The 288358-nt window shown below is 37.1% G+C and overlaps 10 protein-coding genes across 11 annotated transcripts; 6 read left to right on the forward strand and 4 right to left on the reverse strand.

Moving 5' to 3' along the window:
• The first annotated feature begins 829 nt into the window (after nucleotides 1–829).
• abcb7 (ATP-binding cassette, sub-family B (MDR/TAP), member 7) lies at nucleotides 830–68593 on the forward strand. Its single transcript, XM_051128162.1, is given in 18 exon segments — nucleotides 830–1132; nucleotides 3606–3811; nucleotides 6005–6085; nucleotides 6230–6304; nucleotides 7813–7932; nucleotides 15996–16128; nucleotides 27058–27326; nucleotides 33923–34011; nucleotides 34098–34185; nucleotides 40325–40499; nucleotides 43580–43623; nucleotides 43626–43739; nucleotides 44318–44481; nucleotides 47437–47566; nucleotides 47764–47935; nucleotides 48059–48162; nucleotides 52868–52975; nucleotides 67845–68593. Coding segments are annotated over 18 exon segments (2364 nt in total). The 5' UTR covers nucleotides 830–1056; the 3' UTR covers nucleotides 68061–68593.
• Nucleotides 68594–77977: 9384 nt separating this feature from the next.
• On the forward strand, nucleotides 77978–152098 carry nexmifb (neurite extension and migration factor b). The gene is given in 5 exon segments (XM_051128158.1): nucleotides 77978–78348; nucleotides 131524–131645; nucleotides 143923–144198; nucleotides 144201–145260; nucleotides 145263–152098. Coding segments are annotated over 4 exon segments (4011 nt in total). The 5' UTR covers nucleotides 77978–78348; nucleotides 131524–131627; the 3' UTR covers nucleotides 147920–152098.
• A 6349-nt stretch (nucleotides 152099–158447) lies between these two features.
• On the forward strand, nucleotides 158448–169660 carry rlim (ring finger protein, LIM domain interacting). Its single transcript, XM_051128166.1, has 4 exons — nucleotides 158448–158590; nucleotides 159395–159588; nucleotides 166274–166378; nucleotides 166486–169660. The coding sequence occupies exons 2-4, from the start codon at nucleotides 159420–159422 to the stop codon at nucleotides 168129–168131; spliced, it is 1920 nt and encodes a 639-aa protein (XP_050984123.1). The 5' UTR covers nucleotides 158448–158590; nucleotides 159395–159419; the 3' UTR covers nucleotides 168132–169660.
• A 1505-nt stretch (nucleotides 169661–171165) lies between these two features.
• Nucleotides 171166–177668, forward strand: glod5 (glyoxalase domain containing 5). The gene is made up of 4 exons (XM_051128187.1): nucleotides 171166–171594; nucleotides 173947–174099; nucleotides 174179–174334; nucleotides 177441–177668. The coding sequence occupies exons 1-4, from the start codon at nucleotides 171541–171543 to the stop codon at nucleotides 177561–177563; spliced, it is 486 nt and encodes a 161-aa protein (XP_050984144.1). The 5' UTR covers nucleotides 171166–171540; the 3' UTR covers nucleotides 177564–177668.
• A 10153-nt stretch (nucleotides 177669–187821) lies between these two features.
• On the reverse strand, nucleotides 187822–192683 carry irg1l (immunoresponsive gene 1, like). Its single transcript, XM_051128171.1, has 7 exons — nucleotides 192501–192683; nucleotides 191709–191939; nucleotides 191331–191394; nucleotides 190910–191097; nucleotides 190567–190659; nucleotides 189819–190024; nucleotides 187822–189074 (listed from the first exon to the last, which is right to left on the reverse strand). Exons 2-7 carry the CDS (start codon nucleotides 191724–191726, stop codon nucleotides 188147–188149), a joined length of 1497 nt encoding a protein of 498 aa, XP_050984128.1. The 5' UTR covers nucleotides 191727–191939; nucleotides 192501–192683; the 3' UTR covers nucleotides 187822–188146.
• si:ch211-153b23.3 (uncharacterized) lies at nucleotides 192152–197664 on the forward strand. Its single transcript, XM_051128160.1, has 11 exons — nucleotides 192152–192161; nucleotides 193204–193394; nucleotides 193564–195030; nucleotides 195111–195203; nucleotides 195312–195416; nucleotides 195509–195618; nucleotides 195709–195900; nucleotides 195993–196155; nucleotides 196272–196437; nucleotides 196854–196948; nucleotides 197041–197664. Exons 2-11 carry the CDS (start codon nucleotides 193238–193240, stop codon nucleotides 197124–197126), a joined length of 2634 nt encoding a protein of 877 aa, XP_050984117.1. The 5' UTR covers nucleotides 192152–192161; nucleotides 193204–193237; the 3' UTR covers nucleotides 197127–197664.
• A 53898-nt stretch (nucleotides 197665–251562) lies between these two features.
• si:ch211-153b23.4 (uncharacterized protein LOC335392 homolog) lies at nucleotides 251563–256463 on the reverse strand. The gene is made up of 9 exons (XM_051128159.1): nucleotides 256230–256463; nucleotides 255719–255832; nucleotides 253504–255183; nucleotides 253307–253406; nucleotides 252796–252944; nucleotides 252602–252714; nucleotides 252434–252523; nucleotides 252229–252351; nucleotides 251563–252129 (listed from the first exon to the last, which is right to left on the reverse strand). Exons 1-9 carry the CDS (start codon nucleotides 256288–256290, stop codon nucleotides 251902–251904), a joined length of 2658 nt encoding a protein of 885 aa, XP_050984116.1. The 5' UTR covers nucleotides 256291–256463; the 3' UTR covers nucleotides 251563–251901.
• Nucleotides 256464–257410: 947 nt separating this feature from the next.
• si:ch211-153b23.5 (uncharacterized protein LOC321177 homolog) lies at nucleotides 257411–260099 on the forward strand. Its single transcript, XM_051128185.1, has 5 exons — nucleotides 257411–257515; nucleotides 257930–258042; nucleotides 258119–258290; nucleotides 259397–259598; nucleotides 259706–260099. The coding sequence occupies exons 2-5, from the start codon at nucleotides 257935–257937 to the stop codon at nucleotides 259896–259898; spliced, it is 675 nt and encodes a 224-aa protein (XP_050984142.1). The 5' UTR covers nucleotides 257411–257515; nucleotides 257930–257934; the 3' UTR covers nucleotides 259899–260099.
• Nucleotides 260100–263385: 3286 nt separating this feature from the next.
• Nucleotides 263386–265754, reverse strand: zgc:174917 (uncharacterized protein LOC565650 homolog). Of its 2 annotated transcripts, none has more exons than XM_051128183.1 (8): nucleotides 265666–265754; nucleotides 265534–265575; nucleotides 264908–265170; nucleotides 264559–264826; nucleotides 264379–264470; nucleotides 264157–264296; nucleotides 263923–264027; nucleotides 263386–263822 (listed from the first exon to the last, which is right to left on the reverse strand). In XM_051128183.1, the coding sequence occupies exons 3-8, from the start codon at nucleotides 265035–265037 to the stop codon at nucleotides 263730–263732; spliced, it is 828 nt and encodes a 275-aa protein (XP_050984140.1). In that variant the 5' UTR covers nucleotides 265038–265170; nucleotides 265534–265575; nucleotides 265666–265754; the 3' UTR covers nucleotides 263386–263729. The 2 variants fall into 2 exon arrangements, with proteins under 2 accessions (XP_050984140.1, XP_050984141.1); XM_051128184.1 differs by having other exon boundaries at nucleotides 264908–265143; nucleotides 265666–265699.
• A 1012-nt stretch (nucleotides 265755–266766) lies between these two features.
• On the reverse strand, nucleotides 266767–277801 carry si:ch211-153b23.7 (trichohyalin). The gene is made up of 7 exons (XM_051128180.1): nucleotides 277385–277801; nucleotides 274590–274740; nucleotides 273836–273979; nucleotides 271790–271921; nucleotides 271506–271703; nucleotides 269027–269152; nucleotides 266767–267603 (listed from the first exon to the last, which is right to left on the reverse strand). The coding sequence occupies exons 1-7, from the start codon at nucleotides 277474–277476 to the stop codon at nucleotides 267376–267378; spliced, it is 1071 nt and encodes a 356-aa protein (XP_050984137.1). The 5' UTR covers nucleotides 277477–277801; the 3' UTR covers nucleotides 266767–267375.
• Between the last annotated feature and the right edge of the window lie 10557 nt (nucleotides 277802–288358).

The following is a 288358-nucleotide window of genomic DNA, read 5'->3' on the forward strand; positions in this document are numbered from 1 at the left end:
GATGCCTGATTACTGGTTTAAACTTGGCCCAGGTTTTTAAAAGATTTTTGGGTCAGCACACCTTAATTGATTGCCATTTAGTTTAAGAATACAATGAATTTAGGCCCAGATTATGCAGAGCTGTAATAGCTGCTAATGGTGGGTATTTTGATGAATCGAAAATTTAAGTTTTTTCTATGTATAAACTGTTTATGTAATAAAATGTTTTCGTAGTTTGTGTTGTCCCTTATCAGTGCATAATTATCACAAATTAAAAAGGATTCATGCCAATATTGTTGAAAACCCACTTTTCTAGGGCATTTCCAAACTTTTGGAGGGCAGTGTATATCATTAAACATGTCACTTACATAACTGTATGTATGTAAGTGTTTTGTGTGTCTGAGTGGTTGAGATTAGTGTTATGTGTGAAAAAATTGCACATTGATTCAGCATTCATTTTACTGAATCATATGATATCTGTCTATCTAAACATGTATACATGTATTTGCACACACACACACACACACACACACACACATATATATATATATGTATATATATATTGTTAAAACATGCCTTTGTAGTTCAAAACAATTAAGTTACTAAGTGTACCGAACTGTTATTTATGCACACAAACGACGCACACATTGTTAAAGCAAACGACTACTTCTTTTTAGCGGTTTGCAAACAACAGTACTATCTTCTTATCGATGCTTCTTCCTGTTTCAAAATGAATGAAAATGTGACATATTTGGACATGGGCGTGGCTTTTGACGTCACATTCCTCGTACCTTCGTCTGATGCCTTTTAATCTGAGTCAGTAATCTGATGCCTAATTGTACGAGACCTGACACCAAACGTCGTTTTAACTGAGACCTGAAGCCTTTCAGTCTGAGGCATGACACCTTTTTATGGAACGCCATTGGGGACAATACCTATTATATGTAACGCGTGAAATCTGGACGCATTAACACGCAAAGTTTGTACGCGTAAATACGAAGTATATGTTCGGGTGTCGCGTCAGACTGCACAACAGCAAATAGCGTTGCTCTATTTAGGATTTAATTTGCATTTGTGATGGGATGGCACGTTGCTGTATACGTATATAAACATCAGACGACATTTCTTTTCGTGAGGGATGACGTGCTGTTAGGTAAGCAAATACCTATGCAAACGTCACACGTAACATTTGTTCGTGAATGAGATCATATTTTTACGTTGACATGTACATAGGCAGGCGTTAAACTTTAGAGTCAATGATGCATTTATACGTTGGTTGTGATGTCAGTGCTGTGTCATCTCATCCCGTTTGTACTCATGCAGGTTTTTTGTCTCCGGTAACGTGGAAAAGTGGATTGCTCTCTATGATGGCTCTTAGAAATTTTTTATTAAACTGTCAAAGAACTTTTACAGACTGCGTTCAGTTGACTTATATAAGACATAAGTGATGTAATAGGCTATATACACATATGTATAACATATATTAACATACATAGAACATACAACACTGGATACGGCCATAGCCAGGGTTTAATTATTAGTGAGGTCCACGGTGAGGTGTCAATAATTATACATAATAGCGCCAATAAATGCCATAAATCATTCAACTTTAATAAATACAATGAATAATAAAGTTAGCAAAGGCTAAATACTAAATACTGTGGCTATTGTTTTTTTTCAAAATGACTGGAGTAATCTCCGAGTGGGCCAGCATCAATCTGGTATGAGAGACATGCTCCTTGAAGTTGGGGTGTCAGTTTGACTGGAAATAATACAAATATCTTGAATGTATACTGTATATATCAGATAAAAATAATGTAATAACAACAATATATTGTAACAATCACAAATTTAACAATTATATTATAACAGTCAGGCAAATCCAAAAGCAGAAAACAAAGCACCAGTAGCCTATGACAATTCACAAATCTTTATTCAACCTTTAAACCCAGACACAATCATACGACACATAAACATTACAGAATCACTACAACAGGCGGACCATACAACGTAAACTGTGGGGCAGCCAGTCCAAGTCCAAGTGTAAATAGCAACAGTTGTGGATTCAGTAGACATTTAGATGCTATTTACTTATAAATAGTGAGAGATAACGTCACTATTTGCTCCTCAGTATTGTTGTGCATTAAACATCCTGCAATATAACTGACAGTAAATCATTATATTTATAAAACAATATTAAAATCATGGCAACTTATTGAGATATTAAAGAGCGCTACCCCTAACCTTACCCTAAATGTAACTTTTATGAATTAAAATGAATTTTAAGTCAAATCATTTTTATTGAAAACAAATGCGTTTATTAACTGTAAAGTAATAAAAAAAGCGCTGTCAGTGGGAATAGAACCCCGGTCTCCCTTTACACGTTACGCCACAGAAACTGCTGACTAAAGAGGTGACTTTTTCCACATATAGGGTAACGTTAGACTGGCCTAGTGTATTTAGTTCTGCCAACAAGTAGGCTATTTGCAGTGGACACCTCGAATGTATTAATCAGAGGGGAAATGTGGTCGTTGGATCACCGAGACCACTCATTTTACCTACAGGACAAATTCCTTTAACGTTACAAAAGAATATAATGTTAATTCATGCAGTCATTGAGTGTATTTAATCAATGACCCTAAATTATCACCAGTTCAACTAAAACAGAAAAATTAGTATGTCGCACATCAAATAAGACTTAGAAATATTACACGTTCAAAAATGTCATGTTTACACGACGAAAACGTTCGTCTAGAAACACGTAACAAAAATACACGGCCAAAAATGTTACGTTAAGGCGATACAAACGATCGTGTCTTTAAATAACACGACAAAAAATTTCGTGTATAGACGTACAAAACGTTCGCGTTTACACGTACCAAAAAAAACACGTACAAACTTTGCGTGTTAATGCGTCCAGATTTCTCGCGTTTCATATAATAGGTATTGTCCCCAATGGCGTTCCATACCTTTTTATTTTGTGACTGACGTCTGAGGATGTCCTAAAATGTACACCGTATAGGTGGCAATTTAACTGTTAAGACAGCTATGAAGTCCCCCTGCAAGCCTGCGCCTCGTCTATTAACAGTATATAGCGGGACAAGTTATCCCTTACTTTTTAGCGTGGGTGAGACTTAAGAGCCCTGTATATAAATGATCGGTGTAATTTGACACAATTCAAATTGACACTCTGACTGGACGTTTAATATTTCGGATATTTATGTCTTATGATTCTTGAAATCTCTTTTAAATATCAAAACGTATTTCCTAATAAAACTGGTTTTTAAGAAATGGCATGTAAAAGAGTCTGATGTTTTGTCTTTTGTCGTGTTTTGATCGTTCATTATCATTAGTGTACAACTAAAGTACAAAGTGGCGAGAGCTATTCATCTTTTCAATAGAATTAAGTGATGCATACCAAATAACAACTGCGGCACTTTTTTTTAACATACAGTCAGTGTCCACCTTTAGTGCTGTAGTTGCATAAAAGCAAAACTCTAACAGAAAAAGGAGGGTGTACATACATATTAAAATTAAAAAAGCGAAATGTAGGCCTTTTTAGATGTAATGATTCACAATGAACGATCTTAAGAAATTCATTGTCGTTTTTCTATTGGCTAAGGCAGGCAGCTGCGCGGAAATGACGTCACGGGTGACGTTCCCCTCAGCCCTTCAGTTCAGCATGGCGCCGCTCTTGGTCCCGCTGAAATGTGGATTTCACATTCAAAGGCGAAAATTGTCACTGTTGCTTCAGCAGAGCCGCGCCGTTCACGCGTGGACCTATCACGAGCACAGAGCGGCGAATAAACGGAAAGAGCGGAGCACATATCAGGTACGTTCACCTCTGTCACACACTTTAGGACGCGACACCATGAGACAAGGGCAGAGACTCAAACTTTAAACACACACAGGAGTTCACTGATGCAATCTCACACACTCTGTAGTGCCACATACGGTACGTTGTTGGAAGTAAACTATTTGTTATGTTGTTTGCATGCTGTTTCTTGTTGGCCGTTGCTTATTGAAGTAGGAAGTTGTTATGGTTCATCGTGACTAATGAAGTTGTCACTGTTCTGTGTAAATGTAAGTGTCGTGGTTGGTCATAAGTAAGAATCACCGTAGCATTTTCTGCTACGCGGTCAACGCGATTTTAGTGTATTGTGACATGTAATGTCAGCTGACAAGTTCATTTGACTGGTATTCAAACCGTCTATTGTAGCCTCTTGTTTTTCACTTAACTTTTAATCATTGGTTTGGAGTTAACTCCTTCCGTCCTGGGGGTCATGTGATATAAACAGTCACCTAATACTGTATGTGTACCCAGATAAGACTGAATCCCGCCCTCCGTTCAGCTCATATCAGTGTAGCATATGACGGGACCCTATTTACCAGTCACAAACCCCTTTATATTATTATGACTGAAGTATGTTTTTCCCTACCAAAACTTTCTCTGTCACACCTGTCAGAGTCCTTGTGCCAAACAGAGGCCACAAGATCCCTATAAGGTGTGATGATCAGTAAAATGTTTAAAAAATAATGTGTTAGTCAACACTGTCATCGAAATTAAAGAAAAACTGGACATACTTTGCAAAATATTGCAGTGTGATTTATTTTAAGACATGATGGAATTGACATTGTCATAGAAAATAATATATTTTAAATGAGCAGTGACTTGAATGACTATTTATATTTCTATTTCTCCCATCAATCAACTAGTCATAGAGTTTGTAAACAGCTAGTTGAGTATTCAGTCTTAAAAGGGGTTATGAACTGCATTTTTCATTCTATACTGTTTCCCTAGGTGTGCTTAGAAATAAAAGTACATTTTCTACCTTGATATATATATTTTGGCTTCAGATTTGAATACTATTTAGACTTTAGTCTAAACACTCATTTATGTGTTTTTGAGTAACATCCTTGCATATGAAATCAGTTTTACATGTGAAAATCTTTTGAAAACACACAATGTTATTTCTAATACAGCAAAGCTGAAAACATTAAATATGTGTTGACTGATTATACCATTATATTTAAATCTACTCCCTTTGCATAAAAGCTTACATTCGTTGAGCAGTGTAAACAGCATCACTGATTATAATGGGAGTTTTGGTGAAAGTGCAGAACTCACTTCACTGATAGACTCACGCTGAACTTGGGAATGATTGAAAGCTCAAGTGATTTTAAGGGGAGCATTCTCTGATTGCATTCTGTATATAATTTGGTCGCTATTGAACCCTCCGGTGCTTTTCACTTTTGACTGAATTTTTGACCTTTTATTTTTTAACATTAACTTAAATTTGTCATTTTAAGCTCATGTGTCTGTTAGTTTTTTTTTTTTTTTTTCCCCCAAAAACTAATTTATAGTGATTTCATGAAATTGACTACTTAATGACTGCATTAATGGCAGTGGCTAGAAGTATCTGAATTGTCAAATACATAAGACTGATTAGTTCAGTGGCACTTAGAACTTAGATTTACTGATGCATTTTTATGTACATTAATCCTTACATTTCACATAAAAATCACTGATCACAGATTGGGCATTAGAATTAACATGCTTATGTGTTGCTGTATTAATTTTCATAAAAGTCTGTTTGCAAAGCTTGTGGTCGAATTGTGACTGGTTGACCAAAGAATCCACTGTGAAATGAACCGAACAAATAATCGTCTACCAAAACATTCACATAATTCACAGCTGAAAATAATCAGCCAGTATCCTAACATTAAGAACCTATACAGATATTCAGCAAAGAAATAGCCTTAATGTCTATATGCGTATATAGATGTATTTTTATGATCCTATTTCACAATGCATTACACAGTTCTGACTTCCAGGGAAATCGGTTGTGTTTTGGGATCTTGAAGAATCACTCAGGAGCTTGAGTAAAATAGTGAATTAATAATGAATCATGGTCAGCTAAATGTGCTGTTATGAACATATGTTCTTTAGTAATCTACTGAAAAGATTAATATATTTAACGTTTCATTTACATGTCTTACCTTGTTTTTCTTGACTTTCTTTCAGCTTCCAAGTCAAAGCCGAGCATCGTCAACATGGGCCAACAGCCGAGCTCAGAACAGCCGACAGATCCTAGAAGCAGTGAAAGTACGTGAAAAATATGAGACATTGATTTTGTTGCATGATATTGTTAGATTTGTTTGTTTTTCCTGACATTGACTCATGTTTTATCACAATAACTAATATATAGACTGCTGTCAAAGTGTTAAACTGTGTGCTGGTGTGTTTCAGCATTTACAGATTCCAGAGAGACAGTGCTGGCACGGCCATGCAGGTGGAGGACTCAGTGCAGACCCCAAAAATGTGGTAAGGCTTTTTTCTTTTCTTTTTGATTTTTTTTTTTTTCTTGGTTTTATATAATTGATAATCTGTATTCTGTGTGTCATGTTCATCATGCAGACAACCATTTTTAACAAACACAATAAGAAATCCAAAATGGTTTGCTAAAACAGATTCTTGGGCTTTTTGGTGAATATTAATTAGTGCATGTTATTGCAAAATTGTGTCTTTGTAGTCATTCATCAAAATATAATAACTACAAAAGACCTTTCTTTTGGCTGAAATCGAAAAATTGAATGTATAACGTTGAATGTCAGAAACTCAAAGGTCTTCATGACAGAAACACCAAAATACTTTGATTAAACAAATAAATTAATGACAGAAATGTATTGTTATTGTATAGCAAAATGTACTTCCCAGAGTAATGTAAATCATGCAATATCACAAAATCAAGAGAATTTTTTCCCCCAACAAATCTGTACAGTAAACTTCAGTTGTGCAGCATGTTATTTTATAAAAAATACAGTGTTGTAAAGGAACTGTCATATTTTTATTTGGTTACTTTTTAAAAGGTTGATTAAAGGTTGTATTATTTAATTTACTGTAGTTTTTGAAGATTCATTTTTATTAAATCATAAAATACAGAATTGAGAAAAATTATAACTAAAACAGATTTAAAATAAAATGGATATGTTGATCAATATTTAGATCATATTTTACTGAATTATTAAATTATTAAAAAGAAAAAAAAGAAAAACATTAAATTTAGAAAAAATAAAAAATAAAATATGTCAGCCGTGCTCAACTACACTCCTCAGATCTAGTCCTCATTGCCAAGAGTTGTCAGATTATGTATTAGCATTACCATTCAGCTGACCATTGTTTGTAATATTTTTTTAGTGCAACTGGACAGTGATCCGTTAATCTAAAACAAACAGAACCTCTTCCTTATATAGCTTTGAAACTGTTGAGTGCATTTGTGTATGAGTGGATTTGGACCGTTAAGTGGTTTTCCTAAACTTTCTGTGGTGGCATCTGTGGTTTATACTTTCATGTAGGTTGTCACCTCATCAAGTCAACAAAATGTGACAAACCAGAATAGTTTATTGTGCTTGTGGAGAGCTTTGTTGATTGTAATGTTGGCGGTCTGGTTTTGTACACTGTGCTGCTCTAATGTGCTGATGGGTTGGTTAACCTGTCACCAGGTTGATTGACAATGGAATGAACTGGTGTGTCATGAGCACTGATCTGGAGTTGGATTACAGAGGGATTTGTGGATCTCTGCTGCCCCCTGCTGCCGATATCAGTGCTGCTACTCTATGAAATAGCACCACATTATAATGTACAATGTACATAGTAATATGTATTTTTGGGAGGTTCCCATTTAAACATTTTGTTTTGGCTTAAATTAATATGTTTTGAGAGAATGAAAGCTGTGAATGGAAAAAAAGTAACTTTTTCTTCTTTAATTCTGTATTCTTTTAATATTTATGTTTTTAAACTAAGAAACCCTACATTTTTTTGTTTGTTCCCAGCTTAAGGAAGTGAACTCCTCAAAGATTCTTGCAGCGATGTTGACGTATGTTTGGCCTAAGGACAGACCGGACCTGCGCGCTCGAGTGGCCATATCGCTGGGTCTCCTCGCTGGAGCCAAGGTGTGTTACTTTATTATACCAACACTATGTCGTTCAATGGGACATTTGTCTTTTTGTACAGTTCTAGTTCTGTGACAAAAGTTACAGTTTGACTGTTTGTATTTTGATTGGTTTTGTTTACGGTTTTAATGTACAATGAGATTTTGGTATGTTTGGTATGTCTTTTTTTTCTTTGACATTTCTATGACTTTCTTTACATAAAGTCTGTCAGTACTGCTGGAACTGACTAATATGATGTGCTTCCAATTTTGGATGCAAAATATTTTGGCAAATGGTATTCTCTGTTTGACATGTATGCGCTCGTTCAGTGAAGTTTAACAAATATAGCCTTTGTGGAAAATGTAAACACTTATGTGACTTTCCGGCATTTACAGATAAGGATGCAACTGTAAGATGTAAGGGAACAAATGCATCAAATAAAACGAGCCTCTGGCAGGAAGGCAAGAGCTCATTTGAAGTGCTTAATATGAAGCACGTCTCATCTTTAGGACAACTTGCACTTTCCCACAGCAGCAGCTCATTCTGTGTCCCTCATTATTTTCCAGATGCGTTTGCAGCATCAAATTATATCAGTATAAACAGGATTGTCCCATCCTGCGCTATGAAAAAAACCTGGGCACAATGGGCTGCATTCATTTGAGAGAGTTTTCCAATTGTACAGGTATTTTACCTGTATTTTGAATCTTGCACTTAATTGCGTTGTGTTTCATAGATAACCAAAATGTCCTTAAACTTACCAGTCCTTTTTTTTTTTTTTTTTTTTTTTTTTAAAGATAGTGTGTATCTTCGTTAAAGTGTGTATTTTTTCCACTGTGTGCATCTTGTTTGTAAACAGCCTTACAGTCGATCTTTTGATAGGGGGAAAACTCTGATATTCAGATAATGTTCTGCACATGCAGTGGTTAAAACGAAGCTGTGGTTGTTCATAATACACACATGCTGAACTAATGCGGTACAAATACGTGTGCAGTTACACCCCTGTTGTGCTAAATATGAATTCGACAAGCGTCAATGTACTTTTAAGGAACTTTTTAATCATTTTTATTATTCCCTAAGGTTTATGTATTATACTAATAATTTTTTTTAATGTCACAATTTAGTAGTGACTATTTTCCCTTCTGTCTTTGAGCATGTGAAGTGCTCGGGTAGACACGAAAGCATGGGGTGGACAGTTGGGAATGGGATTGGCAAAGGACCACGAGTCGGGACTCGAACTCGGGTCGTCAGAGGTGCAGTTGCACTATATGTCAGTGCGCTAACCGCTAGGCTATCAATATTTGTGTTTGGGTTTTGAACTGAATAGTTCAAAAGTGGACTAAAATAACACTGATCAGTTAGCGTACTCCAGAATACCATAAAATGCCATAATATTTGGTTACTTACAGATATGCAGATACGCCAGTGCAATTTTTATCTGATCCATTATTCAAAAACTTTGTGCATCCTGATGCTGGAAGTGGAGAACGACTAGTTTTACTGCATATTTAATAAATGTCGATGCTCTTTTTTTTCAGTGAGAAGGAAGTTTTGAGTTCTAAAAACTCACTGTTTGTTTTTGTAGTTTTTTGACACTGTACATGTCAGAAGATCAACTGAAATTTGATCCGTCATGTCATGACAACTTTAACAAACCGTTTTGTCAGACACTAGTTGTGTGTTATTTTTCTTTTCTGTCTGCACTAATTTACACCCAGAAATGAAATTTCAGTTTTTGACACTTTCTTTTTTTTTTGCACATCATCTTGAGTGAATGACCTGCTGATGACATTTCACTCATTTACTGTGTTTCCTAACATCCTTAAAATATTATAGAAAATCTTTGGTGAACTCAAGTGTTTTTCATATTGAAAGAGTGATTGTTTGGAGGGGTAGGGATGGCAGTGAAGTTTCTGTGCCCCTAGTACTGATCTGCACAAAATCTATCTTTTCTTTTGCAAGTTTTCAAATAAACTTCAGACTTGAAATTAAAGGAGAAGTCAACTTCAAAAACAAAGATTCACATATAATGTACTCACCCCCTTGTCTTCCAAGATGTTTGTGTCTTTCTTTCTTCAGTCGTAAAGAAATTATGTTTTTTGAGGAAAACATTTCAGGATTTTTCTCCATATGGTCTGATATGGTGCCCCGATTTTGAACTTCCAAAATGCAGTTTAAACGTGGCTTCAAAACAATCACAAATGCGGTTGTAAACGATCCCAGCAGAGGAAGAAGGATCTTATCTACCGAAACGATTGGATATTTTCATTAAAAAAAATACGATTTAAATACTTTTTATTCTTAAACGGTCATCTTGCATTCCTCTCATTGAACTCTTGTGTATTCTGACTCAAGTTAGTGTATGTCGAAAAACTCCAATCGCATTTTCTCCTTCAACTTCAAAATTTTTTTCAAAATCATCCTATATTGCTGCAGAAGTACTGATGTAGTCTTTGCAAAGTAAATAGAAACAAGTATGTGCACTTTGCATGTTTCCTGAATAAGGGTTGCACAATATACCGGTACTATAGTAGTATTGCGATACTAAAGCTTAAATATACCCGCGGTGCCATCACATTTTTTAAACGGTAGTACCGTAAGATAGGTTGTATGCACGGCTGGAACGCGGTTTAAAATGTTCATTTGAACATGCACGCCAGCAGAAACATTACAAGTTGATTGCCAAAATGTCTTTCTGCTGTGCTTTGTGTAGTATATGCTGTGTACACGCTTTATGTGGTATTCAGTGTTTCCTGACGCTTCAGTTCAGTTTGAAATGAGACGTTGCACTTGCACGTTGTTGTTAATGCTGCAGTTTATCAGAAGAGAGGGTCTGATTTAGACTGTCTGATGTTATTTAAAAAAATAGCAGCTCAAGAATGACTTATTCAGCATCATAATATCTTACAAGAAAGTATTCTCGCAGTTTTATTCATTTGCCCACTTTTAGAACAGGTGTAATAATTCGTTTCTGGAAGCATGTTTGCGATCACGAATGCAATTCCAGTCCTTAACGTAGCGGAATTATTAACATTTTAAACAAATATGTTTTAATATACAAGCTGCTAACTTGAAAATTTCAAGATATGCGAGCAAAAATGCTCCTGACAGTTCAGAAATATGACACGAGCAAGAGTTTCTGTGTTCGAATATGACTCCGGATTAGGCAAATCACTGATACATTAAGCCATTCATGAAAACAGTCATTTGATTCGCTCCTGAAGGATTCAGTGAATCAATCATGAACACTTGCTGCCACCTGCTGGCGGTTTTAAGTTTCCCATCATATTACAGTCTTTTCCAACATATTTCTGTATTCAGAGTTTTGTATTTAAATATTAATCTCATAGCATTATTTATGCAATTATAAATACAGTCTAAATGTGACCCTGGACCACAAAACCAGTCATAAGTGTCAATTTTTCAAAATTGAGCTTTATACACCATCTGAAAGCTGAATAAATAAGCTTTCCAAACATGTATGCTTTGTTAGGATAGAACAACATTTGGCTGAGATACAACTATTTCAGTATATGGAATCTGAGGGTGCAAAAAATTCAAAATATTGAGAAAATCGCCTTTAGAGTTTTCCAAATTAAGTTCTTTGCAATGCATATTACTAATCAAAAATTAAGTTTTGATATATCTACAGTAGGAAATTTACAAAATAACTTCATGGAACATGATCTTTACTTAATTTCCTAATGATCATTTTGACCCATACAATGTATTTTTGGCTATTGCTACAAATATACCCCAGCGACTTAAGACTGGTTTTGTGGTCCAGGGTCACAAATGTATAAATACCACATCTAAATATCACTTCGTGCAGCCTCTGAGTTTACATGATTTCATGGATAACAATAGCCAGTCATTGATTCACATTAATGAAGTATTCAAAGAAAAATCCTTTCTGTTTTCATTTACATCTTTTTATTTATGAAATTTTGATTCATTTTGTAGAATTGAATTTTAAATTAACAGAATACGGCATGGTATCGTGATGCTACTTGGTATCATGATACTTCAGCTAGTATTGTATTGTTAGTCATTTTTATGGTATCGTGACAACCCTATCCTGAATATCGGCAAACATATGGTATTTTTATTTATTTGTCATAATATTACATACAGCTAATAAAGTAATGAACTAGAATGCAAACAACATGGTAGGTTAAATTATCTTTTCTTTTTTTTTTTTTAAATAAACTGAGTGACACAAAGCTATTAATTTAAAGTTTTTAATTTATAGGAGTAGAAACAAGTTTATTGGAAGTAAACGGATTTATGGACAAATCTAAAGAGATCAACCAAGTTATTGGTGGTGCCAGTGGGCCTGAGGGTCAGCCAGTGAGATTTCTTGCCCATGTGTGCCTTACCTGCTCGTGTAGGTACCATTTGTCTGGAGACACAGATAAAGACGGACAAGGTCTTCATAGACCGATAACTCCCTTTTTTATTAGCTGTTCTGACCCCTGTCATCTTATCGTCCCACTGCACAGAATTCAGAATGGAAAGAATCGTCCACTATTATTGAACAGGAGAACAAGAAAAGCTTGACAAACCTTCATCTTCCTTACAGACAGGTTTTGTTGGGCTCATGCAGTACATTTGAGGCTGCTGTTGTTTGGTCCTGTGTGGTGAGATTGGTAACTAAAGCTGGTTTAGAGCCACTTGCCTCCTGACTCTGTCCTCTTGGAAAAGGGCATTGCTATGGATGCGTGCTGTTTGAAAGCGAAATTATCACTGAGGTGTTGGCAGCTCATTTTTATCTTCCACAAATGAAGCTTCAGTGCAGTAATTAGTACGTTACGCATCCCTGCTTTGCTTCTGTTGCTTCCTGTAAAAGCAAACCTGCATGACTTTCTTTTTGTCTGCAGAAAACACAAAATTATTTATTTTGAAATATCTGTTTTTTTTGTCCTTACAAGGGAAGGTAACGGAGCCTAGTATGGTTTGGACCCCAACATTTATCATATTATCTGTTGCCCAGAAGTAAGTCATGCAGATTTGCAGCAACATGAAGTTGAGTAAACGACTCAATTCATTCAGACAGTTTAGTTTCAAGATTTTCACTCATTGAAGATTCTCAGTCTGTTTAAACACAGTAATGTACAGTTTATTTAATTTAAAAGCATAAATGAAAGACGGTACAACAAATAGCTCCATGATCAACAATACGGGTGACTTGGTGCTGAATTGTCATATAGGGTCATTGCTATATCTTACATTGGTTCACTTTGTTATTCTGTATTATCTAATTTGTTCTTTCTCAAGACAAGTACAAAGCAGCCCTACTAGTATAGTATAGTAATTTCTTTAAGATTTCTGTGATATATCAGTATTTCTTTGCATGGTAGTTATTAGGGAATTTGTGTAGCAGATGTGCCAGTGTCAGTCTAAACAAATAAATAATAGATTTTAACAGCTTTATTTTTGTCATTTATTTTTTAGGGGTTCAAGCATGTAGCACTGAAACCCTATTATAATTGTTAGAACGTCCAAGGATCAGCAGTCTCCGTGTAAAACTGATCGTGCAGGCCAAATGTAAGTCATAGACACTTGAAACTTGGAGGAATGGTAGTATTCACACCACCGACAACCGCACCAAGGCTCGCCCCAGTCGGCCTGATGGGGGCGCTACAGCGATTTAAAAAGTACAAAATTGTTCATAACTCCTAAACAGTCAGTCGCAGGCTCAAATGTCTTATGTCGTTGGACAGAATGCATGCAGATTTGATCGTGAGCCTGGTGAAATTTTTGGGTATTCTGGATTTTTTGAAAAACCTACTTTTGCAAACTAGTCCTAGGTTTTTCACCTGATCGGAACCAAATCGGTGCAGGAACATTCTCTAGAGAGTATAGTGTTGTCACGATACCAAATTTTTGACTTCGATACGATACCTGACTAAAATATCACGATACTACTACTGAACCAATACTTTGAAAAAAAACATAGAACAACAGGAAAAGTAACTGAATAATAGATGATCCAAATGGAGACCATAGTTATTTTATCTATTAAAACAAAGCATTTCATCCTCCCTTTAAAATAAATAAATAAACAAATAAAATAATAATAATCACATACCAGTGCCATTACACTGGTATGTGAACAACTACTGATCCTACAGGTATGTAGAGATCTTTGCTATGTTGGTAAGTTCACTTAAAGGATAAAGCCAAATCTTATTTCATGATATAGTCATTTTATTTCACAACAACAATTTATATCATGACATAGTCATTTCTTATTTTATCTTTGTTATTAATAATAAGAACCCAGACGCAAGTGACAAACTAAAGGACAGCTACAATAAAACAAAGACACAAATAAAATAAAGAGGGCCCTATGAAATATTTTATTTTTTCCCAAGTTTCATTTTAATTTTTCTGGACTCTATTTTAATGGATACATATAAAAAAGTAAAGCATGTCTAATTAATTGAAATCATGAAACTTGCAGAATTTAACAGCAATTTATTATTATTATTATTGTTATTATTATTATTATTATTATTATTTTTTAATTGCATGTTTTTAAGGCCCTGTGAAATGCATTTTGTTATTTTTGTTAGTTTTGTTTGTGACTCTGTTTTCCAATAATTTTCTTTATTATTATTTAATTGTTTCGTTACATTTTAATGATCAAAAGCATGTCTGATGAAATTCTAAAGGATAATTTTTTAAGAATTAATTAAGAATTTAATTAATTAATTAAGAAGAAATTAAAAATTAATTTTTTATACAATATTTACTTATGGAACTTCTGCTGTCAGTCAAATCATTTGTTAAATGATTTAGAAGAAAAATGTACTTTTGTGAACTAGTCCTAGGTTTTTTGCTCAATCTGGAAAAATACTACAGTACAATTCTCTGGACTTTCTAGGTCTATAATTATTAAAACAAAATGTTGAAAGTCCAAATTTACCCAAAGTCCTATAAAGCCTAAAGGAAAACTCAAAACTTTACAAAACTTTACAAGCACATGCGATGGGTGATTCTAAACAAGCTTGAGAAGTTAAGGAGATCTGACCACGGCTGGCACTGTAACAATCATAAACGTCAAAAAAAAAAAAAAAAAAACTATTTCTGTGGTAAATTACCTGTATTTGCATAAAAAGCCTTTTTAAATCATTGGTTTAGGTGGTTACAGGCTTGCTACATATTTTTTTGTATTTTTTTTTTTTTTTTTTTAAATGCACTAAAGCACTTGAACCGCTTGCAGTTATATTTTGTTTATTTTTGTACATAAATGTACTTGTTTTTTCACAACTGGAGTAGGTCATTTTTGTTGTTTCCTATTGAGTGTTTTAACTAGATTTTACACATTGCTTTTTTTTAGCATGGAATTTCTTGACTGTCATAATTTATCATCAAATTACTGATTTCATGTAAGACTTTATTTTTCCCAATTATTTAGTTTTTATATTATTAAAAAATAAAGTGTTTGTTATTTATTTGTTATGTTCCAATTGGGGTACAGGATGTGCAATTTTCAGATAAATATTCATGCTAGATATTTTAGTTGCATTTTTGAGTTAATAAAAATGTAAATGGTTGTGTAAAATATGCATGTAATATAATATTAATCGATATACCCCTGAGTCAAATTATACTGCATCATTTTTTGAGGTGTTGATCGCTGCCTATGAGAATAGATATCAGATCATGATGAACCGTCCAAATGAACACCCCTAAAGGTTCTTGACAGGCTTCATGAGATTCACTCCGAAGATTCATCATGGTGTGGTGTAGAAATGTGCCATTCACCTAAAATGAGTCGTGATGCGATGAAAGGGGTGAGCAGAAGTGGGGCCAGATTCAAGGGAAATGTCGCCCGGCTAATGCGCCTCTGTTTATTGGCACGACCCAGCAGCTGTCCGCAAGCTTTTAATTAGCTTTAATAACCATTTCAATTCCATTAGTGGATGCATCAAGCAACTCATTTTCAGCTCTGTCTGCAGGAGGACACACACAGCCCGCTGTTAATGCTGCTGAGCCTCTGCCCATCAGTGCACTCAGGAACCAAGAAAAACATTTGGCGCGCTCACATCAACCTTTCCTTTTTTCTGCCTGTTCTCCAGATAACCAATGTGATGGTGCCCTTCATGTTTAAATATGCGGTGGACGGCCTGAACCAGATGTCGGGACACATGTTGAACCTGAACGACGCGCCAAACACGGTGGCCACCATGGCAACGGCTGTTTTGATTGGCTGTAAGTACCGCCTGCTCCTGTCTTGGCAGGTGTTTGACTTCATTTTGGGAAGCGTGCTGCATATTAAGTGCCAACTGACCTTTCCCTAAAAGTTTTGTGTCAATATTGCTTTTTAGATTCATTGTAATGTGTTTTGTCATGCATGCATCTGCTCTAGGTGCAAATGCAATTTGGAAGTTTGTGTTTTATTTGCTCGTCTCTTTGACAGCACTGACCTCAAGTTCCTGGCCAAAATATATCAATGTATCAGCTCCACCACGATCGTTTCTTAAACCGTTCCCCATCATTGCACAACAATTAGCGTTAATAATCATTAAATATTTTTATTAATATGTTAAATATTTGTATATTTTCCCTCTTTATTTTATTTTTTATTATTTTTTATTTTATTTTATTTTATTTTATTTTATTTTATGTTTTTGTTGTGTTGTTGTCATTTTTAGTACACTGTAAACCCTTGCTGCAGAAAAATGGCCAAATTCTGACAGTAACATACCATTTTCTATAAAGACAGTAATATACTGTAGAAAACAGTGCATTCTGGGTAATATTTGTCATTTTCGAGAAAGCAGCCTACAGGAATATACTGCAAATTTCCAGAGCTCAAAGTAGACACTCTGAGGCTGTGTTCAAAATCACACCCTATACCCTCATTCACTATTCCTTACATTAGTTTACTCGTAGGCCCTATGATTTCCGCGATGCAGAAAACGCGGACGGAAGTGCGGAATCCAGCTGTAAAAACAAAATTTACTGAATAACACGGAATGTCACGGAATTTGTCAAAATTTGAATGAATTAATCAAAAGTAGGTCATTACACCTAAATCAAACCGCAATATAGACTAGTATGTGTAAATATTATGCTGCAAAAATACCATTTAAATGTGAATCCTGCATGTTCTGTGTGTCTGTTTTAATGAATGGAGCAGACGAGCGCTTTTGTTTACTACATACACTGAAGCGCGCGTGACGCTCGTGGTGATTTCAGCATTTGATCGTTCCATTTTAGGAAAACTAGCGTCATATCATATACACACAGAAATGCGAAGGTAGACATGACAACACATCAAAATAAAAGTCTGGTTTAACTTGAAGACATTGTGCCAGATATGCATTACTACTATTACTACTACTGCTTATTTTTTAGGGTATAATCACAAAACATTTCTTCTATGTTTCAACTGTAATAGTAAATTCCCCATTGTTAGCCAAAAAATTTGCTTAATTTTCAATAATTAAAAAGATAAATTAAATAATTTTTTTATGCCTTCATTTGATAACCATAACGTTTTAAATACACAACTCACAATTCAACAATACACAATTTCTGAGGGTAAAAAAACCTTTCATAAGGCTATTTTAAGAATAAATTTGAATAAATTAAGTATGCATTCAAATAATTAGACATGCTAAAACACAGCATTTGATGACAATAAAACATATGGTGAGAAAAAATAAAACATTTCATAGGGCCCTAAACATGTCATTTTTGTTAAACCTTTATTAAATTTATGTGAAATTGTATAAGTGTCATGATTTTAATTAATTAGACGTGCTCTTTAACTTAGATACTGGATGAAATTAGTGAATCAAAGACCTGCACGATGAACACTTCATCATCAACATATTACCAGCATTCGCTGATCACTTATGTACTCTGTGTTTGCTGTAATAAATGTGTTTTGTTAACACACAGAACAGCCAGAGAAATAGCTAATATTTTAAAAAACTGACGCGAACACTGACCACCAAAGTGGTAATTCAGACCAAACATTTTCAATAAAACACAAAGCTTCTGTAGATTTATGACAGAAATAAAGTCAAACTGGTTAGTAATAAGTGTAATAATGTGTAATGGCTGGAAATCAGTTGTAGTTCTTGTGTTTCTGCTCCTCTCCTTTCAGTGATCTGTTCTTGTTCCTCTTTACTTCAGTGATTCGGCTTGTTAACAGCAGATGTTTATCACCAATACTCAGCAATCACTTACATATTCGCTTAATCATCTCACTGCAGCCCTGTGTCAGTGTTACTTTCTCTCTGTTCAATGTGGACACTTCAGGATTTTCCTCTGGGGTTGAAAGGCTTAATCATGTAAGATAAAACATTTATTTTAACAGTAATAAACTGTAAATTGGTTTTATGGCAAACAAACTGTAGAAAAAAGTAATACACTGACAACACTGTTGCCAGTAGTTTAATGTAAAATCAAGTAAAAACAGCAACACACTGTCAAACCTAAAAAAAAAAAAAAAGTGATTTGTTCTCAATAAAAGGATAGGAAAAGCTGAAATTAAAGGAGAAGTCCATTTCCAAAACAAAGATTCAGATATAATGTACTCACCCTCTTGTCATCCAGGATGTTCATGTCTTTGTCTTCAGTCGTACTGAAATTGTTTTTTGAGGAAAACATTTCAGCATTTTTCTCCATATAATGGACGGATATGGTGCCCCGAGTTTGAACTTCCAAAATGCAGTTTAAATGCAGATTCCAACAATCACAAATGCGGTTGTAAACAATCCCAGCCGAGGAAGAAGGGTCTTATCTAGTGAAACGATCGGTTATTTTCATTAAAACAAAAAATACAGTTTAAATACTTTTTAATCTCAAACACTCGTCTTGTCTTGCTCTCATTGAACTCTTGTGTATCCTGACTCAAGACAGTTAGGGTATGTTGAAAAACTCCAATCATATTTTCTCCCTCAACTTCAAAAATCATTTCAACAACATGCAAAGAAGATCAAACACCCTTAACAAAAAGGTAAAACAGCGATATAGGATGATTTTGAAGTTGAGGGAGAACATGAGATGGGAGTTTTTCGACATACACTAACTGACATGAACCGGAACAAAAACAGTTCAGGCAGAGTAAGACAAGATGAGCATTTGACATTAAAAGTATATAAACTGTATTATTTTTATGAAAATAACCGATCGTTTTGCTGGATAAGACCCTTCTTTCTTGGCTGGGATCATTTACAACCACATTTGTGATTGTTTGAAGCCGCATTTAAACTGACTTTTGGAAGTTTAAAATCGGGGCACCATATCAGTCTGTTATATGGAGAAAAATCCTGAAATTGTTTAATTCAAAAACATAATTTCTTTACGACTGAAGAAAGAAAGACACGAACGTCTTGGATGACAAGGGGTGAGTACATTATCTGTAAATTGTTGTTCTGGTAGTGGACTTCTCTTTTAAGTGTTATTCTATGTGTTTTTACACACAATGATATAGGAGAGATCTGCTAGTATTGAAGAGTTTCTTTTTGTCTGTTTTGTGAGGTTACCGTTGTGCTGAAGAGTAGAGCCTGTGCTTCAGTCCAGATGAAGTCCAAAACACACTAATAATATGCAGGGATGTGATTTTTCCGGAAAAAAAAAAAAAAAAAGGGGGGGGGGGGCGATCTCACAGCCGCCACCATGGTAACCCGGGACGGAACCACAATCGCCGTCCCCGAGCAATAGGGCCACACCGGGCGACACGTCAGATGGCAAAGAGATGCATTTTTCCTTCCTTTCCAAGTATCAACAAGGACGTATTTGCGACCGTTCGCAAATGGCGGATGGCGAAGTATGATTGGTCAGATCACCTGTCAATCAAGCTCCCTGCTGCGCAGTGTAAGTTACCTCAGTCGCTCATTTCGGTTAATTTTCCCAGCCGACAACCGCAAATCATTGTCCGATTATTAACCGTTAACTGATAAGATGGTAAGTTAACACTTTTCAATAAGGTTCATTCAGCGCTGCCGCTCCCACCACGCGCATCACGCACTGTGCGTAGGGTACCGAGTGCTGAGGGGGCACCAAAAAATAGTCTAATGAAAAATCAATAATTATATTTTAATTATTATATTAAATATATAGCTCACTGAATCTGATGGCCGCAAATAGTTTCTCCCGGAATCTAGAGCGAGGGAGTGAGTGCGCCCGCGAGACAGAGACTGTGCTCCAAACCGCGTAGCGCGTGCATGACGAGAGAGAGCAAGAGACCGCGCGTGTGTGCCTCATGAAGCACATGTAAGACAAACTCTACATTATCCTGCTTATTACATGGCTACCTACAAAATAAATCAATAATTTGACACAAAATATTGATTTTAAAAGGAGTTTATTGATTTAAAAACGATTTATATTGCTTCCGCTAAAGAAAATAGTCCGTCTCACTTCTCGTTCTCAAGTAGAAGTACAGATACTTGTGTTAAAAAATACTCTGGTAAAAGTAGAAGTACTGATTTAACTTCTTTACTCAAGTAAAAGTAGCCATGCGAATGATAACCATTTTTTTTTATGCAAAGCTAACGTTACCTGGACCACACAAATGCTAGAGTGCAAGCTGAGAAACCTAAGTGGATATGGAAAAAAGTTTCTTTATAAGCCATTGCCTACATTTTAAATGGATGTCTGCAAAATAGGCCTAAAACATCACATAGCCTATATGATTATTGTGACAGAGACTGGGACTCCAGGTTAATGAGATTCTGACTGAGTAGCAAGATATGAATTCAATCGTGAATTCAACTGTGATTCTGTGAGAATTGAATTCACAGACCCAGTTTCTCTTTTTTAATCTTCCCCTTAACATTTAAAGGAATCTACATGTAGACTATGTAGGCCTAATGATTTTTCCGCGAATGAATGCTGCCGAATCTGTCGAGTCGTCTTGTAGTGATAGGTCAAGTGCAACGTATATTCCCATTCAATATTTTATTATATTATGCGTCGCTTGTCGGACATAGCAACAGTAACTAAAGGGAACGAAAGGGAATGGTTTTCTATAGCCGCTAAAGAAAATACTGTTGTACCAGTACTGTAGTTACTACCCACAGAGTGTACAAAAATAAGTTAAAATATGTGTACAAAAATAAGTTTGGGGGGAGGGGGGAGGGGGGGGGGGTTGGTTGTCTTAGTATATTTTCCTGCTTTTTTGTCCTTAGCCAATCACATGCCTGAATATGTTTCACATTGTTTTATTTAAAGGCAGTTAAACTGTGTAGTTGCTGATGCAGCGAAAATCTCTCAGCTAACTCCAGTTTCACATGCATGGGTGCTGTGACTAACTTGCTGTTATATGCAAGAAATTAATTTTCAAATTTTAATTGTTTTGTTTCAATTATTTTTGCTTTAAAAAATATTATTCCTAAGTAGACGCAAATTAGGTATGTGCAAAGTATTAGTATGTTCATGTTAAAATTATTTTATAAACTTAATTGACAGTTGGCTATAGGAAGTCGGTTTCTAAAATCAGATTAGTTAACATGAGTTTTAATTTCGTTCATTGTGTTTTTACAGTACACTGCTGTGGTTGCCGGAATTTTACAGTAAAAAATACAGTGGCAATGTTTTTGGTTTTACGGTTTTAACTTAGATTTTACATTTAAATACTGTACTTTCATTAACTGGTATAATGTTAATATACCAACCTATTGAAGAACTGAAATCTGTTTTGTACCTTTGTAATACACTGATAACCACCGAAAGCAGGTGGTGATGAGAGAGTCACATGATGAACCAAAGCCCATCACAAGTATTTTTTTTAAATATAAACACATACAGAAGGTGCACAGTGTCATTCACACAAACACTAAACACCATCATAACACACATGAAACTGAAATAATGCAACAAACATAATTTAACACCATTAGATGTAACATACAACCCTAATGTACAAAACTGATAAGAAAAAACTATGAAGAAACCGTTATTACAAAAAAAACAAAACAAAAAACAAACATCAAATTAAATATGTAACGCAGGGAATTATAGGGATTGTGAATTTACGGTTATTCACCATAAATTATACGTTCTTTTTCACTTCCAAAAATGGTATACTGTAAAATTACATGCAATGTCCAATACAGTTTTTCACCGTATACAGTAGGGAAACTTACTGTTAACCTTTTAACAGTTTTTTACTGTAGCAGTTTTACAGTCTTTTATCGTTAAATTGACGGTTATTTTTTACAGTATGTAATATTGTAAACTAGACTCTAGTAAATAACTGCACAATTAAGATTGAATTAGTGGCAACAGTGTTGCAAACAGACCATATAGTGTCCTAAAACACACTAAGGAAGAGAATTTGAGAACAGTGCAGGTGTGATCTAAAATTGATGAAAAGGACCAACTTTTCTTGCCATGGAGTTTGACCAGTACCGACTAATTTATTCTAGTCTTAGTTTGCTTTTGTTGAGGATGTCAGTGTGCAGTCTGTGCCACCGAATGGAGCCCAAGTGCATGTTTGAATAAAGATAAATGAAGATAATGACTAATGGTAACTAACCACTTAGCGAATCATTGTGTCTTAAAGTGAAAATTCACTGTCTTCCCATAACTGCATATTTTAATGAGAGCCATTAGGTCCTGTGCACACAGACCATTAAATGCTTCTCCGAGCTGCTGCTGCTTGTGTGATTTGTGTGTGCTGCGAGGCACAGATTATCTGTGCAGAATTTGCTTTGATTGATATTGTATTTAAGGCACTATTCATCCTGGGGCTGTGAATTTAATGCATTAAGAGCAGTTTTGTTTCCCACGAGGAGATAAAACCTAAATGGGATGTTCATGTCAAGTTCATTACTGACTTTTGATATCTCAATTCTAACATCATATTTTTAAAATGAACTATATGGCCATTCAGTGTTAATAACGACATAAAGTGCATTAAACGTTACATTACGTCAGTGGTTCCCAAACTGGGGGGCGCGGACTTATGATAAGGGGGGGCGTGGCAAGGCTAGTGCACAGCCGATTTTTATAGAAATTCGAAAAATATGACGGCCGAAAAAATCTGCCGCGCAGTCCGGCAGTATTCAAGCACACCACTTAATCTGTGACGCTCCGCTCAATATCCCGCTTTATGAATGTGCGTTCCGTTGAGTTGCTCACGGCCCATATTAATGCTCCACTCGTGTACCGCTTATGCTCAGCGGAAATACAAAGACCGCTCAAATAACGCGCCGACTGAAAATTTCTATATATACTTGTTCCAGTTTGCAATAGCAATGCATACTGTGCTGTAACATGCTGTAGTACTGCTGTACTGGACAACGCTTGTAAAATTACGCTACCCTCTCGTGACGGTATGCTCTGCTCACATGCTATGACAATATTAGCTTTGTAGGACTATACATTATTTTGATAATTAGTCAAAAAAAAGTTATATCTGATTCTGTTTCATAGAACTGAATAAAATTTTTTTTTTTTTTTTATTCAGTATCATTAATACTATTGAGTTAAATTAAAAAGTCTAACAAAATGACTATATTAATTAATAAAATAATAAATAATTATTACAAAGCAGTTTCAGTTTCAGCCAAGAATTTTCGTTTCGGTGCATCCCTAGATTTTTATGTAAAAAGAAACGTTTTCACCTCAAGACGACTCGCAGTACCCACTACAACTGTCTGTAATCAGTTGTGGTTTTTGTCGTAAAATAACAGATCACTAGATGGTGCGCTTGATATCAGAAATGAGAATTGCCGTTAGCCGAGTAAAACTACGAGTGAATGCCGCATAGTAGTTCTGCTCTAAGTGTGGACAAGTTTTTGAAAAGTCAAGTGCCAGGTAAACGTAAAGTAGATGATGAATCTACTTCAAAGATCACAACAAAGATAACAAAGAGAAGAAAATCTGTTTAAAAAACAATGAATGCTGTTACATAGTACAAAAAATAGTACATAGTAAAGCTGCATGCTTTACTTTTAATGTTTCTACTCTAAAAGTGACTAGTTCCTTGTTTAGTTTTCAGTAAGTCGTCACACACTGAATTTGAATTATTACGTTTCAAATAAATCCTTCTGAAGTTGTGTTTATGTAATTGCGGGGTGGGGCTTGAATTTTTTTTATTCTGCAAAAGGGGGGCCTGGCAGAAAAAGTTTGGGAACCACTGCATTACGTCAAGGTTTCGTGGATGGGTTTGTGAAGGAACTGAAGGTATTTTTTTTTTTTTTTTTTTTTTGAGTTTAGTGAAAAGATCATACGATATGACAGCAGATCATACAAATGACAGCAATCAAAATAAAAGACTTACTGAAGATGCAATATTTTGTTTACCTGCATGTCATGTGACCATGAACCAACATCAGAGAACTGTGAACATGCAAATGTGTTACTTAATTATTAACTTATTATCATAAAATCTCAGGGGGACTTCAAGTGAATATACCAAGCGAAAGAGGTTCAGCTGACAAAAAAAAAACAAAAAAACCTTCATTACAAATAAGAAATAAATAAATTTGTGCATTTTACCGTTTTGAAAGACAAAATCCTTCCAAAGATATAGCAATTCATGATAATAAAAATAGAAATTAATGTGTTCATCAGTAGATGTTACTTAAAACCGAAATTTTTTTTTTTTTTTTTTTTTTTTTTTTTTGCAAAACCAGTGGTCAAATGCTGTACAGGCTCTCAGTTTCCTTTGTAATTATACTACCAGTCAAAAATTTTTGGACAGTAAGATTTTTTTTTTTTTTTTTTTTTTAAGAATTCTCACGAAGGCTCACGAAGCCTGCGTTTATTTAAGCCCAAATACAGCAAAAGCAGTAATATTGTGCAATATTGTTACTATTTAAAATGACTACTTTCTATTTAAATATATGTTAAAATCTAATTTATTTCTGTAATCAAAGCTGAATTTTTAGCATCATTACTCTAGTCTTCAGTGTCACGTGATCCTTCAGAAATCATTCTAATAGATAGAAAGAAATTATAGAAATTACTACTTTTATTTAGTAAGGTTGCTTTAAATAGATCAAAAGATAATGTTACAAAAGACTTCTATTTCAGATAAATGCTGTTCTTCTGAACTTTCTGTTCAAAGAAACCTGAAAAAAAAAATCTGCTCAGCTGTTTTCAACAACAACAACAATAATTAATGAATGATGTTTTTTGAGCAACAAATCAGAAAAGTACAATGATTTCTGAAAGATCATTTGACTGGAGTAATGATTCAGCTTTGAAATCACAGGAATAAATTGCATTTTATGATTACAAGCTGATTGCAAGTATTTAATTTCTTATATATAATTGCTTAATATGTGACCCTGGACCGTCTTACATTGCACGGGTATATATGTAGCAATGGACAAAAATACATTGGATGGGTCGAAATTATCGAAACTAATATATCAAAATTTAATTTTTGATTAGTAATATGCATTGCTATGACGTTCATTTGGACAACTTTTTCTCAATATTTAGATTTTTTTGCACCCTCAGATTCCAGATTTTCAAATAGTTGTATCTTGGCCAAATATTGTCCTATCATAACAAACCTAACATCAATCAAAAGCTTATTTATTCAGCGTTCAGATGATGTGTAAATCTCAATTTCGAGAAATTTACATTTATGACTGGTTTTGTGGTGCTGGGTCACATATGTAATCTGTAAATATATTCTTTATGTGGTGTTTAAAAATGTCCACAAGAATACACTACCATTTGTTAATACTTAAACAGTTTGCCTTAAAAAACAACAAAAAAACAACAACTTTTTACTAAATAAATGTTTTAACTACCTACTGTATGTTACTCATGGGGCTAATTTATTAAAGAACAAATATTGTGAAATGTATAGTTGTACGCTCAAAGTGTTTGCCAAAAATATAAATATCATGAACAGTACTTTTAACATAATTTTCAAAAAAGGAACGCAGTTTGAAAGCAGCAGGACAGCAGGCAAAATCATAGATAATAAATAGAAACAAAAAGCACATACGTGTCAGCTGGTCAGAAGTAGGCATGGGCCTGTATGAGATTTTCACGGTATGATAACCTTAAACAAAGATACCACTGTATTGCGGTTACACCTCTGAAATGTGTTATTTTTAAATGTCTGGGTAAAGAAAAATCACTGAGCACAGTGTTTTATTTTAATGCAACATACAGAATATTTGAAACGGTACTATTTTTTCTTTTTTCTTTGATTTGTTTCTCAAATGTCTCTGGGCATTAGAGTACTCCATTAGCGTACTGGGGTATATCGCAGTATTATGCCCACAGTATGTGGTCACTACTACTCTACTTCCTGTAACATAAATGTCATGGACCAATGGCAGTTCAAAGGTGTTTAACAGTCACCACAAAGTTTTCTGTGTCAAGCTGCTTCAAACAACTGACAAACTCTAAATGAACTTGTTTGTTGTTCAGTTTTGCTTTAAGCAACTACTAGTTTTGTGCATTTTTGTAACTTTTAAGCCCCCTGCAGTTAAATGACTGCAAGTCACTCTTCTAAGTATGTTTTAATTAAAATAGATTGCTATACTTGTGCATTAATTCTACCTTTTTTGCAGAATTTCGTATGCGCTCACCAAACTTACATATTACCAGAACAGACATTTGAGGCGAGCGTGGGAAAGAATGAGAAAACATTCACCTCATTAGAAATCATAATGATTTTGAAACTGGGATTTCAAGGTAAAAATGCATACAGTTGTTTTAAAGCAAATCCAGCCTTAACAAGGCTAAATGGTGCCTAAATGGTGTTTATGTTGAAAAGCAGCTATACAGTGAGTCAGATCTACTTGAAGGAAGAGTTTAAACTGGCTGGCTTAATGAGCTTTAGGTGCTCTTGAGTGAAGAGGAAGAAGTCACCGTACTCTGTTGTCATGCAGTCTAGAGTGTTTCAAGCCTCTGACTGTGTGAATATTCCCTGAAGCTTGTTAACATTCATACGTACGCACATGCAAATAATATGCAGTGTGCAGTGTTAGGCTCTTCATTTTTGTCATTGCCAAGGGCACGAGAATGCTGCTGTGACTGCCTCCAATAACTCCTAATTTATTGGAAGTTGTCATCACCGCACACAATGACTCCCTTTGTTTACTCCAGCGACTATGTAAATGAAGTGGCAAACGCTTCATCTAATTTTTGTTTTCTGTACTTTTAAGTTTGTGTTGTGTTGACAGTGAACGTGTGTGTTTTCAGACGGTGTTTCCCGCGCCGGATCCGCTCTCTTCAATGAGCTGAGGAACGCAGTGTTCGGGAAAGTGGCTCAGAGCTCCATCAGGAGGATAGCCAAGAACGTCTTTCTCCATCTTCATAACCTGGATCTGGGTTTCCATCTGAGCAGGCAGACGGGAGCGCTGTCCAAAGCGATTGACCGTGGCACTCGAGGAATCAGCTTTGTGCTCAGCGCACTGGTCTTTAACCTGGGGCCAACGCTTTTTGAAATGATGCTTGTCAGCGGCATTTTGGTAAGTCATAGTGATATACTCATACTCGTATGTTTATTACTAAGGGTGAAACGGATCATAGTGGATCTCTGATCCTTACGGACCAGGCCCCGCGGTTCAGCACGCATGTGATTTGCGGAATAATTGTGAAATTGAACCGTCATAGAGTGGAAGTTTCTCATTTGTACGTGTTCTGTTTTGCCACACAATCAAGCGATTTTAAGCCATTCCAGTGCAAGAAGGGATCTCAATTCTGTACTCAAATTCTGCTTTCTGTGCACACACACTCACACACACACAGAGGCGCATTTCAGACACTGCGAACACCAAAATGATTTCTCTTGAACAGACACGTACACACAGAATTATGTCAACTATCATTCTGTTAAATGCAGTCAGTTATGCCCTAAGTGAACGAAACAAGCTGAGAGAGAAATTGGATGTGTATCATTATACTGAACATGTGCATTCAGTCTTAAACAGCAGCCTATAAAGACCTATTTCATTAATGTTGTTAAACCAACAAAACACAGCCTAAACAAAGATTATTCTGTATTTATACAATTTATACTAGGCAGTGTTATTTTACACTTAATTATTACATTACTAGGGCCCTATGATTTTCACGATGTGGAGAATGCGAATGTAATCACGGAATCCCATTATAAAAATGGAAATACTGTAAAAAGTGGAATATCACGGAATTTGCCAAATTTAGGATAAATAAATCAAAAGAAGGTCAGTATACTTAAATCAAAATGGACTGTTGTCTGTATTAAGCCACAAAAATACTATTTAAACATTAATCCTGCATGTTCTGCGTGTTTCTGTGTGAATGAATGGTGCAGACGTGCAGTTTCGTTTACTGCACACATGCTGAAGCGTGTGATGGTCGGGTGTTTTCAGCCTCTGCTGCTTCAATATATGAGTACATGAACATATTCTCTAGAACTGCCCTGAGAGTCCCTTCATGAGCACTTTACCGCTTCTTTTGAGAAAAACTACCATCATGAACAAACAGAAACTTAAAGGTCTTCACAGCAACCTGTCAAAATAAAAGTTTGGTTTAACTTAAACTATGACAGAAATATATTACATAATGCAGTGATAGTACTACTACTAATAAAATTATTATTAAAACATTATTTTAAGGAATATTTGACAGAAAAAGAAATTAAACAGAATTTATTTAGGACTACCAGAAAAATGTAAATACACAACACAGTATTTCTGAAAAAGAAAAAAAAAAAAAAATAATAATAATAATAATAATAATAATAATTATTATTATTATTATTTGATTTTAATTAATTAGACATGCCACAAAAACAGTTAACCTATCAAAATGAACCACGTAACATATTTAGTAAAGGCGTATCAATTCACATTCTCTGCCAGTCCTGTGTAAACTGCGGCACGCAAAGCTATTTGTTTATTTATTTATTTAATATTGTGAGACGGCGGAGCACAACAACACCGTCTAAAGTACTGGAGCTGCTCACTTAACTGATCTTACTCCTCTCAGTCTGCTCAGTCTTGGTGATGTCAGTGCCCTAAACCATGTTATAACGGACTATTTCACATCCAGAGATGAAGGATCGGATGATGAAGTTACTAAAGAGGAGGAGTCAGATGACAGTCTGTTTTATGCACAGTGCGCGAACAGTTGCGCTCGCTTTTACTACAAAGTAGGCTGCATTACTCGTGCTATCTGAAAATAAAATGGGTGATCAAAAGTTCGGAGACTATGCACATGATAAACATTAGTCTGTATAGCAGTATAGCTCTCCTAACTTGACGGACAGCTCTTGTTAAACCCGTATCGTGAAAGGGAAAGTCGTCTCACTTTAAAGCAGTTTTTCTCAAAATTCCATTCCTTAAAATCACCGCTATCAGCCAACTTAAGATAGCCATAACTTTGGTTACGTTCAAGCTATGAAAAAAATAAAAAACGTTTTGGAAAGGGCTTGAACCACCCAGCTTTCATATGATATCAGAACCTAAAAAAGGTGAAATTTCACCATGTGTTGGGTTTTCCTAGATCACATCATATATATGTAGGCTGGTAATTGAAAAGAACTTGCCCCACCCCAGACCTACGTGGGTCATCTGACATTTCATATAGTTGATTAATGACATATATGAAGCAGGGCAACAACTCACTGCGTCATGGAGCCTAGAGAACATAGTTAGAATGTCCCTCAAATTCAAGATATGGGGCAAAAATGCCCCTGTTTGAGTTTTTATTTCATATTTACATCATATAGTTAATGAGCAATAGGCTAAGTGCAACATTACACAAGTGCAATTGTGATACTGATCTTATACAACAGTTCAGTATTGTTATTTTATACATAATGTTGTCTGTTTTGCTCAGTTTTGCCAACAAAAATATAAAGACAGCAGAACTGTTAGTCTCTGAGCAACACAAAGCGGCATTTTATTTCTTAATGCACGTTTTGATCGAATTGGGTGAACCATTTGCCACGTTTAACAATTGGTCATAGGCGCGTTGGATTTGAAGCTGCACAGTCCGATCGGTTTATGACTTCAAAGTACTGCGAGAGTGATTAAAAAGCATAAGGAGCCATCTGCTCTCTATAGCTCTTGCGGTACATTGATGTCACACACCGATCGGTCTGATGGTGATGATCCGCTTCAAGTCGCACAAGCCGAACGAACCAATGGACCATTCATAAAGAAGCATTTTCTTCACTCCTTAATGAATCAGCCATTTGAACCAATCAGATGAATGAATAAATGACTTGATGACTTAATCATAAAACATTTACCACCACCTACTGGCAGTTTTAGTTTATTATGTAGAGTATAATTTCATTAAAGAATAGTTTCATATTTCCATAGTAATAATAATACAGTTAATAAAATAAATTATTGAAGTTATATTTCACCTCCCCAAAAATGACAATTGTGTCATAATTTATTCACCCTCATGGTCCAAAAGAGTATATGTAATACATTTTATCAAACAAAATATTTCTTGCTAAAGCTACTTTTTGTAATGTCTGTTTGATTTATATATATTTATATTTATTTATTTATTTAGTTTTATTTATTTATTTAATTTAATTTAATTTAATTTAATTTAATTTTTTATTTTATTATTTTATTTTTTTTATTTATTTTTTATCATTAAAACAGATTCTAGAAAAATTCAAATAGGAAAAGAGGAATCCAGAAAAAATCTAATGGAAAAAATGGAATTTGGAGGGGAAAAAAGTAAAAAAGATTTCTGAATTTTTGTTCCTGAATACTGTTGTCAGACCTTATTTTATTTGTGACTTTGTAAAAAAAAAAATGTATTTACCTACGTTTTTGTTTTTTTGTTTGTTTGTTTGTTTGTTTGTTTTAACTGACTGTTCACTGTAATCATGTTTAAACTTTCTTAGTTAGTTTTTGCTGTGGTATCAAAGTACTTATAGTGTGCTGCAAGTAATAAATAGAAAAAAGGTAACATTGATATAATTTTTTTTCTTTTCTTGCTGATCCAAAAAATGATCAGAACCATGGCTCAGACTCAGTAATATGACCCAAATTGTGAGTTTTGTGACCTGTTGAACCGCAATTAAAGCCACTATTTTACTACAGATAAGTGCTGCTCTTGGGCACAGCATAAAGAGTGCCAAAACCCCCATTTAACTGTGGCAAAATCACGTTAAAGCTGCAGTCGCATTAGTGAAATTGCAGCAAAATTTTGCCAGCAAAAGTAGGTCTCTTCTCAATAACATAGAGATGTAAGAGCACCACTCGCACACAATTTGCTTTCAAACCAAGCAGTCTTTTCGTTGCTCGATCTGGCAAATTCATGTGACCAACTTGAAAATGAGCGAAACTTGTGTGGGGAAGATTTTTGCCCTCATGTAAAACTCCTGATCATGCAGATCACTGCACATTAAAGCATGGCCGGGAGTGATTTGTTGATTTTATAATACAACAGCAGTAGAGATGTAACGATTACCATTTTGACGATAAATCATGATAAAATTCCCCACGGTTAGTATTACCATTTCATATTTTAATTATCATTAAAACCGTATTCGATTACTGTGATTTGAACTGAAGATAAATACTGTACAGCATAAAGCAGTTTTAAGTAACAGTCTCATTTGCGCACGGCACGCAAAGTAGTTTCATTTTGTGTGAGAAAACGGCGGATGTTTTAAAAGCGAGCTAACTGCTAAAGGCATAGGCACCGATCCCTGAGCACCCACGGAAAAACACAAGATAGCCTCCATCCATTTTTACCAATAAGAAATGGATTGCAGCTTTTACGACTTAATTCTCATTTACATTCTTCATTTGAAGCAGTTTTTGGTGTTATTTTGATAGCAAATGCAAAGAGTGCATTATTGTAACACGAGAGGGTGCCAGCACGAATCTCTCGGATTGCAGCGGGCTTGCTCTCCCAAATAAATAGTGATCATGGCTCTGCGCTCCCTCAGATATTACGTGTGCGCCCTCAAACTGTCTTTTTTCTGAATAAGTGCTTATTGTAAACAGGTATTTATTAAATCATTTTATTTAGTGAAGCGCAACCCTCGTAGAAAGAATGTGCGTCTTATTTGGTAACTAATGTATTTGCAGTCATAAATCGGAGTTATACAAATGAAATGAATATATGAATGTACCTCTGAAGGTTCTGACTATCTTCAGAAAAGATTCAGTGGCATTTTGTTTTTATCTTCACTGCATGTAATATCTAAAGAATTGTTCTTAATCGCAATAAAGCTTTATCCATGGAGTTCACAGGTAACAGCTGTAATTTATCTTTTCCATAAGTGCCATCTAGTGTCATACAGTGGATTTACAGATACTTACATTTACATTTAGCTTGTGTGCCGTTTTTTCTGGCCAATAACAGACTGAGTTTGCATTCCCTGCTGTAGCATAAATTTTGACCAGTTGATGAAAAACAAGCTTATGTGGATTCTACACATTTAGACAATTCAGATAAGTTATCTAGATTTATGGAGCAGATAAAATGCATATAATCATTTATTAATCCGTTATCATTCTGACTTAACCCTTTTCTTTATTTTAAGGCTGAAATGTGAGGTTTATGAAATCTTTTCAAAGCTTTATTTGATCATTTTGGCTACATTAAACATTTGAACATGCTATTAGTTAAACTTTTGTGAGTCATGTTGTCATTTAAAATCCGGACATCGTTGGTACTGTTATTGTTTAATGATTATGCAAACAAAAAGTCATTTTATTTGTTGTTTGTTGATTTTAAATATAAAACTTGAAGTGGTTTATGTGTCAGTACTTTTTGAACTTTTCCAGCATATTTAAACAATACCGTGATATTTCTGATAACCGTGATCATTTTGGTCACTATAATGTGATTGAAATTTTCATATATAATCTCATTCAGCAATAAGATAAAAAATAACAGTGTTTAATAAGTGCATTGTATTGTTGTTGCTGATGATCATAGTGATAACATTAATAATAATAATAATAATAATACAATTTAAAATGTAAAATTAAAAATAAAATTTGTCCTGCAAGCAAATAGCAATTTTTTTTTAATCAGCTGATAAATGGTCAGCATTTGACAGTGGTCTCAAATAAGTTTTATCCAACAAAATATTGATTCAAATCTGTTTTATAAATGTCATTTTGTGATAGTTGCAGTTTATGAGTCTTTAAAACAGAGTTGTTGTTTTTGTTGGAGATAATCAGCATGACAGGCGTTTCACTGGCTGTGCTATGAATGTGGCATAAAACACTCTGAGTTTGTGTTAACAAGCACACTGTCTGTACATGCAACAACAGATGCTAAGATACAGTCAAATACAGATTTTATGGTGATTATGCGGTGTCGTTTTCTCAGGATCTTCCTGTACTAAATTAGTAATATCTGGAAATTACTATTGCTTTTGTTGACATTCACCAGAGCATGTATACGTAACATAGCTGTGAATCTATAGAATAAAAGTCATTCTTTATTCTCCAGGTTAATGTGAGACATTGCTATTAAAATGACACTCTTGAGTATAACACATCATTAACCCTGCATTTTCAAGAATACAGCTAAAATCTCCTGAAGTCACATGATCGATTTGTGTAAGGAGTGGAATGTTAAAAGTTATTTATTCACTAATAATCAATGAAGTGTTCACTTGAGATGCAGGTGAGCTCATACAGAGACTTGATTTAACCTGACGTCTGCAGTATTCCTCACATTACACACAGATCATGAAAGGCACATGCAATCAAAGTTCAGCTCACAGAGTTAAACTGATGTGCAGTATGTAGTCAGAGGCCTCTCTCTCAGTGAAATACAATGACAAGTGAAATGTTAATAGCAGAAACATTATTAGTTTTGTATTGTGCTGACATGCCTAATATTCACCTCTGCAGGCTGATTAATCCAAATCCTTTCATGATGGCAGAAACATTAGCTCCAACAGCACATTTCTTCATTTGACACACTTCATTAGATGGTGAAAATGCAGAGTAAAATGAAAATGAGTGCGGATTATGAAGATAGATGATGCAGCTCATCTGTGCAGACTCAGTCCATGTCATGTATATGAAGACGTGTTGCTCTTCCGGTTGCTCACAGCTGTTTTGTTGTTTCTCTGCAGTATTATAAATGTGGAGGTCAGTTTGCTCTGGTCACTCTGGGGACGCTCTCAGCGTACACCGCTTTCACTATTGCTGTTACACAGTGGAGGTACTGTATGCTTCTGTCATTGTTTGTTGCATTGAAATCTGCATTGATCACTGCTGTTTTAATCACCCGTCTGTGTCTTTGATCAGGACGCGGTTCAGGATCGAGATGAATAAGGCGGATAATGAGGCTGGAAACGCTGCTATCGATTCTCTCCTCAATTATGAAACTGTTAAGGTGAGTCACATGATCAACTGCATTGCCATTGCAACATTTGCAACATGCCTGAGAGAAATCTACACTTCTTTGTTGTTTTGTGTTTGTTTGTTTTCTAGCAACAAACACTAAAGTATAGAAGCCTGTTTGAATATAAATTAAAAAGGTAATCGCAACCTATCTCACAATTCTGCACAGTTCTGACTTCTTTTCTCAGAATTGTGAGTTATCCAGCATTTATGACTTCTTTTTTTTCCTCACAATTGCAAATTACTATAGTTCAATTCTCACTTTGTAAGTCGCAAATGTGAGTTTATATAATGCAATTCTGAGGGGAAAAAAGTCACAATTCTGAGGGAAAAAAGCCAGAATTGTGAGATTAAGAAGTTGCAATTACGTTTTTATTTTTTTTATTCAGTGGCAGAAAGGCTTCTGTACTAAAGGGATAGTTCATCCAAAAATGAAAATTCCGTCGTAATTAAAGCCCAAAGTATACTTCACTTTTTACTAGAGCTGCCCCATAATAGTCAGCTAACCATTAGTCAATGATTAGAGGCTTGGTCAACCCAAAAAAAACAAAAAAACAATCAATCCACAGTAAGTGGCAAAGTCACACAGTCCATGACACGGATCATTAACGGCTGGTCTATGTGGTAATACAGTATATCAGGAGGACATCCAAACACTTGCATATCATTCATTGACCTCAGATATGGCTTATCTAAAATATGTAAGTAGTAGCAAATTTACATGGCCATTCAATATAATGTTAACCTAGAAAAATGTGCACTATTGAAGTGTGTGGAGTGTGGATAGTAGCACACTCACTGCATTACAGATGGAGGCGCTGGTGCAGTCATTTGCTCTTAAAATACTTCATTTTTGATCATACAGATACAAGTAATACATCTTTCGAATATGTATACTCTGTTTATTTGTGTGCACTCACAATAAAAACAAAATGTTGTGCTTTTGTAAAATAAAGTAAACAGGATGCACTTTCTGCCGTCTCGTCTCTTTGAACTTGAGAGCAAACTTCGAAACTCTAGGTATACTCGACTTACAGACATGAAAAATATGTCTCTAGAGAGAGAAATGTCTGCTTTTAAATGAATGGATTCCAATAAAAAACATGAAATATGCATAAAGGGTCATTACTGCAGAGTGTCGCCGACTTCATCTCTTAAGCCGAAAATAAAGAAAGCCCTAGTTTATCAATACATTATTAAAACATTAATGCAGTCTCCTTGCTGTTTTTCTCTGACGCATTTATATTTATTAAAGCTGCCGGTGCGCTGTGGCAAGCTTTATGTGTGCGCTTGAGCATTTATTAGTCTATGTAGGTTATTAAATACTCATTATTATGATTTATATGGTTTATTCTTAAACTTGCAACTAATAGTCGACTAATGCTTACTGGTCGACCAGAAAAATCTTTAGTCGAGGGCAGCCCTACTTTTTACACATACACGGAGGACATTGTACAGTGCGTATGACGCAAATTTTGTCATCACAGCAGTACGTGCACCACCCAATTTTGTACCCGCACGTACTTTGTATGCACAGGTCGCACATGCACATTGAAGTTATTTTTGTAATCAGTTATTTCACAACGTGGCAACACTGTCCCGGGCTGTTGTTTCACAGTAGAAACGAAACTAAAGAGATGGAACGACAACACCAAAATAGTGGAGACTGTAACAACAACAGACATTCACATTGACAAGTGCTTGTGAGCAATATACAGTACAATACAATAAAATCAGTTGATGCAATGCCAGCATTTGACAGTGACTTCAGATTCATTTTACCCAACAAAACATTGAGTCAAATCTTTTTTATAAATTTCATTTGGAAGTTGTTTCTGTTTTGGAGTCTTGCTGTTTTTTCTGGAGATAATCAGCAGGACAAGCCTTTCACTGTCTGTGTTCTGAATGTGACTGAAACACTATGAGATGCACTACAAACAAAAAAAAACCCAAATCTGTTCAACAGTTGATCAAATTGAGATCAGTTGCGTTCACACACCGTTCAGGTATTTATGGCAGTGACAACTGCATTTTAGAACTGAACGCACACAAATCAGGAATCACAACCTCATTTTTGGCAAAATTCTGCTGTATGAATGGAACCACAAAATGTATCTTACAAGGTAACAGCTCTGCTCTGGCTACAGGTTTTGTATAATTTCACACTAGAATACAGCACTCTAAATTTTGAACTTCCAAAATGCGGCTTCAGACGATCCCAGCCGAGGAAGAAGGGTCTTATCTAGCGTAACGATTGGTTATTTTCATAAAAAAATAATACAGTCTATATGCTTTTTAATGCCAAACGCTCGTCTTGTCTTGCTCTGCCTTGTCTTGCTCTGTTTTTGTTCCGGTTCATGTCAGTTAGGGTATGTCGAAACACTCCCATCTCATGTTCCTCCTTAACTTCAAATTGTCCTATATTGCTTTTTTATCTTTTTTGTTAAGGGTGTTTGATCTTCTTTGCATGTTCACTTTGTAAAGACTGGGTCGGTACTTCTACAGCGATGTAGGATGATTTTGAAATAATTTTTGAAGTTGAGGGAGAAAATACGATTGAAGTTTTTCGACCTACCCTAACTGTCTTGAGTCAGAATACACAGAGTTCAGGGAGAGAAAGACAAGAGGAGCGTTTAAGATTAAAAAGTATTTAAATTGTATTATTTTTATGAAAATAACCAACCGCTTCGCTAGATAAGACCCTTCTTCATCGGCTGGGATCGTTTACAACCGCATTTGGGATTGTTTGAAGCTGCATTTAAACTGCATTTTGGAAGTTCAAACTGGAGAAATGCAGAAATGTCTTTCTCAAAAAACATAATTTCTTTACGACTGAAGAAAGAAAGACATGAACATATTGGATGACAAGGGGGTGAGTACATTATATGTGAATCTTTGTTTTGGAAGTGGACTTCTCCTTTAATATACTAGTTTTGTACTGTATTGCAAATTAATGTTGGGCATCTGTTTTTGTGCAGGTTGTGGAACTCTGTGTTTGTTTTTGTAAATGTAGTCATATAACAGTGTGCTGATCAGTGAAATGTGCTGTGTCAGGAATCCTTCAGGCACCTTTGCAGATTGTTTACATTTAAATGTCTTATTGCCTAACAAGCTGTTGTGCTCAGTTTCTTTCCCTCGGATCCTCTGCCCTTCAGTTCAGTCTGTTTTGCGTTCTTGTTAAAAGCAGATGTATTTTGCACCAAGCTTTGTTTCCTGTTTCTGGTGTCAGCGCCTGTGGATTTAGTATGACTTTAAGCCGGTGTGTGCATGCATAATGAGATCTCCACCCACTCCAGATCCGTTACACTAGCTCATAAACCCCCGTATCTGTCTGTTTCTCTCTAAACACACTTGCTGACAGTGCTAGGCTCATCTTTAAAGCGGCCTCACTCACAAAACAATCCTCCAAACATTTCACTTCCTCTGATAATTGGCACAGGAGTCTTTGCTGAGTTTGATGAGCTCTAATGAAATGTTCAGAGTGTCATGACAGTGCAGGAGAGCTGTCTGTTATGTGTTAATAAAGGTGCTGAGATTATCATACTACTAACTTTCTCAATGGCACCATGAAATATCAGCAGCACGACATTATGGCATATACAGTGCCAGTCAAAAGTTAGGGATCAGTACGATTTTTAAAGTTTTTATTATTATTATTATTTTGTCTTACACTTATCAAGGCTTTATTTATTTGATCAGAAATACATAAAAACTATAATACTGTGAAATATTACAATTTAATTGAATGGAATTCTAGTTTAATGTTTTAAAATATAATTTACTTCTGTAATGCAAAGCTGAATTTTCAGCATCATTACTGCAGTCTTCAGTGTCACATGATCCTTTAGAAATCATTCTAATATCATGATTTATCAATGTTGAAAATAGTTGTGCTGTTCTTTTTAACTTTTTATTCATCAAAGAATCCTGAAAAAAAAAAAATCTAATTAAGGCACAACTGTTTCCAATATTGCTAATAAATCAGCATATTAGAATGATTTCTGAAGGATCATAGTTTGTGCTGGTATTTATATAGAATATATAAATATGATATTTATATAGTTAAAGCACAATTATGAGTGTGATGCTGTTGTTATAAAAGATTCAATAAACAAAAAAGTTAGTATTCATTATGTTTGTTTTTAGATACTTTTTTATGTGACTTTGCTATTTTTGTTCATGTAAAAATCAAGCATTGCTTTTTTATGTTGTTAGGCCAAATTTATGGCCATATATTAACATTTTTGGAAAGGCATATTGCTCAATTTATAATCATATGTTCTTCATCTTGATTGCTCTTCTGCTCTTCATAGTCCTGTCACTGTCCTCCACATAACCAACAGTGGCTGTTTATCGCCACACCACTATTTGTCACATTTCAGAGCTAATTAATTGTGGCGCACTTCTGTTTCAGAGCCGTGCGGCTCTCCGTGCAGCTGTCTTCACTCCCATCATTCTCTCTGCTGAATAGTCTCAGATGTTTGAGCCGCTCAATATCATCTTTGAGCCTGTGAAGGCGTTAGCCTTTGGTTTGTTCAGCTGCTGCTGTTTTGAGAGATGCGATTGTAGCTTTAATGACATCTGGATATGTGATTGAGGCATCACCAGCATGGTCGCATGTGGCACTGCTTGTCGCATGCTTGATTTCACTTCCCAGAGACCTTTAACTAGCTATAAGAAGACTGACACTTAAAGTGTTTTTTTGTTCAATGGTATTGTCCTGCTGTTTCTTGTAATACAGGGTTTCCGCGGGTTTTAAAGTCTTTAAAAGTCTTAAATCGTTTTCCGTGAATTAAGGCCTTGAAAAGGTCTTAAATCGGAGCTGCATGTCTTAAATTCATATTATCATGGTATTAATTTTTGTGAGGGATTGTTAAAGTGAAGTGAAAGCGTAATTTCTGTGCTACGTGGCTTAGGTCACTAAATATTCATTAAACAATAAGTGGTAGATGGCGGTGTGTGCTGCTTTATCTGTCAGTCACCTGAAGAAGAACTTGTCGTTTTGATTTTTTTTTTTTTTTTTTTTTTTTTTTTTATAGTTAGACAAATCATTTAGTTCAGTTAGAGAACAAACAGTAGAATTAAAACTAAACGCGGCTGCTCAATGCAGTGTGCCGAACGACAGTCGCATCACAGATCACCATGAAGAGAGTGAGTCGAGCTGACTGACAAGAAGAGAGAGGTGAGAAATACAGGACTATGGCAGAAGAGTTTCAAAACGAAATGCAAAAGCGCCTGTTTTAAAAATATTTTGAATTTTGAAAAGCCTGTTGACTTCTGCTGTTTATCTAAGGTGATAGTGGAAGTTTCATATTTATATAGTTCCACAGTGTTTGCTGATTTTTATTTATTTAAACTGTAATTTTTTTTTTATGTATATTACATCAAGGTGCCATGCTACCAAGGTTTCTTATTCATTTTGCTAATAAACGTTTCTTATTTATTTGGTTACACAGTGTTTACTGATTTTCAGTTTTGTATACCTATTTAAACTTTGTGTAAGTTATTGTTTTATATTAGGCATATAACATGGTGTATGTTTATTTATTTTGTTAATAAAAGTTTGTTACATTTACATTATTGCCGCTAATGTAAATGTGAAAGTAAAATGCGCAGGATGCTTTTACAAGCTACTTAAAACCGATGGAAAGTGAAGAAAAGAGGGAAAACTCAAACGAACTAAAGACAAACAATTGCTAGATGCTGAATTGCTGCAAATTTGAAAGTGAAAGTAAAACTTAAACTATACTTAGGGAACATGTTGCTGTGTTGTTTTCCCTTTGATTTTTTTGTTTGTTTGTTTGTTGTTTTACCTTGGCATGTAAATGCCATTCTGTATGTACTCACCTTCAAGTTGTATCAAACCTGTATGAGTTGATGTATGAGTAACAGTTGCTGGTTCCCTTTGACCTCTATGGTATGAAAAAAATACAATGAAAGTCAATGGGGACCAGAAACTCTTTGGTTGCCAGCATTCCTAAAAATGTCATCTTTTGTGTTGAACAGAAGAAAGAATCTTGAACATCTTATCGAAGGTCTCGTTCATGTTTCTAAATGTTCAAAGTCATCGTCATGACCTTCCTTTATTAGTTGTTTTTAACCAGATCTTTTCATGTTTCTCTCTCTTTCAGTATTTCAACAATGAGAAGTATGAGGCCGAGCGTTATGATGGTTTTCTGAAGGTGTACGAGTCGTCGTCTCTGAAGACCACTACTACTCTGGCCATGCTCAACTTTGGTCAGAGCGCCATCTTCAGCGTCGGCCTCACCGCTATCATGGTGCTGGCGAGCAAAGGCATAATGGCAGGTGAAAATCAGTGCTATGTCACATTTTCATCAGTAATTACACTAAATAGCTGTAGGGCTATACTGAATCTCTTACGTTAATGGGGTCAAATTTTAGACCTCCTTGTAAGCTTTTTTTTCCTTTTAGATTTCTCATTACAATGTGCCTCAGCAACATGCAGTGACACGCTGATATAATTAGATATAAATGTGGTCAGGAAATTCAGTCCAGCCAGTAAAAGCAGGTGTAAAAGTCTCAGCTGACTCATGCAGTGATCTGTGAATGCCACGTGTAAACGGGGTCTCAACACATTCTGTTAGGGCTGGGAAATAAATTTTATCATATAAAGTAGGGGTGTCATAATAGACCTCAGTTGACAATAATTCTGATATTGTTCAAAGGAAAAGAAAAAAGAAATGTTATCACGTTAATTAGGAGTGTTGCAGCATACTGGTATTGACAATTCCCATGATTTTTTTGAAATGAAAAGTACACAGCGCTAAACATGTTACTGTTTATTAGAAACTCTTTATTAACTTTTACTTACAGGCATCCAGCTAATGTTGCAGCTGAATAAAATGCAGCAAAATGTTTTGACTGAAACATAAAGAGAATTAACACATCATTGTGACAAGATATGCTCTATCTGTGTTCTTAAAGTCATCTCAGGTATTTTTCATAAGGGTAATGTATATTTATAGTGCAATGCTAATTGATAATATAGAATACTGTACTATATTATTTCTGCCTCATTCTGTGATGATAAGCCACGTCAGATCAAAAAATGAAGTTATTTCGAACACTCAACTAACGCTGTGATCCGAGTTGGGAGTAAAAATAGGTTATTCTCATAAATTGTTATACTTTGGTGTAGTGATGGGAGAAACGACTGGGCTCTAGACTCACACTTCCCACTGGTCGCTCTTTTGCGACTTACTTTGTCAGTTAGTCACACAAGCACATCATTTGGTTGCAATTTTCTTTTTTTTCGTAGTTTATAGTTACATGGTGATGAAAGTGGTTAACACTGAACCTGTTCTTTTTCATCAGTAGTATTATTTTTAATTTGAATTTCGTGGACAAGAGTTCCTTCTTGGGATGTTATAAACCAGGCTTTGGATTTCGCTTTTGAGTTTGTGATCTTGTCTCTTTTTATAAGAAAAGATAATTGTCTGTTTTGCTTACGTCTATGGACCTTTCACTTTTTAAAACTAAAATTAAAACAAAATATGGATTCATTGTTATTCTTAATTAAAAAGCACAACAACAGTAAAACAGTAATCTAGACAATCTAGTGTAAATTACGTTAATTAACAAAAACGAGTAAGATGAGGTATGGCATACACCACATGCTGTATCTAATAAATTACAGAACGTTTAACAAACACTGAGGAATCAAAAAAAAAAAAAAAAAATTAAAAGCCTCCATAGCGTAATGTGAGTTAAACAGCAAAGATGTCAAGTTTTTCAAAATGAAAAAAAAAAAAAAAAAAAGTTAAACTAAACTGGCTGTCGTTTTTTTTTTTTTTTGTTGTTGTTTTTGTTTGTTTGTTTTTTTTTTGTTTTTTTTTTTTGTTTTTTTTTCTTTTCCCCACAGGAATACCAAAATGTTCACCTTCTCTGGTTTAAGAAGTGACAACTAAACACTTTTTACTTTACTGGTTGCAGTCTACAGCCCTGTAATGAACCTTTTCAAAGCTTTTAATCAATTAAATGATTCATGGGTTTTAAATAGCTTAAAACACCACTTAAAAATGTATTTATTACAATATTGCACGATAATCGTGTAGTGAAAAATCTGATACTGTGATGTCTCAATAATGTCGATGACAACCTCTAACGGCACAAACAGCTTGTCAGTACATGTCGCTAATAAGCATGAACACATGAACTTCAGAGCTGCTCTGAGAGTCACTTCAGCAGCTTTATGCTGTTTTATTTGAGAGAGACTACTGTCAAACACACTGAAATGGAAAGATTTCCATCAAAATAAAAGTTTGTTTTAACTTGAGCTAAATGTACTTCTCAAAGTATAACATTATTGGGTCAATATCACCATAGAGTGCCTTTCAACCTTCACAATACTCAAATTTTGGTCTTAATTTCCCATTCGCTTTATGTCATGTCATAAATTGTAAACACTCACATACTATAGAAACATATTTAGCTGAGCTCCCACATTTTTATTTTTTTTTTATAAAAATGGACTATTATTCAGAGCATAAACCGTAAGATATGTCCACCTTGTCATGGACACATTTATTACTGTTGAATATATTTTCATTGCAATATTAAACAAATTAAAAATACAAAAAAGATTTTAAGGAAATCATGCATTTTTAAAGAAACATACAAATCGGCTGATTCCCCAACAGGACAGGGTGAGACAACCATTCAAGGGACATGGACAAACTTCTTTTTTTATTAAATAAAAATATCGTTTTTATTACCAAATGATCAGTACACCCAAAATGAGTAATCTCTTAATTAACAAAATATTAATAGGAGAACAAAATGTAAAAATTGTATGATTTGGTTATATTCTACTCTCATTCAAATGTAATGAGCAGTGAATGGGACATGGCAAAATAACACACATCCTCCTACGCAAAACTTAAAACAAATCTAGAAAATGTATCTAAAGAGCCAAGTAATGCCTTTGTTATGAATATACAAACTTAGCCTGACATAACACACCCTTTCACAGTCATTTTTACGTTAAGTTATCATGGCAAATTAGTTATTTATGAACAGGACACCAAAAGGCACCCTATAGTGATATTGATATTGAGTGCTGTTGTGCAATACCATATTTGACAAAAATGTATAAATACAATAATTTGTTTTAAATGTAATGTTATATTTTCATTTGATTACATCAGTTCATTTCACTAGACACCATTTGTGATGATACATCTCTATTAAATCATAAAATACAGAATCCATTAAAAAATTATCAGGGCCCTAAATTAAAAGGTCACATACTCTGTGGAGTTTAATTGTGAACAAACATGTGAAAAGCATTTCCTCTGGTAAATGAGTAGTGTGATGAATATCGCCCAGCCCTACATTCTGTGTACTTTGGCTTCTTTTCGCTGCAGGCACCATGACAGTGGGTGATCTAGTGATGGTGAACGGGCTGCTTTTTTCCAGCTCTCTATGCCGCTCAACTTCCTGGGCACCGTGTACAGAGAGACCCGGCAGGCCCTCATAGACATGAACACGCTCTTCACTCTGCTCAGCGTCGACACCAAAATAAAGGTGCGTCAGGCCTTTACTGGGGCAGATTTAAGTATAGAGTTATTTTAATGTGAAAAGAATACCTGTGAATGGTGTTGTATTATTCGCTCCAGCCGTTCTGAAATGTCAGAGCTTTTTAAAATGCGTGACGAGCTTCCTTTCAGAGTTGAATATTACAAATTGAAGCATTAAAGCATGTCATTTGTCGTCGTATTTGTTTTAAATCCAAAAGCATTTGAGTGTTTTCTGTCTTTCGTAGCGTCAGTGGGGGAGGTTGATGAATCTCATTCTTCGTTTGGCTAATTTCGTATGCAGCCTGTAATTACCGTGAATAAAATCTGTCCGATTGTTCGCAGTGATCAGTAATGGTTTTCACCGCATGACAGCGCTGCCCATCAAGCCATTATTGTGAGACCCTAATTTGATTTCTCAAATAACGCATCTGTGTGTAGAATTAGTGTAAAAGTACGGAGCGCTATTGTTTTGACGACGACCGTTACAACGGATCGTCTGCGAAATATGTTTGAGAAAAGCCATTTTTCTGTTCCGAGCTTCAAAATGTAAATTTCAGTGTTTTTTATAACCTTTGTGTCCTGAAGGAGAAAGAAATGGCCCCGCCGCTGCTCGTTACACCCCAGGAAGCCACCATCAGGTTTGAGGATGTGTATTTTGAGTACTTGGAGGGACAAAAGGTGCTTAACGGGGTTTCCTTTGAAGTACCTGCAGGGAAAAAGGTGGCCATTGTTGGTGGCAGTGGATCTGGGTAAGTGCTCCAGGAAAGACATACTTATGTTATATTACCTTCAGGTTTCACTGAACTTGGCACAATAGGGTTTAAATTTGAGCTCCGTTACTTAGAAATATAGCAGTAAAGGCAAAAATTCTTTGAAGTGAGAACTATTAGATGTGTGGGATTATTACCATTTAACACTGCGATTGTTACTTCATTTGAGCCCTGTTTACAGCAAAATAGGAAGACAGGTAAATAATCTCATTCCAGTGTTGAAAGCATTTGTCAAGCTCAACCGTTTAACCATGTTATCAAAGCTTTTGCAAAGTTAATAAACGTTTTACTTTCATTTGTAGGAAATACGTTTATCAGAAACTGTAAACCAACATTTTAAGGCACTGATTTCTTAAAAACATATATTCATTGCTGAAAATAACTTTTGAGTCATTCCAAATTTCAAAAAAACTTTCAAATTTTAGATTTTGTCAATATCATTTTTTCTAAAGAAGATACATGTGTATAGTGATGAAAATATTAAATGTCCTGGGTGTAAATCAAAGATTTGCTAAAGTCAACAGATTTTACTGACAGATCTACCAGTGCTTTCTGAAGTCTTTTTACCTTCTTGTAATTTGCCTCCGAATCTACCCCCCTCTACAAAATAGTGGATTACCCAGTAACTATACAGGGGTTGGACAATGAAACTGAAACACTGGCCAATATAGTGTTGGAGGTTTCATGGCTGTATTTGCACAGCCTGGTGGCCAGTATTCACTGATTGCACATTTACACCAGTAAGAGCAGAGCGTGAAAGGTTGACTATGCATCAAACATTACACCCTGAAGGTGCATTATCATCCGGATACATGGCACCACCAGTACACACAGCAAGACTGGTGACAGTGGTTTGATGAACATGAAAGTGAAGTTGAACATCTCCCATGGCCTGCACAGTCACCAGATCTGAATATTATTTAGCCACTGAGCCAAAACTCAGTATCTCCTCCTAGAGCTTCAAAGCTACAACCACCAAACTCGGATCAGACCTTCAGACTGGTCTGCTGTATAATTTCTAACTTATCCAGCTTACGGTTTTTCGAAAACCATACTATAAAAACCACTTAAAATCCTATAGACTTTCATTGAGGGGGTGAAAACTTTTATACAAAGAGACCTATGGTGCGTCTAGGCTGTTTATTTCTATGGCAAAGCTTAACAACTCCCTACTGAAAAAAACAGCTAAAACCAGCCTAAGCTGAATGGCTGCTTTGGCTGGTCTCCCAGGCTGGTTTTAAAGTGGTTTTTGCCATTTTTTTTAGCTGGCCAAGCTTGGAGACCTGCTAAAAGACCAGCCAAGGTTAAACCAGCTATTTTCAGCTTAAACCAGCTAAGACTAGACATCCAGCCTAGGCTGGTTTTAGCTGTTTTTTTTTTTTTTTTTTTTACTGAATGAACAGGTTTTCGCTGGTTTAAACATGCCAATCATGCTAGCAACATGCTAATACCATGTTAATTATTCTAGAAACATGCTAGCAGCATGCTAGTAACATGCTACTAACTTGCTAACCATGTTAGAAACATGCTACTAACTTGTTAATCATGCTAGCAACATTCTAGCAACTTTTTAATCATACTAACAACATGGTAGTAACTTGTTAATCATGCTAACAACATTGTGCCTACTGAAAGGAAAACAATAGACACCATCACAAAAATTTGTAATGGTTTTACTGGTTATAATGGGACTTGTGTTGGACCCTGTTGGTCTCTACTGGTAATTGGTCACCTTCCATTGGTGGCTTGTTAAAACCCATAAACCGAAAAAATATGTCCCAATTATGCCAGATATGCTAATTGTGTTAACAACATGCTAGTAATATGCTAATCATTTCAGTAGCAACATGCTACCCAGATAGCACACGTACGTCTGCAAGTTGTCTGTTAAAGATCTCTTGATCTGGAAAGCATCTGCTGTGTACAAACGTCTGGCAGACGTCTGTAAGATGTCAGTTTTACATACATTCTAAATCATAAAAATCTTAAAGACATCTAATAGACGTCTATTTGACATCTGATAGGAAAAGTCCAATAGATGCATTGCAGAGTCTTGCAGATGTAAATGCAGACATCAAATAGACGTTTCAGAGATGTACGTGTGCTATCAGGGTAGTAACTTGTTAATCCTGCTAACATTCCAGTAACTTGCTCATCATGCTAATCATGCTAACAACATGCTAGTAACTTGCTAATCATGCTTAAATGCTTGTAACATGCTAATCATGCTAACAACATGCTAGTAACTTGTTAATCATGCTTAAATGCTTGTAACATGCTAATCATGCTAACAACATGCTAGTAACTTGATAATCATTCTAACAACAAGCTAGTAACATGATAATCATGCTAGCAACATGCTACTAACATGCTAATCATGTTAGAAACATGTTGGCAACATGCTAGTAACTTGTTAATCATGCTAGAATCATGCTAACAACATTGTAATCAGCATATAAATGCAAGCAACAAGCTAATCATGCTAAAACACGTTAAATTATGTAAGTAATGTGTTAAATATGCTAGCAACATCAACTTTCATACTTTTACAACTGCTTCAAACTTTAAGGCTAGGCTTTCTCAAGCCAACTCAAAGTTTGTTCTCAAACTTTACTCATCTAGTTCATATAGGTATTTCTTTCACCAGATATAAAAAAAGTGCTGCAGCCTCTGGTTGAGTTGTCGTGGAATGAATGTATTATACACATTGTATTACACATTTTGCGTTGTATTAAAGTTTCCAGACCTAAATTATATTGACAGCATAAGTCTGTCTGATGCTCATGAAATAATGATTTTTATATTAATCTTCAGATCTCGTGACAATGAGCCTTTGTTGAAATAGAAATAGAATAGAATAGAATATTGAACTTAACGGTGCTTAAAGATTATAATTATTTATTTTATTAATTTTTTGTTTTTTTTTTTTTTTAGAAAGAGCACAATTGTCCGATTGCTCTTTCGTTTCTACGAGCCACAGCAGGGCAACATCTACATCGCCGGCCAGAGCATTCGTGATGTTAGTTTGGAGAGCCTGAGGAAAGCTGTGGGCGTCGTACCGCAGGTGAGGGTTTGCGTATCATCAGATGTAATTAACACCTCCTTAGGGAACATTTTTTGATTTTCTTACTTTTTTTAAAATAAATATCTTATTATAAACTAGCAGTAAGGTACCATGGGAACCATAATCAGACTTAATTTGAGGCTATAAATGACTTGTATGGCATGTTGGTTAAGAATCACATGTAAATGTAATTTCAGGACGCCGTGCTTTTCCACAATACCATATTTTACAATCTGCTGTATGGTAACATCAACGCCACAGCAGAGGACATCTACCGTGTGGCCAGACTAGCTGGAATCCATGATGCCATTCTCAAAATGCCTCATGGATATGACACGCAGGTCGGAGAACGAGGACTGAAGCTCTCAGGTACAAACCTTTGTCTCATGAGTATTTCTGAAGGAAGTGAATGTCTGGTGAAGAACGCCTTTGCTTTAAAAGAATAGGTTGTTTTCTTCTTGAGTGATCTAGTGCGGGGTTTTCTTGTGATAGGTGGAGAAAAGCAGCGTGTGGCCATCGCACGGGCCATCCTTAAGAACCCTCCCATTTTGCTGTATGACGAGGCCACGTCTTCACTAGACTCAATCACTGAAGAGGTGAGAGCCTTGGACTTGTGTATCTATGAAATAATCAATAATAGGTATGAAATGGGCAAGAAACACACAATTGCACAGTACTCTCTGTCTGTAGCCGGCTATACACGTGAAAACACAAGCTGAGAGTTTGCTGTCACGTTTTATATCACAGCATTTTTAAAGCTGCATCACATTCACAAACCAGTCTGTGTTCAAATGCACCATTCGAATCATTGAAATTGGACCACATAATTTGTTGTTGTTAAAATTAAACGACTGGCACCCATTTTTAATCTTGACACTATCTTGAGATCATCTTCAGAAGATGGTACACACAGCCAGAAATAACCTAATTAATTTATGCATTGATCTGTGCATGTATGTGACATTGTGAAGTCTCATTCATTTTTGCAGTTTTAGTTTTTAGGAACAGCAAAGAAATTTGAGTTCTAAAAAAAAACAAACCTTTTTTTAAGTGCACCAAACTCTTGAAAGATCAAGTTAAATTTGCTTCCTCGTGAAATTTTGAAATTTTGCTGTTAATTTACTCATCCTCAGGCCATCCAAGATGTAGGTGACTTTTTTCTTTGGTTTTTTAGCTGAAGCTGTGGTCCTTGGTGATTCATAAAATGCAAGTCAGCAGCTACCAACATTTGAGTCAAAAATAAAAAATAAATACCCGTGGCTCGTGACAATATATTGAGGTCTTATGTAGCAAAACGATTGGTCTGTGAAAGAAACTGAATATTATTACCTGTAAATCTGGAGTCTCGACACTGGGGAAATTGATTCTTTTCTGCGAACCAGTGTTAATTTTGACAGCAAATTTTGATTTAGTTTTTTTATTCATAGTCTTTTGACAAAAATGCCATTTAGTTTTAGTAGTATTTTAGTCATCTGAATTGTTTTAGTTTTAGTCAACTAAATATCATAAGATTAAAGTAAGATTGAAGTAAATCTACAGTAAATTTAGTCGGTTAAAGTCTTATGGGTTTAGTTACAGTGTAATGCATTTATTAAACTTTCTCTAAAATTTCCAAGCTCATTACATAGGTTTGATATTAAAGGGGTCCTATTATGCTTTTTTCACTTTAGTCAGTGTGTGGTGTGTATCTTTGGGCATAAAAAAGATCTACAAAGTTACAGATCTCAAAGTCCACTCCAAAAGGAGATATTTTCAAGAAAATCCCTTTTCAAGAACTGCAACGAATGGCTCATTTGGACTACGGTGTTTTCCGCATGCAATGATGTCACAACGCGATCCATTAGAATATCATTAAATTAAATTCTGCCCACGGAAATTCAAATTGTTGGGGGATGTGTAGAGATGAGGTGGGGGATTACCCTAACGATGCAGCGCGGAGAACCGCTTCAACGAGCCGCAGCACGGCGGGGGTATAAACAAGCATTGATTCAGAGCTGTCACGCACCGCAGACTTGTGCAGTATAGGGGGTCGAAACACATGCCGAAGCCACAATCTACTTTGGTGGCCGCGTCGGAGCCATAACGCGCCGCAGGTGTGTGCAGTGTGTGGTAAGAGATTTATTCATCATACAGTGTAGATAACGCTAGCTTCACTTATAACGCGGGTGTTTTTTAAAATGCATAAACTTGCACAAGACTAGGCTAATCAGTGATGATGGTCTTTGATAATGTTAGCCTGCTTTTAGCCTTATGCTGGAGCTGGTTTCAGGCAATGAAACTAAGTATGTAAATAATTAAATACATTAGCACGATAATATTGTGTATTGGCGATCTCACAGGCTGATGATAGGACCCAACACTACTGTAGCATATTATTTACTCACCCTCCATGCATCCTAGGTGTATATACCATATTCTTTGTTCTTTCAAACGGACATATTTGTTTATATAAATAAATTTAGATTCATCTTTATTAGGGCTGCTAAAGTGATCAGTCAAGAGCAGTGAGTGATTTTTCACCTTTCTTTTGTTGCTTGATTAACATCAGTGACTCGGTAATAGCATCTAAATTAGGCTCCTGTCCTTTTAAACCCAGAAACACAGATGCAATCTACTGATACACATCCGATATTCCTTGCGTTCACTTAAAACGCGATCGACTGTGTTTACACGTATACTCATCAAAACATAATTTTGTGTGTATTTCTTTGTTCATGCGACGCGAAAGAGTACTTGTGCGCTGCTTCGGTGTGTGCTAGGGATACAGTTAGTCCACAGTTCCTCGGTTTGATTAAAACGTACCTTGGTTTTTAACCACGGTTTTCGGTTCGGTTCGGTTTTGAAAGCTTGCCACATCAGAGTGTCTTTTTGCATCTAATTAACAACAAAATACTTCTGTAAACCTCTGTACACTGGAAAAAGCGTGTATTAAATAAAAGGCTTATCATTGCACTTCATTAGAATGGAAGATGCTCTGCGTGTGTTGCTTTTTCAGATACAAGCGGGTAAGCGTTTCCTCATCTCAGCACGTGAAATTGCGGGCACACACAGCAAATTTCGAGAGAAGTAAAACAAGGAAATTATTTAAATGCAAAACCAAAAAACGCAATTCACAAGCGCGTATTGAACCGTGGATGTCGTACCGAATGGTTCGATATTATATTGAGTATGGTGACATCTCTAGTGTGTGCGCTCGTAAACCGGACCGAATTGAGTTCTTTCGCGTTGTCAAATTTATCCATGTCTGCTCTTCTCTTACTCCCGTTTTATGCATTTTATGAGATGTGCAGCAAATGTATGCTAGCTTATGTGCTGCCGGATAAATCAATAGGCTGTGACACAGTTAAGATGTACGTATTGAACCTCCTAACCCTAAGCAGATTCGTTCTGAATGAATCTCTTCTCAAATAATCCTTCTCTAGCATTTTCGTCTCATTTTTATTAGTTGATGAAATGTCAATAGATTTTCGTCATAGTTTTTGTCTTATGTTTTAGTTTGTCTCGTTTTTCCTCTGTGAAAAAATGAACACTGCTGCCAACTGGTTCTTTTGGGCAGTTTGTTTTAATGAACTGATTCAATTTACTAGTTCGTTTACGTAGTCATGCAATGACATATATGTAATTACATTATGAAAGTACCCAATAATTATATGAAACAGATGTTTTACGTATCTGAAGGAAATTAAGTGCTTAGTTCATATATTCAGCATATCAGCGGCTCATCGGTCTTCAGTCCGAGTTGGAACTGTTTCCTCAGTTCAGTGACTGTTGGAGGAAATGAAGCGCTGAATGAGTTACAAAAACCAGCATCAAAGTGTCATAGTTTTGCAAACCAGACATCACTCTGGACCGTCTGCCTGAGATTGTGGATTACAGTTAATAATGTTCAGTTTATTGCACAAGACCAATCGTTTCGCTTCATAAGACCTCAATAGGCGCTTTTGCACCGCATAGTTCTAAGAACTCAGTTCCTCAACTAGCCAGCATGGTGCTTCATAGAGAATCAATTTCCCCCTCAGGCCATTTTCCTCGTTGCATTCACATCGGCAGCAGGAACTCTGAAGTGGCCGATAGTGACACCTTTATTCACGGCATTTACAAACATAAAAAAAACGGTGAAAGGAGGACACTGTGATCAGTGCCGTTTTTGTTGTGTGTCGTGGGTTTCACGATTGAATGTAAACACACAGTTTACATGATTGAAAGAAGACTAAGTCTCCTGTGACAACTTGCAGTGTAACATATCATCGAGGCTGAAAAAAGAACACAACGCTGCAGAGAACAGATAGCTAAATGCCATTATTATTGCTGTTTTCCTTGTTCGTTGAGTAGATATTTTTACACAGGTTTTTTAAAAATGCCGGATAGTGGTTATGTATGCTCTTTGCCAATCAGCGTACACTTGCGTCACTGGTAATTGTTATAGAACTGTTTTAGACCCTACTAATTTAGTTCCCCCAAACGGAGTACATTCCTCATGCCAAAAAGTGTGAAATTCCGCCAGCAGTTCTAGGAACTCTGAAAAGGTTCCTCCGGTGCGAAAGCCTCTAATATATCATCAGAAGTGCAGGTATTAATTGTATTCTCCCTGATATGCTTTTTTGTTTTGACTCAAATGTTGGTAGCTGCTGCCTTGCATTTTATGAATCAGCAAGGACCACGGTTTCCCCTAAAAATGTTCTTTACTGTCCTTCTGAAGAAAAAAGTCATCTACAAGTTGGATGACCTGAGGGTGAGTAAATTAAAAGCAAATTTTAATTTGGGGGTGAATTATCCCTTTATCCCAGCCAGTCAGATTAGAGGTTGCCAGATTGAGAAGGTTTTTGCTCTTTTTGTGTGCTAAAAGACTAAACCTCTTTGGTGTATCTGCTTAGTTTTTGAACTTTTTAGCAGTATAGATCTTACCACCAGCACTAACAGATCTTTAAACATTGAATTTCTGCTCAATGCTGCTGGTTTTCCCCTGTTGCTTTGAGAACGCTTTTCATTTGATATTTACACTAAGCTTTTTCATTTTCACAAGGCTTTATGCCTTATTATAGCCAAGAAAGTGTTTGCTCTGTTGGCTTTTGACTGTGTTTTAATGTATCTTATTGTCATCAGGTCTTCATATAAATCCTGTCAATCATATCAGTGCTTGTTATTGCAGGAAAACGTTGCTGTCATGAGGCAGACGGCTTCTTAATGAAACATCTCAAAAGCTTTTTCAGCCTTGCAGATTCATTCAGAGGAGAAAGGATAAAAGAGAAACAACGCTTTTCAAACACAGTATGATTTTTGTTTGTCTCATTTTCTTTCCAGAATATTCTGACTTCCATGAAGGAGATGGTGAGGGACAGAACATCTGTCTTTATTGCACACCGGCTGTCCACCATTGTGGATGCAGATGAGATTATTGTACTAAATCAGGTAAGCCTGTGTGAAACCAGTAAATGTGTGTGACGGGTGCTGGAACATCCAGAAATCACGTTTTAGAAGCCAATTCGCAGTCTTCTTGAGAAAGAATATCACCTTAAACGCCAAATGAAGATTGATTTCAACATTTTGCAGTACATTCAATGCTGAAGCTACTGTGTTACTCCCAAATCAAAGTTCAAGCAATTTTAAACATTGACCCCAGTGGCTGCTGACCTTTTGAGGGTAGCCAGTGATTACTGATGAGTTTATAATGATCACCTAAATAGCGAGATGCAAGAAGAAGGTGGGGCTGAACAACGTTGGAAAAAAATGTGTTGCTATTTATTTATTTAATAAATAATAATATAATATATGTTATATGGCAATATGAAAAGAAAGTTGAATGGTCAAATTTGGCTAAAATGGCTAAAAGCATCAGCGCATATGCCGGCAACCCACCAAAATAAAAGCTTGCTGATTTTAGGTTTAAGAATTCATATATAAAGGAAAAAAAGAAAAAAAAAATGAAAATGTAAATATTAGTATTGAATTTTCTAAGTGTATTGTAAAATAATCGTATATTTATTTAATGCTCACTTTTTAAATATAACAGTATTATAACACTTTATTTTAGTATTTTTTTAATTAAGTAAATAATGTGTGTACCTGTATCCCTGAGTATAAATGTCCGCTTCTTTTAAATGTGATTTGTTTGTATGTATGCAGTCCAAAGTGAGGAAAACACAATATATGTTCATCTCAGGGCTCGAAATTGCGACCGCTTTGGTCGCATATGCTCCTGGAATTTAATCTGCGCGACCTCAAAATATATTTGGGAGCATTTGTGCGAGTACGGGTAATTGTTGTTATGCAACATGTTTTAATTTCTTTACAAAACTTTTGCTAAATATTGCACAGTATGCTGTGAGCTGATACAGTGAGCCGTTCTGTCCAAAATACATAAGTAATTAAACTTCATCTTTACATTCTTAACTTTAATAAAGATTTTAGATATTAGCCGTCAATCACTCACACTGTGCTCCTTTGGATATAAACCCGGTCTTCAATTCCCGTGCTATATTCAAATTTAACGGAGTTCACCTCAACGAGAGCAGCAAATATGTGCTGCATGTTATTCATTATCAGCTAATTTCAAGATCAAAGACCGCAAAAGGAGAGAGTGCGGCCTCAGTCGGATTCCTGAAGAGGTACTCATCCGCAGGGATGCTTGTTGCATTAGCACTGTCATTTCTGACTAACATGCCATATAGCCTTTAAAACACTCAAATCACGCGTTTGTTATTTTAATATTTTGGGGCATATGTGGTTTTAACAACCAGATGCATTTACACTTTTTACCACATTTACCAGTTTCGTCCGGAATGCGGCCCAGACCACCTCCTTAAGTGGTTTGAGTGATCGGATTTAAATGCGTCTCGAATGCGTTTCGGAGGGCATTTCTGGTCTTTTCATGGTCTGATAGCTATCTGATCTGAGAAAACACATGAAGTAAACAGGCCCATAAAGTAGGCCTATCGTGCTACAGCGAACATTCTATCAGTTGCAGTTCCGGTGCCTCCGTCTCATGCGACATACATTTACACCAAATGTTTACATTTAAAGCGTGCGCACCCAATAAATAAATAAATACAAACTTATGACGCAAACATATGAAATTATAATCTAATTTTAATCAGAAACTGCTCATCATATGCAGCATCTTTGTGTGGATTGTTTAAAAATGCAGTGGTCTCTCATTTAAATGGCTACAGAGAGTTTGACCTGTAATTGAGAAAATAAACATCTTGTTCATGTACTCTTATATTCTTTCTTGTCCCTTGCTTAAGGCAAATGTATTTTTTAAAAAAAAGGCTTTCAAAATCAGCCCATTTGTTTGTAAAGCATCAGCAATCAGAATCGGCCTATAATAAATATCAGTGCATTACTAAAAAGAAGTGTGTGGCAAAGAATTCAGGATCAGGTTCGACTGGTGAAGCTTTTAATCATCAGGATGTTGCTGGCCGTTCCTCTCAATTGGCAGTTGTGGTGCTCCTTAATATTCATTGGGTGCTCCTAAATTTTATTTTTTGAAGTTAGGAGCACCAGTGCTACCAAGTCAAAATTTTCGAGCCCTGCATCTGATGTGTCAATACGTGGGCAGTGATGAAAGTCAAAACAGATTGATTTATGAAAGTGGGACTGACATTTATTAGGGTTTGCAGGACTATTTAGTTTTACTTGTGTACTAGTTGTATGATCAACGTATGGCATTGCAGCTTAGACGGTGCGGGCGAGAAACAAAAGCTCACATATCTCCATTGAAATATTCATGCAGCTTGTGTTGTCATGAACGTTGCAAAACAACAGTCATCCGCCACTCACTTATTGTGTCTGTCAGCCTGTGGGCGACATTCACTTTGGGTGGTTTGCGAGAATCTGGGTTGACTTGGTTGTTTCAGGTTATTATAAACAGAGAATGACATGCGTTTACACTGGGATGCAGTTTGTGAACAAGCAGTGTTTCTTCTGCCATCACCATGAACTGTTCGCCCCACACCCAATGCGTTGACCAGTGAATGCCGTCGACAAGTCAACCTGACCACTAGTACCCCTGGATCCATCGAGTTGAATGATTCAATGACAAAGGCATATCATACACACTCCTCTTTGTTGCTACCTAGCAACCTCGTAAAATGGTCTTTCTGTAATGCTGTTTGTACCGCTTTTCACATGGCAGTCAAAGCAGCGCATGACACTTGTGTTGAAGGCCTAATGTGAGTCATGTAAAAGAGACCTATAGGGAAACATTAGCATCCTTCTGTAGTGTTTGGCCCTGAGGTTCAAATGTTTTTGCGATAGTGTGCTCATTATTGTATTGCTACATGGAAATAAAAGTGTGATCAGTGTAGTTTCAGATGTGTATGGAGTTCGTAGATGGGATAAAAGCATTAATTTGAACATTTCTTCTATGTTTCTTTCATTGCAATGATGAAGAAAGCTCTCTTGCTGCTGTCCTTGTACGTTGTTCTACTATTGAGATCCAGTCTTTTGGTAAAAGGGAGCTTGTGAAACGATGACTGTATTCTCCAGTTGCCCTTGAAATGGGTTTGGAGTTTGTCAGTGACATACTGCATTATCTCTTAGGTCTTTTTGGATCAACGTCATTGCATTCATGAGAAAAGGACCACACTTGAGTTTGTTGCTGCAGGTCTCCTAACTGTCTGTGTTCCAGTTTGCACAGTAGTAACTGGTTATAGGTAATCAGTTTCCAGAAGTTAAGTACTTTATAAGTAACATTTTATTACATTCAAAAATGATTTAAAATACTTGTGAATAAAATGAAACATTTACAAAAATTAAAAAAGACAATAAACATATTTTAGTTCCCCTCACTCAGTCAAATTTAAACTGCATACAGAACAAGAATAAAAAAAAAAAATGTGAATAGAAACTTGGCTGCACGGGGCGCTTCTGCTGCACAGACGGGTGGCAGCCGCGCGGCGCTTCCGCTGCTTGCCGTGTCCTGGAGCGAGCGTTACCTCAAAGGCCGAAATGACGCCACACTTTACACGGAACGGGAGCAGGAACTATTCTTTCATCCTCCATTAACGCTAACATTAGCGGCGTGTCCTTATGCTAGTATTTCCTGTCACGGAGTTCAGAGATAAAAAGACTGCAATCTAGCGGTCAGGATATACGCTCAAAACTGTCATGAATCTTGTATGATTTTTTTTTTTTTTTTCGATATTCCATTTTTTTTTTAAATCGATACAGTATTGCCAAACAAAATATCGCGATACACACGTGTATGGATATTTTCTTACACCCCTACTTTCAGACTGTTTATGTGACTTTGATTCAGAAATATTACTGGTCTAATTGGTTACCACACATTGATATTATTTGTAATTGCGAAATTGACTGTTCGCAAATCTAGAAACTCTCTCCTGTATTCTGCAGTCATATTTGAGTCAGTGACTGAAGAAGGTCCTAAACCCCATCACTGAGGAAAACATTTTTAATCCATGTAATCAAATAATCATTTTTAAACCATGTAATCAAATTTTTAAACCATGTAATCAACCATGCAATCCACCCTTCTGAATTTCGGGACAAAAACACCACTCAATCAATTAGACCATGTACGAGACAGATACTTATGTAACTTACTAAACACTACTGATGTTTATCTGTAACACGGTCTTCATCATATCCACTGACCTTCATAATTATTGTTTCTGTATTTATTCTAATTTTAACATGCACATTGTAAAGTAAATAAAAGAAAAGGGTAAACGTATACTAGAAATACAAGTTTATCGCAATCACAATTTATGATATTGCAGCAAAAATATAATGACCACACTCCTTCATTAGTTATAGAAATATTAACACATTTAAACATCAGCATGATTCATGACTTCTCAAGTAATCATTCAAGTAAACGGTCTATAAATTGAAAATGAAAAAATGAATTAAACCTAATAAATCCAAAGAAAACTCTGTTGAATGTTCAGAATTTAAATTGAGAAGTAATCAAAATCAATAAAAGTACTTGTATTATTATAATAAACAGAATATTGGACATTTATACATACAATTATAAGGCTGTCATCACCTACGACAAGAATAACAAAGTCATTTGTGCACAATGCTGGGTTCGGATTGCAAATTACATGACAGAAATTGGGGTTAATTATGTAATGTCATTTTGAGTACTTTTGAATTACATATAGATTAAACCCATTTGCTAAATTTGTCAAAAGATGATATTGTAGTTCCCTTTCAGTCAGTTACTTCGAAGTTCGAAGTTCTGCCACTTGGAGTCGTGAAAAAAATGTTGAGGAAAATTTGCATGGCTGGCCACGCCCCGTGTGTATAAATAGGCCAGTGTGGCATTTGTTCAGTCGTTCTGTACTTCGGAACGATGCAGCATCTCTCCGAGAAGCAGCACTTCATTCACCTCTCTTCATTCACAGGCAGTGGTCTCTCCCTTCTTCACACACAGATAAGTGTAGTGAGATTACCTCTGGGTGCTTCAACAGCGATCTTTAAGAGCAAGTTCCTCTAAAAGAGCTTTCATGGTTGGAATGTGTATTGTACCCCATGCCTTTCTATCAGTGTCCTTCTGGTTGTGGCTTCTACATCTTGCCATCTGATTGGCATGATTGCAGTGTTCATTGAAGCAGCCTTCATGGATGGTTCATGTCGTTCCTGTGAGGATATGGCCGTAGGCCCGTTGTGCTCACGACTCAGCTGCTTACCACCCTGGTTCTTTTACTTCCGGGTACGAGGCCTCAGTGAAATGCATTGAGGGAGAGCAAGAGGGTGTCACAATAGTAGTTTTTCCCACAAACCTCTTATTACTCCCACAGGGCGTGTCTTCTGGTAGTTGCCGGATTTCTTACCAGTTACCAGTTTAATTTCTCATTCGGGGTTCAAGAGCTATCAATTGCAGAACCAGAGAGCAGGTTGGATCCATCAGAAGCAGCTGACTCAGCTGGAGCTAAACCCTTGGGTGCTTTTTTTGTAGTCTGAGGCTGACACTGAGATGGCGGCTGTGCTTACCCAGGCAGCTGAAAGCTTTGGGCTTGAGTGGACTCCTCCACCTTGCCCCAAGCGATCTCAGCTGGATGATTGGTTCTTGGGGTCTGAGCACATCAATCAACCTCGCTTCTCTCCAGTTCCATTCATCCTGGAAGTGCATGATGAAATCTGATGGAATCGTGGAAGGCACTTTTTTCTGCCAGAACACAGTACACCGGCTACTCCGTTCTCACCACCCTCAGTCGTGGTGGAGGTGCTCCTCGAGACTCCCATTCAGGGCATGCGAGTTCACCTCATGGTGAGAGCTTACGCTGCCTCTGGGCAAGCTGTGACCAGGTGCTCGTTGGTGGTCCCAACCCAGAGATGATGTAGGAGCTATGCTCGAATGCTGAGAAAGTGAACTTTCTTAATGCCCCCATCTCCTAGGTTGGTTTCTTTGGTGCCGCTGCCAAAGATTTTGCCCAGAATTTCTCAACAGTTGAGAAGCAGATGGAGGCCGTTAGGTCCAGAATGGGGATGCTGAGAAACTTCTCTTTCTCAACACTCCCACTTCCCTAGGTTGGTCTCTTTGGTGCCACTGTCAAAGATTTTGCCTAGCAATTCTTAAGCAGTAGACAGAGGCCATTAAACACATCCTGCCTCATTGTGGGTCGAGTTTTACCCCTGGACCCCCGAAGCAGCAACCTCCACCTGCTCGTTGCTGTGGATGACCACCCCCGCAACAGCCTGGACCAGCAGTTAAGCCCAAACAGCAGCAATCCACCACAAGCTCATTATCAGGCTACTAAGAACCCTCGGAAGTCTTCAAAGCAGACGTGAGATGAGCGACTCAGGAAAGAGGGACTTTCTGACCAGCCCAGTTCCACCGCCGACAGGGGGACAGGAGGTGGATGCTGCATTACTTTTGCTGTTTACCACTTGGCAGACAGCCACCAAACAGTCAGTTTCCTTTTTCCGTATCATACACGGATACACACGGCATTCGTGGCCCTCATTGTCACAACAGCCCGGTGCTGAATTTAAGCAATTAAATTCAGCAAATTTAAAGTTTATGTGGCCGCTATAGCAGCAAACCATGAGACTTTGGGTTGCAGATCGGTGAGAAATCTATTAAATTCCTAGAAGGTGCGTGGAGGTCAGACTCTTTGTCTTATCCCCTTTTTGCATCTCTTCGCTTCTGGTCTTACAAAGAGATATATTTGAGCCTCTCCAGTCAGTTGAGCTTAATGTCCTCTCTATGAAGCTGGCCAACCATCCTCTCCTTCAGCGAAACGTGTCTAGAATTCGAGCTGGCAGACTCTCACATTCTCCTGAGACCCTGACCTGGATATGTGCTCAAGGTTCCCACTACTCTCTTTAGGAACCAAGTGGTGACCCTGCAAACTATCCCTCCTGACGTGGGAGACCCAGACCTGTCTCTGTTGTGTCCGGTGCATGCCTGTGCATCTATTTGGAGCGCACAAAGAATTTCAGACCGTCTGATCAGCTCTTTGTCTGCTTTATAGAACAGCAAAAGGAGAAAGCTGTCTCCAAACAGAGTATCTCCAACTGTGGATGCGATTCTCTTGGCTTATCAGGCCAGAGGCTTACCGTGCCCCCTAGGAGTGAGAGCTCACTTGACCAAGGGCATTGCTGCTTCATCAGCTTTGTCAAATGATGCCTCACTAGCAGACACTTGTAGAGTTGTGGGCTGGACTATATCTAATAAATTTGCAAGATTCTATAATCTACGAATGGAACTCATTAAGAACATCAACATCCATGGTACTAATACCTGAATTCAGATGCTTGAACAGGTGTAGAGCTTGCATTTAGCACCTTTCCTCTGTCTGAGCTGATGTTAGGGGCTTTCACACTAGAGGAACCTTTCACAGTTCCTAGAGCTACTGGCACAAGTACACTGTAAAAAATAAAAAACACAATTTGTTGTTAAAATAATTTGTTACCCTGCTGCCTTAAAATTTTAAGTTCAGTCAACCAAAATAAGTTTATTCAACTTGAAATGTTAAGTTGTACTAAGTAACAACTTAGATATTTGTGTTTGCTGAACTTAACAGATGGGTAAGTAACCCAGCTGCCTTAAAATTTTAAGTTGATTCAACTCAAATATTTAAGTTGTCACTTAGTATAATTTAACATTTCAAGTTGAATAAACTTTTTTTGAGTTGGCCAGGTTACAAATTATTTTAAGTTGACTCAACAATTTTTTTTTATTTTTATTTTTTTTTATGCAGTGTACACGCTTTTTGGCATGTTCACACCACAGGAACTAGAAAGTGTTTTAGTTCTGAGAACTCTATTTCTCTAAATTAGCTCTACTTCAGAGTAGTGTAAATGCTGTGAATAAAGACGTCACTACCGGCTGCTTCAGAGTTCCTGCTGCCAATGTGAATGCAACCAGGAAAGTGCCCAGAAGGGGTAATGGTGAAAAGCCCTGTTGGAAACTCAGAAGCGAAGACCAGGAGACTCTTGGGTATCTTCAGCAGAGTTCTTTATTGAGAACGCGCTGCGTGGTGCTGCAGTCATCAAAAGTCTAACTAAGGCAATGATACAATGTATTTTATAGACCTTAGTAGGTGGGACTTAGTGATGTTGACACAGTACTCAGAGGTGACATCCTTTGATCAGATCAAGAACAGAGGATGTAGGACGTTACCCTTCCCCCAACTGTAACACCTCAGCAGACCTATCCAAATAATCATAATGACATCACCAAATGGTTTGAGCAACATAGTTGCAGGAACTAAGACTCTATCAACATCACAGAGATAAGTCACAAGAACTAAAACTATGTAAACCGATGCTATTATGTTTACATTAAATGCCCAATACAGTGTAGATCACCTTAGATTTTTTTATATGATGTTATGTCAGGATGTGGGATCCTTAAATTTGTATTCCCACAGCCTCTAATGTGTGCTTTTTGAGTCGACTTTTAGTTCCTTCTTATAGACCCTGGTCTACTCCGCAGGGTTCGTACGGTCATGGAAAAACCTGGAAAAGTCGTGGAATTTTAAAAAGCGATTTCCAGGCCGGGAAAAGCTTTGGGAAAATAAATAAACCCAGAAAGTTTTGGAAAAGTCATGGAGATTTATTCCACAAATCTCTGTATAATGGAATTGTTTAATTAGGTCCTGAATTGTGGTGCAGGATTGTGCCTATGGTGCTCGTTGGTCCAAAGTGCGCACGTCAAAATCCAACTTGTGAGAACCAACTTGAGTTTGGTACTGAACAAGCGCAGTAGAACTCTGCACGGATGGGCTGTCCGGCAGATTATCAGAATTACTGGCCAGAGTCCGACTGGAGCACGTGTCTTTTACTCTTCTCTCTTCCAATGCACAGCTGCTGTTGTGGACATTAAATAGCCTAGTTCAGTTTTGTTTTTAATAGCAAAGTGGTTATATTTATTTTCGTTTCTTTATTAAGTTCATTTTATAAATATGTTTGGAACTTTTTTTTGTTTGTTTGTTAAATTTCAAGTTATGTTTTAATGTAGCCTAACGACCAAGGGGCAGACAGTTATTTGTTAATGACAGTGAGTTATGTTTGATCAATTTAGCCTTATAAAAACTAAAATAAAATCTATATATAAAATACTTAAAAAGCATATTGCAATGATTAAACGTTTAACCTAGACAAATATGTGCTGTTTAGGTGCGTATCCAGTCTTTTTTGGTACAGAGTGGAAGCTAAAGCGCGCTTTACAGGATGAGGCGCCAGCGCGATCACTTGCATTTTTTTCTTATAACAGTGGAAACAACCGTTATTTTTTGCTCATAAAGGTAAGAGTAATACATCATTCGGGACTGTTACGGGTCTACTTTTATTTGTGTGCACTCACAATATCAGCATACGTTGTGCTGTTTTTAGAAAACAGGATGCGCGTTCTGCCATCTTGGCCTTGAGCAGAAGCGCTTCACAAAAATGAGGGGATATTCTATTTCCTCTGGCCCCGACACATTCATCATTGTATTTACTTGCTGGGGTTTTGCGACAAGCTTTTTCTTCCAGCATTCGCTGCTGCTGGCGGGATATGAAACACCGTCAGAGCCGCTCTTGACAGTGACGGTAGTCTTCATGACCATAATAATTGATGGATATCTAAAATATAAAAATAAGGAGGAAGCCCAAAACAATCCCGCAGGCTGAAATGCAAGGCACAGCTTGTTGCGTTTCAGCAGCAATACTAGCCTACACATAAAATGACATTAAAAAGACCATCCTAGCAAGTATTTTCATAAGCACTGTTGGGTTTTTCTTAAGTGAATGTAAAGAGTTGCAAAGGAGAAACGTTTCCAAAATGAAATTCAGGTGTTTAACACAGTTAAATAAATGATAATATTCAGTGATGTGATATGTTCTCTGAGGGAAGTTGCAGCTTGTGCTTATTACTAAAACATGAAAGCAGAAAATAGCATTATTTTTGATATCATATACTAGGATAATTTGAACACTTTTTTTCTTCTTGTAAAATAATGAAACATTAGGTCATGAATTTTGTCTCAGAAGTCATGGAAATTTACTGGTAAAAAGGTGTACAAACCCTGACTCCATCTCCATCAGTCAAGCACTTTCACACAGCTGAGTTCTGCAGAGGAACTCACTGCAGAACCCATCATTTGTTAGTGTCTCCCATACTGAGTTAGTGCTCCAAATGTTGTGACTCCCTATGGCGGACGCAAATGTGCATCTTCCACAGCTCAGTTCCTCTCATAGACTGTAAAACATATGGACGTAGTGTCCGTGACGTCACCCGTAGGTTTCTGAAGAGCATTTTTGAAGCTCTTAGTGGGCGGGTATCGGCCGTTGCCATCTTGGAATCGCGTCACTGCACGTCACACCCAGATAATCGAAAATGGGCAAAGAGGCAGATGGTGCCCGCCTAGCACGACGGTGGTGACAGCAGCGGCAATCCACTCAAGTGGTCACGCCCTAAATTATGCAAAACTTTAAGGCTTAATATAATTTAAATGGACGAGTTATAAAAAAAAAATCACCCCTCTCACAGTTGACATAAAGAGCAAAATTTGCTATATAGACCAAAACTACTTTTTGTACCAGGCTGTAGACATATTTTTTTCTGCTGGGCATTTTAACATGGGGATCTATGGCATTGACCCCCTTTTGGGGCCAGTCTCTAGCGGCCAGTTGATGAATTGCAATTTTAAGTCACTTCCATGTTGGTTTCAATAGAGAGAGCGGGAGGTTGCCGCTTGGTTCCTCTTAACGACTCAGTGTTTCTCTGGACAGAGCACTGCTCTGTTACCAGGTCCTGTGCTTGGTTGTTGCCTCTCTTTGGGAGCTCACCACAGAAACCTTCACTATGTGGTACTTCCTTTAGGGTGCATATCCTTTCGGGTAGGATTTGGCCTCCATAGTGTTCTTTTATCATTGGAGGAAGTGAACACTTTCCAGCAACCAGGTCTACAGGCCGTTGAGTATTTTTGAGGAAAGGCTTCCGACTAAGATGACCTCTACCATTTTTTGGGTACTCTCCCAGATGGAGAGGAATAAGGTCATACTGCCTGGGCGTTGGAAGGCTACGAGGAGAGGTGCATTTGTTTGTTACACGCTGGTCTTGTCATCTGTGCCACTGTAGCCTCCTAACACAGTTCAGTCAGTTGTGTCTCTTTAGGAACCCCTAGTGTCGAAACGTCAAAACAAAGTGACCGACTGAAGGGGAATGTCTCGGACACATATGGTAACCCTCATTCCCTGTTGGAGGGAACTGAGATGAGGCAAGGGAACTGGGGCGTGGCTAGCTATGCAAATTTAGCTCAGCAATTTTATTGGCCTGCTTTCAATGATATCTGAGGTGTCTGGGCTCCCAAGTGCGACCCCTAGTGTCAAAACTTTGACCTCTCCATTCACTCCATCTAATTACCAGTACGTAAGGCAAGGCAGGCAAGGCAAGTTTATTTATATAGCACATTTCATACACAAAGGTAATTCAAAGTGCTTTACATAAAAGGAAGTAGAATAATCATAAAAACAATAATAAAAACAATAATCACAAAAAAGGAAGTAGAACAGTCATAAAAACAGTGATCACAACAATAAAACAAAAAATGTAAAATGTAAAAACTGATTGATATAATGATTTAAAAATGATTTAAACAATAAACAATACAGTTAAGTTCAAAAAATGATAGCTGCTTGTGTTTCCAGCTTTTAAACTAACAGACAAGATTCACTGGCCAACTCCGTAAAAAGTCATTCGATGCATATTCAAGTCATGTTTACAACATTTGTTTAAATTGAATCTTTATACCACTGTTACTGTTGAAAGTTAACTTGGTACTGAATTGCCAGCACATTTAGCATCCTTTTTAGTGCATCTTCCTTTAAACTGTAGTAGAAACATGCAACTTGATGTGTGCTTCTGATGCTAGCTTTGTGCGCTCGTAGCATACAAGCATCTTTAGCTGTGAGAGAGCAAAGGGCAGAGTGCGGGGGCTGGGCAGGTAGATTTTTAGCTCATTAACAGTGGAAATATCTTTTGCCCAGCACTCAGCAACACCTTTGTTTGTCTCCCATGTGTGGAGACCTTTTCAATCTGGATGCGGGGGGGGGGGTGGAGCACGTGATGCAGCTGCAGCCAGAAAAAAAAAAAAAAAACGCTTTAAACGAACATCATGTTCTTAGGTCCGAAGAAACAGACACAAATATTGTTGCAGTATCAAAAATGGGTCATAATTACACCGATCCAAGCTGTCAGTGGCACAGCTGCTAAAAATACTAGCGGTGTTTGAGTCTCGCTTGGCAAAAGTGGCGTCGTAATTGATGCAAGTAACTAGCAAACAGCCGGGAGACTCGTTGACTTGTCATTGTGCAAGCTCATTTCATACTTAGCTTTGTTGCTGGCAGTCTTTTAAGAGGCAGTGCTGCATGTACGCCCACACCGCTGCATCCCTGCTCTAAGTCTCAGCTCTCTTTAGACCTTTCTCAAACATTACACTGTCTCTCTGTCAGTGCCCCTTCAAGGCCCTAAATCTCTTGTTTTGCCCAGTTCTTCCAATTTGGATGCAGCTGCACAGTTGGCCTGACTGCAGGCAGCGTTATGCTGCTGAATATCAAGGCACCAATAAAAGAAACCAAGCTTAAATGCTGAATAACACCCTCTGGCCTCCTGAAACAATCCCAAGGCAAAGCCTGTATGAACGCTCTGTTTTTTTTCTCTTGTGTGTGTTTATCAGAACATAGCTGTGCATCGGTGCTGTTCTCACACGACGACCCTGGTGGAAAAATAGATGATTGTTGTTAACCTTGCATGCTCTTAACGAGCCTCGTTGAAAGTTAAATGATTATTCTGGGTTCAAAACATGTTAAGCTGCATCTATGACATCCGTGACATGCTGCTGATTACCTGACGGAGCTCTCTATTTGTAAAAACTAAGATATTTTTCATTTATAGTGTGCCACAGATTCTTTTATTGCATTACATTCAATACAGACTGCAGGTTTGATGCTTAATTTTTCCCAAGGAGCACATGTTCTTAATTGTAAACATTTAGGAGTGCATCATGAACAATTAAAGTGTATCAAATAATTTGTTTTTCCTAAATAAAGGGATGGAATGAGAAAACAGCACAGGATGTTTTCAAATATTTCTGCCTAAGGTTGTATTTATTCAATAATTATTAAATTATATTTTAAACATTTTAATTTAATGCTAGATAACAGTTTGTGTGATCGAAATGGCAATAATAAAAAAAGAAAAAAAAAGAAAAAATTATGTTCTGCATAATGCATGACTTTTAATTATAAACAAGCTTGAATTACAGTTACTTGATTTCCTTGTTTATGCTTTACTCTTTTCAGCTGCTCATTCAAACAGTTGAGAGAAATTAAATATGCACTTTTACAACCATCTACAGCATATTACAATACAAACTCCTTAAAACAAACATTAACGTAATTCATAAGCGGTCACTTGATGTTAATGATGGACAGTATTTGTTATTTATAATCTATATTGAAACAACAAGCCTGTGGAACACTCAACAGTGACTTTTTTTTTTTTTTTTTTTTTTTTTTTTTGCAACATGCAGCACCCACATTTTAATAAATCATAACCTTATGAAGTGTAATAATCACATTAAGCCATATCATGATTCCGGTTTCCCAGCCTCAAATTTAGGACCTCTGAAAAAAGGTATTAAAGACTTTGTTACAGCTTTTACGACATGTTAGACTTTTTATGCCATTAAATTAACTTTAAATTTTATGACATTTCCTTAACAAAATAAATATCTTAATAGAAAAAAAAATGTTTTAATGAGTAATATTGTTTCAAATCAAGAAACAGGTTTGTGTTGCCTGATAATATTAATAATAATGTAATTTTTTTTTGTATCTTACGTTTTAGAAATACACATTTTGATAGTAGCTTGAGTTAGGATGATTTATGAGTAGATTTATATTCATTATCAAAATCAGTAATGTCTGTAAGAATTGTATCAGCCTCATTTTTATATGGTGAAATTAGATTATTCTCACTGTTTTTTTTTTTTGTTTTTTTTTATTAACCATTGCTCTTTCATAGTATCATCCATAGATCATGATAATAACAGTTAAAACCACAAATATAGCACATCAATACCATGGTAAACAATAGTCTAAATACTACATTTAGTATAAATGCATAAACGCTACAGCTTAATCACAAAATACTGTAATTATGTTCCATTGCTCCTCCTTCAGTACATTTAATACATGTCTACATTAATAATATAATTAAATCTTACACAAATATACCCACATTTCTGACACAATACCACTGTGCTCCTACAGTAAATCTATGGTAAATGATGGCGATTTGTGGATGAAAAGGCCTTCTGACTGTATGGTTGTGCACAGTGTTTCTACTGTTTGTCAGCGCCATTTCATCTGACTCTAAACATAGTCATTTGTGTTCTTCCCTGAATTCAAGCGCTTCAGACTGGCGCTGTTTAGTGACCGAGACTCATCAGTGAGTGAACGCTTCTGCTCTCGTAAGTTCATGCTGTGTTGCCGTTTGAACTTTGATCCGAGCAAATAAAGTCCAAATGGTGCGTTTCAAATGACCAGCGCTCGCATTTGCCGCATAAACATTATATCGAACTTTTATCAAACTTGTTATTGTTTATCGCGGAAATTCATATTGTGTGCTAATTATCATTATCGATTTATCGCCCAGCCCTACTTCTGTCACGTTCCCTGTATGTCACAACCAATTGAACTTGTGTTTGCAAACTAAGGGGTGATTAAATTTTGTGGCGATTGAGAGCGTGCCCAAATCTACCTGCCTTTTCTCACTCAACTCTCACTGTTTCTTCTTGTCTACGTGACGCAGGGGAAGGTGGCCGAACGCGGCAGCCATCAGGCTCTGCTGAACACGCCGGGCAGTCTGTACGCCGACCTGTGGAACACGCAAAACAGCAGAACCGTGGGTAACGGCGGCAAGCCCGAGCCCGTTCCCGAGCGCGTGTCGCAGAAAGAGGAGGAACGCAAGAAACTGCAGGAGGAGATCCTGAACAGCGTGAAGGGCTGCGGGAACTGCTCGTGCTGAGGCTCTCGTTCTCTCGTCCTCTCTTCATGCCCAGACCTGCTTCAGCCTTTCACGTGAGCATCTGGATGTCCGCCGGACTGTGATTACAGCGAGGGCTCAAAGCTGACGGGTGTCCTTCCTCTTTGTGATTTTTTTTTTTTTTTTTTTTTTTTTTTTTTCCCCCCATAACCTCAAGGGCCAATGCCATGCCTTTACTTTCACGTGCTATCAAGGTGATTTGAACCTGTTTTAAAAGATTTGTCCGTGTCATCTGGAACTCTTGTAAGTTGTTTTTATTATGGGTGTGTACATATTACTAATGCAATATTTTCTAGATGTGCTGCGAAGCACATTGTATAGAGCGCACATATCATTGAATAGATATTTTGTCTGTTGAATTATGTTAGATACGCCAGGACCATTTTGGAGATTTTCTGTGAACGTTGGCACCATCTTATATTTAACCAACATTAATTTATACCAAATCTGAATGAAATGTCATTGCAAGTACATTTAACAACTTGTTTAATAAACTTGTTTCTTCGAGTGTCTGAGAGCATGCGTTTCTTTCAGCCAGACCTATTTGGTTTAATAAAAAAATAATACGAAACATAATTTAAAATGGACTGATGAAGCATTCATTGTGTTGTTCGGGGCTTCACATGTTCCAGGTCACAGAATGTCCATGAAATCATTCAAAAGCTGTCAGTCATCATTTGAGCAGATATTTATCAAGAGCCTGAATGTATAGAGGGGTGTCTGAAAGATGTTGTACATGTGTATCACTTCATAACATTCATTCATTGTGAGATGAATAAGGGGTGTTGGGTGAATAAATGGGTCAATGACGTGACTCATGCTTTTGTCTGAAAAATTACATTAAAATGCATTTCATACGTAAAATAACTTGAATAGGCCTCTGCTATAATGAACATTTTATGGAAAATATTTGACTATATATATGCTACTAGCAGTTTTTGTTTTTTAAATCGGAAGTGTCAAGGTGGTGTGGATTGTAACGAAGAAAAGCAGCTCTTATTAAAAGTCTGAAATTCTTGAGGAAATAGTTATAATCTTTCTTGGTTTCTTTTAGGAAAAAGTACTGATGCAGTTTTGTTTTGAAGTCTTTTGAGAGTAAATGCAGGCAAAGTGGGACAATGCAGCTTAATCATCTTTGTGTGAATTACCAAAAAATGAATGAAATATGGTATTGACATGACATGGTCATTGGCCTACGGGGTGACAGCAAAAATGAAGGGGGAAAAACCTGTCATACCATAGGACATTACATCACACTAAAGGACAGAAATGGTATTTATTAAAGTGTTTCCATTTAATTTTGATCATGTCAGAGGAGAAAGCGTTTGATTTTGATTCAAACAATATCAACGTGTTTTTTTTTTTTTGTTTTTTTTTGTTTTTCAAAATCATTTTCATCAACAAAATTCAGTCTCTTAGGCAATCAGTATGTTATTGAAACTATTCTAGCCCCCGCAGCTAAATATGATTGATATTCAAACTATATTCATCAAGATGTGAATACATTTTTTAAACTATATGGCTACTCTTTTTAAGGCATCATTTTGATTCTGTTTAATTTCATGGTTCTCTTAGGATCTCCTCCCTGCTGGTGAATATTTGTTAATTTTCTGTCTATATTTCCTTGTCTTTTCTCTTCCACTAATTTCCGTCCATCAGTTCTTTCTGTTTCAGAAACAAAGTATCACATTTTATACTTATTTTCATGACACTTTATAACAGTTTCTGCAAAAACTGTAGTTTAATTAATGTAATTATTGCATTTAAGAACACTGAAAATGATCAGAAAAGAATGAGAAGGAGTTAAACAAATCTTATTTAATTATTTAAAATGCTTCTTAAAGAGACCTTGTCCTCTGGTGTGACATCTTTCACATTGTCACATCGGAGGATGTTTCAGCCTTTTGTGTCAATTAACGATCTTGCTATTCCGAGTTAACCTGTCATTAGCGGTTTGTGAGACACATTTGCATAATTTTACATGATTGTGTAGTTTAAAATACAGTTTTTAATGTAAATATATATTTTAGGGGTGTCACACCGAAGGACAACAAAACGTAACACTTTTGTTGTGGTTCCAAAAAGCTGAAATATTTGAACAATTCTGAGACAAAAATTGACCATGTGCACATGTCACAGGGGCTTCAGTAACATGATCATGAATAGGGTTCTTCAGCTAATTAGAGTTTTCTCTGGAATTGGCCGATTTAAAATCTGGAAATGGTGTCACACCAGAGGACATGGTTTTCAGAAACAAAATGTACCAAGTTCCTACGCTTTCAGAAATACATTGGATGAAAAAAAAAAAGATTGCCATTTACTAAAATAGATGCTAATTATGTCGAAGGCATTTATTAACTATTTTATGCTTTTCTTTTTAATTTGTAGAAGCTGTCATTTACTGAACCATGCTTGAGACAGTCACACCATTGGACAATTTTGACATTTGGCTTAAAAATGTAAACAATCAAATAACACTGCACCTCTTATAACAACATGTCCATGTAGAACAAAGAAATGTTTAATGATTTACTGCGTTTTAAATAACAGTATTAATTATATTCATTTTTATCTTGTGGGACAATGAAAATGCCATGTCACGTCAACTTTTTTTTTTTTTTTTTTTCAATATTAGACTAACTAGGGATTCAGATTTTCCTGTTATTCATCTTTTTCTTTGCACAATGGAAACTGTCCCAGTTCGCCAGCAGTCTATTGATATGATGTATTATTGGTAAACAGGTTAAGTTAAATTTTCTTGTTGGCTAGTTTTATTTTTGTTCTGCTGCACTCAATACTGTAATAAAGCATGATTTTCAAAGTCCAGTGACAGAAAACAAAGACAGTAAAGGGAAAAGGAAGAGTATAAAGAAAGAAGATGTGTTATTGTCATCTGGTTTACTAATAAAAATACTTAAAAGAACTAGATCTCCCAGTTAACCAGTAATGGAAAATTGTCATTTTGGATTTAATAGGCCTATTTGACAATTGTGTACATGCATTCAAATAATGTTGTGTACATACATAAAATAATGATGTGTGCATGCTTGAGTATTTGAAGCGTTAGAAAAACATTTGATTTGGTTACACCAGCTGATGGTTCTGATCTAGATCTTTATACATTTTTGATTTTCATTCTCTTGACATCTTTGACTCAAAGCACAATAAAAACACAATTACAAATAATTGTATTTTAAGCTCGAGTGTCTTTGTGGCAGTTTATTAGGCTTGATGCATTGATATGATCTGGTCTAATGATTGACTGTGCTAATATGAGCTGCGATTGGAAGGCTGATGCCGTGCGTAGGTGCGATGCTGCATTATATTACAGCAGATGCTCTGTGTTCAATCAGAGTGACCTGCTGGAATCCATATGTTTACATAGTGAAGATGCACTCGAGAAAAAAACTGCACTTCATATAGAAAAAGTATTATAATAAAGACTGACGATTGTGACATGATAAACATCAGATATAAATAGCATTCTTAAGTGCACACAAACATTGGCAAGAGTTGTTGGAAATGATCATTATATCATATTGTGATTACAGGCCATATTTTCTAGTTGTTGTTCTGATTCGAGTTAATTACGTAAGCGTCTTTCACAGAGTTCTTTCTTAAATGCACAAGGGCCTGTTAGATGAACCGAACTCTGGAGCCATTTGCTCTGAACATTGGCACAGGCACATTCACTTGTTTTTCACAAATGGAATCTGCAGGTTTTCCATTGTGGCGTCTCCGGGCGCATAAAAGCCTGATGAGGCCCCCCTCTCAGCTTTTGTGCGAGGAGCACAAATAACACGTCCCGCTTTACGTCTGTTCAAGCTGTTCCCATTAATGTCCTCGCATCCCGCGTCTGAAAAACCTGCCGAGCTACACCCGGACGTATAGCGCCAGACAAACGATCTGCATATTCAGATTTAGATCGCATATCGTTGGTAAATTTCAGCATTAGCGCCGGAGATTTTCTGACATTCTGGGATCGCTCGAGTGCGTTCTTTGAGTTCCACTTAGACGTCTTAGCCTGGGCGAGCTTTTATGTTGTTTGAAAGGAAATAAGAGGCTCTCAGCATCTACAAGTGCCTTAACTAGAGCGGCCTTCCTCAAATCCTGCCTGCACTCAGCTGGGGTTTTGGGGACGTGACCAAGGCTAAAACTAATGTGCTTCGGCATCGCAGTCATTTCTGACGTTTCTTTAAAAACAAGAAAAACGCTCTGCTTTTACATTCCCGTTGTTCAGGGCATTGCAAAAGCCTGCTTTAGAGGATATTGTTGCTTATTATAATCAGGTGCTATTCATATATCCAGCGGTATTTTATATATATATATATATATCCTATGCATGAAATTTCCTGTTACCTTGCAGAGTAGCCATGATTATTGTTGAAATAGGAACCATTATAGGACTCAAACCAACACAAGATTTAAAACTGGCAGTTTCCGGTAGCCATTGACTTCCATAGTGAAAAAAAAAACCTTTGGAAGTCGATGGCTACCGGAAACTGTTTGCTTACCAACTTTCTTCAAAATATCTTCTTTTACAGTAGTTCAACAGAAGAATGAAACTCATGCAGGTTTGGAACAACGTGAGGGTGAATTAATGATGACTGAGTTTTCGTTTTTGAGTAAATTATCCCTTTAATAACCCCTTTAAGGCATTTGCAGTTACATGCATCATGTCAGAAACATTATATAAAAAGTAGATGAAAAAGGTGATCTAAATAAAAAAAAAAGCAGCTAATTTATCTTGCTTATAATTTCATAAGCAGGTTCTTCTCGTCTGGTCAGTGATACACAAGCACAACTTCTCATAAATATTTTATTTGGAACAACAGAGATATTGTGTATAAAACAGATCTCTCTTTCCCCACCGCTGGTTTAAAGCAGACATTTCACTCATTTCATCAGTTGTGTAATGTGAATGGCCTGTCATTAACCTATGAGGAATTTCTTAGTCGTTTTCGCATTCTCATTAACCCTAAAGGATTTGCCAATGTTTTTGATGCCATACCAACAGGAGTTATTACACTTCTATCTTCTATATTTTACATTGTCTACTTTATATATATATAAGTGAGGTTGATACAGACTGTTCTTTTTCCATTACTCTGATTTATTATGGGGAAGGTTTTTATAACTATTTTTACATTTATAATGTAATAATAGCTATGTTTATAACTAAATTAATTTTTAAAGCAGAATCCAGTTTTGTATACTTGTTGACTGATTTACAGCACTATTTTGAGACTGTTTCTTATTTGCTCAATAAAAAAAAAGTCTTTAAATTGTTTAATAGGCGCAAGTCCTTCAATCTTTTCCTGTAATATTTTGATTTATTTTGTCTATATTTATACATCCGGTTTCATTTTGTTTTTTACCTTCTTGTGTTGTGATTGCACTTTCATTATTTATGTGGTGTTCTTAATGAAAACAGAATAAAACAAAAAATACTACAAGTGTAACTAGTCTAAACAAAGCAAAAGAATAATAGTGTGTACAATAAACCAATATAACTGAATAATATGAATATTAAATGATGAAAAATATTAATTTCTGTCAGTTATTTACTGACATATACACGTGTATACATGGTATCACAACTAAATGTGAAGCTAACCCTGAAAGCCAGTTAATTTACATCATTTGCTACAAACTTGATTTCCACCGACCTCTGTACAGACTTTACTACATATATGATGTTATGTAGGCTTACATTACAGATCAAAGTTTCTGCCATGTTCCAAACAGAAACACCACAACTCATTTGTCATCTAGAATTCAGTTTCCCACTTGTAAACGTGATTTAGCCCAGACAGTCGTGTTCAAAACTCGTTATTATGATATATCTGACTCCACTTGAGGAGCACAACATTTCTCTTTCGCAGACATCATCAGACTCTATTAGGGGAGGTGTAGTAGCACCCTGTATTTCATCTCCCCTAAATATCTCAACTCTGAACAATGAAAATTGAACTACATTACATGTTGATTTAGGCACTTTGCAGGATTTGTTTGTCTTTGTCTAGTTTGCTGATGGTAATTATCTAGTAAATGAAAGTTCAGGAAAAAAAATGACATTTGTAAATTGTTTGGGCCGAATCGTGTTCATTTGCAACTGTGTTTTACAACAAACTATGATGAAGAATAAGGTCCTTTCCATTTGTTATGGCACGTTTGGCAGCGTATCACACACAGCTCAAGTGGTTTAACTGTGGAAACATTTGTTAGTTGTGCTGGTTTGTTATAGAGGGCCAAATGAACCTTACCATCCACAGATGTCCGTATCTGTCATCGTGTGTGTGTGTGTGTGTGCTGCTTCCAGAGATCAGAGTTTAATGAGGACTATATTTCACTGTTTACCAGGATAATGTCCACACGTAGGCTGGGAATCACATAGTGGAAAAGGAGACAGCAGGAGGGCAACACTCACGCTAACCTCAGCTTTGAACACTCGCCGCAAATATACTGCTTTGCTCAACACTGCACATTGTATTTCACTGTTTTGTTTTTGAGCATACAATAGATTTTTCATCAGTTGTAGGTAATGATAAGGTAATGATATTTCACGATTCTGGATTCACGGACCATCAGCAAAAAAGGATGCAGAAATTAGTGAGTAGTTGTACTGCAGTTTTTGTTGCAAAGGAGTACCTGTGTGTGTCTATACGTGGAGCTTAGATTGATGGTCTTATTATTATTATTATTATTATTATTATTATTATGGACCAAAAAAAAAAAAAGAAAAAAAAAAAAACAGTCTTAAATAGCATGGGTATATTTGTAGCAATAGCCAACAATGCATAGTATGAGTATTGATTTTTCTTTTGTGCCAAAAATCATTTGGATATTAATTAAAGGGGTCATCGGATGCTAAGTTCCCTTTTTCCTTTTTCATGTTGTTTGAACATTAGTGTGTGTTGGCAGTGTATGTACACGTCTACCCTATAATGATAAAATCCATGCAGTGGATTTTAATTAATCTGTAAAAATAATATCCCCTTTTTCAAATCGAGCCGTTCCCAGATGCCTGTCGTTGTGGCGTCACACCCACAGAGGCCGCTCCCACCGTAGTTGATTGTTTGATTCTGATTTTTTTTTTTTTTTTTGCACCCTCAGATTCAAGATTTACAAATATTTTTCAATCATATTTCGGCCAAATGTACATCAATGGAAAGCTTATTTATTCTTTTATAAATCTCAATTTCAAAAAACTGACCCTTATGACTGGTTTTGTGATCCTGGGTCACATATTAATATTGATATTGTTGTAATAATATTTCACAATATTACTGTTTTTACAGCATTTAAAAAAAAATAAAATAAAATGTTGTTGGGGTTGTATCAATTATTGTTGCAACAATTAATCAATTATTAACCTCTGACCTCTCAGTATAACCGCAAATACGCAGTGCTGGGTAGTTGTTTACATGTAATCTGGATTACATAATCAGATTCTGATTTTGATTCTGTAATCAATTTTTTTATTGATAACAATATATTATTCACACATTAGCAATAAATTATTCAGAATTTATTGATCCTCCATTAATATTTCTTTTTCACTTTTTCAATGAAATCATTTCAATTTTAAGAATAATTTTCTCAGCATTTCAACATTGCGTCAATTACTGATGAACGCATTCATTTTTATTTGAATTATCACTCATGGAGTTTTTAGAACCTCAACATAATGTAATGTTTACTGCACTTCATGTTGGTAATAACAATGAACGGAATATATATATATATATATATATATATATATGAAGAGTTCAGATGCAAAACCAGCTAAAAGCTATCTCGGTCAAAAATGAGATAATGATACTGAGTGAATGCTCTCGACACATAGTATACATCAATCAAATACTTTTTCTTCAAACTCGCTAAAATACCAGCCTCAGCCCAATCAGAAGTACCGGTATTTACATAGAAACCTATACCTGAGCCTGAAAAAAATGCATTTTTTAAAGAAAGACGTCAGATGGATTTAGCTGGTTTTGCATCTGAACTCTTCATATATATATATATATATATATATATATATATATATAGTATTTTTATATCAATATTGTACAAAGTTATCCTATTTATAATAAACGACTTATGTCGAAAGTAATCTAAAAGTAATCTTAGTAATCTAAAAGTAATCAAAAAGTAGTCAGATTATATAACCTAAAATATGTTATGCAATGGATTACGTTACTAACTACACTTTTTGCCACGTAATTTAGAATAAGTAACGGACTACAGTTTGTAAGTAAAGTACAATGGGACTAAAGGCACCCCCTAAGACAAAATGTGCTTTTCACTGTGTATGAGTGCACGATTGCTGAAAAATAAATACGCAACAGATTTTGTGTGAAAATAAATGAAAATAAAGTTGTGTGTATATATATACAGGGGTTGGACAGTGAAACTGAAACACCTGGGTTTAGACCACAATTAGTATGCCGTTTGGCCTCCTTTTGCAGCCAATACAGCATTATTTCATCTTGGGAATGACAAATACAAGTCCTGCACAGTAGCCAGAAGGATTTTGAGCCATTCCTTTCGCAGAACAGTGGCCAGGTCACTATGTGATGTTGGTGTATGAAAACATTTCCTGACTCGCTCCTCCAAAACACCCCAAAGTGGCTCAATAATATTCAGATCTGGTGACTGTGCAGGCCATGGGAGATGTTTAACTTTACTTTCATGTTCATCAAATCACTCTTGTCACCAGTCTTGCTGTGTGTATTGGTGCATTATCATCCTAATACACGGCACCACCTTCAGGGTACAATGTTTGAGCTATTGGGTGCACATAGTCAACCTTCACACTCTGCTCTTATTGGTGGAATGTGCGATCAGTAAAGACTGGCCACCAGGCTGCATAAATATAGCCATGAAACCTCCAACACTATATTGGCCAGTGTTTCAGTTTCATTGTCCAACCCCTGCATATATATAATGTAGAAGTTCATAATTGTTCAAACCAATCACTTTAGCACTTTTTTCATCTTATTTTGAAAAATAATAATCCTTTTTTTTTAAATATATATACTGTCATTAAAACATATTTTAAAATACAGAAACAAGGTCATTTTAAAAAGTAAAGATTCTGAAAGCATTGAAGGAGATCTCATAGTAATTGAAAATAGATTTACAGTAGTAACAACAAATTATATTTTATTATATAATAAATATTGTGTGTTTAAATATGATGGTTTCGTTCTAAACATGGTGATTATTTGTAAGATGGACACGCAACATAATATTTGATATTCACCATCTGAATCTAACAATGTCAAGTCAACAAATAGAAAAGTAACCCTTTTGTTAATTATCATGTTAATTACTGTGCCTTTTATCCCCAACAGCAGGGGTGCTTTTTACCCCAAATACCATACTTTTACATATTCATTCATTATTTAAAAGGTGCTTTAATTATCTTCATTATTTTTTAGAACTGAAAATCATTAAGAAGACCTTTGTCTCAAGATATACTGAATGATTGTAGCGATTCTCATTTGCTACTTAAATTTACAGCATTTTTAAAGACGTCAAATATTAAATCAAGTAAGCACAAAATCAACCGATCAGACAAATTTGCACGTGTATCTTGAAAAGCGGATGTTTTGGCTTTTCTGCCATCTAGTGGTTTAAGGAAAATAATATCAAAGGCGATTTTTTTTAACCCCAGCACAGAGGATGCATAATTTGCATATTTGAGAAATATGAATTAGCAAATCCACAGCAGGGGTTCTGTTTAAACGCACTGTGTGTGTGGTTACGTTTGGTTTTGATGAAAGGGAGAAGCAAACTTTTTGGCCTTTTCACCTGTAGCACCTCCCCTTCGCGCACACGTCACGAGCCTCCGAGCACCGAGGGCGCGCGCATTCACTCTCACGAGCCGGAGAGACGCGCGAGGGGAGACTGCGCCCATCATCATCATCATCACACCGAGACCCAGCAGGCTGAACAATGGCAGCATCCAGCACCTGATTCACAGATGGAGACGTGCTGGAGCCGATGAGTGCTCTTCGGCGGAGATTTTAACACACGCTCCTGCTGTCATCAGGGATGGAGCGATAGAGGAGCGCGAATCAGCGGGCTCTTCTCCATCACTGACGGGAGGCGCGTCCACCTGCTCTCTGACTGGAGGCCCGGGATGCGCGAAAACATGCACAAGTGCCTCTGATAAGGGAAATTATTTGACCGGACGAGCCGTTTTGTGGCGAAGAGCTCTCGGCGTTAAGACGTAAACACTATCTGGCAGCATAAGGAATGGGTAAGTCATCGGACGCGCTGCTGTTCCGCGTGAGATACGGATGAAAACGCACCACTTTATCAATATGCATGCACTGCATGACTCTTCCAGTACAGTGCACGTTGATATTATGAGATAGGATGAGGAGGTGTAGTAATGTTACTTTTGGCTTCATCAAACCCTGCTCACTTCTGACACTTGCCTCAAAGCCAAGCGTTTTTGAGCATGCTTCTTAAAACCTATAGTGACTTACATACACAGCGTGTCTCAGTGACAGCCTCTCGGAACATCATGATCTCAAGAGCTGCTTACATAGATTTTTTTTTTGGTCACCATGGTATCAAAAAACTAGTGAGCACTGAGCAGCCTACCGTGACATCGTATGTGGACATCATGGTTTCCTACCTGGAGGGCTTTTTCGGAAGGCTTAGAGCGTTGCCTTCCTAGACAGCATTTTTTGGGCATCACATGGACTTTTAAGTGGACTGCTCGCTTAGACGTCATGTTTGGATATCATAGCTCGAAACTATAGCGAGCTGCCTATCTGGACAGCATTTTTGGCCATCAAAGGTGCTGTCTAGGTAGGTAACTTAAAATGTTCTATTGCCTTGTGCCAAAAAGTACTAAAATACATTCGAAATTCTTGTCACAGTACTGAAATGCAGGATTTGCGTTATTAACCTCAGGTTTCAATAACAATTTAATGTCTGACCAATTTTTGACTGATTTAGGAAGCATTTGCGGAGATGATGGTCTCAAAACCTGGTGATCACTCAACAGCCGTCCAGATTCGGTTTGGGAAAGGGGGTCAGTAGATTTGTAAAGACTGTAGGATGTGTCAAAGATGCATTTTTGCAGGGCCTGAAATCTGGTGTTAGCGCAGATTTGATCATCTGTGACGACTGTGTTTGTTTGTAGTCTTATAAAAGAACTGAATCACATTCCGATTGGATGCACTGGCAGTTTCGAGCACTCTGTCAGCCCAATCTGTGCCGCTCACTCACTGAGTCACAAGTCTATCAATGGGCTAGTGTTTTTCTTGCGTTCTTTTTTCCCAGTGTTTAGTCATAACGTCTGCTGGTCTTCTTCTCTGTGGTCTTCACAACAATGCCCTCAGAGATGATGGCTATGAGGATGAATGTTTTTTCGAGAGGACCAGATGGCATTGTGAAGTGTCTGAACCCCGAGCTAAAGTGAGAAACATATTTGTTAAAGTGAAATACTACAAGGTCTCAGCTGTAATGCATCCATTTATCTTTGTTTCCCCCCCATGTTTCATTTGTTCTCTATTATTCTTGATTCCATGACATTCCAGTTCTGCCGTCTGAATTCTGATTTATCCTTCGCTATGCAGCATTCCTTTAATTTCACTCATTATTTGCACTGTTTTTTTCTTTCATGCATCTCTTCATGAAACAGCCCGCTTGCATTGATTTGCGTCGCACTCCAAGCGTTGTTGTTGTAAGTGTATTGTTTTTGTGCGTTTAATTGAAAGACCTCGGCCTAAGGGATTTCTGAAAGCTACTTTACTACTAAGCTACTGCGGCAGAAAAAATCCCCACATTACAACAACAGTTTTGCTAAGCGATTATGTAGCTAGAACCTACCTTGATGAGTCACAGGAAACTGAGAATGTGTCAATTAGTGAGATCAAAGCTGATTAAGCGGCTATTATTTGGTCATTTTGAGATTATCAACATTAAATTGCATATGTGGCCATTCAATTAAAATTGTGTCAGTTCCAAAAACTACCAATCTGTTAGCCCAATTTCTGTTTTTAATGAAATTTGGCATGCATATTGTGCAAAATGCATGTGCATTTAAATGCAACCCATTTTTTTTGCATATCTTAGCTATCATGTTATCAGTTGCTCTCTCATCTGCTGGCCGTTAGAAAACCCAAATAGGCCCACCTGTCATTTCAACCATACACTTCCATAATTTGCATTGTCCACACTACATATACGATGTGTCATATCCTACCGCTGGGTCGTTGCGTGTTTCATTTTCAGCAGCTGTGGTTGTCTGTGTTTGAGTCATATATTGCAGCATGTCTTTCTGTCGGACCGCGGATAAGCTCAGCGAGGCAGACTGCTGCGGAGAGCCGGCGCTGTAATTAAACAGTGAGGTGAGGTCCATGGGAGATTGTTCAGCTTCTTGATTGCTTTTCATGGCCGGAGGGGGAGAGAGCTCAGGCTTCTCCTGAGGGACAGAGCCACATCGTCCTTTCATGCTTTTACAGACTTCCTGAGATCTCCACACACTGACAGCTCACGACACTCTGCTATCTGCTCACCTGAGGCTGGAGTTCATGAGCCAGTCGAGCGTTTCAGCTCTCCTGTGGATGATATCACACAGAAATGAACAATAATTAATGTTTTGCATGATAAAATGTGGTCCTTTTGATTAAATATATCATTTAATTGACAGAACTGAGATGTTAGCAATTCTTCTAGAATAGTTTTTGGTGTTAGCCATGCTTTTGTTGTGGTGTTGCAGTAGAGCGGCCTAACTGGACAGTATTTTGGGTCATTGTGGTCTGTTTGGGCATCATGATTTTAACTAGACGGGATTTTAAGGATTGTAGATTCAAGAGATGCCTTTCTAGACAGCATTTTTTGGCATTGTAGTATAAAATACCATGTGAGGTGTGATTTTTGTGTTAACAGGACTTTGGGGCATGATTTTCTCAAGAAACCTAGTCAGGTTCCTATTTAGACTGCATTGTCTGGCAGTGTAGTCGCAGAACCTGAGCTGCCAACATAGCATTTTTCGGCATCATTGTCATAAAATCTAGTGAGCTGTCTGCCTAGATGGCATTCTTGTTTGTTTCAAGACACAAAGTGTTAGTTCCCAATAAAATACATAAATACTTAATAAAAGGCATTCATTTTATACTAAGTAAAGTTCAAGCGGCATTAACATATTTACTGACATTTTGCTTGAGATTTACTGATATAAAAGTTGTAATTCAACTTTATTTGAAGTACTATTTGTGCACAATGCGCATTTCTTAATATTAAGCCTAAAATGGGTTTTATAGTCATTATTGATGAGGATTGCATGATCTTTAAATAAAATCAGTCTTTAAATGCAAAATATTTAAAGTGTACCTAAAGTATTTTTATTAAGTGCATAATATGTAAATGTATTTGTAGTGTACTTTGCATACAATAAATGTATTTTAAATACATTTTAGTATATTTATTTTTCACTAGGGATCATTCGTGCCTAATACTTGTATTGTCTTATGCCAAAAAGTAGATGAATGAAACAAATATACGTCATTATCATTTTCAAGAGAAACACGGAATACTAAAATACCTTTGAATCCCTTTGAGATGCATGTTTGGTAACAGTACTGAAATGCAGCATTACATTCTTTAGATTTCAAGAATAGTTTCATGCCTGACCATTAATGACTGTCCTTGACAGCATCATAGTCTCAAAACCTAGTGATCAGTAGTTTTGAGGAAACTATAGGAAATGTCAAAGATGCTTGAGCCAGGGTAAAATACCATGTGAGCTGCCTATTTAGACTGGATTTTTGGGCATCAATGTCTCAGAACCTAGTGAGGTGCCTACCTGGACAGCATTATTTGGTAGTTTAGCCTCAGAACTTGAGTTGCCAACATAGAAAGTATTTAGTCATGAAGTCTAGAGCTGCCTACCTAGATGGAATTCTTGTGCATGAAGGATTCATAATCAGATGAGCTGTATATGTAGATGTCGTTTTAAGGGCATCATGGTCTCAGAACATAAACAGCTGTTTGCCCAAACCACATGTTATCCTAGGTGTGTTTTGAATTTTAAGTAGTGCTCCTATGGTGTCCTCTAGAGGTTTTTAGCCATGTTCTAATAGTATTGTTGGTGCCGTTACAGTGTAAGCAAAACCTGCTTCCTCCTTCTGGCACACAGCACATTTTTCTACTCATTCTTGGCACACGCGAAAGTGCAGGTCTTTGTTTCCCTCACATTTAAAAGCATATGAAAATGCCATGTGCATGGAACACACTGTATCTGGTTTAACTATACTATAATGTACAGAACACCCTCGTCTTTTTTGTCTGATGTGATAATTTAGTGTGGAAGTACACATCTGAATAAGCAGAGCTGTTCGGCTCAAGTAGCTCTTGATGGAGCCGCTTTTTTTCCCCTGTGTGAATGGTGTGGTGGTTTTACGCTACATGTAAATTGCTGGGCTGTAGTGGCTGTGGTCAAGAGCTCTTTGATGAAATCATATTCCAGCCATGTGCGACTCTGAGGGTTGTCAACAGTGTGCTGATTCACATAGAGATGACTGCAGGTGCAACGCGACGCTTGATTTCATCAAAACAGGAGGCGAAATCCCGACTGTCTAAAAGTGAATGGTATTCTCCACATGAAATATCGTTGTAATTGCACTTTTGTAGAGATTCAAACAAACAATTGTCCAAAGACAAGCTCAGTGGCTGCTCTGCAATTTCTGAAAATGACACCAACTGATGTTTAGCTGGTCAAACAATTTTTTTGTAGTTTCTTTGTTCTAATATTTTATATATATTTCTAACATGACCAGAGCGCTTTTATTCATGTTAAGCCACCAAAACAAAATGCAATTAAACAATAGCAAATAGCCAGTAGGAGCTCTTTATGGCTGATACATTTTCTCCATTCAAGCACAATTGTGGAAAATTAATTTTGGACTTGTTTTGTAGGTAGTGCATTCATTCAGTTTTCCCCTATTAATAGTTATATCTTTAAAGAGTGCAATAAGTATCAAAAAGTATTTTGGAAAAAGAGTTTTTTCAATATTCTATTCAAGAACAAGGGCAGATTCTCCATAAGTAAAGTCTTACTTTCATGCAGTTCCTTGAACAATGCTATGTTTTTACCTTAAGTACCTATACTATAGTACATTATTTGTAAACTAATACATTTTGATGTTCACATCACATAACCTGCTCCATATGTATGGCTTTTCTGACGTAGGAAACTTGCTTGGTAGCGCACCCGGTACACTTGTGATGTGAGGTGCTTTTGTTTAAAAATATTGTTTGGGTTTAGGATTGTGTTTTATGTTATTTTCCGTACCAACATAACAGAAACACTGCAATACATGCCTGTAACAGCATAAAAACATGGCAACGGTCGTGTATCGGATGCACATTTTAGCACCACTCACCAGAGATTTCACTTGGAAACTGGCGTGGAACATACAAGAAGCATTGTAATATCTTGCAGAAATGTCACAGGTATGTTTTTGTGAGCCTTGGGTTGGTACACTGATTATAGCGGTACTTACGGAAACAGATACAAATTTCACTGTATATTGGTAGGAGTGTTGGATGCCGTCAGAAAACATTACAAATAATGCGTAACATATAGAGGCTTTGCAGAAAGCGTTCCTGCTTTATCTTAGAGGTTTTAATTGTGTGCTCGGTGGCGTTTTCATTACCCAACCCCCCATCAACAGTGGCCTGCAGTGACACTAGAGTCTTTGTGTCTCTGTGCTCTTAGGCTGCCGGCTCTGGTTTCAGGATCTGCCGCTGGAGCACAGGAGCGGGTCACAGAGGCCGTCTTTAAACACCAACAAATGAGCAGCAAAAAATGAGTCACAATGTTTCATGCTCGTCTCTTTCATCCTATTTTTCAAAGGTTGACATAATGGTGTAATGGTTAAAGATCTGGGCTGTTAACTCAAGGGTACTAGGATCAAATCCCTGTAGGGTCAATTTATGAAGCTAAGAAGTTAGATTTCATATATCGTTAGGTGTCAAGCAAAAAGAATAAATGGGAAATATTGTTGGTTTGGGTAGATTTTCGATGCATTTTAAAGTATAATTAGTGGAAGACCAAAAACAATCAAAACCTTTACTCATGAAAGTATACAGATCTGAAAGAGACAAATTCTCATTAGACCTTTTAATGTTGCTGCATTATCAGGACAGTGCTATTATGACTTGTTTAAAATTATTGTTATAATCAAAATTATTACATGTGGGGGCTGTCACTAATGATTATTAATCTGTTGATTATTCTGACAATTATTTTTTGTAGTAATAAAAACAGACCTAAGTGAACAATAGCCTTTAAAATTACATACTATTACATACTTACTATATTATATTACTACTATTATATATGCATTACTTACTAATGCATATATAATAGCAACAAGGCAATAATAATTAGTTCAAAAAACTATCAAAAGTAAGTAATCATGTGGTTTTATTGAACAAAACTGTTGAAATACATAATGTATTATAAACAAAAGAGACACCATACGTTATGCATTATAACAAATGACTACAGAGGGTGCCGACAGCCTCATGATTGTTTTTACACTTTATTGTGCGATCTAATCCTTGTTTAAAACTTACTAAATAACATTTAGTTCAAATGTCCACTTACTCTTTAATATTTGGCCATTTCTTTGCAACAGAAATGCTACAGCTTAACCATAATTTCTTGAATATGCGGACATCAAAACGTGAGGGTTTGATCTTTTATTTTGAAATTGCAATGCACAATTATCATATTGAGAAAGATATTGATGTACCACCTGTGTTTGCATAGGTTTATAAATTATTTGCTTTACAAATCTGATGAAATGGTACATGTTGCGTTCCCAGATGAACGTTATAATAAAACCCAAACTCAACAATATGCAGAGATGTAGTTTAAGATGCTTAAACCTGCATTTCATTGTGCATATTTAATTGAATCGTAGTATTTGTGAATTCACAATAGCATTATGCTTTATTATGATTTTAAAATGGGTGCAATATATCATGCAACCTTATAATGCGTTTTATACATTCTCGTCAGTGAAATGCGCCACTTCCAGTATTTTGCCGGTTACTCAGTACGGCCAAAAAGCAATCGAGGATTTTTTTTTAATTAAGTACTGGAATTGAATTGAGGAAAAGTGACTACAGTTACAAGCAATCTAGGGTGATCATATTTAATTTTCAAAAAAGAGGACGGGATGCAGCTGGGGGAGTGACCATATCCCAAATTAAAACTCAAAATGTCATTTCCATACTTAAACTACATACTTCACCATTATGCAGATTGATCATAAACAGCTAAAAGGCTTCCTACCACAGTGGCCTTCTTTCACAAAACTTACACAGTATCTACCAGTTTTATGACAGGTAGACTGCAAAATGTTTTAACACAAGCATTGTAGTAGCAATTTAGGCAATATTTCAAACCTTTAACCCACAGGAGAAAATCAACCTGCCGCAACAGTTTAAAAGCAGCCCAATTTCGTGGAAAAAAACAGTTTTGGATTTGGCAACCCTACATCCAACATGAGCTGCATCCAAAGCGATTTAAATGCTCTGCATATTGGTAGTGACTCCCTGATGCATTAAAAATATATTCAATATTAGAATATTTGCGGGAGCGGGATTAAGAAAACAGTCCCGGACAAGCTTTGATACAAAATGAATGATGACTGTAGAGGGTAAAAGATTTTTTAAGTCCAAAAAGAGAACATAATGCACTCTCAAAAAAAAGGTAAAAAAGCTGTCACCGGGCGTTACTCTGTCAAAAAGTACTAATATGTATCATTAGGTCCTTGTATGTAGTCTCTAGCTATTAGAGAGTACATATGCATCTTTTAGGTGTAAAAAGAACATTGTATATTCTTGGTATCATTTAATTACAGTATAATATTGCACTGTGGAGCAGTAGGAACGCATTTTAGTGTTTAAAGTGGTGTGGTTGTCAGATGATAAGCTTTAAACTCCTTTATTCTCAGAGAGGTTGGCAGTGTCATGTTTTGAAAGTCCTTTGACAAATAATCGTTCCTCAAATGATTTCAATAGTTCAGAACAGAGAATTATAAAGGATGTTTGGATTTCTATGAGGTTGAAGCCTATATCATTTGAAACTCTTTCAACACTAGGCACATGCTTTGTACAACACAGTATTACATTTTTATCACAGCTGCCAATGCCAGTTGCACTGAGAAAAGTTCGTACTGTCTGGGAAACTGTACACGTAAGGAAATTACCCAAGAAATATGAACAATTGCATTGCATTATTTTGTATACAGGCAGTTTTTTTTTCTGGCGTATATTTGAAATGAGCCACTAAAACATGTGATTTGGTTCCTCATATTTGCTGGTTTAATGTAAAGTATGTTCCAGGAATCTGGAGAAAACAGTGCATTCATTTCAGACTCTGATTGCACTGTATAGCGTCATATCTCCCAGTCCTACAGTCAACCTTTCCTGTAAACTGTGTCTCATCTCTCAGTGTAGGCAGCAAGACTTTCACCTGTTTGTAGACTCATTCTTGGCCAGGAAGCTTCAGCCAGCTGGCAGACAGGGCTGTCATCAGCATGCGGTGGCACGCTGGGACCTGTCAAGGGTTTGTTTCTCCACCTCACTGGCGCAACATCACCGGACTCGAGACATTTCAAACACAGCACCGGATCCAAACAGGCTTTTCTGAGGAAGGAAAACTCCTTTTTATTCATTATTAATCCACATATCTGCTCCAACGCCTTCAGCGATGCCAATTAATTTTCTATTAAAGTCCAAATTTGCTTAATTTCTTCATTTGTAGAGCACACTCTTTCATTGATGAATCAGTAGGAAGTCAAATCAGTAGACGTGGCGTATTTAATCATAATTGTATTAATAACACCACTCTCAATTCTTGTTCCTCGTAGTTAGTCTGACTCACGCATTAACCCGAGTTCATTGCACACCGGCTGATTCAGGAGCGCTAACGGTGACAACAGTTCTGTCTGAAACCCTAGTGAGCCGCCTACCTAGACAGCATTTTTAGGCATCTTGCAAGTCGAGAGAAAGGGTGAATAAAGCTACATGCTCAATTTAGTACTCAAAAAAAAAATTCAAAAACTCACATTTTACAGTGCTGTGCTTGTGCGCTATTTAGTTCTTGTGTTTATCAGAGCATTGCTTTGTTAGCTTAGCAACATGCTGTTGTTAAACTCTATTGATCACATATGAGTAGAATTGGCCGGTATAACAGCACATGCTGTTCCATGTAAACAGTGCTGCAGATGGGTGCTTTCACAGTGTAAACAGTTTGGCTGATTTTAATGGGAATGTTTCGGTTTTAATGTATCATGCCGCTAGATAGGGTGTAATCATAGGTAGTTTATAGTTGCTGAGCAACGCCACGACTGGCTGCATTAATATAGAATTCATCATCAATCATATCATCTATCTGATTTTGATGTGTTGGATCTTTTGTTTTAACTCACTTGTTCATAACATGAAGCTCTTTTTGCACTGGTTTGGTTTGTTTGCGTCAAGCTTTAAGTACTAAAAAAAGAAGAATCAAATGAGAAAAGTACCTTTCATCTGAGCAGTATTTAACCCACTGAGTATTTGACAAAGTTTTGAGTTGAATTCTCCATTCAAATTAATATACTATATTTATATATTTGCCTTAGAAGCTTCCTATTTAGATCACCGAAGAAGTGCACCAGCCTTTGGAACAGAGCTAATGTATTAGCAAGGACAGGCGGTTTTTACGCGAGAGCTAACGTGTCGACAGTGACGAACAGACCGCTCACATGCACCTCTGTGTTTTTCAAAACAAGCAGGCATGTTAAATCAGCCGCCCCTGGGGTTTGACTTGAGGATAGGGCTTATGGGAAAAGCAGAGGCAGAACAACACTCAGGCCTAGTGCACACCCTTATTCCTGCTCTTATTCATCTGTTCAGCACTCTAATGAAGATGCACCGAGCCGCCGCGTCGTTTTTAAAATTAAATATGTGCCGCTGAGTTTATGTAAACAAAGATAGATATAGGCTCCGCTGCCGGTGTAGATGCAGGAACAGATGTTTGTGAACATGGAGAAGTGTTTCCTAACTTGTTTCTTAATGTTTAACTTCTGATTTGGTGCAGTTTTGATTGTTCATCTGTCCTTAGATCAGTGTTGTAAGCTGAACCCCTTTGGCATAATTTAGAATATAGTGGAAAATATAATGCAGTTTATTAAATAATACATTTCCATATAATCCACCCTATTCCTACGCCCCATGGCACTTTACATGAATTATGGGTATAACTTCTGTTAAGATGTACAATCAGTGACAAGTGACAGTAACAATCACTGAAAGATTTGCAATAATATGAGAAATAACATTATAGTACCCTCAAACCATCGAACATTAAAATGAGATTTAAAAGTGTAAAAGCATAAACAAGGTACTTTTAACAGACTGTGAATAACCCCAAAAGCACAGTTCTTTCTATAGCAATAACAGACAGGTGCAATAACTGTAGTAATATACAGTATATATCTGTATTGTGTACTAACATACATTGCCTTAATCAAAAATGTTCATTAATTTAATCATTGCGTGACACTATTTTAAAGTGAGTTCCGTAGTATTTACCTGTGAAAGAGAAGTTAGGATTTGAGGGGAAAAACAAGAGATTCTTCATGCATTGCAGGGAATTGTTAATGGGATATGTTGTGAATTAAATCGGGAGCATATTGTTTTTCATACTATTACAGTGAAATGCAAAGGGAAACAAGAAAATAATTATGTGGAAAAGAATAAAGCAACTGAATGAAAGCTCTTGCAATAGATTTTCTTGTTATAACATGTCACGTTAAAATACCAAGTGTTACATTATTCTCATGATGTCTAAAAAATAAAACATGAAGAAAAACTGACAGCTCATTCAGTCAGACGGGTAAGCTTTATTTGTAGGGCAACCTTATGATTTGAAGTGATTAGTTTCAGTCATTTTGAATGGAAGTTCCTCAAACAACTCGTCAGGAACAAGGTGGATAGAAACTGAAGCTTATATATTTCATTATACTACAATATATGTATATACATATAAAAAAAATACATATATAGCAATAAAGACAAAAACTGCACTATGTTTTTACATGCAATTGCTTTATTGAAACAGTTGTCAATGCTTAATCTTTTTAACCTCATTTTTTTATTGTTTGCATAGGTACAGATTTGGTATGTGTGATGGTTTGGTAAGACAAATACCTGAAAAATACTGTAAAGAAATATAAGAAGTTTTAGATTTTTGGACAGTTGGATCTCTTGTTAAAGTCATGGCAGCATGGTGGGTGAAAAATTAGATTTAATATTTATAACTTTATAAACTGAGTGCTTTATGTACTATATGTAAATACATGGATATATATGAAAAGTGGCAATTCCTTATGTATTATGTATTAATGGCGTAGTGGTTATTCACACGTTACAGATGTTCATGCAGATGTGCTAAAATGAGCGTCATGTGCTAATCCTGTTCTTTCCTGTTTATAAAAGCCCCAAATGAAATACAAATTCATTTACATTGCAAAGCAAATTGAGCATGAATTTGTGAAGTAAAATCAATCAATCTGACTGGAACAGTTTTTCAAGGTTTGTACTGGTGATTCACATTTCTTGAATTTCTGCTGTGATTATGCTTTGCAAACCTCAAGCACTGCTCCCAACATCACATGCTCAGTTTCTCCCTGCTCTGTCGCAAGGTTTCACGTCATCACACTTTCCCTGCTAATGTCTGCTTTAGCGGAGTGTTTAATACAGACCGAGTCTTAATTGTAATTTTCATAGAGGCGCGTTCCGCTGCCATTTCCGCTGCGGTGAGCTGGACTTTTCTCCGGAGACCGTGGCTTCCCCATCACATTTGAAATCAATTACATCTCATTCTCTGTGGCCTATCTCACTTTCTCACTTTGCCTGGCCTCTCTTCATTTCAGGTTCTTCCTTCTACGGCACATTTTAAAGCCCTTCTAGGGGCAATTTGCGATAAATAATTAACTCTCCAGAGACTGGGATATCCATACGTGCCTTCTGTGTGCTATTGACTCTCGCTTAATGTTTCCGTAGAGAGATTCGCGCTATTGTGTCTTTCCGCTCTCGGACGTAACGAACGAGTCTATTGTAGAATGCCTTTTGTACGGAAAAACCTATGGATCAACGTCCCGGCCCTCGGTGACGCATTAGCCATTAGGTGTTCGAACAGCACGTTAGTCGTGCGCACCGCCTCAGCGTTTGTACACACGCTTTCACGCACACGTATGTATGTTCTTGACGGCTCCTGCCTATTTTAGAAGATGCCAGGTAGGCGGATAAGTTGAACTGCGGAGGATCTCTGTGCAGCGAAGACTGCGTCTAATTAGTTTGTCTAATTATGTCTTTGTGCTGGAAATTTCTCAAATTAGTGGTATGGCACAGAATGTGAGGATGCTCATTAGGGTTGTCATGAGAAATGTGAGGACGGCGGCTGTGGTCGCCTCACAGCAGGACACGCGGGCAGGCAGCGGCTCCTGATTAACCTGTTGAAATTTCCCATTACCTGTGCTAAACGAGCTGTTTACATGCTACATGTAATGACCATGTGCAGCACAGGCAACTGAGACGGCCGGTGGACCACGCAGATGTCCTTTCAGTTGGTGTCTTTCGTTCACGTTCACCTGAGCAATTATTTGCAACAAGCCGTGCGTCAAATTGTTCTGCTGTTTATATTTAGGAACATGAATCTTACGGATCTTAAGTGATTCTGTTTCATTAATGATTCCATTAACAGTTAAAATAATCATTTCTTTTATGAGTCTTATGCGAAATGATGAGAATTCAGCCGAACAAATTTGACAAATCAAAAGTAAATCCAGCATGTTTCTTTCATAAGGTGTTTACATTTCACAGAGCTGTCAGTTATTGGTCTTAATAGGATCATTCAAACAAAAAAGCATATTCTGTCATCATTTACTCATCCTGTTGTCAGTTCAGACCTGTCTGTCTTTCTGTCTTCTGGAGAACACAGAAAGATATGTTAGGCACAATGACAGTCTCAGTCACTTTCAGTGTTTTGAAAAAAGACTGAGTCTGTCATTCTTCCCTGTTCTATGGGAAAAAAGAAAGTCATACAGGTTTGAATGACATTAGATTGAGTACATGATGACAGAATTGTTGGGTGATCTGTGCACTACCTTTATTTACAAATCAAAGAAAAATACCACAAACAATAAAGTGCTACATAATACATTAAATCTTTTAAAATAAAATACCACTGATTAAAACAAACTCAAGTTTAACTACACATTTTCATTTGAACAAACTGTCATCACAGCAACTCTTACAATAGGTTTACATTTGTTAACTATATTTAATGCATTAACCCTAAAGATGGACAATACATTTGATACGGTGTTTATTAAACTTTGTTAACGTTAATTCATTACAGTTCATATTAGCTCAGGTTCATTAACTGACATTAATAGATACAACTTTTAAATTCAATAATGTATTAATACATTTTGGAATCAGCATCAACCAAGATTAATAAATGCCTTATTGTAATTTTTTATTGTTAGTTTGTTAACAAAAGAAACCTTTTGTGTTACTGTAATTACAATGATTTAAGTCTCACAAGCCTTATAAGAATGTATCACAGTAACGATTTTTGATTTATATGGAGATGATTCATTTAGTGACAGCTCTGACTGATTCATAAGTGTTTTTGAGCCACTAAAATAACTGGATCATAACCAGATTATTAATTTATTGATGGGACTACCGTTTTGCAATCAGTTCTTAATAAGAATTTAAATAAGAATTAGTTATCAATACCCAACTCTATCTCTAACCATATACCAAATAAAAACTAGTTTGGAAGTAATGAATTTGTTGAAGCATTCTTCTGATATAGGGAGTGAGTCTATAAAGCAGTGAGAGCTGTTGACATTCATCTCAATGGCAGCCGGTCAGCTGGAAACACAATAACAGTATTTTAGTGTAGCATTTGTCTGCCTCGGGACAAAAATGAAGACGCTCAGGAACCGTTAACAGTCGAGACACAATTTACCAAATGAACGATGGAGATTTGTGAAAGTTTGGAATTGGAAATCTTGATTTATAGCTCTATGGATGAATGTGCAAGGCGTCTGGAGTCAGAGATGTCCAGTTATTGTAGCTGTACAAACACAGTCATCATTATACTGCTTGATGTTGCAGTCTTTTATTATCATAATCATAAACATGCCGGGTAATAGCGCACATCAATTTACCGTTTAATGCACTCTCTTATTATTCTAGTTATTTACCTACAGTGACTAATAAATCATAAATCCATAATTCAAAGGAAATAGTGTCATATTTGAAAAATATGGTGGATAACAATGATATTTTTTCTATTAACTCTAAATCAGTGTCTATCTGACTTGCATCTTACTAATTATTAACTATACTCTCATAGACGTGTTTCTCATTTAAGGCATAGATGAGCTGTACCTATATTTTTAAGCATTTTGGATGGGAAATTCATTTCTGACACGTGTAAAAACAAATGATACAACTGTGATAACTTGTACATAGTGCTGGGCAACAATTATTGCGATTGTATATTTATTATGCATATATAAAGACACAAACATACAGTATGTATTTTGAAAATATTTACATGTGTTTATATGCACATATGTGACCCTGGACCACGAAACCAGTCATAACGGTCAATTTTTTAAAATTGATTTATACAACAGCTAAATAAGGTTTCCATTGATGTATGATTTCTTAGGATAGGACAATATTTGGTCGAGATACAAGTATTTAAAAAAAATCTGAAGTCTGAGTGTGCAAAAAAATCTAAATAGTAAGAAAATCACCTTTTAAAGTTGACCAAATTAAGTTCTTAGCAATGCATATTACTAAACAAAAATTACATTTTGATATATTTATCTTCATGAAACATGATCTATAGTTAATATCCTAATGATTTTTGGCATAAAAGAAAAATAATGATAATTTTGACCCATACAATGTATTGTTGGCTATTGCTACACATATACCCGTGCTACTTACGACTAGTTTTGTGGTTCAGGTCACATATTTATATTATATATCAATATACTTAATATATAAACATACATTTTTTAAATATACACATGCATGTGTATGTATTACATAACACAAATATTATGTACACAAAAACCTTTATTTTGGATGCAATTAATCAAGATTAATCATTGCCCAGCACTACATGTATATACTGCACACTCATGTTAAGCATTATATACTCTATAGCCAATCTCAGTTGCTTGATTGTTATATCAAAAAAAGGAAAATATATTATCGCCCAGTGATATATAAAAAATTAGATATAGTAGTTCCTGCATATAATTGTATCCTCAAGCAAAGCAAAATGTCTCAAAATGTGACCTGTGTTATTGCAGAGCTTAAAGGGGTCATCGGATGCCCATTTTCCACAAGTTGATGTGATTCTTTAGGGTCTTAATGAAAAGTCTATAATATTCTTTGATTAAAAATTCTCAATGGTTTTGTAAAACAACATCCTTTTTACCTTGTCAAAATGAGCTCTGCAAAAATCATCTCATTCTAAGGGGTTGTTCCTTTAAATGCAAATGAGCTCTGCTCACCCCGCCCCTCTCTTCTCTCTGTGGAAAGACAATCTTGTTTACTTTAGCCACATTTAGCCGCATGTAGCCGTATTTAGCCGCTAAACTTCCTAACTACCACGTTATAAGGAAAGGCGATCGCAAAGATTCATAAAAAACCCTTATACTCACTTCTGCTGTAAGTGAAGCTGGATCATGAATGATTTCCGCGAACATAGATGGATATATGTAGATCGGAAGGCGCATTCCCTTCACAAACAAACTTAATCCACTGCATCTTCAGCGGCTCAGATGTCGGGAGTAAATGACGACCACTAAGTTCATTATTACATCCAGCAGCACAACACCTCAATCGCTCAATTCTTGTCTAACTTACATCCCTGCTCCGGCATTGAAAAAAAGGGGGGTCGGGCTGTTACAGCTGATCTGATGTAAAACGCTCATGTCAATCAACTATTGTGGGAGCGGCCTCTGTCATGTGACGCCACAACGAGAGCCTTCTGAGAATGAATGATTTGAAAAAGGGAATATTATTTTTACAGATTAATTAAAAACCACTGCATTTTTTTTTACCATTATAGGGTAGATTTGTACATACACTGCCAACACACATTAATGTTCAAACAACATGAAAAAGTGAACTTAGCATCCGATGACCCCTTTAATGCATAGAAATACAGTACACTCAAGTATAATGACATATAGCATTTCTCAAATGGCTGATTTTGTTTATTTAAAAAAGTCTTTATGAAAATTTGGATATGTAAAGATGTCCAACTTCATCCACTTGCATACAGTTTACTCACGTAAAACAATATATATTTATTAGGATTAAATTCTCAACCATATTTACTGTAAATCCCAGAAAGTAAATAGTAGAATCGGAGACAGGACTTGTTTCAGATCTTTTACACATAAGGGCCCAGCATCACAATTTTCAAGTTGATTTTGGTACTAAAAACAGACCCAAACAGCTCAGTCTTCTAGCTGCTCATCGAATATCAGCGTCGTTTCAAAGGAGTGCCTTCTTGTTGTTTTGTGTTTTGTAGTGTCCTTTCTCACTGAACCTTTCCCAGCAGCCATCTCTCTCTCTCTGTTTCACTGTAAAGGCAGCAGTGATCTAGCAGTGTTTGGCCAAACCCCCCTCCCTCCGTAAGCACACAGTAATTGGTATTCAGAGTGGCAGCTGGGAGCCACATAGACATTTTAGACCGAGCGCAAATTCAGTGAGTCAATACACTGGTTCATTAGAGCACTGAGTCACTGCAAGCTGCCTCATTTGTTTGTGTTTGTCCAATACTTGCTCTTAAGAAGCACCCGCTGCCCATTGACATGAGAGACCTGACAAAAGGATAGCTCTGTTTCACCGCCACGCCGTTCTTGCGGTCAGTCGAATAATATCACGCCGGCACTCCACCCGGAAGGAAGCGACAAGCGTATTTTGTGATTATTGTCGCGTTTATTGCGTTACCGTGAGCCGCCGTCGCGCCGCATGCTCTGTATTAAAGGGAACGCTCTTCATGTCAAGAGATGCGCGCTCGCTATTAAGATCGACTTGAAATGCATCCTGAAATTGGCGCAAATAGAAGGGTCCTGTTGCTAGATTGGATGGTGGTTTGGAGGAAGCGGGACTTTATGTTTGGCTCCGAGCGGCTTGTTTGTTCCAGGAGCTTGCAGTCGTACACATGGACCAGCGTGACCCTCATTATGGTTGCTTGGGAGAGCGTGTAAATGGGGTAGTTTTCGCCACAACTCCAAAGGGCAGCTGAGTAGAGGCGAGTAACCTTTCCGACTCGTAGAAGACGTCAACCATACAAATAACTCATTAACCTTATCCACTTAATGGGATGCCCGCACCCCCCACCCACCCACCGCACTGGACTCTTTTAATTGGCCGTCGCTAAGCCTAAAATGGCACGTCCCTTTACGAGCGGGCTAAGTCACGGGCCGCGCTGGGAGTGGGAATTGGCCCCCGTTGGGTCGTGCTCTTAGCGAGGTGTTGTTTTGGGGGTTGTGTGCGATCACAGAGCAGCATTGATTGGGTGAGCTCAATAAGAAGCAGCTTTTCATCACCTCGCTCAGAAGTGGGATTGTCTCAGAGGCTGCCGAATAAACGCCTCTAATGCCCCAAAGGATATGCGTGCCCCTTTCTCCCGCACAAAGACCTCTGGAAGCGTCTACACCCACCAATCAATACTCTTGATTACTAGAGGGCAAATAACTAGAGCCTGCAGTTTTCCCTTTTGAAGAACTGCCCAGAATCCTCTTCGCCCAAAGCACTTTCTTTGTCTATAATGTTGTGGACAGATACAGCATAATTTCTCATCTTATAATAATGATCTGCATTGTGTGTGGATATTGATTAACATTGACTGGTTAAGCTTGCAAATCCATGACTGCTGCTGCGCTTTGATCATATGGCTAGAAATATGCTCTGCACAAGCTTGGCTAATGCATGGCAAATGTTGTAGGTACTCTGCATGTACCCAAACGATCTGTGCCGTTTGCTGTGTTATTATTCAGGTCTCTGGAAAGGGCTTGAAAGGGCCCTCGCACCCGGGCTCACTGCCACCCGGTGGTTTTAGAAAAACAGCGAATGGTGAGCAATATGCATTTAAAGTGGTAAATACAGGAGGAATGTGTCAACGTCAGTTATATGTGCCAAACCTTTTGTTGCCAGCTGGTGGCGCTATGACTATAACTCAATATTGGCATGTAAATGCCTTTGGGCCAGGACTTTTATCAAACATATGAAATCTGGTGCAGATTGAACATGGTGTGTTTGAGTTAGTGTAAAGCATGACATATCCTGTCACCAACAGGTGGTACTATGTTATAACAATGTCTGAATATTGACCTTTACATGTGTTCAGGCCAGGACTCTTACTAAACATGTAAAGTTTGGTGTAAAACAAATCATTTCCTGTTGCCAGCAGGTGGTGCTATGATTATAATGTAATAATGGTTACAAGAGTAGAGTTACAACAACTACTTTTTTAATGGTGAAACATTGAACTTTGTCAGGACACGACCTTTAACGAAAACTCAAGATCTTCTCAATTTAATGTCACAAAGGGCTTTAGATTAGACTGACCAAATTTGGTGTTGATCTGTTATAATCTCTAGGAGGAGTTTAAACACAACACCTGAAAATGGCAAAAACAGCACAAAACTTGCTGAGAAAATTAAAAACAAAAGACTTCCTGATGTGTTTCAGACCTCGTACCAGGGGACTTTTTTGTAGGTATTGATGTGTTACATGTGTCTACCAAATTTCGTACATGTATGTGAAACATATCTTGAGGGGCACTTCGTTGAAATTGTATAGGTGGTGTTATCGAGTCATTTTGCCACACCCGCTTCTGAAACCCATATCAGTTTTCGAGTACAGTGCTCTGCATGCACTACGGGAAGAGATATTGATGCATAGTGTTTTATATCTGTGCAATACTTCATTGAGCCTTTTCTTTGAACAGTTTAAAATCTCAGTTATAGTGCGCTCTTGAAGAGAAGTTTCATCGTCTTGACAGTCATACCCGAACACGACACGCAGTTTGAATGCTGAATGGAGGATGAAAGACAGCTGCAGCGTAGAGAAGAGTTTGTGTCAACTTTAATTTAAAGACTAAAATATTCATCTGAACCTCACATTGAGCTATGGAACCGTTTCAGAACAGTTGAAATATTGTGCACGAAAACTTTATGGTGCTTTATAATGTTTTTTGTGGCTTTCGTGGGGCTTAACAATATCACAAAACAGTATAAGCACGGTATCGGATTTGAATCGGTCTCGTCTGACCGATACCCGAAATGGCAGAAAATGCCAGTATCGGAGCCAATACAGAGTATCGGATCAATGCATTTATCACATGTTCTCTGTTTTTCTATTTTAAAAAGTCATTTTACATCCTGCTCAACAAAATAAACAGTAATAATACATACTGTCAATTGAATTGTAGAAATAAGGCCCTGCTTCTACTGTTGCTCGACATATTAGCGTCCACACCGATGCACAAAAACATTATGTTTATTATAAACACATACTGCCGCTTTAAATGCTCGAGCTCTTTAAAGCAGGTTACATTCTGATTGGCCGTTTTTATTGTTCATCTGCTAGAAAAAATTGTTTTGAAAATGATTATAGGGATATTGTTCATTGTGCTGTTATCGTTATAATTGTGGTGTGACCTCTGCTAGTCCTGAACTATTTTTAAAACTATATCTTTATCATTATATTTATTGTTCTTGGTGTATATTGGCCTGAAAAAGTGGTAGCCTGCAACATTAAGAGCTATTGTTGCTCCTTGAAAACAATGTGGGTTATTTGCTGTTTGAGTCGGATCTCAAAAATAATCACAGTAGGCGCGTAAAGGCATGTCAGCGACAGAGCGGCTGCTGGTTGTATGGATTTCTCAATAACGCCGTCACTGCTTTCACACCCTATATGTGCTGCGGGCAGGTGACACAGCATAACTACAACTCTCATGTTTGAATCCTCGATGCATACTTGCGTTTCAGATACGGTGTTGACAGAAACGGCTGATCTGATTGTCGAGCGTTGTCCTTGGTCTGTATCAAATCAAAGCAGACTCTGTTAGCTGCAGCGTGGGACTGAACCCGGCACAAAAGCAGAAGTGTCTTGTGATTTTAATTGAATGGTTTTAATCGTCTGTGGAGCATGACTTAGCAGAATATACAAAAGAAAAGAAGCCTTCCATAATGGAGAGAGGCCGCAGACGGCACTGCCCGCAAGACACAAATTAAAGCAGAGCTTCTACATGATGGATGGCATTAGTTATGCAATTATGTGTCCTGAATTTTTATATTCTGCTGTTATTTGCGTTATAATGGGAGTCATTTGGAGGGTAATTTAGGCTCTTGACCCACTGTATGTGTGCGGTGCAAACATTTTGACACTTAGTAAACACAATTACAAGAAGATTGGTCTCAAGTGCTTACATGTCAACAAAAAAAAATGCTAAATTAATAAAACGTAGTCAAACATTTCTTTAAACAATCCTCAATACTCACAAAGTCTGCTCAAATTTGTCTTTCTTTGTGAGGAAGAGTGTTGTTTAATCAAAGCCAGACAACCATCTTTGATTAAAAGAACAAGAGAACATGTTGGAAACCACCCGCTACCTGATCTTTAAACGACACGATCAATGAACTTCACTTGTGTATGAACTCCTTTTGAGTTTAGTTGTTGTGGATTTCCAGTTATGATGTTGCTGAGTGGAAAGATCTTTGTACATCTGAACCTCTGATTTCTTCTGCATTTATTCTTACGCATGAATATTCTAGTTCTAAACAAACTTATGAACATGATGCATAAAAAAAATATGTAAATAGCATAAATATCTCCTACTGCAAAATCACAAGTGTTCTTATACTGAGGTCAAATGTACAGATGTCACTCCACACTCCTGAGTCATTTGTTAACACTGAAAACATCTGGATGCAGCACATCTTTTAATAGATACACCATCACTCGAAAAGCGTAAGCGTAAAAGTCAGTGTAGTTAAGAGAAATGTGTGAATTACTCTGTAGTTTCTAGATGATATATCATTAATTGCATGCTTGAGACAGTGGTGTGTGTGTCTGGAGTGTGAGTGTGTGATGGGATGAGGATTGATCCTCTCCGTGAAGAACACAGCAGGAGCTCTGACATCAGACTCCTCACACACACACACACACACACACACACTTTTCTCTCTGCTTTTCGCTGTTTCATGAATGATAGTAAACTCTAGACAGAGCTCAAAATAGATAAGGGCTGCACGATAATAGATGACGATTTCTTCCCAGTCGTTTTGGTACATTTCTCTAATTATCCTTATCATTTGCAAACCAGTAAGTGCATTTGTCATTTCTACCTCTTGCTCTGTTTTGCCGCTTTTACCCTTCCACCTTCCTCGATCCTCTTCTTCCCACCTGTTGACACTGTTTATTTCCTTGTTCTCCTGTTGTGTGAATTTTAAACACTGTGCTGTGATCTGTCTGTGTACGCGTGCCAAATGAAGCTTCGTGAGATGCTGTTTTACAGCACCAGTTGAACACTTTACATTCCCCTTCATTAGTGAAATTCAAGCTTTACCTGCTCAATTTAGAAAACATTTACAAAAATATAGGAAATATATAAGACTGTTGAACAGAGAACCAGGGCAATATATTTTGATCAGCATGACATAAGCAGTCGATAATGTAGGAAACAGCAGACATAATCAATTGTGTAAATGTACCAAAGCACTGGCAATTTGTTCGAAAGAATGAGAAATTGCTTTAATGATGTGCACAAGTGACTAGATGTGGAGGTGGAACAAGAAGTTTAGAAACTTTTTAGTTGTAATAGGAGAAAGGTCATTTATTTTATTTGTTTATTTTTACATTTCATCAGAATTATTGCACTTTCACATAAGCACAAACAAGAGAATGTCAACAATTTAGTCTTGTGTGTAAAAAAACAACTGGCTGTTTGACACTTTCATCTCAGCAAAATCTCTCAATAGAGTTCGTTAAACTTCAGCTTACATGTTTGCTGGTGTTTTTTTGAGCTCATCAGCACTTTTTCTGTAATGTAGAGCGAGCATGTGTGTGCACATGGTTGCCAGATTGGGGAAGATTAAATAAACCATTCGACTTAGGAGCAAAGCTCTGATCGGGGATTTAAACTCTGGAAATCTGGCAACCACAAGCATGAACGCTTGTGGAGCCTTGTTACAAATACAAGATAATGCAAATGTCACATTAAAATGAAACGTTTTCAGGATAAATAACCAGCCAGCAAATATTGCAGATGATTATGCTTAATAAATCGTGAGAGGCAGAAATTGTGATCACGATTAAAATCCAATTTATAATGCGGGCCTAAAATATGCATAAACCTTCATTTAGATATGAACTTTACCTACTCTTATAGGTAATGTTTACCCCAAAGTGACAATTCTGTCATAATCTTTCATCCTCATGTTGTTTCAGACCCATATATCTTTCTTTCCTCGTACGCCAAAGAATTTGTTTGTGAATGTTCACGCTGCTCTATTACATGTAGTGAAGGCATAAATTGGCCAGCGGCTGTCAAGCTCAAAAAAGGACAAAACAGGCTCCATGAAATCAGTGTAAAACGGTCCATTTGAGTATTCTGATGTCATATAATAGATTTGTTGAGAAACAGACTGAAATTTGTTATAGACGCAACTTTTGTGGAGATGAAAGAAAGCCATACAGGTTTTGAACATGTAGACAGATCATTTTTTGATCTGAAATATTCCTTTAATTGATAGTTAATATTTATGGTATTATGTTCAAATATTTATTTAGTAAATACAGTGCACATAGTGCACACGTACAGGTGGGGATAGTCCATTCAAAAATGTAAATTCTGTCATCATTTACTCACCCTCCATTTGTTCTAAACCTGTACGAGTTTCTTTCTTCCGCTGCACACAAAAGAAGACATTGTGAAGAATGTTGGTAACCAAACACTTCCTGCTCCCCGTTGACTTGAGGTTGGGAACAACATGAGTGAGAGTAAATGATGACAGAATGTTCATTTTAGGCTGAACTGTCACTTTAAGGTGCGATTATGCAGGGTGGGTGATTTCTGATTTAGCTGAACTTCTTCCCGTGTCAGTATGTGGTTGTTGTAGCAGGTAGCAGAGCTTTTGTTTCTGTTCTCCCCCCGCTCAGCTCCTCATCCCCCAGCGTTTGCACTGCAGCCAGCTGCTTCAGGAGCACAATTAGCAAAGCCTTCCTCTCTCTCTCTGCGGCAGCTCTCCTCCTCCCACAGCAGCCACTTTCACATATGCATCTGCCCAAACTGATCACAACTGATTAGTGCCTGGAAATCTACTGCCACATTGCCTTCTTATAATCAGAGATAGATAGTGTCTTGATTCCAAGAGGAAAAACCGGGTATGTTGGTAAACATACAATGCATGTATGCAGAATGTACCACATATGTGACACTGGACCACAAAACCAGTCATAAGGGTACATTTTTTGAAATTGAGATTTATACAGCATCTTAAAGCTAAATAAATAAGCTGACCGAGATACAACTATTTGATTATATGGAATCTGAAGGTGCAAAAAATTCAAAATATTGAGAAAAACGCCAAGTTGTCCAAATTAAGTTCTTAATAATGCATATAACTAATCAAAAATTAAGTTTTGATATATTTAAAGTGAGAGTTTTACTAAATATCTTCATGGAACATGATCTTTACTTAATTTCCTAATAATTTTTGGCAGAAAAGAAAAATAATTTTGACTCATACAATGTATTTTTGGCTATTGCTACTAATATACCCCAGCGACTCATGACTGGTTTTGTGGTCCAGGGTCATATATATTGCAATAAATACAGTGCTTTAGAAAGAGTAATAGCTTGATATATGTGAAACTGAAGAGCACAGGAGACTCGACTCACAATTTATTCCAGTAGCATTTGACTTCAGCTTGTTGCTCAGCTAATGACACGATTCTCTAATTAGCTTTAAAAATTTGGAGCACACACAAATTCTGGGTAAAACAGCAAATAGATGTTTACAAATGAACCAGTAGTGCATATCTGTAAATTTCTCTCACCTTACATTCTTTCACTAAGCCAGTTGCAGTGCATTCTGGGATTGCCTTTTCTGTGAAGTCTACTTGTGGCCAATGTGGGCAAATGTAGTTATTCTAAAGGGGGGAATAATGTTGCTGTCTGACTTTTAGATGAGTCTTGACACCAGCAATGCCTTAAAATATTATGTTTTGCGATGATCTAAATAAGCTGTATTCTCCTCAGTGTAGCAGTGATTTAAAATGCAGAACATTCATGTCAGATGCTGTTACCGCTGACTGTAGCTCTGCTGCATTTTCTTTACAAACATTCTCCAAAGCGGTGAATCAGATGGCTGTTTTTATCAGCTGTCTGTCACAGTCAGAGCAGGTGAAAGTGTGGCGGCACAGAAGAGGAGACGAGCACGAACCAAACATGGGCACTGCTCTGCAAACTAGATGCACAAGTGCGTATTCAACACACACTACCCACATACCAATTGACATCTGGCCCAGCTCTGGGCCAAGCAAGCAGTTACATTTGGCCCAAATGCAGCAAAGAATTACGGCCCTTGAGTGGCCCAGATCTGGACTACAGACATGAGCCACACATGAGCCATAACTGGCCCAAATCTCAGCCAAATAGTAACTCATAACCAGCCCTGAACTGGGACAGAACTAGTTTTAATAGTGCTACCCCCAAGCAACCACTGAATCAATGTTAAATGTAGTTGATTTGTCAGTGTTAATGACATTGAATTAAAATAACTTTTGCTCCCGCTATTAATGTTGACATTTTTTTTTTTTAATTTTGACAAACCACTATTGTTGTGATCAATGTTTGCTTTAGTTGGGCTCTTGACTCTTTGTACTTTAAAATTAGATTTTCTTTGTCTTACGTAACACTGTGTGAAAACACATTGGTTGAGACAACAAAAACTAAAACCTGCTGGGATCAAATGATGGTGACTGTAATCATTGTGAGGTTATATAAATAACCTTACTGCAATGTGAGATTAAAGCAGATATACAGCTCTCATACTTTCATGAATTAACAGAGAATACAAGAAAAAGATCTTTTTTTAAATTGCTGAATCAATTAGACATCAAGAATCAGCGTATGAAACTCAACAATGGTGACAATAAGCAAAAGAAAATTTTATGCGGAAATGCAGGCTGGGTATCAACATAGTAAAAACTCACTCATGATTCCCAGCATGCATTGCAGTTGATCTGTTTATCTGAATTAGTTTGGTGATTGTCACCATGGTTGAGGTTTGTATGTTGAGTGTTGATGTCTAAAATCTTTCTGTGTATTGGCACAGATTTTTTTTATTTGTGATACAGAACATTTATATCAGTAATGAAAGCTCATCAATATTATTTAGTATTGTTTCTCAACTTTATTGCTGCTTAACACCCATCACAAAAAATAATCTTTTTTTTTTTTTTTAAACAGCATAAGTATTTACATTAAAACACTATTGTAGCACAGAAAAGAATTTACTTAATGAAAAGCAAAAAGAATCATGAACCCAACTAAAGCAATTACTGATCACAGTAATGGTGGTTTGTCAAAATGTCAAACATTTTTCAACATTTACATTGACAAATTAAATATTTTTAACATTGATTCAATGGTTTTCACCTGCTCTCTTGCTATCTGGGACCCAACCCAGCCTTCAGTAAACCACATAGAGTCCAGGCAGTAAAACACACAGTTATACCTTTAGACATGGCTCAGTTTTGGGGTTTCTGGTTAAATACTGGTCTCTATGTGGTTTACTGAAGGCTGAGCTTGGGTAGCGCTATTAAAACTTGTTCTGGCCCAGTTTAGGGCTGGTTATAAGTTACTATTTGGCTGAGTTGTGGGCCAGTTATGGCTCATGTCTGTAGTCCAGATCTGGGCCACTCAAAGGCCGTCATTCTTTGTTGCATTTGGGCCGAGTGTAACTGCTTGCTTGGCCCAGAGCTGGGCCAGATGTCAATTGCTATGTGTGAACTGTTCAGCGAAACAGAAACAAAGCACATGCATTACTGTTAATGACTCTACTGATTAAACTTATACCACAATAATGCATGTATAAATGCATTACTGTATAAAAATGCATATTTTAAATTTTTGCTCTGCCTAAATGATCAATTTATCTTTTTTTCATGTTGTTCCAAACAGACTTTCTTTCTTCTGCAAAAGCACAAAAGAAGATATTTTGGCAACACTTTACATTACATTTAAAGCATTAGCTAACATTAACTAACAGTGGACAATACATTTGTTACCATTTTTGTTCATCTTTGTTTACGTTAATAAAAATACAATTGTTCATTGTAGGTAATATTAGCTCAGGTCAGTTAAAAAAAAATATTAAAGGATACAGCTTTCGATTTTGATAGTGGATTAGTAAATAACAAAGGTAACAAAGTATTGTCCATTGTTAGTTTTACTAATGGGGTTACATAATGTTTACAAATGGAATCTTAATTTTTTGAACGTTTCTGCTGTTTTGTTTATAATATACTGAAAGTCCATGGTGTCCTAAACAACACTGGACCTCAGTGACTCTCAGTGTTTGTCCGAGTGGTTTTAGTTCACAAAATGCTGTTTTGGATCACTTTCACTGTATGGACTAAAACACTGAGACCTTTTCCACAATATCTTGTTTTGCACAGAAGAAAGAAAGATATACAGGTTTGGAATGAGATCATTAAATGATGCTCATTTTTTGGGTGGACTGTCAATTTAATACAACCCAACTGTGTTTACATGAATATCTTGGTGAGCATTTTCACAGATTGTATTTGTCCATTTACATAACTCATTGTGTTTTTCACAGAGCTCATACGTGACCCTAGACCACAGTCATAATGGTCAGTTGTAAGCTGAATAAATAAGCTTTCCATTGATGTATGGTTTATTAGAATAAGACAATATTTGTCTTAGATAAACCTATTTGAAAATCTCTAATCTGAGGGTGTAAAAAAATCTAAATATTGAGAAAATCGCCTTTAAAGTTGTCCAAATAAAGTTCTTAGCAATACGTATTACTAATCAAAAATTAAGTTTTGATATATTTACAGTAGGAAATCCCAATGGAACATGATCTTTACTTAATATCCTAATGATTTTTGGCATAAAGTAAAAATCGATAATTTTGACTCATACAATGTATTTTTGGCTATTGCTACAAATATACCCGTGCTACTTATGACTGGTTTTGTGCTCCAGGGTCACATACAGTGTCAGTGCACGAGTACTAAACTGAGTGAGAACTCCTTGCCACGGCAAGACTTTGTTTTAGTATTGACTTGGAACTGAAGAAACAGTACTGTAACTGTAAAATGATACTGGCAAACTCAAAAATTAGTGTTAAATCAGCGCCATAAGACACATCAAACCGGCCGTGGATTCTCACGTGTGATGAAGACTTCACCTGAACAAGTGCTTCAGGAAAGATCACTGAATTGAAAGCAAGTGTGCATCAAACACGATATTGGTTTTAATGTTGATTTCTGCGTGCCAGCAGCACAGGCGTGTAGACGGCACACAGCGCGTGTGGCTAATGATGCTGTATGTGGAGCACAGAAGGAGAAGAGAAAGCTTTGGATCAAACCCCCCTTCATTCACACATCTCTCCATTTCACACGCACACATTCACATGCTCGCTTTATCTCTTTATTCTTCACACACATGTACATGCTCAGTGGATTAAATAACAGTATATTCACAGCACATTGAATACACTGTCATTTAATCTGCCTGCTTTACATTTGGACCGATAAGAAACAATTGTTCGGCAGCTTGGATTCATATTCCGAGGCTTGATTTTTAACAGTGCAACATTTTAGATGAAGTTTAGAAGTGAAACCATTTGAAATGGAGTATTTTTCAGTATGGCTGTAAACCATCTTAATTGATCTGTTGTGCTGCAGTGGTTGAGATGCTCAAAAAGCTCTCGTTGATAAAACTGATTTTCATTAGGTGAGCTTCCTGAACTGAAAGCCGGTATCTGTATAGGCAAATCTGTTTGTTATTTGCTCAGAGGTCGCTCTTTAATTTCTCAGTTGTGTTTAGTATCATCTCTGTTTCTCCTGTAGTTCCTACGGGAAAGAGACATTACTGTAAGGTATAGGCTACAATGGGGCTAAATGCGCCCCGGGGTAAAAGGTGCCTTTGATATTAGTTTCCTCTAAACCACTAGGCAGAAAAACGTGGCTTTTCAAGATACAAAGATGCAAATTTGCGTGATCTTTGACACAAAAGTCGATTCTGTGCGCCCTTGATCTAATATTTGGTGTTTTTAAAAATTTTGTAGATTTGAGTAGCAAATGAGAATTGCTAAAATTCTTGAATATGTCCTGAGACAAAGGTCTTTTCAATGATCTTCAGTTTTGTTTAAGATAATTAAAGCAGCAGTTTTTAAATAACGTAAGAATATGTAAAAGTATAGTATTTGGGGTAAAATGCACCCCTGCTGTTGGGGCAAAAAGACACAGTAATTAACATGATAATTAACTGAAGGCTGACTTTTCCATTTGTTGACATGACATTGTTAGATTCAGATGGTAAATATCATATATTATGTTGAGTGTCCATCCTAGAGATAATCACATTTTTAGAATGAAACCATCACATTTAAAAGCATGCTTTTAATCATATCATCTAATAAAATATAGTTTGTTGTTACTACTGTAAATCTATATTCAATTACTATGGGATCTCCTTCAATGCTCTCAGAATCTTTATATTTAAAAAAATATATATATATTTTAAAATATGTTATATATTAACATACTTTAATGACAGTGTTTTTATTGAACAAAAATGTATTCTTTTATTCATCAAAATAAGCAGAAAATAGTACAAACTTTGCTAAAGTGATTGTATTAACTTGTTTTAGCTAAAGTATTTATATCAGTACTGTGTGCGTTTACCCCGTGTGTGGGGTAAAAGGCTCCCCTTGCCACCTCATACATTTATAAGATTTTTAAACAAAATGAATGACTTTTATTATTTATTTTGACACAAAATCGGATGCTCCATAAATGTTCAGTACAAACGTATACATTTTTCTTCAATCATACGCTTTGGGCGCAGTAAAAAGCACATTTTTTCTTAGGGTGTGCCTTTAGCCCTGTTGTACCCTACTGTAAGACTATAAATCTATTAAATGAATTTGGATGGCAGAGACTAGATCTTTTGTTTGTTGAAGAATCTGATTAAAAATATGAAACATTTTTGACGGTATAATAACATCTAATTTTTGAAGCAACAGAACAAGGTTTTCAATCCCATATTTTGTGAGTAACATGGTTGCATTCATACATTTTGCTCTTTTCACACTTGAAAACTGATATTTTCTGTACACCTCCACATTTTCAGGATTTAGTGTAACACCGGACAGCTAGTTGTCTGTCACGTCATGTAATGTGAGAGCTACGCTGAACTGAATAATCACGTTAATAAGTCCCATTCTAATCAGTTTAGTTTACTTAAACGTTGCTCAGTGGAGCTGCTGAAATGTACTCTCTGCCCTTGGTTGCAAAAGCATTTAAAGCTGTTGGTTATTAATTAATTTGTAAAAAAAAAATAATATCCCCTTTTTCAAATCGAGCCGTTCTCAGATGCCTGTCGGTGTGGCGTCACACCCACAGAGGCCACTCCCACGATAGTTGATTGACATAAACGTCTTACCTCAGATCAGCTGTAACAGTCCGACCTCCATTGTTTCGATGCCGGAGCAGGGATGTAAGTTAGACAAGAATATCTCAGATTGAGTGATTGTGTTGTTGGATGTAGTAATGAACATAGTAGTTGTCATTTCCCCCCTGACATCTGAGCTGCTGAAGATGCAGTGGACTACGATTGTTTGTGAAGGGAATGCGCCTCCCGATCTACATATATCCGTCTATTTTTGCGCAAATCAATTGTGATCCAGCTTCACTTACGGCATCAATGAGTATAAGGGTTTTTTATGAATCTCTACAATCACTTTTCCTAATAACGTGCTAGTTAGCAAGTTTTACAGCTAAACACGGCTAAATGTGGCTAAAGTAAACAGGCTCGTCACTCCACAGAGGGGGCGGGGCAAGCAGAACTCATTTGCATTTAAAGGAACAATCCCTCAGAATGGGTTGATTTTTGCAGAGCTCATTTTGGCAAGGTAAAAAGGGTGTTGTTTTACACTATCACTGAATTTTTAACCAAAGTATATTATAGACTTTTCAGTAAGACCTTTCATTAATGGGCATCTGATGACCCCTTTAATAACACACTCAAATGTGATAAAACTTATGAAGTTGTGGTGTTATAGATAAAACTTAAAACCAGTGTGTTATGAACATAACCATCTTTAATACTGTCACTGGTTGCCTTAAAATAAGGTTGTGACTTATTTACATTGTCCAAAATATGTGAAGCCCTAAAATATCTTTGTATTATTTATGCTGGCCTGAATTATTGCTGAACTCATGAGCATTCGTATTACTAAAAGATATGCACTTTCTTTTTTATGTTGGGAAATGTGTTATTGCTAAAATGTAGATTTGTATGGGAATGTTTGTATGTTAAAAGATTAATGACAGAAGTTACAGTTAAGGAAGGCAATGCAAAGATTGTTTTTTTCACAACTTACTCTACACAGTGTCTTGTCTTGGTTTTGTTTGATGGAGTAATCTCCTGTGTTTGAGTCTCTCTTGTATTTAATCTCTTCCTACTACATGTGCAAATCGTGGGTGGGGCTTAAGACGAAATGTGGGTGTTGTTTTGCTGCAGTATGATGTCATACTGAGATTAAATATGAAACCAGTCATGTTGGCAGCTTTGCTTTCAACACAAGCCGTTTTTGAGTTGCAGCCTTAAATATCATTGCTGTCAAAGTCATTAAAAAGATCTGATTTGTTGCCTGTGGTGATATCCGGCAGTATGCAACACAGAAATGATTCAGAACTGCAATGTGCAGTATTTTGGCTTAATGAAAGAGTTCTTCCAACTTTCAGATTTTGACCTCCACCACTTGTGCATGAATAAACCTTGTTCTCTCACACAGATTCAGTGATCTCACTCATCACCGATCACGACTCAGGCTGTATTTCTCTGCAGGTATTGGCTGTTGTCAGAAGCTCATGTCACTGATGTCATGCTGCGAGACACTGCACACATTCATTCGCTGTGTTATTACAAGTACGCTTCAGTTTGTCAAAAAATAAATAAATAAATAAATAAATAAATTGTTGGAATGGTTTGATTAAGATCAATTTGATTAAGATCAGTCGTTTGTGTTTAAAAAACAGGGCATTTAAAGACAGATGTGTTTTGGAGAGTAACCTGGCTGTTGTGTGTCAGCGCTGGTGGATGCGGGTTCGGTCTCTGTGACTCAGGAGTTGGATTCAGACACATATCAGTCAGTTGCTGATGTTTGTTTCTCTGAGTCACTGTGGTGTCAGACTGAGAAAAAGTGCATCCATGCTCTGTGTCTAGTGACCTACTGTTTACGACCTGGCATCCTTTAGACACACTTCCTTTAGAGGAAGTTCAGGAACAGCGCTTTCAGCTTGTCAAAGGATCATTTTGATTGTGAGGTTGTGAAAGAGATGCAGCCTTGTGTGTTCAAGACTAGGTTTAAATTTGTTTCACCAGCCAAAGAAGTGGAAGTACCTTAAATGATGCAATAAGTTAAATACATAGACAAAACAGAACAGTTTTTATTGACAAAACTTGCTGTTTGGAAAATTCAAATGGGCTTGATTGTTTAAAAGCGCTCATAGTTTTGGTTGCCTGTCACTCACAATGCATCTCTGAGCAAGCACAAAATGGACAATATGGATCTAAATTTTGTTTGTTTGTTTATTTTGTTTTGTTTTTTGATCATTAAAAAATATTATGCCGAGTGTGTTTTTGCACCTCGGTTGGTTGCACCATTGTTATTATAGTTAAACCATGGTAACCACAAATGAACCATGGTCTTTATATACCATAGTTTAATGGTATTTGTAGTAAATCTATGGCTATACAAATGGTAATCAGTGCACCAAAAAAACGTGGTTACTACATTTTTACTATAATAAATTCGTGGTTAATTTTTTGTAAGGGCTGTCATGGATAAATAAACACACTAAAACTGCCAGTACGTGGAGGCAAGTCTCAGTCTTAATGAGTGATTCACTGAATCATTCTTTCGAATGATGCATTCGAAACAAGGGATTCATTTAGAAACGATCGTTGAATCATTGACTCAAAAATAGATTCATTCAGAAATGAAACACAGTGTTGTTCTGAGACACACTAATATTCTGCTCTGGCTTTGTTTGGAACTATTTTATTTAGTGAAAAAGAAAAAATACATATATTGTGTCTAAAATGTAACTCAGTCAATATTAACTTCTTCCTTGTTGAACTGTTGTAAAAAAGAAATGAATATCACATTTGCGTTTGTGCTCGTACTAATATTTAGGAAAACGGCACTGATGCTTGTGTTATATTGCTGAACTCTATATCATATCTTATACATATAAAAATCAAAAATTCATAAAGGGATATTTTTTGCTTTCATAAGTTGAATTATAGGGTCATTCTAACTGCAGTCTAACAGGCAGTGAACACTTCTGGATGTTTTTGTAAGTTTTTTGCAAATTGAGTGACATACTTAATAATGTCAGCTCCCACATTGTTAAAACAACAATTACTATATTATCTTACATGATTAAAATTGCACACTCCTACATGAACAGATATTTCAGAGGACTCTGGAGCAATTTTTGTCATTTTGATGGACAGTGTCATAAAAAATCTGTCATAATCTGTTATTACATGCCATTTTAATCTTCCTATTTTAATTATAATTACTCATTTAATTGCTTTTACTTTTGTTCACATTTTCATTCTTAATCATGAACCTTAACCCTGGTCCTGGAGATCGACTTTCCTACAGAGTTCAGCTCCAACCCTGACCAAAAACACCTGAACCAGCTAATTAGGATCTGAAGGAGCACTTGATAATTACAGACAGGTGTGTTTGATTAGGGTTGGAACTAAACTCTGCAGGAAAGTCGATCTCCAGGAACAGGGTTGGGCACCCCTGACCTACAGGATGATATAGGCTAATGCATTTATAACTAAAAACCAAAAAAATACGCTAGGGCTGGGTAAAAAGAAAATTGATTTCTCATTTTTAATAGATTCTCATTTTTAGATAGCAAAAGATTTGTGACAGTTTCATTTTTGTTCTGGATGCTGTGCTCTGCTGCCACGCTGGCACGCACTCGCTACCAACTGGACAGGGGTGGGAATTACAGCTACAGTTTACAATAGATCACCCTCAGTGTAATCTGTCAAAGCGACGGACGGCCTTCAGATTTTTCCGTCACTGATAAAAAAACATCTGTAAATGATGGACGATTTTCGGTTAATGCAACCTGGAGTTGCTGAAGCTTTGTAAACTGTACAGGGTTGCAGAAGGATTTCTTCATCGCTCTACTGTCAGTGGAAGAAATTTATCACTGTTGCTACTCTTCAGTATTAACATCCTGTAAGGATCAGAGCAAGAGTGCAGCTTCAGTCTTTGATTTGCGTATACTAGATGCATGTAATTTGTAGTCTTTCAGTTACTGTATGCAGTGTTACAATTAAAGAAGAAAACCTTGACCCTGCTGAAGGGACTTTAATGGCACGAGGCCTTGACATCTACAGTCATTCAGGAACCAGTAATTTCATGTAGAAAGTCTAGATTGTGTCTCATTCAAATGCTTTAGCATGTAACAGGTGATTCAAGCAAAATGACAGACTCTTGAGTAAAATCTGTTGCTGGAAGAATATTGTTGAGGTTATTGCTATTAATGATTGTTTAATTAGTTACTAAACATATGGACTTTCACATCAATGATTTTGATCATATTGATCATCAATATTTATTTTAAATCACAGATGCAGTTGTTTCCTCAGAATTACATACATGCAAGAGCTGTTTTGTTTTTGCTCATGTGACACAGCTGATATGAATATTATTATTAATTAAATTTTGTTAATATTAGAAAATAATTGTAAAATCATGTTTTTTTATGTATAGTATTTATTCAGAATGATCAATTCTCAGAGAGAATTCAGATTTATGCATTTGTGAGAAATCTGGTTGACTCTTTTCTGTGAAAATGCATTGGCTTATAATAATTATTATTATCTCTGAATCACACATTTTAACAGTCATTTTGATGGATCGCTATCATTCGTTTTTTTAAAAAAAAGAGGAGACGGCATAATCCCCCATAAACACTGGAAACCCCGCGCTCACAAAATGTCCCGCGGCAGATTTTGCATGTGTGGCACAGTAAAGCCTGTTTTTGACTCAGGCTGCTCTCTGATGCCATCCAAGTATCCGAAGGCAAGGCCTGCATTATCGCGCTCCATCAGCAGTGTTTCCCAGGCCTGCCAGCTTCTTTGTGGCAAATCTCGCTCCGACAAGTAGGCGATTGGCAGGAAACCAGAGGCTAGTGACAACGGGCCGTAGTGGAGATGCATTCGGAGGTGCCAAGTCTATTCTTCTGCATGGAGAAGCGGCGCCAAGTAGAGCTCACCTCCCCATCCGTAACGCACGCATACTCACGCTATGTGAGAAATGGCGTTTTTCAATTGTTAATTGTCTTCAGTGATTTTACGTGTGCCAGCTCGGCCTGATTGTCTGCCCCCTGGTTGCTTTCTGGGAATTAAATGATGTTGCAATAGTTGCACGCCGCTGTAACCGGCACCTCTGTCGTGTAAAGACAGCTCTCCCCGTTCTATCAATCCCGTGTCACATTCTTGAGGAAACAACAATTTTCTGCCTATGAAAAGCGAGCGATCTTCCCCCTCCCCCTGGCCGTGTGTCACAGATGGTGGGAAAACCTTTGTAATGCTAATATAATATCAAACTGTGCAGGGACAGCTTAGCAGCACATTTCGTGCACCGAGCGCCCTTTTCCATTGAGTGATTTAACTGGAGTTGGATGAAGAAATGGCCACCCTTGGACCCGAATGAAAAGCCAGTGTTGTGAGTGGGTTGTTTCACACAACATAACATGCAAAGGCCTGGTTTCCCTCATCGCTAAGTGCAGTTAATTAATGTCAGCGCAGGATATGCGCCACAATGCGTAATGCGTCAGCCTGACATTTTAAAAACACGTTTCTTAAAGGAATGCTCGGGGTTCAAAACAAATTAAACTCTCCCGGCAACGTCTGTGACACGCTATCAATTACCGCAGAAAATAATTTTGACTCGCCATTTGTAAAAACAAATAAAAATGGTGTTTACAGAAATGCACTTACAATGGGAGCCAATGGTAAGGGGTTGAGAAGCAGAAATGTGAAGCTCACATTTATGTTAAAGCATTTTGTTTTCAAATACTTGATGTTTCTGTGCAGAAATGTGTTATTTGAGGTGTAAAGTTGTTCAAATCATTGTTTAGCAGTGGATTAATGAATGGTTTTGCATTATCAAGGTAATCACTGTGGGTTACAACATCAGGCGTATATCTTTGCAAAAATGACAATTTCTACCAGCTTAAACTTTAACTTCTATCACATTAGTCAAACAAGTACAATAACACGTATAGCATTTTAATGTCATCCCAGTAAAACGTCTTGCCCCACACCTTAACACCAGAGGTTGCATAGATCAGCAGTCGACTACTTCAACTACTAGTCGTCGCTGTTGGAAGCTGTAGAGTACTCGAGCGTGCCATTTAATGAACAAGCCTGATTTTATGCGGGTGCTAGAGCGTGCTAAAATAAAAACAAGCAAGGGCTCCCTCAGTTGAAGCTGTAATAATAGCATTGGTGAAACTGGAAATGCGCATTTGTGTTTGTGCTCTGAAGAGCATCAAAGGTTTCCTTTTACAATGTGTTTTTTGCAGCTTTCTTGCATGCAGTGGCCAATCAGAGGTGTTTTGGATGGCCTAAATCTAAATTTGGCTTGCTGTCCCTACCACCAGTACAAAGAGTTGAAGTGGATTTTTTCTTTGGTTGGCAACACCACAAGTCAAAGAACTAGTCTTTAGTGAAAAATAAATATACTAAAATGTGTTTAAAATACATTTATTTCATGCTAAGTATATTTCAAATACATCTGCAAATTATGTACTTAATAAAAATACCCTGCAGTTGTACTTTTAATATACTAAACTGGTTTATTTAAAGTCTGCTAAATTGGGACAACTAATCTTGTACTTAATGCAGTTTAATTATGCAGAAATAGTACTGACTAGACCAACTAAAGATATACTTAAGTGTATTTAATTAAAGTGGCTAAAGTGGTATTATTGCAAGTATACTTTAGGTACACTTCAAATAACTTGCATTTAAAGGCCGATATTATTAACACTTTAAATATTTTGTATTTAAAGACCAATATTATTTAAAGATCATACAGTCCTCATCCACAGTGACATTAAAACACATTTTAGGCTTAATATTAAGAAATGTGCAGTAGTACTCCAAATAAAGTTCAATTACAATTTTTATATCAGTAAGTCTAGAGCAATATGTCAGTAATTATGTTAATAGACTTGAACTATACTTAGTATAAAATAAATTCATTTTAAACCCATTACTTTTTTACTAGGGGTATCCTTGTTGAAGCGCTTGTTTTGCTTAATGCAAACCAGTGAGCCATGACTGTTCCACGACCAAAGACGTGTCAGTGGGAGAGACTGTGGTTTTTCTGTTAAAAACTGTTTTGAAACGGTTGAGTGAAGATCTAAATGACATGAGTACAGACCTTTTAGTACATGCACATATTTTTCGACATATTATGGTTACAATGTTGCGTTTTGACACAAACTATTCTTTTTCATGTCTTTTTTTTCATGAAATCGGTAACATAAACCCTGAGTACTCGATTAACTCGGGTATTGTTTTGACAAGTAGACTAACAGAAATGACACAATTTTTGTTTGTGAGCAAAAAAGATTTCAAAACTCAACAGCAAAAGCTTTGCATTCCTCACTAGTTTCATGTTAAGCTGATTTTGAACATGTGGATGTTTGGGTGGCCTGTTGGAGACAGACTGGCAGAGCCGCCCACGTAGCAGCCATACCTTTCCTGTTTCTCCTTGTCACTTGCGAAAAGTTCAAAAGATAATGAGGAAAGCCAGGAGCGGAGCGTTAGAAGTGCGCCGCGGAAGAAACAAAAGGTTGCGAGGGCCGTGTCAGCGGCAGCAGGTAAACGCCGAGGCGACAGACGTCCTCTGAGCTCCTTCAGCTCACGTGCCACGCCGCTTTAAGATCACTCATGTAGCCGTTGACTTTCACCGACGAGCTCCGTCAGCCGCACCAGCGGCAGGTAGTGCGTCACTCCGGGTTTGTTACTTTTTTCCTGCTATTTGAATCATAAGGGGGGGCTTTCATATCCTTGCAGGATGAAGCCTATTGCCTGTCAATGTAATAGCGCACGCTGGATTACGGGGTTATTTCCCTGGAGTGCAGATATGAGAGAGCGTGTCACTCATCCGCTCTCTCGCTCTCCTTTGCCTTTTCTGGCTCCAGCGTTGCCAGGGAGCCTCCTTGCACCAAAATTTCCGCGGCTGCGTTCTGGACCCCGTGCCGCGCGGCGGAGAGCAGGATGAAATATGCCATTTGGAGAATTGTTGTTATTCCAGTCACACTTCAGATGCGGCGAGCTCCAATAAAATTCCCTCTAATTGGCAGGCTGCAGACAGAGCGACTCAAGCACACGTGGGGTTTTCACCAGGGTTTATTAAAATGGCTATTTCTTTAATTAGCAACTCTAATATGTGTGTTAATCAGTACACAGCTCTGATTGAAAGAACCACAGATTGCAAATGTCGGGATTAAGCATTAATTACTGTTTTTTTTTCATAAGAGATAACACATTTTATTTAGCTTTCATGACAATCAGCGGTCTCTTCAACTCTCCTTATCTGTGTTTCTTCTTTAGTTATTAAATATAGAAGCATCGTAAGTAGTTAAGCAGGGCTGAACACTTAGCTTTTTTATGTTAAATATGTAATTACATCAAGTTATTAATACTTGCATGTAAAGATATAGAGACATAAATGCACGCATCAACCTGATAACTGTATTTAAAAGGGGTCATCAGATGCAAAACTCACTTTTACATGTTGTTTGAACATTAATGTGTGTTGGCAGTGTGTGTACACATCCACCCTATATGATAAAAATCCACCCAGTGGTATTTTTGTAATCTTTTTTCTGAAATATCCCCTTTTTCAAATCAAGCCATTCTCAGCTTCTTGCCGGTGTGACATCACACAGACCAAGGCCGCACCCACGATAGTTGATTGACATGAGCGTCTTACCTTAGACCCGCCCTGACTGAGCTGTAATTCCGACCGCCATTGCGTCGACTCCGGTGCAGGGGAAGACAACCATGTCTCCGATGGAGCGATTGAGGTGTTCTGTTGTTGGATGTAATAATGATCATAGCAGTCGTCATTTACTCCCCACATCTGAGCCGCTGAAGACGCAGAGGATTAACGTTACTTTCGTTTTAGAAGGTAATGCGCCCGGCGACCTACATAAATGTATCTATGTTCACACAAATAATTTGTGATGCAGCTTCACCTACACTGTTAAAAAAAACAAAAAAACAAAAAACTACTTAATAAAAGTCGTTTGTGCAGCCTTAAAATTTGAGGTTTACTAAACTGATCAGAGCTCATTAGCATTTAAAGGAACATTCAATAGAATTGCTCGCTCTGAAACAGGCTGATTTTGACAAGGTTAAAAGGGTGTTTTTTACACTACCACTGAGAAATTTTAACCAAAGGATGACCTAGACTTCTCATCAGCTTGTGGAAAATGGGCCTCCAATGACCCCATTAACATTCATATAAACACTATGTTTAGATTCATCAATCAGAATTATTTAATTTTGACTGAAACAAAAGTTGTCCATGTAAACGTAGCTATTGAATGAGCAATACTACTCAAGTACCACAACCAGTCCATAATTTATGACAAACATACATTCCTGCATTTTCATTCATACATAGTCACCACACTTTGATTGTAATTACTAAGGTTTTATCATAAACTATGCTTGAATGACTGATGTTTCTTGAAGTTTTTATGCTTTTAAATGAAGAGAAGCTGGTTTGACTTGGAATGTGCCACATTTATATAGGCTCGGCAAGTACGCAAAAATTAGTAGTCAATGGTGATTCTATTGCCAGAGTGTATATAGAGGGTTGACAGATAGTAGTTCTAGTTTCATTCCAGCACTTTCCATTGTGATCAATTATTTATTTATTTATTTTGTATTTATGAAACTGCGAAAACTAGTGATTTGTCAAAAAATATAAATACTTGATATTCAGGTTATTGTGCTAGTTGTCATATTAAAATTTGAAAGTCATTGTATTATTCACATAATAGTTTCATTCCTTGTGCTGCAAAATGTGTCGCAACTTATGATGCAGTGCAAGTGCATGTACATATTCATTTTAATGGCACATCTGTTTGATGGGAAGTCTATTGCACTCTTGAGTACTGAGGATTGCTACCACCAAAACTTTTTTGCATTTACTTATTTCTGCTGGCCAAAGACAGCAGATCACAGAAATTGCTTTATTTTTGCCTCTTCCTCCTGCTATTTCCAGTACTAATTTTCTGTTCTGAAATGGGTTCTAAAATGCTTTCAGCAATGGAGCAGCTAAAAAGATGAAAGGTAAAGATTGACCAAGACAGGATGAGAATGTACTTTTGGACCATAATGCAGCAGTCAAGCAGATACATAACAAAAGGCTGAATTAGTCAAGGGTTCTGCCAGATCAAAAGTCACTGCAGAAAAAAGCACCAGATTAATGAAGAGCCTTTGTCTCTTGAGACAAGATGATAGATTCCAGTCTCAGGCCACATCCTGATGGACAATTATGAACAGAGCTGACCGGTACGCTTGACGAAGAAATTGACATGTTTTTTTCAGAGCAGATTTCATCACTGTCACAAGCTTTCAGACCTGACACGAGGAAGATCCCTGGAGAACATGGATGTTAGTTGAACATTACAATAATTATTTTTTTTTTTTTTTTCTCTCTCTCTCTCTCTGTGTTCTTAACCTGTGCAGACAGGCAGATTCCTCCTCATATTAAAAGCGATGACCCGAGTGCAAAATCAGTTTGACGGTCAGGAGCGATTTCACACCCTCAGCCCTCAATACTGCTGTCGAGTCTGTCTGATTTATCTGAGCCTAATTAGTGTAATGAGTTATTGTCTAATCTATACAGCCTGGCATTGCACATAAAATTGAAACATGTCTAAATGACAAAAGTGTGCTCTAGATCAACATGTCTCATCTCAGTTTAATTGATCATACCCAGGGTTTCACCCAAAAAAAAAAAAAAAAAAAAAAAAAAAACATGACAGTGTTTAAAACTGTGCTTTTACTGTATTTCACCAGGAGTGATGCTTGCTTTTGTAAAACTGACTGTTACAAAGCTAAGGGATTCTGGGATTGCAATGCAGATGTTAAGGAGTATTTGTTAACATGATGCTAGGCTAAGTTTCTTAGGGGCCGTTTACACAGAATGCATTTTTCAATTCCATTTTTTTTAAGTCGTTACAGCGTTCTGAACGTGTGGTGTTCAAGTTTAATCAAGTTGAACTTGTAAAAATGTGTTTTAAACCCTCGCATTTTTTCCCTATTCCACTACCCACATGTCATGTTTTTCAAAGTCAAAATGCATTTTGTGTGAATGGCCAGTGGCAAAAGAGCCTTCTTCAAGTTTCTGTGATATTTGGTCTTGGGTCTGAGTTTAATGTTAGTCTATGAGCTCTTTACATCCACCATATTAAAAGGCCAGGTTCAGTCGCTTAAAAAATAAACAGCTCACTTCTCAACATGTTGCACGATTTCACACATAATTCATATCTGTAGTGCAAACGTTGCAGGAAGAGTCCTGCACCACTAATTAGGAATTTGTCAAGTAGCTAGGACCGCATAATTAATCAAAATAAAACTGAAATCACAATTATCAAATTGCAATGGCTATGATTTAATTAACTCCTAAATGTCACCAAGCTTTTTGAACAGAGACATGAAAATCTAAACTAAAATGTTTGTAATTTTTAAACACTTTGGAATAAAAAAAGGAGCAAACAATCAGCAGATTATTGTAAAAAGTAAAATAGTTTCAATAAAATTAAAATGTAAAAAAGCTATAGAAGTACTAATCAGTACTAAAAAATATTTTACGAAATATTTTGGAGTGTAAAATAGCTATGAAGTCAAAGCTACGTGCTCTGTTCATAATTGTCCATCACAATGTGGCCTGAGACTCAAAGCTACAAGTTATGTTCCAAATTTGAAGTTGGTATCACAAAAATTGAGGTGTAGGCCCCTTATCAAAAACAGTCACTGGTTGACGCCCGAAGAACATTGTCACCTTGAGACTTAGACCTTGACAAGATTAGAAAAGTTTTGATTACAAAATATTGTAGTAAATGTTGTAATGACACTGGACATCACCAACTAGGGGAGGAGCCATACCATTTTATGATAAAAAAGTACCATTTTCATGGTAACGCAATGTCTGATTTCAAAGCATTTTCATAGGCTGAATTTTGAGTGTTTAGGCTTTTAAATGTTTTTTACTGAAATATGTGATATAGGGGTGTAACGATACATGTATTCGTACCAAACCGTCACGGTACAGGCATCTAGGTTCAGTGTATGAGGCCTTACAACGAATACAGGCATTTCACCTTCAATCCAGAAGGAGGGGCCTGCAGTAATGCAACTCTGTTTAATAACCGCCGGTTTATTATGTAAATGATATACTTGTACAGTCACATTCTAATGGTGACATAGTGAGGTGGGCGCACTGATGTTTGGTTCACTGTTTTATTTTGATAAAGTACTAACTGCACTGTCAAATTAGCAATGCTGAAGCCTGGAACTGATATGTCTTATGTTTTTGTGCACCAGCACGATTACTTCAACTTTCCTCATACCAGCAAAATCAACTTTTGTACTATGTACTGCAGATTTTATATCTTATACATGAGATTAATTTGACATAATATGTAGTATTTTCACAGGTAGAATTTTTTTTTTTAATTTGTACTACTGTCTGTTTGTTTAAAATAAATGAAAAGAAACCTAGCATAGTAGATTTTTTTTTTCTGTTGTACCAAAATCGTATCGAACCGTGGCATCTGTCTACCGTTACACCCTTAGTGTGATAGGGGGAAAAAGGCAATGAAAGGAAGAGCAGCGGTGCTTCCTTAAGGTTCAGTGTTAATTTCGTTGACGTAATTTTTTCACAGATAAAAACGGGACGATAATGAAACATAAACTCGTTTTGAATGACCAAATCTATGACAAAAATCCCACTGACATTTTTGTCAACAAATAAAAAAGAGACGAAAATGTTAGGGATTTGGGAAGAGATTCATTCAGAACAAATCTGCTGTGTGGTTACGAGGTTAGATGCGTACATTTGAGCGATATCACAGCCTGTTGATCCATCAGGTGGGACATAAGCTGGCACACATTTGCTGCACGTCTCATGAGACGTTAAAAAATGTCAATATCCGGGAGTAAGAACATATGGATACATTTGTTGACACAAAAGAGAACTTAGTTCGGTCCGGTTTTCTGAGCACAGACTCCGAAGCAGCGGCTCTCAGACAGCGCATGAGTAATCTTTCACATCTCATGAACGAAGAAATACACACAATGATGTTGAATTGTCCATTTTGTCAAGTATTCACGTAAACACACTCGGTTACGTCTGAACATCAGTGAACGTAAACAGTTGGGAGACTATCGGACGTGTATCACATTGCATCCGTGCATTTGGTTTTAAGCCCCATTCACACTACAAGCAACACGCAGCGACAAAGTGACACGATCCCATTCATTTCAATGGAGAGCTGGCAATTTCCGGTGACGAGCGACAGCGACAGGATGGGGCATGTCCAGCGAAACGACAAAGTTCAGAAAAGAAAAAAATAGGCTTTTCTTCTCATTCATTTTTGTTTGTATTTACGGTTTTAATCCAAAATCGTTGCTAGTGTGAACGCAGCTTTAAAGGGACAGCAGCCTAATTTAGTTGCCATTGTCTGTGGCACTGATGTTAATCCAGCAACAAAAGGACAGGAAATCATTCACTGCTCTTGACTGAATCACTTTAGTAGCCCTAATAAATATTAGTTTATGAATTGAATATATAAATAAATGTGTCTGCTTGAAACAATGAAGAATGTGGTAAAGTTCTTATAAAGAATGCAAAATAGGCCTATATATAATATATATCCATTGGCATTTCATTGAAAAAGACCATGTTCTTGTTTCTTTACGAGAAGTTATTCATTTAATTTTAATATAAAGGCATGTTGCGTGTCACAGCAGTTAAATCAGTGTCTGTCATGATAAAACCTTAATATTAAACCTATATAATAAGTTTGGCCATTTTAGACAAATGCTTTAATGCATTACACTGTTGTTATTATTATTACATTACATTGTTATTATTATTTTAATAGGTATATTGATATATAATCACACAAGTGTGCAGTCTTACACATGAGCACAGCATGGCATTTTACAGTAACAATTTTAATCTGAAAAATCACAGTACAATTTCTTCCTAAATTATGCCCTGTTAGTGCAGATGCTTGACATAGTAAACACACGTAATAAAAAGCAGTTTTCCAACTGTTTTACGTGTTTGTGGCATATAGACAAAAAATAAAAAATAAAAAAAATGCAGTAAACCAGAGTTGATGGCCCTGAGCAATGTTGTGTGACATGCTGTGGCTGAACGGCTACAGGACACAACACACTTGTGCAACACACTTGTGATCTCTGTGGTTTAATTGCCCCACATTGCTTATTTACATTCACACAAACAAACATAAGGATGTATAATATGTGTATAATATAATATGGGATGTATGATAAGTGCATTCCGGGTATAGCTGACCTTTTATCACACAGATGTTGTTGTAAGCGCTGATATCACGACAGGTTCGATCTATCTGGTACGTGCCGTACTAGCTGTTTTCTGTCAATAATCTTTTTTTTTGTCAATTAGTGCATTTGTCGCTACAGCGGTTCGTCTGTAGGCCCGAATGACCAATGTGCCGGGCCTCCATTAAGTAAATACAGCAGGATTTGGCTCATTAAGTCCGTGACTGCAGTCCTCTGGGATAGTGACAGCTTCGGCTATATGACCTTTAGACACCTAATCAACTTTTAACACCTCACTGGATCTCCTCAGCAGAGAGAGCGAGGGGAAGACAACCAATCGGCTGAAATCACCCAATCTGCTCGATACGAGTGCGTCGGCCCCCAAAGGTGTCGCTTCAGCCGGAGAAATCTGTTGAGCAGCGATCTCTGTGAAGCTGGAGGCTTTTTATAGGAGATGAGAAGAACAATCTGATTTGCACAACAACTAAACAGACAAATAAAGATCTGGGCGCTGGCACCATTTATCAAGGTCTAATCGTTTCTGTACAAACTCTTTTGGTCAGTTCGCATCTTATCTGTTGCGTTCGCTGGTGAATCTAAATCATTTGTTAGTGCGTGTGTCAGTTTCTTAACTTCTCTTTAACTGCTTGTCAGAATCTTTATACACAATGTTTTATCAATAATGTCATAGATAAACTTTGAAAGAATTATAATTATGCAGTCTGTATATCAGAGAGATTGCAATTAGGTGCTCTGTTTTCCAGGGATGAATTGATATGACATGTCAGCAGTGTAACATGCTATATATAACCTAAAATAATCTATTTTATATTATAGAAATATTTTTTATAATAACCATGCATGCTGTTTTTCATGACAGTTAACTGTCACCGTCCCCTCTGTGGTACGCCTAAGTTTACTTCACCATATTACAAACAAATCCTAATCTAATCATGACAAACTATATATTGTTGGAAAGGTCTAAGACTTCTAAATAGATTCCATTACCATTCTTTTGTGTTACAAATTATGTAGGGAAAGTAATAGATTACTTTATGACAAGAGTGCACCTCAAAAATCTACACCTGACCTTACACCTGATCTAAATTCTGACCTTTGTCACAGAGACTTTCTTCTTTGCCTTTTTCCCTGTCATGCAATAGAAATCTTAAAAAAGTATATGAAAACTTAAAATCTTAAAATTCATCCTTTGAAAACCATTTTAAAATCAGACATTGCATTACCATAAAAATTGTACATCAAAATCATATTACAAAATGTTTTCGTTTATGAATGATAAAAATTTAACTTTTGCATTTTCATGTGTATGTTCAAGATAGGGAGTGACAATTAAAGGGTTAAGCACATTTCCAAGCTGCATGTATGTATATGTGTATATATATACATAATCTACAGTGGGTACGGAAAGTATTCAGACCCCCTTAAATTTTTCACTCTTTGTTATATTGCAGCCATTTGCTAAAATCATTTAAGTTCATTTTTTTTTCCTCATTAATGTGCCTCAAACAGCACCCCATATTGACAGAAAAACACAGAATTGTTGACATTTTTGCAGATTTATTAAAAAAGAAAAACTGAAATATCACATGGTCCTAAGTATTCAGACCCTTTGCTCAGTATTTAGTAGAAGCACCCTTTTGATCTAATACAGCCATGACTCTTTTTGGGAAAGATGCAACAAGTTTTTCACACCTGGATTTGGGGATCCTCTGCCATTCCTCCTTGCAGATCCTCTCCAGTTCTGTCAGGCTGGATGGTAAACGTTGGTGGACAGCCATTTTTAGGTCTCTCCAGAAATGCTCAATTGGGTTTAAGTCAGGGCTCTGGCTGGGCCATTCAAGAACAGTCACTGAGTTGTTGTGAAGCCACTCCTTCGTTATTTTAGCTGTGTGCTTAGGGTCATTGTCTTGTTGGAAGGTAAACCTTCGGCCCAGTCTGAGGTCCTGAGCACCCTGGAGAAGGTTTTCATCCAGGATATCCCTGTACTTGGCCGCATTCATCTTTCCCTCGATTGCAACCAGTCGTTCTGTCCCTGCAGCTGAAAAAACACCCCCACGGCATGATGCTGCCACCACCATGCTTCACTGTTGGGACTGTATTGGACAGGTGATGAGCAGTGCCTGGTTTTCTCCACACATACCACTAGGAATTAAAGCCAAAAAGTTCTACCTTGGTCTCATCAGACCAGAGAATCTTATTTCTCACCATCTTGGAGTCCTTCAGGTGTTTTTTAGCAAACTCCATGCGGGCTTTCATGTGTCTTGCACTGAGGAGAGGCTTCCGTCGGGCCACTCTGCCATAAAGCCCCGACTGGTGGAGGGCTGCAGTGATGGTTGACTTTCTACAACTTTCTCTCATCTCCGACTGCATCTCTGGAGCTCAGCCACAGTAATCTTTGGGTTCTTCTTTACCTCTCTCACCAAGGCTCTTCTCCCCCCGATAGCTCAGTTTGGCCGGACGGCCAGCTCTAGGAAGGGTTCTGGTCATCCCAAACGTCTTCCATTTAAGGATTATGGAGGCCACTGTGCTCTTAGGAACCTTAAGTGCAGCAGAAATTTTTTTGTAACCTTGGCCAGATCTGTGCCTTGCCACAATTCTGTCTCTGAGCTCTTCAGGCAGTTCCTTTGACCTCATGATTCTCATTTGCTCTGACATGCACTGTGAGCTGTAAGGTCTTATATAGACAGGTGTGTGACTTTTCTAATCAAGTCCAATCAGTATAATCAAACACAGCTGGACTCAAATGAAGGTGTAGAACCATCTCAAGGATGATCAGAAGAAATGGACAGCACCTGAGTTAAATATACGAGTGTCACAGCAAAGGGTCTGAATACTTAGGACCATGTGATATTTCAGTTTTTCTTTTTTAATAAATCTGCAAAAATGTCAACAATTCTGTGTTTTTCTGTCAATATGGGGTGCTGTGTGTACATTAATGAGGAAAAAAAATGAACTTAAATGATTTTAGCAAATGGCTGCAATATAACAAAGAGTGAAAAATTTAAGGGGGTCTGAATACTTTCCGTACCCACTGTATATATATAGATTTCGCATCATAGCATTGAAAATGGGATTTGTCAAAATTTCATGTCAGTTATTTTCAAATCTAAAATTTCCCTCAATTTACATTTTTTCTCTTTTTTTATGAATAAGAACGTAATTATATAAAAACACTACAACTACCTATTGCCATTTCCACTTACATAATATAGCAAATAACAGGAAATTTGTGAGGAAAAAAAGGACCTTTTAGTTCTCGAACACATAAGCAGCTGGTTTTATCGGCCGTCTGAAGAACAATGGAATAATTGAGTTGTGCTAAAGCATATGAAGTGTTTTAAGATGCATGTTATGTGTAGAGTCAGTGAAAGCTCCTCTCTGAAGGAGGCAGCGAGTGTCAGCAGAGGAATAATGAGAGGTATATGAGAACAGATGGTTAATTCAACCCTTCCTGTCCGCCTGCCTCCAGCTTTCAGATCCACAGCACACCATATTCACAGCTTTGACTCAGTAGTGAAACACAACAACAGCTTTTCTCTTCAGACATTCATGTTTATTTATTGTCTACATTAGAATCGATGCTCTAGTGTAAGGGTGGGCGAGATGACCGACGTCTAATGTCACAATATGAGTACTTTTATTGCACAATAACAGTCTATATCATAAATGTTGCTGGAAATAATGTTGTTACAGAAAGTAAAACTAATGCACAGTAAAATGTACATTTAAGGTTCTCAAGCTTATTGAAGTTAATAATAAAATGAGAAGTAAGAATCTGATCACAAGTGACAGACAAATGCACACATTTATATATATATATATATATATATATGCACTGCACCATCTTCGCTGTATAAATTAATTGTACGCTCATTTAAAGCTACACAAGTTATTCAGGCAAACGCATTTTAAATGGCAAGATTTAAAAAAAAAAAAAAAAATGCAATGGAGTAACCTTACTGCTGACAAAGCACTTCAACATCACATGAGCATCATTGCTATAAAGACAATAATCCTGATTTTCTACTGGTGTTAAATGTCTAGCAGTTCATCCTGTCTACTGGTATATTGCCAACCCCTATTCTAGAGGGGCTGATAGATATAGATCATCTCCATCTGTTACAGAATTATTCATAACTGTTAGAGACAATTTAATTGACTGTTGAAAATAAAGAGAGACTTTATTTTCAAAAAAAACTTAGCTCCAGAGTTCAAAAGAGTTCAGCTCCAGCCCCAATCAATCATACATGAACCAGCTGATCAAGGTGTTCAGGGTCAAGGGTCGCTCACACTATTTGTTCCATTGACTTCCATTCATACTGAAGTGAATGCGTGAGACAGGAAATACAAGCTCTTGCAAATTTCACTGCTTTCCAATGTTTTTATAAAGATGGCCAATGTAAAAAAACCCCGCTGCCTTAAAAATTTATATACATGTTTTCTTTATGTTAAAAAGTTGAATATTTCAACTAAACTAAAAAAAATTGTTTTTATTTTAAGTTGAAACAACTGTTTTTTTTTTTTTTTTTACAAAGTGTTTTTAATTGTCCCTTTTTTTCAAAAAATTTTTTTTTTTTTTAACTATTATTTAGCGTATGCTTTTAACTATTATTTCATACAATTAATGTAGTAATATTGACCAGCTGATGTCCAAGAGGACTGCCCTGAGTTCACACTGAAAATTTTGTATTGTCAAAGACAAATGCATTTGCTTTTGCCATCAAACTATATTTATGGTTTAAACCTTAACTTTTAATTTTAATTATTATTTTAGTTTTAAATATTCATTTAATATTGTTAATATATATATATTTTTTATTTAATATACATTTTCTTCACCACAAACAAAAGCTAAACAACCTTTAATATTTGTACTGTAATATGCTATAAGCTATAATTAGCTATAAGTACTTTTAACTTAAGATAAAACTAAAAACATTTTGTTAGTGTTAATTTTCTTTTTTAATACACATATTTTCTGTCATGTAATGAAAAACAGGTTTATAATTGAATTGCCTTGAATGCCAAAATAGTTTTTTTTTTTTTTGTTGCTATTTCAGATGAAAAGAAACAGCAACTGATGCAAGAATTAATTAACCAAAATGCAAATCTAATTCTGAGTTAACATCATATGAGTGTGAGTGTGAATCTACGTGTGTGTCGAGCGAAACTGTTTGCTCTTCAAACCTGAAGAGCTCACTGGACAAATATGGTCATCACTGCAATAATAGTAACACCAGAACAGAAGTACTGTTTATCACACAATAATTTCATTAGGTGCATCCCAAATCACATACGTATGCATTATTCTGTAATGGTTTGTGGTAATAAATAGTACAAGTAGTGTGTTCACACTGAAAATTGGAAAAATAAAAAGTGCACTTTAAATATTCGGATGATGCACTTAACCGAAAAAAAAAACCAAAGTGTGGAATGTTGAACACTTCATGCACTCAAATGTCACAGCTCTAGTTATGTAGCAAAGGAGAAGGAGCCATTTATGAGTGACAAGATAAACTTATAGAATTCATACACTACACGGTTGAATGCATAATGCATAGTGTATAGTGCGTCATTTGGGACGCAGTTATAGTGACTTCTCCCAGGTGATTATTTCTTTGTGATTTGTGCTATCAATGTTAACAAATCCCCAGTACAGGCTATAGATAGTGCTGATCTGTCACTGGAGCAGCTGTGAGCTGGTGTTAGACAAATCTGTCTTGTTGTGTGTGATTCTGAACCCTCGTGGTGTTTACTAGTTGCCGGAGTGCCATAATCATCTTTGATAGGATAAAGAGTTTGTGCTTTATGGCCTGTGACTTTTCTTAAGGTGAAAATGGAGCTATAAAAAGAATGGAGGGCAGCTCAGATCATTTGGTCTTGAAAGAAATTGAAGATGTTTTAATATTTAAGTTCATATTGAGGCTTTTGATCACAGGTATGTTGGCAGATCTGAGCACAGTGTGAGGCGTCGGGTTTGAAACTCTTCAACTAGAGGAGACGTTTGAAATGATGGACACTTTTTCTCAAGAGAAAATCCTAGTCTGTTTCCAGTTAATCTCATTGCTGTAGAAGAAACAACTTTTATAGAGGATCTGTTTTGTGATCAGTCTTTCCTGTGGGATAATACCAGCAGCAGAATATTTGAATATTTTAGAATTAGAGAAGCACGTATAGAGGTGTGTGTGTGTGTGTGGGTGTGTGTGTGTGAGACAAATACAGTGTCCACCCTGACTAAGGTCCAGAATGTAAAGAGACCTCAGTACAATGCTAGGACATCCACAGCAGAATGAACTGCCTGTTCTGGGACAGAGATGCCTCTGACACAGTACTGGAGACAGGTTTATTCTTAAACGCACAGGCCACAGATATTCAGTACAATCAGCATCCGCAAGCTGACATTTAATTCAACAGGAGCATAACAGCTCAACTGTTTCTTTCCGTCTCAAATGCTTCAGGCAGTTTCTGGTGCCAACTAACACAGTCCAAGTGTTAATGCAGGCTCCCGTTTTAGAGATTTGTCTGTCTTTCTTTAAGGACAAATTAGCTGTGTTCCTTAACCTGAGAGCTGTCACCTAAACAGTATTTTAGTGAGCCATAGGAGAGCTCCTGACATGAAGACTGTTCTGGTAGCAAGGCACCAACATTATATGCAACATCTAAGGCAGATAAGCTTAATGCTTAAAGCTAGCATGAACGCAGTGATGATGTATGCTTTCATAGAAGTCACAAGTCAGTGTGATTTTAACTTCATTAAAAAAAGTGAGAGAAACTACATTGCTCACACTGTAAAACTTAAAATAATTTGTTACGCCACTGACTTAAAATTTTTAGTTTAGTCAACTAAAATATTCCAGTTGTCACTTAAATTAACTTTAAGTAACTTAAAATTTCAAGTTGACTAAACTAAAATAACAAATTATATTAAGTTGAAACTACTTTTTGAAAGATTTTACAGTAACGGATTTCGGCCAGTCAGAGAAATCATTTGCTTTTCTGCACTGCATACTATCTGTCCTAAATAGTAAAGAATTTAGAATTAGGGGCTGTTCAGTTCCATTCCACTGTGCTGCTCCATCATTTTTCTCTGTAAACACACACTAGATGGACAGTGTCTTGTGCATGGCTTTCCAAAAATGCAGCAGATAAGGTAAAATAAGTTCAACTTTTAGGAAATGCATCTCTAGACCTTTTAATTCCAGTCCACTAAACCTGAAGTTCTGTCATGAAACTCTAGATGGCACCGTCCTAGGTCTAACTCAATCTGGCATATTGACATCATTATCACATGGAACAGCTGATTGGTTTCTTCAGTATCAGCAGCCAATGAGCTTGCTGCTTAACATTCAAATACTTGGCTAGTGCTTGCTGTGGCAGTTGCAGGACACTTCAGAAACCCTCCACCTTCCCCAGCTCCACCTGTATAGATCTGATTCATGTATGCTATATATGGGGGTCATTCATATATGTTAAAAGTGTAGCAGCAGTATTTCTTACATGCTCACAGCCAGTACTGCCCACAACCTATTGTGCTTTTTAAGGAGGATTCGGTTCAGAACTACAAACACGAATAAGAAGTGTTAAAAACTAGGCACATTGATGAGATTCATGTAGCTATACAATATGCAATTTTGACTTGGTAGTATGTCTAAAACCTGACTACTATTCTGCAACACAATTAAAAGTATATATTTTTTCTCCTAAAATAGACAATAAAAAATAGGCAAATTTGGAAGCAGCAGCTGTTACCATCGATTGAGAACCACAACAAAAGAGCTCAGAAGTGATTGGTCAGTGAAATATAATGTTTTCCAAATATAATGTGTTTACTCATAATCAGTTAGACATGTGCTGATACAGTAATATAATGAACATGCATGATGAACATGTTGTTTTCATGTACTTAATGCTTGAAGACTTAAAGGCTATTTATTTTCAATCTTCAAAATGTTTTCATTGTAATCTGAACTACAACATGCCCTAGATAATGACTGAAAATGTTTTGGTTCTTTACAGCCCTGTTGTTTGGTAACACTTTATGATAAGGCTTGATTAATTAACTAGTTAACTTGAACTGACTTATAAAGCATTAATTAATGTTAAATTCTTAGTTCATTTCTTAAATAACTCATGTATTATTTAACGGACCTGATCTAACAACAAAGTTCAGTTGTATTTTCATCTAACGTTAACATAGTAACTTACGTAACAAATGTAGCTATTTCTCTTTGTTAGTGTTAATGCGTTAACTAATGATTATTAATGAGAACTTTTGAGAAGTGTTACCTACACTTACCTAATTCTTTTGCATTTTAAACAGTTTGAAACTTTCGTTTACTTTGAACATTTACATATTAAAAAGCAATACACAAAGAATGAATACAGTTATTTTTGTTATAAAAAAATACTTGTTATAGTGTAAGAACGCTTTAAAAAAAATCTTATTTCAATATATAATGTAATCTTGATAATACCGTATACTGTGATAAAAGCTTCAGCAATTATTAGAAAATTAGCTAGCTTCAAATGCCTACTTACAGTGAATAGATTTATATTAAACTGCTGTTTGATTCAGTGTCATTCACAATGCTTCATGGTGTCATTATGAGTTCATTCTCTCGCAAGGATGTTAAGTAAATAGTCTTTTTCTCATCACAGAGTGTGTTCGTTTGGTTCAAGAGCTCTTGACATTGCAGGATGAGCTGTTGCCTATGTAGCGTGTTCCTAATCACCAGTGTTCAGTACGGTTAGGATGCTGCCTATACAGAAGGCATGTTTACTAGGTTGTTGACCAGATCTGCTCCATTTCTATTTGTGATCTTTGACTCCACTTACATGTCCTAGTATGGCAGAGAGTGAGAAATCACGTGGTCATTCTGCACCATACAATATTATTAGTTGTTTCAGTCTCAGAAGTCATTTCACTCAGTGAATTCACCCGCAGTGAATAAATCAAGACGGCTTGAGGTAATTAGCATAAACAAATATGCTGAGCGCTATATATACATACAAAGTTTCCAGGGGTTAACAACTGTACTATGGGTGTTAAATTGAGCCTAAAATAGTAGATTGTTGCATGCAGTTGCCGTGGTGATGGAGGCTCTGGTTCTTTACTTACGTCTTGCCTTGCAGCTTTCGAGTTCAAACTGTAAATGTCTTGGTTACAATTAGTTTGAAAGAGAGAAATCATTAGTCCTTGATCTGTTCGGCAGAAATGGTTTCTTATTTACGGTAAAGCCTCAGAAGTTCACCATTTAGAGGAAATGTTTACACAGAGGAATATTATTTACTCATATGTATGTAAACTTCATGTCGTCATTCTGTTTCTCTGTGCAGGCAGGAGCGATATAATGAAGCACCGCTCCAGCAGGACAGACTCCCATTGATGGACAGCAAACAGGCCCGGATCATCCCGCAGGCTTTGGGCTCAACAGAAACCAATGAACTGGACCAGACGGGTAAGAAAATCAACCAAAGCAGCTTCTTTTTTTCACTTGGTTGTGTTCATATTGCAGCTTTTTTTGACCAAAAGTAAAGAGACCAACAACAGTTTATGTTCTGTTTTTATTGCCACTAGGGTTGTCTAAAATAGCTGATAATGGACCAGTGTGGCGAAAATAATAATAATGGCAATGTAGTTTATACATTAAACACTGAACAATGGCAGAAATATGTATAGACTTTTGAAAAATATCTAAATTGACTATTTCACTGACATAACACAGAAAACGAAGTGAGGTTTAGTTGTTAGTCATTGTGTCAAACCAAACTATTAAAGGGATAGTTCAGCCCAAAATGAAAATTTGCTGTTAAAGGAGAAGTCCACTTCCAGAACAACAATTCACAAATAATGTACTCACCCCCTTGTCATCCGAGATGTTCATGTCTTTCTGTCTTCATTCGTGAAGAAATTATGGTTTTTGAGGAAAACATTTCAGGATTTTTCTTCATATAATGGACTTCATAATTGGTGCCCTGATTTTGAACTTCCAAAACGTAGTTTAAATGCAGCTTCAAAGGACTCTAAACGAACTCAGCTGAGGAAGAAGTGAAACGATCTGTCTTTTTTTTTTCGAAAAATACAAATTTGTATACTTTTTAAGCACAAAAGCTTGTGTAGCACAGGCTCTGGGATGCGCGTCCACGACGCTACGAATCACGTCTAAGTTCATCGTCTGTGTACTCCGGCTCCAAAAGGTAGAGTATGGCGAAAAACTCCATTTCATTTTCTTCTACAACTTTAGAATTGGCCGACGTTGTACCTTTTTGTTTGTAAACAGCGTTTGACTTACGTACACTTTCTTAGTCTTTGCGCGTTCGCTTTGTAAACACTGGGTCTGTAGTTCTGCATGACCTTTCGACGTGATTCGATAATTCGTAGTGTCGTGGACGCGCATCCCAGAGCCTGTGCTACACAAGCTTTTGTGCTTAAAGTATAGAGATTTTTATTTTCCAAAAAAGATGACAGATTGTTTCGCTAGATAAGACCCTTCTTCCTTGGCTAAGATTGTTTAGAGCCCTTTGAAGCTGCATTTAAATGACATTTTGGAAGTTCAAAATTGGGGCACCAATGAAGTCCATTATATGGAGAAAAATCCTGAAATGTTTTCCTCAAAAACCATGATTTCTTCACAACTGAAGACAGAAAGACATGAACATCTTTGATGACAAGGGGGGAGTACATTTTTTGTAAATTTTTGTTTTGAAAGTGGACTTCTCCTTTAATTTACTCACCCCAGGCCATCCAAGATGTAGGTAACTTTTTTCAGTAGAACAGTAAAGAAGATTTTTAGCTGAAACCGTGGTCCTTGCTGATTCATAAAATGTCAGTCATTGCCTGTCTTTAAGAGTAAAAAAGCATATACAGGCAACACAAAATGAATATCTGTGGCTGCTGACGATATATTGAGGTCTTATGAAGTGAAACGATTGGCCTGTGCAAGAAACTGAATGTTATTTACAGCATTATTACCTGTAAACCAGAGTCTCGGCAGGGAATTGATTCTTTTCCACAAACCGTTTTTTTCAGACAGTTTGTTTCAACTAACTGGTGCAATTCACTAGTTTGTTTACATAATTACACAATGACGTAACATATATGCAATTATATTATTAAAACTCCCAATAGTGATGTGAAATGTGGATGTTTTACATGTTAAAACATCTAAAGTGAATAAACTTCAGTTCACCTTTTTTCATAAACATTGAAAAACCATAAAACCATAAATTTCGCCCCTTCATTCAAGTGCTTGTTTGCTCACGTATATGCATATCAATGGCTCATCTGCGGTTCGATTCGATTGTTTCCTCAGTTGACTGACTTCAAACTGACTGTTGGAGGAACTGGAGCAGTGAATGAGTTCATTCATCACAGGATCAGATACACTGCTATTTGGCTTATTTTTAGTCAGAGTGACTGTCAGGTGTCTGAAAGTGAGTTTTGACTGAGTAACTTATAGATTTGTGCTGCTTAAGCTCTAAACTGTTTCAGATGCTTCAGTCTGATTTGGTAAACTGGTTCAACTAGTTCACCAAAAAGAACTGGTTCAAAAGAATGATTCATTCATGAAACAGACATCACTCTGAAATATTTGCATGAGGCTCTGGATTACAGGTAATAATGTAGTTAATTGTATGTTGCACAGACTGATTGTTTCACTTCATAAGACCTCCGTATATCATCAGGAGCCACAGGTTAATTTTGTGTTACCTCTATATGCTTTTTTGACTCTTGAAATGATGGTAGCCATTGCATTTGGTATGTTTTAGTAAGTTTCAGCGAAAAAAATCTTCTTTACTGTTCTGCTTAAGAAAAAAATCACCTACATCTTGCATGGTCTGAGAGTGAGTAAATTAACAGCAAATGTTAGTTTTTGGGTGAACTATCTCTTTAATATCTTTCAAAGATTTGATGCCACTAACCTGACAGACCTGGCAAATCCAGTGAATATTTCATCATCAGATGCTCTTAACTGCATTAACGCAGTGTCTCGTAAACACGACTTTGTTTCCAGGCAGACTGACAAAAACACCTGCCTGAGTTTCCCTGCAGAGGATACTAGATAGAGAAAGTGTGTTCAGTTTGGTGTGCCGTATGCCTCAGACGGTCAGTGAAGGGAATGTGGGTGTCCTGTAGGCGTGACATCGAGTCTGAGATGAAGGTTTGGCTGGTTAGAGACACTGCTGCTCAAGGATAACAGAAAGAGATGTGACGTAACAATGTAAAGTGTTGTTTACATGGAGAACAGTGGAATTACACACAAGAAGTAGTGCCACTATAATAGGTTGAGACTTTAAATACACTTAAAATCTCCAAATACACATTTTTGTACACAACAATTGCTGTAATGACATTATGAGCAATATATAGGGCTGCTTGGTAATAGTTAAAGGGTTAATCATGATTGTTTTGCTCAGAAATAAAATCATAAATATTAATCATGATTATTATTATTTTTTTAATTTCAGTGAAATTGTTGAACTTTCACAAAACAATTATTACACTTTGAAGCACACAGTGTCAACTGCATGGTTTAATCACAGATTTAGTTGCAGAAGACAGCCATGTGAATGACACTTTTATTTGAGCAGAATCTCTTAGCAGAGATAGCTAAACTCCAGTTTACTTGGTTGCAGTGTTTTCAGCTCATCAGTGCTTTTTTTGTAATGTAAGAGAGAGCATATGTGGAGGGTTGCCAGACTGGGAAATGTATCGATTTAAGAGAAGAGCTCTAAATTTGGGAATTTAAACTCCTGATGCAACCGCAGCCTCAGGGTTTCTGCAGGTCTTAAAAAAGGCTTAATTCAGCTTTCACAAATTAAGGCCTTAAAAGATCTTAAATCAGAGCAGAAAGTCTTAAATGGATAAAGTCATAGTATTAAAGGCACAATATGTAAGATTTTTGGATTAAAATATCCCAAAAACACTAGAACAGTGTTATATATTTTGCTGACTTGTGTACTTACATTATCCCAAATGTTTCTAAGAATGTTAAATCCAGAGAAATAATCAATTTTAACTAGTGTAACAAACCGTGTCATTGCGTCTCCTGCCAGTGATGTCATACTCCCTTGATTTTCCCTTTTTTATGTTGTAGAAAACATGGAAAACCCAAAGACACTTTAATAAGTTATGCATTTTATTAGACAGGTGTTGAATGCACACTCAAATGTATCTAGTATAATAAAACCAAACTGCTTTTTTCTACATACGCATGACCAGAAGGATCGGAAGCGCTCGTCTGTTGCATAATAAAAGCTCTGCTGCTTTCCAGTCGTGTATCGCACTCGTCCTTCATTAGCAGTCGCTCCAGCGTCCTTGTTTCGCTTCCACGACTTTCAGCCCCACCTTGCTTCATACTACAGTGACCTTAAAGGAGAAGTCCACTTTCAGAACAAAGATTCACATATAATGTACTCACCCGCCTTGTCATCCAAGCTGTTCATGTCTTTCTTTCTTCAGTCGTAAAGAAATTATGGTTTTTGAGGGAACCATTTCAGGATTTTTCTCCATATAATGGACTGATATGGTGCCCCAATTTTGAACTTCCAAAATGTCGTTTAAATGCGGCTTCAAACGATCCCAAATGCCGCTGTAAACGATCCCAGCCGAGGAAGAAGGGTCTTATCTAGCGAAACGATTAGTTATTTTCATAAAAATAGTACAATTTAAATACTCTTTAATGTCAAATGATCGTCTTGTTTTACTCTCCCTGAACTCTGTTTTTTTCTGGTTCATGTCAGTTAGGGTATGTAGGGTATGCTGAAATGTTTTCCTCAAAAAATATCTTTAAGAAAGAAAGACATAAACATCTTGGATGACAAGGGGGTGACTACATTATCTGTAAATTTTTGTCCTGGAAGTGGACTTCTCCTTTAAGAAGTCTTTAATACATTAGCTCATCCAAGGACATGATCTCTGCCCAAGTCCTGACAGATTGCATCAGCTGTGGTGATGGAGACTACAACTCCCACGATTCCACACTCAATCATGGCATCATCAAGCTACGCCTTTGTTTCTTTGTTTGTTTTGAATATGCTCCCTCTAGCAACGAAAACTTACATATTGTGCTTTAAATGTCAAAAATTAATATCTTCTTCAGAGAATCTTCCAGATACAAATATCTAAATATCCTTAAATCAAGAAATATGGATTTGAGATCTAAAATGAAGACATAAAGTCTTGTTTTCCGAGAAAATGAATGAAATTAATTAAGTAATTGGTGGATATGTGTTCTTTTTAATAATTAACTCACTTCATTTTGATCATTTGACTTACGTCATTTCACTTCTCAAGTAAATGTGTCTTGATTTAAAGGGGTCATCAGATTTTCCACAAGTTGATATGATTCTTTAGGGTCTTAATGAAAAGTCTGTAACATGCTTTGTTTAAAATTTCTCAATGGTAGTGTAAATAACACCTTTTTTACCTTGCCAAAATCAGCTCTGCAAGAATCATCATGTTCTGGTCGAGGTTACTTTAAATGCAAATGAGCTCTGCTTGCCCCACCCCTCTCTTCTCTTTGTGGAGTGACGAGCATGTTTACTTTAGCCGTGTTTAGCCGCAAAACTTGCTAACTAGCATATTATTAGGAAAGGCGATCGCAAAGATTCATAAAAAAACCCTTATACTCACTTCTGCTGTAGGTGAAGCTGGATCATGAATGATTCGCGTGAACATAGACGCATTTATGTAGATCGGGAGGCGCATTCCATTCACAAACAAACGGAATCCACTGGATCTTCAGTGGCTCAAATGTCTTGAGTAAATGACGACCACTATGTTCCTTATTACATCCAGCAACACAACACCTCAATCGCTCAATCAGAGACATCCCTGATCAAAACAATGGAGGTCGGACTGTTACAGCTGATTTAAAGCGCGTCTGAGGTAAGACGCTCATGTCAATCAACTATCGTGGGAGCGGCCTCTGTCGGTGTGACACCACCACCATCGATTTGAAAAAAGGGATATTATTTTTACAGGTTAATTAAAAACCACTGCATGGATTTTTATCATTATAGGGTAGATTTGTACATACACTGCCAACGCACATTAATGTTCAAACAACATGGAAAAGTGAACTTCGCATCCGATGACCGCTTTAAGAATCTTTAGACATTTGCACTGGAACACAAGATAGAAATACTTTTTGCAGTGTTAGTGGAAGATACAGTAGAGTTTATGTTTAAATTGTAGTGGTTGGGTGCAGAGCTATTCAAGCTTCAAGTTTTTTCACATTTTGTTGTATTTTCACATTTTGAAGTGTTGTTAATGCAACTCACAGTGTCTCCATAGACATCTTGACGTATTTTGTAATTCCATTCAGTTTATTCCTTAAATATTTTCTCAAAAAATGTCTTTAAAAAGTCTTTAGTTTACCCTCATAAAACCTGCAGAAACCGTGATGAAAGCTTGTGCTTGCTATCAGTGAAATATATTGCAAATGCCAAAGTAAATTGAAACCTTTCAGGATAAACATCATAGAACATCTTAATAAATTTCATAAAGAAATCCTGATAATAAAGAATCAAGCTTTTGAATTACAGTTACCCTGTAAACCTCGATTGTAAAAGCAGTACTGTACATGTTGTTTGATAAGAAAAACATGGTAATCACCGGTATGTCACAGATGCTGTTCATATTGGATGAACATCTGCTCGGATCATCTGCAGTCTTGGATCAGTGATTTGCTCATTCAGAAGCTGTGGTTTGGCTCTCAGAGCAGGTTTCTGGTCTGTGCTGTGACTCAGGCGTGTCAGCGGCACTGCAAGCTTTAGTTTATCATAAGCACAGTCTTCTCAGTTCCAGCTCAGGGAATTGGGGCCCAGAGCTCAACCGGCCACACTGTCACAATCACACAGATAAGTGCTGAAAGAAGGCCGTAAAAAAACAGCTTCATTCAGCTCTCGGTTTTGATAGCGGGCCAATAAATCATCCGACGTTTCTTTTGCTCTCATTACCAGCATCCGGTGCAGATAAATTGATCCTTTGCCTCCATTCACAAATGCCAGAGACCATTAAGCACTGGACTTACGTCTGTGAGCTGACGGATCTCCTATGATGCTGTTTTTCCACACCTCAGATATTTAAGTGCCTGTGTGTGGCATTGGGATGAAAGAGTGGAAAGGACACCATTAAGGTGACAAAAATCTTTTTTTTTTTTTTCAGTCAGCTGCATGATGTAATAGAGTTGCACAAGTAATCAAAATCAGAACTGTGATACGGCTTAGTGCAGTCATCAAATTGCAAAGGATCTGTTAGACGGTAGGAATGGTTCAGTGGTAGTAAGTCTGTGCTGCTGTGCTTTCTGAGCCTGCATAGAGCAGTTGCCATAACATATAATGTGTTTGCCCTCGGTATGTTCAAATAATAAGTAGTGTTGCACGATATACTGGTACATAAAATGTATTGCGATACCCTGCTTTTAAAATCGATACGATTCCACATTTTACTAGTACCGGTACTTTAAGAATGTATTTTAACAAGAGCCGTATTTCTGCGTGTCTGTGTTAGTGAATGGCACAGACGCTCAGTTTTGTTCACTACACACATATACGTGACGCTCGCAGTGTTTTCAGCCTCTGCTGCCTCAATATGTGAGTACATGAGTACATGAACACATGAAGACCTAAAGGTCTTCACAGCAACCCATCAAAATAAAAGTTCAGTTTAACTTGACAGTCAGAAATATATTAATATATTACTTAATGTAAAGATAGCACTATTAATAATAATAAAAATATCATTAAAACAATGTTTAAGGAATATTTACCAGAAAAAAAAAAAAAAAAATAAAAATACCAGAATTTATTTACCAGAAAATTGTAAATACACAGCAATAAATATTCTATAATAAATTAATTCTTTATCAAATCTAATTATCCTTTATAAATTCATTAGACATGCTTTTGAATATTAAAATGTAATGAAACAATTAAATAATAATCAAGAAAATTAATGGAAAACAGAGATTCACAAACAAAACTGAATTTGAGAAAAATAATAAAACGTATTTCATAGGGCCTTAAAAACATCTAATTAAATAATAATAATAATAATAATAATAATAATAAATTGCTGTTAAATCAAGTTTCATGATTTCAATTAATTACACATGCTTTTTGATAAATGCTTTTTTTTATGCAACCATTAAAAAAAATAAAACTTGTGTCTTTGTTTTATTGTAGTTGTCCTTTAGTTTGTCACTTGTGTCTGGGTTCTTATTAGTAATAACAAAGATAAAAAAAAAAAAAAAAACTTAATAAATTGTTATTGTGAAATAAAATGACTATATCATGAAATAAGATTTGGCTTTATCCTTTAAGTGAACTTACCAATATAGCAAAGATCTCCACATACCTGTAGGATCAGTAGTTGTTCACCATAATCCTGTGTAATGGCACTGGCATGTGAATATTATTATTTTATTTATTTATTTTAAAGAGGGATGAAATGCTTTGTTTTAATAGACAAAATAACTATGGTTTCTATTCTATTATTCAGTTACTTTTCCTGTTGTTCTATGTTTTTTACGTAGTGTCGGTTCAGTAGTAGTATCGTGACATTTTAGTCAGGTATCGTATCGAAGTCAAAATTTTGGTATGGTGATAACACTAATAATAAGACCATCCTTCCGTTCAGAATGAGTAAGAATCGATTAGTTCAAAGCCATAACCCTGAAAACAAAGCAGTATACCTCTGGCCTCGAGGATATCATGTGCAAACAAAACTTTTGACTTTTTTGTCAAATGTGGCAACTAGTTCTTCCTCACTGTAGCGGACAGTGAATATGATTTTGTCCCAGCGGGCTGATAAAAACTTGTGCTCTCTGACTCTGAATATTGTGTAAAGCAGAGAATGAGATCAGAGCTTGCAAAAAAGGCTCTTTCTGTTTTTGTGCGCAGCAGACAGAACACATCACAGCGCACGTTAAAGGAATCGTTAACCCCAAATTAAAATCGTGTCATCTTCAAATCTGTCATTGTGGACCTTGACAGTCAGAGTCATTGACATCTCACTGACAATTACCTTCTTTCTTCTTCAAAAGATGTCCAGGATCTGTGGCTTTCTTATTTGAAAAGCAAAACTGGCTTATAATCATATTCATGATCCAATTTCACCATCTGTGTTCCTCTTACAGTAATGTAGTTATTGAGGGCTGTGTGTAGCTCAAGGCCACATGTGCAGATAATACAGCACTCGGTAAACATCCCATTTGGGCATATTTTTCCCTCTTCTCTAGCGTAAGTTAACCCCAGTCATAAACCTACAGCAAAGGGAGAGCATGTTGAGCGAGTCTGGCAGAGGTTAGGGTGCGAGAGCACAGACACCTGCCAAAAGACCATATGCTCTCCTGAACTTCCCCGTGTGGACTGATGTGATCCAGTCAATTGTCAGCTGATACGATATATTATCCTAGAGGAGGATAACAACATTTCACACATCTGATTCACAGCAGATCCTCAGAGATTCCACTTTTATACTTCATACCTGCTGGCTGATTGGTAAAGTCCCTGATATTTCATTGAGAGAAAATTAGTTTTCCGCCCGATGTCAGAAGCAATTAGTTAACTTGCACCAGTATGACAGAATAGAGCAGATCTGTTGAACAGCTGAGGATTCTGGATGCAACACGTCTACACGACACATAATCACCATCAGTGTTCCCTCTAAGCGGTGCACGTTCAGATGTCACACCTGTGCAGAAAAAATAAAAATAAAATGTGTGGTAAAGCCATGTGATTCTATTCTAGTGAATGAGAAGTAATTGCAGTGCTCAGGTCAACAGCTACAAAGTTATTGTCACTATATAGCAGATTATAAAACATCTCTGTTTAAAGGCTTCAATTTGCTTTTTATATTATATTATATTTGACTTTGGACCACAAAACCAGTTTTAAGTGGCACGGGTATATTAAGAAGCAATGGCCAAAAATACACTGTATGGGTCAAAATTATCTTTTTTTTAATGCCAAAAATTATTAGCATATTAAGTAAAGATCATGTTTCATGAAGATGTAATGTAAATTTACTACTATTAATGTATGAAAACAATTTTTTTGGTTAGTACCAAATCATTGCTAAGAACTTCATTTGGACAACTTTAAAGTTAATTTTTTTCAATATTTTTTTGCACCCTGAGGTTCCAGATTTTCAAAAAAGTGGTTAATCTTGGCCAAATATTTTTCTATCCTAACAAACTATATATTAATCAAAAGCTTATTTATTCAGCTTTCAGATGGTGTATTTAACCTTATGACTGGATGTATCCAGGGTCACAGATTTTTACATTATATTATATCATATTATATTATAAAAAGTTGCCATGTGGACTTAATACTTAAGATTTTATAACTGAGTCATTATTGCCGTGATTAATATGCTTTTGTATATGTTTGTATATGTTGTATATATATATTTTGTATATAATATACATGTTGTATATTTGGCAGCAATTCTTTTAATCCAAACTGATACAGTGCGTAGCTTTTTATTTCTCAAAGAACTATGTTGGAGGATGTGGCCATGTTCAGATTCCAATATGACAGTGTCAAGATTCATCAGGCTCAATTTGTGAGAGACTGGCCACCCTGTTGAACGTTTTTGGGAAGTGCTGGAGTTGACTTTACACTGCCTGTCCAAAAAGAAGTTACACTCTGTAGTATTCCATGGAGCACCTTTAGATTTAATAACATTGTGTTCTCGTTTTAGCATTGTTTCAACAATGTTGGCTGAGATCTTGTACTGACAATGGGAGAGTCGAAGCTACAAACTAAAAGCACATCCTAAAGATTTTCAATAGGGTTAAGCTCAGGATCAATTCATACGTGAAAATGACTCCTCATGCACAATGAACCACTATTTCACTAATTGAGCCTGGTGAATTAATCACTGCAATAATGATTCAGTCCAAGACTTTTCAATATTTGCTTTTTTAAATGCAAATTTAAATCTTTTTTTTTTTTTTTTTTTGAGTAGGCAGTTAATATTATATTATATTATATTATATTACACAATCCTGCAAATGCATATGCAGTAGATTAATATGCTCTCTGTAGCCAATAATTATAACAAACATTATCATTATTACAAACTTTCTCAGTTTAATTTTAACTTTAAATTTAACTTTCTCACTAAATTTTTATTATATTAGTAATTTTTTAAATTAACAGCTTGTGGATTTAATCGTGATTAAAAAAAAAAAATACATTAAAGGTCAAATAAAATAGAACTAGCACCTTAAAGTTACAAGTTGCAGCTGCATGATGTAGCCACTTTTTGTATGTAAGCTGTACAGGTCTGGTATATGGGATGTTTTTGCTCATGAGGATGGATTGTCTGCCTAATAGAGATATATAGACTGATAGATATATATATATAGATCATGACAGACTATTACTACTAGAGTATTTTAGTACTTTTGAGGAACACAAATTAACAGTGGAAGGTGTTTACTGCCATCAACAGTCTGTAACATAACGTATATATATATATAAATTTAATTAATGCAGCACCTTTTGCATATGCATTTATTGCATCTGACAGATTTGCTGTCTTTGCCTTGTGGAAAAACAAAAGGTGGCATATATGCCACAAAACACAGATGTCTTGATGGTCTGAAACAATGAACAACACACACAGTTTGTTGCACAGACAAAACACTGCATTTATCCTCATGACAAATGCTGTATTATTAATACAATGTTTAGACTGTAATGACAGAAGAATGCAGATGTTCCATAATTGGTAACAAAATTAAAAATCAGTTACAGGTTTTTTAAAATACTTCTCAACTGTAGTGATGGGTACATTTTTTGTAGGTCCCTGCTGCAAAAAGAGCCCTTGATTAAAGAGTGTTCACACCTACAAGTACTCATATTGTGAGGTCCAAACAGGTCTATGGAAACCTGCTTCAAAACAATAGTAGAACATTGAAACTTGAAACTATTCCTCAACTACAAAGAAAAAAAAACATAATTATACAAAATAATAAACAATACAAGTTTGTCTGGTGTAGTCTTGGGAGACACATTCGTAACTAAATAATGTGTCCCTCAATTGAGCACAAAGTCATTTTTTTAATTGACTTTTTTAAAGAGCTTCATCCTGGTTTTGTGATTTTGTGTAATTTTGTGTTTTTAACAGTGGTTTTCAAGTTTTCAAATCTGTTTTAATTGAACAGCTTGGACACTAAAATAGGCATGTCGATATAGTTGTATACGGTTACATTTATATATGGTAGTAGTATATGGTAGTATATTGTTTTTACCATACAGGTCTGACTGTTCCCTTGAGTATGTACTTTTTCTGCTTAAGCTGCTATAGACTAATTAGTCAAAACAAATAAACCAGTCTCTCTGTAAACTAGCCTCATATCTTTAATACACTGCTGTTTTGTTCTGTTGTTTTTTTTTATTTTCAGTGTTGATTTTAAAAGGAAAAAAAAAGCTCATCCTATGGACTTTGTTAATTAACTGCATGATTCATCATTGAATGTTTTTTTTTTCAGCAAAAAAATTTATTATATAATCTTTCATCCAAATGTAATTTCTCCCAAAATGCAAGACAAATAATATTATCCAGTTATGTCAACACCCATGATCCAATCAAATTCTGATGGTTAACTTATGTACCTCTGTTTCACTTATACGTCACATCACAAAAAATGTAACTGCATTGCAGTATTTAATAATATTACACTCTTAATGCTGTGCTTGTTTTTCTTTGCCTAGGACCACAAACCGAAGAGTAATCTAAAGCTGTATGTGGCCGCAAAGCTGAATGGTGTCACAGATGCTGCCTTACACACATCCTCCACAGCTGCTGCAGTGAGCACAAAGAGAGACCATTCGTACTGCCTCATTGCTAAATTGGCCTTAAAGAAGTACCACTTACCAGGGCCACTGTCAACACAAACTCCTTTAGAGGACCACCCGACCAATGAGTCCTCAAACGACTCGCTATCCCTCACATCCTGTGCTGCCAAGGGCTTGAGCCCCCTCAGCCTTACCAAGAGAAACGCAGTCAGCGCCATTTCACCATGATCGAACCCGCGAGCATTCCTGGGCTCACGCAGGACTGTCTGATTCAGCAGAGTCGCACCTGTCCCAGCTGCTTCATTGAGACCAAGGATACGTCCAATGTAGAGGCCAGCATCAACCTCAAAATGGCCGACATGAACCGAGACTACAGCACCTGCCCTATCTCTGATGTTAACATGCAATGCATGAGCACAAGTGAGACGGCAAGTTACGGAGACCAGCTCCTCTCGGATCAGCTTTTGAGCTTTCCTGTCCCCAAAACTCAGCTACTGGAGAAGAAGGACACAGAGAAAACAGACTTGGATGATTCGGCCTCCAAAAACCTGTATGAGGGCCTGCTGTTAGACAAGTGCAATGGAGAGGATGGTTTGCTTACCAGTTCAAATCAGGACTGGGGCTACTTCGAGTCCTTCATTAGCGAGAGCAAGATGGAATTGCTGGATCTCTGCTCCAAGAATGAGCTATCGGTAAATCTCTTCTCTGAGGAGGACGTGGACAATTACATGTTCGATGACGATGACGACTCCACTCTGAGCAGCGACGTGTGCTCGTTAAAGATCCGCTACGAGTCCTTCCAGGACAACATGAGGGAGAAAACCAATGTTCTGCAAGAAGAAACCCAGTTCAACTTTTTCCCGAGTGTCTTGGTAAACTGCACGAAGAAAGAGGGCGGTGTGGTAAAACGAACCGTGGATGAGCTGCCACCTAAATCAGAGGAGCTCGGATTTCAAAATGACAGCAAAGGGGATGGAAATGACTGCTCCGTGGAGCAGACGCCCGATTACAGCCCCAAAATGAACTACTTCATTGATTCGAGCAACTCTGCTGATGACTCAGGGGAGTACAGTGATGACAGCTCCTCCACCGTTTCCTCTTTTGACACCTTCCAAGACAACAGGCCCAAAAACTTGTTCTCACGAAAGAACGCAAGCTGCTCCAACCATCTGAACTACGGATTACGGGCCAAGAGAAAAGTCAGGTATAGTGACGACTACTTGTATTACGTCGAGTCCACCGAAGGAGAAAAAACGTTGAAGCGCGGGAGAAGCCGCCGATCGGCCCAAAACAAGAAGAGGATCTTGACTGGTGCCCTAAAAAGAGACGAAAATACTCTCGCAAGGATCCACCTGTAATAATCAAATACATTATCGTCAACAGGTTCAAAGGAGAGAAATGCATGGCTGTGAAGCTGGGCAGAATCGATTCGGCCGACGCGACTGTAAGCTTAAACGAGGATACAATCAACAAATACGAGAAGCTCGCACCTCTGAAAGATTTCTGGCAGGAGAAACAGAGAGAAAGAGAGGAACAGCTTAAGCTGGCAGCAGGAGATAAACACAATTCTCACCATCATGCCTTTAGTTCCAGTCCCCCCAAAAGGAAATACAAGCTAGCAAACAGGCTTAGAATTCAGAGAATTCAAACTGTGGAGCAATCACCCAACACGCAGGGCCCCTTTGCCTCTGATCCCAGGCAGGAGGTTGCTTCTACAGATGAAACTGCCTCCATGGGAATGCCATTAACAATAGCCACCAGCTGTGCAAGCACATTAGACCCAAATGACATCATACACACTGCCGCCCGGAAGAGCAGATCACAAGAGAGGGAGGAAAGGAGAATAGGGAATAAAATATTCAGAATACAGAAATTCAGAAGCGAAGCCAGACTTAGGAGCAAGAAAATGAGAGACCTTGTGGAGAATAGCGAGAGCGTGACAGACCTGACAGAAGTTTGCTCGCTGCCGAAAAATATGGACGCAGTAGGAGGTGCCGAAGATAAAAACGTCAGCCCAGCTGCACACAGTCCCCATTTGTGTGAGAGTCAAACAGCTAATGCCACTGAAAAATTTGCCTTTGTGTCTAGCACCTGCTCCCCTAACAAAGAGGCACCGTCTGAGAATGTGGCTGCTAGTGTTTCCGTTATCCCGGGAGGCTACCTGCAAACGTTGTTAGATGCCTCCGATTCTTCAGGTAGCGCCGGCATCCCGTTTTTCCCCCAGCAGACCCAGCACTCGCTGGACCTCTCTTTAGAAAAGCAGCAGTTCACCTCCATTCAGCTAGCACAAAGTTGCGTCCTTTCTCCGCCATCGGAGTCAGAGCTCCAGCAGTCACCCCAGAATTGTCCGACTCTCACCCAGATGTGGCACCCCCAGCTTGGTGCCAACCAGCAGTTTGCCCCCGCAGATATTGTAGAATCTGCGATCCAGCCCAACGGCTTCGCCGGAGAGATGGCTATGCCATTGCCAGAGAGTCTGACCGTGTCAGGCTACAGCCAGCTGAGTCTGGAGAGCAACAGAATGCTTTATGAAAAGAATTACATGCCCGAGCAGCCGTTGCCTCCTGATGCAGAGTTTCAGGCATGTCAGGGGCAGCCACAGTTTCAAAGAGCCACACTGCACACCGACAACGGCCGGCTCATCAGTTTCGACTCAGTTGGCTCGCTGTCAGCTACTTCTAGCAATTACAGCTCTCTGAGCCTTAAGTCCTGCGAGAAAGATGGCGAGGATGATGTGAACGAGAACTTTCTGGCCCACTGCAGTCCCAAACTGGTGATTCAGCAAAGTATCGATGCAATCACACCCCTGAGGGAGTCCACAGACTTGCTGGATATCTCCAACTTCACTCCGGATAAATTCAGACACACATCATTGTCAGAACTCTCTCCCCCAGAGACGCCTAATTTATCCCCTCAAGTTATGGGCCGTGAGATTAAGATAGTCGGGAAGACTGCTGACCTCCAGGATGGGGCCAAGATGTCATGCGCCAAAGACGTGGACTGGAACTGCAAGATGATCGAGCAGCAAGATCTGGCTAGATATTCGGTGGATGGCCACGATTATCAGATGCACATATTTAACGGCGAAGACAACTTGAGCCTGGGGACGAAAGAGGAAAATCTAGCCGACTTTGATGGTGATATGATGAGTGCAATCAAGGGGTCAAAGGCGAAGAGGAAAAATGGCAACAAACAAGCTGCAGGGCAGGGTACCAAAAAAAGCAAAGCCCCAAGAGCTCCCAAAACAGAGAAGGGCAAAATTCCACGTCAGACTTCACGCGCGTCTAAAAAGTTAAAGGCTTTACTGGACGAGAAGGGTAAAGGCCAGACTGAGGGCATTGCTCATCCGCCGAAGGACGGCAGCTCTGAGGATTGGACAGGAATGGGCTGTTCCGAGAGCAAAAGTCAAGTCCACGATGACCAGCGAGAGTTTGAAGAGCCATCCAACATCTTGTCAAATATTGTCTCAGGGATGGCCGAAGTACAGAGATTCATGATGGCCTCTGTCGAGCCAATATGGGGCCCTACAGCAAACATCTGCCTGCCCTCAGAGGCTAACAGCCTCAAGTTAAAGACTCTCAAAATCCTAGCAGGAACTTCATCGGACCCCAAGAAGAAAGGCAATTCGGCTGCTGGGGGCACAAAAGGCAGAAAAGGTGGAACGAAAGGTGGCAAAAACCAGGCCAAGTTCAATGCCTCCTTACCGTTTTTCCCTCAGCTGGCTTTGGGCTGCAACATGTTCGACAAGCCTAACCTTGGCGTTCCTGGTATAAATGGTCCCGCGCACAAAAAGATGTACCGTCACAAAACCAGTGCAAAATTCCCCCGGATCGAAAATCTAAAGGGCACGCGACCTGAGCGAGAGCCAAATAAGGACATATCATTAATGGCTTCTTTTGAGAAACTGAGGTAATATTTTATATCTAGCTGCTGATGCACGTTCCTCACTTTCCCACTTCCTCCTCATTTCTTGACATACCTACACTGACTCAAGACCAGAGATGCATGGAATTACGTTATTCTTTAGTACCCCCTCCTTGTTTTTGCCCCCCTCCCCCAAGAGGATATTGATATCTTGCATGAGAAACTTCTTGTACTCGCAAACTACCTGTTGATTGATTGTGCAAGGCTTGATTGAGATTTTAAATGACCATGGCTGCATTTTTCTTCTGCATTCTTGTTTTTGCTATTTTTTTCTTCGCAGTTGCTGATTAGTTTTTGTCTGAAGAAAAGGAAAAAAAAAACTTTGATAAGTGCAAATTCTCTTTTTGGACCTTTTTTTGTTTATTTCTCAGTGAAACTTGCTGCCCTTATGTAATTATATTTCTCTCTTCAAACATGTAGCTATTATAAAATGTCTTTGTGTGAAACAATTCCCCATTTGATTATGTATGCTGAAACAGATGCCCTCCTCTCTTTTTACCCTTTTACTGCCTGACTTTTTTAAGTGTGAAATGCTCAGCCCCTTGTCTAGGATAACAACATCCTTGGTAGATCCCTAAACATTAACAGCACACAATGGGACCATTTTGTATTTGAAGACATATCAGATTAATGTTGTTCTAATTTCTTACTGTTGGAATGTACTTATGATTTTCTCTTATCTACTATGCTTTTTACAGGAGTTGTACTGGAAATTGTCTTAGAGGGACATTTCTATGCCATGGAAATCCCAAAACGCTTCATTTTTGCTTTCTTTTTTATACCTTCATTTTAATAATAATAATAATAATAATAATAATAATAATAATAATAATAATGATATTGAATGATAATGATTATTGACTGGAATAATATATTACTACTAACATTATTATTATTATTATTATTATTATTATTATTCAGTAACACTGTACAGAAATGCACTGTTTAAAGCAAAACATGAATTCTATCCGTGTGCCAAATGTAAACTTTCTGTGCACCTTTATAATCTGTATGAATACTGGCTGTTTCATTTACTATCCTGATGAATGCTGGCTGTTCTACTTCAAGACTTAACAAGATCTGACATTAGTTTTTTTGGTTAGTAGTTTTGTTTTCTTTGGGGACCCTATCGTTTGAAGAGCACCTGCAGCTGACAGTGGTACAACCACTCAACCAAAACAACTCAACTCTGAACTTTTTTTTTTTTTTTACTTTTGTTACAAATTCAATGTACCTCAGCATTACTTCTGCTTAGAATTGAAAAGAGAAGCAAGGATGGACTCTTCTAAACACAGAAGGAAGAAAAATGAGAAAGGTAGACACGGATGATGTTAATTGAGGATGGCATCTGTCTGGTATCAGTCAGCAAGCAATTATTTCATGATCTACTGTAACAGGAACTGTGAACATAATGTTTCATATTTTGCATATTTGTTGAATGGATGGTTAAGAAACTGTCTCTTTTGCTTTAGCCCACTTTTACACATTTCCCTTTGTTTGCCATAAATATTTAACAATTACATATGACAAAAACAAAGGTTTTTTTTTTTTTTTTTTTTTTTTTTTCTGGCCAGTGCTTCTTTCATGAAACAAGTTTTGCGGTGAACTCTGTTCTGGTGAGCGTGCTGTTTTGTTTCATTTTTATTTTATTCAACCCAGGCTCATTAAAAATACCTGCTTGCGGTGACGTTTCTGCAACACTGATATTATGTACATCATTGCATGTTTTGCGGCAGTTACAAAGTAAAATGTCCAGTGAGTGGTGCTAAAACACGTGTTTAATACGTGACCGTGGCCACGTTTTTATTACATTGGTTCAGATACATATGGCGGCGGTTCAGAATGTAAATGTCTGGGGAGTTTCGCTAAAAGGTCAATGCTCTATTGTACTGGGAAATTACATACTCCCTACACCAAACCCAACCTGACAGTGTTATAGATTGCAAATGTGATAAAAACACATTCGCTGATGCAACCGTGCTATTTTAACATACTTACATGCAGTGTTGGGGTAACGCATTACAAGTAACGCGAGTTACGTAATATTATTACTTTTTCCAAGTAACTAGTAAAGTAACGCATTACTTTTTAGTTGACAAGAAAATATCTGAGTTACTTTTTTCAAATAAGTAACGCCAGTTACTTTTCCCCACATTACTGATTAAAAGCTCTCCTGATTTTAGTCCTAGAATAAATGTGAACATGCATTAATTAATCTAATTTACAAAAAAAAAACAGATTGAGTATTTCTCAAAATTAATAAAAACAGTGAAATTCAACTCACAATATGATGCAAACCTGCAGTAATTAAGTATGTTAAATTATACAAATATCCTTTATGCATTTAATCCCATTTTATTAACCGATGCTGACCTTCAGTGATTCAGTTCTACCATACTAATAAGCAAAAATTACTTCAGATAATCTAACATTTATTTTCCATTTGTAACATTTGTTATTTATTGCTGAAGAGTTAACTTTTTTTTTCTTCTGCTGTCTACTGTACAGATGTGAATTTACTTTTGTCAAAGCCTGAGGCTTTTGGTGTGAAAAGGCTTTTACATTTGCCGAAAATAGAACTTTTTATATTAAAAGCAAACAAGCAAGCCCTGCCCAGATTTAAAAAGTAACACAAAAGTAAGGTAACACATTACTTTCCCCAACACTGCTTATATGCGAGTTTGTGCTGTTTTGTCGCACTGGAGTGCTTCACTTCACAAGTGCAGTGCTGTATCGGGTGAGCCACCGAGCAAATTTACTGTGTTAAAAAGCCAAACATATGAAGCTGTATATGTGACGCTAACATTCAGCATTAACGTTTTTTTTAAGGTCAAAACATCTGAAAAATTAGGCTTTTTTAATTGAAACTCCGGCCCTGTAAATCATAATTTGTGTAAAAAGGACTAAAAGTGTCCGTTTTACTGCCTCTAGTGTTCATTTCAACTGGAAACTGCAGCGATTTGTACACCCAGGTATGTTTTGCAGTAATGTAGGTAGAGGTGTGTATTTCCAATGAGCCTGGGTAGGTGTTATAAGTGGCACATTAGCGCCCCCCTAGGTTACTGTCACAAATTTCATGTCAATCCGTCGTAGCTTGAAAACCTTTGAAACCAAATTTGTCCTTTCAAAAGCACTGAATCCATTGGCATGTATCACGAGTCGATGAATAGGTGACACCTTTGATTTAAAAGAGTCGCTCTAGGAGGATATCTCAGGTAAAGTAATGCCTTACCTATAGCTTTTACCTTAGAAAGATTTCACTCCGTCCCCTTCTGCCTCCGGCCGGCCATGTTTAGCAGCAGGATGATGCCGACGAGGAAACTGCACATGGGCCGCTCGCCCGTCTAGCCTGCCTTCTCTCATTTCTGCCTGTTGTCAATTGAATGTACTTCAAGTTTTGTACAAGGTGCCACTGTTAAGCTGCCTCCTCCTACTGGTGCTAAGAGGGTAATTGTATTCGCCCAGAAATGATGACACATGGATTATAAGAATCGAAACCCTACTCCTCTCTTTATGAATGTACAATATATGGTTCCGTTCGATGTATTCACAACACGATTCTTTGTCATTAATTGGAATTGCTTTTGCCTTTTTGTTGGAGAAATTATTGAGCTTTATAAATATTGTCTAGAGTTGATACCAGAGGGATTCTTAATTAACTCTCGACATCACAAAAATATTGTATATTTTTCTCTGTGCCAATTTGTAAGATATTTTGTAAGTGTATATTTTTCTTAGAAAGTGCTGTGAAGTATTAGTATGTGTGTGTGTGAGTAACCTTTTTTGTGCCTCTGTAGGCAGTGAAAAGGATGTATAATGACAAGCTTTTGGTTTTAAAAACCAAAATATTAAGAAACAAAACATGAAAAGAAAAAAAAAACACTACATTTTGTTGCAAGTTTTGTAAGAGGAAACTTATCTTGTTGTGAGAGTGTTGTGTTATCGTGGAAAACACATATAGGCAAAAAAGTACAGACAAAAATTGTGAACTATTCGCTGTTTTATAGATTTTCATGTAAATTATTCTTGTATTATTTTATGTTGTATCTGTTGCAAAGGTTTTAAATATTTGTGATCAAGCCTGTATGGTGAAATGTAATATTGGTAACTTGCTGAGTTTTGTAATAATGTTTATGGAGTACATATACAAATTAAAAGGAGATTTTGAATGCTTCCTTTTGAATGTTGTCACTTTTCTTCCCTCACTTCACACTGTTGAGGCATATATCAAATGTGAACAAAGATGAGAGTAGCTGATGCCATTGTGCATTTAAGTCAGTATATTTATAAACTTGTCTTACCCACATGTAGCATTTCATGTGCTATATATACACTTCAGCATTAAATGCCTGAATGGTAAATATGACATGAATTAGGGTTTAATGAAATGTTTATCCATTTCAACTTTGTCTGTAATCTCAACCGTCGTTGTTATCGTGGTATGTTCTGGTTGAGAGAATTAATGACTTCCAGTGACTAAACAGGTTGTTGTGTTCAGTTGTTGGTTTTTAATCACCGTATGTTCTCGATTCTGTTATTTTTGTATTTCGGTAAAAAAACAGCAGTTGGATTCAGTTAGACCAGGAAAGAAAAATCAAAAGTGAGACTCTTCAACATCTCAAATATTTCTGAGGTTACTTTAAGATCAAATGGAGACTCCTGCTTCTCAAACTTATCTCTTGTGATCACACACTGTGCTTAGATCTTTCTCTTTAGCTCTCACTTTGGCTCTTTTAAAGCTTTAGAAGAGATCTCAACAACATCACACACTGCTCAGATTTTTCTCTTTAGCTACAGATGCTTGATCTTTCACATTTGTGTCCTCAAAAGTTTATGTGATTCCAGTAACATCACACACTGTGCTCAGTTTTTTTTTTCCCTAAAGCTAAAGACTCTAGGAGTCTCATAATCGTGTCCTTTAAAGCTTTATAAAATATTGCAACAAATTTACAAAGTGTGCACCGAGTTAAGTTCTTCGAAAGAGACTAAATAAAGGGGGAAAATTATAAATTCAAAGTTTAAGCCTATATTAGCAGAGAAATTATGCAGAAATAATGATAATGTTACTTTTTATAGGATAATCTGTGTGCTTAGACACATCATTTGTTGTTGGAAATAATAATGTACCCGGTGCCTTTATCAAAACTGATTTACAAAAAAAGTAACCCTGGAGCTTTCATTGCTGAAAGGCACATAAATGGCCCATAAATCAGTCTTGATTATTTGGGTTCATATTGAGACATCTGACAATTTGTAAAATTCTTGAGATCACTTCTGAAATTTAGAGGAGACGAACGTGAGAGACATACCCCCCGACAAGGCTTAAGCCTTGTCCCAGACTAAAATGTAACTCTGAGCTGTTTATATCTTAAAATATATCAGTGCCTTTGTTTTGTCTCAAAATGATCACCAGTAATGTTTTTATCTAAGGCATGTTTATAAAAATGACTTAAATGTCCTAACTGAACTACAGCCTAATCCTGGCTTAGTCTAAGCCCTGTCTGTGAAACCAGGCCCCAGGGTCTTTAGTATAGGAGACAAATCAGAGTACGGTGTGTGATGATGTTGAGATCTCTTCTAACGTTTTAAAGGAGACAAGACCACCAGTATTTCTAACTAAAGAGATCTTGAATAAAACTTTAAGGAGACCATTGTGAGAGAGTTTTTGTCTAAGAAAACAAGTTTGAGAAGACTGACGAGACTTAACCAAAAGTCTCCATTTGATCTTGAAGTAACCTCATTTCTGTCTAGGAAAAATATTGAGATGTTAAAGAGATCTCACTTTTGAAAATAATAATAATAATAATAATAATAATAATAATAATAAAATAAATAAATAAAACACTGGTAGTGTTACATTTGTTAAAAAGAAAGTAATGCTTTTATACTAAACATCTTGCACTTATAAAAGTGCTTTCTAGTGTGTTTGGAAAATGTGCTGTATAAACAAGCTGGACATTGAAGATCAGTTTAAACTAGTAACCCTTGATATTTTGAAATGTATAAATTATAGTTGTAACATTTATCATTTACAATATTAGCAAAAGTTCAATGTTTCTCCTAAAATAATACTGAAGACGTCTTAAGACAAAGCTGATATCTCAATAAGATATAAAAGAGAATCAACCCTTAGTATCCTGAGGTCAACCTCTGTCAGAGCCATAGTCTTGTAGGCAGCACAGCAACATAAAAACACAACTGCACCTCAGACAGCACAAGCTTGAGTCCCAGCTAAAGGTGTTTTCCTGCCCTTTTTCTTTTCTCACTGTTCAATACTTTCCTGTCTATACTTACACTGTCCTGATCATTAAAGGAGAAGTCCACTTCCAGAACAATTCACATATAATATACTCACCCCCTTGTCATCCAAGATGTTCATGTCTTTCTTTCTTCAGCCGTAAAGAAATTGTTTTTTGAAGAAAACATTTCAGGATTTTTCTCCATATAATGGACTGATATGGTGCCCCAATTTTGAACTTCCAAAATGCAGTTTAAATGCGGCTTCAAATGATCCCAAATGCGGTTGTAAACGATCCCAGCTGAGGAAGAAGAGTCTTATCTAGCAACACGATCGGTTATTTTCATTAAAAAAAAAATAAAAATATAAATACATTTTAATCTCAAATGCTCGTCTTGTCTTGCTCTCCCTGAACTTTGTGTATTCTGACTCAAGACAGTTAGGGTATGTTGAAAAACTCAGATCGTATTTTGTCCCTCAACTTCAAAAATCATTTCAAAATCATCCTACATCGCTGCAGAAGTACCGACACAGTCTTTGCAAAGTGAACATGCGAAGAAGATCAAACACCCTTAACAAAAAAGGTAAAACAAAAAGTTGAGGGAGAACATGAGACGGGAGTTTTTTTCGACATACCCTAACAATAAACAGTTCAGGGAAAGCAAGACAAGATGAGCGTTTGACAATAAAAAGTATTTAAATTGTATTTTTTTTTAATGAAAATAACTTGTGTTTAATGTTTACAACCGCATTTGGGATCGTTCGAAGCCGAATTTTAACTGCATTTTGGAAGTTCAAAATCGGGGCACCATATCAGTCCATTACATGGAGAAAAATCCTAAAATGTTTTCCTCAAAAAACATAATTTTTTTACGACTGAAGAAAGAAAGACATGAACATCTTGGATGACAAGGGGTGAGTACATTATCTGTCAATTTTTGTTCTGGAAGTGGACTTCTCCTTTAAAGGTGAAAAACCCCAATGTAAGAAAAAAGAAAAAAGAGCAACCTCTGAGCAATGAAACTGTTTTTTTTTTTTTTTTAATAGTGTCTTGAAAGTGATTACAGCAAGACATTAAGGAGATCTCCCATGTTTCTCACAGCCCATTGTCATTTTGAATTCCTTTCTCTCAGAACTTTCTCATGTCTCAGTTGTGTCTACTTTTATTTCTCCTAAGGAATTTTAGGAGAAACATCTGAAACACTGCTGATATTACAATGAGAAACACATGAGAATCACAAATAAGTCTCCTGAGCTTAGAAAGAGCTGACTCTGAGCAATAAAATATTTTTAAATGGAGTCTTGATAGAGATTGCAGCAAAATAATAAAGAGATATTCCACCACATTCTCAGTTTTTTACCTTTTTTTCCTCAAATATGTCTCATGTGCCATTTGTGTTTACTTCTGTTTCTCCAAAGGAATTTTAGGAGTAACATCTGAAACACTGCTGATACTAAAATGAGAGATATATGAAAACCACATCCACGTCTCCTGAGCTTAGAAGGAGCAACAGTTCACTGTGCTTTGTATCTGATGTGAACACAAACCTCTAGATGTATAATTGTCATAAAAGTTTATGTAAGACAGGTTTTGGACAGCATTTAGGTTCTCTGTAAGAAATCTTTCATCTTTTACTTTATTTGACAGCAATGCATTGTACCCTAAAAAATAATACTATAAAAATAGGAACTGATGGTTACATTTGAAAAACACTGTCATGAGTGGACATGAGTGCTGTCCTTAGATTCTAATGGACACATTTTAGCATTGCACATATGGTGTGTTAAAGTACAGCTATTTTCAGAACCTCTCTGATATTATTACTATTATTTTCCCCACATACTGAGTAGATGTCTGATAAATCTTCTGAGAGCTTCAAACCTGAGCTCAGAGCTGATCAGGTAAATGTCACACACACATTAATTAACAGTAGAAGATGCTCTGCATCACATTCATTCACATATTTATCATAGATCTTCTCTCCTCTTCAATAGGATAAATGTCTCCACAGAGTGAAAAACAGTCTTCTATCAGTGTGTCACAGACTGGATGAGCTTCATCTCATGAGCGAGGAGTATGTTTTCTCATTTGAAACTTCTATTCATTTTTGTTTAATTTTCCACATTTATTGCATTTGCTTTACTGTGAACAAATATTTAAAATAATACTTGAGTTATTTGTGTCCCGCAGAGCTCCTGCACCTCTGCTATGTTCTGGTTAGAGGTAATGGCATCGGTTTGTCTGTGAGGACGTGTCAGTGTTCATCTCTGTGGGAGTAAGTCAATCACATTAGCAGGTGCTTCATTAAGCTCTCCTAATAAAATAAGCCTTTCCTTTAAATACCTGTATATTTATAATTATCTTTTCAGCAAGTTGATGAAGAGATGAAAATCTTAAATCTGTATTTGTTCACAGAAAAGTTTTACATGCTTTGCATCTAACTTTCCTGCACCATGTTTTGAGCCATTAGTTTGATTGGACACACATGACTTTAACAAACATGCACAATTATGGAATTTATTATTAAACTGATTTGTATTTTCATTGTTTTGCCTGCAACCAACCGATGTTTAGATGGGTCACAACCCACCAGAGACAGATGGGATTTTCAAAGCCCTAATCACTGAATGATCTATTAGAAAACATTACAAAACCTTAAAGTTCCCTTATGTGTGTTAAAGTAAAGAAATGAGTGACTAAAGAACAACATTTACAAATAGTCTTTCTTCTAACTGTCAGAATAAGGGAACTGAATTCACTGAAGCAAACATTCAGACACTCATGCTTGAACTATTTTGGCCTGAATTTTAAGTGAATTTTCATCATAAATGTGTCTGCTGTTCACCGTGAAACAGCTGCACTAAATGTTTGTCCTAAGATCCAAAGAACAAACAAAAACTAAATTATAGTTGACTAACTATAACTTGTATTTTCGAGGCATCAGAACCACGATTGCTCATTTAGAAATTAATGTTTTGGTCTCTTGCAATGATATTAATTACAATCAATGCTACAGTAGTGGCTAGTGTTAAATGTTGACCCAAAAAATGAAAATTCTGTCATGGTTTACATCAAAACGTGTATGACTTTCTTTCTTATCTGGAAGACAACATTCAAAAGTTCAAGCATCTCTGAGCCCCACTGACTTTTATTGGAAAGTGCTGTCTTTTGTGGAAAAATAAATAAATAAAATAATTTTTTTTCAAGAGCTGTCTTTTTTTTCTATATTAAATTTTATAAAATTCTATAAAAATTCTTTCTTTATAAAATTCATACAAAGAAAAAATAATGCTAATACTTTCTGATAGACCTTACAAATTAAATACAGATTACATTCTATATAGAGTTTACAAAATACATACAGCTTATGGTTTAGCCTATTCACTGAGCTGGAAGACAGTCCTGTGAAATGTAGCCCTGGTTTATTGGTAAAATCCTTTTAGGGGTACCTAAATACCATGATTTAACCACTGGAGTACTGGTTGGGTGTTCAGAAATACTGAGAGGGAAAAGGAAATGTGGTCAAGATTGACAATATCATAACAGTTATGGGTAACACTTTACAATAAGGTGTCATTGTTAATATTAGTTAATGTATTAGCTAACATGAACAAACAATAAATACATTTATACAGTGTTTAATAATCTTTGTTAATGTTAGTTAATAAAATACAGTCTTTGTTCATGTTAGTTGACAGTGCATTAACTAATGTTAACAAACACAGCTTGTGATTTTAATAACCTGACTTTTTCTTTGAATTATTCATTGTCTTACAGAAATAGCTACCATCTGATGAAATTCATAGGAGGGAAAATGTTAGCAATAAAATAATGAATGACACTTTTATAACGAATTCACAAAGTATGTTAACCTCATACTGAAAGTGAACAGCAGAACAGTTATTAAAATGATTTTCATTCAGTCTTTGGTAAAACCAACAAGTCGCTTATGGTTCTTCCGGTGTCTCTAGTACAATTTCATAATAAAAGTTGATCTCTTTCTGTTTTGGAACAAATATTAATTACAGTTAAACAGAGTTCACATATAAAACTGTGTTTGTGTTGTCATTTTGGGGAAAGTGGTTGTATAAATTTCAGTGTAATTTTGTGTAATGTTTAGGGTAAGACGGGGCAAAAAATTTGGCTTCCAGATTAATACTGGAATCTAAATATTTTACAATTTAAATACACGGATATTCCGTGTAAAGTCCGTCACACGTAGCCTACCTATTAAATAGGAGTGTTAAGACTTTTAAGTTGTATTACGTTTCCGGAAAATTCCGCACACCGGAAGTAGATTCGACGCTGAAGAGACGCTTGAGAAAATGAACTCCTGAATAGCTGTCAAGATTAACATTTACAAACATCTACGAGGCAGATACGGAACTGTTACTAGTTAAGGCTTCGACACATTTATTAAGGTATTCTTCTATGTTTTTTTCATGTCGCGAGTCAGTTGTTAGGATCGTCGATACGACGGAGAGCTCGCTGACTGCTGCCTGTGTTTATCTCACAGCCGTGCTAGCGTTAGCTTCGTCGTAGCTTAGCATGAACAAGAAAGCTGTTTCTCAATAAGCTTAATCCCGGTTTGTGCTCATGCTACAGCTAACATTAGCTTTCACCCTTTTCCTCGGTCCATGGTTGCGAGAGGTTTGTCGTCACCCATTGCGAAATACATCGTTGATGTAATATTACTGACATTGATTTTTTGTTTTACACATTTATGATCGGACGTACATTGCTAATTCATTTACCGTGTTAATTTCGTTTGGCATCAAGGACACACGTAAAGGTTGTTTTCCTTGAAATTCTTGAGCTTTAGCCTTTAGCCTGTTTAGCTCGCTGATGCCATTTTGTTTTCAGTCTCTGGTTGTAGTCAGCTAATTATATTTGAACAGACTCGAGAAATCGCAGTCCAACTCACAATATTACGTTACTCTTTAATAGTTTAAGAAGATTAATCTAGTGAGCGGGTGCTTTCACGTTTAACCGGTTTTAATTAGTTTCAGGTAACCTTAAAAAAACGCATATGTACACGTAAAGGAACTGTGTGGCCGGTATTATCATTTGATAGTGGTGTTACTGTATGTTAATGGATGATTGCTGTGTTTATTTATTATTGTCACATTTTATAGTCATTTACAGTTGAACACAATGGTGCTTAGTATCTCTGAGTGTATGAGGACTGACTGACACTAACGTGTTGTATCTGCTTTTGTGTGTAGTTGGATCTGACAGCTGGTCGCAGTGATGGAGGGTCAGGATAATGCAGATCAGGGCAGCAGTGATCAATCTGAAATACAACGCAGAAGACAGCTGGACCGTCTGGACAGAGAAGAGGCCTTCTACCAGTTTGTCAACAATCTCAGCGAGGAAGACTATCGGCTCATGAGAGACAACAATCTGCTCGGCACTCCTGGTAAATCCTTTGTTTTTTATGGTTTTCACAGGCTGCAAGGCTATACGGCTTGATAGTGAAATAGGCATTTCGGTCATAGCATGTAGTCTAACAGAGCAGGGTTTTATTTATATTTAGATTTTAACCCTTTAACTGTCACCCCCCATTTTTTTTAAATAGGCATGAAAGTGCAATATCTGAACTTAAATTGTTGTAATTCCTGAACACTTTGGAATACAGATCTAAGGTTGGTCTCTTTTCAAAGAAGATAGACAGCAGATTATGCCAGAAGTGTATTTTTTCAAAAAAAAAAAAAAAAATATTAATAAGTTATAGAAGTTTAAATTTACTAAAAAGAAAATGTACTGTACCATTTTTATTTCATTTTATATAAAATACATATTTTACATACCAGGTTTTACCCTAAATTTGGTATCAGTGTGTCTAAATAAGTTATGTTCCAAATTTGAAGTTGATATGAAAAAAATTGAGGTTCCTGTAAAAGTTTGTTTGGGGCGTTATAACACAAACAGCCACCGGGTGCCATACAAACGCTATAGAATTTTTTAAAATGCATTTTTCTGTCACAAACGTCTAAATTTCTCTGTCAATTTTACTTCTGTCACAAAATAACCACCAAATATCAAATCCTGAGACTCAGACCTTTCCAATGACATGTTGTTTGTCAAGATTATAAAAAGTTTGGATTCTAAAAGACCATAATGCATTTTGTAATATGACACTTGACACCGCTGCTAAGGGGGAGGAGACGGCCAAAAGATTTTGGGGTTCCATTTCCATGGTAACACAATGTCCGATTTCAAAATGGTTTTCATAGAATGATTCTTGGGCTTCATTCTTTCAAATGATATATAATTTATGATGATTACTAAAAATTGATAGAGAAAAAGGACAAGGAAAAAAGAGCGCCAAGCGTCCCACAGGTGGGACGGTGACAGTTAAAGGGTTAATGGTACTGGATTTTAAGTTGAATTAAGATTTTTACTAGTAAACTTTGTTGTTTTAAACCTAAATGAAAAAGCAGCTTGATAGCGCTTGATATGAGGAGCTTATCATTACAAATATACAGGCTACATGTGATGCTAACAAAAGTATCACAGACTTATTTTCAATGTTTCGGATTTCAGCCGTGCAAAGTTTCTTTCTTTCGGTAGCTCTAAATGTTCCTTAAGTGGTACTGACAGACAAACCATTTCATTTACAAAGGTTTAATAAATCAAAGTTATCTTTATTCCGCTCTCTCTTTGTTGTGGAAGATAAGAGATGTTTCACAGAATTTCTGTGCTGCTCTTTTGCATTCAGTGAAAAACACTGTGACTCCTAACATGATGATAAAAGAACAGAAGTAGTCCATAGTGTGTGCCATTACAAATCTTCAAAAGCCACGTGCTAACTAGGCGTGAAGAGCAAACCCAAGTTTATTGTACAAAAGGAGTTATACACAAAAATTCTCCCCTTCCACTGTCATCATATTCACATGTAAACATGTACCAAATGCATCAGACCAGGTTTGGTTACGGCGATGACAATCAATGATGTTACACCTGATTCATGACCAGTCATGGCTATGATGCACCAAAATGAATTGTTTACAGAAATGCCAAAACCTTTCATTTAGCCAAACAAACAGAACTAAAGCTTTTTAAAAAAAAACAAAAACAAAAAAACAGTGATATAAACATGTTATCATGACAGATTTATTCAAACATTTATTAATTGAGATATCACTAACTGGTATATGCACTGTATTACATATTCATTATATTTAGCAAAATGCTTCTCTCTTGAATTATATGTGTATATAGGGGTGTGCGATATGACTATTTTTGATCGTGGACGATAAAAAATGTCTCCATGATCTGCTTTCGGAGAAATTTAGTAGTATCGTGCTATTCTATCAGTTGCAGTTCTGGCGCCTCCGTCTCAATATACTGTACAACGCGACATACATTCACATCAGTGTTAATTCAGTGGTAGAGTTACACTCACAGGACACTGCACTTATTCACAATCACAAAAGTACATTATTTGCTTTAAAGCTTTGCCGGTTACACATTTCACATGTGTGCTGTTCTATTGCATGTACACCTGAAGTGCACGCACACAAAAATCCTCTCAAATAGCACCTAATTACTGAACTAAGTTACTGTCAAAACACAAATGTTTACATATAAAAACAGTAGCTTATGTCTAAAGTGAAAGTAAACAATTGAGAGAAATACGGATGCGTGCAGCTCTTAAAGGGACAGCAGACTAAGTGTACTAAACATGCTGCTGCTTGTCAAAGGGATGGTTCACCCAAAAATTTGTTTTGTCACTTTTTACTCACTAACATGTTGTCCCAAACCTGTATTAATTTCTTTCTTGTGCTAAATGCAAAATAAGATATTTTAAAGAATGTGGTTAACCAAACAGTAGCTGGTCCCCATTGAATTTAATAATAGAAATGATCAAATATATAACGCTTAACAGAAAAAAGAAACTCATTCAGGTTTAAAACAACCTGAGAGTGAGTAAATGAAGGTTAAAAAATAAAACACTATGACAGAATTGATAGACAGATGTCAGAATTTTCATTTTTGGGTGAACTATTCTTCTATGTTAATAAAAAAATAAAAATAAAAAATGACAGAGAAAAATCACTCACTGCTGTTGAAGAACTTTAATACAGTTGCTTTAATAAGAATGAATGTGCAATTGATGTATATAGCATGCAAGTATATAGTGTAAAACCTAGCCTCAACCCATTCAGAAGTACCAGTACTTGCATAGGAACCTATACATAGTAGCCAGAAAGAAATGCTCATTTCAAAGAAAAACGTCAGACGTACTTAGAGGCTTTTGCATCTCTTCATATGTGTGTGTTTTTTTTTTTTTTTTTTTAAATCTATGAGCTATGGACATTAAATGGCGATTACATGAGATCTGATTTCAGTGAGTTGAACTGTTTCTTTTAGCACCTTCTGATATTCATTAATTTAGTGTTATAACTACTAGTAAACTGGAAGAGATGGCGTTACAGTGGTACAGCCACATTCAAAAGCATATATATATATATATATATATATATATATATATAGATTTAGATATATAGATATGTATGTGTGTGTGTGTGTGTGTGTACATGTATATTAGGGTTGTCAAAAGGTACCGGGTTCAGTACTTTGGGTACTGAAATTTTAAAAAAGTCCATTTCCCGCTCACATTTGAGTGCTGTTGAGCCGAATTTTAAACATCGCTGATTGGCCATAGTGTTCACGCACTCAACAGACATGACTGTGATTGGTTACAGTGATAAGTGCTTCACACGCCGCACTGAGTGCTCACACATAAGCACGATGGGAGCATTTGAAAGCCATGTCTGTCAGCAGATCCGTCTATATGCAGATGCATTAGGGATCCGCTGACACACGTGGCTTTCAAACGCTCGAGAAAAATAGAATTACACTTTTAAATATGAAACTAAAATTAGGCCTAACAGTACATGGCCACTGTCTTACAAGCCACTGTCTTAATAGGGCTACGTAGTGCATTCTGGGACGTAAACAATGGGGCGCCGCCATATTGTGAGGCCACATCTGGCGAGACTTAAAACAACAGTTACTACATGAAAATGTGTCAAAAACAATGTTGAAAAGTCGATTAAATTAACGAAATGTATTATACAGAGCAGTATCTTGCATGCGGGCGGGTACCCGACGAGTGACCCACTAAAATTGACATAACAGGTGGAATAATATTTGTGTGTCGGGTGCGGATCGGATGGGTGACAGGCACGGGTATTTGCTCTTTGGACTCAGTCCGGTACTGATACTCAGCTGCTCTCAAACGGGCCCGTGCTTGTGTTCACGCTCTGTCTGAAGACTGTTTGATTTTACTAAAAACGAAATAAACAAAACATAACGAAAATAGTATATGTGTTATTTGCTATTTATCATTTTATGAGACAATGGCTAGCGTAATGTCAGACACAGTTAATTATGACATTTTACACATAATTGTATTTTTACCTGGAAAACCAACTCTTATACACGCATACTCCGGATTTTTAAAATTACATACAACTTTGGGAATTCCATTATATTTTAGATGATCTTGAATATGTTTTCAACACTCCGACATGAGCTCAGTTCTTTTGGTTGTTAATAATAATCCAAGGGGTGAGGGTTTATCAAGCAGGACCCGTACAGGACTCTGATACGGAGACAAATTCTACCAGACAAAAGAAATTTTTCATGTCAATTTTTTAATTATATATATATATATATTAAAGCTTTTTACAATTTCTAATTAGTAGAATAATAATAAGTTACCAATCAAATGAATTCAGAATTATATTGGTATTGATTTTTTTTGTACTACAGAGGTGGCATTGAACATTGAAGAACACAAAAGTGGCTTGTAGGTGTATTTTCATTTGTTTAATGAGGCTCAGAGGTTGCATGAGCGCAATCAAATTCATAAATTCATGTTGAGATTAATGTTTTAAATATAGAAATTTGAATACAGAAATATTAAATAATTTAAATAACTGAAAAGATACTTTAAGAATTAAATTAAAACTGCCAGTAGGTGGCAGCAAGTCACTGATTTAATTACTGAATATATATATATATATATATATATATATATATATATATATATATATATATATACACACGTATACATATACATATATACACACACAGGGTATGTATGTGTGTATAAATATTTTGGGGTTAAGCCAAATATTTGGCATGATTTTGGTGCATCATTATCATCATAGCATAACACATTAAAGTTTTGAACTAAATGCAAAACACAAAAATATTTAAGAAATAATGGAAATGTATGTATATTTTAAGTGCCCAAACAAGTTAATCTCATTGTTTTGGTTTAGAAATTGTGAAACGACTGGTCTTTCCCGAGTCTTTCCCAGGTCTTTGCATTTTATTTTAATGGTTAGCCTTTTGTTTTTGTGCTCAGAACAGTTAAACAAATGTAACACAAACTTATGAAGACACCCAATCCTTTTATGTCCCAGGAGAGTGGAAAGCAATGTTATTTTGGAGCATCCTTTAGCCATGCACCCTGCCAGGAGATGGCACTGAATGGACATTTCTTGTCCTGGTAAGTCCGGTGGTTTTCAGTACAGTCCTGTTCTGTTGCTGTTTAATGAGTCTTTCTGGGCAGCTATTGCATAAAGACTAGAAAGCATTTAGTGTGTAAACTCTCATTTGATGGCAAAATTCTGCATATCCTACTTCGTCAGAAGAAATGAGACTATTGGAAAGCACCTTGGATGTGTTGTATCAAAAAATGCAAGTGTCATGTCATATGAAACATCTTGATCTTTTAAACTGTTAAAGTCTTTGCTGCGTTTTACATTTACAATTGGCAACATCAGATCTCAAGTGACCACTTTTTCAGTGGCCAGTGTAAATGCATCCAAACACATTATGAACAGATTGTGATCAGATCACTGAAGCCACATAATATTGCTGCAGGTAATCATGTTGCCTTTGAGTCAATAAAGCTTCATTTTGTGGGTTCTTGGCGTTTTCTTTTTATTCTGCGCTCACAATGTGAAAACAACAGTATTTAATTATTTACCATATAACTAGAATATATCTGGATCTTGTTTTTTAATGTTTCTTCCCAAAAAAAAAAAAATTCTCCCCTTTTCTTCACTCCTACACTGTACACTGTTCATGAGAAGAAACGCGTGCCTTCATCCAGTCACTGACACCTAAAATATGCAAATAAGCATGTTTAAACCCAGGGTTTAGGAATCTACAGTGTGAAACGTCAGCCTATGAATATTCAGAATCATTCATTGTCATTCAAAGTGGAGCTTTAGACAGCTCATATTTATTTAAATGTGTTCTTACAGTATGCATAGTTAAGCTTTTTGTGTCGATTTTGTTAGATAATGTTGATAACGTTCTTCATAACACTGCTTTTGATTTATTTATTTTTTTTTTTTAAATTACTATAGTAAATATTTTGTTATTATACATATCTGCTATTTCCAACATGTTTCATTGTGTATCAACATGGACATTCATAGTGTCAGCAGCTTACTGCAGTTGGATATGCAGTGTTTTATGTGTAAAAATGTTAAATATTTATAACCATATCTCATTAATAAGGATTTTTGTTGTGCAAGCCGCGCAATTATCAATAAAAGAATTTGAGTCTTGTTGCTTTCATTCACATTTCACCCTGTCAGCCACCACTGATTAATAAACTCACTTTTCTTTTCTGTGTTGACATATTTCCTCTTGAAACAGGAAGACTGGTTGCAACTTTGTTGTACCAGAGAACTTTGAATTTTCAGCTTGATGTTGCTAGTCAAAGGCAGGTGCTATTAAAGGGAAATGAGCATTTAGTGGATGAGCATTTGGAGTTTCCCCTCAGTGCGTCAGTTCTTGGACCTGTTTTGCTGAAAAAACAAGAGTGTACATTTGAATGAATTTTCTTAAGTTCTAGGAGTGAACTGTATTATAGATGACCTCAAACTAAAAGCTGTAGAATTCTAATTTCATGGGGTCAAGGTGCAACTGGAGAATCATTAAAAATGATGAAAGTGTAATTGTCTGGATTTGACCACAGTGGCCAGTGCATTGGATTGGTTACTTGTTCTTGCAAAATCTCCACTCTTGTTTTTGGCATCACAATTCTAACTCGTTCCTTTCTTGGTCAGGTGAAATTACGGCAGATGAACTGTTAAGCCGCCTTCGGCAGGTCAAGGATGGCCCTGAGTCGCCCAGCAATGGCTCCGCTGAGGAGAGAAGGGAAGGACCTGGCGGTAAGTACATTTTTCTGTTTGTACAGAATCCATATCGTCCAGGTGACTTTCCCTGTGATTCTGCCATTTTAAGCATTTTTTGAAAATGATTTCTTTGTTATCCTCAGCAACAGAGATGGAGGGCACTGAGGAAAACCCCAGTGGGGAGACCCTTCTTGACTGGCTCAACACAGTACGACAGACGGGGAATACAACAAGGAGTGGATACCGGGGTAACCAGTCATGGCGGGCCGTGAGCCAAACCAATCCCAACAGTGGTGATTTCCGTTTCAGCTTGGAGATCAATGTCAATCGCAACATAGCTGAGCAGCAAACGCAGACGGAACGGCTGGAAGGGGGCCAGGAAAGACCAGATGGCCCTGTGTCTGAGCCGGAGAGTCTTATGGAAACTGCAGAGGTGGTTGAGGAACCAGTGGTGGATGAGTTGGCGGTTATAGTAGAGCCAGAGCTACCAGTTCCCAGTACCCTGTCTCTAAACAGGGAAGTTGATGCACCAAATCCGCCAGCTCCAGCTCCAGCTCCAGCTCCCCCAACCTTGCCCCCAGTAGAGCAACCACGTCGGGGTCAAATTAGGGCTCGAAGTAGAAGCCCAGAGCAGCGACGGACAAGGGCTCGCACCGCAAGGGGTCGCTCACCACTCAACCTCGAAAGATTAGATGGACTTCCGCCTACTCAGCACGGCCTGCCCTCTCGCAATCCTGAGATCCTTCCTGAGCCCCAGGTCGAGGGAAGCTCAAGGACTCGGCAGTTGTTTTTATCTAGGCAGAGCACAGTGGAAACGGAACCTCAAGAATCGGGAGCAGCCCCCGAGGTACCCGGAGCTCCACAGGAGAGAGAGGCGGCCGCTGGAGAAGCAGGAGCCTCGGGTCGCCGTCCTCCAACCATAATGCTGGATTTGCAGGTACGCAGGGTGCGTCCCGGAGAGTACCGCCAGAGAGACAGCATCGCTAACCGTACAAGGTCTCGTTCGCAGACCTCCAATAACACTTTATTGTTCGAGACAGAGCGTGGAGGTTTCCGCCGGACCTTCTCCCGTTCGGAGCGGGCAGGAGTGAGAACGTACGTCAGCACTATCCGCATTCCCATTCGCAGGATCTCGGACACTGGACTCGGGGAAGCAACTTCTTTGGCTCTGCAGTCTATGATTCGACAGATCATGACTGGCTTCGGGGAGCTTAGCTACTTTATGGACTCGGACTATCCGGAATCGAACCGTGAAGACAGCCCGGCTGCAGATCTTGCCGATGGACTGGGTACCCCTGATGCTGCCTCTGCCGGAACCGCAGCGAGTGAAGCGGATTCCTACCTTCCTGGGAATGGAGGCTCTAACCCAGTTGGTTTAGAGGCACGGACAGAGGAGAGGGAAGCGGATGGTGGAAGTCCTGGTGCTGCCGGTCCTCGGGAGAACCGGGGCAGGCAGCGGGCTCCCATTAGCCTGGACGAAACCGGGTCTCTTCCCTTTCTGCGGCTCGCGCACTTCTTCTTGCTCAACGAGGAAGACGACGACCAGCCCAGAGGTCTCACCAAAGAGCAGATCGACAACCTGTCCATGCGAAACTTTGGCGAGAGCGATGCGCTCAAAACCTGCAGCGTCTGCATCACAGAGTACGCCGAAGGCAACAAATTACGGAAGCTGCCCTGCTCTCACGAGTACCACGTGCACTGTATCGACCGCTGGCTTTCAGAGAACTCAACCTGCCCTATTTGCCGCAGGGCGGTTCTGGTTTCCACCAACCGAGAGAGTGTCGTCTAGCCAGAGTCGGTTTTGTGGCACTTCGACATCACTTCCTCTCTTCCCTTTACATTTATTACCTAGTCATGTGAGAACTCTTACAGAGATTTTTCCATACATCCTATATGAAGCCATCATTAAGTTTTATCAGATTTGCTGGTGCCAACATTTATTTTCCCAAACTACACGTCAGTGTATTTTGTCCCATCTTAAAATGGAATAAATATTGGTGCGAGATACAGCCGATGAAGACCATGCTGAAAGCTCTGATCATTTACTTGTACTGAATGTCAACATTCAACAAAATTATAGGATAAGGGGCAATGTAGAGATACCTTTGGGCGGTACATACACTTTCATAACTTTGAGTTGTACTTTCAAGCTAGTATTCCATATCAGATTATAACGAAGTGTTTTAATACAAGTTAATAATTTGGGCATCAAGAATGGCATTAAAGATCAAGAAAAGTGTAATTTTGATTGGAAACTGCATTGAAACAGTGTCACACTGTGTTGCATCTGCAATGATTTTGGCTTCGTACAGTGGTTGCGTGTTGGTATGAAAGCGTAGTGTGTGTTGTACCAGTTGCACCATTATGACTAAATGCAGATAAACTGTAGTAAACTTCACACAGTAGTTCTGAGTGAATTTGTCATCCTGTATAGCATAGATTTTGATTTGGCATTTCAAAGTGTTCAGTAATGCTGGTTTTGACAACCATATGGCCAGACACTTTTTTTTTTTTTTTTTTTTTTTTTTTTTTTTAATTTTTCCCCCACAAACAAGAAAAACAAACAAAAAAGGCTGTAAATATGCTCCGTGGACACATCAGGTTGTATTTTCGATTTGTCTTCCCAAACGGCGATGATGCATCAGTTGGCTGACTCAAACACACTTCATATATCTTAAGAAATAAACTTGGCTACATATAGGCGATGTTGTGCAATGCTAATAAGGAAAATGTAAAGGATGTTTTGACAAATTGACTTGTATGTTGTAGTCTGTAAATATTAACATTTAAAATGAAGACTTAAATGGAAGTTTTTCTAACCGTTCTGTACATTGAGAATAGCATCATTTATCTTACTCTGAGGAGGAAATTATTTTTCTCATTATGTCATGGTTGGTTCATATGGGAGTTGAGGTTCTTTAGTCCCATGCTAGACAAACAAATGCAGTGTTATTTAGAAACAATAGATGAAATATCAGTTTTCATTGTTTCTGTGTTGACTTGGGATACTAACCCTAAGCATAATGTTCTCCACCACGAGTTACATCAACATTTCATGTATTGCAAGCGAAGCCAACCATTGTTAAAATGCATATTCCTATGTTCAGAGGTCATGTATTATAAGAGCGAGTTACTTGATAGAATTTCTTAATTTGTCTGCATCATATTTATAGGTTATATTTTGAGTCATCTTTTGACTAGCTTCCAGTTTGCTGTGTTTAAAATGAATAAAATGATTTCCTCACTTGACCGTTTCTCTGTGGCCTCGCCATCATGTTTAGTGCTGCTGTGGAATAAAGGAGCTTACCGTGAATCACATGACCCTGCTATCGACCAATCTAATTTAGCAATACGTACTGCATTAATATGCTGTGAAAAGTTTATTGGTTCTGCACATTCGGGTTCAAGGTTTGCATTTACCAATAATATTAATTTTCCACAAATGTTCAGTATCGTTTTGAATTATATTTGGATTCATTAGGTGACATTTGCTTGTATCACACCAGTGCTTACTGCACACAGACATTGCACACTTTCTGCTTGGTTGAGAGACAACTACAAAATATTAATCAATCTGTTCTGGCTTCATCAAGCCGTAATGTTATTTGTATATTACAATAAAAAAACCATGTACAGCAACAAGACTGCAATGGTTTGTTTTGAAGAAAAGTCTGCATTTTTACGTAACTGTCAAATTATTTTTAATGTTTTATTTATTTTTCTCGTGAGTAGCACTGTTTGCGCAAACACTTGTATCAGTATCAGTACCTTGATGCAATTTTTCCTTGATTACATTTTAAAACTTTAAAACACTTTCTTTCTCAGTTGTTTGGATATGGTAGACATAAATGTAAGAAGATTTGTTCATTGAGCTAAATCATCTCTGAACATTGACAACATCAAAGTATCACCATTTGAAATTGCCTTATATCATCACACTGATCTAGCTTTTTACATTGTCATTTAGCAGATGCTTTTATGCAAAGCGATTTACAAATTAGGACAAAGCAATCCAAACCAACAAAAGAGCAATAATTTATTACTATTAACTGAAACAACTGCTCAAAACAAGTAACTTGCATTACTCATAATGCATAGTTTTATGAAAACTGATTATCATATTACATGTTTAGATCATAAAACTTAATAAGATCCATTGACACCAGACAGACACTGTGGAACATGAACCAAATGTAAGACCGGTGTTCTGACAATTTGTGCTACCCTGTCAGATTTTGCTACCTCCCATTAAAACAGATGGTAGCATAATTCGACAGCGAAAAATGCTACCTATCAGATTTTGCTTCCAGCATGATATTAATATTGTGTGAGGCTTTATTAACGTGTACACCTACCCCAACCCTAAACATAACATTACAGTATGAAAAACACAGTGTTGGTAGCACAATCTGACAGGTAGCGTTATTTGTTAAAACACCGGAGAAAAGCACCGCAAACGCGTAGAGGCATGCTGTCACCAAGAAAGCCGAATATCACCGACAATATCACCTGTGATAACCTGTCTGGACTCACTAAATCACAGAAGCAAGTCAAGTTCATGAACCAATATCTGTGGATGTGATATTTCATCATTCTTCATCAGGCACCGTTTTAATTGTCCTAAAAATTGCGCTTCAGTTGTGCTTTTCCAGACCTGACGTTAATCTATTTATCTTTTTCATTTTTATTCATTTATTTATTTATTTCTACAGCTAGGCGAGTTTTACTGTATTGTAGCAAACATTCCTTACCTGTAACCACACGAAAGGCAGCGATTGGTTAATCCTGAGCAGCGCTGAGAAAAGTAACGGGTTCCACAGGACAACGCCTTCGACGTGCTACTCAGTAGCAGCATGATCATTTACAGCAGCCTGACGGCAATAAGAAACTTTAACAGACGGCGGATTAAAAAGACATCGATTTTAAATAAGATAATTAGTATTTAGACAATCACATTTGACGTCTTCCGGGCCGCCAAGCACCGCCCATTTCAGTGGATTCTTTCTAGTAGTTTATTGTGTTTCTGTGATGTGTTGTACGTGTTACTATTGATGGTGGGTGTAATAGAGTGATTACGGCAGGGTGACTAACTAGCGCTTGTCATCCTCCAGTTAGACTTGCTTCTGTGATTTAGTGAGAGTCCAGACAGGTTATCGCAGGTGATATTGTCGGTGATATTCGACTTTCTTGGTGACAGCATGGCTCTACGCGTTTGCGGTGCTTTTCTTCGGTCTTACTCGACCCATGGCAAGGTGACAAAGTCTCTCTCTCTCTCTCTCTCTCTCTCTCTAGTTTAATAATTAAACCTTAGTTTCAAATAGAAAGCTGCAAAGTAGCGCATGGCAAAATAACAATAATATTACAGAAAATTATTGTATGAAGTTACTACTTACTTGCAGGTTAACAGTGTTTCATTACTTTAAAAATGTGAGAGATATTTCCTGGTAACGAATTTATGAATCGTACTATGACGAAGGCTTGGCTCATAAATATTAATTAGGGAATGTGACGTTCAGCCTCTGATTGGCTCAAAGTCAGACGTCTGTTTCACCTTACCTGGGGCCAGTTGCATAAAAGGTTTAGACTAGTCTTAAAAATTAGTCATCTAATTTCTTTCTATAAGTCTGGTCAAAATTTGTAAAATTCGGTTACATAAAAACTTAGATTAGTCTAAGTTGAATCCAAAATATATGACTGATTACCCCTTAGTTAACTGCTAGTTGGTCAAACTAGTTCTTAAGACACTGTCTTAACATAGAGGCTAAGTTTATGCAACTGGCCCCTGGTCTTTACTATTTCAATTCAGTTCACGCTGTTCACAGCAGTTTCAGAACAGCTTTACAGCTTTAAAATGCATGCTTTAAATACAACCAGAGGGGACTGTGTGGAACACATGTCTCATGAATGTTAAATGTGATTGGATGTTTTGTGAAAGTTACTAAGAGACGTTAGTGAATATTTTATTAATCTTCATGAGATAAACCAGAAAGTAATTTCAGTTCCTGGAAAATTTGATTGGCACAGGGGTGCACACAACTTTCCACATATATCTTGACAGATTAAGAAACTTCTTTAATACAGATAGTTTAACACAAATTGAGCTAATTTTAAAATTTATTTAGCAACTTTTTGCAGCTGTGACTCAAATGATAGCAAGGCACACATTTTCAAAGGTGTCTAACAGTACACATATCATGTGAATTAAGTGGCTCGTTGCAATAGTTTAATAAGAACTGTTCATTTATGATAACACCGTGTTATTAGTTTGTACCTGCGCTTGTTGATCATTTAAAAATATGTGGAAAATAGAAAAGCTACTGGTAATTTTCCACCAGGATGTTGTCTGTTAAATTGTGACCTGAAAACACAAAATACATGAGCCTGTGAAAAATCAGTACAGAAAATTCCTGCAAATTAACACAGTACGTAGTGCCCTATTTTACAGACTTTTCCTAAAGTGTAGCATATTAACTAACTACCACTGCACTGCTTAAAAATATAATTGTTCAGAATGTGTAGTTTTACTAGTTAATAAGAAAATAGGGTAACACTTTACAATAATGTTCCATTAATTAATGTTAACTAATGTATTAATTAACATGTACAAACAATGAACAATACATTTATTACAGTATTTGTTAGTCTTTAATGTTAGTTAATTAAAAAAACAGTCATTCATTGTTAGTTCATGTTAGTTCACAGCACAACTTTTGTTTTTAGTAAAACATTAGTAAATGTTGAAATTAACATTAACTACGATTAATAAATGCTTTAGAAGTATTGTTCATTCTTGGTTTGTGATAAAAGTTAACTCATGTTAACGAATGAGTCTTATTGTATAATGTAACTGAAAATACATAAAATATAATTGTTAAAAAATGTGTAAATGTTCAAAAATTCAATATTATATTAAAAATAAATATATGATATTATTTATATTTTAATATTATTTCTATTAACAAATCTAAATTAATATTTTTGCTGAGATTTGAGTGATCTGTTGTGTATTCTGTGCAGTTTTGCGTTGTGATTGCATAATGATGTCATGGCGCAATGACATCACGACGTCATTTAGCAACAAATTGTCCTGCCTTTAGCAACTTTCTCAGAAAATAAGCTGGCAACACTAGACTGGAAGGATCATTGAATTGTTGTAATCTTATGTAACATTAATGATGCACATGAATACTTAATTTATAATAAACACTGCAATATTCCCTAAAAACAAAATAATTTTGATTTTATGGAGACTCTAAAGCCATGAACTGAAGCAGCCAGCTCTGTGGCAACTTCTGTTTAAAGGAAAAAATTGGACAAAAAGACAAAGATGCAAGACCGCAATCCCATTAACCATTGTGAGCAGTGCAATAAAACTTAAAAAACTATGAAGAACATAAATCTGTTGATTTTAAGTTGTTAGTTATACGTATAGAAACAGTGTGGTTCAAGTAAATTCAAATAGGAAGGCCGACTAAATTATGTAATTCGTGGCTACTTTATTTGTTTGTTTGTATTTTCATTACAAATACATATTTGCTTGCATTATTTTTATACTCTAACTCCGTGTTTGTGTAAATGATGTCTTACGTGCGTTTCACTTCCAGTCCGTTCTCGGTGGACTCTCATCAGTCCGCTTCAAAAGTTCCAGTCCGGTTCACATCAGTCATCTGGACCACCTGGTGCTCACTGTCCGAGACCTGAACAAAACCACAAACTTTTACTCCAAGGTTTTGGGGATGGAGGTCGTCACTTTTAAGGTAGAATGTCACTCCGTACAAAGCAATACCACATGGTGGCAGCAGAGTATAAGTATTCTCTCCTGTCTCTGCTTTTCAGGGCGACCGTAAGGCTCTGAGTTTTGGAGAGCAAAAACTCAACCTGCATCAGGCAGGGAAGGAGTTTGAGCCCAAAGCCAAAAGCCCCATGCCAGGATCTGCTGACCTGTGCCTCATTACCAAGACCCCTCTGACAACCGTCGCTGCCCACCTCAAGGTGACTTGTTTTTGACATTGTTTTTGCACGGTTGACTTTTGACAGAATTGGCGTGAACCTTTCAGTTCATGAAATGGAATTTGATTTGAATTGCTACAGGACGCTGAATCGGAATTCAGTTGCAATTCAAAGAAAAGCAATTAGTCCAACACAAAGAAATAAATAAAATAATGACTATTAATTTTTGGCTATTTATGCTTATTTATTAATTTTGCCATACAGTACCACAGAATGTCCACCACATAATTCAGGTTTATTTTTTCGAAAGTTTTTCCTAAATGCTTCGTAATTAAAGCAATATCACGCAAGCAAGAGTGCTGTTTTTTTAAAGGCTAATTACAGGCATGTTTAAATTCAGTCAAATCACATGCAGTTCTAGAATAGCAGTTCTATCAGTTCTATTAACAGGAAGTTCATGTTTAGTAACCTAGATTTGAGATGCAATATTGCTAGTTACTTAAAGCCATGAACCAAACCAGCCAGATTTAAATAAAAACATTCAAGACTTGTGTTTAAAGCAAAATAAATAAATCAATCAATAAAACAAAAGTACAAGACTGCGTATTTAACAAGTTTAATGAAGGAATACACTGCCTCATAAACACTGAGAACAATTTCATAAAATTAAAAAATCTGTATTTATAAAGAACATAAACTTGCTGATTTTGTCATTCATTGTATGTATAGAAACAATGTGGTTCAAGTAAAAGAAAAATATATATATACATTTACATCTACGTTTATTCAGTTAGCAGACATTATGTATATGTATACAAACAGTTTGCAAATGTAGGAAGACCGACTTATATTTGAGACACAATATTGCAAGTTTATTTTCCTGGTGCCTCGTTTATAAACAGTTGCGTATAAATCGTCCTAAATTTGTTCTAAGATCCAAAGTGCATAAGTGCGATTCAGAGAAAACGAACGTGCGCACAAAAAAACGTGCCTCTCTTCCAGATGTGACATTTATAAATCACAAATGATCGTGAAATTGTGCGCAGCTGACTGCTGTCAGATCTCCGCCTTGTAAACACACCCTAATTAATATCATTAGCATATAAAAGAGCATCAGTCAACACCGAAACATGTTGTTTGAGAATGGCGAGTGGCAAGAAAAAGAATTTTAGTGAGGTCAAAGTTGAAAAATAATTTACACATTAAAAACCCCCCAAAACTGTAAACAGTTTACTTTTATTTGTGTACACTCACAATAAAATAAAATAAAATAAAATAAAATACTTTTAATTTGTACTTGTTTAATTTGTAGCATCAAGAAAAACGAGATGTCTTTTTAGTGGTCTTGTTGTTTTTTTAATTTATGGAGCGAATCACACAAACAAACCAAAACTCAGCGCAGCTTACTTTTTTCAGTTCCATGATCACACAAAAGCACAATGCAAACATAGGACAATGTTGCACATCTCAAAGCATGCAAAACACAACAACAACCAAAATAAATGAATAAATGAATAAAAAAATAAAAATATGCTTTAGAATTTGTATTGTTTTTATAAGCTTTTCATTTTGTGATCTGTGTAAGGGATCTGAAAGGGTTTCAAAGTGTATTTTAAGATCAGTTTTACAAAAGGTAATATATGACGGTTTCTTTTGAATTATTTTTGACTTACGAATATAAAACTGTGCTAAGATAATTAACAGATTAATGTAAATCTGTTCATCATAAAAAGATGGGGTTTGAAAACAAAAATATGATGAGGTTTTAAATGAAGTAGAAAAGAATTTTTTTTATTTTAAAGTCAACCCAAAATGAAAGAAAAAGGGCAATAGAAAAAGAAATGTTCAGTATCTTCAACAGATATGCTACGAAAGGCTCCTGCTAACAGCTACATTTACAGGATAGCGTCTGCGAATAATTTTGTAAGGAACTTTCACTTTATTAGAACATTATTAGACATATTGATATGGTAACATCCAAATGCTGTGCTAAGATATACAATGAGGTTTAAGCCATTTTGATTTACATGGAGGACTGGATCCAACATTAAAGGAATTTCTTATAAAACTGTTATTAAAACGTTTGTCAAAAAAGGAGAGACAACATAGCATTTTCATTCGTTTATGTAAGTAAAAATGAAACTAAATAAATATAAATAAGCTACATTTTTTGTGTAAGCTTATTTATTTAATTATATACCATTTTATTTTGTTTCTCCATTCACAAAAGTGCGACAGGTGCACGGTGACATGTCAAAACTCATGTTCTGTTTATGGTGATATTTGCACATTTATGGCAGTATTAACAGGTCTTAGACATTCATGTATGTATTTTTTTTTTCAAAACTAGTTTTTTTTATTTAACATTCTAATCTTGCCTGTAACAGTTTTCCAGCGTATGACATCTCTCAGGCAAAAAAATTAACCGAAATGCACCTCTCTAATACGATTATTATTATTATTATTATCACCATCATCATCATGGCTGCTGCTTATATTTCCACATACCTGCAGTACTCCAATTTGACACAAGGAAAAGTGCATACGTCTGCTCAGACCTGACGTGGCTTTAAGCTTTTTTCCACGGAAAATTAGCTGAGTTTAAGACCTGGGGCCTCATTTATAAAGCATGCATACGCACAGATTTGATCTCAGACTGCATTCCTGTGGCTTTCAACGTATCACAGACTGAGATCAAATTTGTGCGTACACACGCTTTATAAATGAAGCCCCTGGTCTTGAACTCAGCTAATCAAAATAAAGTGTCAAAACAGATTGTTAAATAAAGTAAAAGTTAAATATAATAAATTACACTTAAATACATATTTAGATGACATTTCAAACATTATTAAAGTTCCTAAAATACCTTGCTGTTAGTTTATGCTGAAAAATAAAATGTGTAATAAAAACTACACATACAGTACAGCAGTGTTTAGAATTTCGATTAATTTCCTTTCATTTAAATTTAAATTATAGCTCATCCTGATCCCTATTTGATTTAAACTAAAGAACTGACATTTAAAAAATGTTCTCATTTCAGTTCTGAATGGTTCACGTCCCTTGGTCTAGAGGAGAAATCACTAAAGCATAACATATCATTTTCTTGGAGTATTATGTATTCTGTCATATGCCGATGTTGTACTTCCAGGCGTGTGGAGTGACAATAGAGGAGGGTCCCGTTGACAGGACGGGGGCTGTGGGTCCCATCCGCTCCCTCTATTTTCGTGACCCTGATGACAACTTGATTGAAGTCTCCAATTACCAGCCATAGATAGCAAGGGGCGCTGTATCATTGCCTTAAGATGAATATGTACTCAGATGCCTTCCCAAAGATGTTTTTAAATGTAACAATAATAATAAAAAAATCAACTACCAAGGTTTTAATTGCTTTTACTTTTTACTTGTTTTCAGCTGAGCTAACATTGATTATTTTTTATAACTTTGTTATGTGGCTGCCTCAATATCAAAACATTTTGGTCTAAGCCCAAATCCTCCATACTAAAACACCGTGCATGATTTTTAATTGTAATTATGCCGTGGGGTAAATTCATTTGAAGCCATTAAGATCTGGAAGATTCTGGCCAGATTCACTTAAAGGGGAAGTCCACTTAAAAAAAAAAAAAAAAGTAATTTTATGGAAAATAACTGTGTTTTTTTCAGGTTGTTTTCTTTTATGTTGAATTGCAGTCAAAACTCTGTAATCTATAATTAATGAATTATCTCTAAATTAACTGCCTGGCTGTTATTTTAAGTATCATGACATTAATGACAAATTACACTAATTCACATTTTTTATACAGAAAAATTACTGTAATTTTATGTAGTTTGTAGTATTACAAACAAATGTATGTAAAATTATTTTAAAAAATCTGTGAAAAAATGACTGGCAGTAAAGTAAAATCTCCTTATTTAAATAAGATGACAAACACCGTTATTTTACAGGTATTTCCTGAATTTAATGCGTAAGCAGCTTGACTGCAAAACAGATACAAAAAAAAAAAAATGTCAAATGATTGGCAGCACAGGGTGCCAAACAAAACCCTTAAAATTAAAGTCAAATCTCTTTATATAAACAAGCTAACAACACTGTTAATTTACAGGCATTTCCTAAATTATTACAATCAAACACCTTCACTGTAAAATTAACTCATTAACTAATTAATTAATTAATTAAACATCTCATGACTGACAGAAACAGAACATGAGACACTAACTCTCTAGATCTCAGCATTTTCACTTATTACCAACCAGTCTGACTTTATTTCTTTCATACCAAAGTCTTATTGAGAATTAACAGATGTTTAGATGTTCATGTTTTATTGAACATAAAGTTTGATGTCACCATTGTGGAGATAAGCATTTGCTTTAGTTGGGCTCTTGACCCTTGACTTTATAATTCCAGTTTTAATGTTTACTGTAACTATGTGATTCTAGAACACGTTTATATCTGCAAAAACTGAAAGAGAAACTTGTCAGATAAATCTGGTTTTTCGCTGGTAGTGGTATAATCATATAGTAGCGTGATTGACTGAGCATATCATGAGTTTTACTGCTGATTGTGTTAACTTTTAGTTTTGCATTTTTTTTACAGCAGTCTTGTGATGTTATGACAATCAGAGAGGTGTTTTTTTTTTAATCATATAATTTTAAGTGGAGGTTTTTTGATGCACACAAACATCAAGAATCAGCACATGAATCTCAACAATGGTGACAAAAGCGTGTATGAATGTTTTGTCACCACTGTTGAGATTCATATGCAGATTCTTGATGTCTGTGACTCTACACATTCTTGTTTCAAAAATTAGTTTTAAATGACATACAAGCTTTTGAAATAGTGAAGTGGGATTGGGTTTCATGCTTTATGTTTGTAAAACTACAACCAAAATGAGATTATGAATTTTAATTAATGTGTTCAGGTACTAGATATCTAATGAGATTAATGAATCAAGCTACTATATGATAACAAGATTGTCCATAGTACATAACCAACTTCATCTGATCAGAATCTGCTTTCTTGATCCCAAATGTGGTTTTAAACAATCAAGACAGTTAGGGTATGTCGAAAAACTCATTTCAAAATCATCCTACATCGCTGCAGAAGTACCCAGTGTTTGCAAAGTGAACACGCAAAGAAGATCAAACACCCTCAACAAAAAAAGGTAAAACAGCGATATATGACGATTTTAAAGCTGAGGGAGAACATGAGATGGGAGTTTTTCGGCAATGAAATGACAATAAAACCTTGAATGTCAAAACCTTTACACAACTCAGTGAACCACACCTGAAGGAAGACTTTAACCCTTTGCTTTTATTTGGCAAAGCTCAGTCACTTCTGGGAAGTCCTTATAGGTAAATCCCCTCTGTAGTTTCTACTGTGACTTGAAAGAAAAGCATTGTCCTAAAGAGGCCAGTTATCAGGTTTCTACAGGTTTGTAGATTTAGTCACGCTGCAAAGGTTCGTCGATCAAAAAGAGTACAGACTCATCACATTTACAGAAACAATACTAGTTCTGGTGCTTCAGCCTTAACACGTCACAGAAACAAATAAATACATCCTGACTCATCTGGTGATGTGATTTATAATAATACCCCAACCATTAACTTAACTGCCCTGTAAAGCCCAGCCTAAAACACTGAACGGTCATTACTCTTTTCCTTCTTCCGTTCCAGTAATTTATGATAAAATCGTGTGTTTAGTATCACATTAATCGGTTACTGTTTTTCCTATCGTCACATTCTCTGAGCAGTGATGCGGTCCTGGTGAAATGTGACACTATTGTTTCCTCTATACTCCGCAATGTATGCAGGAAACTATTAACAAGAAACCTCACAGGAAACGGTTTCCTCATTCCCCTCACAGGAACAATTAATCTATTTTAGCAGAAAGTGTTTTTGTTTGTTGTTGTTTTGCCCCTAACACCCTTAATGTGGTAATCAATCCATTTATGGTATTTCCTGGTGCAGTACCGGTGTCATCCTTCTTCATCAGCACAAACAAGGCCGTCGGTATCGCACCAGGAAATACCACGAACGGATTGATTCCCACATTGTAAATTCTAACATCTTAAACAAATTTGCTGACTTCAGTTTTCTTTTACTTAAACTTTACACAATTTCAAACCTATTTCAACTTGAAAATGTAATGCCTTAAATTTTCAAGTACAATCAACTTGGTTAAAGTAATTTGAACTTGAATTTCATGTAAATTAAAAAAAAAAAAAAAGTTACAATTATATTCACACACACAGTTAGTACAGCAATTATTAATCTAAATATATATATTTTTATTATAAAAAATAATAACACTAGGCTCTACTTTTCTTTATTTCATTTATTATTTTAAAAATGTCATCAATGTCATCTTTTGCTTCTATTGTCCTCATTTGTAAGTCACTTTGGATAAAAGCATTTGCAAAATGATTAAATGTAAATGCAAATGCAAATAAATTAAATCAACATTGCACTGAATTACAAGAGTTTCTTTTTTTAGAGCTGCTTTATAGCTGATTTTTTTCCTTCTCATTTCCCGTACAAATACATACATTTGGCAAAGGTTTTTGTTTGAAAAAACAAGTGGTTTATTGAAATTTCACGATACTATATAAATGACTGCTCGTACGGGAATTTACGGTTTTACACGCCAGTTTAATGACTCAATAATTCTGTCAGCTCTGTAAGAGTTTTATTTCAGATTAAGTAACTCTTATCTGCTTATCTGGTTGTTTTATCATATAATTCTGATCTTAAATAGAGGAGAGTCATTGTCTTCATTTTGTAGCATTTACTGCAGAGATCATTTGTTTCATTTTCTCCTCATCATTTGACTTTAAGGCCTTTGCTCAACTATAGACACTCTGGGCCTCATTTATGAAGCATGTATACGCTCAGATTTGATCTTAAGAGTGTACGTACGCTTAAATCCGTGTCAGCGCTCATTTGTAAATACTGTCTTTGACATGGAAAAGTGCTTAGCATCAAGTCAGGGTGATGATCTTTTATATGCTCATGACATTAATTAGAAGTCATTTACAATGCAGAGAGCTGAAACCAATTCAGATTTCACATCTGAAAGAGACATATACGTGCGTTTGCTGTATGAATCACATGTACACGTATTTGAGAGATGATCGTAAGACCAAATTTAGGATTTGGAAATGAGGCCCTTTGTCTGTGAAGCATATGCTACTACTACAAAGTTTAATGTTGCTTTTTGTATTTCCCAAAATCATCTTTAAAGGGATAGAAGCCAATACCGAAAGAGTGTGAATGCATGCTACTAGAAACATGCTACTAAGTTATCATAAATCATCTCAAGATATCATAACTCCAATGAATTGTTATACCAGAAGGAAACTCCCCTGTGTTTTCCCATAAATTAAAGCAATTGTTTCAGCACATGGTATCCATCACGCTCTAACATCAATTAAAGGGATTGTTCTCCCCAAAATTAAAATTCTGTCATTAGTGATTCACCCTCATGTTGTTCCAAACTCGTAAGACCTTTCATTCATCTTCAGAAGACAAATTAAAATATTTTTGATGAAATCCAAGAGCTTTTTGACCCTTTATAGACAGCAATGCAACTGACACATTCAAGGCCCAGAAAAACAGAAAACAAAAATAACGACTTCATTCAACAATTTCTCTTTTCCATGTCAGTCTCTGTCGCACATTCACAAGAGTACCATGACACGTGTGTGATGCTGCTGACGCAGGAACCGGCGTTCTGACATTGAACCCAGATCCACTGACATGAACGGGTGATGGAGACTGACGTGGAAGATAGGTAATTGTTGTCGTTATTTTTGTTTTCTTCGCACACAAGTATTCTTGTAGCTTCATAACATTATGGTTGAACCACTGATGTCACATGGACTATTGTAATGATGTCCTTGCTGCCTTTCTGGGCCTTGAATGTGGTAGTTCCATTGCTGTCTATGCACTGTAAAAAATAAAAAAACACAATTTGTTGCGTCAGCTTAAAATTATTTGTTACCCTGCTGCCTTAAAATTTTAAGTTCATTCAACTAAAATACATTTATTCAACTTGAAATGTTAAGTTGTACTAAGTAACAACTTAGATATTTGTGTTTGCTAAACTTAACAGATGGGTAAGTAACCCAGCTGCCTTCAAATTTTAAGTTGATTCAACTCAAATATCTAAGTTGTCACTTAATTTAACATTTCAAGTTGAATAAACTTTTTTTTGAGTTGACTGATCTTAACATTTTTAAGGCAGCCAGGTTACAAATTATTTTAAGTTGACTCAACAAATTGTTTTTTACAGTGTGCAGGGTCAGAAAGCTCTTGGATTTCATGAAATATCTTAATTTGTGTTCTCAAGATGAACGAAGGTCTTACCGGTGTGGAACGACATCAGGATGAGTATTTAATGACAGAATTTTCAGTTTTTGATGAACTATCATTTTATTTCATGTTAGCGCACAATGGACTCAATGCTGAAACTTTTACTTTCATTTATGGGGAAAAATACAGTTTCCTGTTGGTAACACAATGCATTGGAGTTATGACATCTTAAGATGATTTGTGATAACTTAAGACTTCTGATATCTAATCAGATTTTGTTCATGTCTGGCAGCACACATTAATGTTCTTTCAGTATTTGCTTAATCTTGATAATAAAACTTAAAAGCAAATTCTGCCCTACATCAAAAGGATTTGGAGAAATTGTAAAACTCTGATTTATTGGACTCCCTTCCCTCAAATCAGTGAGCTTCCTTGTTTTTTGTTTGTTCAGTGTATTTGTCAAGGTAGTATTTGCCAAAGGTTATTTATTTGGTTATGTTACACTCTTAAACAACTCTCTGTTTATAATGGATCAACGTTTTGATCCACATTCTTTCAAGATGATATATAATGTTCTTCCGGCTTCCTTATTTGTAAAGGTGTCTTTGACGTAACATCATCATAACTGCCTACTGACATTTTACTGTAGTAAAAATACCTGGTCACGCTTCATTTTAAGCTCCAGTTCTCGCTATTAACAAACCAATACTGCTTTTGCCTCAATAAACTCCTATTTTGCTGCTTATTAATAGTTAGTAACATAGTTGTTAAGTTTAGGTATTGGGTAGGATCAGGGATGTAAAATATGGTCATGAAGAATAGGGGCTTTATAAGTACTAATAAACAGCCAATATGTTAATAATAAGCATGATAATAAGTAACTAGTTAATAGTGAGAATTGTTCCCTATACTAAAGTGTTACCAAATATCCTAGTAAAATGTAAACCATTAACACACTTTTAACAGCATAAAGAAATCGCAATTCTGTATATGACCAAAACAATGTCTATATTAGATTTTTTTCGTCTTAGACTCCTCATAATTAAATAATACACTCTTAAAAATTAAGGTGCTTTAAAAGGTTCTTCACAGCAATGCCATAGAAGAACCACAAATAACTTTTTGTGAAACAGAAAGGTTCTTCAGACTTTCATTTATGGAACCATTTAAACAAAAAAGGTTCTTCTATGACATCATGAAGCATCTTTATTTTTAAGAGTGTAGACAAAAATATAATTGCATCTGGCACTGTTGTGAAACCAAAATCCCCTATATGCGTCTTTCTACTGTTTCTGGTTTCTTTCCAAGGAAGTTACAAAATTCAAAGATGGAAAACTGACGACACTCCTGACGATAGATAACGCATGATGCAGCTGCTGTGTCTAAACCGACAAATACCATTTGGTGGGAAATACTGTAAGATGAGAACTGTGAACTTCGCTTTCTGAATGAAGCCCAACAAAAAGACAAGTTTATCACAGACGTCGTCATGTAAACCGAAACTGCCGAGTACCCCTAGGGAGCACACTATTGAGTGTTCAACAAAGTACAATGCATCTGTCACCTGGAACAATGGTGGAAATTCTGCAAACGAATACATTTTTAGCTGTTATTGTCCTCACGACATAAAATGCTTTTGAGAAACAGAGCCTGCTAACTGCCCATAAAGACAGCTTTTGTTCGGCTAACCCATTTCCTCAAACACTTTTCTAGTAAGTAGTCATGTAGCAGACATTTATATTCAAAGTACACATATTACAGGAACAATATCCATTTAATTGAGTGCCGCATGATTTCTTTTAAGTATTTAACAACAGCCTTGAACTTCAACCTCGTTATATGCTGGATTAATATAAAACAGAAGATTTCCGTCAGTTCAGCTGTTTCAACACTGAAGGGGAATACAGTCATGTGAAAAAGTTAGGACACCCTATTAAATTCCATTGTTTTCTGTATCAGGACATCATTTAAAAAAAAAAAAGGTGCTTGGCTGGTCTTATTTTGAAAATAAAACCTCAGATGAACAACAACACATGGCAAATTGTACCGTGTCATTATTCACTGAACAAAAATAAAGCCAAAATAGAAAAGCCATGTGTGACAAAGTTAGGACATCGTTACTGTTAACATTGGAATTAAGAGGGTAAATAACAGTCAAGCACTGCTAATTAAATACCTTTGATTAACTGATCATCAGCAAGTCTGAGCGCCTCTATAAAAGCATAAGCTTTGGCAGTTTGCTGTCTGGAGCCTTCAGGTGTGCGTTAACAAATTGCCAAGGAAGTAAGACATCAGCAATCATCTTAGAGAAGCAATTGTTGCTGCCATCAATCTGAGAAGAGTAATACAGCCATTTCCAAACAATTTGAAGTTTATTCACAAGTGGAAGACATTTAAAACAGACACCTCTCCTTCCAGGAGTGGACGTCCCAGAAAATTCACCCTAAGATCAGACCGTGTAAAGCTCAGAGAAATGGCAGACGACCCAAGAACTACACCTCAGACTCTACAGGCCTCAGTTAACATGTTAAATGATAAAGTTCATGACAATACCATTAGAAAAATATGGGACAAAAATGTCATGTTTGGAAGGCTTGGCAGAAGAAAGCTTCATTGTAGCATTGCAGCACAGTTTAGGTCTGCAAAGTTGCATCTAAACAAAACACAAGTCTTCTAGAATAATGTCCTTTGAACAGACGAGACCGAAGTGGAGATGTTTGGCCATAACGCACAGCACCAAGTTTGGTGAAAACTTAAAAAGCATATCAGCACAAACACCTCATACCAAAAGACAAACATGCTGGAGGAGAGCTGATCATTTTGGGCTTGATTTGTAGCCACAGGACCTGGGCACCTCACAGTCATTGAGTTATCCATGAACTCCTCTGTATATCAAAGTATTCTACAGTCAAATGCGAGGGCATCTGTCCGACATCTAAAGTTGGGCCAAAATTGGGTCATGCAACAGGACAATGATCCTAGCAAACCAGCAAATCTACAACAGAATGGATGAAAAGAAAAGAATCAAGGTGTTGCGACAGCCCAGTCCATGTCTAGAGCTCATCCTGGCTCAAATGCTGTGGTGAGAGCTGTGCATAAGCAAATGCCCACAAACCTCAATAAACTGGAGCAAAGCTGAAAAGAAGAGTGGTCCAAATTCCTCCAGAACGATGTGAGAGACTGATAAAGTCACACAGAAAATGAATGCTTCAAGTTAGTGCTGCTAAAAGTGGATCTACAGGCAACTGACTCATAGGGTGTCCTAACACTGTCACACATTGCCTTTCCATATTGGCTTTATTATTGTTAAATAAATAATGACACAGTGTGATATGACATGTGATGATGTTTACCTGAGGATTTATTTTCTAAATTTTAAGACCTGCCAAGGACCAGATAATTTTTTATTATGTCCCGATACAGAAAACCATGAAATTCAATAGGGTGTCCTAACTTTTTCACATGACTGTATATGGGAAAACATGTCCAAATACTTCACCTTTGCTGGTCTTTATGTCTTCCACACTGAGATGGACTTGTTTTACCCACATATTATATTTCAAATACTTTCTGAGGGTAATAGGAAATGCTTTCGCCAACACTGTTTTTCATGGTCTTGAACTTACACAATAGACTGTCTCCCAAATTGTCTTTGTAGTACAATTTTATGTATTAACCATTGCGCAGATGTTTAATTTTAAAATATATTAATAATATTCCACTGAGTTCCTGAAAATATGGCAGCTAGAGTGATCAGAATGTCAACACTTTATTTTCCAAATTAAAGTACCAATATATCTAATACCATCATTTGGAGATGCTTATTATGGATCTATGGTTCAATAAAAAAGGCACACTTTTAGTCCCCATGACTAAACAAGATAAATCCTGTTACTTAGTCTGATATTTAAGTACATTTAACTCTACTAAATGTGTGATGTAGGTTCATTTTATTTTTAAATGTTAGTGTTTCATTGGTATACAAGCTCATGCCAAGTCCCCTTTCAGCATCATTACATCTTGATGGGCTTCATAAACCTAAATTTGTACTTTTATTGAGATTAAAATCTCATCTCTCAAATCTTCTGGTGAAAAAAAAAAAAAAAAAAATTGCCCCACGCTTTCTATTCAGTCCTATTATGCTGAAGCATCCAGACACCATATTTGCCATCGTCAATGTCTTTTTGACCTTAAACCCTGTACCATTCAGCCCTAAATAATTTCTTAATGAAGAAGCAAGCGGTGTAAATCTAGCAATGGTTTAACCTGCTGAGCAGGCACACAGGATGCACTCTCCAAGTAGCAGTCAAACCTGATTTGGACTTGCCAAAAATAACAAACACCTGAAGTTGTGTTAACGCCTACTTTTAGTTTGTAGCAATACATGTTTGATTGCTGTTTGATTCACCCCATTAAAGTTTAATCTTTGCAGTTAAAATGTTCCACTATGTTGCATATAATGTTAACGTACAGTAATACAGGATCCCAGACTAGTTAACTAATATAACTCCTGCTATGGACAATGATGAAAATGGCGTAACTGTTATACTTGTGCTTTCTATATATTCTCAGTGATATAAAAATGAAATAAAAAAATAAAAATGTTTCAGAACAAATTCATCTTGATAATGCCAGATAGCTTTGATAGAACGATATGTAGTGAATTACAATCAACCAAAAATGATTCAGAGAACTCTTAGTATGACAATATTAACACAATTATCAATATTTTGTTGATCAGTTACCAATCAATGCTTAATTTTGTTCAGTCTGTTGTGTAAAAAAGGTTGCATTAGCAATTAAAGAAAAAAAAAAAACTTAAGCAAAACATGGTCAGGTCATAGTGTCTGAATAATTTTTGGTCCCAGATTTTTACTGGTAGTCAACTGTATGACAAATTTTAGGGTATAATGTGTCACAGTTTACTTTATTTCGCTATTCTCACTTGCATAAATGAACTATAGTGTCTATAATATCTGGTGTCTGAATAATTTTTGGTTTGACTGTAATTGAAATTAAAATTTAAATGCATTGAGTTTAAATATAACAAGATGTTACATAATTCTATTTAACTAATATAACTATATATAACTACTTTTAAGAAGATGAAAATGGCCTAAAGTTACTTTTCCATTCTATATATTCTCAGTGAAATAAAAATGAATAAGACAGCAACATTTTTATTAAAATTAAAAATTTATTAATTTTCAGTTGAACAAGATATTACATAATTTAAGCAGAACAGAAGTCATCACAAAGATTCCATTAAACAATATTTAAAAAGAGCTTGCTAGAGAAAAACATTTATATTTACAAATATACTTTTAGGCATTTTGAGAAATATTGTAAATAAATATTGTAAAATCTCATTTGAAAACATACACAGCAGGAAATGAGACAGTTCAGTACTGTCACTCTACAGTATATACATTGAGAGAAAGAGGGTGTAACACATCTAAGTAGTGCTTCTAATTAAATAAACCCTACAAAAAAATCAAGCTTCATTTTACATTATAGTTGTCATGTCATAAAAAGGAACCATGCAGTTTACTGCAGTTGAGCCAGCAGTGGTTTACAGTCATCTAAACGGTCCAGGTCTTCAACAGCTTCAATCAGCCTCTCCACCCTCTCATCTGACAGGACTGCACCTGCATTGCTACGGAACTTCTTCTGAAGGCTTTCTTGGCTAAGCGGGTTCCTCCAGTGACCGTAGAAGGTGTCACAGCGCCCTCGGAGGACGTCTCCACTCACCAAGGTGACCTCCACCTCACCGTACATGATGTTGAAATTGGCCGGGTTGTCGTGGGGGTGCTCCACACGGACTCGGGAGAGGAGCGCGTGGAGCTCGGGCCGCTGCAGGGCCTCTGGGTGGAAGGACTGCACCGTGACTTCTCCGTCCAGCAAGGCGGTGCAGGCGTTGAACTGGAAGGAGTGGCGCGCCTGGTGCTCCGTCTCTGGGAACGGACGGTTGATGTACTTGGAAAGCGGCACTCGAAGCAGGATATCCTGCACCAGGTTTGGAGAAACGCTGCCTCCTTTCAGGCCAACCAAGGACTTGTGAACGACGGCGGCAGCGTCAGCGATCCAGTGCATTCCGAGGTGTGCGGGAAAACGCTTGAAAGCGATGTCTTGCGTTTCTATGAGGAAGCTGTGCTCATCCTCCTCTAGGGAAGCGATGGGGTGTGGGGCGTAGTCTTCGTAGAATGCACTGAAGCCGGCTACACCGGGTACTGCATCCAGGACTAGAGGACTCGCTTCCAACCCACGTGATGCCAGCAGGGCCGCTTCGAGACCGAGGCGGGAGGCGTTACCGATGTGAAGAGGTTTGGATTGGGTTGCTGCATTAGCCATTGGTGCACCTGCCAAAGATGCAGCGATGGCCAAGGCATTACTGCACTGATTGCGATCCAGAGAGAGGAGGCGAGCGCAGGCCGCTGCGCTGCCCAGAGTGCCCACCACGCTGGGAGGATGAAACCTGATGGGGAAAACAGAGAAAGAGCAATTATTTCACCAGCTTGGAAGAAATCAGCTTTCCACAGCTGCGCTAGGGTGGTCTTTCCTAAAGCCTTAATTGTTCTTCAGTTTTGGGGACAGCCGAAAACAAAGCATACTCCATTTGACATTAGAAGTTTCAAATATGTCCAGTGCCCAAAAAATGTGTAAATTGTGAGCTACTCTTAATCCTGACACCAAGTGCTGGTCAATATGGATTTCTGTTGTTATTATACATATGAATATTGGTGCAGATTTTAGTGTATGCACAGATCAGGAGCGTAAACATTTTATAAATGAAGCCCAGGTCTCTAAATATGGCTCTGTTGCTCCTTCAAAATGAGTGTTTCTAATATTTACACTCTTTTTTTTATTGTTTGCAGTGTGAAAAGCCCGTAAAAGTCTGGAATAGTAATAGCAAACCCAATTAAATTCAACCAGCTTCTGACATTATTCCAGAACCCAGGTGGATTTTGTTTTCACAGCACTCAGGAAATAACAAATTATAAGTGTTTAACTATATTCCTGGACCACAAACAGAACTGCTTTGCATAAACAGCTGTCTGAAGGAGCTTTGACAACGTTCATATGGAATCTGCGATGTTCCGACCCACCCAGCTGTGTGTGTGTCATAGAATACTAAAGCTGTTATACAGGCTGTGCCGTACTTAGATGTGCAAATATTGCTCTCGCTCGCTTTAGTTGAGACAAAGAAATGGGCTCTAACCTCTTAGGGATATTGTGAGCCTCATTGGAGAATCTCATCAGTCGGCCTTGGATTTCGATGCCCACACTGAAGGCGGTTAGTAAGTCGAGCCCACTCGGTTTGCTGTTGTTGTGCAACATGTCGCTTATAGCCAGGAGGGCAGGCAGTACTGCTCCAGAAGGGTGGGTCGCGGGATGCCAAGTGTCGTCGAAGTCCATAGAATGAGCCTGTGGAAAACCAACATGTAAATCAAGGTCTGGAGTGTCTTTCCATTGAGACAGTTCTGGAATGATGGTTTGTGTTTCTAAATATTGGCATTCATGTCTTGTTGCCATGTCACTGCATAAACACTAGAGGGGAATAGGAAAATCCTGTGCATGGGTGCCGGTAGTATGAGCAAGACCAAATAACACAGTCTGTCTAGTTTCTATTTGAAACACTTCCTAAAGTGTAATTGGTTAAACACGCTCAATTTAGAGGGATTGCACCAAATTGTCCTATGACACCATGGATGTGTCATACTCAGTGAAAGTTCCACAGTGCTGAGATTTCATGGCTTGAGTTGTTTGTCACATTTGGCTGCCAAAAATGGTGCTGAATGTTACAAAACAGGTTCATAATTTATTGCTTCATTGACCGTCTTGGCTGGATGCTAATTTCACTTTGTTGTGGAGGAAGTATGTGACCAAGATGCTAAATCACACATTTAGCGTAAGCTGAACAAGGAAATATTTATCATTTACAACTCAATGCATGTCATAATACGTACTGCTACTCCATTGACAAAAGCAGCGAGGGTTGGAGACAGCTTCACGCCTTGGCGCCCGTAGACAAAGCTGACGTCATCAGGAGCATACATGTGCTTGGGGAAGAGGATACATGAATCATCCACATGTCAGCATACCAGCATACATTACTGCTTAAAAATGAACCTTTTTGCACACCATTGCTACTGTTTACACAGACATGCTGAACTATGTCCAGGGAAGAATTGCACTCTGTAAAATCATGACTTCACTCATTTCTACTAAAAAATGTTGTCTGTTAATAATGGAAAAACACAGGTTGTTTTTTCTACGGTTTACTGTTTACTAATAGGCATCCTGCCCTACCTGGCAGTGCTGAAGGGCAAGTTCAAACACATCGGTGGTGCTTCCCAAAAGCCCAACGCCGATGCTGTCCAAAACCATGCGTTTGCTGCGCTGCAGCACGGTCGGTGACAGATGCCTTGGCTGGACACTCTGAATGAACCTGCCAAAACTGCTGGTCACTGTTTCCTCAGGGGCAGGACGTTCCACCACTAAAAACAGACAAGAGACAGTGCACATGAACACTGAAACACTTGACATTACTGGATAGCACCCAGTGCCAGTGACTATTCTAGATTAGTCAGTTAGACGTTCTGTATAAATGTTTAACTAAACTCCAGGCTCTAACAAAAGCTTAGAGTTTCACTTCTTTTCCATCACAAGTTAACAAAACAGCAGTTTATTGACAATAAGGCTGTGTGCCGTGACAGTAGAGCTTGCTCACCATCTAGTGCAGACTTATGGAGTCCTCGAGCAGCAGAAACAGCAGACAGGTATCTGGTGGATCTCTGTGTACAAACATTTACGTTTGAGAGACTCAGTTGGACATACAGTATATAAAGTTATTACAGAGTATATGTTTTGTTCTCTTTTGTCTCTTTTGTGCATACCAGTTTAAAAACCCTAAAAGCACAGTTAAAAATCATCCAATTCTAGTTCTTCCTTCTACTATATATAGTCATATATATATATATATATATATATATAGTAGTCAACATTTGAAGTGGATCAAAATGTATTTATATATATATATATAAACATCAGGCAAACATACAGAAACCTAAAAATTGTTTAACTATGTTAAAACATAATAGCAATTTACCTGTAAAGTTGAAAGCATGTTGCCTATTTTTGGTCAGAATCTGGATATGAAGATATCTTTCGTCGTTGATGTGAAGTTGAAATGTTGTTGTCTTCTCCCTATCTCAGTGTAGAGATGAAATGATTGTAGGTAGGGGATGCTGATGTGCTACAGTCAGGTGTGTCCACATTTATATAGTGCTGGACCACAAAAGACAAAGATACACCCACGGAACCCACAGAAGAACCGGGGCTGGATTTCCCAAATATTGTTATTTTTAGATTAATAGGTGGGATTTTTCAGCAGGAAACAAAAGGTCTTATTGGAAGGGTCAGTGATGTCATCATTGATGAAGACATGGGTTGGTTGACATCACTGTAACTCCTCCCAGCTCCATTCAGCACGTTTCTATAAACTTAAAGCATTCTTCACAAGCATCTCAATACTTCATTACAGAACAAGGATCTTCACTAGGTAAGTTTCTTATTTCTGTAATCTTTTTCTCATTTTCTAAATATATACAAGAAATTTAAGCAACATAAATATACAAAACAACACTAATGACAATAAAACAACTAATAAAAACAACTGTGAGTTTGAGTTTAATCTTTATATATGTTATATCTATATAAAATTCTCTATATATGTATATTATAAATACACACAACACATTTAAGAAACATAAATATACAACACTATACAACATTAAAATGTTACTGCCCATTAAGTTTTGATTATGTTCAGTGGGTGAACATAATTTATCATATGTTAAAAAATGTTGGCAAGCTGACATAAAAGTCTGCTCAAACTTACTGTAAGTTTATCCTCAAGCCTGTCTCTGTTGACTCCTGTCTGCCAGTTGTTTGAGATAAAACAGATTTTAATCTCCATAGTTGTCATTGTGCTGCCACTTAGACTGTAATAGTATCATTTTTCAGCTAAATGTTCTTAGACATCGGTGTTAGAAAGGCAGAATGAATTTTAGTGCCTAAAGGCTAAAACATCCACTCTGTGAAAAGCGTTTGACTCATGCTCAGCTGTTTGCTGAACCAGACACCTGTCTCCTATGGAGGGGAGGGGAATATGAAACTAAACACACCCATGAAAAGGCCGTTCACACTCACGATATGAAAAGTATTTTGGCAAGCGCCTTTGACAAAACTAGTTTCATTTTTAGTAAGGTGTTTAATGGTCCTTTATAAAACAAAATTGACCTCAGTACACTTCTGACTTTCTGCATAATTTTCTAGAATATGGTCATGCAGAATAAGACATTAATATCTGCTTGCAAATACCTTATGTGCTAGTAATATGCAAGCCAATAAGCAGCTAGTTAATAGTGAGAATTGGACCCTAAACTAAAGTGTTACCCTGACAACCATCAGTTATAAGTTACTTTTAGATTAACTAATTTGGCCTGATTAAACCAGATAAACATATTCAAACATATATGATTAAAGTATTGTATAGCCACAAATGTTTGAGTCTTTTGCATCTTCACTTCCTGTCTACCCAGGTTAATCTTATCAGCAGAAAGCAGAGTTATATTCATGGCATCAGCGGGTGGCTTTCCGGCAAGTTTTTATGGAGAGCCGGGTGTGCTTGGGCTCCTGGCCAACGGCATCAGTGCTTTCCTTGTTCTGCTGCAGAACTTCCATGGTGCCAGGACTGGCATTCCTGCAGAGGGAGTGGAAAACATATTAGCAGGTCTCAGTGTGCATTGTTTTTGTCATTTTAACTGAACAAACAAACTTGCATGAATCATATATTTACATACTGATATCAGAAAATAATAAGAACCTATTTGCATTATGCATTTAGTGCAGAACACCTACATCATGCATCCTTTCTTTGCATCTTGCATTAATTTATACAGGCGTTCACCTCATTCTCATTGGTGGAGTGTGTCAGCTTGTAGCAGGCTTGCTGTCTTTCCGAAAATATGACCATCTGAGTGGGACGTCATTTGTAGGATATGCAGCACTGTGGGCGAGCTATGGGGCCACGAGAATTTTTCTAGGTGCCAACCAACCAAGTCCAAACCTAGTCAACGAATCCACAACGATAAATAGCACTTTGCAAGATCTGTTAACAGACACGAGCATCAATAAAACTGACATATTCATCAAAGAGTCTGCCATAGCTGGGCTGGTGCCTTACATCCTGCTTTCCTTTCTACTGGCCTTCTGTTCAGCAACCGTAAACTACATCATGCCCTTTGTGTTTGGGGCCATCACCCTCACACTGATATTTGAGGCTGTGGGTCTGGTAGCAGCGTGGGGTTTGGTGGTCTCTGGGGTTCTAGAGCTCCTAATCCTGCTCTTTGCTATATACGGCTCGTCGGCATTGCTAATCAAGGGACTTGCCCAACGCTATGTGCTAAAGGGTTTTGGAAACCCTCTCTTCAACGTGCTGCTCCTAGGAACCACCAATGCCAGTAGCTCCCAAAGCTTGGGCCAGGAGAAGAAGAAGAACACAAAATATGCTGAACCTATGGCCTTGGGGTTCTTCTGCGACACAGTCTCACCATTTATCTTCGCCTTCTATGCCTTCAACTACTTCCCGTCGGTGTCGGTAGCTGCCATCTGGATAACCATAAATTCTGCCGCTCAGCTTCTGTCAAGTTATTACGCGTACATGCGTCAAGACTGCTACCATGCAACCAAGTTTGGCCTGCACTGCGTGTTTTGGTTGGTGAAGACCTGGGAAGAGCATGTGTTGTCTGTAAATTTCAGCCGGGATGAAGCCGGTGAAGTAAGGCACGCCATGGTTGGCAACTGGTTCTTCGTGTCCGCTGCCTTGGTGTTCTGCATCGCAAGTCTAAACAAAGACACTCTTGAACTAATTCACAACTCATTTTTTGTCCTGGTGACCATATCGACCATCTCCCAGATTCCCATTGATAGGTACTACATCTTTTTTGGAGTGACCTGCTCCCTTTTTACTCTCCTGTCCTACTATGGCACCTTTGCACGCCTCATCAACACCATTGCCGAGAAGTCCTTGATCCCAGTTGGACCCCAGCCTGTCTCCACCGAATCCATGCAGAAATATCTCAGTTACCTCAAGAGATCCAAAATGGATGAGCCTGAGGATAAAGGTGCACAGCTCCCCGAAGCTTTATTCTATCTTTCTAATGGAGTAGCTGCACTCTCAGCCATTCACAACAGTCAGCCCGGCCTGGTGTTTTTCGACCTAACTGTTCCCTGGGTGCTCATCCCAGGAGCCATCATCCAGGCCTATGTCAGTCGACTACAAGTACAAGGTGGCAAGAGATTTGGCTCTGTTGTACCATCCTTTTACGTGGCTATATGGGCTACTTGGACCTGGTTTAGGTTTGCAGGTATGAAACCCTGACATTGATATTTTTTTTAAAAATTTTGAATTTTGGGTAGAAGTCTAAGATGTATTTTTTTCCTGCAGGACATCGTTTGCAAACATCCACAGAATCAGCTAATGGATTTGCAGCTGGGGCAATAGCATTCCTGGTCATTAACGCTTTCTTGATTCTAGTTGGTGGGTTTGTTTATGAATGCCTTACACATAGACTCTCACAAATGACTCCTGCATTTCAAAGAATTGCATATTGGACCCTTTTTTCATTCTTTCTTTCTTTCTTCACAGCCGCCTACAGCAATCTTGTTCTCTTGGCATTGACCACTATCATGGAGGTCATCATAGTTTGTTTTCTCCTCTCTACTCTTGGAAGACTGCCCTATCAGCTAGAAGGTACTGTACAGAAGTAGATTTTGTTTTAAAATAAAGATGAAACTACATGAAATAATGTGTTAGTTACCTTGTTCTGGAAACTCTTTCTTTAGTTGCCATGCTAGCAATTTTCGCCATCATATGTTTGTATGGCATGCTAGCCTCCCTTGTGAACGGTATCTTCTCAAAGACATTGATACCAGTTGGACCATCCCTCATCAAGGTATTAGTTTTATCAATGATGACAAAATAATTAGTTATATGTTCATGGTTACACAAGAACTTCCTACTGACTAATTGATCTTTATCCAAGGACAAGAAAAAGAAGGAATCTGAGACCACATATCCATGTTTCGTCACTAACTCTCGGGAAACCAGCGGGCTCCTCAAGATTGCCAAGTTGTTAGAAAACAATGGCGTGTGTGGCATCCCTACAGATACTGTCTATGCTTTGGCTGCTTCATGCAAGAACCCAAGTGCAATTGAGAAGATCTACTCTATCAAGGTACATGCCAGCAAGCTATGAAACATAGCGCTCTTTGTCAAATTATCAAATTCCTGTAATCTTGCCAACCCACAATCTTTTCTCTCCAATAGGACCGTCCTGCAGAGAAGCCAATTTGCATCTGTATCTCAAATGTGGAGCAGCTTGTGGCCACCAAACCTCCCTTCAGTCCTCTGCTATGGGAGTTCATGAGAAATGTCTACCCAGGAGGCATCAGTTGCATTGTCCCGAAGGGCGATTGGCTCCTCAAACTCGGTAAGGTTACTTCAAAGACACTTAACATAACCCTAATTCTTATATCAAACTTGGGACAATCAAGCAGCCAAATGAAAACTGAGAGAAGTCATTTTCTCTGGTCATATTGTTCGCAGGTGTGGGTCCTGCATATGACCGTGTGGGGACCAGAGAAAGCATTATGATTAGAGTACCTGACCACTCTGCTACTGCTCACCTGTGTGAATTCACCGGCCCATTGGCCATTACGTCAGCCAATCCTAGTGGAGAAGCTGACAGTACCCACCACGATATGGTCATCAAGTAAGTTTATAAAAGCAAGCTAGAGGATGAAAAACTCTGGAAAACAAATACACTATATATGAAATTATATTAATTAGCCTAAACAGGGACTTACTGAGGGTTTTAAAGGTTGAGATTTTACATAATCTAGGCTGTTATGTTACCTTCAAAAAACAAGAACAAACCACAACACTCTGCTCTTAGGCTTTCATTCACTTAATAAAACCGGAGTGTTTAATCAGAGTGTTCTCTGATTAAAGGTTTACCTTTTATATTAAAGTACACCTCTTTTGAAGCCAACTTTATTATTAGGAAGGATGTGCTCTCTGCTCGTCTTGACATTTTATATTAAAACAAGAACTAACCTACAATGGAAAAACATCTTGGCTTTGGCAGTGTGCATAATCGAAGCATTGTTTTCTTTCGTCCTGAAACAGCCGCCTTGGTCACAAGATTGATGGAGTCCTGTGTGATGGTGAATCTAATGAGGTGGTGGCATCAACCGTAGTGAACTGCCTCAAAATTGATGAAGGTAAGCTGATATGCCAAAGAGCTGATGTCTTGTTATTATAATATATGTATTACATTATTAATAATAACAACATGCATGTTGTTCGTTTTCAGGAACTATCAGCATTCTTCGTGAAGGTTGCGTGCCTGCATTGAAAGTGAGGCAGATTTTTGAACGAGTGAAAAGCAACATGTTGTAGGATTACTACCAACATCAGCTTCGACAGCACTTTTATTGCTTCGTTTAATTTGAAGGATGTTTCAGTTTGTTTATGAAGGGAATGCTTTGAAATAACTTTACATGTATAAGTAGATTTTGATATCACTTTACTGCTTTATCAGTTATTCTGAGCAAGAAGTATCACCATAAAAACTAGTTAAAGTGAGCATTGGTGAAGCTCATATGAAGTGCACATTTAGCTACATAAACCTGTTACTGTACAGCTGTGTAAATGTATTGGTTGTTTGCCAACGCTTTTGAAGGTTGAAATGTGTTCTAATATCAAACTGTCATTTTTATTAATTTATTGCTATTTATACTCTTTCAGTGGATCATGCCTTTGTTGATCAAGAGTAAATACACTGAAAAGAAGCGCTAAGAAATCAATTCAACCAGAGTGAATGAAAATGTATTTAAATATTACCTTTACAAAGTATGCTTGTATTTGTATATTGTGAACTGAGAAACTATGCATTAGATTTTGTTTTTCAAATGTACTTTATAACTCTCTAATAAAATGCTGACATGAAAATTTGTTTTGTCATGAAAATCAAAGCTTATTGAGCTTATATTCCAAGCGAGCTTTCATGCTTTTTGAGGAACCAAGGACAGTGAAGACAATAAATGCATAACACACAACACATAAAGAACATCATACAAAATAAACACAAAGACACATATTTAAGAATGAATAAAAATTTGCAGTGTACTACACACAGTAAATATACAGCAATATGTGCAGACCACATACAAACAAAAGAAGAAAACTAAATTTAAAAGTCTGCAGATGATAGTTGTATAAATACAGTTCAAATGCTTGTTTAGTGCTCTTTTTGTACTCTGCACTGAACTGTTTTTTTTCTCCTTTCATCAAGTCATCCTGCAAGTCCTTGGAACGTTTTCTCTCAGTTGCTCTGATCAAACATTTTCTTGATATATATATATATACATATATATATATTTCTTTAACACATTCAAAGCTTTTCTAGTTCACCACATTTTAAACTAACTGTATGCATTAGGGTGCCAGCGGTGTCTAGGAACTTGCAGTGTCTTTTTGCAGCCTCAGAATTTCTACTGTACTAAAATAATTTCTTCTCTGTAGTTTTGTGAGAGCTCTTTTGGCTTGCCCATATTTGCCATTCACCTTCAGCACACTGATGGGCTAAATGTATGTACAGTCATGTATATCAGCACCCTTGCAATTCTGTCAGAAAATGCAACCCTGCTCTCAGAAAATTGTTGCAGTTGGAAATGTTTTGGTAATCACGTTTATTTTTTTTGTTTGGATTGGACACAACACAAACAAACAAAAACAACAAAAACAACAACAACAACAACAACAACAACAAAAAGAACCCAAAAATGCACTGGACAAAATTATTGGCACCCTTAACTTAATATATTTGGTAGCACCCCCTTTGGAAAAAAAGAACTGAAATCAATCACTTCCTGTAATCATGAATGAGTTTCTTACACCTCTCTACTGGAATTGTGGACCACTCTTCTTTTGCAAACTGCTCCAGGTCATTCAGATTTGAAGGATGCCTCCACAGGTGTTCTATGTGATTCAGATCTGGACTCATTGCTGGCCATTTCAGAACTCTCCAGCGCTTTGTTTGAAACCATTTCTGAGTGCTTTTTGAAGTGTTTCGGGTCATTGTCCTGCTGGAAAACCCATGACCTCTGGTGGAAACGCAGCTTTCTGACATTGGCCACTACGTCACGCCCCAAAATTCTTTGGTAATCATAAGGTTTCAGGATATCGTTCACACAGTCAAGGCATCCAGTGCCAGAAGCAGCAAAGCAAGCCCAAAACATCTTTGAACCTCCACCATGTTTGACTATAGAGACTGTGTTCTTTTCTTTGAAGGCCTCATTTCTTTTTCTGTAAACAGTGCCATGATGATCTTTATCAAAAAGCTCTTTTTTGTCTCATCTGTCCACAGTACGTTCTGCCAGAAGGATTGTGGTTTTGTCACATAAGTTTTTGGCAAACTCTAGTCTTGCTTTTTTATGCCTTTGTGTCAGCAGTGGTCTCCTACCATAGCGTCTCTTTTCGACGGATAGTGTGAGCTGACACTGTTGTACCCTGTGTCTGCAGATCAGCTTGAATTTGTTTGGAAGTTAATCAGGGTTCTTTATCTACCATTAGAACAATCACCATCCTTCGTTGTAATTTTTCATTAATTTTGCTCTTCCGTCCACATCCAGGGAGGTAGGCTACAGTGCCATGGACTGTAAACCTCTTGATGATAAGACTTTATCTTTGACCTTCGTCTTCATTCGTCCCCTCCCTCACACGTAACTTGATATTAATCATGTACACTCACTGATTAAAAAATCTGAAATTGAGTGAGAGTTTAGCAATGAAAATGTTGTGATATGCAGGTCTACTAGAATTACTAGACTGAACGGTATTGTTGCACATCATAACCGATTGTTATTAACACCCTTTTCCATTGCCAATGTATTATTATGAATATTTTATTATGATTGTAAGGTTTACAGAACCTCAGACACTTTGATCTTCTGAGGCGGACAATACACACACAGTGTATTAAGATATAGACATTTGTTTCCACATCTCATTGAGAGAAGATGTGAGAAAAGTCCCTATCCACCTATTCCTTCCATCCACTTCCCCTCACCCATCTCCTCTCACTCAGCTCACTTAGACTGGTCAATAGCATAATATAATGTTCTACATGAATACAAGTGATATCTATAGTCATGTTTGCTATCATTTGAACTGTCACTGTGTGTCTGGTACAATGGTCTCATTCTCACAAGGAGTAAACTAAAAGTAAACAGATCCTAAGAGTTCAGAGATATATTGCTCACTGTTAAGGTTGTACTATTTCCCAGTGTCTTCCATGCAAATTACCATCTGTCCCCAAAAGGTGCAAACGATCAAGTCTAGGATTCGATCAATGCAAATTCAAATTGTTAGTTCCTGTCTCCATTTCGGGGGATGTCTGTCTGGGTCTGAAGTACTTAAAGAAGTGTAGCAAGAAGATCAGGGCGCTTTCTGTAGCCAGAATGAGCCCATGGTATGAAGTGTGTTGACACACTTCGTACTATGTATTTTTCTCAAGTCAGGTATGCATCTTACTCCTAGATTCATCTTGGAGATTTTTTGTAATGATTTGATATCTTTGAATTGGCTGTATAATTGGTGTAATACATATTTACCTGATTTCTAATAAATTGTTACATTTGATTTTATTCTGACTTACTCTGAAATGATTTTCTCAAGTAGATTAAGTGAAGGCGTATGTTACCACAAATACGTGTCCAGGGTTAAGTACATACTAGATCTCAGGTTAGATGGAGCATGGAGCACATCAGGTGAGATTCTAGATTTCTGACTAACTGCTTGACTTTAGTTAAGTTGTTATGCAGTTGCATTAACTATGGGGGGCTAGACAAATTACTATTGGAGGTTTAGCATGGTTCGGGCATATTTCATAGTACTAGCCATAACCTCTGGTTATAGTCTCAGCTTTATTCAAGATGTTATATAGTTAGACTAACTATAGGGGGCTAGATAAAACACGATTGAAGTGTTAGCATACTTCAGAGTGCTAGCCGTAACCTCTGATTTTGTTTGAGCTTTAACTAAGTTGTTACATAGGTGACTGTAGGGGGCTAAACAGAACCACTATTTAAAACATGACAAGCATGAGGTGGTCTATTAAATAGTTGGCCATAACCTCTGACTAATGATCAGACTGGAGGGTTTGTGATCGTGGGGCCCATGTAAATCGGCCGACATGAGGCACCCTGAGCGACATAGATTCCTAATGAAAGAGTAAATATAAAGTAAAGAGTTAAACAGAATAAGCAAATGTTAGAATAATAACAATTACAAATGGAGAAACAATCAATTCGTATGACAACCTAAATTCGAGGTCATAATAAAATGGAGTCCGATTAAACGATAAAATGGAGTCAGATTGAATTTAACTTCAATTAAATAACTGCGCACTGGAAAGACCCAACACGCAAGAAAACCTTCGGCCACCATTGGATACCTTCCTTGGGCCAGTTGCGTGGACCTTACATGATTATTACATATGTAGAATTATAAGTAGTGAAAAATGAAAGTTCTGTCTTGATCCTGTAAGTAACTAAGGAAATTTTCAATTCAGTGACTGAAACATGTGGGTGTAGGTGTGCGGGAGTTTCTAATCAGAAATTTGTGTGCTACAATTGTGTTTCATAAGAGATGGTGTTGAAATGACTGTGTTATCCAATCTATTTCCTCAGTAAGAATGTAGTGATTTCAAAGCTCTTAGTCATCAAACAAGACAATACCTCCTGCAACCTGAAAATCTGCTGTGTCAGTTTTGTGAAATGTCAGGTGTTTTTTTCATAATGAAGTGACAGATTTTTTTCCATAGTGAAGTGTAAGAAATCCATTATATTACCATGGTACAGTACATGTTCAGACATTTTTTTCTGCCTTATTTACCTCTCTTTATTTTTTTTCCCCAAACATATTTTCAAACATAATAAGTCTCATTTAAATCAACATTGTGATCTAAATATCATTATGAACAAAATCGACAGATAGTGTGAGCTGACACTGTTGTACCCTGTGTCTGCAGATCAGCTTGAATTTGTTTGGAAGTTAATAAGGGTTCTTTATCTACCATTCAAACAATCACCATCCTTTGTTGTAATTTTTTATTAATTTTGCTCTTCCAACCACGTCCAGGGAGGTTAGCTACAGTGCCATGGGCTGTAAACCTCTTGATGATATTGCACACAGTGGACACAGGAACATTAATATTTCTGGAGATGGACTTGTAGCCTTGAGATTGTCCATGTTTTTTTTTACATTTTTTTCTCTCAAATCCACAGACAACTCTATACAATTCTTACTTTCCTCCATGCTCAGTGTGACACACAACACAAAGGTTGAGTCAACTTTTCTCCATGTTAACTGGTTGCACGTGTGATTACTATATTGTAGTGTTACTTGCCACAGGTGTGTCTAAATACGAATTACAGGAGCATCACATGCTTGAAAAGCAATTATTTCTTACAATTTTGACAAGATGCCAATAGTTTTGTCCAGTCCAGTTTTGGGTTCTGTGTGAAATTTGATCATGTTTGACTTTTTTTCTCTGTTTTTTGTGTTGTTGCAGTGCAAACAAAAACAATAAGCACATGAATACCAAAACATTTGCATTTGTGAGAAGTGTTGCATTTTCTGACACAACTGCAAGGGTGCTGATATTTTTGGCCATGACTGTATGTGTGACAGTTCGAGCTAGTTTACAAAGGCTTAACTGTGTTTTAACACATTTTTTTTTTTTTTTGTTGAATAGGGGTTGAATAATCATGACAGATGTGTTAAAAATCCCTGCAACTAAAAAAAATATGACATAATATATTGACATTATCACATTAATATGCTACTAAACTGCTATAGTTGCAAATTAAACAACAACACCAACAAAACTCTTTAAATAACACTTTAGATCTTTAGTTACCCTTATGAAAAAGAAGTTTATTCAAGTGTGCTATTAGTATACTTCTTTTAAACTAAAAATAGGAAAGTATACTTTCAGTCTGTTTTTTATGTACTTCTCAGAAATATACTTAAAATGACATTTAAGTATACTTGATTTATACTTAGAAAATGTATTTGAGCTATACTTGTGCTCTGAGAATCCGTGTTTTCATTGTTATACATGAGAGATGCTATTACACATTCCAAAACACAAGTGAAGAAGAAATCAAAACAGGTGCTTCCACACTGTAAAAAATGCAAATACATATTTTCCATTTTACGAAACATTTTGTCTCAAATACTAAAAATGTTATTTTTTTTAAACTAAAAGCCTTTGTCAGACCAACAAAATTACACAAATGTTGTCCCAACCAGTCAAACACATGTGTCTGAGCAAAGAATTTCATATTGTTGAAATTTTAAGGCTTTGTAAGTTCCCAGCATGCATTGAATAAATGATCCAGTTACTGTTATAGGATTATTGTTTTGCTGTTTGCTGACTTCATTTCAACTTTTTTTGTTGTTGTTTTGTTATTATTGTTAGTTATTTGTTGTACTGCGACGTAAAGATCTAGTCATTTTAATATTTGCTGATTGTCACCGTTCTTGAGGTTCGTGTATCTAGTTTTGAGGCCTAGATACTTTTAACTACTTATATCCATTCTCTGGATATCTTAATCTTGTAAAATGTTTTACAAACAAAGACAATGTTGTTTATATATTAGACTAAGCTGTTCATAATGTTTTGTATGTTCAGATATTCATATAGTAAAATATATTCAAATTAATATCTAAATAGGGACATAGTAGTATACTTAAAGTATGATATAAAGTTCACTTAAAGCTTATGAGCATACTTACAGTATAAAACTACTAATCTAGTATTTTACTGAGACTATACTTCAAGGTGTACTAAGAATGGATTAAAATGTATTTAATTAGTAAACTATCAGTATACCTATTGGTTCACTTTTAGTATACTTGCAGTACAAACTGAAAACATAGATGTAAACTAGTTGTGTACTCAAAGTTTACTACTGTTATACTTAAAGTATACTTAAAAGTATACTTTTATATACTAGAAAGTGGGCCAATTTAGTCCCAAGGAGTATTAAAGTAGTACACTGAAAAGTATACTACTAGCATACTGATATTTGTATACTTACTACATAAAGTATACTTAAAAATATACTTGAACTTTACTTAAGTATACTTAATAAAATAAACTTGAAGTATACTTCTTTTTGGTAAGGGTAGGCTTACATTTGAATAACTGAAGTCTCTGGGGGCTGAGCAGTTTTGATCATATACATAATTCATATGAGTTTACAAAGCATTCTTAGAAAAGATTATTTGCCATTACAGGGGACTGTAGGACAATGTTCCGTATGAGTTCCTTTGCAAATATGTTTGCAATAGAATTTATCTTCATGTAAACACCTGTGAACACTGATTAGATCACATGAACCTTTTCTGTTTCCCTGTAAGCATTATGAATAAGAATCTATTTCCTTTTCTCTTACTAAATAAAGACAAAGTCATTCCAAAACTCTTAGTCATAAAACAAAAATACCTGCTAATGTGTGGCGTCTGTGAGATGTTTAGACGTTTTACCTGTTTTCATTAATGTGAGATTAAAAACAGGAAAATGACCCTTGCAAAAAAAGAAGCATAATTCCCCCTGGTTTCACAGACGATTTCTTAAGCCTAGTCCTAAACTAAAATGCATGAATGAGCTGTTTCAACTGAAAGAAACGTGCGCTGATCTTAAAATATATCGGTACCTTTGTTTTGTCTCAAGCTTTCTTTCTTTCTTTTTTTTTTTCTAAACATGTTTAAAAAAAAAATACTTGAATGTCCTTATTTGAATTATAGCCCTTTCTGTGAAACCGGGCCTTCAAGTTCATTTTATTAAGTATACTAATGTAAAGTTCAAGGATTTTTATGTACTAGTGGTATACTTAAGTATACATAAGTGTTCTGTTGTGTACTAAAACTGAAAGTATACTTTAAATTGTTAGTTTAAAAAAAAAGTACATTAATAGCACACTTTAACTTCTTTTTTTTGTAAAGGTAGTTTAGGCTTCACATGTAAATGTGTGTTTGATTAACTGGTTCTCATTTCTCATCTCTGGTCCTTATTTCACTATAAACCATTTTAATACCACTGACAAAACATTGCAGAGGACCACTGTGAATTATTATTATTTTATATAAGAATAATTACACAAATAGAAAACTCAAACTGAGTTTTCTATACAGTCCTTCATTTACCTTTCAGCATGTTCTTTTCTAATCATGTACACTTGTACATGTTCACTTTAATTGTCACACCCCTAAACACTTTGTATTGGTTTTTCCCTCTTGTGCCCATATATGTTTTTTCTGTTCCTGCCCTCGTTATGTCATTTATTACTTAACCTGGTATCACCTGTGTCTTAGTTAAGTTCATTGTAATCACCTGTCTTTATAAGTTGGTTTCAGTTCAGTGTTTGTCGTCCGGTTTTGTCAATGCGTACGTGACTGTTTCTACCCTCCTGTTGTGGATCTACCTGTTTTGGAATTCCCTGTGGATAGTAATAAAGACTTTATATTTGACCTTCGTCTTCATTCGCGCCTCCCTTACACGTAACGTGATATTAATCATGTACACTCACTGATTAAAACATCTGAAATTAAGTAAGAGTTTAGCAATGAAAATGTTGTGATATGCAGGTCTACTAGAATTACTAGACTGAACGGTATTGTTGCACATCATAAACAGTTGTTATTAACACCCTTTTCCATTGCCAGTGTATTATTATGAATATTTTATTATGATTATTACATATGTAGAATTATAAGCAGGGAAAATTGATCCTGTCTTGATCCTGTAAGTAATTAAGGTATTTTTCAATTCAGTGACTGAAACGTGGGAGTTTCTAATCAGAAATTTATGTGCTACAATTATATGTTCCAGGGGCGTAGCCACAGGTGTGCCAGGGTGTGCTGGTGCCACCGACATGTGGCAGCTGGCACACCTAAAAATAGATGCAGAGGTTTTTTTTTTATAATCGTATAAACATAGGCGGAGCTAAAGAGGGGCTAGCAGCTGCTTCAGCACACCCATAGCACCCACACACGTAAAAATGAAATAAAACAAAAACATTTGACTCATTACAAAAGCATAACTCCTGCACTGCAATATAATGTGACGTGATTAGCAGGTGCGCTTTTCGAAATGTCACAGCATTTTATTTTAAAAACAATAAAGCTTTCACCGGCCAAAGTAATGATTATGAATGTGTTGGGGGAAAAGAAAGCATTTTATTATTTGTCAATAAACTAGTGCTTTCTCCTCAGTCAGTGTCGGCTAAAAAGATGAAGCTGCCGAATGCCGACGCTGCACTCGCCATCTCCACATGAACATATTTAATAGTGAGGTACCGTTTCATTCCGTCCGCGTAATTAGAAGTTTTTTTTTTTCAAAAAAAAAAATGGTTCGGTTAATATAGGCTACATTTTAAGCGTTCTGTGGATTTCTTTGTGAGGCAAATAGCTGGTTCGTTGCTGTGACGCACTCCATTTCACAGAGACGGCAGAAAGCACAACCTTTTGGTGTTATCGTGAGAGTACATAAATCAGAAAAGTTCTTTCCGCAGGGGAAAAAAATTGCAGCGTGTGTCGCGAATAAAGTGAAAATTAAATGAGAAGTCAAGTATCTATTTTTTTTTTTTTTTTTTTGATTTACACATGAAAATTGTCGGTGAGGAGGGAATTGTAGGGACTCACGCCGCGCAAGAAAAATTACCATGAATTTAACAGTAAAAATACTGTAAAAATGCTAGCGTAAAAACCTGTTGAATGGTTAATGGTAAAAGACCGTAAAATTTACAGTGAACAGTGAAATTTACCGTGAACTGACATTTCCAGAATTCCCTGTGTTACATTTTTTTTTTTTTTTAATTTTAAATTTTAACTTTCTTCTTAGTTTTTTCTTAGCTGTTTTGTACATTAGGGTTCTACGTTACATCTAATGTTGTTAAATTAATGTTTATGCATTATTTCAGTTTCATGTGTGTTACCATGATGGTGTTTAGTGTTTGTATGAATGAAACTGTGCACCTTCTTTATGTTAATGTTTAAGAGCTGTTTGTGGTGAGCTTTGGTCCATCATTTGACTTTCTTTTCACCACCTGCTTTTGGTGGTTATCAATGTATTACAAAGGTACAAAACAGATTTCAGTACTTCAATAGGTTGGTACATTAACATTTATATCAGTTAATGAAATTATGGTATTTACCTGTAAATTTAAGTGAAAACCACCAAACATGAAATGTTGCTATTGTATTTTTTACGGTAAAACTCTGGCAAACACAGCTGCTGTTTTTTACCATAAATTTTACGGAATATTTTTTACAGTGTACAACTGCATCTTTGGTCATTTTAATATGTAACTATCTGTAATGTTAGTAATACGTGTCAGATTTTTTGTGCACATTAATTAGACAATAAATGTGGCACACCCAGAGTCTCTTTTTTGGCTACGCTACTGGTATGTTCCATAAGAGATGATGTTGAAATGACTGGGTTATCCAGTCTATTTACTCAGTAAGAATGTAGTGATTTCAAAGCTCAAACAAAACAATACCTCCTGTAATCTGAAGATCTGCTGTGTCAGTTTTGTGAAATGTCAGGTGTTTTTTTCATAATGAAGTGTCAGATTTTTTTTCCATAGTGAAGTGTAAGAAACCCATTATATTACCATGGTACAGTACATGTTCAGACATTTTTTCCCCCTTATTTACCTCTTCATTTTTTCCCCCCAAACATAATAAGTCTCATTTAAATCAACATTGTGATCTAAAAATCATTATGAACAAAATCTAAATCTATTATATGTACTAAATTGATTTACAAGATGGAACTGTATTGTTGTGCATCATAACAAAATTATACGTGATGCTTTTGAGCACTTTAACTTTTTTCATTGTAGTGTCTTTTGCAAATGTATTATTAGTGTTGAAGGTGACTTTATTTACATTTTTGTTATTATTTTGTTATGTGGTGAAAAGAGTTCATCTTTTTATATTTGTTTGTCACAGGTTTGTGTGTCAGGTTTTGAGGCCTACAGTACGGTCAACACATTAAAACTATAACCTGGATGTCTTTTGTTTTATAGAATGATTGTTCCTCCACAATTTTTTTTTTTTTGAGCAATCTGTTGTCTTGATGGTTACTTAGTACTATTATTAAGACAACAGCTGAACAGTTTTGCAGTGTATCCACCCAAATTACATGTTCTAAAATTCTATTTCACACACACACACACACACACACCTTTGAGTAATAAGATCACATCACAATAGCTTTGTTTCACTATCTTTTCTAGTATATTTCCTTCTTCCTCTCAATTTTTCTGGAATGTCATACGTTTTTCCACAGTGAAGCGTGATTCGTGATATTATCAAGTCGTCGTCACCTTTCTTTATATAGCACTTTAAAAAATACAGATTGCGTCAAAGCAACTTTGCAGTGAAAAATGTATGAGGAAACACTGTCCATTTTCCAGTAAAATCAGTTTTATCATTGACTAAGTGATATAATGGTTCAGCTCAGTTCAGTTCTTTTCAAATAGTGTCTGTGCAATCAAGCTGACAAAATTGTGTCCCCAACTAAGCAAGCCAATGGTGACAGTGACAAGGAACCAAAACTCCATCTGTGACAGAAATGGAGAAAAATGGCTCAGTCGGCGAACAGTTCTCCTCTGGTCAGACAAAAAAAGCATGGTGTGCGACTCAATCCAGGCTGCATCTCAAGTCAGACTGACCAGAGGTCTCGTCTGGTTCTTGTGGTTTTGTGCCAATGGCAGACAAGGTCTTCGCCAGAAATCTTTTAACCAGAGATGGCAAAAGTACACACATCCTTCACTTCACTTTTAAAAATACTCTGGTAAAAGTGGAAGTACTGACTACACTTTTTTACTTAAGTTAAAGTAAAAAGTATGGGCTCAGACATGTACTTAAGTAAAAAGTACCCATGACTACTACCTGTTTTAGTGTCACACTGGTAACTGGACCTCACATCGTATGGACACATTCATACAAAATAACTTGTATTTAAAATTTGTTATCCAGTGAATGTATCAAGGCTAAACAACCATGTAGAACAGGGCTGGACTGGGACAAAATTTTGGGTGGGAAATCTCACACTCATCCAGGCCATTCCATACACCCACAACAAATACTGAAACCATGGACAACCCTATTTTTTGTATGGCCATCATATTTAAAAAAATGTTTAAAATCTTAGGCTGGGGCCGTGCAAAATAAGAAAAAGGCTCTCTCTTGAACTTTCATTTTCCTTTTTAGTCTCTACATTTTCCATGATATCGCTCAGCCTCCAGACAGTCCAGTATGGGTTACAGAAGGCATGTGATGCAGCTCCTCTTAACTTTCATTTTCCTTTTTAGTCTCTTCATTTTCCATGATATTGCTCTGCCCCTCACTTTGTGCGTGTTTGCTCACTAATTTTCTTGTAGCTGTCACTTTTCCCATCAGCCATTTCCTGTTATGAGCAGAACTGTCTCCACCTAGTTGCAAAACAACCACCTCATTGTATTCTGTTTGCAGTAACAATTTTAAGTTCAATTTAAAGTATCACATTATGACCAGGTGTTGTTGTTTTATTTTAAAATGGCTTAAATACTATAGATTTAACAAAACTATATTTTCTAAATTGCCTAAATGTCGAAATTAGTACAATAATGATTATGTCATGACAATATCTTTACAGGACGGCATTATGGTAATACTACGGTACAATGTCCAAGTGTACTAACTAATCATGCATGCTTCATTCTATTTCATTCATAAGACTTCACTCATTAAGCATTTAATTTGAATTTGAGTCAGATTCGATGTATCATAACTTTATAATTGATTGCTATTAACTCCCTGGGGTCGACGGTCACACCGGCGATACCAGCTCACTTTTTTTAAGATCAGTGTGAAAGACACTAAAAATACTCTGTCGATTTTGGTCACACGATCATTCGAAACCATTAAGGGTATACTTTTATTTGCGTACAATCACAATAACAACTGAACTGTGTGCTTCTTTAAAATAAAGAAAATAAACAGGCTGCTTTTAGAAATGCGTCACTAAAATGAACCTAAACTCAGTGAATACTCGGCACAGCGACAGGAAAGATGTAGCTATAGAAAGCTTGATCTCTACTTATAAATAAAGTAAGTCTATCGAAAACAAATATTCTGTGCTAAAGAAATCTATTTGAAACCAACTCAGAGCTAATTATTTTTAGTGTGATCATGGCCACAAGCTACTTTAGCTTTTGATATTATAAATAGCCACATGCGTGGTGCTGCATGTAAACCTCCACATCAACGTAAACAAAGCTCGACGATTCATCAAGTTCATCTCGGCTACTGTTACTTTCTGGAAGAAGACGCGCTGAGAGGGATAACAGAATTTACGTTCAGAAAAAATAAGACTCGCTGAGAGGAATAACACAGAATTCACCTCAGATGAAGAACAGAACGCGACGCGCAGAAGAGATCAGTCTGAAGTAATGTTTCTTTTTTAATCTTGAACAAAATCACCTCAGACCCCAGAGGCTTAATAGCTTTTTAGAGCTTAGCATTAGAACTACATCTTCTGCCACTGTCAGAAAGTCCCATTCATGGGCTTTCCAGCCAAATATGCTTTTGTTAACTGCTCAAGCCATTTAGACTAAATAAAAGCAAAGTATGCTATTACAATAGTGTGATGCTTTCTTTTACTATAAACATATCCCGTGCTCCAGACAGTCCAGTATGGGTTACAGAAGGCATGTGACGCTGCTCCTTTTAACCTTTACAAAAACACTGAAACCTAAGCAACCTGAAGGGAGGTTGTCAACTAAGAAATTGCTCATCAGTCATAGCACATAATATAGGCTGAGTCACTGATATCTTGTGGGGTGGAAAATGAGAATAAAAGAAGTGTATCCCAAACTGCATCACGGATACCCTCTCAGATTCATGCGACTGTAAACAGGATGCTCTGGGACATCCTGCCAACTGCGTGAGACATGACACAGTCTGAGAATTCAAAGAGCAGCCTGTGTCCATCACAGACGGGCAGGGTCATTGGTTCACCTACTCAAATAAACACACAGAAACACACTCATACATCCTGACACACCAATGTTTTATCTTTGTTGCGATTTCCTGGAAAGAAACCCTCTCTTGGAACAGAAACTGTTGAAAGCTACACCTACTGTGGCTGTCATTTGACAAATATGTTCACATGTTTGCCCATTATGAAACAGCAGGTCTTTGATTGCTCAATGTGTCCATTTAATGATTTACTTGAAAAGTCCCTCCTTTGTACTTCCTTTTGTTCCTGTCAGTAAACCTGTTAATGAGAACAAAACAAATACCAAAATCTATTAGCCCACAAGAAGCCTAGTTGTTGCTACCATTCGTCTATAATTAACTTATATTCATCTATAATTAACTTCACTGTTACTTCCTTGTCTTCTCTAAGCTGTTTGAGAGCGAAAAAAATCCATGAGAGTAAATGAAAAAGAAAAATAATTCCTTCTGGTAATATAGCCTAAATAAAGCCAGATTAAATTCTTAGCTAACACATTATTGTAGGACCAATTATCTCAATTAACTAGTTGCTTATTAGCATGCTTACTACTAGCACACTGGCTTTTTATTAGTATTTTAGCACATATTAATGCCTTAGTCTGCATGACCATATTTTAGATCCCTAATCCTACCAAAAACAACTACCTTACTAACTAATAAGCAGTAAATTAGTAGTTTACAGTTGCAAAAGTGTTAGTTAATAGTGAGAATTAGCCCTCAACTGAAGTGTGACAAATTCTTGAATGGCTAAAATAACATGCAAACTGGTTTAAATAATGTTTTGTCAAAGAATTCATATAGCTTCAGTAAATAGCAATGCAGTTGTACATTTTTTTTTTTACTTCTCTTTTTCATTCATTCATTTACTTACTTACTTATTTCAGGGAGTCCGTCTTTGAAATAAAACAATTCTGAATGAACATTAGTTAATGTTCATTTTGTTCATGTCCCTCATCAAACACACGTGATTCAACTCAGCTCATTAGTATTTGAGAGTTAATGTTCAGTATTATGAACAAAATTAAAAATTAAATTAAAAATAAGCAATAAAAAAAATGCATTAACATAGACTGTTTATCATAATCAGATAATGTTAAATAATTCGTTTCATTTGCATGTTGCTTCCTCTAATAGACTATCATTTCCTAGGAATCTACTTGGTTTTGTTTAGTAACAAAGCCAATCCTCAAGTCACTGAGTAGGTTAGTTCCTGCATAGTTTCCATTTTATGACATATTCACATTCTTACAGTTAACTGTAATTCTATGATCTCTGATCAGTTTATTATTATGCGACGTCAGTGCTTCAGTGCTGAGAAATCAGTAAAGGAAGTAATTAAACAGAAGGAAGAAATCCTATAGTCCCAAAATAAAACAAGACCTGCTTGCTGTGAAAGCAGGTCAAAGCACAGATGATAACTGGTTGTTTATTACAGAGCTAATGAAAAAAATCAGAGACCATGCCAAATTGTTCTTAACCCTTTAACTGTCCCTCTCTAACTTAAACATAGACATAATGCACTATCCAAAGTTACATTTTTATAATTCATGAATGAAAACATTTTGTAATATGATTTTGATGTACAATTTCCATGGTAATGAAATGTCTGATTTTAAAATGATTTTCAAAGGATGTATTTTGAGATTTAAGTTTTCAGTTGATATATAATTTCTTAAGAGTTATATTGCGTGATAAGACAACGAAGAAATGAATATGTTATGATGTAGATTTTTGAGGTGCACTCTTGTCATAAATTAATCTATTACTTTTCTTACATAATTTGTAACACAAAAATATTTATTTAAAGTCTTAGAGTCTTAGACCTTCTCAACGATATATAGTTTGTCATGATTAGGATATATTTGTAAAATGATGAAGTAAACTTAGGCGTCCCACAGAGGGGACGGGGACAGCTAAAGAGTTAAATCAGCATCTCTACACATATGGCAGCCTTTCCATTCCAGTGTCTGTTGTTTCCATCCCTAAAATCTTAAAGACAGTGGTTCATAAGAACAAACTCTAATGTAGTATACTACAAATATACATTTACATATTTATGTGCTTAATAAAAATACCCTGCAATTTTACTTTTAGTGCCTTTTAGTAACTGGTATACTTAAGTCAAATTCAAGATATGCTGAGGTATATTTGATTGTGCTAATGTGGCACTATTGCAAGTATCGGTACCACTTTAGAATACAGATCCGTTATTAGTGAATAACTACACAGGAACAAATGACTAATGCACTATTAACATTCTAGTAACTACTACTGACTAACAAGAAACTCTGATTAACGAATCAGTAAGTAATAGTGCTCAGCTGATCATGGTAGTTCACTATTAGCTAATCAGTAACTACTATTTTTTCATATCTCCCAGAGAACTACTAAGAACTACTATATACATGTTCATAATTAACGTGAATGATGCAAAATGTATAGTAAAGATCATGCTAACCCACTAGTAATGACTCAGGTAATACCAAATACTTCAGAAGGAATTACCATTTTATTTGGATCCGTATTCTAAAGTGAAGATCATGATAACTCCTTAGTAATGACTGAAGTCATTAAAAACTATTGAGGTTTTTGTAAGGTTCTGGATAGTTATACTTCTGATGGATTTGGTAGCACTTGAGTCGTTACTAGTGGGTTACCATGATCTTCACTTTAGAATACGGATCCAAATAATTACTAACTCCTTTTGAAGGATGTAGTAACACTTGAGTCATTACTATCCAAATCCTTACATATACCTCAATAGCTTACCATGATTTTAGTCATTACTAAGGAGTTATCATGATCTTCACTTTAGAATACGGATCCAAATAATTAGTATTTCCTTCTGAAGTATTTGGTAATACCCGAGTCATTACTAGTGGGTTACCATGATCTTCACTTTAGAATTAATTATACGTTTTGCACTATTTACATTAATTATGAACATGTATATAGTAGTTCTTAGTAGTTCTGGGAGATATGAAAAAAATATGTAGTTACTGATTAGCTAATAGTGAACTACCACGATCAACTGAGCGCTATTACTTATTGATTCGTTAATCAGAATTTCTTGTTAGTTAATAGTAGTTACTAGAATGTTCATAATGCATTAGTCATTTGTTCCTGTGTAGTTATTCATTAATGACGGATCTGTATTCTAAAGTGTTACCCAAGTATCCTTCAGGTACACTTTAAATATCTTTCATTTAAATACTGGTGGTATACAGAGATCATACAATCCTTATTAATAGTGATATTAAAACACATTTTAGGCATAATATTAAAACAAAACAAAAAAAAAAAAAAAAAAAAAAGGCTCATTTTCCAACTCCCCTAGAGTTAAACAGTTGAGTTTTACGGTTTCGAATCCATTCACCCAATCTTTGACTCTTCTGTAGTTATGTTGTGTACTATGCTACTAAGACTGACGGAAAATAAAAATTTATGATTTTCTAGGTCGCTTTGGCTAGGAACTATACTCTCATTCCGGCGTAATAATCGAGGAACTTTGCTGCCGTACCATGGGTGTACCACGGTATTAGTATCTTAGTACACAATGTAACTACAGAAGAGTCAAGTTTTAAATAGGAAATATATTGAAACTCTTTGGTCATTTTTGAGCGAGATGCGGTCTAATCAGATTCAGTGAGCTATACTAAGCTATGCTAAAAGTGCTAACGCCAGACCCGGAGATCGGCTGAATGGATTCGAAAATGGTAAAACTCAACTGTTTAACTCTAGGGGGGTTGGAAAATGTTTTTTATTTTTATTTTCAAAAAAAGTGGAGTGTTCTTTAAGTGTATCAGTGTAAAATGTGTGTCAATGAATATGTTAATTGATCTGAAATAGACTTACTAGGAAATAAATATATTTTAAATAAATTATGCCTTTTTTTTCTAAACTCAAGTTATAACATTAGTGTTGTTTAAAAATAAATATGAACTTGTTTTATTTGCATTTTTTGACATCTGAAAACACTGCATCTTTTTGTTATTTTCTGCAAATAAATGCTCTAAATGACAATATGCTCATTTGGAATTTGGGAGAAATGTTGTCAGTAGTTTATAGAATAAAACAATGTACCTATAAATAGTAAAACCAGAGCATTTCACAGTGGTCTCTTAATGTGATCTAGAGCTGTATGTGAATCTGTCAACCACTTTTAATCTCACTCTTAACAGAAACAAAAGATAATTTAAATAAAATTTAAATAACTCTTGTGGCGGTTTTTCGGTTACTTATCATAACATGCCAAAGTGTCACCAACCTACAGCCTCACTTCCTGAAGTATTTGGCATTAAAACATTTGGTGCGTTACAGGAAAATAATTAGTCATATCAACAATCTACAACAATCAGCGTTTACTAAGAAATCCTGATAAGCTTCATATAAACATGATCTGACCTAATGTTGGGAAGGACTGAATGAACGCTGGAGGCTGGGTTTACCTATAAGCCCGATATTACTAACACTGTTTCTTCCTTGTTTTCCCTAAGTTGTTTGAGAATCTTGAAAGCAACAATCAGAAATCCATGACAGTAAATGAAAAATATTTCCTTCCAGAAATACAGTCTAAATAAAGCCAGAGTAAATTGATTGAGACATGGTTGAAATATCACGCAAACCAGGTTTATAACAATGTTTTGTCCAGGAATTTAAGTAGCTTCATGTTTAGCTTGAAATAAAGGTGCCAGTTTGGTAAGTGGCAATGCAATTAATATAAATTATTATTGTCAACATTATCATTCATGAAACAAAGATTCTTCTTCTTCTTTTTTATTACTTTGTTTTACTTCTTCTTCTGTCTTTTTCATATTTCAGAGAGTCTGTGTTTGGAATAAAACGTTTCCCAATACATGTTAACAAAGGTTGTATGAATGAACATTAGCTAATGCAGTGTTTCTTAAAGCCCAGCACTGGACATTTTGTTCGTCTCTCTCATCAAACACACCTGATTCAACTCATCAGCTCATTAGTATTTGGGAGTATCATAAACAAAAATAAACTGACAGTAAACAATAAACATAAATTAGCATTTGTTTCCTCTTATAGACCGTCATTTCATTCAAATCCACTTGGTTTTATTTAGTAACAATGAAGGCACCCAGTAAGTCATTTCCTGCATAGTTTCCATTTTATGATGTATTCACATTCTTACAGTTAAATGCATAGCTCTTTCATGAAACTCTAGATGGCGCAGGCTGACGGGTGTTAACGTATCTGATGATATTCACAGCCTTTTACCACTTGGCACAAGCTGATTGGCATTCCCATGAGCCTTTCGCAGCAGAGCGCTTTGAGTTCCTCTGAAACCCTCCACCTTCCCCAGCTCCACCTGTATAGATCTGCTACGGGTTATTTTGTATGCTTTTGTGCAGCAGCAGTATGTCTTAAATACTCACAGCACTGTATCGCCATATGCTTTGGCAGTAGCAAGTTCCTGTACTTGCTTGCAGCGGCAGCAGCAGCAGCAGCAATAATCTACAAGCAATAACCAACAGCAGCAGCAATTCAGCAGCGTAGCAGATCTATTCTGCCAAGACCAAATACATTAACATTGTCATATCCATTACCATGACAAAATCTATAATAATAATAATATTAATAATAAGTTTAAATAGAATAACAATATGTTGTTATAACAGAATAACAAAGCCAACATATTGTTATTCTATTTAAACGTATCATTATGTTGGCTTGGCAACATAACAACATAGTATTGGCATATTGTTATTGTTATTTTTCTGAGACCAAAATTTCCAACTCAAACTTGTCCCAGGGCTTTAATGCCACAAGCCCCAAATTTGGCAGAGACATGGGCCCTGATGTCGAGAAGTGTGCTATATCTTTTCAGACTGACCAGACGTACAGTTTTTCTATAACTAATTATTAAAAATCACATAGAACATATTAAACAGGTAAAATGAGTGATTATATGTGCTTTTCACATATAGCAAAAGCACTAGCAAAGCTTTCACACACACTATCAAACTCTCTCGCGCACACCATTGTGTCATCCTTTGTTGTATTGATCTGTATCTGGTTTATTTATTCTTTCAAGAAATAAATAAAAAAATAAATAAAAAAATAAAATATATTAATTAGCTAAATTATTATATTAATAATTATTAAAAAATATATTATTATTATTATTAATTGTTAATCAGTGTTATAACACTATCAAGCTCTCTCACGCAAACTACCAAACTCATTCTTACATGCGCTATCAAACACTCTCTCTCACACTATCAAACTCTCTCTTGCAAACTACTAAACTCATTCACATACACGCAATCAACCTCTCTCACCTCTCTCTCACATACTATCAAACTCTCTTGCACAGTACGTTTTGATCGTTTGTTTTTCAGTGTGTGAAATTAAATAAGAAGAAACAAGAAAACGACTTTACACATTTTTTTTTCCCTTTTGTTCAGAAAAAAAAAAAAAAAAAAAAAAAGAAAAAAAAAGAAAAGAAATTTTGGCTAGATTTTTCATGGGTAGAAAATGGATAAACAACAAAATTTGTTTTCCACAAGTGGGCAGTCCCAGTGATGCCATCAGCTGTTCCTCTGTTCCGTTCAAGTATATATCACTGCTTGTCTTCCTGTTTTATTTTATTATATTGTCATCCATTGTTGTATTGATCTGTATCTGGTTTATTTATTCTTTCAAGAAATAAAAAAAAGAAAAAAGTATATATAACTGCAGACTGGAGATCTCCAAAATGGGGCGGGAACTCCAAAAGTGGGCAAAAGCTCCAAAAGACTTACGCATTGGCTCTGGCTTCAGCCTATTGTTATTGACTTACATTTCAAAACTAAACTTTATAAATTAAACATTGTTTGTAATTGATCTTAAATAAAATAAACTATGCTATACAAATAAATATGCTCAATCAGAGCAGGGCCAGTGGTTAATGATATAAACGGGAATCGCCCACGTGCTCTCCTGTGAGCCGTCCTAGTGAAGCGCAGGGGAAAGGTTTTACTGTATCACTTTGTTTTAAGCAACAGGGCCGTCCCGGTTCTTGAAATTCGCAGGGTAGGAGGGGGTAGTGATGCTGTATGTAACTAAAAAGGTCCAATTTTCCGGTGAGGTCCAGTTGGATGAGAGAGTTTGATAGCGTGTATGAGAATGAGTTTGGTAGTCGTGCTCTGGAACGCATTCATTCTCGCTTCTATCAATATGAAATACTTCTCTAGGACAAACACAGGCGAGAATATTTGAAAATATATGATGTCTTGGCGAATATCGTCGAAAACAGCCGTTTATGTCTCGTGAACATAAACTGTTGAAAAATAATTCGGAGGTGCAGCATTATGATCATTATTTGAACATTAAAGCGACCGCATTCACCAGCTGGTTTCTGTCTTCAGTGTTAATCCATAAAAAAAAAAAAAAAAAAATCATTTGTTTGTCTTGGCTTCTTGTATGTATGTATGTATGTATTGCTCTAACAAGAATTAATATTTAATGAAAACTATGTTATTTTAGGTTTCTTCCATTTCTGCATCTACACACCTACAAATCTAAAACCTGCTCTGTTATACTATTTTTTTTTTTAATTCAAAAAATTTGGCCATTTAATTTTAATGTGGTTCAAAGATGAAGGTTTAAACTTAATTTAAATGGTATTGACTATATATGTCTCAAGTTGTCAGATGTAACTGAATGTACATCCAAGTGAAGAAGAGACACTATATTAGTTATCTATTTTCATGTTGTGCATATAAGAGTACTCACATAAGGACTTATAGTTTCCTGGAAAATAGACATGTCCATTGAATAGCTAGATCATCTACAGAAGCCTTTGTGTGATCGCCTTGAGTTGAACCGCATCATTTTAGTTACCTTCTGTATCGTTGCCCACAATGCTTCAGTGAAGAGACTTTAAAATAGCAAACAGGGAAAACAATAAAAGACATGACTTATTTCGCATCCAGCAACCACCCTTGAGTACCCTAGCAACCGCATAGCAACACCATAGCAACCACCCTGGGCACCCTAGCAACTGCATAGGAACACCCTAGCAACCAACCCTGGGTACCTTAGCAACCGCATACCAACACCTTAGCAACCACCCCAAGTACCATAACAATCACATAGCAACATCATAGCAACCGCCCCAGGTACCCTAGCAACCACATAGCAACACCCTAGCAACCACCCTGGGTACCCTAGCAACCACATACCAACACCTTAACAACCACCCTGGGTACCCTACCAACTGCATAGCAACACCTTAGCAACCACCACAAGTACCCTAGCAACCGCATAGCAACACCACAGCAACCACCCCGGGTACCCTAGCAACTGCATAGCAACACCCTGTCAACCACACCAGGTACCTTAGCAACCACCCCAGGTGCCCCAGCAACCGCATGGCAACACCGTAGCAACCACCCCAAGTACCCTAGCAACCACATAGCAACACCTTACTATTTCATTGTTTTTTTTGTGTGTGTGTGAAGACTGACTGGTTACTATATTATGCAAGAAAATATATACTTAAGTGCACAGAAAAATAATATGCACATTTGTGTGTTCAGTACATGTATTTTTTTTGTAGAAATATGATTGTGATTCCTATCTCATTACTGTGGCAGGTAATCACAAACATTCCATGTCATAGGCTAGATATTGATGGAATATACATGTCTGACAGGTTTTATTCATTGAATGCATCATTTTGCATGTGATGACCACACAATATTGTATTGTTATAACATGCTCAAGAAAAGACCAAATCAAGTTATTATGCTTAAAATATAATTTTATTCAGTTAACACCCATTCGGATCGCACTTAGTCTGGAACCTCACCCATAAGCATGCCGAACTGGAGTAAAAAGCTCCAGAATTACTTGCTTTTGGCATCAGTGGAACACACAAGCCCCACCACTATGTCCAGGTGATGATCCTTGGAAAGGACATTCACTCTCCATTCATTCTTTATCTAACACACTCAAAACATACCTTCCCTATTTTACACATTCACACTCACATGCACGCAAGAAAAAGACACAAGCTGTGAAGTTTAGTAAATACACTGATTTTATTTATTTCTTTAAATCATGACGTTATTTTACGTAAGGGCTAAATAAGAGATCTATGCCGTTTCTGTGTATGTGATGTATCTATTCTAAAACACAGTACACAGGATCATAATAGTTGTCTGTAGAACTCCTGCTCTGACATTTGAGTGTGTGCCGCTTATGAACACAGGATCCAGAACAGTGTTGTTTTCTGTTGTCCCGGTGCTAAATAGCTGTGTGTATCCTTTATCTTCAAACGAGACAGCTGATCTTCATTAAAGCCTCTACACACTATAACAGGCTTGAAATCTATGATCACCAGAGATGTCAAGAGGGTGTTCAGGTTTGCCAAAACCTCTGCTAAATTATTACTGGGTGGTCTGTAGATTACTGGAAGAAGTGCTTGTTTGGGGGGTTCTATCTTCAAAACCAAATATTCCAGGTCAGTGACACTCTGTATGTACATAGAGGACAAACTTGAAAGCTGTTCTTTAATGGCCACTCCACCAACATTTTTGTTTGCCAAATAGACATAGTTTGTGTAGGATGCATGTCTGTTGTGTTTGTACACGTGTATCCATCCAGATGTATATGTGCAGAATCAGCTGAGCCAGACAGGTACAGGTGTATCTTTTAGAAATCCAAACCTCTGGGGATGTTTCAGAATGTTATAGCAGCGAGAGTTTGTCTCAATTATCTTAGCTCATCACAATATTAAAAATTACCCACAGATTTTCCTTTGCTCTGCAGCCCTCGTTTGAAACTAGTGTAAACTGCATCACCTTTCTGTAAAATACCATCTAAATCGAAGCCATCAGTCGAAGCTCTGTAGCCCATTTTGTTCATTATGGACTGCTAGGAACATTAAGGAATTACAAGTACACTGACGGCCTCTGGAATACACACTGTACCTCACATGGGACTGACAGATAGCACGTTCGTCACTCATACCTGATACAGAGTTGGTACTCTTACTGGTACCCAATGAGGATTGTAGCTTTCTGAGCCGTTTCTGAGATTTACTCCTCTTTCCTTTTCTTGGCATGGTGATATTTTAATACTGGAAGTCAAGCAAATATGTCTGAGTAATGGATAAATATATTGATGTTCACACAGAAAATAAAAATATTTGAGATATAACAAGACAACAGTAAATAAACTAATGTGAAGTTAAAAAATAAGCGTGTACTTTAAAAGAGTTGATTTTTCAACATTGTGAAATCTGGAAATTTCTCTTTTACTCTTTCTAATTGTGTATTTCACTATTCTCACCTCGGAAGTTTTTCACTGTCAGGTTTTTCAAAGAGTTAAGGAAATCTTTGAGCTTGCATTTGTGTTTGGGTTCATGCGTTTTGGGTTTTGTGTTTTGGGTAAGATTGCGTTTGGGTCGCAAGCAAGCGAAGCAGCAAGCAGTGCAGCAGCGTTTGGGGGTTAGCAGCCTGTTTGTTTTTGGTTTGGAAGAGAAAGAATAGAATGGGCGAGAGGTAGAGATTGAAGCAAGATAACCATTTGAGTGAAAAATGGATATAAAGGTATGGATAGGACAGGACAGGAAAGGACAGTAAAGAACACACACACAGATAAGAACAAGTTAGTAACATTCTTTTAAACAGGAATAAAAAATTGCATTTTTCAAAAAACAAAACAAAAACAAAAAAACAAAACCTGAGTAAGCAGTAAATTAAAATAATAATGAAACAATTCTAATATAATAATTTCTAAAATGGTTACTTACTGTACAGAGCGGGACAACGTAATAAATACAAAATGGATATGGATGAATTACACTTGTATGAAATGAAATGCATTTTTGGTTGATGATGCTATCCCAATAAAAAAAAAAAAAAAAAAAATCCTACATTGATGGAAATAAAGATGTCCAATCGACTGTAGAAAAAAAAAAAAAAAAAAACAAACACAGCACATTTGTTTGCATCTCACACAAATCAGGCAGTTCATTTAAGCAATAAAACCTTGATTTTACGCAACACATTTACATGAACTTTAAATGCAACAGTGTCTAATGTGTCTGATTAACATCTTGTGTGTATGTTACTTGCATAGACAGCCAAATCAGCCACAACTGTATGTATATATATATATATATATATATATATATATATATATATATATATATATATATATATATATATATATCATTGTATATTTGTAACAATGAGGTGTATTAATGATGTGAATATGAATATGTGAATTACCTTTAAAAGAAGGTGCCAATGACCACTTGGCAGTAGAGAGGAGGACAACACAATCTAAATAAATAAATAAATACAAAATTATTAAGATCTACCACACACAAATGTTATTCTAACATTAAAGTCCCCGTGAAATCAAAATAAATTTTTTTGGCTTTTAGTATGAATAAAGATCATACTAACATAACAGATTTACAAATAAGCAAACAGGAGAAAAATAAGAAATCACTTACATGATTCACTAATGTAAAAGTTAGACATTACATAGGTATGTATTAGGGGTGGAGCCGAACCCGAATACGGTATTCGGAAAGGCACAAATAGCGTGTTTTTTACAAATACTTATTTCGAACAAATACTTAAAAAAATATTTGTATTCGGGAACAAGAAAAACTTTATATCAAAAAGCTGCGTTTCCTCATGAGACCGCAGTGCAGGCCCGCATGAGCGAGTGAGTGAGTGACATTCAGGAGTCGGAGGGGTTGGGGGCAGGGCATATGCTCCCAAAATTTAATCTGCGCGACCGCAAAATATATTTGGAAGCATTTGTGCGAGTGCGAGAAATCGTTGCGGTGCGACTTGTTTTTATTTCTTTACAAAACTTTCGCTAGCCTAACTACTGCCCAGACTGCTGTGAGCTGATACAGTGACAGTTTCGCCGTTTTCTCCAACATTACATAACTAACTAAACTTGATCTTTACATTCTTAACAGATTTTAGATATTAGCCGTCAATCACTCCCTGTCACTGACACTGCTCCGCTGAAACTCGGAACCGGCCGTTTTTTTCTCTCTCTCTTAACCAACCTCTGTTCCAGATTTGTACAAACTACATTGCAATTAGGGGTGTGTGATATGACGATTTTTGATTGTGGACAATTAAAATGTCTCCACAATCTGCTTTTGAAGAAATATACTATATTTTGTGCTACAGCGCACGTTCTGGCATACATTCACATCAAATGATAACTCCACTCACGCAGGGGCGTAATTTCCACTGGGGACACACTTTTCAAAATCCCGTTTGTGTCCCACCACTTGAATAGTTTTGTTAAATTAATGTCTTGTATTGTGGAATGCACGCTCAGCACCGCAGAGAGTTTCGCGCCATCGTTAAAACTAAACCGAAAGTAAAACACGCGCGCGCGCATTCAAAAGCAATTTTAATACCACACGTTTAGAGAGCGACTCCCCAGTTCACCTTAGCATAGCTTCCCGTCACCCATTAACTTAGTTGGAACTCCTCACATGGATTTGGGCAACCAAACAGAAAAGAGTGTGGCTGCTGCTGAGATCTCTTGGTCCTCCACCAGCCAAAAAAAGTGTGTAGAAGTGTAACGCAAAAAAACTGGATTTTTACGCCTATTTTGAATTTTACTCGAATACAAATACAAATACAAATACTTTTCTCCCCTCAACAAATACAAATACAGATACAAATACCGGCTGCTTTGCACACCCCTAGTATGTATGGATAAACGTATAGAATAATGATGAACAGTCATTAAACTGAAATTGATTAATCAGAATCTTATGAAAATATAAAATCTGAATATATAGATATAGTGTTTATACTGATTCACCATGAAGGTGCAAAACAGCAACAAATTAAGGTGACTTTTATACAATTTAGGTCTGTGCCCGTAGTCACAAAACATTTTATCGTACCACTAAGAGTTTTCCTAAATAGCAGTAAACGTTCTTAGTTAAGATTTTTCTCTTAAAAGCTATTCACAAAGATGCTGAGACAAACTTTTACTAAGGAACAGAGAGAAGTCTTAAGCTAGGAGTAACGGGTAGGGGTTGACCTCGTTGCAGTGGATGACGTCAGTGTGCTTACTAACTATATGCACACAGTGATTGACTGATAGGGGTGGGGTCCCTGTCAGCGATTTACTCATAGAAATACTGCAGAGCAGATATTATGTTGCCATATTCAAATAAAGATTTTAAATATAAGCCAATATAAACAACCTTTTAATTAACAGAGTAGAAAAATCATGGCTGATAGTAAGATATGCAAACATAAAAGAAAACCAGACTGGACACAAGAATAGTTGTTACTTCTAGCCCAACTTGTTAATGAAAACAAGGATATAATCAAAGAAAAAAACAAAAAGATGCGTGGGAAAACATATAAATACAATTAATGCAAGAATAAATGCAGAATGTTTCTAAAATGCTTACATTCTGAGGCAGATTGCTGGTGTTCTGACACCATTTGTAAATTTGGTTTTAGTGACTTAGGAGTCACATATTCTACACCATCAGGACCATGCCATATTTTTTTCCATTTAATTCTGTCCTTCAGAAGCTACAAAAGATACTGTTATGCTCATAAATTGACATACCCCTAGCAGAACATGCAATCATTTTAACCAAATCATGAACATTGCATACTATTTTTTTATTTACTACTGTGCTCAATAAGCAATTTTTACACATATAAAAGATATTTACATATACTGATTTTATAAAAATGAAAATGTATTATTTATAAAAATGTTCAAAAGTGTACATACACTTGATTCTTAATACTGTGTGATTACCTGGATGACCCACAGTTGTTTTTATGTTTTGTGGTGTTTTGTGATGTTTTGTTATGTTTTTCATGAGTCCCATGATTGTCCTAGGCTGCAGGTTCTACAATCTTCTTATGCTTACAGTGTTTTGCTTGCTGTTCTTCAGAAAAATTCTCCAAGTCATGCAAATTCTTTGGTTTTCCAGCATTTTCTGCATATTTGGGCCCTGTCCAACAATGATTTATGATTTTGAGACCCATTGTTTTACTCTGAGGAAAACTGAAGAACTCATACACAACTATTATAAAAGGTGAAAACATTCACTGACGCTCTAGAACGAAACAATACATTAAGAGCTGGGGGGGTAAATTATATTTGTTCTTTTAGTACTGCCCTTCAGAAGCTAAATAAAACACTTTCTTTTTTTTCTTTTTTTTACTTTTCAGACAAAATAAGTAGTTTACTCTGATTATCCAATTCAAATAACTTACACCCTGCATCTCTTAGGCCACGTCTACATTAATCCGGATACATTTGAAAACGGAGTTTTTGTTTTAAAACGCTCTCCGTCCACACTAGTGTTTTCAAGGGTTTTTCATCCACACTGAAACGTAGGAAAACGTTAAATTCTCCATACTGCGCAGGCATAAAAACTCACTGAGATGATACAGATGGAAGAGACATAATACATTTTCACGCAATTCTTGGCAGGATCATTTTATTTACGGAAATATCTCATCATTCATTAACGCGTCCATTTCGCGTACTCTCATGTTTGATCTAAAAAGCAGCTGCCCTCACGTTTAGCTGGAGGAGTCAGGACAGCAACTGTGAGTACATTTTCTGTCATCTTTTTAGGACTGTAAATATGAAGAGTGTACAAATATATCTTTAGCAGCAGTGTAAAAAAGTGAATAACACGTAACAGCCACAATTACCGGTATAAACATGGATATGTATTGGTACGGTATGCGTCACATGACTAAACATGCGTCATCGTTTTCAAAAGCCTCCTTTTTCACAGTCCACACTGCAACGCAAAAACGGCGTTTTCAAATTTATCCACTTTGGAGAGTGTTTTCAAAAAGCTCCGTTTTCCTTGACCAAAAACGCCGTCTCAGTGTGGACGGAAGGCCAAAACGGAGAGAAAAAGATGCGTTTTTAAATGAAAACGTATTAGTGTGGACATGGCTTTAATGCAGGGGTCACAAGATCCAGTCCTGGAGAGTTTAGCTCCAACCCTAATCACCTGAACCAGCTAATCAAGGTTTTACTAGGTATACTTGAAACTTTCAGGCAGGTGTGTTGAGGAAAGTTGGAGGTAAACTCTGCAGGACACCGGCCCTCCAGGAACAAGTTTGGTGACCCCTGTCTTAATGCACTTTGTTGCCTTCTTGAGCATCAGTAAATGTGTTTACCTTTTGTAATAGTTATGTATGAGTCCATCAGTTGTCCTCAGGGTGAAAAGATGGATCTGAAATCACACAGTCACACCTGGAAAGGGTTCAAAGATTGTGCAGGACCGTGAGGATTTTTCTGAAGAAAAGCAGGCAGTTGAACTGCTAAATAATAATAATAATAATAATAATAATAATAATAATAAAAACATATTATTTTGTTTAATAACATTATGCATATTCTGCAATGTGATGTAAACTGTGAAACAGTTAGTACAGCAGGCTAAGTTCAGTGAAATATCAATAGCCCTATCTTCCTCTGCCACGTCCTTTCAATTTATTTTGTGGAAACTGTCGCTGGTGGTTCTGTCACATTTTCACAGTCCTTCAGATGAATGGTTCGGTCTGGGAACAGAGGATCCTGTGAAAAAATAAAATACGATACAACACATTTTTTCTAAATACACTGTACAGTTTTAATTGCTTAAGCACAAGCCAGAATGAAACATAACATGATAATACAAATGCAATGAAAACAGGCAGCTATTTTGTTAGCTGAATTGTATAGCAATTCACGAGTTCTCATATTTACGGGGACCAGGAGGGGACATGTTCAGTTCACTTAGTTTTGTCGAGGTAATGACATCTTTATGTCGTGGCCACGCAATATGAAGTTGTGGCCTCGAGATCCTATGTTGAGGAAACAACATTGATTTCTCTTATATGTAAACACACCTGCATGATCATAGCAACCTGGGGTTATCAGAGATGGATAAAACATTTTTATCAATCCCACAGTCTTGCAAATTCATTAAATGACTGAGTCTTCTTATGTAATTATATGGTATTATTATTAATGCATATTATTATTATTAAACTGCAATATAACAATATTATTATACTAACTTTTTAGGGCTATTGTTTATATGTATTGTTATATATGCTTATTTCCCCTCTCAATTCGTGTATTGCTTTACGCAATTAACGTTCAGTATAATTATGCCAGTATTGCAAAAACTGTATACGCCTGACAATTATGCCAATAAAGTTTTGACTTTATGATTGTATTTACACTGGTATGTGGTGATAAATTAGCATGCTGTGTTTTAATTTACAAATGAAACAACACAAATGATTCATTCACCAACGAAACATTATAGTATTTATAATTATAGTCTATTAATTAGCCAAAATATGTTCAATTCAACCTTTAAACTGCACTTCCAGTAAAAATTCCCATAAATCATATAGCATAATCAAAGCTTTATTGGCATGTCGAGCATTTACAGTAGGCTGTTATTTACAAAAACTATTTAGAACATTAAGTAAAGAGATCGAAATAAAGGGGAAAAAAAAATCACATACATAACAACGAATATAAAAATATAATCAATAATAATAATAATAGTATACAGATATTATAGAAAAAAGATGAGGAGTTTATGGACTTAGAAGACTGTGGGATAGATAAAAATGTTTTCTTGTAGGCCTATTTTATTTTATGTGCTTTATGTAACATTTATTCATGATAAACTTCTTTTGAATGCTGTCTGCACCCTGCAAAACATTCCCACGAGTTAATATGACGTAGCCACATCAAAACTTAGTGAACTGAAGATGTCCCCATCTGGTCACTGTACATATGTACATAGGAAGGGGTAAAGAATAAGCATATTTGGCCTGCTGTCCTCTGGGAATGGAGGCAAGAAAAGTGGCAACATATAGACTTTGATGCTAACTGGTTGGATGATCTGAAAATGTTTCTCTTAACCTTTGGTAAAATAAACTTCATTAAGAATACGAAAAAATCAAAGTTAAAACATAAGACAACCTGGGTAAATGCATGGTATTCCAAAAATATTTCAGTGTGCAAATTACCTGATTGATGACTGTTCTTTGAAGAGCAGCAGCTTTCCAGAAGAATGGTGGCATTCTAGAACATTGGCATGAACAAAAGAAATTTACGCTGCTATTTGAAATTAATGATATATTAACAAATTATGTTGCAAAGACATCTCTCATAAAATACCGGATGCTGTCAGTGCACGCGCAAACACTGCTTAAGCGGCCTGGCGGGGGAGGGGTAAGAATAGTGATGCTCAGAGTCATTGATTTTTTCCCACCCACACACACACATTGTGTTTCCATGTTTTTTAGGGGACATTCCACAGGAATAATGGTTTTTATACTGTACAAACCGTATTTTCTATCACTCTACACATACCCTATACCTAAACCTAGCCCTCACAGGAGACTGCACACTTTTGCTTTCTCAAAAAAACTCATTCTGCATGATTTATAAGCCTGTTTCCCCATGGGGACCTCACAAATGTCCTCACATTTGGTCCCCATAACGTGATAAATACCAGGTGCACACAAACGCACCACCTTGTCATGGTGACGTCACCTGCTGCAAAGTTTAAGACTGCTGTCCGACTGAACCCACATCACTTGACCCACTGACAGCTTTGCAAGAACAACCACTTATTTTATGGGGTGAGTTCACTTTTTACTTCTCTACAAACAATGTTGTGAAGTTATAACTTTACAAGTACAAAATAAATTCTTATAAAATTAGTGTTGGGTTCGAGTCCACCTAAGTCGAGTCCGAGTCCAAGGAAACACTACTGTTTGTCAGTATCTTAACATTGTTTTAACCCAGGGGTGTCCTGGAGGGAGGTGTCCTACAGATCTTAGCTCCAGCCCCAATTAAACACACTTGAACCAGCTAATCAAGCTCTTACTAGGCATACTTGAAACCCCCTGGCAGGTTTTGAGGCAAGTTGGACCTAAACCAAGGACCAGGACCAAGTTTGGCACCCCTAGTTTTTAACCTTTACAACTAGAAAAACACAATGTCAGTTGAAATGTAAGAAAAGCAAACCTCTAGTGGATCTTGCCATTTTGATTTTTGATTTCACAACATCTTTTAATTAGTGTCCATGCTCTGCTTAGCAAACTTAAAGTCATGCAACAGAAGTTATGGCTGATCTATGTAATGTGACATATTTTAGAGTGAAACAGGTTTTAGAATGTGAAAAATTAAAGGGTGACACTTGACTTTATTCATTGATATAGTAAATGTATAAATTCAAGGGTGGGGGTAAAGGAGCAGGTATCTTGGTGAGCAGAAAATGCACCTCTTTTATTTCTGATTGTGGCTGTGTGTGTTATGGGTTTTATATGACTTTTTTTTCTTGAATGAAAATGAGGTTGTGAGGGATAAACCTAGTCTTTACAATGACACACACTGTGTATAGAGCCCTACATATACTTCCCATAAGTCACAGCAAACTCACACCTGTTTTATTTTCGAATGCATTTATAGTTACATTAATTACAATACATTACATTATATAAGTAATAACTGATGATGGGCCATTTAATGATTAGAAAATCATGCACACCCAAGGTGGTTTTGGACCCATAAAAACTCTTGCTGCAAAGATGTTAGAAAAATTATTTTTCTTTCAAGCTAGAAACTGCCACCATGTTTAAATAATAATTTCAATACAGAAAAAAACTAATCAACTAATGTAAGTAAAACATTCCCAAGCTCAAGGCAAATAAACACTCCAAGTATTACTTACAAGCAAAAGTATTAATAAATATATTAATCAAAAATACAAATGAAATAATATTTTTTAAAAATAGAATCTTTTTAAAAATAGAATTTTAGGGTTTTTTTGTTGTTGTTTTTTTAGTTAGGTCTATATAAAGGCTATTACAGAAATAGACTACAGACATTTCAAGTAATAAATGTTAAAATAAAACACTGCAAAATCTTCACTGTATACATTAAAGATTATTCTTATTACAGTTAATAAGTGATTCAGTCAAGAACAGTGAGTGATTTTCTATCTTTTTTTAAAGATCTGACTCACATTTAAAATATTTTGACTCATCAGCATTTCTCCCAACTGTTTAGGTTTACGTAAGAGAAAACCGACTTCATTTACATGAATAATCTCAAGGACGAGCATGTGTGTAGCAATAACAGAACTATTAAAAGCGAAAGAGAACTCGTCATTCACACACTGACTGAGCGCGCTTTGAGTGTGTGCGCACATAAACCCGTCGGCTTTCAAGTAGCCTACTGGACAAGACTTTCGTGATAATGCATCGAGTCAGTGACATTTCCGTCAACTGTCTCTGGACTCGGACATGGTCAAGTCCGAGTAAAAATGCATCCGAGTCTGTGACAAGTCCGAGTCTCCTAAAAATTGTGCTCGAGACCGTACTCGAGTCCGAGTACCCCAACTCTATATAAAATGAATTAAAGTGATAGGGGCCTATATGACAGTGACAGGACAGGCTGACAGAAACTGTAATATAATAAAACCTATTCTGACAGGATTTGGTCTGAGAAGTGTGTTTCTGAAGTAAATTTAACTTATTTAAAATTACATTCATTATTTTGAAAAGATTATGAAGAGATGCTATTATAATAAAACATATTCTGACAGGATTTGGACTGAGAAAAGGTATTTTCTGAAGTAATTTTTTAACTTTGTTCAAATTCTAATAATTATTATGAAGACAAGACATTATAATAAAACACATTCTGACAGGATTTGTTCTGAAAAAAGGGTTTCTGACTGGAAAAAGTATTTTCTCAAATAATTTTTTTTAACTTTCTTTAAATTATATTAATTATTATGAAGACATGACATTATAATAAAAAAATCCCCCTTTTTTATTAAAGAAAAGCACAAGCATCTCAAGACACAATACAAGTATCAAATTGTTACAAAACTGAGAAAGTATAATAATAATAATAATAATAATAAATAAAACATTCACAAATAAGCGAGCATATTAAATGCCCACATTCCTATAAATAATATAGTCACCAGTCACAATAATATAAGCATACAAATCAACATCTAAACAAGCAAGAAGAGGAAGAGAAAAAAGAAAAGAAAAAGCAAATTTTATCCAGAACCTGTACCTTTAAACTATTCTAAAAATGGGCTCCAAAATTTTATAAGAAGATCGGGTTTCATTCAATCTCCAAATTTAATCTTTTTAAGTTTGAGGGGAAAAAGCAGGTCAAAGACCCATTGATGATAAGTTGGAAGAGATGGCAGCGTCCAGTGAATTAGTATAAGCCGTCTAGCCAACAGTGTGCAAAATGCAGCATTATCCATCTCTAAAGCTGTCAGTTTCATGTTTTCCGGAAGAACCCCAAATAAAGCTGTCAAGAGGTTGGGGTCTATTACAGTATTAAATATTTCTGAAAAACATTTGAAAATTCTCCCCCAAAACCTTAATAACTTAGAACAAGCCCAAAAAGAATGAAACAGAGAGGCTGGCTGCACAACACAACGTGGACAAGTGGGGTCTAAATCAGAAAATATCTTGCTCAGTTGTACCTTAGACGAGTGAATGCAATGCACCACCTTAAACTGAATAAGCATATGTCTAGAGCTAACTGAAGAAGAATCTATCCTTTTAAAGACAGCATCCCAAGTTTCATTTTCTAAGGTACTACTTAAATCCTCCTCCCATAGAGATTTTAATAATAAAGATTTGTTTGTTATTTAATTATATTATAAATCTTTGATATGGCACCCCTAATACATCTATGCTGATATAAAATACTCAGAGGGAAAAAATGTTTACGGGCAAAGCTCCGAACTTGAAAATATCAAAATAAATGTGAATTAGACAAGGCAATTTTTTTTTTAAGTTGGTCAAAGGAAGCAAAGGTATTATCTATAAATAGCTGCTCAATCATAACTAAACCTTGCGACTTCCAAATGTTGAAAGCCCCATCAAAAAGAGAAGGTGAAAGAGAATCGTTACTGGCTATAGGTGCAGCTGAAGAAAGACCCTTAAGCTGTAGAGTCAAGATACTGTGAGTGGAAGAGATAGAAGAACAGAGCAAAGATGTTAGCGTGACTGGGGAACATCTAGGTTACGTACGTAACCCTCATTCCCTGAAGGAGGGAACGGAGACGTTACATTTGGGAACTCGCTTGAGAGTCCAATCATCTCTGAGCCTTATTCAAAAGGCCAATGAACATTGGCGAGTGGTATTTGCATGCCGAGCCACTCCCCCGTACATACGGGTATATAAGATGGCGGCATGCAACCACTCATTCAGGTTTTCGCTGAGGAGCCGAGACACAGCCCAGCGTCAGCGCGACGTAGAGTCGTGGCAGGGGATGTAACGTCTCCGTTCCCTCCTTCAGGGAACGAGGGTTACGTACGTAACCTAGACGTTCCCCTTCAATCATTTCACTACGACGTTACATATGGGAACAGACCCATGGAACAGGCCACGACCCTGACGTTGCGTTACGCACAGACCCACGTGTTGACAGGCGGACGTGTCAGCAGACGGATATGAACGTAACCTTCCCAACGCCCTGAGGGCCGATAGAGGGGCCCCACAAGGATGCCAGTTGTTACTGAAGCAGGAGTTGGGGGGGGGGGCGGAGCACATGAGATCTCTACATGTGGAATGAAAGTAATTCAATATATCTATAGCCTTAGAGATATATGAGGGAAACAGCGGCCTTCTGACTGACCGTGGAGAAATACTGAGACATGTTGCCACAACCTGCTGGGCGAAGGAGACCCAGACGGAGCACAGTCAGGCACTACTCCGTAGCTAGGCCTGACTGCGAGGCATGGAGGACCCAAGGTTCACCAGGGGGAAAAACTGAGGGATATAGCGCACGGATCCCGTAGGAGTGGCGCAGCAAGCCGACACCAGCCGATCTCCCATTCACCTGATGTCTATGTTAAGACACGGGAGGACACGGCCTCGACGCGAAGGTTGTAGAACCTAGCGAAGGTGTTAGGTGTCGCCCAGCCCGCAGCTCTACAGATATCTGCTAGTGAGGCGCCATGACCCAACGCATAGGATGAAGTAACACTCCGTGTGGAGTGGGCCCGAACACCTAAGGGGCATGGCTCTCCCTGGTTTTGGTACGACAGGGAGATGGCATCTACCACCCAATGGGCCAACCTCTGTTTGGAGATAGAAATTCCCTTTCTACTGACCTCCAAAGCAGACAAAGAGCTGCTCGGTGCGTCTGAAGTGCCGAGTGCGATCCACGTATATATGCAGGGCGCGGACTGGACACAGCAGCGCAGAGGCCGGGTCTGCCTCCTCCAGGGGCAGAGCTTGCAGGTTCACCACCTGATCGCGGAAAGGCGTGGTGGGAACCTTGGGCACATAGCAGGGCCGGGGTCTCAGGATGACATGAGAATCGCCGGGCCCGAATTGCAGGCACGCTTCGTCGACAGAGAAGGCTTGTAGGTCCCCTACCCTCTTGATGGAGGCCAGTGCAGTCAGGAGCGCTGTCTTTAGTGACAGATGTTTTAGCTCTACTGACGCAAGTGGCTCGAATGGGACCTCCCGTAAACCCTGGAGGGCGATGGAGATATCCCAAGAGGGTACGAGGTGCGGTCTGGGAGGATTAACCCTTCTCGCACCTCTAAGGAACCTCACGATCAGTTAGTGCTTACCAAGGGATGCTCCATCCACTGCATCGTGATACGCTGCGATGGCAGCAACGTACACTTCGAAGGGGACAGCCTGCGCTCCAACTTCTCCTGCAGGAAGGAAAGCACTACTGCAATCGGACATCTCTGTGGGTCCTCTCCGCGAGCGGAGCACCAGTCGACGAACAGACCCCACCTCAGTGCATAGGCCTGCCTTGTAGAGGGAGCTCTAGACTGAGTGATAGTCTCTATCACGGCCTGTGAAAGGCTGGAGAGGTCTGACGCGTCCCGTCCAGGAGCCAGACGTGCAGGTTCCATAGGTCGGGACGCGGGTGCCAAATTGTGCCCATCCCCTGAGAAAGAAGGTCTCTCCTCAAGGGGATTTTCCAGGGAGGGGCTGCCGCGAGGGAAATGAGGTCTGAAAACCAGGTCCGGGTGGGCCAGCATGGCGCAACCAGCAGAACCTGCTCCTCATTCTCCCTGATCTTGCACAGAGTCTGTGCAAGGAAACTCACTGGGGGAAAGGCGTACTTGGGCCCCGGAGGCCAGCTGTGTGCCAGCGCATCCCTGCTGAGGGGAGCCTCGCTGAGGGAGTTAAACAGCTGACAATGGGAGGATTCGGGGGAGGCAAACAGATCTATCTGGGCTTTGCCGAAATGGCTTCAAATCAGCTGGACTACCTGGGGGTGGAGTCGCCATTCTCCAGGATGGGTGGATTGCCGTGAGAGCTGGTCGGCTGCACGGTTGAGTTCTCCTGGAATGTGAACGGCGCGTAGCGATTTCAGCCACGTCTGACTCCACAGGAGCAGATGGCGGGCGATTTGTGACATGCGACGGGAGCAAAGACCACCTTGGTGGTTGATATAGGCTACGGTCGCAGTGCTGTCGGTGCGAACAAGCACGTGCTTGTGGCGCAGCATTGGTCGGAAGCGACGCCACGCAAGAAGCACAGCCAACAACTCTAGGCAATTGATATGCCATTGCAGTCGAGGTCCTGTCCAGGAGCCCGAGGCTGCTTGCCCGTTGCATACAGCACCCTAACCTGTGGAAGAGGCATCCGTGTAAACCACAAGATGCCTGGAGACTTGCCCCAGAGGGACTCTGGCCTGAAGAAAGGCCGGGTCTGACCACGGGCTGAACAGGTGGTGACACTGCAGAGAAACGCCAATCCGGAGTGTGCCACGGTGCCATGCCCATCTCGGGACTCGATCGTGTAACCAGTGCTGAAGCGGTCTCATATGAAGCAAGCCCAGCGGCGTCACCGCGGCTGCAGCTGCCATATGTCCCAGGAGCCTCTGAAATGTTTTTAGAGGGACCGCTGTCTTGTGTCTGAATGAGTTCTGAATGAGAGGAGCTCCACACCGAGAAAAGAGATCCTCTGCACTGAGGAGAGTTTGCTCTTCTCCTGGCTGACCTGAAGGCCCAGATGGCTGAGGTGCCGGAGCACCAGGTCCCTGTGTTCGCACAACAAATCCCGAGAGTGAGCTATGAGAAGCCAGTCGTCGAGATAGTTGAGAATGCGAATGCCCATCCGCCAGAGGGGGGATAAGGCAGCTTCCGTGACTTTCGTAAAGACACAGGGAGAGAGGGACAGGCCAAATGGAAGCACTTTGTACTGATACGCTCGACCCTTGAAAGCAAACCGCATAAAGGGTCTGTGTCAAGGTAGAACCGACGGGACGGGGACGGGGAAGGGGACTGATCCCGGAAGGGGACTGATCCCGGAAGGAAGAACGTCCTGGAGAAAAGTCTGACTGCACTGGGCAGCGCTTACCTTCTTCCCTGGTTCCCGCGCTGGCGATATCGACCTCCGAGTCCGGATCCGAGGAGGCAAGGCGTCGCTCGAGAAGGGAACTCGGGGTCGGAGACCCAGAGGTGAGGAAATTGAATCTTTCTGTGAAATTGTGGGTACCGTCGACCCGTAGGCCGACGGCAGCATTTGAGCGCACAGCAGCTTCCGGCCCTCCACCGGGAGTGGGGATGTTGTCGTCCCCCAAAGAGCAATCTCCTCCACCTCTGGGTTGCCCGCGTCAGGGACGCTTCGCAGCTCTCCTGCGGGTGTTCCTGGCTGATCCCTGAGGCGCGGGCGGCGCCGCCCTCCCGCGGCCAGCTCAACGTCGGGCTGCCAGTCTGGCATTGTGTGCCTAGGCAGGGGACGGAGCTGGTGTTTTAGGGGCCGCAGGGGGGCACCCTCGGCGATGGGCAGGCGGAGGTTGAGGCCCCGCGGACGTGGTGGCACTGTCGCAACGGGGGAGGATATGCTTTATCGCCTCCTTCTGCTTCTGGACCACCGAGAACTGCTGGGCAAAGTCCTCGACGGTGTCGCAGAATAGGCCGCCCTGGGAGATGGGAGCGTCGAGAAAGCAAGCTTTGTCGACATCTGCCATCTGGGCCAGGGTCAGCCATAGGTGTCACTCCTGGACCACAACTGTGGACATCACCTGGCCAAGGGAACGTGCCGTCACCTTCGTCGCCCGTGCGGTGGTGCAGAAGTCCGCGGGGCTTTGCTGGCCGGCGGAGCATTCTGCACGGTCCCCCAAGTGCCTCCCCCGTGGTAGCTGAAAAACCTTGACGGCTCAACGACTTGCCGCGGGAAGGCGACAAGGGGAGCCTTAGTGCAAATACCACTCGCCAATGTTCATTGGCCTTTTGAATAAGGCTCAGAGATGATTGGACTCTCAAGCGAGTTCCCATATGTAACGTCGTAGTGAAACGACTGAAGGGGAACAACATATAGCCTCCATTTGTACCCAGAGAGGCTTACACAATTGCAAATCATGTTGCACCCAATATAATACATTTCTAAAGTTGGCTGCCCAGTAGTAAGTTGAAAGTGAGGCAAAGCCAAACCTCCCACCTCCTTTGGCTTAACCAAATGCTTTAGACCTATTCGCCTAGGCTTGTTATTCCAGATAAAAGATAAGATTTTTTTTTTCCCAAACAGGAGAAAAATGACTTGGGAATAAATATGGCATTTTCATTCATTTTTAAACAGGAAGAAGCATCGATAAGAAGATAGTACTGTTGTTTGCAAACTGCTAAAAAGAAGTAGTTGTTTGCTTTAACAATATATGCGTCGTTTGTGTGCATAAATAACAGTTCGGTACACTTAGTAACATATGTTTTGAACTACAAAGGCATGTTTTAGCTATATATATATATAATATATGTGTGTGTGTGTGCGTGTGTGTGTCTGTGAGAGAGAGAGAGAGAGAGAGGGGTGAGATGAAGAAATGCACGTTCATTCAGCATTCATTTTATGTCATAACGTATGAATCAGTACACTGTGTGTGTGTGTGTGTGTGTGTGTATACAAATACATACATGTATACAAGTTTAGATAGACAGATATCAGATGATTCAGTAGTTATCACTTAGGGTGTATTCACTTTTGTTGCCAGCTGTTTTGACAATAATGGCTGTATGTCAAGTTTTTTTTTTTAGGGGACAGTAAATATACACTGCTGTACAAGCTGCACATTGACTACTCTAAAATATATCCAAGTTTAATTTCTATAGTATTGTCCCTTGAGAATATATACTAAAATGATTGCTGAAATGTGAGGGGTGTACTCACTTTTTTGAGATACTGTATATGTACTGCATATCAAGAACTGTTTATCTGATCATTTAACTGTTCATTCAGCTGCTCACACTTTATGAGAGTTGGAACATAAATTCTGTCAAACACCACCAATCAAAAGTTTTTGAACAGAAAGATTTGTAATGTTTTTTTTTTTTTTTTTTTTTTTTAAGAATCCTCTTCTGTTCACCAAGCCTGTGTTTATTTTATCCAGAGTACAGCAAAAAGTCAAATGTTACAATATTTTTACTGTTTAAAATGGCTGTTTTTTTTTAATTTGATTTTATTTTCTTTATTTCTATTAAAATGTTATTTATTCCTGTGATTTCAAAGCTGAATTTTTAACATCATTACACCAGTCACATTATCATTCAGAAATCATTCTAATATCCTGATTTGCTGTTCAAAAAACATTTGTATTATTATTGTGTTGATAACAGCAAGTACAAATGTTTTCATGTTTCTTTGATGAAGTTCAGAAGAACAGCATTTGAATTCATTCATCTGAAATAGAAATCTTTTGTGGCATTATAAATCTTTATCATCACTTTTGATTATTTTAAAGCATCCTTGCTAAATAAGGACGCTTTTGAATGGTATAGTGTATACGGTATAGTGTATACTGTTACAAAAACATTTAATTTCAGATAAATACTGATCTTTGTATCTTTCTATTCATCAAAGAATCCTGAAAAAAATGCAATGAGCTGCTTTAAATATTGATGATGATGATAATGATAATAATAATAATAATAATAATAATAATAATAATAATATTCAGAAATGTTTCTTGAGCAGCAAATCAGCATATTAGAATAATTTCTCAAGGATCATGTGACACTGACGACTGGAGTAATGATGCTGAAAATCTACCTCAGCGCTCATTCTGGGATTCGAGGTCTTCTTTCAGAGATGAAAATGTGTTGTGCATTTTTTCTCGTACCAGTGAAATTTCGCTTCGAATTTCAGCAGCGTGCGCGCATCAAATTTTGCGTAAATTCCACTTTCAAGCCTGCTAATTGCAGCCATAATCGCCACACTCTCAGGCGTGGACAGTTAGTCACACATTGCCGTTTTACTCAACCTCACATGGCGGATACCAAACCCCCAGGATTTGGTATGAGAAAAGGTATTTTCTGAAGTAATTTTTTAACTTCCTTAAAAATATATTAATTATTATGAAGACATGACATTATTACATATATATTAGATACATATTCTGACATGATTTGGTTAGAGAAGATTGTTTCTGAGTGGAAAAAAAATATATTTTCTGGAGTAAATTTAACTGATTTAAAATTGCATTAATGATTGTTAAAATCATTATTCTGATAAGATTTGGTCTGAGGAAAGGGTTTCTGACTAGAAAAAGTTTTTTTGAAGTAATTTGTAAACTTTCTTTAAATGATATTAATTATTATGAAGAGATGACATTATACTAAAACATATTCTGTCAGGATTTGGTTAAAGAATAGTGTTTCTGACTGGGAAAATATTACTTATCACTTATTTCAAATTATATTAATGATTTTTTAAAGATTATGAAGACATGACATTATAATAAAACATATTCTGGAGGATTTCTACAGGAAATGGTCTGAGAAAATGTTTCATTTTATGAGGAAAATCTTTAATTCACAAGAAATGTGTTCACACATTTGGCTTATCGATTAAAAGCCATTGATAAATTATATTGTGAAGTAAAGATTTGCCTCCGAAAACAAGCTTTTCTGTCAGGGAGTGGAGAAAAGGGCTGTCTCTAGGTTTAGCGTTAGGTTCATTTTATGAAATAAGTCTTTACTTCACATGAAATGTTATTAATGACTTTCATGAATGAAGTTTGAAGTAGAGAAATCCTGTCAGACTATTAAAAAAAAAAAAAAATAAAAAAAATCCGTGACAGAAAAAAGACTCATTTTCTGAGGTAAATCTTTGCTTCACAAGAAATATTTAAAATTGTGACTGGTACTGTATAAATATGCATACTTCACTGTAAGTATTCTTAAGTATTTTGTGCATTTTTCTCTCACCCTCAGGATGGCAACACCAAGTCCATACACACGGCCAGCACCTATTCGTTGCAAGTGTGTGGCAAATAGAACCACTAAGAAAGCCATCTCTTTTCATTATGAAAGGGACAAAAAAAAAAAATCCTTTCATTTGAAGACTGTTACTGCCCTATCTGATGGCACAAACATCTACACAACAGCAAGTAAGGGAACATGTTCAGGATTTGACATTAACCAAATTCAGGGCAGCACCACTTGCCTTGTCGGATACAGCCGAAAAGGCTGCAAAAGACATTCTCTGTCCACCATCCCATCCCATCACTGGAGAAGAGGCAGACATCTTTGCCAGGGGGGGATTACTTGACCATCCAAGGCCAAGTTGAAAAAGTGAGTTATTTTAATGCTGTTATTCTGTTAATCTGCATTACTCTGTTGCTTTAATTAAGATGAAAATAAATCACTTTTACTTACTCACCCACAAGTTGCAAACCCATATTACTGACTTTATTCTGCAGAAACACAAAAGATGGCAATACATTGTTACTCAGTTTAACACATTGTGTCAGCAAAAAAAAAAAAAGCACATAGCTCACTGATCATTGTACAAGTTCTTCAGTCAGATTTGTTGGAAAACAGCTTAACATTACGCAGTTTTATTTAGTCTGCTCTGCTGTGTGCCATCCAGCACTTCCCAGTCCAACAGTTCCATTACAGTTATTTTCATTTATGCAACTTGTTCAACAACAATTATCAAGTCTTTGTGTGAAGAGCGTAAATACTGGGGAATCTGAAGCCAGCGCAATGAGTAATAGAATTTTAAATTAGTAAAACAGCGACTGTAACGTTCTGAATGAGTATAATTTACCCGTTGGCCTCTTATTCTGCAGGTACAAGAAGCGAGAATGACGAAGGTCCAGGAGGGCTATGTCCCCATCTTGGACCTACGCCTTAGATGTGGCCAGAGCGTCCTGGAAGTTCCACTTTGGCGCGGTGAGGCCCTGAGTGACCTCTACGTTGGAGACGAGGTGGAGCTCACACACCTCAAGGCATTTCTGAAAGAAAATGGAAAGGGGAAACTAAATTCCTCAACGTATACAACCATCAAGGTACGCAAATAATGCAAAACACTTTAGCCGTTTCTGTAGAACTAGGGATGCACGATATTGGACTTTAGGGCTGTCACTAACAATTATTTTGGTAATTAGTCCAGTAATTATTTTAACAATTCAATCAAGTAATAGCCTTTAAAATGACTTAAAGTACATATATAATAGCAATGAGGCAATAGTTTAGTTTTAAAGGATTACTCCACTTCCAGAATAAAAATTACCTGATAATATACTTACCCTCATGTCATCCAAGATATTACCATCTTTCTTTCTTCAGTTGCAAAGAAATTAAGTTTGAGGAAAACATTCCCTGATTTTTCTCCATGTAGTGGACTTTAGTGGTGCTCAACAGATTGAATGTTGAAAATGCAGCTTCAACACAGCTTCAAAGGGCTCTAAACCGATCCCAGCTGAGGAATAAGTGTCTTATTTATATAAATTTTACAATTTATATGCTTTTTAATCTCAAATGCTCATCTTGTCTAACTCTGCAATGCAGATGCGTTCTCTGTGCACTTCAGTTTAATACAGTTATGTTGGGGAAAAAAATCTCATCTCATTTTCATTCCCATCTTCAATCCTACAAAATCTTCATTTTGTAGAACGATTTTGAAGTTGGAGGAGAAAATGAAATGGAGTGCACAGAGTACACATCCGCATCGCAGAACTAGACAAATTGTACAAATTTTACATTTTAAATTTTACCCTTATTCCTCAACTGGAATTGTTCAGAGCTCTTTGAAGCTGCACTGAAACTGCATTTTTAACCCTCAATGCATTGAGCACAATTGAAGTCCACTATATGGAAAAAAAAATCCTGGAATGTTTTCCTCAAAAAAATAAAAAAATAAATAAAATAAAATAAATAAATAAATAAAAAATAATTTTTGCGACTGAAGAAAGAAAGACATTGATATCTTGGATGACACAAGGGTAAGTAAATCAGGTCATTTTTATTCTGGAAGTAGAGTAATCCTTTAAATGGTTTTAAAATATTTTGCAGCCTTATAAATATGACTAATTTATGATGATCAACACTGTTTTGGAATAATCATCTATGGGCTGGAAATGTTTGTTTATCTGAACAACTTTAATTTGATGTAATTATTGAGGATTGCATCGTAAAGAAAGCGCATAAAACTAAGCATTATTGTTGAATATACGTTTCCCACTGAACCTTTAATTTAATCATTTAAAACAGTCTTTAGTCGTAATGAATATTTTAAGCTTTGGCTAAATGACATGCTCTTTAATGTGAAATGCTATTTGTGTTGATTTCTTGCAGTTTTGTAATAACATAATGTGGTCAGACTCTGAAGTATTGTGCATACACCTAGTATGGCTTGCGCACTCCCCTTTAAGTCACAAAATATACATTGGGATATCATAAATCCATTTTCACAATATTCAATTAATGATTATACACTGAGTTTGGTATTTTTAGAAGACGTATTTGTGCTGAATTTTACATAAATAAATCATAACTATCTTGTGCTATGGGCACAGACGTTGATAAAGGCAGCAGCGGAAGTTTTTTTTTTTTACGCTACTATTTGAAACTTCTGCTTTTCAAACGCAGAAGTGTGATAAAGGCCCATAGACCTTGGATCAAATAATGGCACACATGTTCACGTGCCATGTCGTTCGAGGTTCTCTCCAGAATTTCACGTATCAACATACAGCTTGTCTTTGTTATGGTACTATATGCAGTTTAGAGGTTTCATTTTAGTTTTATGAAAGCCTTAAGTGCAGTTGTCAAACAGATGATGGCAGAACTATGCTCTCGCTTGTTGAAAAACAGGGGATCACTGCCATGTCCACGTCTTAATTGGATTTGTGTTTACTTCAAGTATGAGTTTAGCTGGTTTAAGGTGCTCAAAAATCACTGTTTACATGGTAGTTTCTCAGAGTATTGTTTATTTGGGTTAATATTGGAGCATTGTTGTCCATGTAAATGTATTGATTGTCAAAATTCTGTTTCAAATTTCATATATTTGATTTTTGATTGCACTGATTTTGCATGCCACTGAAATATCAATAAGCTCATACAATCAATGTACTTTTACAGGAATGTACATCTACTGGAGTGTAAATTGTATTTTTGTTGAAATCCAGATTGCTCAGCGGAAAGTAGATACTGCCGTGGTGGAGATTGTGGGAGTCTCCGATGGCACAGACAGCCTCACTCTACTGAGCGGCAACTTTGAGGAGTTTGCAGTGTCGGCGAGCCTATACCGCGGCAGTGTAGAGGAGCTAATCGAAAATCTGCCTGTGAAATTAGAGATAAAACACATACATAAACGTGTCATTGACATTTCCTTAATTCATTCTTAAAGGGGTCATTGGATGCCCATTTTCCACAAGTTGATATGATTCTTTAGGGTCTTAATGAAAAGTCTATAATATTCTTTAGTTAAAAATTCTCAATGGTAGTGTAAAACAACACCCTTTTTACCTTGCCAAAATCAGCTCTGCAAAACACCTTTAAATGCAAATGAGCTCTGCTCACCCCGCCCCTCTCTTCTCTCTTAGCCGCATTTAGCCGTGTTTAGCTACTAAACTTGCTAAGTAGCACGTTATTAGGAAAGGTGATCGCAAAGATTCATAAAAACCCTTATACTAACTTCTGCTGTAAATGAAGCTGGATCATGAATGATTCGCCGAACATAGACGGATATATGTAGATCGGGAGCCGCATTCCCTTCACAAACAAACGTAATCTACTGCATCTTCAGCAGCTCAGATGTCGGGAGTAAATGACGACCACTATGTTCATTATTACATCCAGCTGCACAACACCTCAATCGCTCAATTGGAGATATTCTTGTGTAACTTACATCCCTGCTCCAGCATTGAAACAATGAAGGTCTGACTGTTACAGCTGATCTGAGGTAAGACGCTCATGTCAATCAACTATCGTGGGAGCGGCCTCTGTGGGTGTGACGGCATAACAACAGGCATCTGAGAACGGCTTAATTTGAAAAAGGGAATATTAGTTTTAATGATTAATTAAAACCACTGCATCATTTTTTTTATCATGATAGGGTAGATTTGTACAACACACATTAATGTTCAAATAACATGAAAATATGAACTTTGCATCTGATGACCCCTTTAAATAATTATTAAGTTTAGTAGGTTAGTTTAAATTTAGTGAAAATGCTTTACTAGTTTAGTTCATTTTAGTTGCAGTCATAAGTTCATTTATGTAGTAGCTGTTTACATTTTGTAGTAGTTTGTAGTTTATAGTAATTTTTTTAGCTCAGTTTGTTTACATATAGTATGTATGTAGTAACATTTATTTTCTGTTCATTTAAATGTTTTGGTTGCATTTAATTAGTAATTAAAATGTTTATTCCTTCATGCTTTAAATTTATAAATACATTTTCTATTCAAAAAGTTGTTTGTCTGATATTTTCACACACAAATACATTAAGTTAACATAAGTTAGTATGCGTCACTTTTGACGCAAGGCCTTATGGGGTGTATAGGAAACTTGTGGATACACACAAGTTTCTGAAAGACAGTGCAGTTCGGGACACTTTGTCGGGACGATATGTTGTTATTTGTTGTTGTGTTCCCATTGTACGTTTTTGTTGTTGATAAGACGTAAGCAAAGGGCTGTTTGCCCTTTAATGAAAGCCCTTGTTTACTTTCCATTGTAACGTAAAATGCAAATAAAATAACTTGCTAACTTAATAAAAGAAACTGACTTTTAAACATACCTAACAATTACAAGCCTCCTTGAAAGTACAGTTAGGAATTCTCTGTCCTTGTTTTTTCTTTCGCCTTTTATGGTGGTTAGCAAACCAGCTTATGGTGCATTTCCACCACCTACTGGAATGGAGTGTGGAGCTTTGGCAGTAAAACCATGTAACCATGGTTCCCCGAGGGAACGAGACGCTGCGTCCGAAAACGCTAGGGGAACACCTCCAGCATGACCACGCTCTGAAACACGTGTGCAAACAGTCCAATGGAGAAGCGAGACGTCACAGGCGGGGTGACGTAGAGACCAGAGAGCTTAAAGCATGTGCGGTGCATGCAGCCGGCAGCTTCTAAATAGAGAAGCAAGCGCTGCAGGGATGCTACAGAGGCTACGAGGTGTGCCCCCTCAGAGGCCACACCCATAACTTCCACAACTCCGGGCGAGAGTGAAAGATGGTCCCGCTTGCGAGAAGAGATCCCTCCTGACGGGAATCTCCCAGGGAGAGCCGTCGAGGAGGGAATCAGGTCCAAGAACCATGCTCGGGCCGGCCAGTATGGGGCTACTAAAAGAAGACGGTCCCCATCCCGGCACACCCTCTCCAGAACTCCCGGGAGCAGAGCGATCAGGGGAAAAGCATACAGACGAAGCTTCTGCCACGTCTGTACCATGGCATCCAGCCCCAGTGGAGCTGGATGAGTCGGAGAGAACCAGTGGGGACATTGCACATTCTCCTGAGTCGCGAAGAGGTCCACCTGAGCCTGGCCAAAAACTCTCCAAATCTGCTTCACCACCTCCGGGTGAAGCATCCATTCCCCGGGCCTCAGCCCCTGCCTCGACAGGATGTCTGCTCCCAATTTGAGATGCCCAGGAACATAACATCAGCAAGAGGAGTTTGTCCTGGGACCACACAAGGATCTGGTGCGCCAGCTTGTATAAGGGGCGCGAACACAGACCTCCCTGGTGGTTGACGTAATAGACCACCGCTGTGTTGTCGGTGCGAACCAACACATGGTGGCCTATTAGGTCCGGGAGAAAGTGTTTCAATGCTCGAAACACGGCCAGCATCTCCAGGCAGTTGATGTGCCAAGTGAGATGGCGACTGCTCCACAGACCGCGGGCGGGGTGGCCACTCATGACTGCACCCCAACCGGTGAGAGACGCATCCGTCGCTAGCGTTATGCGGCGACAAGGAGCTCCTAACACCGGGCCCTGAGACAGGAACCAAGGCTTCTTCCACATGTCTAAGGCACGTAGGTATTGCCGCGTGACCTTGATCATGCGGAATGGGTTTCCCCTCGGGGAGAACCCCTTGGTCCTGAGCCACCACTGTAGGGGTCTCATGTACAGCAGGCCAAAAGGTATCACGTTGGACACAGCTGCCATCAGAGCCAGCAGTCGCTGGGACTGCTTTACAGTGAGTGACCGGCCTTCTGTCACTCTCATGACTGCAGTGAGGATTGACTTGATCCGAGCAGATGACAAACGTGCCTGCATCAGGGTCGAATCCCACACCTTGCCTAGATAAGTGGTTCTCTGTAATGGAGACAGCACACTCTTCTTGGCGTTCAGTCTCAACCCCAGCTCTTTCAAATGAGCGAGAACAACATCTCGATGTTGAACCGCCATGTGCTCTGATTGAGCCAGAATCAACCAATCGTCGATGTAATTGAGTGTGCGGATGCCCCAGAGTCGCAGCGGAGCCAGAGCAGCATCCACACACTTCGTGAAAGTGCAGGGGGAGAGTGCTAGGCCGAACGGAAGAACCCGATATTGGTATGCTTCGCCCCTGAAAGCAAACCTCAGGAACTTCCTGTGTTGAGGAAGGATGGAGACATGGAAGTAAGCGTCTTTTAGATCTATCGTCACAAACCAGTCCTCGGACCTGATTTGTGACACCACTTGATTGATAGTCAGCATTTTGAACTTCAACCTCATAACTGAACGATTCAGTAGTCTCAGATCTAAAATGGGACGCAGGCCCCCATCCTTCTTCGGAACAATGAAGTACCGGCTGTAGAACCCGGACTCCCCGTCTTGAAGAGGGACCACCTCGATGGCCTCCTTCCTCAACAGAGTTTCTACTTCCTGTTCCATTACCAGACCCTGCTCGGGGCTCACCACAGTGGGAAAGACCCCGTTGAAAGGCAGCGGCGGAGCGCTGAATTGGATGCGATAACCTCGCTCTACAGTGCGCAGAACCCATGCAGACACATTTGGCAGTAGTTTCCACGCTGCCAAATAATCTGCTAAGGGAGCCAGTCTCTCAAGACTGGCCTCTGGTGTTGTTTGAGCTGCTAGTTCAGTGTCCTGTAACGGATGACCGGCAGGAGACGGCCGAACTAGCTGCTGTAGAGACCCCTGCAGGGGTGGCGAGCTCCTTAGCTCCGCTACGTTTCTGGGCGGAAGACTGAGGTATGGGCTCGCTGGAGACCGCTGCGCCCTGGAGCACCGGCAGGGTTGGCAGGCTGATCTCCCGAGGGCACTGAGGAGAGACGGGCACCGAAGAATGCGGTGGACCACGCCCTTCCCCAGAAGGGCCTGCCCTCAGAGGTCCTGGACCATAGAAGTCAGGATTCTCCTTATACGTACTGCCTCATAGGTCCGGGTAAAAGTGTTTCAGTACCTGAAACACGGCCAGCATCTCCAGGCAGCTGAAGTGCCAAGCTGGATGGTGACCGCTCTACAGACCGTGGGCGGGGTGGCCACTCATGACCACTCCCCAACCGGTGAGGGATGCGTCCGTCGCTAGCATTACGCGGCGACAAGGAGCTCCCAGCACTGGGCCCTGAGACAAGAACCAAGGTCTCCTCCACATGTCCAAGGCACGTAGGCATCGCCGCGTGACCTTGATCATGCAAAGCAGGTTTCCCCTTGGGGAACCCCCTTGGTCTTGAGACACCACTGCAGGGGTCTCATGTACAGCAGGCCAAAAGGTATCACGTTGGACACAGCTGCCATCAGACCCAACAGTTATGAAACTGCTTCACAGTGAGTGCCTACTTTCACTCTCTTGACTGCCGCGAGGCATTCAAAATGCACGTCGTTTGTTTTTTTTTTTTTTTTGAATGAACACATTTATGAATGAATACAGCCCACCCCCTCAAGGGCAGACTGTACATGCTCAGCTCCAGAGCAAACCACACATAAATCGCTTGAATCCCTGTTCCTGAATTTATTTATTTTAGCGAGGGCAGGTAGAAACAAGCGATCTAATATGCAGTCAGCTCATATGCGGACAGCATCAATCTCCTCGGAGCAGCGCGAGCTCTCACTCAGAGGGGGAAGAACTGTAGCGCAGGCTTCCGAGCCCCGAGAGAGAGAGCGCTAGATCTCTCTCGGGTAGAAAGGCAGAGAGATGGCGGACCCGTCTCTAACCCGTTCACAGATCTATGCTGCGATCCCTACGGCCGCAGTCGCTGCTCTGCCTTGGCAAAATCGGGACCCGAGCCGCGGGGAAGCTCACGAACACTCCCTCCTCGAAGAGAGTCCTCCGAGAGCGAGCGTGCGCAGGGAGAGCGCGCTTCGCCGCGAGCTCTCATTCAAAGGGGGAAGAACCGCAGCGCGGGCTTCCGACCCAGAGAGAGAGCGATAGATCTAGGGAGAAAGGCAGAGATAGAGCGGACCCGTCTCTAACCCGTCCGTAGATCTAAATGCGATCCCCACGATCACAGCCGCCGCCCTGCCTCGGCAGAAGCGGGAGCTGAGCGCGGGGAACGCAAACGCGGGCAGTCAGCTCCATCCAGAACTGACTCCCATTCTTCACTCCCAGACAGACAACAAATAGATTGTGTGTATCGCCACCCGAAATAGCGCAGGCAGAGAGGAACACACAGTCTAAATGCCGCTGCTTATATTCGTAAGAATGCTTTGTAGGACATAGTGACACTCTCAAATAAAGGCTGTGCGAACTAGCACAAAAAACAGAGTGACACACACACACAGAGCGCTTGCTGAAAGACAGAAGCTGTCGGCTGCATGCACCGCACATGCTTTAAGCTCTCTGGTCTCTACGTCACCCCGCCTGTGACGTCTCGCTTCTCCATTGGACTGTTTGCACACGTGTTTCAGAGCGTGGTCATGCTGGAGGCGTTCCCCTAGCGTTTTCGGATGCAGCTCGAGTTCCCGAAGAGGAACTAAATTATTAAAAAAAACACAAAAAAAAAAAACAAACTAGATCCTGTTCATCAACTCAGACTTTTAGATATTCAAATAGTATGTTAATCATTTTTAGTTGTATTTATTTTTAATAACTTTTGCAGTGAAAGCAAGTTTTGCAAGGTCATTCACATTGTTTTATGGGATATGTAGTCCACTCCCTAATAAACATCCCAGGTTACGTATTTAACCCTGGTTCCCCGAGGGAACGAGACATACGTAGCCTGGGACCAAATCCCTGCCTAGGGTGCAGCTAGTGCAGGAGTACAGAGGAGCCAGGAGTGGCTCGAACATCTAGGTTGTAAAACCTAACAAAGATGCGGGGCGTGGACCATCCCGCAGCGTTGCCAATATCCTGCGTAGGGACACCTGCCAGAGGGGCCTTGGAGGCCGCCATACCTCGAGTAGAATGAGCCTTGTCCCCTAGTGGCAAGGGGAGATCAGAGGATTCGTAAACAAGAGAAATGGCATCAACAATCCACTTGCTGAGGGTCTGCTTAGAGGCAGAAAGACCCCTTTTGGGGGGACCATAGCGAACTAGCAGAACGTCTACTTAATCTAGAATGGTCACTGGCACTGGGTGCTATCCAGTAATGTCAAGTGTTTCAGTGTTCATTTACACTGTCTCTTGTCTGTTTTTAGTGGTGGAGCATCCTGCCCCTGAGGAAACCGTGACCAGCAGGTTTATTCAGAGCATCCAGCCAAGACACCTGTCACCGACCGTGCTGTGGTTTTGGACAGCATCGGCGTTGGGCTTTTTGGGAAGCACCACCGATGTGTTTGAACTTGCCCTTCAGCACTGCCAGGTAGGGCACGATGTTGATCAGTAAACAGTAAACCGTAGAAAAAACAACCTGTGTTTTTTTTATTATTAAGAAACAATATTTTTTAGTAGAAATTAGTGAAGTCATGATTTTATAGAGTGCAGTTCTTCCCTGGACATAGTTCAGCATGTCTGTGTAAGCAATAATGATGGTGTGCAAACAAAGTTCATGTTTAAGCCGTAATGTAGGCCATTTCTGGTATGCTGATATGTGGATGATTCATGTATCCTCTTCCCCATGCACATGTATGCTCCTGATGACGTCAGCTTTGTCTACGGGCGCCAAGGCGTGAAGCTGTCTCCAACCCTCGCTGCTTTTGTTAAGTATCAGTAATTATTATCACCTGCATTGAGTTGTAAATGATAAATATTTCCTTGTTCAGCTTACACTGAATGTGTGATTTAGCATCTTGGTCACATACTTTCTCCACAAGAAAATCCTGTTCTGCAACTTCTGAAATGAACATCCAGCCAAGACGGTCAATGAAGCAATATATTATGAACTTGTTTTGTAACATTCAGCACCATTTTTGGCAGCCAAATGTGGTAATGTGACAAACAACTCAAACCATGAAACCTGAGTTTGAAACATCCATGGTCTCATAGGAAAGTCAAACCCTCTAAATTGAGTGTGTTTAACCAATTACACTCCAGGAAGTTTTTCAAAAGACACTAGACACCGCCAGCCATGCACAAGATTTTCCTTTTCCCCTCTAGTGTTCAGGAAGTGGTATGGCAGTGAGAAATGAATGCTGATATGTAGAAACAATGCCTCAGTGGAAAGACACTCCAGACCTTGACTGACATGTTGGTTTTTTACAGGCTCATTCAATGGACTTTGACGACACTTGGCATCCCGTGACCCACCCCTCTGGAGCAGTAATACCTGAGTACTGAGCAGTACTGATTTGGTTTTATTTAGTAACAGAAAAGTTACCCAGTAAAAGTCATTTCCTACATAGTTTCCATTTTATGACCCACATTCTTACAGTTACCTGTAATTCTATGATCAGATTCCATTAGTATGCACCTTTTCATTGTTGTGCCTCAGTGCTGAAAAATCTTATCATTTTACTAACAGTGAAGGAAGTAAATGAACAGAAGGAAGGAGGAAGGAACGAGACCTGCTTGCTGTGCTTTATGTGTAAGCATGATGTGTCCTGTTTAACAGAGCAAAAATAATGATCAAACCTTCACTGCTTCCTTCTTCACTGCAGATTAATTAATTAAACCAAAACACAGACAGACTCTTAATGATGTCAATGTGAGTTTTTTTTAACAATATGCTAAAAGAAGAAGAAGAAAGAAAGAAAGAAAGAAAAAAAAAAAGAAACTGACAAACTGCAGATGATAAATGATCTTTTATACTATATCTGTATCTGTTAACCACTCTCTCTCTTTCACTCTTAATAGAATAAGTTAAAACTGATTAACTGGCATGTAATGAATTTTATTGTTGGGCAAGCAATATTCTCAAAAAAATAATAATAATGAAATAATAATAAAATCACATTTAATTCAACGTTATTAGCTTTCACTGACAAAAACATTGTAAATGTTTTATGTGATTTGATTAAAGCAATATTTATTATTTGACCAGCAAGTGGCTCCTGTAAATTTTTATGGTTCTCTTATGGAATTTTGTCAAGGTGTCATTTATTTATTTTAACATGCCAAAGTGTCACCAACCTCACTTCCAAAGTGAGAACATTTGGTGGATTAGGGCAAAACAGTTTGCCACATCAACAATCTATTAAGAAATTTGATAAGCTTCATCTAAACATGATCTGACCCAATGTCGAATGAATGCTGGAGGGTGAGTTTACCTATGAGCCAACAAGAGCCAAGGCACTAATTTACTCACACCGTTTCTTCCTTGCTTGATTGAGAATCTTGAAAACAACAGTAAGAAACCTGTGATGATAAATGAAAATGTAAAATATTTTCTTTCAGAAATAGCCTAAATAAAATTCCTCTGTGTTCACTGTTTAGTTTGAAATTAAAATTATAGCCTAAGACTGGATTTTAAATTGTCTATTAATGACAGTTTTAAAAATATGTAAATATTAATAAGGTAGAAGGCCATCTTCAGTAGTTGAATGAAATATTAAGAAGGCCTCACAATTTTGTGCTGATATTTTTTGTGCTGTTTCCCTTATCAACACACTGGCTGCTGCGTCGTTGCAATGCTAATCTTATATCTAAATATGTTAAAATGTAAAAGTAAAAGCTTATTGTTCTTAAGGGGGCATCTTCCCCATCTTGCTTTATTTATTTGTCCTAAAACTGTCACCTAACCTATCACCTAATTATTATTATTGATGTTTTCTCCAAAATTCACACTTATGCTGTGAGAGTGCTTCCTATTTCAAGTTTTGGTTCAGTAGGCCAAAGCAGATAAAATCCATCTAAATTTTATGTGGCTTAGTCTGATGATCCAATTTTGATTAGGATTGGACACAATTTGTTTTAGAGCTAAGGATATAGAAGCTAAAAGCAACCTAATCTTTTCTGCAGGACTCTTTAGACCCATCCCAATCAATGCCAAATTCATAACATTTTACTACGCCTATGGCTATTCTAGACTCAGCCAGAAGAACAAGCAAGAAAACAATAGATGTTACACACCTTCAGTATGTATATATGAACTGTATCAGTGGTCTTTTAACGTTCTCTTCATTAATGTGCATCCTTTTATTCAGTCAGGACTTCATATTTAGATAATTTTTAATATTTTGCACAGTATATTACAGATACAAAACAACACATTGACAAACAAACAATATACACATTGTTACATTTTTTAATATTTCATAAAATTAATAAATACGTAAAAAAGGGTTTAAAATTACTGTAAGATAATGATAACCACACTCCTTTAGTGATGAACACTAAATTAATGCACAGACATTAACAACACATTGATATTGTCTACTTGCAATATTTAGGGCTATTACCACCTTCATTCATAGAACTGTAATTTCTTTGTTTCCTGGCCCATTTGTCCAAATCATTTGCTGTTAACACACTGAAAGTCTGTACTGTACACATAAAAATGGATAGCACGTGCAGTGTTTGGCAGTGTCTATAAAGCATCATCCTCCTCTTCCTGATTGCCATGTTGGCTGAGGTCCAGAGAGCTCTGTGAGCCGGTAGGGGTGGTACGACCAAGCCCAGAGTCTGTTTGAGTTACTGACAAGTTTGTCTGAGAGACTGTGAGATATCTGTTAGGATCTGAGGTATCAGTCTCAAAAGCTGCATTCATTTCACCTTGCATGTGCTTCTTCTGAATCTCTTCGAAGATCTGAAGAACCTTTTGAAAATCACAACAAAACAGATTTGCAGTTAACTTCAGACAGCTAAATACATTTGTGAATAGTAGGACATCCGTGTTGGAATGCTAAGTTTTTACCTTAGATTTAGGAATAAGCCCGACACGGAAAAATCCAATTTGGCCGCTCTCAATTTTGGTGCAGTCTACCACTGTGGAGGCGATATTCTCTGGTGATGGTCCATCACACAGCACCCCATCTACCTGCAGGACATACGCCAATGACATTTAATTCCCCTGATAGGTAATACGTGTGAATCTTCAAAAAAATAAACCACTTTTGTACCTTGTCACCAAGTTTTGCATAAACTTGGTTATGATGAGTAGTATCTGCCTCACCAGTGGGATTAGCAGAGGTGACTGCAATGGGACCCACCTAGTCAAACAGGAATGAATAGTTCATACAGAACAGGGCTATGACAATAATCCAATGAGAAAAAATAACAACACATACTGCATTTATAAGGTGTGTAGCAACAGTGCAGTCTGGGTTTCTTATGGCTATGCTCTGCGGTGTGCCGATGTATTTGGATGAGTCGCCCAATCCAAAGAATTCCATCCACGGAGCTAAAAATAAACTGAGTTTGGATTAAATTTGGACAAATTTGGTACACATGTCAGGTACAATGCGAATATCACAATACCCACCTCTAGCTATAACTAAGCTAATGGAAGATGGCCAAGCAGCTTCCATAAAGTCCCAGAGAAGAGGGCTGATCTGTTCTCTGACCGGCTCCAACTGCTTTATAGATGAGATCCATAAGGACATGGGACGTTCTTTAGCCTGTTTCTTCACCCTATAGAGGTGTGATTACACAGTTAGGAGACACTGGAGCAGCAGAAACCAAAGACTTTTTGGGTAACACTTTCGTTTGCGGACCAGTTCTCACTTTTAACTAACTACCATCTGCAACTTTTGCATCAATAAACTCTTAATTACTGTTTATTAACAGTTCATAAAGTAGTTATTAAGTTCTGGTATTGGGTGGATTAATGGATTGAAAATATGGCATTACTATGTACTTTGTAAGTATTAATAAAAAGCCAATATGCTAGTAATGTGCATGCTAATAAGCAAATAGTTAGCTGTGAGAATTGGTCCCCAAACTAAAGTGTCACACACTCTTCTTTTTAAAGTTTAATGGGGATGGTAACTGACCTATATGCTTTTTCAACAGCCTGTGGGCGATTGCAAGCTGCCACAAGCACATAGACGGTGTCTGTGGGCATTCCACATATGCCCCCATTTTTCATGATCTCTGTCATAAAAGAAAGGAAAATACATTGGTATACAGATATGCATTCATGTGTTTGCCAACACTCAGCACATTTTTCACTTTTGCGAAAGTGACTCACCTGCAATTTGTTGAACAGATGAGGACTTCCTGGCTGGAAGGTGAGGGCAGCTGTCTTTGCCTCCTCCAAAGCCACTCAACTTGATGAAAGGATCCCCGAATGGCATTTGTGGACTTTTAAAGGTGCAGTTGAAAATGCTGGCCAGGAACATATAGAAGCTGACCAGCCCGAGGATAATGGTCACACCGATATCGTAGCCGTAGGGCAGCGCGCCTACTGCATCCAGTAAGAAGCTAATGAGGATGAGTTGGAAGGTGAAGGAATAGATGAACCAAGCCTTGTTGAGAAACAAGGCCCCTACTGTCACTAACACATTGAAGAGCATGAAACTAATGATTCCCACAGCTAGGTGTAGGCCGCGCACATCCCCATAGAGGCCTCCGAAGCGCGTCAGGCCCCACACTGTCCACATGATACCGTAAAGGATGAAAGTCGTACTCTCTAGGGTCTTTCCTCGAGCGAAGGCAACAGACCCACATATTAGGTGCAGCACACCACCTGAAACCACCGCCCAAGGCAGGATCAGAATGGCCAAGGGGTCTCCACTAGAAAGCGAGGCTGTAATCGAAAAAGCGGCCAGGACGCTGCAGCCATGGCCCAACACCTCAGCATCTGCATATTTAGAGTAGCCCAGATAGGGAGCGTGTAGCTCTTTGCCATTGGTTTGTAGGACAAATCTATTACTGCGGGCCAACAGGTTCTTAAGGAGACCTGCACCTGTAGGCATCTTCTTTGAGGAGACCAAGTTATAAAGGGTTATAAAGAGCACAAACGCGGAAGTAACGAAGATGGCCGCCTGTACACCTTGCGTTCCTCTCTGAAAGAAACTTTGGGGTTCGGCTGCAATTGCTATACAGTATGCCACAAAAAACAGCTGGTAGATGGTGTTCACAAACCCTCCCTGCAGGTTAAACAAAGCCAGGATGAAAAAGAGCACAGAGAATACAACTGGAAACGGCACTGGGGAATAGGGCGGTTCACCTTTTCTGAAGTGCATCACTAGTGCGGTGTACCCTTCAGTGAACCGCAGGATTGATGTGAAGCCAAAGAAAGTGGCTGCCAGGGTGTCCATAGATCTATAGCTCTTAATACACACACCCAGCTGAAAGACGCCAGCGGTCCACAGCCAGGGCACATGGCCAGAGAAAAGATTCGGGACAACACCAAGCAGAGGACAAGCTAGCACACTAGCTGACAACAAGTTCATGATTACTCCAACTACCACAGCATCATTAGCCTCTTGACTCTGCATTGTCTTCACGCTATCTTTGTTGAATGTTCCGGGTAGCTGAATCTTTCTCTGTGTGATGTAAGACAGCAAACGGGCACTTCCAAAATAAGCACCTACTAAACAGACCATGAGGTAGCAGACCGCGGTGGCCGCCTGTCCGAAGGCCGAATCTGCCAGACCTGCAATCTGGTGGGCGCACGCTAAGCATATGCTCAGGGCGATGAATGAGAGGACAACCTCATGACATAAAACTGCCACAATGCAAATAACAAGCAGTGCCAGAGTGAAAGCTGCGAGGCCTGGCACCATGGCATTTCTTAGCTCTGTGTTGCCATTTATTACGTTTTCGCCTGCAAGTATGTGCACTAAACCCGAGCCACACCACAGGGCGGACACTGTCAGGCTCAAACTACCAAAGAGTACATTGTGGGACTGGCTGCGTCGTACACCTAGATGAAAAGACAGTGAGACAGAGAATGAAAAAGAGAGAAAGCGAACATTTGATTACAAAAGAAGAATTTATACATTCACAGTATTCACAGCTTTTTTTAATAACAAGTTTCTAGAGTACTCTCCTCTTCCGTAAACGGTCAGACAAAGACAGCTCCACCCCAAACCCATGACATTGAAAGAACTAATGTTGCCATGTCAGAGCGACCAAAAACAGCAATGTTTTGATAGTGACACAGTGCCTCATTGCTGATGCTTTTCTTGGTCCAACTACCAATCAGTCTACAAATACTTTACTTTGACTTAAGTCTACATGTACTAAAATATTTTTAAATATTTCAAGCTGTGTATGGTTACATTAGTTATGTATTAATTATGTTAAAATGCAGTAGTTCACTGGTTGTTATTTCTCCACTTGGCACTGTAAAGTTAAGACAATAAACAAAGACCATGTAACTAAGAAAAAACAAAATTATTATTCTGTGTGCAACACATTGTGTCTGTTTTTGTAGTCTAATAATATGTAATAAATACCTGAATAAGCCAGCAGAACAGCAAATATGAGGAGCAGAACTCCTAAAGCTGTGTCTGTGATCAGCGCTTTGGCTGGGGAGCTTGCATAGTTGTTCACCAGAAGCAACAAAGAACCTATTAACAATACATCTTTTTTTAGACGGGAAAAGATGACCAGTGATGTACAGAATCAATCAAGAGCTTTCACATCAGCGGTGTAGTTATAGCACAGTACACACGTTAGTTTTACCCTCTATTGGCGTTAAGGAAATGATATAATATAATCCGTAAGTAATAAACCAAATATTAAAAATCAAATATTAAAATTATATTCATTCCATAAATAAACACTTGCAATAAATATTCATAGGTTAACGCAAATAATGTTTAATTTTGACATTTCATTCTAAAAGTTTTTTTTTTTTTTTAATATTCGAGGCAAACAACAAAAATAATCGTTTTAATTACTCTCTAAAGTCATTTGTAAGTTCTAAAAGATCTTTATTTGTTGTTGTTGTTTTCTGCAACCTACCCCCAGATATGCCCAGGACTCCGATGGATAAATGCAGTGACTCCGACTCTGCCATTCTCATTCAGACGCGCTCTTCACACACAGGCGCTGAGCTTTATACACACTCGTGATGTCATGCGCGGTGACGACAGACATGCGCTGACAAAAGCCGTTCTGTTTCCTTCTTTCCTGCGGCTTCCTCATCCTTTATACAGCCGCTGGAAAATTACTGCAATTCTTCTAATACAAAACCTAGTCTCCGTCGTATAGGCTACTTTTTTTTTTTTTTTTCGCTAACACTACACAATAACGTTCATTATTTAACATTTATTAACTACTTTGGTTAACATGAACAAAGAATGAACAATACTTCTAGCATTTATTAATCTTAGTTAACGTTAATTTCAACATTTACTAATGCATTTTTAAAATCAAAAGTTGTGTTTGTTGACATTAGTTAATGCAGTGGGAACTAACATGAACACTGAACTGTATTTTCATTAACTAACATTAACAAAGATGAACAAATAATGTTCATTGTTCATTCCTGTTAGTTAATACATTACCTAATGTTAACAAATGACGCCTTATTGTAAAGTATTGACATTACCTTTGCTCATTAATTAGTATTATATCAGCTCACTTTTTGTTTAAAGAATTTGAAATGTAAATGGTTTAATAGCAGAAACATGTAAACATTTTACAAAATGTTCCATTTAAAGTTAGATTAGTATCATCGTTGATATTTTCAATGTAATTACTGAAACAACAGATACAGAGCTCAAATGAAGAAAGGTGTTATGAAACGTTTGTGGTTGTCACATGGTGTTGAAATATGTTCATAATTAATGTGAAATACTACGCTTGCGGTTACTTTGCGAGGACACCTGTGTGAATCTGCCATTAAAAAACAGTTATACTCTGAGAAAAACTGCTGCTGCAGATGCTTCCGTTATTACTTTATAATCAAATAAAGATATATAGGCTACTAAAGTTTATAACTTACAGTAATATACTCTAGAGTTCTCCACACTGCTCTCTTTCATTCACATAAAGCTTATCTTCACCTCTGTTACAGTGGGGTTAATATGGCACCAATATAAACACAGGTGAGCTCAAAATGAAAGAAAAGGTAGTTATGACTAAGCACAATCTACACGGAAAACAGAGACAATAGTTTACTTTTCCTTCCAGGAAACTCTGACGATCAGTGTTACACGCCTTCGTGGGAGGGACTGGGAGCGGCTGAATATAAGCACACTCAGAAAGCAGCAAGATTCACTTCTGAACTCAACTCCTCTGACAAGGTAGGCTGCTGCACTGCTTTAAACAACTGCAATTCTAGACTCTAAAATTGTACGATTGTTAAACATCGAAACATATTATTTTCTGTATCAATGTTCTGATATTTTTAAAAGGTAGTTTAATGTTACCGGTACTTTCACTATTACTTTAAGGAACTATACCCCGAATGCAATTTCTGTTTAACACTTGTTTACTGTGACTCCATGGAAACTGATCCTGTGTTACCAGGGCAAGACTCTCTAGAGATGCTCGCGCTATGTAAATATTTAATTGTGCCAGTGTCTAGGTAATTGCCACCTGCTGGATACTTGCGACGTGTCTTCTCAATGCCAAGAACAGTCACATGTGACCGAATGAATACGTACAGTTAAAGGCCAACATTAATAGATTATTTCTGTTTGTCTTCTGTGCAAAAGGCAAAATGGCAAAGCGTGTGGCGGTGATTTTGTCAGGCTGCGGCGTATATGACGGCACAGAGGTTCATGAGGCGTCTGCTGTGTTGGTGCACCTCAGTCGTGCAGGTGCCAAGGTAATGTGCATACACACAGATACGGAACTTTAATACAACTCAACTTGCCGTTAATGCAGCTCACTTTGCTTTGCAGGTTCAGATGTTTGCACCTGATGTTGAGATGATGCATGTGGTGAACCACTGTGAAGGAAAGCCCGGGTCGGAGAAGAGGAACGTGCTGCAGGAGAGTGCTCGCATCGCCCGGGGTGACGTCACAGACCTGGCCAAGATAGACGTCGGAACCTTTGATGCGCTCATCATTCCAGGTGATTTAAACAGCTGCGGCATTATACTATAGCACAGATCGGCTTTGTATATGAACAAACCTCTATAGGCCCCCCTCACACCAAAAACGGTAACTATAAAGTTGGATGGCCAATGTTTTTATATTTTATCAGCTAGAGGAAAAAAGTAATTCCAACAATATTTTTCCTTCAAGGTATTACCATTATATTTTTGATGTTGACTCTGCTATTATTTTTAATTTAGCATGATTTTTACAACCTTATCATTATAATTATAGTTAATGTCATTGATGTGACTGGGCCCACTGCTGTGATTAGGTAACATATTTGAAAATTAAATACATATTAAATATGAAACTCTTTTGTGAAAAAAAAAAAAAAAAAAAAATAAAAAAAAAAAAGAAGTAAAAATATGTTTTTTGTTTTTTTTTTTTTGTAAAATGTGTTGATTAACACAGAGAATGAATAAACAGAGATCACAAATTTTTAATAAGAAATTATTTTGTACTACTAACAGGAACCGTATAAACCGTTTAGTCACTGGCTTGATTTACTGACACATAAACAGCAAAAAAACATTTTGCAATGTGAATGTCTTACATAAGAGTTCTTTTATATCACACATCAGAGAAAACTCTACTGAGACTTTCACATAGTTGAAAATAAACAGCCACTTTCCTAACATTACGATTCAGTAGAAGGGCATGTTATTTTTAGTTGATTGTGTTGTAGTTTTCCTTCTGTCTGTCACTTTGATAACACACTCCAGTGGGCGGGTCAAAGAGCTGATGATGTAAAAGTCTACTCTTGTTCTGAGATATTCATCTCTATTATGTAATAAAACAGTTTGCATGAACTTAGTCACTATGTCAAGACAAGGAAACTAGGAGTCTTATTTTCTGGTTTCAATTAGACCAATTTACATTTTTATGAAACAGGCTTCACAAAGTTATGGCTAGTCTTTAAGGAAAAAAAAAAAAAGAAAAAAAAAAGATGACTAACTTGTAAGACTAGTCTAAGCCTTTTGCTGTTTTTGGACTAACAAAGAAGTTTATTTATGGTAAAGGATCAAGGAAATTTGATTTCTCAATTCATGATCCATTAAATAGTGAATTAACTCTTAACAGGTGGTTTTGGAGTGGCTAAAAACCTGAGCGACTGGGCCACCAAAAACAAGGAGTACTCAGTCAGACCTGAGGTTGAGAAGGTCATTAAAGCTTTTCATCAGGCGAAGAAACCCATGGGCATGTGCTGCATTTCTCCTGTGCTGGCAGCCAAAGCTATTCCCGGATGTGAGCTGACCGTCGGCCACGACACGGAGTGTGAGAAGTGAGTTTGGGCAGGTTTATAGAGTTATAAAAACTAGGCTCTGATGATATAAGTGGCTGAGAGGTGTTTTGGTTCTGAACCCGATGTTGTCTTTCTTGCGACCGCAGGTGGCCGTACGCTCAAGTGGCTAAAGCCATGGCTGACCTGGGCTGCAAACACTTGAATAAGAATGTCGGTGAGGTTCACGTCGATTCCAAGAACAAACTGGTGACTACGAGTGCGTTCATGTGCAACACTGCCATCCATGAGATCTTTGATGGTGTGGGTGTCATGGTCAAAGAAGTTCTCAAGCTAGCCTAACTTTGTCATTTCACAGTCTGAAAGTAATTACATCAATAAATGTATATTTATTTATAAATGAATAAAAATGTTGTCCTTTAAACCTAGAAAAGTTAAACACTGGTCATAAACTTATATATCACAGTTCATTTTCGGTAAAACAGGGCAAACTTACTGTCAGTGTCTTTGTGGTAACCAATAAAACTGAACTGATTTTGAACATTTCCTTGTTCATTTGTGTGTTGTTCATTTTATTATAGACAAGCTCAATAACTATTGTTATTACAGACTTATTCAGTCTTTCATTTAGATTGGCACCCACTTCCCAACACAGGCTGGCAACACTAAATTGTATTCAAATTTACTCCAAAAATGATGCTTTTTTAAATGATATTTTAGCACATATCAATTTTATTTTAATTTTGAGAAATAAGCAACTCTAGTATAAAAAAGAAAGAAAGAAAATAGTATACCACAACTAAACAAAATACAAAAACGCAAAAGCGACACACTAAAGCACAACATTGAAGTTTTGCCATTTTGTTTGACCCTTTGGGCAAACAATCAATGATCTGTGGTTTCAAAATACTTCTGGACTGCTTTTCAGCAAATAATTGAGAGCAAAAGCAAAGTTATAGATGCTTGTTTACTGTAAAGAATGTGTACTCCATAAACAAACAATAATTAATACAGACATACATACATAAAAGTAAACTAATGAAACATTATTGTAACCATGAGTACAGCATGATTTGGAAAATATTAGTGTTAGCGTATTGAAATTTTAGGCTGTATGTATATTATGGCAGGGTTTTATTGGCTACTGCATGATAGAAGGGAAATCATGATACAGAGGCAATATGTATGAATAATGGTCCTTAAAGAATGTGTATTCATCAAAAATGTCAGTTTGGAAATTTTTACTTATCTAATGTATCATTAACTCCAAATTAAGCTGCATATTAAGTGTGAAAAAATTATGGTTAGATTTTATCCCTGTTGAACTGATTGGAACATACACCAAAAAGTCATTGTTAGAATGAAGTTGTGTGTTTAGAGACAAAGGGTTGAAAAAAAAAAAAAAAATCAGCTGTAAAATCATTATCCAGTAAAACAAAACAGTATGCAAAAACTGTTTGTTTTAAGTGTGATGCTGTTCCGATGCTTAAAAATCTCTTTACAGCACACAGTTATTTTTGTATGTGTTAACTTTACTTAATCTTGATTTTCTCAAAGTAGTCAAAATAATATTTCTTTTTAATTTCCGGTGTTGCTAGTTGTGACAGCAGGTCTCACTTTAGTTCAGGGATCGGTTTTCACTATTAATTATTACCTATGACTTTTGCCCTCAATAAACTTTTAATTTGCTACTTATTAATAATTAGTAATGTAGTTAAGTTTTGGTATGTGGTAGAATGCTTTATAAGTAGACTAAAAACAGCCAATATGCTAGTAATATGCATGCTAAAAAGCAACTAGGTAAAAGCGAGAATTGCTCCCTAAACTAAAGTGTTACTTACTGTTATTTAATATGCATTATTTAAAGTATATCTATTATACCATGCGATACAGTACACTAGTGAACTAATCAACACTGCTGCCAAGGTGGTTCTTTCTTTTCACTGTCAAATCCCATCTCTATTTACTTTTTACCTTCTTTTGACAGTTGTAGAAATGTGATGATGTTAGAAGATTGCTGTTAGAGCAAATGGGAACAGTGAAATTAAATTTTCTCTGGTCTCCCATTTACTTCTATTAATCAGCAGCGTTGTTCACCAATTGTTAACTTCCATGGCTGAGAAACAACTATTTCCAACTAAATCTGGAATCTGAGGGTGCAAAAAAATCTAAATATTGAGAAAATCACCTGAAAGTTGTCCAAATGAAGTTCTTAGCTATGCATATTACTAATCAAAAATGATCTTTTGATGTATTTATGGTAGTAAATTTACAAAATGTCTTCATGGAACATGATCTTTACTTAATATCCTAATGAGTTTTGGCATGAAATAAAAATTGATAATTTTGTCCCATATTGTTGGCTATTGCCACAAATAAACCCGCGCTACTTAAGACTAGTTTTGTGGTCCAGGGTCACAAATGTGAAAAGAGTCACAAACTGTGTGTTTTTGACCTGAAAAACATAAGAATGAGGAAATCAGTGGATGTGCTCGATGACCCTCAAATCTTTAAAAAGACTTAATCACACGTTCTGAATTTAATCACATTCTGAACTGTCATTAGTCATTACACTAATGATAAAGATGTTGACTTGTGCTTTCAAAGTAGAACGTGTGTTGAGGAGCATCAAAATAAAGATGTTAAGCAGACAATCTACTAATAGTCTAATGACTGCTAGTTGACAAGTGTAGTTGACAGGCATGTAGTTGACAACATACTTAGCAGAATTTATACCCAGGATGAATGAGCAGAATTCACTCCAGATACTCATTCTCATCTGTTTTTGGTGCTTTTGACATGATGAGCTACCAGATCCTTCTGTCAACCCTCATTGCAAAGGGCATCTCAGAAACTGCACTCCAGTGGTTTGAGGCCTTTAAGGTATCTTGGAGGTGTGAGGTGAACCCTCTAATGCTCATGTTCTCTATTCTTTTTCTGTTCTATCTGTTTTCTTTATAATTATTATGAAAAATAATGACCCTCTACTATCCATTTTATCTATTTTCTATCAACTTGTTATTTATTATGAAAAAAAAAAAACCTACATGCACTTCATTAGACTGAGAGGAATTTATCACAACACTTATATTTTTTTGTTTTGATTGATTCTATTGCCCTCATTTGTAAGTGGATTTGGATAAAAACATCTGCTAAATGATTAAATGTGAATGTAAATGTAAACATCATAGGCATGTAGTTTCCACCTTATTTTCAATTTTCCCATATGTCGCCACCAAAAGCTTCATGTCACAAATGGTTAGTGTCTTTAGGAGAAGTGAACATGAAGATACTGTGTTAAATAGTGTTTGAAACACATTTTTTTGAAACGGTACGTCTAGATTCAGAACAAGACACAAAATAACCTAGGTCCAAGACATTTCTATGTGGTCTGTAAAGGTTTCAAGACCAAGGGCCAGAATTACTAACATCAATGCAAACCCTCTTTTGACGTTAAAAAGCTACTGTCAGGATTTACTAAAGACATACAGTGAAACATAGCACTGAAAGGTTGTGGACCTTACTGTATATGCATTTGTAGGAGTTTCCCTTTTAGACATTACGTTTATGGGAGTATTTAAACAAATCATGCAAAGTGATTTACTAAGGTTTGCAGTAGTTAGTTTAGTGGTATTTGCAACATTACTTAACGCCCAGGAAAAGCATGTCTTAACCCGTATTGCACTGGACGTGGCTGCAATAGTTGTTCATTTGTGCTGCTTTTGGTAGATTGCATTATGTGGTGTTGCTGTGGCTCTGTCATTTCTCTATTCATATCTCTATTTGTTGAATCAGTTGCAAATGACTTACACATCTAGAGAGGTAATATTGAACATTTTATTGAGCATTTCAGATCAGTTCCATATTCAGAAAGCAACAGTCAAAGGACACATAAAGACCATCAAGTTTAAAATTCCATAACACATGATTTTCTGAAAAGCCTGAAAGATACATACCCAAATTTTCTAATGAAAAATGCATTTATGGCATATAAATATAAATATAAACTTTCAAATTATACATTGGTCATTAACTTATCAACTTATCATAGTAGTAACAGAAAAATAGATCGAACAGTTTAAAATACTGTTTCATTTGACACACACACACTGTTAGAGTTGTTCATAAAGCCAAAGCAACCATGTCTTTAATAAAGATATCAGTAGAAGCCGGTCACAGTTTGGAGGTTTTGCAGGAGAAATGGTTGTATTTGTCAACACCACTGACCAGCACTGTGGCAGGAAAAGTCCTGGGACGCTCAGGGTCCTGTCAGGAAAACACATATTTATATGCTTTTTCCAGCTGAATGTCTGCAGATACATATATGTGAAATGCCATCATTTTGTAAACTAAGTGAGATGTTTACCTGGATTGGATAAGTACATGTAGGGACATATCGGATCACATAGCCACAGCGCCTCCTATTAGACGTGTTGGGATCGCTGGCATGAACCAGAAGTCCATCATGGATCTGAATACAGAAGCAAACTTTAACGTTAAACTCAGATATAAGCTTGTTTTGATTTGTTCCACGGTTCTGACTGGTAGTGTGTTTTTTCAGACACTGTAAACAAATGTCAGAACAAGTATTCATACTCACAGACATCTGACCAGCTTGAAGGGGGCATAAGATGGCTTTCTCCGTCTCCACCAGCTCCTCTGGGATCTCCTGGTTGACGCTCAGCATGTTGCCAGCTCGTTTGGCTTGCTGATGGGGCAGAAGACCAGAGTGGTGAGTTCCTGTTGGGAGAGTTTAGACACATTACAAACCAGACAAAGTGACACGATCCCTGTTTTAAACAGAGACAGACAGTGTACATACCTGGAATAACCTGCAGTGCTCCGTTGTCCTCAAGTGAGTCATCCAGAGCAAGCCAGACAGACAGAACGGGACCTCCATCAAAGCCCCAGTACCTGAAAACCAACATATGATGATTGCAACACTTGGAATGGATATCTAAGCCAACAAAAACCCATTTCATTTCCTTGGAATTCTGCTTACTTCATATCTTGGTGCCAGGCCACAAACGGCATGCTGTCCTTTTCCTTATTACGGGTATCGTTCGGTTGGATGATGCCGTTGCTTTGTTGGGTTTTAGCAGGCTTGTTACATACTGGATATTTACAAATGAATCTGGAGTCGAGGAGGATGACGTCAGGCCCCAGAGCCGCGGTGACCACCTCCAGAAGCTTAGGGTGCTTGGCGAGGGCCATCACCCAGTCGAACTCCTTGTGGATATTATGAAGGCTGTAAGCGGTGTAATCTTCACCTGTACAAGAAAAACGTCATTATTTCAGCCCCAAGCCTCAATTCAAAGGCTTATATGTCAGTCAGCAGTACTGAAGCTCACCATGTTTCCTCTCCAGCTCGGCGAAGGCGTCTCGGGCCTGCTGCAGCTCTTCTGGACTGAGGATAGGAATCGCCGTCATGTACCCCTGCTGCTCGTACAGGGCCTGAATCTGAGCTGCGTCTGCCTTCATGTTTGAAAATGCAGTAAAACTTCCGCTTGTCTGCTGGAGATGTGTGAAAGACTTTGCCTCTAGCTTTATTTGCTTCTCGGGCTCGAGCGCAGCTGTGCAAACTCCACTGGGAAAGAGAGGCTGTTTTTATAATCTGCACAGAAGATGGGAAATAAAACTTGGAACCACGTTCAGTCTGACTTAGGCATTTCCCTTTTCAACCTCTGAAAAACTCCTTGTTTTGGCTCTACTCCTCCCCACTTATTCATGGCAAATTTATTCTAGGTTGTTTATGCAGGAACACAGAGTGCTATAGTGACTGGAGGCAATGGTCCATGAGCAATTAAATGGGAAGAACATGCTACTCTTAAACACATGAGGGTGGAGGTGAGCCTCCGTTAGCAGATTTCTTAAATGCTGGCAGCTAGAATGCATATCAGGCATTAGCATCTGTTTAACAGGCTCATTTTCATTGCAAAAGTTCACTGAGTTTGTGCAGACAACAAAAGACACGCACCTGAGTCGGAAAGATGCTGATGTCCTAGTGCTGAGTCTTAAGCTGTAGACAAAGTTGAAAGAACAATATAAGACAATTAGAAATATATCAAGAAAATTATGGAAACTGGATCATATCTAATTCAGCCAATACCTGTTCTCTGCTCTTCAGGCTGTTTCTTCCTGAGATGTCTTGCTTTTCACTGTCAAACTGTGCTTATATACAATAAGTTAAGAATCAGGCTCCTCCTCCAATGTGACATCATGGCGTACTTTACAGCTTTAGACATCAGAGAGAGAAAGATATTTTTAACCACCCTATCACACATGCCTGGGTGTGTAAGTATTGTATGCCAAATATTTTGCAATATGCTGAACTAGTGAGCTAATGATGTTGGAAATTTCTTGGAAGTCACTACAGAGCTTTTCCTTTTGTGAGTAAGATTCGTGTTTACCTGTACCCGGATAATACTCACTCAAAACACAATGCCTTTGTTATCTCTCGCAGTACGTGACCGATGAATGTGACCTACAATGTCACACCTACTATTAATTTAGTTGTTTCATTTACACTGTGTCTAAAGGTCAACAAAATAATAGCTTAATTATTTAAATAAAAAATGTAAAATAGTTTCTATTTCTTAAGATTTCATTAGAAAAAAAAATGTTGCTAAAATTATTGCCAGTTCGGTCACATTTCATTTTATAGAGACATTTTTATTCAAATATATATTAAAAAGAAGAAGAAGAAAAAAAAAGAGTAAACCCTTTTAGTAAAAATGATATGATACTTTGTTTTGATAGTCCACTTTAGACATTCTACTAACTATAAGTAACTTTGAAACTACATGTCAACTAATTCTCATTATTTTGCAACTACATGTCTACTAATTCTCAGAGCAGACTGTTAGGTTAGGTTTAGGGTTAGTGGAATAAGTTGACATGTACTTGCAAAGTTTAGAAGAGTGTTAGAAGATATTAAGCAGACACTCTACTAATACTCTAATGACTAGCTGACATGTAGTTGCAAAGTTACTTACTGTTAGTAGAAGATCTAAAGTGGACTATCAAAATAAAGTGTTACCGATACTTTTAAATATGCATTGTCAACATTTGTGCCAATTTTATCTGAAGAGCTGATAAATAGCTATTAGCAATTTCTTTCTTTTACATATATATATATATATATATATATATATATGTAAAATCGTAAATCAAAGAATTTGGACGGTTAAGAATTTGGGTGACAAACATGTACAATGGTAATGTATATTTTATTAAAACAAAATAGTTGAAAAAAGTAATTATAAGGACAGTTCTAATGCGTTACAATCTAAAAACATACAAACAAAACCAAATCTGACCTATGTAACATAGGCTATGTACAGTGAAAGCACAAATTCAGAGATGTCTTGGAACTGAGCAAATGTCCTGGAAAAAAAATAATAATAATAATAATAATAATATTCAGTTAGTCATTAGGAATGAGCTCAGTATAGGGAAATTCCAATGGCCATGAGCTTCCTTATCATTAAAGGTGCTGAAACGTCTTAAATTGTTTCCTCTTAGTACTGTTGGTTTGTAAGAACAAATAGATTGGTTAATAAAGAGTTACAGTATTTACTGTCTGACACGGATTGTTTGATTTTCATGTTTTCAGTCAGTGAAGCAGTTCAGATTTATATTGAGACACAGTTTCCACACAGTCGTTATACAAACAATCCTTTCAACAATATGAAAGAATAATCCAGTAAAAAAATAGGAACCTCATATAAATAAACAGTTAAAAAGTAACTATTTGTAAAGATACAAAGTAGCTTGTATGCATTTCTTTAATATGATGAATGCATTTGTCTGTCAGCGTTCAGGGGAAGTCCAGCTGGCCGTGATGTTCGCAGTGTTTGGGACAAACGTATCCGCCGCGCTGCTCTTCTCTGTGCTTCCTCCGGTCTGATCTGGGCCGGTCCTGCTCGTTGTTGCAGCGATGCACCAGAACCGGGTCTTTCTCCGCTGGAGATTTTTTCATCAGCAGTCTCTGGAGAATGCGTTTGTCTGAGCGCTCCTTCCGGAAATCATCCTCATACACCTTCAGCTGACAAAACGAACAGGACATCATCATTTAACAGATATCAGATTTGATACAGTGTACATGCGCAGTTGATACCTTTTAATGTTTTTGCATTACATACAGAAATTATATTGCAAATACTTGTTCAATTAATATTAATGTGCACATCACTTTGTCTGTTTATAAAAGAAAAAATAGACAAGACAAGGTAATTATCAGCTAATTACAGTGTAACTAGTTTACTGTAGTAATTACTCTCTCTAAAAAGTATTGCATTACTTATTAGTAATTACTTTCTAAATCACATATCAGCCTCGACTAGTTGAACAGTACCAGAACAGAAACTTTTAATTAAATTATATAAATACATAAATTGCATAAATTGTTCTTTAAGAGAAGGGAGAAGGTTACAGTAAAACCATATATTTTACCATCAGATTTTAATTTACATGATGATATTAAATCCACTATTGTTTTGCATCAAATTGTTAACAATATTTAATGAATTACATCAGAAGAAACTCATTAAATCAAATAAAAATGTTTTACTATTAAACTATTTCAAGGAACATAATCAAATACAGAAATGTATTGTTTTGTTTTTGCATTACAATCAACACTGATCATCTCACATTCAACGTCACATGACATCACAATTAGTTTTACTGGAATTACCGAACCTCATTTCCTTCTGCAGTAAGATTAAGTATATAAGTTACACAATGGAAATCTTGACTTGGAAATCTGATGAACGTGATCTGTGGTGTGATCTACAGATTACACATTATGATTAAAAAAGAGATTAGTTTCCTTATAGAATCTTTCTACTGAAAAAAAGGCTTGCATTAAAAATATTTATTTATTTACGACTGAGTGTCTAATATTTTGCTTGTGAATTCAGTCATCGTTGCATTAGCTTAGTTTACTCATTTTCAGTTTACTTACCACTAAAACAAACATCTGACAGCGCCACAGTGTTTACCTTTTGTTTACACTTTATTTTAATAGTCCACTCTAGATATTCTTCTATCTACTGCAAGTACATGCCAGCTAACTCTCATTAGAGTGTTAGTAGACTGTTAGGTTAGTATTAGTATAATAAGTTGACATTTGATGTATTTTCAAATTTGCTTATAGTCAGTAGAATGTCTGTTGAGGACCATCACGATAAAGTCTTAGCAGATATTAAGCACGACAGCTGCTAATACTCTAATGACTGCTAGTTGACATGAAGTTATTCATAGTTAGTATGTCAAAAATGGACTATCAAAACAAAGTGTCAGCATATGTTTCGGAGGAATCAAACTCCAAACAGAGGAGGATGACTGTGCTTGATAGGAAACAGTGATTAGCTAGTAACATGTGCCACCCGGTGGTGGAAGCCGGGTAGAGCGGGTTTGTGTGAGTGTTTGAGTGTTTGAGTGTTTGAGTGCTCTCCTGTGCTCACCTGCTCCTGCAGCAGCGCCATCTGCTGACGCATGTCTGCCTCCCTGCGCCGCAGCCTCTTATTCTCCTGCTGCATGCGCTCATGATCCTTCTGCTCTGTTTTATAATCAGCCTCATAGATTTTAGTCTGTGGATGGATGGATGAAGACAAATCTATTATAACTACAACAGAGATTTGACTATTTTACAATTGACTATATATATATATAACAGTAAATAAATGCAACTGCCCATGTAATATTTTACCCCTAAACTGAAAGAAAAAAATCGTTTACCTACTGTACTAATGTTTAATATTTAACCCTATTGAGCCCTCTGTATAATATGTGACCCTGGACCACAAAACCTTAAGTAGCACGGGCATATTTGTAGCAATAGCCAACAATACATTGTATGGATCAAAATTCTAGATTTTTCTTCTATGCTAAAAATCACTAGGATATTAAGTAACGATCATGTTCCATGAAGATATTCTGTAAATTTCTTACCATAAATATATCAAAACTTTTCATTTTTGATTGGTAATATGCATTGCCAAGAACTTAATTTGGACGACTTTAAAGGAGAAGTCCACTTCCAGAACAACAATTTACAAATAATGTACTCACCCCCTTGTCATCCAAGATGTTCATGTCTTTCTGTCTTCAGTCATGAAGAAATTATGGTTTTTGAGGAAAACATTTAGGATTTTTCACCATATAATAGACTCTAAGCGATCCCAGCCAAGGAAGAAGGGTCTTAGCGAAACAATCTGTCTTCTTATTTTCAGAAAATAAAAATTTTTATACTTTTTAAGCACAAAAGCTCTGGGATGCGTGACCACGACACTACAAATCACATCTAAGTTTAATGTCTGTGTACTCCGGCTCAAAAAGGTAGAGTATGGCGAAAATCTAATTTTCTCCTACAACTTCAGAATCGTCTGACATCATTGTACCTTTTTGTTTGTAAACAGCGTTTGACTTACTTGCACTTCCTTAGTCTTTGCGTTTGCTTTGTAAGCACTGGGTCTGTAGTTTGGCGTGACCTTTCGACATGTTTCAGTAGTACATAGCGTCGTGGACGCGCATCCCAGAGCCTGTGCTACACGAGCTTTTGTGCTTAAAAAGTAAACAGATTTTTATTTTCCGAAAAAATTGGCCGATCGCTTCGCTAGATAAGACCCTTCTTCCTCGGCTGGGATCGTTTAGAGCCCTTTGAAGCTGCATTTAAACTACATTTTGGAAGTTCAAAATCGGGGCACCAATCAAGTCCATTATATGAAGAAAAATCCTGAAATGTTTTCATCAAAAAACATAATTTCTTCATGACTGAAGACAGAAAGACATGAACATCTTGGTTGATGAGGGGGTGAGTAATTTTTTTTTGTCAATTTTGTTCTTAAAGTGGAGTTCTCCTTTAAAGGCGATTTTCTCAATATTTGGATTTTTCTGCACCTTCAGATTCCAGATTTTCAAATAGTTGTATCTTGACCAAATATTGTTATATCCCCGAACATTCCCATACATCAATGGACAGCTTATGTATTCAACTTACAGATGATGTATAAATCTCAATTAAAAAAAATAAAAAACTGACCCTCATGACTGGGTTTGTGGTCCAAAATCACATATTTGATATGCAGATTTCGAAGGCTCTCTAAACTCTCAACACTGAAACATGAACTTTTTTGTCGAGTAAAAGCTTTTTTAGTATAATTGTACAAACATCTACCTTTAGCTTGTGATTTACATGTCTTTTTGCTGCAACATAGTTACTGATTTTTATAAAATAAACAGTTTTAAATAATTGTGTATACACTACGGAGGTACTGGGTAATGGAGGGTAACTGAGTTAAGGTTTAGGGTTTGTATCTAGTTATTACCCAATTATTGTAATTATTACTGTATATTACATTAGTAATATCTTCATGTTAGTAATATTTCAAGATGAACACTTACTGGACTGAATCAGCTTAGCCTAGCTAATCTATACATAATTTTTAGAAAAATCATGGTAAAATGTGAATCTCAAATATGATCATCAGGTTTTTGAGGTAAGTTTATTTGTTCATCTCTCTATCATCTTTGTATAGCATTGCATTATATGTCTTGATAATCAAACTAAGCATTTAAATGTCATCTTGCTAAGATCAATGTAGTGTTAATATTGTGAAGATCCTATTGATTTAAAATCACAGGCTATCAGGATTTATACTTTTTGGCCATTAAAATATCAGCTTCTACACCAAACGGCATAATTTGGCTCAGTTTGGGCCTTTGAATAAGAGTGATGGTTTTTTCCTCCTCAAGTTTGATCTCCACACCTTCATTACATCATACTATATGATCCATAAACCCTGATGTATACTCATCAAAAACCACATATGCAAACTTTTTTTTTGACTATGTTGTCTAAAGTTCAAGCTTTACATGGCAAATGTAAGTATATTTACAACTCTCTAAAATTACTTTGAATGTTATGCTCATGTGATGGCTCACCTGACACCGCAGCGCCTCCAGCTGTTCTTTAAGATCCTGAACCTCCCTCACAGGGTCAGACTGCATCTCCACTCCCATGCCAGCCAGTCTGAGACTGGACTTTGACACCGGAAGCCCTGGAGTCGACCGCCCGTCTAGTGATGGCTTAGACGAGCTCTGGACCAGATGAGAGTCTGAGGAGCCACTGATATCTGGGGTCTTCCCATGGAGAAAAAGTCAATAAAAATGTTAAAGAATAGTCACATGACATACTGTAACCAGCTGGTCTGATTCAGTAAGCTCACCTGAGTCCCTCTAGTCCACTGCTGAAGATCTGTTTGGTGCAGTCGGCTCTCCAGCAGTCTGACATACTCCTGCAGATGCTGGTTCTTCTTCAGTTCCTGCATCAGCGTTTGTTCATAATATTCCCTCTTGTTCTACAGACACAAATATATGAACATGCAAAAGTCTCAGTGTCTGCTCAGTGATTTACAGCATCAGTCACACCATAGCGTTCCATAAAATACACAAACACCAATTATGTGCCTTTTTTTTTTTAAATAAAGGTTTGATTTACAACCAAAACACTTCTTTAGAGCTGGAAGCTTTTTAGTTGCACAAAGAAAATCTGTAACCTTTCTGTAACCATTAGGTTATTTCAAGCCCATGGTGTGACTGACTTTCTTTGATGGAACACAAAAAATTGTTTAGCAGAATGTTTATGCTGCTTTTTTTTTCTACACAACATATGCATATCAAAAATGTAAAACCTTAATCAGGTGGTATCAGGTGCTTTTTAAAATCCCTAAACAGAGAATACACAAGTCCAATACAGCCAAAAATGGCCCTTCTTATAAAGATGATTCTCTGGTGAGGTTCAAAGTACGTTTGCGATATGTTCAGGAGTTCAGGGTATGTGTTGTGTAACCACGACCTCTAGCGTTGAGTTACTTATAACTGACAAATCGTCATCCCGACTTGGTTTATAATGACCAACACTTGGCTAACCACCGGTGTAGACCACGAGGGCCTCGACCTCATCCAGCTGTTCATAAATCCAGCCTCAAGTCAGTCTTTAGCGGTGTGTTATTGAGCTTTAGTATCCTGCAGCATGTGAGCTTCACCAGGGATCAGTGTTAGCCTGCAAAACAGCCTTATAGTCCTGCCTCTCCACCATGTAGAGCAATGACTGCAGAGCAACGATCTGAACTAATTACTCCAATATCCTCTGGCTTTCTTCAAATATAAAGCACTCCAGATGTAATGAATCAGGTGAGAGGTGACTCATCACACATATTGCTTTTCCCGTCGCTCACAGAACCAGGGATTGTGCACCTTACATCAGGTTATGCAGTTCTAAATCTGCTCCACATCATTTCTAAACCATAACTCCGTAAAAGACCAGAACCATAGCCAAAAATCTGACTGGCTAATAAGACTGTTGTTCCAGGACCATCCAAAAAAAATGCTGGATCATGTGGCATAATAAGTTATGGTCACACTTTATTTTAAGGTCCAGTTCATGCTCTTAACAAACCATTAACTATGACTTTTGCCTCGATAAACTCTTATTTTGCTGCTTATTAATAGTTAGTAACGCAGTTGTGAAGATTTGGGATATAGAATATGTTCATGCAGAATAGGGGCTTTATAAGTACTAATAAACAGCCAATATGTTAATAATAGGCATGGTAATAAGTAACTAATTGTTCCCTACACTAAAGTGTTAATGATTTTTCCATAGTTCCTTTTATTTGTTATTTTGCCATCACTGTTCCTCTTTGATGATTCAGTTTAATCCTGTTTAGTTATGTCACTATTCTATTTATTACACTTATTGCATTTCATAATTGCACTGTTTTTTAAGACAGATATGTAAAATGTGTTAGCAGCCTCATTTTAGATTTTGAATCTTGCATATGAAATGTTATTCAGTGCTTCAGCTCAGTTTGTGATTTCATTACTATTCTTATGGCTGACGTCAATACATACATACATACATGAATAAATGCTAATGAATTCCCAGTGTAAACACTTTTGTAATCTTCTTAATAAAATATAATTTGATATGACTAAATCAACCAGACTACCTCAGATTATTCTAGTGAAGAGTCAGATCATGTTAAGACTCAAATCAGGTAGAACTACCTTTACAAAAAAAAAAAACCTGTCCAACTGGTGATGTGGGTTTGGAGTGGGACTGTTTACCCAACCGTTGGCAGATCGTGTTGCTAGGTAAACTACCAGTATTTGCAATTCTGTGTAGTGGCAGTAGAGACTCTAAAAATACACGCTTGGCCTTTAAAGCAGCTGTGCCGTAACAGTTTAAAAGCGTGTTTCTGCCCACATACCTGTTCATGTTCTACTTTGAGCAGCAGTCGGCTGTTGAGCTGTTTGAGGGCCCTGCTCTCCTCCTCGAGGGCCGTCACACGCTGCTGGAGGCCCACACTCGTGCTGTGGTAGATGTGATCCCACTCCTCGTTCAGCTTCATCAGCTGACACACAAATGCAAACACACACACACACATGCATTTTTGTATCAGTGCGGGGATTTCCGTTGACTTTGTTGTTTTCACACTGAGCTAATTGTATTTGCTGTATCCTAACCCTACACTTCCCCTAAACTCAAACAGAAAACTTTCTGCATTTTAAGGCCCTTTACTAATCCAGTGTCCATATAAGAGCTTTTGGCTACCTATACTATCATTGTAAGGACATCTGATCCCACAAACACAGTAAATCTGAGCCACCTATACACAAAACACTTGAAAAAATTCTGTTTGCAAAAATGACACCTTACTTTCTTGAAAAAAAAAAAATGGTTACAGTCTGTAATGAGTAAATTATATAGATACAATACAAGGGACCCTTCAATTAAAAATAATTTAACATGCAAACAGAGGAAAAAACAGTATTTGCTTTCTATTTGGTCAAAGTATGATACCTTCTGGAGAAACTGAAAGTATGATTGTTTGTTTTTTTTAATTTAAAAGGATCTAAATTAAATTTGAATTCTAATTCTAAAAATTCTCCTTTTATTTTCTTTGTAAGACAATTGTGAAACTGAGTTGTATGGTTGATGTCACAGCTGGTGTTTTATTCTACCTCTTTGTTGAGTCTCCGGAGTTCAGTGTTTTTGTTGAGGAGCTGAAGCTTCTCCTCATCAGAGGAGGTGATTGACATGCTTTCTGTGATGAGGGTTAACTGCTCCTCACCAGAGAGGAGTGACTCCCCCTGTGCCGCTTCTTCCACCTGCCTACAACACACACAAACATTTCTTCTTTTAACATTTGTAAAAACATTTGAAGAGTTCAGATGCAAAACCAGCTAAAAGCCATCTCGGTCAAAAATGAGATAATGATACTGAGTGAATGCTCCTGACACATATTGTACGTCCATCAAATACTTTTACTTCAAACTCGCAAAATTCCAGCCTCAGCCCAATCAGAAGTACCAGTACTTACATAAAAACCTACAGAAAATTAGCCAGAAAGAAATGCTAATTTTAAAGAAATGCGTCAGATGGATTTAGGGGCTTTTCCATCTGAACTCTTCATTTCATCATTGATTTTAGTATTGTTGCTGTTGTTGTTATTGTAACCATTTCTGACTCTACCTTTTACACGCACATTTTGTCATGTTTTCAGTACTACACCTCATTTCGAACCTTGTTTTCTCATAAGCTTCCTGTTATGAAGGTTCCTTTCACTCTTGACTAACCATAACCTTCAAATATAGCTGTTGGCATGTTCAAAATTGAAATAAAACATCAGTAGGGCCTTTTATAAAGTTGTTTTCCTCGTGGGGACGTTTGCTCATGGAATGTTTTTTTGTCAGGTTTTGCTATTCTTGTGAAGATCCTTTTGAGAACAGTGTAATTAGTTACATATTACATGTTGATGAAAGTCATTCCTGCAGTAATTACAATTATGATGTGCGAAGCTGCTCCACAAAATAATTACAAATTAAATACATAATATTCATTATCAGTACTATATACCAATAATTACACAGTAACATGAGCATTTGAATGGGTAATGAGAAGCTAAATCAGACAAATCATTAAAGCTAAAACACTTTTTCTTGACAGCCTTATTCTTTCATAGCCATAGGGAACAACACTGTGCTGTCGTTGCTGTTGTGGTAATACAGTATTGGACAGATGGGGAATCTGAAGCAGCGAAAATAATGTCACGGCTGTTATGCAAATGTTCCCATAATTCATTACAGCCTCATGATGAATGACTCACGCAAAGCTGTGACAAAGTATGAACTAATAAAAGTTACACAAACACATCACCAGGCCCTATAAAAAGAAAATGAAAATGACTGGTAAAGCTCCGGGAAATTTGAGCTGGGGTGTTTCTGATACTATTGCCCTCCTCATGTGAGGATCGTTTTTTTTGTTTTTTTGTTTGTTTTTTTTTATTTTCCCTCAGGACGTCGCATGAATATATCAAAATTCGGTCACCCTTTAGCTTGGAGAACAATTCTAAATATTAACTAATTAACTACAATTTTGCCTCCATAAACTCCTAATTTGCTACTTATTAATAGTTAGTAAGGTAGCTGTTAAGGTAAAGGGTAGAATTAAGAGATCTAAAATCTGGTCATACAGAATAAGACGATAATATGTGGCTTATAAGTATTAAGTATTAACAGTCAATTAAATAATCAATTAATTAACAATTAAGCAACTAGTTAGTAGTGAAAATCAGTCCTTAAAATAAAGTGTTACCCAAAAATCATCAAGTTAACAGTTACGTTAACCCTTTAACTGATATCTGTACTGTACGGTTGAGATAACTTTGATAGGGAATAAATCTATCAAAAGGAAGAGATGAGAGATCAATCTTTCCACAGCTGTAAAGCCCCATCTCTGTGTCTGCTGTTTCCATGGAGCAATGGGAATTTCAGGTTTTCAAGTGAGAGCAGCAGTTTACAAACTTCAGTCAGTCACACAGAAGCGAGACTGGTGCTGGTCAGTCATCAGATAATAGGGTCAAACAAGCAATCAAGGAAGTAGGGATGAAACCATAAAGTTGTTGTGAACAGGAGGTAAAGAACAGAAATATAGCAAAATATATGAGAAATGCAGAAATGTTCATTTATAATAATTATCTGAATCATGCGTGATGTGTCAGTTAAAACATAGTAGCATATATGCTGCTTTACGACTATATATATTATACAGACACTTAAAAATATTTTTTTTTAACTTTGTGGACACTGAAGGTTATGAGATGTATCCAAGATACTAATAAAGTTAAAGGAATGATTATTATTGTAAAATAACTCATGAAATAGTTCTTCGAAGTTAAATCGAGATTTACCATGGACTGACATCTCAACCGAGTTTTATAAAAAACATAAATTAAAAAAAAAGTAAAGTGCATGAGGCTATTTATTAGATGTCTACTAATAAGAATTTAATGTTAAATATTTTTTTCGTTAGCTCTCCTTTTAGGGGTGAAAGTTAAAGGGTTAATGTTAAGTTTACATGCCCACTAGGGTAATTCTGTATTAACTCATTGGTGAAACTGTCACTAAAGGCGTTGTGTGTGATTTAAAGTGTTGAAAATCATGTACACTAACAAAAGAAGTAGTTTCAAGTAAATATCATGGTTTGCGAATATGATAATCATACAGACCTATTGCATGTCTCTTTTAACTGCCACACATGTGACTTTGTAATAGGATCACATACTGTACTATCATACAAAATAACACATTTTACTGGCAAATTACAACAAAAATAGTCCCTACTTCCTGTTTACATTTTTCTTCTAACAAACTGACTGTACTTTCTGTTACTGTACTTTTTAAAACAAATCTTCTAACGCTACTGACAGCTACTGTTGACGTCTGTTTAAAGTGTAAGACGGTAAAATAATACGCACTCAGGCTGCAGTTCATTCTCCTCCTCAGGTAAAGAGCGCTCTTTGCTGGAAGAGTCCTCTTCTGACAGTGACGACTGTGAACTTCCTTCCATCACCCTTTCAAATCTGATCAACAGCTGGAGTTTAAATCCTCTTGTAGTCTTTCACTCCTAAATCCAGACCATGTAACGTGTACAGCAGCGTGGTAATGTGATGTTATTCACAGGAGGGGAAGTTCGAATATAAACCCCTTCATTGACATGCAAGACATCACAGAGTAGGAAGTGATGCTCAGTGTGTCACAATAATAAACATGTTTAAAATGTCTGACCTTTACAAACTAATTACAATATAATGGAAATAATTCATTTAGCCAAATGCCTAGCTCTAGAGTGTGATTTATTATTTAAAAGGGTGATTTTATGTCTTTGACCTGACGGTACAACACGCTGTAATGGCTGCTATTGAGAGAGAAATAAGGAAGTGATGTGACAGCAGGCAGCAGGGAATTTCCGCTTCAGCATCATCTGCTCTCTGTGGGCTTTCTGAAAGGCTGCTAAAAGCGATACTATTAAAAACCAAACCACGGCGCCTCACTGTTAACGCATGAGTGAAAGGACACTGGGGGGTTGTGTCTGACTTCCAGAATGTCTGTTTACTTGTAGTGTTAACTATGGTAACCATACTTTGCACCAAAATACTTACAGCAGTTACTGTTACCACAGCAATAGTGCTACTCTATAAATTTACACGGGGGTTATTATTATTTTTGTTATGACTTAGTACTGGAAAATACCAGGTTCTGTAATTTCAAGTTCTGTTTTTGCACCAAAATGGCTGCATAATACAATGCTCCCTTTCACAATTGCAGTATTTACTGTAGTACGCTACTCATGGTGTTTTGGTGAATACTGTGATTATCAGAGTAAAATGTATAGCCGGTTTATAGTTATCTAAGGGTTGCTGTAAAACGGTGCAGATTTTGAACATCTTACATTCGAACATCCCAGCTTACAGCTTGTGATATGACAGAACTAAATTTGTTTATTGTAATAAGCAAACTGCAAGTATGCAAAGTGAAAAGAACTTTACTGATTGAAGCGGAGGCATTCACACAAAGACTGTGAATGATTACACTAATATAATACTCTCATTATTTATAGACTGTACAGATTACTGTGCAGTTTTCTGCATGCATGATTCTATGCATTACCATGACCTACTATACTTTATTATATATATATATATAGTTTTTTTTTTTATCATGGCCACAAAATACTGCATACAAAGGGAGAATAAAATCCAACACAAATCCAAAACAAAAAATAAGTAGGAAACTTGCCATTTTGTTAATTACAAGTCATGTGAAGAAAGCAAAAAAGGGATTTTCCTGCCTGCACAAAGAAAAAATAAACAATTTGATTAAAACTGCAGCTTAGTTTATTACACTTCTGAACAAACAGAGATATAGAGATCGTAAGATTATGTTACAACATAGCATACTGTTTGAAATGCAATATGCTGTAAAATGTTTTTACAGATTGCAGGCACAGTATGCAGTAATAAGTATGCCAGTGTGATACGGGAGATGGATTAACACACTGGCCACATTACTGTCTCAATGGCCGTGCTTCCTCTATTCATTATGACTGCATGCCAATCAGTGTATTGCTGAGTCTAGCATTAGTTAGAGCATTAGCTCTAGTCAGCTCAGGCTGAAGGGAGTGCTTTAGCAATGGCTTTATTGACCCAATGTGCTATCAGGACCAAGGACAAACTGTGCTCTAAACTGAACATCCTCCCTCCGCTCTAAAACAGAACATACCTGAAGGACAAGGATGATGACTGAATGTGTTGTTAGGTTTGCTGGTTAACTACGACCTGGTGTTTCATCAGCGTCAAAAATCAAAGTCAATCAGAGAAATCAAAAGGCACTGTTGTTTGATGAGAAATGCAACACAAACACAGAAGTTAAATTGGATAAGAAAACCTAGTCATTCATGTGAAAATAATGTCTTTGTATTCAGATTATAATTTCAGTTGAGTTTTTGGGTCAACCCATATGGCAAAAAAAAAAAGGAAATTGAAATTGAAAGTTTTCTTATATTTTTTACATTTTTTGTATATTTTAAAATATATTTAAAAAATATACATTTAAATGAAATACATAAAATGTGAACACATTTGGCTCTTTTATGTTTAAGAGTTTAAGTTTATTTGACACACAAACAAGTAACAATAGTAACAATACACTGTTACAACTTTCTTGTCAAGGATAACACAAGAAAGTTGCAATAACTTATTTCCGTTTTGGCCCTTGCTATAAGAGAGAAAAAAGAAGCTCTTTTGTAAATTTTGAATGAATGATATGTGACCCTGGACCATAAAACCAGTCATAAAGGTCAATTTTTTTTAAACTGAGATTTATACACCATCTGAAAGTTGAATAAATAAGCTTTCCACTGATGTATGGACAATTTGTGGCCAAGATACAGCTATTTGAAAATCTGGAATCTGAGGGTGCAAAAAATCCAAATATTGAGAAAATCACCTTTAAAGTTGTCCAAATGAAGATCTTAGCAATGCATATTACTAATCAAAATTTAAGTTTTGATATATTTACGGTAGGAAATTTACAGAATATCTTCATGGAACATGATCTTTACTTAATATCCTAAGGATTTTTGGCATAAAATAAAAATAGATAATTTTGACCCATACAATGTATTTTTGGCTATTACTACAAATATACCTGTGCTACTTAAGACTAGTTTTGCGGTCCAGGGTCACATACATGTAAATTGTAATATGGAAAATTCACCACCATGTGTTGAATTCATGTAATGAGGACCCAAATACAGAGAGATATAGTATCTGGAGGGTGTGTGACCACTCTAGCTGTGTCTTTAGAAGATTTTTGGTAGGAGATTGAACTGCCTTTGGGAAGTGGTCCATCATTGGTAATACCACAATACTGCCACTGGATGGAGAGAAACTGGTGACAAAATCCAGGGCAGTACGTGTCTGGGGTCAGGACAAAACAGGGAGAGGATGTAGCAGACCAACAGGAGGTAAATTGGAAGCACAGAATGAGTATGCATCCACAAACTGATGGATATCCTCCACCATGGCTGGCCACCAAAAGCACTGACGGCCTGCCAATGACCTTCTCACTCCTGGATGGCAAGCCTGCTTGAATAAATGATCCAAAGTTAAAAGAACAGCATACCTGCCGGACAGCTCATGGGGACCTCAACTCCATCCAAGGCCCACTTGAAACAGTCCTCAATACCCCAACTGACACCCTCACCATGTAGGCCAAAGGCAAGATGTTATTGGGTGAGGAACAGAGTCTGAGACAGTGATGCACTATAATAAGAAATCAGGTTTACCATTTTTTGGAATCCAGCTGTTAGGACAGGACGAAGCCAAAGCGCTGATTAACAGTGAACAACCAAGCGTGTTTGGAGTTCAGTCTGATGTTCTGTTGGTTGGTTCACACCACAACAGGAGCCACAGCCTCCACCAGCCAATGCCAGGTGCCAGTGGTGATAATAACAGGCACAGGGATGTAACTTATAAACCTGAGGAGATATCTGGGATAGATCCACATGGACACCTGCCTTTAACAGTTGGGTCCAAGGTAAAAAGAATAGGATCCAATGGAAATTTGTTTTTTTTTTTAAGTCTTTAAAAGTGCCTGAAGTCGCAGCAGACCACTTAAAGCAGTTCCTGAAGGGCCACTGTCCTGCTGAGTTTAGCTCCATTTAAACTAATTAAACACACGTGAACCAGCTAATCAAGGTCTTCCAGGCAGGTGTTTTGGAGCTGCAGGACGGTGGCCCTCCAGCCCTGGAGTTTGACACAAGGATGACTTGGCGGAAGTTAACACCATCAGAGGGGCCTCCTCCTGCTGAAATTGCGGATGAACTGCCAAGAGAAGTTGGCAAAGGCCGGCCAGTCAGTGATGGCTCTTACAATTGCTAGATCTATGCGTATCCCCTCAAATGAAATGACAGAGCCGCAACAGTTACGCAGTTCAGCCCATGATAATCGATGCACAAAGACTAGTCCTTGTTTTTCACAAAGAACAAGCCCGCTCTGGGCAGAGACATAGAGTAACAAAGACAAAACAGCGACAAAGTGCCAGAGACAAACATTTCTCCATGGCCGCTATTCAGGTGCGGACAAAGAGAAAAGATCCTTGCTAGGCAGAGAAGTGCCAGGGGAGAGATTGATGGCACAATCATACAGTCAGTGGGGAGGAAGAGAAGCAGCGCAGGAGCTACTAAAAGACAGATCATGATACACCGCCATGACTCGCCAGTGCATCACCAGAACTGTTATCCTGGTCGAACTGGAGTTGACGTAACTGCCCTGAGAGTTGAGAGACTCAAGCAACCACAGTATCCACCATAAGGTCTGCACAGTAAAATCCACAGAGTAAAATTAACTCTATTCAGAGAACATTTGGTCCCTCTCTAAACAGAGTTAAATTAACACTGAAGCAGAGTTAAAGTTAAAGAGATAATTAAGTGATCAATTAAAAGGTGATTGAGCATTAGTGATGAACACCTGCTGTTAACAAGCAGAATCACTAAAGAACAGAGAAACACAAGAACTACAACTGATTTCAGCCACAGATTAAATCAACTGAAATAAAATAAGTGATTAAATCCCTCAAGATCTCAGCAGATGATGATTAAACAACTCCACAAACAGCTTCACTCATTATTAACCAGACTGACTTTATTTTTGTCACACGTCTACAGAAGCTCTTATTTAGATTTACAGAGGATCAAAAGTTGTTGTTTTAGTGGTTAAAATGATGCCACCATCATGGGGATCAGCATTTGTTTTAGTTGAGCTCTTGACCCTTCAGTTTTTGGGTTAGGTCTCTGTTAAACTGTATGTGTAATGTTGTAAAACAGAATGGTCAATACTTTACATTAAGCACATTTTAATTGACTTTTTATGTTGAGATCATTATTGTGAGATGATTTGATTACATCCAGGGTAACTTTTTCTCAATTTATGCATTTAGATAACCATAACCAACCCTGTGAAACCTTAGCAGTGGAAAGAAAAATAAACTATGATGTAATAGTAAAGAATAAGTAAACACCACTATTACTCAGAGACACACAGTCATCAAGTACCAGCATATGAATCTCAACAATGGTGACAATCAACAAAATGCTTCATGCTGCAATGCATGCTGGGTAACAACACAGTAAAAACTCCCATCATGCACTGCAGTATGAATAATTATTGTCACCACTGTTGAGGATCATATGATAAGTGTTCATGTCTAAAATCCTGAGTAAATGCACCTCTTTTTTTTTTTCCAAATTGAAGCTTTCTGGTGGTGATTGTTTAATAGGACCTTTTTTCAGCAATATGCCCATCAATAAACCAAAGAGAAAGATCGCTTCATAACGTTCACACAAATGAGCTATAAGCCGAAAGTGTAAAATAATCTGTTGCTGTGTTTGCTGTGAAACAATATTATTGTAAGTTATTAAAAGGGTCAAGAGACAAACTAAAGCAAACCTTGACCACAATTATGGTAGCATTATGTTTTTTTATTTTTTTTATTTTATTATTATTATTATTATTATTACAATTAAGCCAGTCTGCTTAGTAATGAGTGAAACTGGTGATGCTGTTTGTGGAGTTGTTTAATTCGATTTTGAGAGATTTAATGTCTTTTATTTCAGTTGATTTAATCTGTGGCTGAAGTCAATTGTAGATCTTGTATTTCTCTGTTCTTTATTGATTCTGCTTGTTAACAGCAGGTGTTCATCACTAATGCTCAATCACCTTTTAATTGATCACTTAATTATCTCTTTAACTTTAACTCTGCTTCAGTGTTAATTTAACTCTGTTTAGAGAGGGACCAAATGTTCTCTGAACAGAGTTAATTTTACTCTGTGAATTTTACTGTGTGCAGAAGCAGTCTCCAGCGAACTGGGCAGAGAAATGGCATGAGCTCTGGACACACAGGTAATCACAAGATTTTTACAGACTAAGAGACAGAGAAGCAGGTGAGAACATGCAAAACACCCTGACACTGAAGAGGTGCAGAGTGAGCGACATCGATATAGAGCGACTAATAATGAGAGAAAAGAGAACAAGTGTGAAGCCAGTAAGAGACTGTGCTTATTGCCAAAGGCAATCAATTGTCTGCAGCCACCAAGTAGGGAAATAAAAACAAAAACAACAGGAGAAAAGGACAGCTAACAAACCTGAGTCTTGACACCATAGATATTTACACTATCAGTCAAAAGTTTTTGGACAGTAAGATTTTTAATGCTTTTTAAAAAAAGTCTCTCCTGCAAGGATGCTTTAAATCGATGAAATGTGATGATAAAGGCATTTATAGTATTACAAAACATTTCAGTTTCAGATAAATACTGCTTTTCTGAAATTTCTATTCATCAAAGTGACCTGAAAAACAATTCTACTTAGCTGTTTCAACACAATAATAATAAATATTTGAGCAGAAAATCAAAATATTAGTTTATGAAGGATCATGTGACTGGAGTAATGATGCTAAAAATTCAGCTTTGAAATAGGAATAAATTACATTTTAAAACATTTTCAAATAGAAAACAGTTATTTTAAGTCAGTGGTTCTCAACCTTTTTTGGGCCAGCGCCCCCCTACCCATTATCCAGGTCCCTCACCGCCCCCCCATCAAATAAATCGTAGTCTAATTGTCCTCACTGAATATTAAAGTTGATTATTATTATTTTGTGTTTATAATGAGGACTGTTATTATATTTACAGTAATTCAAATGTTTGGGGTCAATATGATTTTTAGTAAATTACTTTATTTCAAGGATGCATTGAATTGATCAAAAAAGACAGTGAAGTACTTTTTTACAGTAAATTATTTTAAAATAAGTGTAATAACATTAATAGTTAAACAGAGTTTTTAAGCATGTTGGTGGTTTTCATTGCTACAGCTTCAGTGTTGTTGAGATGTGGATATATCTTGTTGCCCGAAATTTAAAAAGATTAAATAAAAATGACACAGTGGACATTGTTATTTTGGTGAGTAAATACCACATTTACTCATGCAAATGGAAGAAATGTAAACCCTATTTCATAGATTTTGTGAGAATATTTCAAAGTTTACTTTAAAAAAATGTACAACCCTAATTCTAGAAAAGTTGGGACATTTTGTAAAATGATAAAATCTGTGATTTGTTCATTCTATTTAACTTTTATTTAATTGACAAAAGTACAAAGAAAAGATTTCCAAAGTTTTCACTCACCAACTTAAATGTATTTTGTAAATATAAGCATATTTATTTATAAAATATTTATTTATTTATTCATTTATTTGAAGTATGCATCCCACTCCAAAAAAGTTGGGACAGAGGCAAAATAAAAGTAAAAAAAGGTTATAGAATAACCAAATAAACTGCTTTGAAACACAGCAAGCAGGTGAATTGGTAATAGGTGAGGGTGTCATGTTTGGCTATAAACGGAGCTTCTCAGTCTTCACAAGCAAAGGGATCATGGCTCAAAATTTGTTTATATTAACAAAGGAAAACTAAAGTTGGCCAGTGAAAACATTGGATTTTTTTCTTTGTACTTAAGTCAATTAAATAAAGGCTAAAGAGAACAGATTACATATTCTTAATTTTATAGCATTTCACAAAATGCCCCAACTTTTAATTGGGGTTGTAGAAAGATGGGAAACATATGTTCCTCATTTTCAAAATAGTGACTATTTTAGTGCTGTCCTGATTTTTATATTTGTTATAGTCAATTAAATTGTAAATCTTGCTTTTTTATCAGTGTGTTGTGCCAGCTATAATAATAATAATAAGAAATGTTTCTTAAACAACAATCAGCATAATTTCTGAAAGATCATGTGACACTGAAAGCTGTAGTAATATACTGTAGCTTAGCATGAGAAGAAAACACATTTTAAAATATATTCAAATAGAAAGGTTTTTTTTTTTTTTTTTTTTTTTTTTTTTCAAATATTAGATTTACTGTTTTTACTGTAGGCTGTTTTTTTTTTAAACAAACAAACGCAACCTTTTTTATGAACCCATTAACAAATCATACTGACCTTTTTTAATGGTAGTGTACATTATAGGCTATATTTTATTTATAATATATAACTCCCAAAACAGCTCTTACATAATTTTATAATTTTTTTTATGTCATTAAATGGCACATGGCATTCATCACATTTTTGATTTATCATTTGAAGTATCATTATCATTAGAAGCAAAAAAAGGAGCAAAAAAGCCACGTGGATATAAATTAGGCTATAATTGTGAGCTTTGAATAAACTCTTTAGAATTTGGTATTCAAACCAACCGCAGCCAATCAGCGAACAAAAAAGTATTAATATTAATTTTTCTAAACAAGAAAAAACATCTCTTGCTTTATCGTGTCTGAATGCTTGCTATCGTTTTGACGCAGCAGCTGCGCTACAGAAGGTCAAGCAAACACTAAAGTACTGAAGTCGTTGCTAAGGAAATGATACACCGTCAAGTCTAGGAGCGGGAGATTTGGTGTAAACTAGCGGCGAACAGCACTACTACACAGGGCAGCGAAGAGCGCGACACGTTGTGTTAAAGCACACAGATCCCGTTATAATCAGTCGTTCAGTAACAACTGAGCGCGAGCGCTACAATAAACGGATGCCACGTTCTATTTCTGCCTGCGGGATTCCACGCGCCTGCGCTACCGACAAGTTAAAAAAATAGATATAGAAAATGCGTTTGGATATATCCAGTAAAGACAGCGTTAGGAGGTGGCAGACCATTTTCTTTTGCAAGTTTCAGCTCATACATCTTTGGTGTAAACTCGTCTTGACCAAACGCCCCCCAGGAACAGCTCAACGCCCCCCTTTCAAAAATATTGCTGCCAGCGCCCCCCGATGCTGTCCGAACACCCCCGTTGAGAAACACTATTTTAAGTAGTAAAAATATTTCACAGTGTGACTGTTTCTGCTGTACTTTGGATCAAATAAATGCATAATAAATGCAAATAAATGTCCAAAAACGTTTGACTGGTAGTGTATATGCACTGTAAAAAACAATTTGTTGAGTCAAGTTAAAATAATTTGTAACCTGGCTGCCTTAAAATTTTAAGTTCAGTCAACTCAAAAAAAAAGTTTATTCAACTTGAAATGTTAAATTATACTAAGTGACAACTTAGTGAGTTGAATCAACTTAAAATTTTAAGGCAGCTGGGTTACTTACCCATCTGTTAAGTTTAGCAAACACAAATATCTAAGTTGTTACTTAGTACAACTTAACATTTCAAGTTAACTAAACTTATTTTAGTTGACTGAACTTAAAATTTTAAGGCAGCAGACAAATTATTTTAAGCTGACTCAACAAATTGTTTTTTTTATTTTTTACAGTGTGGGGCATACATTGGGGCAGCTGTGGCCTAATGGTTAGGGAGTCGGATTTGTAACTGAAAGGTTGCGGGTTCCCAGGTCCGGCAAGGATTCACTGTAAAACCTAATAGTTTACCTTACTTAGTTACAATTAGTTATCTTTACTTAGTTACTATACTTACTAGGTTTTATTAAGTTACAGCTACTTTCAAGGCAAATAAAACAATTTACTTACTTGCTTTGAGTGATGTTTACTTAAAATATCCAAGTATCCACAAAGAAACCAATGACATTAATAAACCAGTGAGAGGCAGCAGTGCACTAATATGTTGCTAATGTGCAACATAACAACAGAAGAAGAAGAAAAAGTTTTTGAGATGGGGCATTTTTTAGTAGACTTTTCACTCACATCTTTCTTTCACTACTTGAATTCACTCATTTCCCAAAGTCATCTTGAATGTTGAATTTTCAATACAACTGAAATATTTGAGAGAACATCACATTTTTTTTTTTTTAATACTCACCATTATAGTGAATAGTGTTACTTTTGGTTGGGCATTTGGAACTTTGTTTATATTACTATAGTGTTTTTTCTATTGTTGCAGCAATACAACATGAAATCAGAGTTCTTTGATTTGAAAGAAAGAAAAGTAATAAATAGCTTGCTTTTAGAAGGTGACCTATATTTTAATTAAATAATTAGGTTGTATACTTTTCATGTTGATTAATGATGTTTCACAATTTTACTGTTTTTCTATTTTTTATAAACACTACAAGAAGCTTGTAACTGTGTTGATACAATCTTTTAAAATTTGGGGTAATGTGCGAGTCACACACAGACTTCAACATTCAGCATGTGAATCACAACAATGGTAACAACTCAATTTTATTTATTTTTATTAACTGTATCAATAACCATTTTATGAGCTTTTTTTTGTTTGTTTTTTGTTGTGCTACTACTGACACAAGACAGCAAATGAAATTGGCAAATACAAACAACAACAGTAAAGCAAAGCAATTGCATAATTTATTCATGTCGCAATGCACTCTGGGAGTCAGTGAGTACCTATTAGAGGAATGGAGTAAATTAAAAGCATTAAGAAAAATTAAAAGCTCTTATATTTTAATGATTAAAGTTTTTCAACTTAAAATGGTTTCCTTAAGTTTTTTGTTAAAATGGTTGTTAAAATGACTCTTATATTTAAGTAATGATTACTTCAAGTTTTCCAGTAAACGTTACTTAAATTTTTTAGGGCAACCAGTTTCCTTAAGTTTTTTAAGTAAATTCAACTTAACCGGGTTTAGAGTGTTGAAGGTGGGGGGAGTGAATAACCAGTGCTCTCTCCACCCTCAATACCACGACAATACCCAGCCTGCAGTCCCCACAATGTAAAAAAATGATTAAAAATAGTAAATGATGTTTATCTGAAAATGTAACAATGCAAACATGTTTTCTGTGAGGGCTAGGTTTAGGGTTAGGGTTGGGTTAGGGGATAGACAATATCGTTTGGTCAGTATAAAAACTATAGAAGTCTATGGAAAGTCTCCACAATTCACAAAAACAAACGTGTGTGTGTGTGTGTGACAGAGTGAGCCCATCCTCATAAATGCAGATAT

Source organism: Labeo rohita, chromosome 14 (genome assembly GCF_022985175.1).
Source record: "Labeo rohita strain BAU-BD-2019 chromosome 14, IGBB_LRoh.1.0, whole genome shotgun sequence".
Taxonomy (NCBI): Eukaryota; Metazoa; Chordata; class Actinopteri; order Cypriniformes; family Cyprinidae; genus Labeo; species Labeo rohita.

Excerpts from the sequence above, each read along its gene's own strand:
- rlim (XM_051128166.1), top strand. The coding sequence starts at position 159,420 with ATGGAGGGTCAGGATAATGCAGATCAGGGCAGCAGTGATCAATCTGAA. Across the intron at positions 159,589-166,273 it reads CAATCTGCTCGGCACTCCTG|GTGAAATTACGGCAGATGAA; the intron begins GTAAATCCTTTG and ends TTTCTTGGTCAG. Across the intron at positions 166,379-166,485 it reads GAGAAGGGAAGGACCTGGCG|CAACAGAGATGGAGGGCACT; the intron begins GTAAGTACATTT and ends TGTTATCCTCAG.
- glod5 (XM_051128187.1), top strand. The coding sequence starts at position 171,541 with ATGGCTCTACGCGTTTGCGGTGCTTTTCTTCGGTCTTACTCGACCCAT. Across the intron at positions 171,595-173,946 it reads CTTACTCGACCCATGGCAAG|TCCGTTCTCGGTGGACTCTC; the intron begins GTGACAAAGTCT and ends TTTCACTTCCAG. Across the intron at positions 174,335-177,440 it reads CCGTCGCTGCCCACCTCAAG|GCGTGTGGAGTGACAATAGA; the intron begins GTGACTTGTTTT and ends TTGTACTTCCAG.
- irg1l (XM_051128171.1), bottom strand. Across the intron at positions 191,098-191,330 it reads CCATAAGTCTGCACTAGATG|TGGTGGAACGTCCTGCCCCT; the intron begins GTGAGCAAGCTC and ends GTCTGTTTTTAG. Across the intron at positions 189,075-189,818 it reads GCTCACAATATCCCTAAGAG|GTTTCATCCTCCCAGCGTGG; the intron begins GTTAGAGCCCAT and ends TTTCCCCATCAG.
- si:ch211-153b23.3 (XM_051128160.1), top strand. The coding sequence starts at position 193,238 with ATGGCATCAGCGGGTGGCTTTCCGGCAAGTTTTTATGGAGAGCCGGGT. Across the intron at positions 193,395-193,563 it reads AGTGGAAAACATATTAGCAG|GCGTTCACCTCATTCTCATT; the intron begins GTCTCAGTGTGC and ends TAATTTATACAG. Across the intron at positions 196,949-197,040 it reads CTGCCTCAAAATTGATGAAG|GAACTATCAGCATTCTTCGT; the intron begins GTAAGCTGATAT and ends GTTCGTTTTCAG.
- si:ch211-153b23.4 (XM_051128159.1), bottom strand. The coding sequence starts at position 256,290 with ATGAGAATGGCAGAGTCGGAGTCACTGCATTTATCCATCGGAGTCCTG. Across the intron at positions 253,407-253,503 it reads ATCTGTTCAACAAATTGCAG|AGATCATGAAAAATGGGGGC; the intron begins GTGAGTCACTTT and ends CTTTTATGACAG. Across the intron at positions 252,715-252,795 it reads TAGCTTAGTTATAGCTAGAG|CTCCGTGGATGGAATTCTTT; the intron begins GTGGGTATTGTG and ends GTTTATTTTTAG.
- si:ch211-153b23.5 (XM_051128185.1), top strand. The coding sequence starts at position 257,935 with ATGGCAAAGCGTGTGGCGGTGATTTTGTCAGGCTGCGGCGTATATGAC. Across the intron at positions 258,043-258,118 it reads TCAGTCGTGCAGGTGCCAAG|GTTCAGATGTTTGCACCTGA; the intron begins GTAATGTGCATA and ends TTTGCTTTGCAG. Across the intron at positions 258,291-259,396 it reads TGATGCGCTCATCATTCCAG|GTGGTTTTGGAGTGGCTAAA; the intron begins GTGATTTAAACA and ends AACTCTTAACAG.
- zgc:174917 (XM_051128183.1), bottom strand. The coding sequence starts at position 265,037 with ATGAAGGCAGACGCAGCTCAGATTCAGGCCCTGTACGAGCAGCAGGGG. Across the intron at positions 264,827-264,907 it reads CGAGCTGGAGAGGAAACATG|GTGAAGATTACACCGCTTAC; the intron begins GTGAGCTTCAGT and ends TTTCTTGTACAG. Across the intron at positions 263,823-263,922 it reads CATGTACTTATCCAATCCAG|GACCCTGAGCGTCCCAGGAC; the intron begins GTAAACATCTCA and ends TTTTCCTGACAG.
- si:ch211-153b23.7 (XM_051128180.1), bottom strand. The coding sequence starts at position 277,476 with ATGGAAGGAAGTTCACAGTCGTCACTGTCAGAAGAGGACTCTTCCAGC. Across the intron at positions 269,153-271,505 it reads TGGAGGCGCTGCGGTGTCAG|ACTAAAATCTATGAGGCTGA; the intron begins GTGAGCCATCAC and ends ATCCATCCACAG. Across the intron at positions 267,604-269,026 it reads TGGCGCTGCTGCAGGAGCAG|CTGAAGGTGTATGAGGATGA; the intron begins GTGAGCACAGGA and ends TCGTTTTGTCAG.